The following is a 244459-nucleotide window of genomic DNA, read 5'->3' as shown; positions in this document are numbered from 1 at the left end:
GAGCCCTCCCATATGATCAGCTCCTCTTGGGTCCCCCTATTCTGCTGCCTTCTCACCCGCAGCCTCTCTACGGCTCTGACTTCATCACGCGTCACCCCTCTTTTCCTAGCCCACCTAGGGAAAGGCAATTCATCACCCTCATCACTCCCGGGCCCCCAGCCCCAGGTTACCGTGTTTTTCTCAGGATGACACTTGCAGGGAACAACAGCCCATCCACAGCACAACTCTTCTGGCTTCAGCTCAACTGGACGTTTTGCCAAAATCACCGTGACTTTTATTTTTGGACTGGAGGCAATCGATTCAAAATGTGAATCAGTCGGAGTTGTGAAAGCAACTCCATTATATCTTGGGAAGCACTGACCCTGGATGTCTCCAAGGAAACGGTGTTGAGGTGAGGGTGACAGGGAGGTGGTACGCCCACTCTCTACCACGTGGCTTTCTCCACACCGCACTCACAGGTGACATACGCAGGAGAGGATGAATTGCTGTTGTTGTGAGCATCATTGCTCTGAGAGGAAGGATCCTGGTCATCGAAGGTTCCCAAAGACAGGAGGCGGAAGGGTGAAGCTCAAGGTGAACGTCTCTAGTTTATTTATTCATTTTTTTAGAACCCTTAATGTGCCTAAAACTGTGCTTGGCACAAAGCTCGAAGCCTTCGCTGACCGCCTGCTGCACAAGCAAGGGCAGAGTCATGATGGGACTAATTATAGGCGCTTGTGTGAGGTGGGTCACATTTCCCTCCTCTCTGGTGGCAGCATTCATCTCACTTGCCCTTAGCAAGTCCTGCCATGGGGATCTGCCAGCTGTCTCCGGGGTCACCGCGTGAGTAGCAAAGTGGCAGTGTGATGGCTCAGAAGGAAGCAGCGCCGCTTCTCTGGTTCTTGCCCAGATGCTCAGACCAGGCTGAGGGCGCCCCCAGCTCAGCCTGAGAAACACTGACTGTATTCGTGTCCATTTCTAGACACCGCCTCGGGAGGGATCAGTAACCCCTCCACAGGCGAACGAACGACTAAATGAACGTGCTGTAGCCTTCTTCATCTTCTTTATTCAAGTTCACTACAGACACCCCCCCCCCCACTTAGAACCAGAATGACAGTGACCCACCTCAGTAACACATGTGCCTTTCCATCTGCTTATTCTGGAAGCTTCACAGTCACCTCCTTGAGTCACCATTTACCGAGAGAGAACCGTCAGCTCCCCGAAGTGCCCACCCCAAGTTACCTACCCTGCTCTGCTGATGCCACAAAGGGCCCAGACAAGTCTCCTTTGGGAGAAAATTCTTAGGAAGTGTGCAAAGAATTCCGGGCTGTCCACCCAAACTTGCAAAAGTATACTGTATGGACAATCTGTAGCTATAAAAATATACACATACAAAAGGACAGCTACAAAGTCATGGCGCCCATTTTCTTAGATTTGCATTATAAAAAGTACGGATTTCTCATTAAAGGTAAACTTTCGGGGGGGGGCAGCTTTATAATTATGATTCTATCTCTAGTCTCCCTTAATCCTTATTTTCATAGTCAGAGCACAATGAACCAGCCAATGAGGAGGGGAAGGGGTTAATCCTAGTAATTCATGGACCAAAGTAGAGAAATTTGAGGTTCAAGGTCTTACAGTCATTCTGCTGTCAGTAAGAGTGTCAAGAGTCAGGGGAGGAGAGAAGTATTTTAATACTGCCCTTTGGGTCTCTCTCTCTTTTTTTTTTTTTCCTTTCTTTCTTTTTTTTTTTTCTTACAAACTATGAATCACAACACAGTCATTGAGCTACAGCAGACAGGCTCGGAAATTCGCCGTGATGTGTGATCTCTGGCGGCCACTACACATTCAATGGACAAAGTCCGATGCTTCCTACACAGAGCATTCCGTTGGGTTTGACCCACAGAATGTCAGCAGGAAAGGCCACCCAGGGACTCTTGTCTCGGTCCTAGTTTCCCATCAGGGTGTACTTGCTCCTTGATGACAGGAAACACACCTGGTCCCCGTGCCTCTGTGTGTAGTGTCAGGCAAGGTCTTGGGGCCCCCGGGATTCTCAGGATAGAAGGTTCTGTCCCTTGGGCAGAGCCAACTGCTGTTACTTGGCTCCACAAGTGTTGATGTTTTTCCCATCCACGGCATCTTCCACGAGGGAAATGTGGTAATCAGTGGACAAGGTGAAATGAGAAATGCAGCCCACGAGGCCTTGCATGTACTGCCTGTTAGTGTGCAGAGCAATTTCCTTCATTCCACCTGCCAGGAAGCCAAAGGAAGATGACGTGAGTCAAAGGGAAGGATGTCTCTTCAGTATGCCTGAGTGTCTACTGACCAAGGCGTCCCTCAGCTGACCGGATAGGTGAGGCTGCGGTACCTAGAACTCAGGACATCGCAGCTGTCTAATTTATAATTATCCTTGAAAGAACAAGCTGACTTGGATCAATTTGATACACAATCAGAGCCTATAAGTACCCAACTCATAAGTGATTTCTGACCTAGTTGACCACTTAAAACCAAATAGTACCTGGTAAATTTTGAAATGTTGTATAATGTCAACAAAATGTAGTATGTGTGGTAAGAGGTGATGTTATCTTAAACCAAGAGAAATGCACTGATGTTGAATGCTTTCGATTAAGTTCACTTTTAGGAAATATCATACAGATAGAGTTATCTTTTCATGTTGATGTGTCAGCGTTAGTGGGTTCTAAGTTATTTACAAAAATACCACTCATTCTAACTCTGAGGGGGCCGGAAAGACAGATCCGCCTTCCTCAGGGAGAATTCAAGGAGCTATATTTAGCAGGTTCCTGTTCTATAAACAAGAAAAGCAGGGTTTTCCTGGTGGATCAGTCCACAGCACAAAAGCATCTAAGTGCTTCCTGACCCCTCAGCCATGAGTCAGAAGTTCAGAAAATGGAAGAATGGAATATCTGGAGAGCTTCCTGATTTCCAAGTATTTGACTGATCCAGTGAAGTACACAGCTTTGGGAAGCCCCAGCATGACAAACGGAAGGCTAAGAAGAAAATGCACTGGCATAATTTAGGTTTCGTCAAAGGTCAAGGTCACTTACCCACATACAGCGCTCCATTGATGTTGAGCTGCCTCATCATGCCAGGTGACTTGCCTGTTCTGGCCCCATAGTCATCCACAGTTATCTTTCCTGACTGGCCATCCCTGTAAAAACCGCCGCCATTTTTGGAGCTTCATTCACTAATTCAATCATGCATTCATTTTAATACAAATGTATTATTGAAATCCTTACTAAGCACCAGGCACTATACTAAATGATGGAGCTGCCAAAATGAAACAAACAAAAACAAACAAAAAACCACCGAAATTCCTAAGACAAACAAAAAATCAAATTGCCGGTGATCCCACAGTGTCACCACTCTATGGTAGAAGAATGGCCGGGAGCTGTGGAATTCTACAGGAAGAGAACAGAAGCCCAGGGAAAGCTTCTGAAAAAAAGATTCGGAGATGCGTTTTGAAGGCTGGGTGGGTCAGGTGAAGGAGAAGGCTAATGCAGACAGGAAGTGGCAACGACAAAGAGAGAAAGGACATGGGGGTTGGTACAGACTGAGCATACAGAATTCTAGAGGTGGGAACAGAGTAGTAAAAGATGAAGCCAGAAGCAGATGGTGAAGGGCATAAGGAACTTAGTTAGAATTTATCCTGAAGGTGAGAGGGAACCAGAGAAGAACTTTAACAGGAGGAGTGGTGGTGACATGGTGACGCATGGTGAGTGTGGATGTTATTCTAAGCACAATGGGAAGCCAATGCAGTAGTCTTTGTTGGTAGAAGATTACTCTCAGGGAGGACGAAGACTGGCTTTGAGGTTTCTAAAGGACCCAGAGAGTCACCCAAAAGTGACTCTGAGGACAGTGGAATGGAGGTGTTCATCTGTGGCAAGGGCTTTGCAGTTTTTTAAGGTGGTTTCCAAAAAGCAGCCATACTTCTCCTCCTTCTCCTTCTTTTCTTCCTCTTTTTTTAACGAGTTCTTTATTGGTCTTTTAATGTTCCTTTTTTATAGCAATCACTTCTTGTTTCTTGGGTTAATAGCCTCTCTTATCTCACTGATGATATTAATGTTTTCATCATTGTTTTCATTCATAGTCTCTGTTTCCTCCAAGTTGCTTTGTTATATCTATTTGTTCTGATATCCATCTTTCATACTGGAAACATTTTTCAAATGCCTAGTGATCCCCGACTGCCACACAGATAAGTGTTGAGTGCCAAGAAGCAGACTGGAAGCCCTGTGTTCTGGATGGCTTTTGTTGACTGTGCTGTGATCTGGCTCAGTAATTTCCTTGGGGGAATACCTGGATTTCCTATTCTTCTTACTGTGGGGTATAGACCTGGCTCCCAGCATTCTGGAATCTCCTCAAAGTCCACCTGCCCTGAAATCTTATCTCACTAGAGATATCTAGATCTCCCTGGAAGGTGAGGGCTTCTTCAAGTTTAGCCATCGACATTCTTTCTCTAGAAGATCTCTGCTGAGTGAAGATTTGGGAGTTCAGCCTCTCTGGCCTGCTAGTGTTAGTAAAGGGCACAGGTGGGAGTTGGTACCGAGATGCCCTAATGACCCGGATCAAGGATGCTTGGATGCCAGGCCAAGATGGGGAACAGGAAATGGGACTAAAGGGAATTGGAGAGCACATCCCGTCAGCTCTGTCTCACACTGTGGCAGGTACTCACCGAACAGCCTTGACTCGGTGCCACCGACCGTCATTGAATGAACCGTTCACCATGATGGATGCTACACCACTGCCCAGGTTATAGCTAAAGGCGTCAGAGAAGAACAAGACAGAGAACAGAATAAAACACTGATGTACAGACCGATGGTCGTTCACAAATGATTCTCACTGAGAAAGTTCTTTGGAGCTCAGGATGTAGTTTCTTTAACACAAAACAAAACAATGTTATAAAGACACTAGGTCCCCAGATTAGGCCATGAGTGACCAAAACTGGTTTTTTATTTTTAATTGTGGTACAGTTTACAGTCTTAACCATTTTTAAGTGTACAGTTCAGTAGTGTTAAGTATATTCACATTGCTATGCAACCAATTCCAGAACTTTTTCATCTTGTAAAACTGAAACCCTCTACCCATTAAACAACTTCCCATTTCGCCCTCCCCCAGCCCTTGGCAACCACCATTCTACTTTCTGTTTCTATGAATTTGACTGCCCTAGGTACCTTGTATAAGTAGGGTCATACAGTGTTTGTCTCTTTGTAACTGGCTTTTTTCACTTAGCATAATGTCCTCAAGGTTGATTTATTTTAGGCTCTGTGTACAGTATTAGAGTATAAGGAACAAAAGGGCTTTATCGTTTGTAACGTGGTGTATCAGTACTAGGTTGAATAGTATCCCCCCAAAATTAATGTCCACCCAGAATCTCAAAATGTGACCTTATTTGGAAACAAGGTCTTTGCATATGTAATTAGTTAAGAGGGGTTATACAGGGGTTATATGGGGTTAGGGAGGAAGTCATATGGGGTTAGGGAGGCCCTAAATCCAATATGACCGGTGTCCTTATAAAAAGGGGAAATTTGGACACAGAGACAAAGACATACAGAGAAGAGCGCCACGTGAAGATGGAACTGGAACGATGCATCTATAAGCCAAGGAACACCAAGGATTGCCAGCAACCATCAGAACCTGGGGGAGAGTCATAGAACAGACTGCCTCAGAGCCCCCAGAAGGAAGCCACCCTGCCAACAGCTCCAGGTTGAAATTCTCGCCTCCAGAACTGTGCGAGAATACATTTCTATTGTTTTAAGTCACCCAATTTGTGGTAATTTGTTATGGCAGTCCTCAGAAACTAATACATGTGTTTTTACTTTTCAAAAAACAAAACAGAACAAAACATTGCAGAGCAAGCTGAGCCCCAAAGAATTTACGGGAAGTTGCCTAAAATCTCAAAGCTAACATATAGGACTTGAACTTGGTGTCTTACCTGCCCCCCACCCTGCCACATTTTACTTGGTAACTTTCTATTTCCTATTTCAGTTGCCAGATACTGTGATATGCTAAGGGGATCAGAAGACATGCATATGTTGTTTACCAGAGAGAAATAACCCTCTTAGTCCAGTGTTCATTCAATTATTCTAATTTAATTCAATACAACAAATATTTGGTGAGTGACTATTCTAGGCCGGGCACTGGACCAGCTGCCTAGACCTCCCCTTGATAAAATAATAAAGCCTATGTAATCATGCCTTTGAAGGAAAATGTATTCCACCTGGACAACCCTCTTCTCATCTTGTAAGAGGACATGTCTCTCCTTTAGCTCGTTGGCCAAGAAATAGGAATATTGAGAGGAAACCCGCATTAGTCACTGAGCTCTTGCATGCACTCAGTATAAGAAAAGACCAAGAATAGAAAGCTTTGGCTTTCCCCAGGGAAAGCACTATGGGTCCTTTCTTTAATACTGGAGCCTCAAAGAAGTCACACAGCCCATCGACATTTAACCAAGAATAGAACTCGGGTGACTTGACAAATTCTGAGACAAAGCTGTTGCTCTGACCCAGAAAAATCCACTGTTTTCTAATGAATTTTCCCACATCAAGTGTCTCCTTGTATGAAGCAGCCTGGAGGTGGAATTTTCAGATTTCATTATTTAGTGGCCAAATGCTTGTTGAAGAAATGAATGAGTATAAGGCAGGGCTGAGAGCTGGTTGGCAGAAACCAACCAGCTGAATTACTATGTGGGCTTTTATGAGAGGCAGAACGGGGTGATAGAAAGAGCCTAGACACTTGGATTAGATGAATCTGCCTCAATTCCCAGCCTTGCCAATTACTAGTTCTATGATCTTGGGCAATTTGCTTCGTTTCTCTGAGCCTAAATTTTCTAATCTGTGAAATGGGGTAATAATACCTTCCCTGAAGGATCTTAGGGAAGATTCAGTAAGATAACATATGTAAAGAGCACAGCACATAGTAGGAGCCAAACAAATAATCCCACCGCCCCCAATATATGCAGTACTTAATGCAGCTTGGATATAGCGTCAAACAATACAACCTGGGGGAACTAGCAATAGGAGAAAGTTGCCGCCAAGAGATAAACTTATCAAGCCTCTCCTGGAAGAGTAGTCATGTGTGAGAGTAAACCAACAGGCTGTAAATATGTAACCAGAACGTCCAGAAACACCCAGGTCTCAGAATCAAGGTGACTTGGGTATAGCTGCAGTGGCACTAGACTGGAATGTGATTGTAATCCAGTGAATGGAAACCTTTTCAGTTGTGTTCGGACAAAGGACGGGCCTTCTTCTTCTGTTCTCCAGCCTGGTAACATGCCTGTTCATGCAATGAGCCAGATTGTATTCAAGGGAGCAAACGCTGAACCCAGCAGACAGGAATCCAGCCATGACTGCAGGTGGTGGTGTGGCCCAGTTGGCACATCTCTGGCCTGACTCTCCAACGCCCCTCGACTCTCTCTGATTTCAGACCCTCCGAATAACCTCCTGATCCCCCAGACACCTGATACATCACCCTGGAACTTCTCTTTCTTTTAAATAATAAATGACCAAGAATAGTGGTTGCCTTTGTTGGGAGAGGGCATGCGGGAGCCTTCCTGGGTGTGGGTGGAGAAATGTTTTATACCTTGTTCTGGGTGGTGGTTACACAGGTGTTTACATGTTTAAAAATGTATTGAGCTGTACACCTAGTATTTTGCACTTTATGTAAATTATACCTCAGTTTTTAAAAAATTGAACTATAGTTGAATTACAATGTTGAGTTAGTTTCTGGTGTACAGGGAAGTGTACACCAGTCTATGTATATGCTTTTTCAGATTCTTTTCCATTATAGGTTATTACAAGATACTGAATATAGTTCCCTGTGCTATACAGTAGGACCCTGTTGTTCATTTTATATATAGAACTGTGTATCTGTTAATCCCAAACTCCTAATTTATCCCTCCCAGCCCCCTTCCCCTTCGGTAACCATAAATTTGTTTTCTATGTCTGTGAGTGTGCTTCTGTTTTGTAGAGAAGTTCATTTGCATCACGTTTTTTTAGATTCCACATACAAGTGATATCATATAATATTTGTCTTTCTCTGACTCACTTCACTCAGTTATACCTCAATTTTTTTAAAAAGGTAAAAACATGTGAATGAACGAATCAATGAACAAATAAATGCACGCTTGGTTTCTCTATCAATGTCCTGTGTATCCGGTTCGCGTGAATTGGTTATCCTGATCCAAGTGTACCTACTCAATTTGGTGCTCACGAAAGGCTAGGAGGCTGAGCACCAAGGTGGGCCACCAGGAAATGCCATCAGGTGGGGTCCTTATGGTGGCACTTATACTTAGGCCTCCTTTAAAGTATAGCACAGGGTACTTTGCTAATGTCAGACTGCTTTCCTTTCTCTGCAGCATGAAAATGTTATCAAGGTCACATGGAAAATTAGTGGGAAAGATCGCCCGTAAAGTGATATTCACACACCTGGTTTCATGCCCTAAACATAATCATAAAACAAAATGAAACAAAACAAACAGCAAAAACCACACTCTTCGCTGAGCATTTTGATTCCCTTTCTTTTACTTAACCTTGCACCAAAACCATACATAATTTTTTTTTAGAATTCCACTGTTTTTCCTTATTCTCTGGCTGAAGTGCTTTGAGCACTAAATTAGCAAAAGGACAAGCATTTAGGTGAAGAAAGCTGAGATTATATTGTATTATCTTAGGTTTCCTACTGTTTGCTTTGGACCTGGATCAAACACCAAAACCTCAAAAATGGTTCATCTACCCAATCAACCAGTTCACTCTCTAGGTTCCACTGATGTAAGCTGCTTGAGGGCAGGGCCTTATTCAGAATAATAACAACAATAACAATAATAATAGCTAAATTTTATTTAGTAGATATATTGCGCCAACTTCCTTACATATGTTACCGATCGGAGTTTTTAGAACATAGAAAACACCCGATCAAGGGTAATCATTATCACTAATAACCAGATATGCCAGGCCCTGCACTAAGCCCTTTCTATGAATTAACTCATTCAGTCCTCATGACTAACCGTTTCCTTTTACGGAGGTCGGGTAACTTGCAGGAGATCACGTGGCCGTGGGAATCCGGCACATCTGACTCTGAAGCCCATGCTTGTGACCACTTCAGACCCTGTTTCTCAGGGCGTGGTGGTTCCTGATGGCTTCCAATGAGAATCTGGTGCTCAGCGGGACTTCCTCCACCAGCATCTCTGGGTGTGGGCCCAGGAATCCGGTAACCTCTAACACAAGACCCGCAGCTGACTCTCTGTGTGCTGACAATTTCAAACCAGTGGCCACACTCTGATTCCTCTCTGTGCCCAGCCTCCCGCAGGGCTTCCATACTTCTGTGTTGGGTGAGTAATGTTGGGGGGAGTGGCTGCCCAGAGGCAGGAAATGCAGCAAAGCAGCCGCGCCGGGCCTGGGGCCCAGGGAAGAGTTCAGATGTCTGCCTGCCTCCGGTGGTGTGCCCTTTACGCAGAGCACAGCCAGAACTCCAGGCTTAAGAGGAAAACACGGGGCCTATTTCCAGAAACCTGAGAAAGAGATGGTAAGAAAAGAAATACATCGGGATGGCGTGGAGTTGTAAGAAGGGTGCCCCGGGGTCTGGGGGGGTCTGCCCAGGGCCGGGTGTGAGAGCCAGCGGGGGCTGTGAGGGGCCCCGAGCAGATCGAGCTTCCCTGTCCAGCTGGGTTTTCGCTGGCGGTTTAGGGGGAAGTTGGGCCTCCCACCCACGGCTGAGCTACTGTTTCAGTTCCCTTTTCTGGGCACAATCAAGTACTTGAGGCCTTGGCGAGGTTAACCACAGGAAAACCACAAGAAAATGGCTTTGCGGCAGCCAGCCTGAAACTGGGGTGTGAAGAGCTCAGCATTTGACCTCAGGGCCCGGGGGAGGGGACGGAGGTGGTGAGAACTGCTCTCTCCAGCTTTCAACCACACACTCGGCTCCCCAAAGTCCCCAACAACCATAGGGTCACATCGCTGAGCGCGCACTGCTAGGTAGGGGCAAGCGTGGTGTTGGACAAGTGACATTTCCTTTCGAAATGCCTTTTGTTCGAATTGCAAAGACACAGCATTCTACCCTGGCTGTCAGCAATCCCAGCGCATGACCCACTGAAGCCCCACAATTAAGCCTTCATCTTCTCTGCAGTTCCGCTCTCACTTTCGTCTATTTCAATTCCAATTAATTCCATATCATTTAGTGAACACTTGTGCTAGTCACCAGAGGGGGGATTAAAGAAGGGAAAGCCAGAGAAACTCCTGTCCCCATGGAACAGATGGTGAGTAGGGGTTTCAAACCTTAGCAGGCGTCAGAATCACGTGGAGAAACAGTTAACGGATTGCTGGGTCCCACCTCTGGAGTTTTTCTGGTTCAGTAGGTCAGGGGTGGAGCCTGAAAATTTGTATTTTTAATAAGTTCCCAGGAGATGCTGATGCTGTGGGTCCGGGGACCACAATTTGAGAACCACTGGTCTAAACAAGATATTTCTAACCTCGAGTGAGGCTGTGCTATCACAATCTCTAGAGAAGATTTTTCATATTACACAGCTGGGGTCTGCCCCTTGGGAATCCCGCTGGCACCCAGCTGCCACCCAGCTTCTGGTGGTGAGAAGTCGTCCAGGTAATCCTTTAGCTACTTCATCGGTACCCATTTGACAAATCTGAGAGCAGTCTGAACTCACGTAAAAGATGTTAGAACTTCTGGAACTGGCTTATCCGTTATCACCCAAGAAGCACTTTAAAAAATCCAAATGTTGGGTTGCCCTGTTGAGATATGAATCTGTGCTTTGTTCTTTGCAGTGGGAGATTGGAAAAAGCAGGCATTCTCCTTCCCAAGGCTCCAGAGTGAATAGGGAGCAGAGTCAGAATATAAAGAAAGGTCTCTAGACTAAATCTTCAGATCTTCCTGAGCTGGAGGGCACTGGGCCAAGTACCCGAGTCCATGCTTGCCAGGATCAAAGTCCTCTTTTGACTACTTCCTAATTTGTAAGTGGGGAGTATATGGCAGTAACATACTAGAACAGGAGTCACAAAATCTTCCTCTAAGGGGCCAGATAATAAATATTTCAGGCTTTGTCATACAGTCCCTATTGAAACTACTCAAGTGTATCACTGTCGCATGAAAGCAGTCGTTGACAATACATAAATGAATGAGGGTAGCAGTACTCCGATAAAACTTCATTTACAAAAATGGGTGGTGTGCCAGATTTGGCCGTCAGGCTATAGCTGACCAACTGCTGCTCTAGGGATGGATATTGGAAAGAAAGACCAGGAGCCTCAAATTAACCCGGAGCTGCAGGCAGCTGTTCATTCTAGCAGACGGTGTTCTGGCTCCCTCTGCAACCCTCTGTTTGGCATGATCTGTACTGTCTGAGAAAAATCGCAAAGTGATGTAGAAAGCAGCTGGAGTAGGGGTTACCTGAACACCAGGGCTCCATCCCGAAGGCCCAAGGAAATGAAATCACTGTTGGGTCTCATGGGGCTGTCTCCCCTCCACATCAACAGGCCATCTTTGGCAGTTGTCTTAAACCTCATGAATGCATTTGATCTGGATCCTGACACCCTGGAGGAAATACACAAATAATTATATCAAATCAACCAGTCTCCACCAACATTCATTTCTGAGGAATCCCAGTTTTGTCTGCCAATTATAAGGATAATCTGACATTTCTGACTCTTACTACCAGGAGATTAGAAAAGGCATCACCACCACAAGTCATGCCATGGGTCTAAAGGTCTGACCTCCTCATTCTGCAGTTTGGAGTCTGTCTCTCTCCCCAGGTGTGGTCAAATGCCACAAGAGAGCATTTGATGAGTCACAGATCAGCCAGACTGTGGCCAATGCCACGGTCCCAGCCTGCACCCCCAATACACACCTCAGTCTTCCCTCTTTCCTGTCCTACCACTCACGGGTCCTTGGGAAAGTGTCCCCTATTCCTCAAAAGGAAGTGGTTTCCTTAATTACCAAGAGGTTCAAGTTGGCAGCTGCTCTGGGCTATGATCGTGGCTGTGGATGGTTATCTCTGGAGATGACATCATTGAGGGCAGAGGAGGAATGAATGGACAAGGGGCAGAGTGTCAGTCAAGGAAGGTGCCTTGATGGGATAATGGCCTCGAGGGGTGTTGGGGAAAAAGCAGGGTGGAGAGGAACAGGAAGATGAGAGGAAGGAAGGGGTGGTCAGGAAGGTCAGGTCCCAGCCCTACAGCTTTGGCTGGGAATAGGATCACGTGATTATGTGTCCCTATCAGTTCTGGGATGTTCTTAACAATTCTTGGGAATAGACTAGTTCACAGATCCAGTTTCCCTAGAAAGTGACCAGTGTTTCATCTGCAATAAGGAGAAAAGCAACCATGAGGTCCTTAAATAAAAGGTGAGATAAGAGTAAACATAATTTAATATTGCTCCTAAGATGGCACTACTGGAAAAAGCTCTTTGTCCATTTTCCTGTTATGTGTACCATCCCTCTGTCTCACGAACATGGCCTGAAGCTGCAGAATACATTCCGTAGTGAACAGTGGAGGGGACTTTTGTCTAAGGCTTCCCAGAGCCTGAGCTAGACAGGAAGAGATCAAGTTTGCCCTCCCCAGGCAGGGTCTCAGAGCGGTGAGCGAGGAGCAGGGTCCATGATACTGACTTCTTCACCAGGCCAGGTGCAGAGCAATCCAGCCCCGGGCTGTTCCCTAGAGAGCTGCTTTCCCAATCTTTTGTCCAAGTTTCCTTCTTTCCCTCACTTGCCTTGGATACATTGATTGGTACAAGCCAATCACGATGGTTCCATTTCTCTTGCAGTGACTGGTTTAGGGGTGGGCATGTGACCCACTGTTGTCCAATGAGACAGAGGAAATTTATCAGGAGGATTCTAGAAAAGACTCCTTTCCTTTTTAAAAGAGTCACATGAAAAAAAAAAAGTTTTTTTTACTTGCATGGGATATTGCCATGATTTCTAGCCATTTAATGAGCATTTATGAACAACTGTCTTGTAACCACAAAGGGTATAACCATTGGAAAATATGCTGAGGGTAACAAGGCAGGAAAATGGGTCTTTGATAATACAGTTGATTATCTGAATTAATCAACTCAGGATCCAGTCTAAGTCTGGACAGCTTGTTATGTGAAATAATAAATACCCTTCATGTTTAAGACATTTTGAGCTGAGTTTCCTGTTACTTGCAGCCAAAGGCATCTAACTGAAACAGACCCTGAACTTGACTTTTACCTGCAGCTTCACACACATGCACACGTACATGCACCTACATATATGCACACAGGTGCCGTCGGGCTTTCTGCTTTGGGGCACTGCACCTCCTACTTTCACCAAAGCCCTTTGCTCCCAACCACCCAGGGCCTCTCACTAAGCACCAGGGGGCTAGAAACTTGGGCCCTGTTCACACCCTCCCAGTTTCTGGGGACTGAACACCCTTCCATCTCTGGGGAAAAAGGGCTGAAGAAAGAAGAGGGTTTCTTGGCTGGGAATCCATTTTGCCTAAGGCCCATGCAAGACAACCTTGATCAACACAACATGGGATTAGAGAAACAAAGCCCTGCCTGTCTGGTGTGTGTCCAGAGTCACCAGGGACATCCAATGCCCCAGGAAAATGTCTCTCAACCTCTTTTGTTCCTCAAAAAGCCACCAAATCCCACCCTAAGAACTGGATGCCTTTGGCTTAAAGCATTGCCTTAGTCTGTGAAGATGCGATCAACCTCAAGAGGATGGAAAAATTCTAGAATGATTGTGCTGGCGGTAGGGTGAGGGATGGCACACTCTAAACTACAAAGAGCTAGGGGGAAGGAAAAGAAAGAGAAAAGGGTAAACTGAAAGCGCCAAAGCCAAGCTTCGCTCAATTGAAGACTTTCCCTAGAGCCAGTCTTTCCCATGTCGTGTAAAATAGGCTATTCCAGACCCGGAGCTTGGACCCCAGAGCAGGGCTGGAGCTTCTGCCACCAGCGATTAAAAGCCACAGCTGTGACTCAGGCATCTCCTTGGATCATGCTCTTGTATCCACATGAAGAGAGCTGAGGAGCCCCCCACCGAACTGGAAAGACCCTGAAGAGGACAGTGGACCTCGTTGATGAAGACGCAAAGTAGGACACGGACTTGGGGCTGTTGTCTGGTGGAGGGTGCCCCAGAACCCTTCCTCGGCTGGCTTCTTCAGACCGTGGCCACAGAGCAGCATGATGCTGACTGCCCTGCTGGGGAATCGGACTCATATAACCCTGGCTTCAGGAGCATCAAGTTCTCACTGCTTCTCAAAGCGTGAATATTAGAAATCCCGGGGCTGGGCACGTCCCTCTCTCTGGGAACGTCCTTTGGACCAGAAAGGCTTTGGGTTGTTTGTCATGGGCTTGTTTCAAAGGCTGCATTTTTGAGTTTGTTTTTTGTGTTGTTTTGTTCTAGTTTCTATGTTTATTTTGTATGTTTTTTCCCCCTGGGACTATGGCTAAATTCTCGTGCCTTTTTGGAGAACTATCTTCTGGCACAGAAGATAAGGAAAAGCTCTGGGAAAGATATTGAGAAATTGACCTACCAGGAGATAAGAAAGGTGCCTGTGGAAGCTTCTTACCTCTTGAGGATATCTGGATGGTCATATGTCAGGTAACTGCGGCCAATAAACTGAGGGATCTCAATGGCTTCTGTGATGGCTGAGACAGAACAGAAAATGAAGGTTACACACTACATGGCTCTCTTGACCCCAGCACTCCACCACGTGGCAGGAAAATACAAAGAAAGCCAGCTCCTGGAGGCAGGGCATTTATCAACTTGGCGGCCCCTTCCTCTTGGCTGCACAGGCACTTGGCCTGGTTTGGGACCGCCCGGCCTGATGGCCTGTAATTGGCATCTCCCTGCTGTCCCCTCTCTGGGGCTGGCAGTCACGCCTATCGGTCTCAGCACTGCCGAGAAGGCTCGCAATATGCCAAAACTTGAACTGTGCCCAATTATTCTTGGAAGCCAAAGGGCAGATCTTGGGCCATGCGAGGAGCAGCTGGGGATAACCCTCCTTCTCCAAGGGAGGCAGAGAAAACAATCCCTTCAACAAAACCCACCAGGATTTCTCTAGCTGAAGCCAATCTGGTCCAGAGCCCTTTCAGCCATGACCTCAGACACTGGTGAAGCAGAGGGGATGAGGCTTTGACAATTGTTTGCAAATCACCTCCCCGTGTCGTATTTCACAAGACTTTCACCACAATCACAGGAAGGAGTAGGGAGTGCGGGGGGGGGGGGGGGGGGGGGGGGGGGGGGAAGGGGAGGGTTTGATTGTTCCCATTTTTATAGAATAGGAAAATGAGGCATAAAATCATCAAGGATTTGCCCAAGATCATACAGCTAAGAAAGCAATAGACCATGAGCCAGACCGGCTCTCCCCAGTTCTGGCCCTCAGCCCACTTTTTACTTTTCAATATTTTAGAAGTGTGTTTCCTTCCTCCCAACTTCTCATCTTTGTTTTCTTGAGGAATCTCCTTCTTCCATACAGTCAGTAAAAGAATAGGCTAAGGAGTTGTGTTTGGTGTCACAAATTAGGGATAATTTAGGGGATTTCTTCTAAAGAGATTATAGCAATATCTCTTTTCTCTTTAGAAAGACACAAATGGCAGTTTAAATAAATTAAGGTAGAGTGAATCTCATGTTTAAAGAAATGTACAAAATGAGAGAGAATAAGCCAGCTTATAAAACGAGTTCTAGTTTCACAAAAATTTGTTGTTGGTACAAAGAAGACACTGAACTAAGGACTCTATACCCAGGGGAGAAAACGTATAATTATTGACACTACAAACGACAGGAGAGTTTAAACTCAACTTCTAAACATTAAAAGAAAGAAGGAAGGAGGGAAGGAAGGAAGGAAAGCAAAACCCAAAACCCAATGACACTGGGCCCCCAAATGTAAGTTCCTATGTTAGCAGGTCACCCACAGCATGTTCCCATTCTCTTCATAAAAAAATAAAGGAAGGAAGGAAAGGAGGAAGGAAGAAAGAAAGAAAACAAGAAATGCAGAACAGAAGCAAAAAATGTTAAAGACAGTTTCTGAGGTAACTATCCAAGAAATTGCTTCACTGTCCTCTGAGGCAGCACAGCCCAAGACAAGGGCCTGCTGACCGGAGGGCCTTTTAGAGACTGAAATGAACAGCTCTTGCATCTTCCTCTGCTTAAAGTGAGTAGGAGGAAGAAGGAAGAAAAGGAAGTCGAGAGAAGGAAAAAGATGCAAAATGGCACGAGTAGAAAGATGGTGGGAAGAGGGAAGAAGAAGGGGAAAGTAGACGCCAGAACAGGAGAAAAGAAAACGTGGAGGAGAAGGTGTAAAAATGGATGGCAGCCCCGGGCAGGGGAAGGAGAGGGGGATGGGAAAGGTGAGGCTGGGAGAGAGGACCCAGAGGAGCAGAAACAGAAAGGAGAGGGCCAGAGGGGGGATGAGAAGAGTGCGGAAATGCAGGAGGGCAGGAGAGCTCTTAGCTGGGCTGGCAGGCCCCGGACTACAGGCTGCTGGTGCTGAGACAGGAGGAGAGCTAAACATCACCCCGGCGCCCCTGCTGGGTTTGGCTGAGCCTCAGGCTGGGCCTGTCCCTGCTGTTATTGGTCATGGATGTGGGTCTGTGGCCAATAGTCATCATTCCCCTGGACTCCTTGAAATGGTCAGGACGCGCTCTGCACCTGGACCCTCAAAGGGGTGTGTATGAGCCCCGTCCAGGCGCCTGCTAAGCCCCCCAGCTCAGGAGCTCAGGGCTTCCCGAGGTCCAGCTGGGAGACAAGTGTGTTCCCAGGGCCGGCGATTTTGGAGGGAGGATGCCCACCACCCTGGGAGGTGTGTCCCCCTCATTACCTCTGCAGGTGGTTGGCCTGCACTGTGCCCGCAGCCTGCCCTGGCATGAGCCCAGGGCACTGTCACAGCTTCTGAGAGGACTCACTGTACTTACTATTGAGGCAGTAGTTCCCACACTCTGCCAGGTGCCAGCATGAAACAGAACAGGGAAGGTCAGAATCTCACAGTCATTGTAAAATCCCAATTACTTTGGTTGCAGATTTCTGGGAACCAGCCTTGTTGCCCTCATGGAGCCCTGCAGGAATTCACATTCCTCTTATGGAATGTGAATCTGATTCCCAACGGGAACCACTGGAAATCTTTTCTCCGCATGGTTAGTACCAAGTCACCCAACACACCTCCCCAGTCCCAGCTGGAGAGGCACGAGTGGAGGCACAGGTGGTGGTGGGCCAAGAAGATGTATATAATAAATTGTCTGACACCTCTGAGGCTCCCCTGAGCTTGTGCTGACAATCCCCATTTAATCTAAACCTGGAGAAATAATTCCTTGCTGAAGTTACTTACCTTGTCAATGACCATTTATTTTCTTGGCTCCAGCCTACGTGTGAAAAAGGAATGATAAGCCAGCCAGCTGCCTCTTTTCTCTCCGTAGTGGAAAATATCACCCTAATTCCCACCCCACCCCCTTTGCAATATTCCAGAGCCCTGGTGATGTGGTGATTAACAAAGAGCAGGGGAACGCTCTAGAAATGACACCACTGAATACAAAAATGGTGGAAATATACTCAGTGTCGTCAGCATATGTGGATAAACATTAATTCCGTCCTACAACATTACAGCTAGAAGTGACCATCTAGCCCTTTCTGGCCCTTTGTGGTTTGTTTAAATATTGTAAGCACAACTATATTTGATCCTAACCCTTTATATCTAATTTCTTCTACATCGTCTTTTTTTCTGTGGCAAAGGCACTAGTCGAAAAGTGTTTTTGATGCTTCCTCACATTTAGACCTAAAAGCTCGTGCCATCTGGTGACACAAATAATACCCCAATGAATAGCAGCCTGCAAGCTAGGCAAAGCATTTTCCACTGCAGGGACTTGAAATTCCCAATGGACCATGACGAGTTAAAGGGAGCTTGCTGGCTACTTCATACAGTCCAGCACCAGTGAAGGAAGGGCCTGGGGTGTTGAAACCTAGCTTTCCCAGCAGCCAGGACTCCTCTCAACAACCCCCTGAGAGATGGCCATCTAGCCCCAGGGAACACTTTCCACGATGGGTAGCTCTCTCGCCCATAGGGCAGCACCCTCCCCTGCCGGACAGCTCTACTTGGAGCAGATGTCTTGGTTCCATGAAACTGACTCTGCAGCCATAAAGTAAAGAACAGCAAAAAAATGTTTTTCAACACTACCAGTCTTCAGCTATCTAAACGTGAACATCTAGGTTGAACACACCCCCAAATTTTCCATTGTTTATGATACACCATTAAAAGAAAACAAATTCCCTGTAGTATGCACAATTTCTATGTTTTATTCACTTGTGTTTTTTCATACTGAGTTTTCTTAAATTATAGCCCATACTTAATGATGCTATGTGTTTTATGCACTGGGACCCCTCTCCCCGGCCAAAAAAATCACCCAAATCAGACCCAGCAATACGATGTGAATTTACTAAACACAACATAAAATGTCCAGAATGTGGGAGATCAGTATGGATCAGGCAGGTTCCCATCTTTGAGGACTGCGCACCCCTGACAAATGTGTGACCTAAGCCATTAGCTTTTGGTGTCGGTAGTGAGTGTGGAGCAGCTTCAGCTGCCACAGAGAAACAGCCCCATCTAGTGGCCTGCAGGGTCCTGCATGGTCTGAGTCCAAACTCTAATGCAGGGAAGGGAAAGAAGGACCGGGCTCAGAGTTCTTTCCCAAGTGGCCTGTCTGCTATGGGCTGGGGGAACCCCAGGAGGAAACAGCTGCATCCTGCACCCCTGTCTTGGACACGCAGAACATAGCAAATGCTCTGAGAAGTCCCACAGAAGAGACAGTGGTTTGTTTACCCAGGATTACCCAGATTTATTTGACCCCGGAAGCCCCCTCCCATTTTGTGCCTATGAATGTATGTTGTCTGTCTCTCTGTGTGAGCGCAAAACAGCCATCAGTATTCTTTGGAACTTAATTTTTTACATGTGCTTCGTGGAACTCTGCTTTAACTTGTTAGTAACTTAAATACAAGAGCCCCGAGGGACTGGGACACAGGTGGGTAAATTTGGATGAGAGCAGAGAGAAAGAAGACAGAACTCTCTAAGGATGGGGAGTATCTTTTTGAGGAGGGCGGCTTTTTGACACCCCTCTGGTGAGATGAGAAAAGGGCCTCGGTACTGGGGTACAGCATGGAGTGCTGAGGTTTGAGGTGGAAGAAGGCACCTAAGAGTGACAGCCCCCAAATGGAAGGTGAGGGGACCACCAAGCCCTATGGTTTTTGCTGGTACCTGAAGTCGTGGCTGGGAGTTAGAAGACCCTCTGGTTCCTCCTGCCCCAGTTGGGGAAAGAGAGGCTCACTTTTCTGCAGTTCAGTGGGACCCCGGTGCCCACCTCCATCTGGGCTCAGGCTCTGCTCCTGCCTCTGATTTTGCCAGAGACAAAGGGCAGGACGGGGGTCCCAAAACCCCCTCAATGTTCTGATGGTCTGGGAGCCTGGACCGCTCCAGGATTTGTCTGAGTTTCTGGCCCCAGCCTGTCTGCACCACCAAGAGGTGAGAACAAGTTTCCAATCTCCCGACTAGGGTCCCAGTGGAATTCGCCTCTGAGGAGGGTAGAAAGAACCAGACTCACTGAGGATCCCAGAAGCTAATTTCCTGATGGAGAAGGTACGCCTTGGTATGGACTGAGCAAGGCCTGGCTCGCTGGGGATTTCCACAACATGCTGCCCACTGTAAAAGGACTGGTTTAACTTCTGTGGGGAGTGCTAGGAAAGGTTCGTGCTTTTGAAGCATGATCTGTTAATCAGGGAGGGAAACAACCCTTAAATATATGAGGCTAAGAATCACCTTGCTGGATCAGACAGGATTCTCTTTGACAACCAAGGATGGCTTCTAACCATTCTTTGTCTTTCTCATGAAGAATATACCCCAACTTTTAGACTGTTCTCCTGCATCTCTGTGGAACCAGCTCTCCTCCCTTTATTTCCGATCCTTACTCAGGACTAGATGCGCACCTCAAAAGTCTGTTTGGTAACTGTGCACCTCTGAGAGCCTGCTGGGGCCTGGAAAATTGTCCTTAACAGTCCTAACCTGCACCCAGAGTCCCATTAATCCTCTCAAGCCATATAAGAGGAGAAGAAATTATGTGATACAGGCCATGCCTCCTATATATGAATCTTCTTAGGATTGGCAACAGCTGCCATTTTGCCAGAAACACCATCTTTATTTCAAAGCACAAGGAAATACTGATGTAACACAAGGACAGCTGATGTTCTGTCTGGGTTTTAATCTTGGCTCTAGCCTAGGATGTTGCAGAAAAAGAGCCCTAAAAGCCCCCCAGGTCCCCCCTGCCACTGTCTATTCCCTTGGATCTTGCCAGGAGGCCCAGGCCCTCATCAGCGATCTGACTCTTCATTCTGGGGAGATTTATTTCTCATTGAACCTGAACCTACAGTTACAAAGCTATACACGTGAGCACTTTATATCTGTACGGTTAATGTTCTGTAACAGGAAAGGAGGGTTAACAAGATCACAAATTATCCTTTCCTTCCTCCTTTAATTCCCAAAGCTAAATGTTCACTTAAGCTTGGACTCTATATATTGACCATTAGTGTTAGCATTTAAGGCAGGAACAAGCTTGAATTTGCCTGCAGTAAAATTGAAGACCTAGGAGATTCAAATGCTGATGTGTGAAATCCAGATCCAGTTTTCTGAATGAACGGGCCACTCGAGCTAAACCTCTTCAAGTACATGCGATTAGCTAAACAGTGATTTGCTTGTTAGAATTATAATCGGGCTCATTCACAAATGTTCTTCTTCTTTGGGGGTTCGTCACCAAGGTGAGCTATGTTAATAAATATATTTCATATGATTTGCCATGCAGGTTTCAAAACTCATTTCAGTATACTGCTACTTAGTCTTCCAGCTGGAAAACTGGCACCTTTCATATTTTCCAAGACTGCTGCAAAACAACCTCTCCTAGCACTCCATGTACCGAAATATCTACCTGTTTTCCTCTAAGCCCCACTTCTAATAAAAATCAGGAACCTGGAAACAAATAGGAAAGAGAAAGAGCACGTTCCTTCACTTAGGATGGCTGCCTTCTTTCCTTCAGGCCTGTCTACCTTTTTAAATTAGTTCCCAGACAGGTGAAGTCACCTGGCATTCTAACAAGAAGGCCCACGTGGCCCGACGTGACACAGCTGCACAATGCAGGCCTCCTCCGGACCCACCACGGCCTCCGCCTCCTTGAGCTGGTGTGGAAAGCTCAGTCCAGCAGGGCCTGTGGTCCGGGACCTGCTCTGCTTTCACACAAGGGCAGGTTGAAAGCTGAGCAGCTCACAGCACTTGCTGGTGCATTTTATTTTTCTCACCAAGAATAATAATGTTTAATATTGGTTGAGTACTTACCAGGCATTCTTCTAAGGAATATGCGCTGCCTCATTCTTCTTCTAAGGCATATGCATTGCCTCACTTAATCTATGCTACAATTCTCTGTGTTAGACAATATTGCTCTATTACTCCCATTTTACAAATGAGGAAACTGAGGTACAGAGGAAACATATACAGCATGGAAAATAGCAGTCTACAGAAGGTTATTCATATTTTTGTTTGGAGCAACTAACGTACAATTCATATTTTGCCATACTCGGCAAGATTTCTCAGATTTCTCTTTACAGCATTCACAGATAGGAGTCAAAAATATTTAGTCAAAATATTTATCAGTCTATGAAGCCCAGGCATCCACCTGTCAGGATAGGCTCTGGGAGTGGCTCAGATGTAGGAGTCCTGGAAAACTCCCTTACCCATATTATGAGTTAAACTTTTTTTTTTTAATTTGGCTGCCCGACCAGGAATCGAACCCGGGCCCTGGCAGTGACAGCGCCAAGGCCTAACCACTGGACCAACAGGTAATTCCCTATGAGTTAACATTTTGATTGCTAGACCATGAGGGGATTCTCAGGGAAGGAGCCATGGTAGGTTGGGGGAACGGGGGGGAACTATTTACTTACTGTTTACAGAACTGTTTCAGCATTTTAATTCTTATTAAATAATTATAGTAGTTTATATATAACTCATCATCTAATATGCTATTGACATCATTGATAAAAATAATTGGTATGGCTGTCCCAGGGTTATCAACTGGTCCCCCAAACGGTCTGTCCATTCCCTCTGCTTCCAGAAGCAGCACCTGAGTCCCCTCTCCCCCTCCCCTCCCTGTGGTGTACCTTTCTGGCAGTGCAGCCCCTCAAAGCCCAAGGGGCAGTCACACTCATAGCCCTCCTTCCTGGGTCGGCAGCTGCCCCCGTGGGCGCAGGGGGCTCCCACGCAGGGGTGGGCTGCATTCTCCACGTTCACGCCCCACGTGAAGTCATGCTTCACGTGGATGGTCCGGTCATTCAGGATGATCTTAGGAAAGAAAATGTAAAGAAATTCAGGAATTCAGAAAACCTCTTTTCGGTCTTCTACAGCTTTCCTCAGCTAATGTGAGCTATGCCTAGTGAGGAAGCTTTAAACAAAAGAGAAAAAGTCTGGTTGCTGCTTTTATAGTCTTGTAAGTGACACAGGAACTGAAGTGATTACATCTGGTGTTTGGGAGACTCTGCATCATTTATAAGACTATACACACAGCTTCCTCTGTCTCTGGAAGACCTGGCTACTCAGTGAGGTCGTAAAGAAGTCCCAATAACCACAAAATTAGGGTTCTAATTCTGCATATTAGAATCACCCGAGGTGGAGGGGGGGGAGGGTTAAGAAATATACTCATGCCCAAGCCCCACCCAGATCAAGTGAACCAGAATCTCCGTGGGTGAAATGGAGTCATCGGTAACTTTAAAAAGCTTCCCAGGTGATTCTAAGGTGCAGCCAAGGTTGAGAGATGCTGCTAGTAAAGCGGAGTAAGGAAGAATACAACACAAAATGCTACACAGGCAGGAATCCAAGGGCGGGTGATTGCGTCTGGAGGTGGTGGAATTGTACTGCTGTGTCCTCCTGGCCAGAGTTCTCTGCAGCTTCTTCCAGCTCCACCAACTCGGCCTCCCCAGTTGCCCCCCTCCCTCCTGCTTCCTTCCTCCCCTGACACTCTGGAATCCCCTTCCTCTCCACATCCTCTTCCCTGGAGTGAAACTCAGGTCACATTCTTAGCACTGCTGTGCATATTCACTGGACGAGAGAGCGCTTTGCTCTCACCCCTTTTCCCTGCAATGGGGCTCTAGTGAAACTGATGAACTACAGGGCGAGGTTACTGGTCTCCCCAGCCACAAATAAACGGAGTGTGCACTGGCCCTGAGCTGTTGGTATTTCAATGTCTCACAGGCTTTGCTGAACTCAGAGACAGAGAGAACACGTCCCAGGGGAAGGTCCACCATGCAGGGGGTCCTAAGAGATTAGCAGTGGCACTTCCAGCCACTAATCCATGTTTCCACAGGTTTGCCTAGTTGTTAGAGAGTGTCAGGAGAGCTGGGAGAAAACTTCCCTAGCCCTGAATCTCAGAAGCTGCCAGACAAGAGCCAGAATCTTTCCGCAGTCTCCTCCTTTTCTTGCTGAGAATGCAGGACTTGAACAAGCCAAGAATGGCGCGGCCCACTGCAGGATAAGGCAGAGCCAATGACTGGGTCACTGGGAGGGGAGGAGGGCCTTTCCAGGAAGTAAGGAGGAAAGGATTGTGTGTGCTGTGTGAAGAAGGGGCAAAACCTAACACAGTAGGAAGGAAGGTGAAGCCTCTTAGCAACTCAGCCTGCTTCCTAATTTCAAACCCGTGATTACACATGGCCGATGGGGGCCATGTCCCTGCCCCCATTCCTGGAGGGACAACGGTCCGAACTGAGGTGTCACTGATATCACAGTTCAGCAACAAAGGGAAGCACACCAGAGAGAGGAAATATTGACTGGGCCTCTTTTCTGGGCCCTACACTGGGATACAGAGTACAGAGCCCCAGGGGCCTTTCCCAGAGTCCAGATGTGCAAATCGTGAGAGGACCCTCTCTCACTGTCCCTCCATCACCTTAGCCTCTCCTTACTTTGCTGCAGGTCTGAAAGGGATCAGTGGCCCCCACTCCTCCAGTGGTTGCTAAAGGGAAACAGGATGCTGCTAACATCCAGGAACCGGATGTGCTTTTCTTCAAATTCTTTTCCCCCAGTGTTTAGTGGTCCTGGAAATCTGGGTTGGTGGGTCAACCTGCACATCTGTTGCAGACAGAACATAATCTCATGACTGGAGAGATCATGGGCAGCCCCAAGAGAAGGAATAAGAGACAGATATGAATGGGGTCAGCATCCTGTCTCTTTTACTAGCTGAGTGGATTTTTTCCAGACCTTCTATGGAAGGACTCTAATCTGTGCTCAAGAATATGGTTACATGATTGATGAACAACTGTTAAATCATGGTGGTGGGGATGGGAGTGGAGGCGGTGGAAACAATTGGGTCTTGCCTTGAGCAAAAAGCAAAGTGACCCCAAAGAGAAGCAGGAGTCCCTATGAGACTCCATCCTCTTCCTTCCCTTTTGTAGAAGCGTCTAGAGCGACCTGGTGCCAGGTGCCTCCCTCAACAATCCCAGGATATTTTAGTGGATGTGTTGTACAAATTCATCTTCACTGAGTTGCATTCATGGGATGTCTGCTGGATCTAGCTAGGAGCAGACGTTATAAGAAAGTGGGGTTGGAAAGGTATGCTCTGAGCACTAAAACATATAATCTTAAAAACGTTAAAAATTTCTCAAGCTTTCTTTCTTGGGTGCAGCAGGTTGCACTGATCACGGTCTTCAGTTCCGTTGTCTGCAGTCAAGGTCACACAATACACATGAGGAAGGGAAGCCTGTACCTTCTGGATGCTCCCACTGAACGGCTTGAGGATGCCTGACTTCTTCTTCACGTCATCATAATTGGGGACCCCACCAATGAAAATGTCCGAGTTGCACTTAATCTGGGTGAAGCCTCCCTGCCAACAGATGAAAAACGAAACACGGAGCAACTTCAGAAAAAAATGGTTAAGATTACCAAAGGTACCTTTGGTTCCCTGTCAGGGAGCAAATGGCAGAGACAGTCTCAACACTCATCCTGACAATCTGTCTACACATTGGCTTGACCTTTGCCTTGTTTCGCATTGCTACTTACCACCTGTTTGAAAGTAAATTTCTTGACATTTCTGAGACTCAGTTTCATCATCTATAAAATGCGAGCGAGTATGGAGACTGTTCCATCATCAATACCCCTCTCCCTGCAGGAAGATTACCTCCAACCTGTCAGTCTCAAGTGGGGCTATGTAACTTGCTTTGGTCGATAAAGCATAAGCAGAAGAGAAATGAATCACTTCTGGGCAGAGGCTTTCGGAACCAGGAGTGGGTCACCATGCCCTCTTCCCCCGCGCCCTGTTCCTTCAGCCTGGGTCTCAGATTAAAGCTGCAGCTGACCATTGATGGACATGTAGTGTGAGAGAAATAACTCCTTATTATAAGGTGCTGCTATTTTGGGCTTATGTGTGCCTGACTGCAGTACAGTCTAGCCTGTCCTGGCGGCTGAGATTCCACTGATTTAGCACTTTGCCTAGAGTTGGATGCAGGATCTGCGTTCCAGTATGGCAGCTATTGTTATATTCACTAATGGTAAAGATAGAACCTCTTTAGGCCAAGAGAAAGGGAAGGTATGGCAGGTGGGAGGCATTCCTTGTTATCAAATACAAGGGCAGAGAAATTCTTTTCCAGGTTCTCAAAGAATTCCCCATTGGTACCCAAGATGGCTCTGTATTATTTTTTTACTACTGCATGTGAATCTATACTTACCTCAAAATAAAAAGTGTAATTAAAAAATTAAAAAAAAAAAAAAAAAAAAGAATTCCCCATTGTCAATCCCCAAAGGCTTCCCCTGCTTCTGGTCATTTCAACAGCCTAAACCCAATGGCTGGGCTAGATAACAAGCTGTGTGTGAGAGACGTAATGTCTAAACTCCTTTAAACATGAGTCTTAATTAAGCAAAATGTTAAAATGTCCTAAGATAACATACAAATTTGAGACCTCTGGGGATGAACACACTTTGGGTAACATAAGTTATTGTTTCCTTTGATTTATGATCAAAAGAAATACAAACAGTAGCAGCATTTAATTATTTAACAAATATTATTGGGTACCTACTATGTCCCAGGTACTGAGTGCTGCACAAACAACAGTAAATAAGACAGCCCAGGTCCCTGCCCTCCAGAGGCTTATGCTGGGGTGAACACAGACAAGTGACCGGGCAGGTAAGATTAACCCTTTGAGGACTGTCCAGGTGACCATGGGTGCACCTGGCGGGGAGGGGGCATCGCATACTCTACCCCAGACATAGGGAGTGGGGAGGCGCACTAGGAAGAGTTAGAACTGAGAAAGAAACTGGACAAAGTCAGGGCTTAGAGGGCATGGAGGTATAGGGCAGAGGCAAGGAGGGACCAGATCATGCATGGATAGAAATGTGCACTTCACCCCAAAAGCAATGAGTTTTCAGCAGGAGAGAGAACAATCAGACTGTGTTTTAGGAATATAAGTGGCCAGAGGGAGGAGAATGGATTTGGGGTCTGGTTGGGATGGAGAAGAGGACACAGAGAGGAGGGAGCTCCATCTAGGGGAGCGCTCACAGTGGCGGGGTCCAGCCAGGTAGAAGCAGAGAGGTCTTGGATTAAACAGATTGAACTGCCTTCCGTCAACAACCTTCAGGCAGCTTCGAGGGTTCTTATTTTACTAGCGGGCAGGTGGAGGGGGGTGGTCATCAAAGAAGGGCTTTCGCGAATTCTTGTGGCCCGATGAAATAGAGAGCCAAACAGGAGCTGTCAGCACACACCCCCATGAACCCATCTCCATCTTGTCTTTAAAATAAAATACTAGGAGGAAAGCAGGAAGGCTGCAGGGTCAAAGGGATTTCAGAGAAGCAGCCCGTTTTGAAAACACTTGCAGTTTCTTGGTTGGGTCCAGCGAAAGGGGCGGGGTCTCGTGGGGTGAGAGGCTGCCCATCAAACCTCCCCCGACACCGGCCGGGGGATAAGAGGCGGGGCTGCAGCGGCCACGCCCACGCAGGACCGCAGGAGATAAACAAACAGACCCACCAAGGTGGGCCTGTTCTGCCGTGGGATGCTCTGGGCCTGGATCTGCCGCTTCCGTTTGGCTGGGAGTGGTTGGAAAACCTGAGCAAACGCCCTGGTTGGGTTTTCCTGAAGCCCTGGGAAGCACTGCCTTTCCTCTGAGTCTGCACAGCTTGGCTCACCTGCACTGTTGGTGTTTCTCAGTGCAGCCAGCAATCTGGCCTCGAGTGTAGCCCGGACACTTAGGGGCTGGGTTAGCCCCCAGCAGTATCCTCTAATCCCTGTCCCCACCCGTCTCGAAGCTCCAAGACCTCTGCCCCTGTCAGCCACACCTTTGAACATGGTATGTATGGACAGGACAGCTGGGGTGGCAGAGACCCCTGCGGGGTGACCTGATTAAGGTTTAACTCCTGGAGATCAAGCACTGGGCCTTCCCACTCCCGTCTCAAGGCAGCGTCACAAGAACCGCCCTCAGATGCACACAGAATAGCCACGCCTTCCCCCCCACACGCTTATACTGCTTTCCAGGTGGGCAGCCCTCCGGTCAGCTCCATCCGTTCAAATAGCCAATAGGCAGGACACTGGTTTCACCATGTTGTCTAATTCTCATTCCCTGGCGTGGTAGTAACAGAACCCGAGGTGTGGTTTCTACCTTTGTGTTACCTCTTCACTGTAGGATCCCAATGGTAAATGCTGCCTCCTGAAGAGTTGCTTATTTAGAATCAAAGGCCTTAAGCCCACTATTTACAAACACGCCCGTCCTAAGTTTTTGTTACTGTTTTACAGATGTTGGTAACTAGGGCCTAAAGCGATACACTGCTTTTTTGAATTTATATTATTAAGTCAACACACAGTCAGATCTACGCTTGTGAGCTTCTAATCTTGTCTTGGACTAAAGTCAGCTGTTAGAGTCTTCTGGATTGTACAAGAAGTGACTCCCATTCTCCCTTTAAAATCCATTTTCCTTTATTCGTCTCCCTTCCTTCTTCCCTGCTTTCCTTTTTTCCTTCCATCTTTCCTCCCTCCCTTCCTCTCTCCCTTCCTTCCTTCCACAAATATATATGGGACATTTTCTAAGGTACTCGGCTCTTGAAGCAGAGCCCAGTTTGTGATTCTTCTAATTCCCAAGGAGGTCCTTGGTTCTGATAGGACCATCCACCATTGCTGTCCCCAAAGCTGCCTTCTTGACATGTGTGTCCTTCTTTCTTCTCTCCTCCTCAACCAAATACCTCTTACCACCAAGAGTCCCTTTTCCTTCCTTTTCTTTTTACTATCAATTCATTTTCTTATCAGAACACCCACATTCATCAATCCCCCCTTTAAATCTGTGATGCACAAAATGAAGACTGTTGTAATGAAAATCCTGGCAAATCTAAAGTCCCCTCTGTTTTAGTTGTCTGTAAATTTCGTGTGTGTACAGAATCGCAGTAGGTTATAGTTTAAAGCAAATCTCTCTTATGGCTCCTTAAAAATGTCATTTTCCTTTGAACATGACCTTGGAAATAAAATCATGGATGAAAGTTATAAACTTGAGTGGAAATTCTGAGCTCTTGAGGTTATTATGATAGTACACTATTAACAATAAGTAAAGCTACAAAGTGCTGATCATATGCCAGGTTCTGTGGTGTTTTATAAATACAGTTATTCTAATTCTCACAACTCTATAAACATCATTATCGTTATCACCATTACCCCATTTTTTAGATGCAAAAACACCAACTTGGGAGATCGAGTGACTGGTCTGAGTTCTCACTACTGGTGAGAAATGGAGCTAGATTTTGAACCCCGTGAGTCTGGTTTCAGAGTCTGTGTTCTTGTCAGCTGTGCGACCACCCCATCTCTGGCCCTGCCTTGGAGTTGTGTTCTGAACTACCTTATACACCAACATGAACAAAGGCAGAGGTTGGGAGGCATGGAGGTAGGCAGGCAATTTTCTAAGCGCTACATTTGTATTAGCTCACTCCATCCTTCCAACCACCCTGTGAGGCCCCTCTTATTATCATCCCCATTCACAGTTGAGGAATTGCACAGTTAAGTAACTTGCCCAGTGGGAAGCTTGGTTGTTAGCCCAGGTAAACTGGCACTGTGTTTAATCATTATGCTGCCACTTTCATCTCCAAGACAGGAAGGAAATAGTAGCCCCATTCACATAAGCCATCAGGAGGTGACGTCCTTCTTACCTCTGCCATTCCCTCCACTACCTTCTGCGTATCCACCTGTAAGATACCATTCTTCGCTGTGCGAGACACGTGCAGCTCGTGCCAGTGACCCAGGGTGAGGGGCTCTTCACTCCTGTTGAAGGAAGGAAACTGAGCATGGGTTAGTGTCACTGGCGTTAGAAATAATGGCCACCAATCTGGCTCACATGAAGCGTGCCAATCTTAGGCACCTCACTCTCTTCAGCAAAAAGAAAAACCTTCATTCCTTCTTGGTAAACACTGCAGTGCTAGCTCCATTTATTGGACCCCTTCATGGGAGGAGTAAGTATCTCACTTATCATTTTACTTATTCCTTACAACAAGTCTGAAATGGGGGTAGGATTAGTCTGGTTTTCAAGATGAGGGGGTGACATGAGGCTAAAGTGTGATCAGAGTTGCATACAAGCTTTGAAGAAGAGAAAATTATATAGGCTATGATGCAAAACAGATTCCTTGATGTACTGATGTCTGTAGCATCCTCTGAAATGCATAAAAAATAAGATGGATGGATGGGGAATATAAGGATAAATAGATACATGATAAAGCAAATACAGCAGAATGTTAATTGTAGACTATAGGTGGTGGGTATAAGGATTTTACTGTACAATTCTTTCAACTTTTCTATATGTTTGAAATGTTTCATAATAGAATACTGGGGGGACAGTTTCCATGTTGTCTGATATTGTGAAAAGGATTAAAAGTACTTTAAAAATTCAATTATTAATCCAAGATGGAAACACTTGAAGTTTAAATGATATTGATAAGAGTTTTACATGTTACATTTTACAGCGAGGTGTGTAAAAGGGTATAAGTATTGCATTTGTGTTTCTAAAGATGTCTATATAGTTCCTGGCCTTCACTGAACCTCCCAATTATTTTTCGGTCCTGGATCATCTTTAGAAACCCACCAGGAATACCAATGGGCACAATTATTGAAAGGTCTCCACCCCCTCACTTGATTTTTTGCTCTGGCAAATGGTTTTGCCATTTGTCCATAGCAATTAGAATTTAATCACCTTGGCTCAATCACTATGCAATAAAGATCTTGTTCAGCAGCCCATCTCCATAATAACTAACGGCGCCTGACCCTGTTCTTGTGTAGAGGTCATTCCCGTCGACACGCTGCTTCCCTCAGCAGAGTGATACTGATCGTGGCCATCATGAGCTCACTGCAGTTGTCTCGATTTTTGAATCAAGTTCATCATAAATCAGACCACCTTATCCTTTTCCTAAAGTTAAAATGATTTGGCCAATTCCGCAGCTTCCTGTAGTTGAGTCTTTCACTGAATTGTCTTAATGAAGCAGGAAGTCTTGGAACTGGTTTTCAGAATAAACATCTTCCAACGGGCCGTCTGAAACACTAACCATGATCGGTGTTGTCAGTTACACTGGAGAGGGGATGGCCCAGGGGAGCAGACGGTGGTCTGTTCCTTGGAATCTCTGAGTTCTTGCCTCCTTTTCATCACACCTGATACTAAAGAATTCTTTTTCCAGGCGCCTTTCCTGACAGGCAGGGAAGCAATAACTTATGTGAAAAAAAATGAAAAACACCTCTTGTCAAAAATAGAAACAGAATTATGAAAGAGGGAAATGCTGGACTTCTAAGGTTCCACTGTGACCCCATAGCTGGAGCTGCCACTGTCGAGGTGCAGGGGGCAGGGGGCAATCTGTGCAGGACGAGGGCTGATGAGCCCCGACCCTCCCCAGCCCTTTCTGTTCATTCCTTATCCAGGAAGAGGCCATTTGAAAGTACAAGGTGATATTCAAGGTGTCTTCCTTTCTCGACCTGACAAATAGTTCTAAGTGAATTGCTTAGACTGTTTTGCATAATCATATGTAAATTGAATCAATTAAATACCCACCAAAGTTGTCTTGAGACATAGGATGTTCTTGCATAACCAGAGGTACAAAAGTGTTTGTCCATTCCCCAAGGTGGGAGGGCTCACTGATGTGTAGGAATTCAGCCCTTAAGGACAGAAATGAACTGTCCTTTTAAAGAATTGTTGAAACCTAATGCAGTAAGCACTTCCCATCAGCCATGAAAAATGATCAGCAATTAACGGCAACGCATGGCTATAAGATCTCAGCGACAAACTCTTTCAAGAAATGACGGTCTAGCCATATGAATTGTGATTCAGTACAGCCCGCGATTTCCTTTAAAACAACAACAAAGACTAACTGATTTCCTGCTGCAGGGCACTGTTGAACAAAACACCATAGTGTGTTTCAAAAGTGAAGAAATCGCCAAATGTAGGAACAAGAGGCATGCCTGCATTAGATTAGCAGGCCTCCGGCTTGAAGGTAAAAACTACGATGGGAGGAACACAGTGAGAAGAGGGAGACATAAACAAGTAAGAAACATATCTGCACCTCCCAACTGCAGGCTCCGAGGGGTTCACAAAGATACCGCCACACTGTATGGGAACAATCGATCTGCTAAGTCAATGAATAGTACAAACTAGATAACAGAAGGAAAGTTTTGATAACCCAGAACCAAATCTGCAGACACCAGCAAGCGCTTTAGAAGCACTTAGTTACTCCATGCTATTGAAACCAGTCATCACACAGCCTTCACGAGCACGTTGGTCAGGGAAGGGTCTTTGCAGTTGCTGGTGATTTGCTATCAGCTTCTCTATATGGAGAACAATAAGAGCCATGCCAAATAACTAGTTGCCACCAAAGAAATAAAGCAAGAGGAAAGTTAAAATTTAAAGTGAGGCCACCCCAATCTATTGATGCATAGCAATGAATGATTATGTGACAATTATGTATTTATTCACGTATGAGCATGTGTAATGTAATGTCACAATGTGTTCACTCAATGCTGGTGAAGAAGTAGGTGTCCTTTTGAAATCCTCTTAATCCAATGGAAACAACTTGTTAGGCTTCTATCAATAGGACGTTTGTGGGAAATAGGGCAGATGAATAATAATTTGATGTTTTTAAGTGATTGTGGCTCTGATACACACTACTTCCAATGGACAAAATAAATAACTACATAAATAAAGTGAGGTCACCAAGGAAATTTCTGTTCATTACATTTCTATTGGTACTTTTTAAACTAGTTGTCATATATTTGCCCACTAAGTGATGCTCTGAGCAAGGTGCTGATTGACAATTTATCACGTTTCTGCTGATTGCGTTGCATGATCTTAGGTGGAGAGGACTGGGTAGTTATTCAAGAAGAGGAAACCTTGCCAGCAGGAGAGCATGATCTCTGGGAAGCATGCCATCTGTATGAATCAGGACAGGTTTCAGAAAAGAGAACTGTGTAGGGAAGACAGGAAGAGAGCAAGCTGGTAGATGACAAATTTGTCTTTCTTCAAAGTGACTGTTGTCTGGCTTTTGAGGGGAGGGTGGCCCTGCCGGTCTCAGCCCTTACCTGAGAACACCAGTCCCAGAGCCGCAGTCAAAGCGGAACTCCACGTGGCCCCCTGCCATGTTGATAGACAGGAAGTCTTTGCTGTCCGTGTCATAGCTGTACAGGAGGACGCCGTCATCTGAGTCAGGCCAAAACGTGATCTCAAACTCCATGAAGGAAAGGTAATGCCTGGGCTCGAGTGGCCAGGGTGTTGCAGCGTAGGACCTCAGGGACTCTCTGAACTGAGGAACGGTCAAGGTGAAAGCTGAAAGAACAAGCACGTGGTTAGAAATCCCTCCGTGCCAGAACTAGCATCTTCTTTTCCTCCTGGGTACGGAACTAAACTCTATTTCTCAGCTGCTCTGAAGATAGGTGGCTGGTGTAGCTGAGTTCTGGCCACTGGAATGTGGGTGGGAGGAGTACACAGAATTCCAGGTCTGGCCCCTAAAGCTTCCCTCCATCCTCCACTTGCTCTTGCTTCCTCACCTGCTGGCTGGATGCAGGAATCAGTGGAGGATGCTAAGGCCCCAGCAGAGCCACTAGAAGGCAGGCGTCTGCGTCCCCGAATGACTACGTGGAACAGAGCACACGGCTCCCACGGACCTCCAGTGACGTGAGCAGGGATCAACCTTTAGTACGTTAGGCTACAGAAATATGAAGGTGGTGTATAACAGCTTGGGCTTACTCTGACTCACAACGCCCTCCTCTAGGTGACAAGAAATTTGAGATTACACAGTGTTAAAAAAAACTTTTCCCCGGGATGGTGTCTTAGGGCCAAATCTGAATCACTGGCAGAAAAGTTAAAACATGTTCAACCCTGCTTGGTTTTTCCAAAATCTTTCAAAATTTCCATTATTATGTGTGTGTATTTGTGTGTGCATGTGTGTTTATATGTATGTATACATATATGTGTATATATATAAATATGATCAATATATACAGTATTGAGAGGTAGAATAATTCAGCAGAACAGTACAAAGAAAAAGAGACATCACATTGTTAATGTTTCTGTGTGTACCTTCCCAACATTTTCTCTGGAACCATCAGATATTCTAATGAGCCTGAGCTGTGAATGCTTCAAATTCTGACACAAACCACACAAATATAGGCTTTTCAAAGCTATTTGAGGGCCAAGATGAGCCCACCAAAGCCTGGCCCAGGAACATCTTAAAGAGAACTTGTCTTTGGCTGTTTTGCCACTCTGACACTTGAAGACACACCAACCTGGTTAAAGAAAAGATTCTCCCATCCCTCCCAACAAAGCAACATTAATCCCATAAAAATATATGGGACCTTGCTAAAAGTACATTGATGAAAAATTACATCAACATGAATTAACAATGCAGACAGAAATCGCCATCAGCTTGCTTCTTTCTCACCGTCTTCACAGTGTCGACCTCTAAATCCCAGGGGACAGAGGCAAATGTAGGAGTCGGCTTTGCTTGCTGTGCAGGTGCCACCATTGATGCAGGAGGCTTCATCACAGATTCCACTGCTGCATTCCCCTAAATACAGAATGGGAATGACAAAGCCAATTCATCGCGTGAGCCAGTCCAAGACTGAGCACGCCGACAGCTCACGATTCTGAACAAATACAGTTCACGCCCCACTCCTATTGATTTGCTCCTCTGCACAGCTGCAAACCAGTTTTCAGGATCAGTGGAACTTCCCTTCATTTTAATTTGATTTTGGTTTACTCTTTATGAAGAGCCACAGGGACGCTTTAAAACATGGTGGACACAGTAAATCAAATAATAAATTACTGGGCAATTTTATGACCACTGACAGGGATGACAGAGTTGTTTCTGCCTGTAACTCATCTCGCTGTTGTTCTCACAAGAGTGTGTTACCAAGAGTGTTATCCCTCCAATGTCAGCAGAGTGTTTATGTTAAAAGCGTTCTCATTTGTTTGGCCCCAATTACCTTAAGTGCTGCCCGCCTTCTTGGTTGAACGTTGGGTCAAGCAAGATAAGCACAGAAGGAGGTAAGGAGCCTTGTCGAAGCTTATTAACTGGCCTGCACTGTCAACTCCGCTGTCTGGAGCAGGGAGGGGAGGGGGGGCTCCATGATACCTTAGCAGGGGGTTCCAGAATCTCTACTTCTAAACTCTAGGTTACAGTCTTATGAGGGACAGCAAGGTGACTGGAAGTAAAAAGTGCTGAAAGGTTCAACATCAGATGGGTTAGTTCTCTCTACCAAACACACACCGGAGAGACCCGTAAAGGGTACACTTGGTCATTTCCAAGTGTAGGTCACCAGATGAAGTGAAAGCAAACTGACTTTTCCTGGGCTGCTTTTCTTCCTTTCCTTTGTTTTCCCTTTCTTCTTGTGTATAAGAAATAAATGAGGCAGATGGGCCACAACCTGGCCCAGAACTACAAAGGTGAGTCCAAAGCCCTTTTTCTTGGGATGGAGGCAAAGGGGGTGCATCTGTGGTTGAGCCACGAGGGGTCCAGCTCTGCGTCGCACAGTCTCCAATGTGACGCCCGTGGGAGCTGGTAGCCGCCCCCTCCCCCTCGTCCTCCCCTTCCCCCCTCCCCCTCCCCCTCCCTCCCCCCGTGAGATGAGGAACCCCCGTGGCCTGATTGTGTCATCTCAGCAGATGAGTCTCCCATCCTTTCATCATCAGTCATAGGTTTTTGTTGAACGGATCCAGTCTTTTCTTTTCCTAAAGCCTCCTCGGGAGGAGGGGGAAGGGCTTGGCATACTGCGTACCCAGGAGAGGAGACCCCCTTCAGGAGCTGATAACAGGATTTAATTACAGCCCTTCCAGATGGCTTGCCCCTCCAGCCGGGTGGGCTGGCCTCTATGAATTCCAGCTGGGGGCCACTGGAAGTTCAGGCAGAATTGACGGTGGTCTCTTTTTTTTTTCAGCCACAGCCCTGAGAACATTGCCAGCAACCACAGCCTCCATAGAGAGGCCGACTTGAATTTAGAGAGCCAAACTCTCACAGGGCCCCATGCTCCACCAATTTCTGTGGGCTGGGAGGCTTTCTCAGAGAAGGGCTAGTCCCACAGGAAGAAGTGGAGTCCTTGGCTTATCTTAGATACACATGGGAAAAATTATTTCACAAATTTGCTTTGTAACTATTTTTTATAGGTGGGAGTTGACGGGGAGGGCGGTTGAAAGCCAGCCAGAGATGTTTACTTGATGAAAGCAGTGTTTCAGCAAGATTGTGCTGGCAATGGTATGCAAGATAGATTGTGAGCCATGGGGGCGGGAAAGAGGAGAGAAATCCTACGGGGAGGTAAACTGCGGCTGGAGAGGGTGATGGCAGAGGAAATGGAGAGAAAGTGAACAATCAAAGACGCACAGGGCAAGCAGGAGTAGCCAGCTCATTCTAGAAGTTGAAGGTGGAGGAAGACTCCAGCATAACCTCAAGGCTTCTGCTTGGAAGACCGAAAGGAGAGTGGCAAGAGGAAGGAAACGAGGGAGGCTGGGAACAGGACCTGGCTTCCAGTAAGTAGAGGAGCTGGCTTTCGTCCAACTTAAGCATAAGGTGATGGTGGAGATATCTGCTGCTAAGCCCTTCCTGCACACAGGTGAGGGCTGGAGGGGCAGCAGCAAGGTAGGGGCGACCCTGATACCAAGAACGTATGCGCTCCTTGAGAGAGGACAGGATGGAAGGGCCCCTGGAAATCCCAGGGCACCAAAGGAGGGTGAGGAGCTGGCAGAGAAGACAAAGGGGGAACAGATGAAGGACACAGAGGACCCAGACAAGGTGGGTTCCCAGAAGCTCAGGGGAAGCAAAAGCCAAGAGAGAAGTCAAGTTAATATCGCTGAGGGAGGGAGGGGCAAGATGGCGGAAGAGTAAGACGCGGAGATCACCTTCCTCCCCACAGATACATGAGAAATACATCTACACGTGGAACTGCTCCTACAGAACACCCACTGAACGCTGGCAGAAGACGTCAGACCTCCCAAAAGGCAAGAAAATCCCCACGTACTTGGGTAGGGCAAAAGAAAAAAGAAATAACAGAGACAAAAGAATAGGGACGGGACCTGCACCAGTGGGAGGGAGCTGTGAAGGAGGAAAGGTTTCCACACACTAGGAAGCCCCTTCGTGGGCAGAGACTGCGGGTAGCAGAGGGGGGAAGCTTCAGAGCCACGGAGGAGAGCGCAGCCACAGGGGTGCGGAGGGCAAAGCGGAGAGATTCCCGCACAGAGGAGCGGTGCCGACCAGCACTCACCAGCCCGAGAGGCTTGTCTGCTCAGCCGCCGGGGCGGGCGGGGCCTGGGAGCTGGGGCTCGGGCTTCGGTGCTAGCCGGGAGGGAGTCCGGGAAAAAGACTGCAGCTGCCGAAGAGGCAAGAGAATTTTTCTTGCCTCTTTGTTTCGCGGCGCGCAAGGAGAGGGGATTCAGAGCGCCGCCTAAACGAGCTCCAGAGACGGGCGCGAGCCGCGGCTATCAGCGCGGATCCCACAGCAACAGGGACGCAGAGGGAAAAACGGAGAGATTCCCGCACAGAGGCTCGGCGCCGAGCAGCACTCACCAGCCCGAGAGGCTTGTCTGCTCACCCGCCGGGGCGGGCGGGGGCTGGGAGCTGAGGTGCGGGCTTCGGTCGGATCCCAGGGAGAGGACAGGGGTTGGCTGCGTGAACACAGCCTGAAGGGTCTAGCGCACCACAACTAGCCGGGAGGGTGCACGAGAAAAAGTCTGCAGCTGCCGAAGAGGCAGGGGACTTTTTCTTGCCTCTTTGTTTCGCGGCGTGCAAGGAGAGGGGATTCAGAGCGCCACTTAAACGAACTCCAGAGACGGGCGCGAGCCGCGGCTATCAGCGCGGACCCCAGAGACGGGCATGAGACGCTAAGGCTGCTGCTGCCGCCACCAAACAGCCTGTGGGCAAGCACAGGTCATTCTCCACACCGCCCCTCCCGGGAGCCTGTGCAGCCCGCCACGGCCAGGCTCCCGTAATCCGGGGACAACTTCCCCGGGAGAGCGCACGGCGCGCCTCAGGCTGCTGCAACGTCACGCCGGCTTCTGCCGCCGCAGGCTCGCCCCGCCTCCTCCGTACCGCTCCCTCCCCCCGGCCTGACTGAGCCAGAGCCCCCGAATCAGCTGCTCCTTTAACCCCGTTCTGTCTGGGCGGGGAACAGACGCCCTCAGGCGACCTACATGCAGAGGCGGGTCCAAATCCAAAGCTGAACCCCGGGAGCTGTAGGAACAAAGAAGAGAAAGGGAAATCTCTCCCAGCAGCCTCAGAAACAGCGGATTAAAGCTCCACAAACAACTTGATGTGCCTGCATCTGTTGAATACCTGAATAGACAACGAATCATCCCAAATTTAGGAGATGGACTTTGGGAGCAGGATATATTAACTTTTCCCCTTTTCCTTTTTTTTGTGAGTGTAGATGTGTATGCTTCTGGGTGAGATTTTGTCTGTATAGCTTTGCTCTCACCGTTAGTCCTAGGGTTAGGTCCGTCTGTTTTTTTTTTTTTTTTTTTTTTTTTTAGCTTAAAAATTTTTTTTTTCCCTAATAAATGTTTTCTTAATAATTTTTTCCTTATTTTCTATTTTTAAAAAAATTTTTAATACGTTTTTTCATATTTTTTATTTTAAAAAATTAAAAAATTTTTTTTCTTAATAAATTTTTTCTAAATAATTTTTTTCTTATTTTTAGTATAAAAAATTAATAAATCTATTTTTAAAAATTAAAAAAAATTTTTTTCTTAATAAATTTACTCTTAATAATTTTTTTTCTTATTTTTTATTATAATTGCTTTATTTTATTTTATTTTATCCTCTTTTTTTCTTTCTTTCCATTTTCTCTCCCTTTTATTCTGAGCCGTGTGGATGAAAGGCTCTTGGTGTTCCAGCCAGGCATCAGGGCTGTGCCTCTGATGTGGGAGAGCCAACTTCAGGACACTGGTCCACAAGAGACCTCCCAGCTCCACGTAATACCAAACGGCAAAAATCTTTCAGAGATCTCCATTTCAACATCAAGACCCAGCTTCACTCAACGACCAACAAGCTACAGCGCTGGACACCCTATGCCAAACAACTAGCAAGACAGGAACACAGGCCCATCCATTAGCAGAGAGGCTGCCTAAAATCATAATAAGGCCACAAACACCCCAAAACACACCACCAGACGTGGACGAACCCACCAGAAAGACAACATCCAGCCTCATCCACCAGAACACAGGCACTAGTTCCCTCCACCAGGAAACCTACACAACCCACTGAACCAACCTTAGCCACTGGGGACAGATACCAAAAACAACGGGAACTACGAACCTGCAGCCTGTGAAAAGGAGACCCCAAACACAGTAAGATAAGCAAAATGAGAAGACAGAAAAACACACAGCAGATGAAGGAGCAGGGTCAAAACACACCAGACCTAACAAATGAAGAGGAAATAGGTAGTCTACCTGAAAAAGAATTCAGAATAATGATAGTAAGGATGATCCAAAGTCTTGGAAATAGAATAGACAAAATGCAAGAAACATTTAACAAGGACGTAGAAGAACTAAAGAGGAACCAAGAAACGATGACAAGCACAATAAATGAAATTAAAAATACTCTAGATGGGATCAATAGCAGAATAACTGAGGCAGAAGAACGGATAAGTGACCTGGAAGATAAAATGGTGGAAATAACTACTGCAGACCAGAATAAAGAAAAAAGAATGAAAAGAACTGAGGACAGTCTCAGAGACCTCTGGGACAACATTAAACGCACCAACATTCGAATTATAGGGGTCCCAGAAGAAGAAGAGAAAAAGAAAGGGACTGAGAAAATATTTGAAGAGATTATAGTTGAAAACTTCCCTAATATGGGAAAGGAAATAGTTAATCAAGTCCTGGAAGCACAGAGAGTCCCATACAGGATAAATCCAAGGAGAAACACACCAAGACACATATTAATCAAACTATCAAAAATTAAATATAAAGAAAACATATTAAAAGCAGCAAGGGAAAAACAACAGATAACACACAAGGGCATCCCCATAAGGTTAACAGCTGATCTTTCAGCAGAAACTCTGCAAGCCAGAAGGGAGTGGCAGGATATACTTAAAGTGATGAAGGAGAAAAACCTACAACCAAGATTACTCTACCCAGCAAGGATCTCATTCAGATTTGATGGAGAAATTAAAACCTTTACAGACAAGCAAAAGTTAAGAGAATTCAGCACCACCAAACCAGCTTTACAACAAATGCTAAAGGAACTTCTCTAGGCAAGAAACACAAGAGAAGGAAAACACCTACAATAACAAACCCAAAACATTTAAGAAAATGGGAATAGGAACATACATATCGATAATTACCTTAAATGTAAATGGATTAAATGCTCCCACCAAAAGACACAGACTGGCTGAATGGATACAAAAACAAGACCCATATATATGCTGTCTACAAGAGACCCACTTCAGACCTAGAGACACATACAGACTGAAAGTGAGGGGATGGAAAAAGATATTCCATGCAAATGGAAATCAAAAGAAAGCTGGAGTAGCAATTCTCATATCAGACAAAATAGACTTTAAAATAAAGACAATTACAAGAGACAAAGACGGACACTATATAATGATCAAGGGATCGATCCAAGAGGAAGGTATAACAATTGTAAATATTTATGCACCCAACATAGGAGCACCTCAATACATAAGGCAAATACTAACAGCCATAAAAGGGGAAATCGACAGTAACACAATCATAGTAGGGGACTTTAACACCCCACTTTCACCAATGGACAGATCATCCAAAATGAAAATAAATAAGGAAACACAAGCTTTAAATGATACATTAAACAAGATGGACTTAATTGATATTTATAGGACATTCCACCCAAAAACAACAGAATACACATTTTTCTCAAGTGCTCATGGAACATTCTCCAGGATAGATCATATCTTGGGTCACAAATCAAGCCTTGGTAAATTTAAAAAAATTGAAATCGTATCAAGTATCTTTTCCGACCACAACGCTATGAGACTAGATATCAATTACAGGAAAAGATCTGTAAAAAATACAAACACATGGAGGCTACACAATACACTACTTAATAACGAAGTGATCACTGAAGAAATCAAAGGGGAAATCAAAAAATACCTAGAAACAAATGACAATGGAGACACGACGATCCAAAACCTATGGGATGCAGCAAAAGCAGTTCTAAGAGGGAAGTTTATAGCAATACAAGCCTACATCAAGAAACAGGAAACATCTCGAATAAACAACCTAACCTTGCACCTAAAGCAATTAGAGAAAGAAGAACAAAAAAACCCCAAAGCTAGCAGAAGGAAAGAAATCATAAAGATCAGATCAGAAATAAATGAAAAAGAAATGAAGGAAACAATAGCAAAAATCAATGAAACTAAAAGCTGGTTCTTTGAGAAGATAAACAAAATTGATAAACCATTAGCCAGACTCATCAAGAGAAAAAAGGAGAAGACTCAAATCAATAGAATTAGAAATGAAAAAGGAGAAGTAACCACTGACACTGCAGAAATACAAACGATCATAAGAGATTACTACAAGCAACTCTATGCTAATAAAATGGACAACCTGGAAGAAATGGACAGATTCTTAGAAATGCACAACCTGCCGAGACTGAACCAGGAAGAAATAGAAAATATGAACAGACCAATCACAAGCACTGAAATTGAAACTGTGATTAAAAATCTTCCAACACACAAAAGCCCAGGACCAGATGGCTTCACAGGCGAATTCTATCAAACATTTAGAGAAGAGCTAACACCTATCCTTCTCAAACTCTTCCAAAATATTGCAGAGGGAGGAACACTCCCCAACTCATTCTACGAGGCCACCATCACCCTGATACCAAAACCAGGCAAAGATGTCACAAAGAAAGAAAACTACAGGCCAATATCACTGATGAACATAGATGCAAAAATCCTCAACAAAATACTAGCAAACAGAATCCAACAGCACATTAAAAGGATCATACACCATGATCAAGTGGGGTTTATTCCAGGAATGCAAGGATTCTTCAATATACGCAAATCAATCAACGTGATACATCATATTAACAAATTGAAGGAGAAAAACCATATGATCATCTCAATAGATGCAGAGAAAGCTTTCGACAAAATTCAACACCCATTTATGATAAAAGTCCTGCAGAAAGTAGGCATAGAGGGAACTTTCCTCAACATAATAAAGGCCGTATATGACAAACCCACAGCCAACATTGTCCTCAATGGTGAAAAACTGAAACCATTTCCACTAAGATCAGGAACAAGACAAGGTTGCCCACTCTCACCACTATTATTCAACATAGTTTTGGAAGTGTTAGCCACAGCAATCAGAGAAGAAAAAGAAATAAAAGGAATCCAAATCGGAAAAGAAGAAGTAAAGCTGTCACTGTTTGCAGATGACATGATACTATACATAGAGAATCCAAAAGATGCTACCAGAAAACTACTAGAGCTAATCAATGAATTTGGTAAAGTAGCAGGATACAAAATTAATGCACAGAAATCTCTTGCATTCCTGTATACTAATGATGAAAAATCTGAAAGTGAAATTAAGAAAACACTCCCGTTTACCATTGCAACAAAAAGAATAAAATACCTAGGAATAAACCTACCTAAGGAGACAAAAGACCTGTATGCAGAAAATTATAGGACACTGATGAAAGAAATTAAAGATGATACAAATAGATGGAGAGATATACCATGTTCTTGGATTGGAAGAATAAACATTGTGAAAATGACTCTGCTACCCAAAGCAATCTACAGATTCAATGCAATCCCTATCAAACTACCACTGGCATTTTTCACAGAACTAGAACAAAAAATTTCACAATTTGTATGGAAACACAAAAGACCCCGAATAGCCAAAGCAATCTTGAGAACGAAAAATGGAGCTGGAGGAATCAGGCTCCCTGACTTCAGACTATATTACAAAGCTACAGTAATCAAGACAGTTTGGTACTGGCACAAAAACAGAAATATAGATCAATGGAACAGGATAGAAAGCCCAGAGATAAGCCCACGCACATATGGTCACCTTATCTTTGATAAAGGAGGCAAGCATATACAGTGGAGAAAAGACAGCCTCTTCAATAAGTGGTGCTGGGAAAATTGGACAGGTACATGTAAAAGTATGAAATTAGAACACTCCCTAACACCATACACAAAAGTAAACTCAAAATGGATTAAAGACCTAAGTGTAAGGCCAGACACTATCAAACTCTTAGAGGAAAACATAGGCAGAACACTGTATGACATAAGTCACAGCAAGATCCTTTTTGACCCAGGTCCTAGAGAAATGGAAATAAAAACACAAATAAACAAATGGGACCTAATGAAACTTCAAAGCTTTTGCACAGCAAAGGAAACCATAAACAAGACCAAAAGACAACCCTCAGAATGGGAGAAAATATTTGCAAATGAAGCAACGGACAAAGGATTAATCTCCAAGATTTACAAGCAGCTCATGCAGCTCAATAACAAAAAAACAAACAACCCAATCCAAAAATGGGCAGAAGACCTAAATAGACATTTCTCCAAAGAAGAGATACAGATTGCCAACAGACACATGAAAGAATGCTCAACATCATTAATCATTAGAGAAATGCAAATCAAAACTACAATGAGGTATCATCTCACACCGGTCAGAATGGCCATCATCAAAAAATCTAGAAACAATAAATGCTGGAGAGGGTGTGGAGAAAAGGGAACACTCTTGCACTGTTGGTGGGAATGTAAATTGATACCGCCACTATGGAGAACAGTATGGAGGTTCCTTAAAAAACTAAAAATAGAACTACCATATGACCCAGCAATCCCACTACTGGGCATATACCCTGAGAAAACCATAATTCAGAAAGAGTCATGTACCAAAATATTCATTGCAGCTCTGTTTACAATAGCCAGGAATTGGAAGCAACCTAGGTGTCCATCATCGGATGAATGGATAAAGAAGATGTGGCACATATATACAATGGAATATTACTCAGCCATAAAAAGAAATGAAATGGAGGTGTTTGTAATGAGGTGGATGGAGTTAGAGTCTGTCATACAGAGTGAAGTAAGTCAGAAAGAGAAAAACAAATACAGTATGCTAACACATATATATGGAATCTAAGGGAAAAAAAAAAAGAGGTCATGAAGAACCTAGTGGCAAGATGGGAATAAAGACACAGACCTACTAGAGAATGGACTTGAGGATATGGGGAGGGGGAGGGGTGAGATGTGACAGGGTGAGAGAGTGTCATGGACATATATACACTACCAAATGTAAAATAGATAACTAGTGGGAAGCAGCCGCATAGCACAGGGAGATCAGCTCGGTGCTTTGTGACCACCTAGAGGGGTGGGATAGGGAGGGTGGGAGGGAGGGAGATGCAAGAGGGAAGAGATATGGCAACATATGTATATGTGTAACTGATTCACTTTGTTGTAAAGCAGAAGCTAGCACACCATTGTAAAGCAATTATACTTCAATAAAGATGTTTAAAAAAAAAAAAAAAAAAATATCGCTGAGAGGTCCAGGAGGGGTTTGCAAAGAGAGAACCACTCACAGCTTCAGGAGAGCAGCTTTGCTTTGCAGTGGAAGGCAGAACCCCATCACAGGAAGTTCAGACAGGGGGCCTGGAGGGTTGCTGGACTCAGGTTTTGAAAGAGAGGAGAGAAGTCCGCAGGGTTCCCGAATCAGAAGGGTCCAGGGTCACGCAAACATGGCACTGGTTGAAGCTGGAGAGGACTTGAGTGGGTGTGAATAAGCTAGAGCGAGGCGTCCGTGAACTTTGATGGGGAAAAACTTTTATCTTTATTTTCCATGATCTCTAACTGGACTTGAGTATTTCCCTTACTTATTAATGGAGGTAACGAATCTCCAGTATTAGCAGTCCTTGTGAATTGTGCCCAATGGACCTGAGAATGGGGTGAATCACTTTCCATTTGTTGCGGGTATCTCAAAACATCATTTATTCTCATCACTCCTTTGACAGCATGGTCGTTATTGCACCCACCATTGAAGAATCCTGTTCTTTAATGCTTTATAAAGAAGCACATACATTACTATAATAACAGAACTTTATTATATAGCTTTATTTCAATATAATTTTTTCCTATCATGTATATTTATTATCTGCATTTGAAAACATCCTTCTGAGAAGAGGTCCATAGACTTCACCAGACTGCCAAAGGGGTCCATGGCATACAAAAGCCTAAGAAGCCTTGGGTTATTGAGAAGTGACAACCTCGGCAGCAAGGTCCCAGGAACATAGGGAAGGATGGGTGCAGAGTGTAGATGAAAAGGTTAGTTAGAGAAAGGAGAACTCTCAGCTCTGAGAGTAGGAGGAAGGAGGTGCCAGATCATGTGTACAGGGAGCTGGCAGGACCGCATCATCAATATATAAAATAACTTTTATTGACACTGATACTTTCTATACACCAGCCATTACGTAAGTTTACGCAAGATAATGAAGTGAGGGGCAGGAGAGAGATCAGGCTCCCAAGGAGGGAAGAGAAGGCGGAGTGGAATACACTAAGGAGACCATGGGCAGTGAGCAGCCTCCCTGCCCCTCGTCCCCCAATCCAGCGCAACAGTGAGGCTTGTCTATTTCCCCTCCTAAAGATCTGTCAAGTGTGTCACCACTACCACCCTGGATCAAACCACCATCATCTCTGATCTGAACTACTGCACAGCCTCCCAGCTGGTCTACATGCTCCCCGTGAAGACCCTTTCCAAAAAGCTGTCTATAGTCAGAGGGATCTTTCCAAAACACAGAAAAGATCATGAGACCCACCTCCACTCATAGTCCCACTGGGAAAGGCCATTTCCTCTGCCTGGAATGCACTTCCCTCTCATCTCTGCTTTTTAACTCCTACTCTTGCTTCAGATATCAACTTCACATTACAGCCTCAGAAATGCTTTTCCTGACCCCCAGCCCATAAATCTCCCTGTTATACATTAGGATTGCACTTCCCCTTTGTAACACTCCAAATTGCAATTTTACGTTTATTTGTGTGATGTTTATTTGATTAATTTGGTCTATCCTAGGGAGAGTTACGACAGGAGGGATGAGCTGAGATCCTGTCTTGTTTATTGCTTTACCTTAAGCACCCAGTGCTGTGACCAGCACAGGAGCTTAAATAAGTATTTACCAAGTGGAAGAAAGAGTAAGAGAGTGATAAGCCATAGTGAGACCCGTGGCCCCTGCAGACCTCATGAGTCTCGAATAACTTGGGAAGTTGGCTCTGTGACACTGCAGGGCGGTGATCCAAGATGGGATTGGAAAAAATGAGTGGTGGTGACTTAGGTGGAAATAATAAAAGAAACGTCTGGGCCAGAGAATACAAAATTTTGCTGAGATTGCTGACTATTCTAGAATGTGAGTTCACAGAGAATCCAATAGCTGGAAATAATTTAATGAAGGAGATGAGGTGGGAGGCGTCGAGTAATGAAAGGCCCCTTGGAAATAGGTTTCTTGGGTTTGGGGAGGTGGGACAGAGAAAAAACTGTGGTTGAAGCCAGCAAGGCCAAGTTAGAGATCAGAGGGAGGAGCCATGACTTGCAACTGTCCTCACCCTCTTCTGGAAGCCTGCATCTCCACGGGAAATTCACTGCTGCTTCCAAGAGCCCCGTCTCCCCCATGGTGAGACTGCATTTAAGTTATAGGAACTTGAACTTCAAGAGGACTTACTCAAAGGAAAGCAAATATGGAGGTGAGGAAGGATAGCCAGCCCTGTTCTTGTACCCCAGGGGGGAAAATGGGAAGAAATGGGAAAAAAAGGCCATGTGACCAATGCTTGCCACTAAGGTTGACAGAGAGCAACGGAATAATCCAATCGCTGCCCCCAGGGAGCCCAGAGGCAGCAAGGTGGGTCCTCCGGGGTCATCTGCTCCATGGAGAGGTTCATATTGTACCAGGTGAGAATTTAAAACGCTGTCAGAAATTGGTCCTTACTCAATTTTGCAACTTCTTAACTACCTGTCAGAGATTACAAGACTGCCAGATCTGTCCTTCAAGGCTGTTTCCCTGTTAGTTCAATGAAGAGAGAAGAAACAACTTATACCCTGTGGATTGGTAGAGTCAGAATATTAATAATAATATCAACAACAGGAAACATTTACAACATATTTGCTATGCGCAAGGCTTTATTCTAAGTACTCTATATGCACCATGACTCATCAGGACAAAATAATCTTATGAGGCAGTTACTATTTATAGATGGGGATATTGAGTCTCAAAGAGGTTAACTGACCTGCCAAATCCAGGCAATCTGCCTTCAGAGTCCAGACTCTTCAACACCACAGGAGACTTCTCGTGGGCCTGCTGGTTCTCACCTAACCACAGCGGGAGCCTTTGTAATAGCTTTAGTCGCTACTGTTGATTGTTTGCTTTGACCAAGTGATCAATTGAGGGAAAAAGTAACATAGGGAATAACAGGTGGAGAGTAATGTTTTCCTTTCAAGTAAACTCCATCTTTTGTAGTTTTAACAATGGTGTCACCTTTAGGAGTGAGAAAAGTAGAAGGAAGCAATTTGAAACCAATTTGGGAGCCTCTGATGTGGCAGATGTGGTTAAGAGGGCAGGCACTGGTGCCAGAATTGCTGAGGTCACCATTTACCAGCTTTACCACCTACTAGCTGTGTGACCTTAGGCAAGTTACTTAACTGTTCTGAACCACCAGCTTTCATCTGTAAACACTAAGACTAATCATAGCACCTACTTTGTAGGAATCTCGAGAAGATTAAAGTAGTTCCGGATGGTGGCTACATGTAGTAGGTGCTCAACTAATATTAGCTACAAAACAAAGAAACAAAACAAACAAACTGTACTTGGAGTCATGAAGATCGAATCCTAGCTCTGACTCAGGAATGGAGAGAGGGAGGAGTAGGATCATATGTGGTAAAGCAAATGCAGCCAAATGTGAATGGTAGAAGCTAGATCGTGCGCACGTGGTGTTCACCATGCGTTCTTTCAAAATGGCATCTTGAAGATGGAGAACAAAGAGACCCAAGAAAGGAACTTGCCATTTCTTGCAATAACAATGTCATATGAGGATGTGATGCTCAGAGTTGTGGCACCATCTTGGGATTATGAGTGAAAAACAAGAGGACCACTGAGATACCAACCCAGAGTTCTAACATCATTGAGTCACTGTTAGGGACTGAAATGTGTCCTCCCAAAATTCATAGGTTGAAGCCCTAACTCCCAATGTGACTGTATTTGGAGATAGGGCATTTAAAGAGGTAATGAAAGTTAAATGAGGTCATGTGAGTGGTCCTAATCCAATCTGACTGGTGTCCTTATAAGAAAAGGGAGAGACGCAGGATTCAAGCACAGACAAAAGGCCATGTGAGGGCACAGTGAGAAGGTGGCCATTTGCAAGCCAAGGAGAGAGGCTTCAGGAGAAACCAAACATGACAACACCTTGATCTTGGATTTCCAGCCTCCAGAACTGTGAGAAAATAAATATCTGTTGTTTAAACCACCCAGTCTGTGGTATTTTGTTATGGTGGCCCTAGCTGACTAAAACAGTCATTGAATTAACCAACCTTAGAATTATCTATCTGCTGCCTTCAGTGATGGAATAAATGTCCTTATTTCTTTAAAAACAATCCTAGTCTTTTCAACAAATGGTGCTGGAACAACTGGGCTTCCACACACACACACACAAAAAATGAATCTAGACACAGACCCTTCACAGAAATTAACTCAAAATGGATCACAGACCTAAATGTAAACATGAAACTATAAAACTCATAGAAGATAACATAGGTGAAAACCTAGATGACCTTGGGTAAGGCAATGATTTTTTAGATATAACACCAAAGACAGGATCCATGAAAGAAATAATCGATAAGCTGAACTTCATTAAAATTAAAAACTTCTGCTCTGTGAAACACAATGTCAAGAGGATGAGAAAACAAGCCACAGATAAGAACACATTTTCAAAAGACACATCTGATAAAGGATTGTTATCCAAAATAAATAAAGAACTCTTAAAACTCAATAATAAGAAAACAAACAACTCAATTGAAAATGAGCCAAAGATCTTAACAGATACCTCACCAAAGAAGATATACAGATGGCAAATAAACATGTGAGAAGATGTTCCATATCATATGTCATCAGGGAAATGCAAATTACAACAACAAGATGCCACTATGCACCCATCAGAATGGCCAAAATATGGAACACTGACAACATCAAATGCTAACAAGACTGTGGAGCAAAAGGAACTCTCATACATTCACGGAGGGAATGCAAAATGATACAGTCCACAATTTGGTGGTTTCTTACAAAACTAAACATACTCTTATCACATGATCAAGCAATCACGCTCCTGGGTGTTTACCCGAAAGAGCTGAAAACTTATGTCCACCCAAAAACCTGGATGTTTATAGTAGCTTTATTGATAATTACCAAAGCTTGGAAGCAGCCAAGATGTCCTTCAGTAGGTGAACAGATAAATAGTGGTCCATCCAGACAATGGAATATTATTCAGTGCTAAAAAGAAATGAGCTATCAAGCCGTGAAAAGACATGGAGGGAACTTAGATTCATATTACTAACTGAAAGAAGCCAATCTATTAAGGCTACATAATGTATGATTCCAACTATATGACATTCTGGAAAAGGCAAAACTATAAAGAATATAAAAAGATCAGTGGTTGCCAGGGGTTGGAGATGGGGGGGAGGAGATGAATAAGCAGAGCACAGAGGAATTTTAAGGCAGTGAAAATACTCTGTATGATACCATAACGATGGATATATGTTATTATACATTTGTCCAAACCCATAGAACATAAAACACTATAAGTGAACCATAATGTAAACTAGGGATTTGGGGCAATTATGATGTGTCAACAGGTTCATCAATTGTAACAAATATACCACTCCAATGGGGGATGTTGATAATTGGGGGGTGGGGGGCTACGTGTGTGTGGGACCTGAGGGCATATGGGAAATCTCTGTACCTTCCCCTCAATTTTGCTGTGAACCTTAAACTACTCAAAAAATAATCTTAATTTTAAAAAAGGAAAATAGAAAAAAAGAAAAAAACCACAATCCTAGTTCTGCCCTATTTTGGAGAAGTTCTTTAACTTTTACAAGTCCCAGTGTCTTCATGTGTAAAATAAGTATAATAATAATTTCTACCTCCTCGAGTCAGTACGAGGAGTAAATGAGAGGGCGTCAAGAACGTGTTTGGCACGGTGGTCAAGAATTGGAATGTGGCCATTTCTTTTAGAAGCAAAGAGTATACGAAAGATCTTTCTACTTTATTGTGTTGGTTCTTCCACTGGACTGGGTGAGGAAGGGTGAAAGGGCTGAACTGCTGTTGCCTTGTCAGATGAGACCAGGCTACGTTTCATGAAGAGGGCCAAGATGGCAGCAGGACACAACGGGTTTGGTGCACCCTTGGTCTTATTTACCACGTCTGAGTGTTCAGATTCAAGGTCATCATGTCTTCAGAGCACCAACCTCACCCCTCAGGCCCACCTCCCTCCTAAAGCTCTGCATTAACCATCTGCCTAGGGTTGTAGCCCATGAAGCTTCTCCCCACCCTGGCCCAAAGCAGAAAGGCAGTCCCACAAGAACATCCCACCCACTGGGCAACCACTTACCCACATCAGCCCCGCTGAGTGCCTTCCCCAGCGGCCAGGGCCTCAAGTCCATTCTCTTCCCATTAACAGTGAGTGACTGTACACAGCCTTGAAAGCCTTGGTTTGTCCCTGTTGCTCTCACCAACCAGTAAGCACGGGGAGCCCCACCAAGATAGAGAGGCGTCCGGAAGGTAATTTTACTGTACTGGCCCTTTAAGAAAGATGGAAACAGTAACTCACTACACAAAGTCAAAAGCTAAAACACAACAGGTTTTCATGAGGGACATGGTTAAGATGCAATTTATAGTGCCAGTGTTTTCTTCCATCTGTATTTAAGTCATTGTCCTACTGGAAAATTAAACCCACGGTTACCATAGAAAACTCAAGAGAGCTTCTCAGAGGGCTGTCTTTCGAGAAGGGATGATTTTGGAACCTAGAAGGGAAGGGAAGGTGGGTTAGAGCCAAGAGCAACCCAACAGGCAGTGTACCATGATGTGCATCCAAAAAAAATTTTCTCTTTCCAGTCCTGACACCAATTTACTGTGTATCTTGGATGGGTCATAGGGCTATTCTGTGTCTCAAAAGGTGATAATACTAATTTTGTGTATACGTGGGCTAATGTTTACCCTTTTACTGTCCTAGTCACCTTTATACTATATCCTGAAAGAGGCATTTGTGAGGGAGAGGGAAATTGCCAAGACTGAGTTGCAAAATATTTTGAAATTTGCTCATGGATACAATTTTTTTAAAGTATTATTACAGCTAAGTAGGAACATTTCCAATCTTAGACTAAACCACAATCTGGATTGTAGATTTTGAGGTTACAAAATACAGAGCTGAACATTAGGTGGGACAGAATTAAGGTGCTCTTGGTTATTTGTTATTTTTATTGCAGAAATATCTCATTTGCTTGGATTAAAGGGTATAGTAGGAGGTTGGGAGAAGGTATGCTGCCAGAAGTTATAAAATGTCTAGAATGTAAGTCACTGAAATGTAATCTTTATCCTTTATACTTTTGTTATCAATAAGTAAAACATCTAATCATTGCTTTATCTTTTCTAATGAATAGATAAGAATCATTTGTAAATAGCATATTAAATATGAGCGAGGCAGCGTTAAAGTATTTACAGTGGATTTTAAGGATTAGTTATTTGCCAGCCACTGGCATATAGCTTTCGTTAGACGAATTGTGTGCCCTGTTGGCTTATTTCACCAAGATCCTCAGGATTTACTTCTTCTGGATCCCTTCCTCACACTTCTGGCCCTATTCCCTGATCCAGGACCACAGCAGGAGCCCGACAGCTAAATCCTTTTCTCCTTTTTTGGAACATTAAGTGCATCATAGGGGGGGTAGCTCCTCTGAAGCTCCCTTCACAACATCCCAGGCAATAGTCTTTGAGCCTAGCCTTTACCTTCCTCTAATGAGGGTTGTCTTTGGGCCTCTGGAGGCTGCTTTGCCTGCCTATGCAGAGAACTGGTGGTATCCTGGAGTTTGCATTCCCCTGGCACAGCCCTTAACAAGTTTTAATTGGTGCTTAAGTGTGGAAGTCCAATAATTCCCTTGCTTTGGGTTGGCATCACTTCGTGGTTCTACTTACACTCCAGAGCTCCCTGTGGGATCAGGCTAAAGCCAGATCCTGATGAACTTTGCCTGAGATCTCACTCTTACTGACTTCTGCCCCTCCCCCGTTCGTCTTAATCCCCTCTCTTACAGGTTTCCTATGGGATCCCTTTCTTAGTGCATCATTTGCTTAAGACTCCTCATCTCAGGTCTGTTTTGGGGGAACCCTGACTTAAGACAGAGTCACTATCTCTTGAGACAGTTTTCTCAAACATTCCACATCTGCGGTCCTGCTTATACAACTTGCTTAGCAAGTCCTGGTAGTAGAGAGGCAGATGTTGCCCTGAGTATCCACAAAATTATATGCTTTTTGTAATCAATGCTTACATGCATTAAAATCATATACTCTGAAGGCAATACTCTTCGAGGATTAGAGTCCCTGTTAGAGCACTGCAAACTACACACATAGGCACCAGAATAGAATAGGATTATCACCTCCATTTTCCTAGACGCTATGCCTCTATTAATGCAGCCTATAATTTCTTTAGCTTGTTGTTATCACATGGCCCTATTTATTAACCTTTATTGAATTTCCTTGTTTTAAACCATAAGACATTTACACATGTGTTACTTCTGTTACAGCTTCTCCACCTGTATTCATGTTAGTATTTTGGACCCAAGTTCAAAGTTTCTTTATTCCTATCAAATTTAATTTTAACCATAGTAGGCCTATTGTTCTAGATTTATGTGATTCTGCAGTGCATTTATCCCATCTTTCCCTTCCTTAGAAATATATGCATATCTGCATATATGATCTTCCTGGATTCACATTCACTATATATGGACTTTTGTTCTTTTGGAACCACTGGGATTCAAATGAATGAGATTTATTTTTTCTATTCTTTTTTTTTTTATCAGCAAGTCATGACCCTTAATATAACATGTCTTGTCAGCAAAGAATAGTGAAGAGCCCAGGCAAGGAGAAAGCTATACACATATACACAAAGGCTTTCTTGCTACTTTTTTCCTCAGAGAATACAGATACCTACCTGCCTGATTAGAATTACAGGCTCGGTTCCTTGGCAGGTTGCTAATCCCAACTGTTTATTCTAAACACAGTCCTAAAATTGCTCAGAGCGTGACAAATATGTGAATACCTAGGTGATCTGCTGAGTAGCCCAGCAGTTACGCTGCTTTACCACTTCCTATAATCATGGCCCCAAAAAGGTGGATGAATGGATTACTCCTGAATATTGAACCAAGTGAACCTTTCGGGACGATTTTCTAAAGCCACAAGATTGCAACACCTCTGCCTTAAAAGCAAGCTTTGTGTTTGGCACTAATAATGGCTTCAATTCTTCCAATATGGGCCTTCCTCCACCCCCTGGCATTGATGTCCTTGTAGAAAGAGAACATGTCCCCGGGCACAGAGCTTACTGCACATCCCTGTGCACCCAGGGCCAGGATGCTGGCAAAGTCCTCCTCCTCCTCGGTAGATGTGGGATGGACACGTGCCCTGAAAGCCCACCTAGAGTGGAAAGCTGGCAGGGGCACATCAGAGCCAGGTTGCATGGGTTTGCCATGAAAAGCAGCCCATCTTCCAGGGCTGCCACCTCTCTGCAGTGGGACCCTGCCAGGGTGCTTGTGGTGCGTGCTGGGCAGGGGGGCGGGGAGTGAGGCTCGCACTCACCTGGGACTGGCCTGTCACCGGGGTGCCGTTGTTCAGCTGCAGCAGCCCGTTCAGCCCATCTCTGAAGAGCGTAACCGTGTGCCAGCCCCCTAGTTTGATTTTGGTCTCACTTACGATGATGGCAACCCCAGTTCCACAGTTAAACCTGCGGGGGAAGAAAAGAAAAGGAAAATTCTTAGATCAACCAGTTCATTATGTTTTCAGACTCCATGGACATCACTTCCAGGGGAATGGCTTCTTTGAGAGCCAGTCTGTTCAGAGTTAGGTTTACAAATATCAAGAGCTGTTTAAATCTACACACGGAAGAACTAGACGCCTCCTTCCCTGGGACCATCTCAGCCTGGTTGTCTTTAATCTGCCCATAGAATCTTTCAATGCGGGGTCTCCTTTAACCCAATTTTCTCTGCAGCTTAGAGAATCCTGGGCAACTAAGACCTTCCCTCTCCTTCTCAGCAATGACCAGATGCTGAACATGGACTCAAGGTGCAGAGAATTAGAGCTTGAATCATTCTGCTTCTGGGGATTTCTCTGGGGACTTCCCACAACTCCCAAATGACAGGCTCAGTGATGTTAATAAAATGTAAAAAAAAAAAAGAAACCAAGTCTTCACACTCATTTTGACAAGCTGGCCAGCACTGCCATCTGTGTTCAGCTGGGCCTGAGTGCAGGGATGGTTTCCATGGGAGTCTCCAGCTCAGAGGGGATGTGGGTGGAGAACGAGCATTCTCAGACAGTTGCATTATTCTTGTTTTTTTTCCCAACCTCCATATGGCCTGGGGTGCCCTCTGGTCACTATGCCTGACATGTAGGATTCTGACCTTCTCCAGCCAACCTCCAAGCAGCCACCATGCCACATCTGCATGGGTTCTGAGACTGCCGGTGGGGAAGGAAGCATAGTGGGTGTCGTACTTATCAGGATGTGCACTAATTGCAGCCCACTTCTCATGGCCTCCCTTTGTCTCCTGACCCTCAGTGGAGTGGAGTGGGGTGGAGAGGTTCACCTAGGGGGGGGAATCTCAGAATCACGCAGTAGGAGTTGCGGAGATGGAGAGCTGCTACCAGCAAATAACCAGCAGGGCTAGCGGGAGTCAATCAGATCCTCCAAGGGTTAGATCCGCATAAGGTCAGGGCCACTGCCCCAGATCCTGCTGGCTGACCTCAATCTCCCATCAATGAACGCATTTAGCAAAGGATGCGGGGACGGGGGTGGGGGCATTTTCTACCCCACGTGGGATGCTTGACAGTCTTATCCTTCTTAACCAAAAGTAATTTTTGTGCTAAAATAGTCAAAAGACAATCATGGTTGGTGCTTACTGAATGCTTTGGCTGCGGGTCAGGCACTGCTCTAAGTACTCTTATGTTTTAATGCATTTAATCCTCACAGTAGTCCTGGGAGGAAACATGGGCTCGGAGAGGTTAAGTCATCTGCTGACGGTCAGGCCACAGAAGAATGGTGTCATCAGGCTCTTAACCAGTGAGCCACGGAGAAGCACCCAGCTGATCCCCATTGGTTGTCCTCAAATAGGTGCCGTGTGCACCTCCATGAGGGTGGTTAAAACACTCACACGTCCACAGAACTCTGCATGCAGAAAACCACACATAAACTAAAAGTGGCTTCCAAGGTGCGTTGGGACACAAATGATCAGGGCAGAGGAGGTAAGTCAAATAGTCCACCACAGCCCTGAGGAAAGACGAGGATGGGGTCTGAGCCTCTGGAAACCCTTAGGAGGCTATGGGTTCCTCTCTGGGCTCCGCGCTGTCAGCCGTATCTACCGCAGGGTACAAGGAGGAGGTCCCAGCCTTCTTCCCATCGCATCCACCAGAGCTCCAGGAGAGAAGGGACTCGATCGCTCTGGCTCACTGCCACATTCCCAGGCGCTGCAGCAGTGCCTGGTACACTGTGGCGGCTCAAGAAACATTTGCTGTTGAATGAATAAATGATTACAAGGTTCCAAACTCAAATCTGAGGGGTAACCCTGCAATCCTGATACCCCAGTATTTAGTAAACTCGCCCATGCTCATCTTATACACACTGTTCCCTTATTTACAGGGATCCATTGTGTACAGATTTTGTTCACACTATAAAAAGGAAAACGTAACGTAGGGTAGTATTAAAAATCTGAGGGGTTTTTGGCAGGAGTTACCTGAACTGGAGTGAGCGCTGGATGACAGCCAGGGACATGAAATCCCCCCTCCCGTGCTCAGTCTCCCCGCAGTAGAGCAGTAAGCCATCCTCCGCCTCTGCCTGTTATTATAGGAACGAAAGCCACAGGAACAATGAGCACCTCTTCTTCCATAAAGGGCCACCTGGAAACACTCATGAATACGAAACTTGAGCATCTCCACTGCGTTCCTATTTACGAACATGTGGACTCCAATTACTTCCCAGTTCACTTTCAATAAACAAAGGGCAGCGATATAAACAGTGCGTGAGGAATTTTGCACTGACGTGAGAGGAAGGTGGCCCCATATCTGACCCACTCTTTACTTGGCTTCATGGATCCACCAGCAGAGGCTCTGGGAAACCATGTGCACAAAGACTGCAGTCACTCAGGGGCTGCTCCCATGCTCATCAAATTCTATTCTCACCAAAGAGCATTTTAGTTTTTCTTTTTTTTTTTAATTTCCCATGCAAATTTGCTTCTTTCCTTCCATTAGGAAAACATGACAATACAAACAGCCCATGGACTAGTTTAGTTTTCACCCATGTTGTCTGTCCTAGGCTGGGACAGATCATCTTTTGGACCCTCAACACTTTGACTGTGACCTGAAGGGGACTTGTTTCCATATCTCCAAACCTTTTCCTGTCATCTGAGATACCCAAAAGAATCACTTTAAGCTGAAGGCAATGAATTCTGATCCACAGCTGATTCAGATCAGAGAGCAGCTATTGGGCCCTCACTGTGTGCCAGGGTTGCATATAGTCATTTTTCTATCTGTTCAGTTACAGTCATAATAATGAACGTTGTTTGGGCTTCTTTTAAAAGGAATTTTGGGCTGGAGAATGCACTTATACCTTCTGAAATCCTGGCCTGAGAAGTGTCACTATTATGAGTGTTGACCGAAAAAAACACGCAGCCTAAAAGTTGAGAATTATGTTTTATTTGGTGAACTTGCTGAGGACTTTAGCCCGGGGAACAGTCCCTCAGAGCTATCGGGCTTAAGTCCTCAGCAAATTTGCTGAATAAAACATAATTCTCAACTTTTAGGTTATGCATTTTTTTTCCAGTCAACACGAGCAACATATGTGGGACCCAAATATTCTTCCTGGGAACCTTCAGGCCAACCATTTCCATAGTTCAGTAACATACAGAACACACCCTCCCTTTGCTGCCACCCTTGAGTGTGTAAGTGTGCCCATCGTTCTCGCTAACCTGTGAATGGGTTTACCCCCCTGCTTCCTACCCCCCTCTCCTCCTCCCTTTGATGTAGCACACTGCTGTGTTAAGGTGTCCAGTAAGCACTCATCAAAGGATTAATCCTTCTTACCCTAAATTCAAGAGTAATTTGAAATGCCTGATAAGAGTTCTTCAAAGGTTCAAAGGTTACATAGGAGTGGCCAAAGAACTGAGGATACTGTATAACAATATCTGAAAAGAGAAAAAGACAAAATAAAAGAATGCTGTTTCCTCACTTCAAATGCAAAAAGTCAGTACACACCATTGCCTGGATGTCATTAAGTAAAAACCCCTGATAGTCTGTTAAACCTAGCTTACCATCTTCTTCACTCTACTCTTTACCCCCAGGATCCTCATTCCTGGGGACTTTGAGCTTCTGAAATTCTTAGGGAGAAACTGGATCTTTGGAGATTGTTACTTACCACCCTAAAGAGAAATCAATGGCTTTAAGGCCACTGACACCTGCTTTCTAGCTGTACATCTGTGTAATATAAGTTGGCTCAATTATTATCCTTCTTAACCTTCACACACATGTTTCTGCTGCATTGTCTTAGTAGAGGTGTGATAAAAGTAAACCCACCCCCAAGATGCCATCAGGATGATTTATTAATTGCTCCAAAAGGACTACATGTTTGGCACATATAAGAATAGGGCTGCTATCTAACTAGAAGCAATGGAAGTTGCCTCACATTTGCCCTGTGTAGCTAACTAGCTAATTTAATGACTAAAACATGGGAGAAGGGGCTTATCTTAGAAAAAGGACTTGAAGGAACCACGTGTGGATGCAAAACTGCCCTCTGGCTCCCAGTAGGGCCAACCCACCACCATGTTCCCCACCCCACCCCCCAAGGGCCTACCTTCTGAGCAGCTCTCACCACCTTTGCCCAGGTTGCAGTGGCATCGAGAGCCCCCCCAGGTGTAGTCATTGACACAAAAGCTGTCAGCAGAGCAGAGAGTTTCATCACAAGACACGTCAAAAAGCCTTGGCATCATAGCCACACCATTCTTCCCTTTCCTCTCCACTGGAGTGGGCTGAGGAGCTACCTCAGTCATGGGGAGAGATGCTGGGGTAGGGGGGACAAGCCTAGAAATGGTCATTGGGTTCGATCTGGGCGCCATCTTGGATTCCACCCAAAATTTCTTATTCCCTTCTTTGATAGCAGGAAGAGGTTTAACCTAAAGACAGAGAAGGAAAAGAAGTTCAGGATTAACACAGAGCACAGTAATTAGACTGCCTTATTTATAGCTGATGCCTAATACTTGAAAATATAGTCACTTTTGATATTTACCAAAACCTTGGGATGTACAGAGGGCAAATAGTGCTGACTCCAGTTTATGGATAAAGAACTTGAGGCTCAAGGATTTTAAGTACCTTCTATATTACTCAGAAAATCAGTGCTAAAGCTGATATTATGTGATTTATTATTATTACAATATCACAAAGATGCATTTACCTTGTCAAGGAATTGTTCATTTCCTTATAAAAACTGACTTTATAAAATTTCACTTGGTGGGAATCTAAATATGTTTCTGCCAGATTGTGAAGTCAGCAGGCAGGAGCTGACTACAGAACATCAGCATGGCTGGTACCTAGTTACTATTAATTTACGATCACCTGGTGCCTAAGAGTCAGAGGAAATAAATGTGTCCAAAGCAAATGAGCCAAGTTAAGTAAGTTTCAAGTAAAACGTTAGTGGTCCATTGACTAAATCACCTTGTTCAGCAAGGAAACAAAAACACCCAGGTTTTGAAGCAGTACTTTTCGTTACCTCCTCAAAGGAAATATCCAAATCTAAGTCGTCTTCATATGCGTCATCATCCTCGCTGACTTCTGTGTCGGTTATATAATGGGGTCCATAGCTCCCACTTCCTGATTCCTCGGGGCCTTCACAGAGAAAAGCAGCACACCGCAGTCAACACATGCCTTCGCTCCCTTTTTTATGCTAACGCAGCCACATACAGAGCTGTGCTGAATGGATGGAGATGTATCGGAAACACACAAGGAATTCAACACAAAAGAGGAAGCAGCACTGAGCCAAAAATATGAAAAACATTTCATCTCATAAGTAATCAAGGAAATGCCTGTTAAAACCAAAAGGAGCTGCCATTTTATACTGACAAGACTGGCAAATACAAAAGCTGGGCAATACCAAGGATGGGATCAGTGGAGACTCATACTCTGATGTTAGGTGTGTAAACCGGTACATCCCCTTTGCAAAACACTTAGAAATATTTAATGAAGTAGAATATGTTCATACCTTTTGATGCAGCAATGTCACCCCAACTTACAAAATCTGGAGAAACTTTTCCACATGTGCAAAGAGACATGTGCATAACACATTCATAGCATCAGAATTTGTAATTGTAAAAAAACCCAACTTTGCTATTTTTATAATATCAAGTAATATCCCAAAAATCTATCAACAGATAATGGATAAATGAATTATAGTATATCTATGGAATGGGATACTATGTAACACAGGAAATGAATAAATGGATATTTAATGAATCAACATGGTTTAATCTCACAAGATTTCATGCAAAAAATGCAAGTTGCACAGGAACATATCCAGTTTGATGCCATTTATATAAAAGTCAACAGCAAGAAAAACTATATATTATTTAAGGGTATATATATACAGTTGTCCCTCTTCCCTTGGCATCTGAGGGGTGGTTTTGGTGCAGGACCCCCTCAGATGTCAAAATCTCCGGATGCTCAAGTTCCTTATATAAAATGGCAGAGTACAGTCGGTCCTTGGTATCTGCGGATTCTGTATCCACGGACTCAACCAACCACGGATCAATATGGATGGCCGACTACATTCAAAAACTCTTAAGAAAAGTAAGGCAAGGACCAAAAATACGTGGGAAAGGTTAGAAGAGGGATATGAATGAGGTGTGACTCACAGGGGCCTTTGATAGTACTCTATAATATTCTACTTCTTAAGATAGATGCTGGGTACCCATGAGTGTTCATATTATTTTTATATATTATATAAAAACATAAAAGTAATATCACATATATATAAAAGTATATATATATATATATATATATATATATATATATATATATATACTTTTGACGTATGAGATATTTCATTAAAAGTTCTTTAAAATAAGAAAGAGACAGTATACTAGAGCAAATACTCCCACACCCAGGAAAAAAAGGGGCCCTGGGTGGCATCTTGGAGGTCAACCATTTCCATACATCTTAGCAGGACAACAGGATCTTTCAGAACTGGAAGGTGGGCTGAGAAAAACTCATAGGGGACAATACAGGGTATTGTTCTTTGGGGGATGGTCAGATTAACATTTTTATTCAGTTGTCACCCACAAAGTCTACTGACCCACAGCAGTCCTGACTTAGGCTAGACACAGGAAGCCCTACCCCCAGGATCTGAGAGTCTTTCAAAGTGCTGCTCCATAGCGCCCCCATTTCCTCCTGGTGGCTTTGGGTAGGCACAGGTACCAGCTGCCTTCTCTAATCCAGTCACACCGGGCACCAGGCTTTACGGCTGTAACAACTCTGGCAACAGAAACTGACTTTTGTAGGTCATTGATGCCCATTAGTTATTGAATGATTAGTTAAAAAAATGACATTAAAAACACAAATTGAACTTAAAGACAATTCTGCTTTCAGCAGAAGCTAAGCCAAACACCTTTCTCACAAAAGCAAACTCACCCTCTTCTAAGCAAAGAGCAAGCAGATTGAACACGAAACTAAAGGAAATGTCAGAAAGGGAGTGTGGGATGCCTGCTCAGGGGGCACGCTGCTGACCAGATATCTCCTCCTGCACCAGGAAGAGGGAGACGTGGTCGGCAGGTGATCCAAAGACATCGGGGAAGGTCCTGTTCTCAGGTATCAGGCACATCTTGGTGGAAGTGTTCTCACCACCTCCACACCAATTCCCCAGTTTTATTTAAAATAGCCCACATGTCAGCTGAAAATTCAAGCCTGTTGATGCCAGATTTATACCTGGATGCCAATTCTCTTAAGCCACCTGCATCCAGCCAGCACAGCTGTGTGCCAGATGTCTTCACACAAAAAGCCAGAGGCCCTTGAAAACAGCTTCCCCTCTCTTGTCTCTCTGTATCTTTGTATCTTTCTACTTCTCTCCCTGCCTCTCTCTCTTTCTCTGGGTCTCTTTCTGCTCCCCCTCCTCACTCTCCATTTCTATCTCTGTCTCTCTCATATTTTCAGAATGGATGAATTTCACTAGAAAGAATTCATTTGGTAATAAAAGAATTATGTAGCACATGCATGGAGAGACCTGGATTTTATCTTCAGTAGGTGGGCCTCCGTACCTCCAGGGTGTTCACCCTTGCCCTCTGCACATTCTAGCCATTCTTGTACTATTCTCATCATGTCAAGATTCTCTGCATTTCATCTTATAATACTCTATCTGGAAAAAAAATCTTCAAAGACCCCAACCGCCAACAAGATAGATGTCCAGGCTCCTTGGTCAAGAATCCCAATGATCACAACTCCTCTTTTTCCTCCCTTCTCCTATCACCATTATTTATTGAAACCTACTGCCTCTCTCCTACTGACAGGTACTGTCGTGTGCTTCATATCATACATTTCTAAACTTTACAATAATCCTGAAAGGTAAGTGTGGTAAATTTCATTTGGTAGATAAGAAACTGAAGTCAGGGAAGTTAAGTGGTTTGACCAAGATGAAAGCCTGTGTAACTGGCCAAGCCTAACTCAAAACCAAGTTTGTCTGATTGCTGCTTTCCCAGTGCCTGTAGGAGAAGAGATCACTGTGGAGAGAGGAAGAGCCTGGGATTTAGAAAATTAACATTTATTGCTCATTTTTACTGTGCCAAGAGCTTTTCATAGATTGTTTCTATTAATTCTCACAAAATCCTGTGAAATTGGTATTATTACTCCCATTTTACCATGTGAAGGTATAAACTGAAAAAGATTAAATAACTTGCTCAAAGGCACACAGACAATAAACAGCAGCACTAGATTTATCCTTGGTCTCTTTTTTGATTACATCATGCCACTTGCAATCGGACTCCAAATCATGGTTTTGACTCTTTTTTTCCCCTCTTCCAAAGTCTTAATGGCCAAACTGGTTTACCAGTTGACTTGTGAACACATCTTGTGTTTTCTTACCCCAAGACTTTGGTTAATGCTCTTCTCCACATCACCTTCCTTTTCCCTCTTGTGTGTCCTTATACATAGTCTACCCACCCTTCCAGCTGCATGCATTCTGCGGAGACAGAGCTGAATGTGTATCATCCAAAGACCAAAATCAAGTGATATTTTAAAAAGAGAACAACAGACTCTTCTGGGAAAAAAATGATGACTCCAGAAAAGACGGAGCAGCCAAGGCCTGCAGGACATTCTTCCAACTCCTCCTGGATGGTGCCATCCACCCACGAAAATGTGTCCCTAATCATGAGCTCAGAATAAGCTTCCACAGTTTGTTGAACTCAATGGATATTTAAGATGGTTTTTACATCTTCTGGACTCCTGGCCTCGGAATGTTGCCCTTGTGTTTCTCAACTCAATTGTGAACCCCCTGAGGGCAGGAACCATATTTTAGACTTCTTGATATGCCTCCCCATCCTCCATTTAACTAATACTTCACATACTCACCAAAAGCCAAGGCTTCCACCAGGCACGGGAGATACTACCACAGTGCTGCACTATGGTGGGACTTTGTCCTGTCCTGGCCCAGCTGGTCAGGCTTGTTTAAGTGGTGGAATATTGGGGACAAATCCTTGTATGGTGAGACTTTGCCCCCAAATCCAAAGACATTCTCCCCAAACTGCCACCATTCCTGTCTCTTTCCCCAACTCAGAGCTAGAAGTTTAGAGCTGGAAGAGGACTTAGACACCATCCGGTCCAAAAGTCTCATTTCATAAATGTGGAAACTCAGGCCACAGAAGAGAAGTGACTTAAAACCAAGGTCATGCATCTCATTAGTGGAAAATTCAGGACCAGAACCAGAACATATGACCCTTAGTTCAATACGCAGAATAACATACAAATGTTTTGACACTGAGTATCTAAGATATTTTAGCCAGAAGGATATAGAGGAACCAGGGGTTGGAGTGTGGGTAACTGAGTTCTCATCCTGCCCTTTAACCCACCCTAGGAAGTCTACCTTGAAGGAAACTCTTAGAGGAAAGGACCACAAATGCATTGCTGCAGCTATGAAATGGTACCATGATGAGAATGGAAATGACTCCAGCTTCTCTGCTCATTTTGACAAGTAAATTAAGGCATATATTGTTCAATGAATAAGGTTCTTTGGTCCTTATAATCATTGCTTCTGTTTGACACTGTATATAACATATCTCTTTGAAGCCAGAGGTTACTGCTCAGTTTGGGGAAACAAAGGGTGTGAGATAAGGGTGGGATGAGAATGTGGAATTAGAAGGACTTAGAGTCAAAGACATCTTGACTTTTGTAGAACGGCCTTGGAGATCAGCTAGCACAAGTCCATTTTACAGAGGAGTAAACTGAGGCTCAGAGAGACCATGCAACTAGCCCACAGAGACAGTTCAGTGGCAGAGCTGGTCTAGAATTCTGGACACCCGATGCTGCACTCCAATACTCTTTGCAGCATCGCTTCCTGTTTCTCATAATTATCCAGGCTAATTGTCATTTCCCATTTTTAACAGGAAGGAACTGAGCAGAGAGAGGACCAGACCCAGTATGGTGTGAAGACATCTGGAATGAACTTCCCCACTCTTGTTTCCTGATGACCCCACCACCTCAGATCTCAAATCCATGGCTTCCCTAAAGATTTTACCAATGCTGTTTCTAAGTGAGCACAGAATGTACAGTCCAAGCCACTGATAAGAATTCTCCCAGTAGCCTGGGGTTATTGTAATTAAAGTGCACAACTCATCTCTCTCTACTTGACACTTTGTTAATTAGGAAAAGAGAACATTAAAAAGGAGTCATTTATTTAGAACCAGAATAGTCAAACCATTAACTGAATACAAAACAAGTTCAAGGGGCTTCCCTGGTGGTGCAGTGGTTGAGAATCTGCCTGCCAATGCAGGGGACACAGGTTCGAGCCCTGGTCTGGGAAGATCCCACATGCCGCGGAGCAACTAGGCCCATGAGCCACAACTACTGAGCCTGCGCGTCTGGAGCCTGTGCTCCGCAACAAGAGAGGCCGCGATAATGAGAGGCCCGCGCACCGCGATGAAGAGTGGCCCCCGCTTGCCGCAACTAGAGAAAGCCCTCACACAGAAACGAAGACCCAACACAGCCAAAAATAAATAAATAAATAAATAAATTTTGAAAAACAAGTTCAAGGGTTATTCCACTACCAGGAAAACTAATACAGAAAAGACAAATTTCTATTACTATATTACAGGATGACTTTTATTTTTAAAAAAAAAACCTGTATGCTTGGTTTTATTGAGGCATCACTAGTTTTCTATAAACTGTAAGTTTCTCTGATGTATCGTGGTATAGTTGGAAATACCCCTAGTCATGAAAACCAAAAATTGGGAGAGAGATGGACACAAATGACTGTGTGACCTTGAACGAGTCATTTAATCTCACTGGTTCTCGCGTTTTCTAATAAAACAAGGAACTGGACTGGATTTGATGACCTGCTGGCACTAACATTCTGCGACCCTAAAGTTTACACTTTTAATTCAGACACATTGCAGGCACCTGTTACTCCAAGCGAAGTTTGAAAAAGAAACAACTAGGGAATTTCACTTATGTGGATGAAAAAAGGAGTTAGTTCAGCATGGAAGTTACACATCTTGGGGATTGTAACTTTGTGTTCAATAATATAAGCCTCCCAGAAGATGTGAGTTATCATTTATCAGAATTCATCTTCATTCATAAGGACCAGGTTGTATTTGGGTCTCTTTTCTTAACAGCTCTTAGCAATGATGAGAGAGGAGCACTTATTCTTCACTCCTGAAGCTGCAATCATGAGAAGAGCTTCCTGAAATACTGTTGAATGCTCGTCCAACCTTTTTGCCTCCCTACAGAGGTAGAGACAGAAACTTAGATGCTGAGTAGAAGCATTTGGTCCATATTTCTGAACTGAGTGAAGCTAATCTATCAAAGGACCTGGGGGACGGAGGAGGAATTTGGGGCAAATTTGGTCTCTCCCACCTTCCCACTCTACCTCAACAAGTGGAAAGCAGTGACCTGGGCAGGTGTGATCTCTCTGCAAACCCAAGCTTTCCCTCAAGTGGCTTCCATAGCCTGGATTGGGCAAAAGGGAGTTTGCAAAAGGGAGCTTGTGCCTTAGAGTAAACTATGTTCTCTGATCTAGCCTTTATAATAAACAAGGACGAGGATGGCATTTGATTCTTTATCGTTTGAGTTTGTTGTCTTATTTCTCAGTTGGTTCAGAAAATGGACAAAGAGAAGAAGTGTTATTAGTTGTGCATCCTCAAAACCCCAACATCAGCCTTGGCGACACAGGGACTCAGAGGCTCTGCAAGAACGCTGAATGGTTTCCTTTGCTCCTCCCTTTCCCACAAATAATCTGTCTGGTTCTTTTCTTTCCACCTGAGTGAAACTAACTCATCCCGGGGTACGTTTCTGTGGTGGTAGGGGTGGGATGGTTGGGAGAGAATGGCTCTAAAGAACCAGCTATAGGCAGATACGTTTGCTCTTTTCCATTCATCATGCTTCATGAAACCCTTACTTGACAACAGCCCAAGAATGGCACCCCGGGCACCAAATGACTTCTAGAGCCCTCACCTCAAAAATTCCCTGACTCCTTTACCTTTATGATCTTTATGCCTGCACACACAGAGGAAGCGTCAACTGCATAAACCCTGTGGAGTGTTGTCTTTTGAAGAACACAAACAAGTCAAAAAAGCACAACCCACTGTAGCCTTCTCCCTTGGAGTCTCCCTTTCTAAAGATAATGGGGCTGTGGAAAGCTAAGCAGATGGCCAGAAACCAAGGTGTTAGGCACCTGCTTCTCTACTACCTGCTGATGGAGGAGATACATAGGCAAAGCATAACGCCAGAGGTGGCTGTGGACACAGCAGGACAACCTACGGCCATGTTTTCATCATGGTGTGCTGAAAATTTCAGGTGTGGACTCTTTGTAACTTCAGAGAATAATGAATACTAATTTGTTGACAACATTCTGTGGGGATACTCAGGACTTGAGGTGGAGTGGGCAGTGTACGATTTATATAGGCAAGTAAAATATTTCTAAACAGCTGAAATAGTGGCTGGCAGGGTTATGTATACAGCAGGCCCTCAGTACGTATTACTTAGATAAGAGAGTGAGTGAATGACTGAATGTTCTCTATAAGAGCTAAGTCTTCTTACAAGGTGCTCTGCGCATGACAAATGCAAAAAAAAAATGTTTGTTGAAAGACCCTAGCTTTAATCTGGTCATTGGCAATGCTGTAAGTGTTTAATCAGTCATTTTCACTGGGAGTTTAGCAGTAATTCTCAAGTAACTATTAATAACAGAAAACTACTGTCCATAGTGTCAGGAAGATAACAGGGCTTAAAAAGTGAGAGTTTACTCTCTCTCCACCCTACTCCTCTCTTTCTCTTTCTTCAAGATAATTTGACAGTATATACCAAGTGTTTGAGTTAGTTGATTTTCTGATTCTACTACTAGGAATTTGTCCTAAGAAAATAGTCAGATGTATAAAAACACTCATTATCATTTAAACATTACTTTAAGAAATTTAATGGCATGTTCTATGTTCATGGGATGAATTTATGTTTGGAAATATGGAGGTCATTGGCTCTCTTTCCATGAGTGGTGGGATTGGAAGCAGATTGGAGTGAGTTGAAGAGTTAATAGGAGGTTGGAAAAAAAGTAGTAACAGTGAATGTAGACAACACAATAACTCTAGCCTGAAGGAAAGCAGAGAAATGAGATGGTAGCTGGAAGGGTTGTGGGATCCAGGAAGTCTTTTCTGTGAGTGTGGAATACATGTTTGCATGCTAACGGGAATGATCTAGAAAAGCAGAGAGTGAAGGATGGATCATGTAGGAGAGATTGGGGGGCAGCAAACAAAGAACAGATGTATTTGGTGTGATCTCCAATTGGCTTAGTATTGTACAAGACAGGGCTTGGTTCAGATCTTGCACTTGGGAATCAGGAGGTAGAATAGAGAGACTGAGATGAGAAAGAGAGAGGAGATGCAGCTCACCAGTGGCTCACAATCCAGTGAGGAGGAAGACACATGTACCTACAACCGCAGGGCAAGATGATTGATGCTATTGTGAGAGTGAGCTCCAGTGTCTCTGTGGGTTTTCTGTGCTCCTTAAAGTGGCTTCAGAGTGGAGCACCAACTGTGGTTCAGTTCTCTTGTAGGTATTCTGATTGGCAAATGGTCTAAACCAAAGACACTTACACCCTATCAATCATCCCTCTTCTCTCCTCCGAGAAAAGGTGCTAGGAGAAAATAATTACCATCACGAAATTCTGTGTTTGATTAAATGATAGTTCAGCAGTGAGAGTGAAACAAAAACATGATCGCAAAGCCTGAGAGAGTTTGTCCCTAACAGACCTTCAAGGATTTACTGAGAAGTATACTTCAGAAAGAAGAAGGAAGGAGTAAGATGCAAAGGGTAGTGGGCAGAGAAACTGTATGGATAAATCTAAACAAGCGTTACTGTAAAAATAAATAAATAAAAAGCCTAAACTTGTACCTATTAAACAAAGTGGAACAAAAATGCTGAAAAGTAACATGTAAGACAAGAAGGAATTGATTTGGATCGAAGCTGCTAAGGTCCTTTTATTGTTTGTGAAGAAAGTAATAGATGCTGATTAACTTTAGACCATAAAAGTTTGAAAGTTAACAATTTATGGGTAGTAAATAAAAGAATATATAATTTCAACCCAATAGAGAGGAAAGGGGACTAAGAAAATACAGTCAATTCTATAGAAGACAGGAAAGGAGCAAAGATAAAGACCCCCTCTCCAAGAAAATGGAAAAAGCCAAGTAAATAGTACAAAATAAGATGGTAGAAATAAATAAAATATGTCAACAATTATAATAACTGTTAACGTAATAAACTCGCCATTTAAAAGACAGTGCTTGTCAGATTGGATTTTTAAAAGTTAAGCTATAGGTTGTTTCCCAAAAGTACTTAAAACGTAAGACACAGAGAGATCAAATGTTTAAAAAAAAAAAAAAGTAACAGATGTTTCAAGCAATAGCTAAAAGAAAGCTAGTGGATCTACATTATTATTGGACAACATAGACTTTAAGGGAAAAATGAAGTATTATTAATGATAAAAATTGTTACTAAGTAATGAGTAAAGGAACCATCAGGAATACAAAACGTGTAGGTATCTAATATTACAACCTCATATATATATCAAAAAAATTGAGAGAGGTGCAGGGAGATACAATGGAAAATTTTAACGTATCTCTCTCAGTAATTGTTAGATCAAGCTGATAATATAAAAGATTTGAACAATGATATTAAAAACCTTGATCAAAAGGACATATATAAAACCCTAGACACCAAAATAAGAGGATGCATAGTCTTTTCAAAAGTACATGGGAAAATTGCATGAAAAGAAAATTGTAACTACAGAAAAAGAAAAGAAAATTCCACAGATTCCAAAAATTTAAAACAGACTTCTAAATATAAGAGCCTTGGGAATAAGTCTAACAAAAGCTATGAAGGACTTTTATGAAAAAATGTGAAAAGTCTATTAAAAGCCTTTGAAAAATATCCAAACGAACAGATGAGATATAGCCATGAAGTGGATGATTCTATATCACAGAGATACTAATTCCTCCAAAATTATTTATAAATTTAATATAATTCTAATTTTTAAAATTCAACATAAGTCTGATTTTTAAAATCCCTTCAGGTTTTTCACCGTATTGGAAAACTGATTCTAAAGTTTATATTGAGGAGCAAAGGGTCAAGAACAGGCAATTTTGAAGAACGAAGTGGAGTAGAATTACCTACCAGATATCATGACTTTATAAAGCTGTAGAAACTAAGACAATGTGGTATCCTATTTTATTTTATTTATTTATTTATTTATTTGGCCATGCTGTGTGGCATGCAGGATCTTAGTTCCCTGACCAGGGATGGAACCCATGTACCCTGCAGTGGAAGCATGGAGTCTTAACCACTGGACCACCAGGGAAGTCAGTGTGGTACTGATAAAGAAATAGACTATAGAACTCAGGAACAGATTCATAGATGTATGGAGATCTGATACATCAGAAAGATGCTGTTGCAAATCAACAGGAGAAAAGATGAATAATTCAATAATTGGTGCTGGGGCAAGTGGTTATCTGTTTGGAAAAAAATATTAAATTAGGCTCCTACTTCTCCATACCTAAAACTAAATCCTAGATACATTAAGATTCTAAATATGAAAAGCATAATTTTCAAAATTTTAGAATAAAATGGAAGATTCTGCTTAATGACCTTGGGGAAAGGAAGTAGTTTTTAAAAAAACACACAGAAAGCATAAATTATAAAGAAAATTGAGATATTTAACTACATTAAAAAAATACTTCTATTCAATAATTGATATCATAAGTGACATCATAAGTGAAGTGAAGGATAAGTCACAGACTAGAAGAAGATATTTGTAACACATTACTGGCTAAGGATTAGAATTTAACTCTACATATAATAATGTTTATTAATATTTATTTATATGTAAATATACACTATGTATATAATTAAGTACATGTTTATTCCAATAAAAATAGGCAAAACATATAAAAAGTCATAAGATGACTAATAGTTATAAAATTATGTTTAACGTCACTAAAAATAGAGAAATGCAAATCAAAGCAATAATGACATATTTTATATCCATCAGATTGACCATGTGTAGAAGTCTGACTAATACCAAGTGTCAGCAAGGACATACAGCAAGAAGAGTTTTGAACACACTTCCAGGGGGAGTGAAGATAGCTACGATCACTTTGAGGAACAAATTTCTCAAAGGCAATGGAGCTGAAGATATGCATGCACTACAACCTAGCAATTCCATTTGTAAGCACACACTCAAGGAAACACATATGAGATTGTTCATTGCAACATTGTAATGGCAAAAGATTGGAACAATTTAAATGTCCAACATCAAAATAATTGATGGATAAACTATGGTATATTTATACACCAGTGTCACTATACAGCAGTGACACTGCATGAAGTAGAACTTTACAATTTAATTTGCAAAAACATAATGCAGTGGAAAAACATCAGTCACGAAAGGATACTTGCCATGTCATTGCATTTATAAGAAATGTAAAAACAATCAAAACCATACCACATTGTTTGTAAATAAATATATATATATATATACATGTTACATATAATGATTAAAATGTAGGGAAATCATAAACTCTAAATACAAATACCTCTCAGAAAGAAGGGAGAAGAATGGTGTGGGGAGAGGTTCACAGGGGCTGCCCCAATATCTGTAATATTTTTTTGTTTGGTAACACTGAAGAAAATATGGCAACTGTTAAGATTCGGCAAGAAAGCTTCGCCAGTGCCCCGAGTTGTGGCACTCGGGATCTTCATTGTGGCATGAGAGATCATTAGTTGCAGCATGTGGAATCTTTAGTTGCGGCATGCATGTGGGATCTAGTTCCCTGACCAGGGATCGAACCTGCATTGGGAACACGGAGTCTTAGCCAGTGGACCACCAGGGAAGTCATGGATCCAAAGGATTCCTGATATTTTTCACTCTGCTTGAAACTGTCCATAATAAAAAGAAAGCAATGTAACAAAGCCTGAATTTTATTAGGAGATTGAAAATCCACACCTAAGATAATAAGGAACAAAATTGATACTAGAGAAACTTGAACCAGTGATTTGAAGATGAACCTGAGGAATTACCCCAGAATGCTGAGAAAAATGTCAAAGAGATTAAAAAATATATGAGAGAAAATAATAGATATGGATGTGGATATAGAGCACAAGGTCCAAACTGAGGGATTATGGGTGTTTCTTTGGTATTTACCAGAGTAATGGGAACAGAAATGAGAATCAAAAACATAAAACTATAACTTGTCTGAGCTGGAAAAAAAGCAGGAGAATATATTTTGAAAGGGCTAATATTTCCACTGAAATAAGATCTACATCTAGACATAAACTGGCAAAATTTCGACAGGATAAAGAAAAACTTCAGGAATCAAGATGGTGAATTCTGTGTAGACAAGCAGTTGGGCAAGTAAAGAAATACTTGATGTTGAAATACATAGTACAGGAGGTGATTTATCCAGATTGTTTCTGGTTTAGTAAAGACAAATTAGGAAGGCAAAGGAAGTTCTACTATCCTCAGAGAGAGTGTGTCTGAACTAAAAAGAATTAAGATGCTTTTGATAACCACTAGTTTGTTCTCTATATCTGTAAGTCTATTTCTTTTTTGTTATATTCACTAGTTTGTTTTATTTTTTAGATTCCACATATAAATGATATCATACAGTATTGGTCTTTCTCTAGTAGGGAGAGGAAAGGGGGGAGGAGCAAGACAGAGGTAGGGGGTTAAGAGGTACAAACTATTATGTATAAAATAAATAAGCTACACGGATATATTGTACAACTCAAGGAATATAGCCAATATTTTATAATAACTATAAATGGAACATAACCTTTAAAAATTGTGAATCACTATGTTGTATACCTGAAACTTATATAATATTGTACATCAACTATACTTCAATAAAATAAGACAAAAAATAATTTGGACCAGGAGCTGGGGAGAGGAAGGAATGGAGAATTATTACATTGCTTAATGGACAGAGTTTCTGTCTGGGGTGGAAAAAATTCAGGGGGTAGATGATGGTGACAATTGCAAACATTGTAAATGAACTTAATGCCACTAAACTGTACACTATAGATGGTGAAATGGTCAATTTTACGTTATGTATATTTTACCACCATACAAAAATAATAAACGAAAGAAAAAGAATTAAGATACTTTTGAAATATCCTTTTGAACTCCAGTTTAAAAAAAAAAATCTCTGGTATTCAATAGCAGAATGTATGTTAGGTGTTGGTCTTCAAAATATAGTCAAGGAATTTACTGAATAATTCTAAGGGACATATTATCACTGCCTCTAATTTTCGAAGGGTTTTCTTTCTGTCAAGTTTGATCATTCCCATAGACATGCCATTACTCAACAATGCAATTTTTTAGGAGGATCAGTCAAAATCGAGCCATGCAAAAAAAATTTCCTCATCATTAAACAACTATTAAAACCACCATTACAGTCAGTATTCACTATAATGTTCAATATTCTTTATATAATGATTTCTTTGGTAATTTCTTCCTGTAACTGTATCCAGAAAAAAAATTTTTTTCACTGAAAAACTAGTTTGCATCCTTTGGTCAGACATTGAGAGTTCTATAAGACCTTGATTTCTTTCTTGTATTTGCTAATAGGAAGTTTGGCGTTTAGTGACATCCAGGACTTAACTGTCTCATCTCATACAATTATGTTACCTACCTCTATCTGGTTTCTGATCATCTTATCATATTTCTTTTTAATTAAGGTGTGTGAGTGTGTGTGTGTGAGTGTGTGTCAGTGTGTGTGTGAATGAGTGTGTGTGTGAGACAGTGTGTGTGTGTAAATTTCCTCAAAGTGGTATTGTGCATGGGTGAAATACAAATGACTTAAAAATACATTCACTGTACATCTCATACCTGTGACTCATTTATTTTGCAAATGGATGTTTGTACCTCTTCACCTCTCTTACCTATTTCTTTGCCCCCCACTCCCCCTCCCCTCTGGCAACCACCTGTGTGTTCTCTGTATCTACAACTCTGTTTTGTTATGTTTGTTCATTTGTTTTTGATTTTTAGATTCCGCATGTAAGTGAAGTCAGACAGTATCTGTTTTTCTCTGTCTGACGTATTTCATTTAGCATAATACCTTCTAGGTCAGGTAACATTTTTGTATGGTGACACATCATAACTAGATGTGTCGAATCACTATGGTGTGTGAGGAACTAACATAGTGTTGTAGGTCAATTACACTTCAAACACAAACAAACAAACAAACTCATAGAAAAAGAGATCAGAATTGTGTTATCAGAGGTGGGGACTGAGGCAGGGGGACCTGGATAAAGGCAGTCAAAGCGTACAAACTTCCAGTTAAAAGATAAATAAGTACGAGGGATGTGATGGACAACATGATAAATCTAATGAACACTGCTGGATGTCATATATGAAAGTTAGTAAGAGAGTCCTTCTCATCACAAAGAAAATTTTTTCTATTTTTTTTAATTTATATTTTGTGTCTGTATGAGATGATAGATGTTCACTAAACTTATTGTGATAATCTTTTCACGAGGTATGTGAGGCAAATTATTATGCCTCACACCTTAAACTTACACAGTGTTGTATGTCAATTATATGTCAATAAAACTGGAAGAAAAAAAATACATTCCAGTGTCTTGAGTACACTCACATTCCCAAAGCTTGCATGGCCCCAGAAGACAGCCATATTGTGGACAAGATTGTTGGTGATAACTAAGCTGGGGAGGTCCCATCAGTGTCCCATCATGATGAAAACAACTCCTACTTTGTGAATATTGTCATGGGAGCAGAGCCAGTCTTAAATCAGGGAAGGCAGTCTGGCTTTGATCCTCAATCCGACCCCCAATCCTGCCCAACAATTAATTGAAAACTCCGTAAAGAGCCTGTGACAGAAGCAAGCCAGCCTCTCTCTGGGTCATGAGATTAGTTGTGTCCAAGAAACCTTTTCAACATGAATGAAAACAAGAGTAATCTGTTCTCATTTTCAATAGACATTGTGGCATATTGATTAAACCAAGACACAGAGAGTCGAGGAGGAGCCGGGGTGTCCTGAGAGTTTCCAAGCACTGAAGCCTCACAAACCTTTCTTCATCAGAGAGAAAATCATGAAATGCCAACGCTGAGAATTCACTGAATGGAATTATCCAGTGGAATTGCCATGGGTCGCTTTCTAAGGGAAGAATTTCGGCAGGGTTTTGAAACCTACACCTTGAGAAGATACCACCTAGAATCTGCTGAGCAAGGAAAGAGAAGGAAGTGACAGAGCAGGCGGCCTCCTGGGCACAGTGGGTGTAGCCAGGATCCATCTGCCGGGATGGAGGCCTCATGCTATGAAGTCAAGAGCGGTAAGGGAGAGAGGTTGGCTGGGGCTAGACCATGGAAAATACTGAACGTTGGGCTAAGGAGTGTGGCCTTTATCCTGTAAACAAGGAGAAGCAAGAGAGCAACACGCTAATGGAGGTGGTTTTACATTACCCAACACGGGGTGCAGGGGCGGTTCTACTTTCTCCCTCTGCACCCCTGTATCTTTTGGCCTCCTTCATACCCTTGAAGATCTCCCTCATCACTCAACCCAGAAATCCTTCTGCCTGGATTCTCCTGTTCCTATTCCTCTGTCTCTTTGGAGAAATCCCACTTGATTCTTCCCAGCCATGCCCAGTGTGACCTCACTGTGGAATCTTTGCCAACCCACCTCTCAGTTCCCACACCCGCAAAATCAACCGCTCCCCTTCCCCATGCTGCAGAGCACCTCCGTATAGCGCACGCCACGTGTCTGTTCACTGGACTGGATCCTGAACCCTGGAAAGCAAGGACTGGCTCAACTCTGACAAGGGTGTGGCAAAAATAACTATTTGTGGAATTAGTGGCTGATCCTTTTGGTGGCTTCTATACAGAATCCACCCTCACTCTATGCCTTTCAGTGCTGATATGTCATTTATATGAAACTATTCAATTTCCTGATATATCTGATTCAGTATTATTCAAGCTGCACATTTTAAACCCATTAGTGGCGAGTAAAAATAACTCACTGGGGCCTGACCACAGTTTTCAAAAATGGAACCAAATGGTATGAAAATATAAAGCTCTGAATTTAGCATCGGTGAGTATTGTTCGATGAGGCATCTGCACGTACACACATGTATTTCTAGATATGTTTGTGTGCTCTGGGCTGCAGTACAAATTGTATATTCTTACTGTGTGCTGCAGTCCAAAAAAGTTTGAGAAAAAGTCTTCACTCGAGTTGATTTTTTGAATGTCAGTTAATTTTCCAGCCTGATTGCCATTTTATTTTGAGCAAGGCTTAGATTTTCTAATTTTATTTTTGTCTTGTAATAGGATTTCTCAGCCTCGGCACTACTGACATATGGGGCTGGATCACTTTTTGGTGTGTGTGTCTGTGTGTGTGTGTGTGTGTGGTGACAGTGGGGTTCTGTGCATTGTAGGGCGTTTAGCAGCATCCCTGGCCTTTCCCCGCAAGATGCCAGGAGCACCTTCCCCCCAGCTGAGACAGCCAAACATGTCTCCAGAGGCTGCCAAGAGCCCTGTAGGGGACAAAATCGCCCTCAGTTGAGAACTATACCCTATGGTACCCAAAATAATAGCCCATTGCAACAGAAGATCTGGGAACACTGATCCCTACAGATTCTTAATCTCCATCAGGTTTACAACAAGGTCCCTGTAGACCACTGTCTGACTGTACAGAATGCTAATGGTCTAAGCACAGGATTTCCATTGGGGGGTGTGCAGCAGGACCCAGAACGTGTTCCGGGTCAGAAGGTGTTCTTGGAAGCACCAAGAGAAGAGAAGGAATCCCAGCACTTCTGGCTGAAAGGCATAAAGCCTTGCAACGGAAGAAGCATCTCAGGAAACTCACGTGCAATGTCTGCACCTGGGACCATGGAAACAACAGTCCCCTTGCTCTAAAAAGGAGCTACAGGCATCCAGAAGATGGGTGAGAAATTAAGCATCAGATGGTAAGAAGTGACACTGCTCTTACACGGAAGGGCCCAACCACGCATGCAAGTGGTGTTTCTGCAGAGAGGAGGGTAGGAAATGCCAGGAACCCTGGACAGAGAGTCCTGTGAATCTAACACTCACGGCAACTAACCGTGACCTAGAACTAGTCACATAATCTGGTGATAGTTCAGCTCCTTATGAGAAAATTGTGGAAGTTTGGCTAGGTCCTTAAACAACCTGCTGGTTCCAAAATTCCATGATTTTGGTTTGGCTCTCTACCTTTTCTTTTCATATATATTCTCCTTCGAGCAATATACTGCCTCTCTATTCGTCTCCCTTCCTCTCTGCTGGGGTCCACACACCATAGCCATAGTGATCCTGTTCAAAATGTAGATCACATCAGATCATTCTGCTGCTCGAAACACTTCAAGATCTTTGCATCTAACTTGGAATAAAACCCAAAGTCCTCACCAGAACCTACAAGACTGGACATGATCTGACCCCTGGCCTCTGGCTACCTTTCTGACCTCATTTCCTAACATTTGTCTCACTTACCATATTCCTTACTGTTTGTAGAATATCCCAAGCCTGCTCTCACCCCAGGACCTTTGCACTTGCTGCCCCCCCCACAAGGAGGGACTCTGCTCAAACCTCTTTTTAAGAGAAGGCTTCCTTGGTAGCCTATTCCGAACAGCAGCTCCTGCATCCTCTATGCCCTCTCACCCCCTCTCTTTTCCTCTTAACACTTAACATTAAAGGTATATTATTTATGTAGGATAACGTAATAAGTATTTATTTTATTATCTACTTATTTACTGAGACTGATTCTCCCACATATAAGCTCCATGAAGGCAGAGATTGTCTATCTTACTTACTGCTAAGAACCCAGCACCCAGAAACTGCCTGGCATATCATTGGTATTAAATACACATTTAAAAAAACGAATTGGCAGGACTTCCCTGGTGGCGCAGTAGTTAAGAATCCACCTGCCAACGCAGGGGACATGGGTTCGAGCCCTGGTCCGGGAAGATCCCACGTGCCGCGGAGCAACTAAGCCCGTGCACCACAACTACTGAGCCTGAGCTCTAGAGCCCGCGAGCCACAACTACTGAAGCCCGTGTGCCTAGAGCCCGTGCTCCACAACAAGAGAAGCCACCGCAATGAGAAGCCCACACACCTCAACGAAGAGTAGCGCCCGCTCGCCGCAACTAGAGAAAGCCCGCATGCAGCAACGAAGACCCAAAATTAAAAATAAATAAATAAATACATTTATTAAAAAAAATGAATTGGCAAATGAATGTTTAAACAAGAGAAATAATCACTGTAGACTCAGAAACTAAATTCTTTACTTTCTTGAGCATCACCAAAACATTTTCCAGATTAATGTAAATAATTACCAGTGGTGACGTCTGATGCAAAAACAATCAAAAAAGGCTGACTTAACTTCCAGTCATTTGCAGTTTTTCTTCTCTCTCACTATTCTGTTTTTCATTGTTTAAATTCTTTCTGAATTTCACAGCCTTTTATCTCATTTTATTTTAGAGATAAATTTATTGTATCAGTTCTATTTACCATTAGGGCTCAGCACTGATTAGAAGTAAGATATTATAAAAGCCTCAGATCACTGAAGAGACTTCAGTTTCTGCTTGTGAACTTTTCTTTCCATTACAAAAACTAAAATCTAAAATTAGCTGCCCTCTCCCATTTTGGTGGGACTAGTTAACCATGGAAGAAGTCAGTCATCTGAGGCAACATAATGGAACCTCTCCGTTTTGTCCTCATCTCAACCACCTCAAGGGACTCTAAACTGATTCTAAAGGGCTCTTCCGGCTCTGAAAGTCTGTGAACTACCGCCATCTGCTGGGTGACTTGTGAACTACCACCACCTGGGGATCAGTCTTCATCCTTCCTCCCGAGGAGCAGTTTGGTCATTCCCTAATGTTTGTGATCCTCAGAATCTGTGGGTCTCTGGAATCCCTCCATGACCACATGATCGACTACTGATGGGAGAAACATTTCACTGGGCCAAAATGGACATACATTTACATTTTAAAATATGGTAAATGGTATGGTTGGAGTTAGATGGCAACACTAATGACTTTCCACGCAAGTGGGAAAGAGAAGCTGGAACCACCAAAACCTCCAATATGAGACCTAAGCTTCAAAACTAGATAGTTTCATCCTTACAGCAGGTGATATTTTTTTAAGATTTTGTCTCAAAAGTGTGTATGAACACCATGCTTTAGTATGGATACTATCTATCAAAACATTTAATAATGGTTAGAATAGCAGGAAGAGAGTTGGGCTTCAAATGCCATTCATAGTGCAAATTGGCTGCACACATTGGTCTACCCATGGATAAACATTAGGGAGAGATAACTAAAAGTCCTGACCCACCCTCTTTCATAGAGATATCAAAGGGGTAAATACAAACTTGGACAAGCCAAAAGATAAGTAAGGGAACCATCAAGTGGCCCAGTTTTGTATATAATAGTGAAACAATGTAAAAGCCCATCAATAATAAACTAGTTAAGTAAATGGTAGAGATTTACAATGATATATACTGTGGTCACTAAAATTAATGATGTAGATCTATATTAACCTATATTTAAAGATGTATACAGTATTTTGTTACACAGAAAAAGTATACGTTCTATGATCTCATACTGGAGTTTTAAAAATTCTGGATGATTGTATACCAAAATGTTAATAGTGGTTATGTTTGGATGCTAAGATTAGAGATAATTTTCATCTTGATTTTTTTTTTTTGCATTTTATATGTTGTTCATTTTTTTTTTCTAATAATAAGTATGGATTACTTTTACTATTTAGAGACAACAAAAAAGCTATTTCTGCTTTGGGATTATTGCAGGGGTTTCATTAATCAGTCTCGCTGCTCTTGCCCTTGCCCAGCTACAGTCCTTCTTTCACATACCAGTGAGGAGTGATTTTGTTGAAACCTAAGTAAGGTCTTTTTGCCCCTCTGGTCAAGCCCACCCTGCCCCACAACTCTCCCAGTCTTCCCATCTCTTTCCAAGAAAAAGCAAAGTCCAATGGCCTCCACTGGCCTCCAAGGTCCTAATCAGCCTCCACCGACTGTGACCTCCCTCTCTGACCTCATCTTCTACTCTTCTCCCTCACATCCCCCTAACCCGGCCACACAGGCAGCCCTGCTCTTCCATGAACAGCCCAGGATGCTCCTGTAACGAGGCCTCAGCGTTTACCTGGAGCGCTCTCCCCCCGGGTGGATGGATAGATGATAGATAGATCAATCAATCCAGGTTTATCACCCTGTCCTTTTTACTCAGATGTCACCTTCTCAGGAGGCTTCCTCTGACTGCCCATCCCCTTCCTTGTTTCGTTATTCTCCAGAGCCCTTTCACCAACTGACACACTATTTACATTTTTAATGTTATCTGTTCACCTTCTGTCTGCCCTGACTAGAACGTAAGGTCTGTGAGGTCAGGGATTCCTTTTGTCTGCTTTGTTCACTGCTGAATCCCCAGCATCTGAAACAGTGCCTGGCACATAGTGGGCATGAAATATTTGTTTGAAAGAGTAAACGGAGTTATCATAAAATAACTTGAGAAACTGATTCTTTAGAAAATAGGAATCCCACTAACATTAGGAATCAAGTTGAAAACAAAGTGATCACCAAACTGGGTTCTTGCCCAGGATCTGCCACCAAGTGACCTTGAGAGGGCTGCTGGGACATTCTGGGCCTCAGTTCCCTCATGTGCTGAATGTGGAGGTGGTCCTTTCCAGCTCTATGAGTTTACAAACCCTCAGTAAACGAATATTAGCTGTGAGACCTCACTATCTCCTATGTTCAAGGAAATAAGCTGCCAGCTACAAACTGGCACTTGCCATCTACCTCTACGAGGATTAAATTATGAACTGCTGCAGCCGCTGACCTTCAACACCCCCTGAAAGGAGTTCAGGGTGGAGATCAGGAATGAGGCACTCTGTGCTCTGGGAAAAACTGGCAGAAAAGGCCTTCAGATAGTTAGATATGCTCAGGAGAAAATTTTATGAGCCCAATTCTTGCATCTCCTCGTATCTAGAAAAGCACTGAAATACTTCAAGGTGACCTCTGCTCCTCGTGACTAGCAGTAACCTTCACGAGACTAGCAGCAACCTTCACGAGACCAGCAGCAACCTTCTGCAAAAAGTATGTGCTTGAGTGCATGTACTCCCCCTTCACCAAAATCACATATATCCTGACCTCCCCCGCTTACCTCTTTGGAGCAGTTTCTCAGAACTATCTGAAATGCTGTCTCCCAGGCTATAGTCCTCACTTTGCCCCAAATAAAACTTAACTCACAACTCTCACGTTGTACATTTTTTTTTCAGTCAACAAAGCTAAATAGGTGAAGATGAACAAGGTAAGGTCTGTGCTCTCTAAGAGCGAAAGACCAAAAATAATCAATATTTTTGCAATCCACCTAAAAGGCACCATCCTCTTATTATAGGAGATGATCCTATTCCTTCTTATGGGAGATTTCCTCCCTCTGATCTACCTCTGCCCTGGGCCCTGGGAGGCAGACTTGTCTGGTTTCCCACTGTGTCTGCCCAGCCAGAGGCCCCAGGCCGGGAGTGAAGGAGAGAGGAAAAGAGTATTTGTTCTCCTACTTCTTCGCTAGGTGGTTGTCACGGGACACGTGTGTGAAGGTCACAGCACTTGCCCTCCCTGTCTGCCTCCAGACGCTGGTAATTGCCCCCTCTTGGTTTCCTTACATCTACTCAAACTTTTGCAAATAGTCCCTTCGCTAAACTCACTTCAAATTACCAAACTGCATGAGCCCCTGTTCCCCGCTGGGAGCCTGGTGACACCCGAGATCATGAGAAAAGTCATCTTTTCTCCCTTGGTTGCTTCTTACTTGCACAAATCTGTTTCCTATGTGGTTGCATAATCAGACGAGATCCATCAGACTCAGCCAGCGTGCACTGTGTCCCTCCCACACGTCTGTCACTGGGTCAAGCTGATTTCCTACACCCCTTCTCTGTGCCAAACCACAAATGCAGCCCTCCTTCCTCATCAGAGCACCTAAGTGATTCAGGGATTTAGATGCTAAGAAACGATACCAGTGGAGAATTGTGGACGAGCAAGAAGTGCTCCAAAGAGCAGAAAAAATTAACCATGAAATGATGAGTATAAAAGAAGGAGAACAAAATGAATAATAAGCAAGTAGGAGGAAACAAAAGGAAAAATGGTTAAGAACATTTGTGTATTACTTCATTATACTGACGTTTAAAAATCCACTGAGACGGAGTGAATAAATAGCATATTCACCGTGTGGCTGCAAAACACTAGCTGACTGATCAAAGAGATGCTACAGTTGAAACTAGAGCACCGTGAGTGCCATTTCTTTAGAAAATTATGTATTCTTATCATTTGTTTTAGTCTTTCGTCCATATCTAGCCAGAGGGGGTAAAATATCGGTGTACCGATGATAAGTAAATGTATGGTAACGTAGGATGTATAAAGGGTCTCAGAAGAGCAATTAATAAGTAGCAGGTATTTAAGCAGCAAAGTGAATCATTCCCTTTAGAACCAATAAAGTTGCATAATGGGTGTTCCTCAGCTTTACAGGCATCGTGGCGTTGGCAAGTCAATGGAGCGGTTACCTTGGAGGGCACCTGAGTGTCAAATCACACTTGAAATTATGTTTATGCACAAACTGCACATTTAAAATGCAGATCTGTCTAGGCGAGGAGTGAAACAAATGATATCTTCCTCTTCCTGTTCGCTTTTTCATCTTACATTCTAAAGATTTACAAATCCACGAAGCTCACCAATTTATAGGCCCATCCCAAGCCCCTGGAGTAACACCAAACAAAGCCTCTTCTCTCTCTCTCTCTCCTCTCTCTCTCTCTCTCTCTCTCTGTTAACAGCAGTACAAACCTGTCTGAATATAGTTAGGTTGCAGACTCTCCAGGTCTCTTATTTATTTCAGAACATTCTTGTGAAAATTAAATGGCAGGGATTTCTACCAAGGGGACAATTTCCTGAGTATGCACTAATTGATTCCTTCCAATTTTGACAAAATTACTACCAAAGACAGGATTTCCCAGACTTCTTGGAGAATCTCCTAAAATTTGGGAGATAACCCCCAGCAATGTACTACAGAGGTCAACAAACTACATCTCACAGGCCAAATCTGGAAGGCCACCTGTTTTTGTACTGGTGAAATATACTTCTAGGCCCAAGATGAAGCCACTTCTGCCAGGGTTGCCACATCAGTAAACCAAAACTCTGATAACTTTCATGTCCCTGAAAATGTTCCACTCAACCAAAAATACAGCCTACAGGCACACCTCGCTTTGCTGTGCTTCACTTTATTGCATTTTGCAGATACTGCCTTTTTTACAAATTGAAGGTTTGTGGCAACCCTGTGCCGAGCAAGTCTATTGCCACCATTTTTCCAACAGCATTTTCTCACTTCGTATCTCTGTGTCACATTTTGACATATCTTGCAATATTTTAAAGTTTTTCATTATTATTATACTTGTTATGGTGATCAGTGGTCTTTGATGTTACTATTGTAATGGGCAGGGTCACGAATTGTGCCCATATAAGACGGTGAACTTAATCGATAGCTGTGTGTGTCCTGACTGCTCCATTGACCCCATCTCTCTCCTTTCCCTCAGTCTCCCCATTTCCTGAGACACAACGGTGAAATTAAGCCAATTAAGAAACCTACAATAGTCTCTAAGTGTTTAAGTGAAAGGAAGAGTCACATGTCTCTTGCCTTAAATCAAAAGCTAGAAATGATCAAGCTTAGTGAGGAAGCTGTGTCTAAAGCTGAGATAAGCCAAAAGCCAGGCCTCTTGTGCCAAATGGGTAGCCAAGTTGTGAATCAAAAGAAAAGTTCTTGAAGGAAATTATAAGTGCTACTCCAATGAACACACAAATGATAAAGCAAAACAGTGTTATTGCTGATGTGGAGAAAGTTTTAGAGGTCTGGAGAGAAGATCAAACCAGCCACAACATTCCCTTAGGTCAAAGCCTAATCCAGAACAAGGCTGAGAGGTAAGGAAGCTGCAGAAGAAAAATCTGAAGCTAGCAGAGGTTGGTTCATGAGGTTTACAGAAAGAAGGTGTCTCCATAACATCAAAGTGCAAAGTGAAGCAGCAAGTGTTGATATAGAAGCTGCAGCAAGTTATCCAAAGATCTAGCTCAGATCATTAATGAAAGTGGCTACACTAAACAACAGATATTCAGTGTAGATGAAACAGCCTTATATTGGAAGAAGATGCCATCTAGGACTTTCATAGCTAGAGAAGAGAAGTCAATGCCTGGCTTCAAAGCTTCAAAGGACAGGCTGACTCTCTTTTTAGGGGCTAATGCAGCTGGTGACTTGAAGTTGAAGCCAATGCTCATTTATCGTTCTGAAAATCCTAGGGCCCTTAAGAATTACGCTGAATCAACTCTGCCTGTGCTCTATAAATGGAACAACAAAGCCCAGATGACAGCACATCTGCTGACAACATGGTTTACTAAATATTTTAAGCCCACTATTGAGACTTACTGCTCAGAAGAAAAAAAAAAAGATTCCTTTCAAAATATTACTGCTCACTGACAATGAACCTGGTTACCCAAGAGCTCTGATGGAGATGGACAAGATTAATGTTGTTTCCAAAAGAGTGTGAACTGGAGTGGGGGGTTGGGGTTAAGTGGGGGTCTGTCCAGTCAGGTTTGTAAATGATTTTAAGCAGTTCTTATCTCATTCTAAGGAACACAGGAAGCCACTTACAAGCTCAAAGTCATGGGATGACAAAATATTAGAAAAGACACAATATGAGCACATCTGTGAATACAAACAAACACAAACCCTGAACTGGATAGCTGCTGCCGGTGTATAGAGTGGTGGGCAATTTACATAACACAGTGGCACCTCCCTCCCTATTTATTTCATTCTTAATAATCAATAAATTTCATTGCCTCTTTAAAAAAAAAAAAAAAGATTAATGTTGTTTCATGCCTGTTAACATAGCATTCATTCTGCAGCCCATGGATTAAAAAGTCATTTTGACTTGTCTTATTATTTAAGAAATACATATTGTGAGGCTCTAGCTGCCAAAGATAGTGATTTCTCTGATGGATCTGGGCAAAGTAAATTGAAAACCTTCTAGAAAAGATTCACCATCCTAGATGTCATTAAGAACATTCATGATTCATGGGAAGAGGTCAAAATATCCACATTCACAGGAGTTTGGAAGAAGTTGATTCCAACCCTCATGGATGACTTTGAGGGGTTCAAGACTTCGGTGGAGGAAGTAAATGCAGAAGTGGTAAAATTAGCAAGATAACTAGAATTAGACATAGAGCCTGAAGATGTGACTAAATTACTGCAGTCTCATGATAAAACTTTAACTGATGAGGAGTTGCTTCTTATGGATGAACAAAGAAAGTGATTTCTTGAGATGGAATCTATTCCTGATGAAGATGCTGTGAAAATTGTTGAAATGACAACAAAGAATCAACAGATGAATGGATAAAGAAGATGTGGCACATATATACAATGGAATATTACTCAGCCATAAAAAGAAACAAGATTGAGTTATTTGTAGTGAAGAGGATGGACCTAGAGTGTGTCATGCAGAGTGAAGTAAGTGAGAAAGAGAAAAACAAATACCGTATGCTAACGCATATATGTGGAATCTAAAAAAAAAAAAGGTTCTGAAGAACCTAGGGGCAGGACAGGAATAAAGACGCAGACGTAGAGAATGAACTTGAGGACACAGGGAGGGGGAAGGGTAAGCTGGGACAAAGTGAGAGAGTGGCATGGACATATATACAGTACCAAATGTAAAACAGATAGCTAGTGGGAAGCAGCTTCATAGCACAGGGAGATCAGCTCGGTGCTTTGTGACCACCTAGAGGGGTGGGATAGGGAGGGTGGGAGGGAGACGCAAGAGGGAGTAGATATGGGGATATATGGATACGTATAGCTGATTCACTATGTTATACAGCAGAAACTAACACACCATTGTAAAGCAATTATACTCCAATAAAGATGTTTAAAAAATTTTTAAATATTACATAAACTTAGCTGATAAAGTAGCAGCAGGGTTTGAGAGGATTGACTCCAATTTTGAAAGAAGTTCTGCTGTGGGTAAAATGCCATCATATAGCTTTGTATGCTACAGAGAAATCGACCGTGAAAAGAACAGTCAATCAATGCTGCAAACTTCATTGTGTCTTATGTTAAGACATTGCCACAGCCACCACCAGCCTGATCAGTCAGCAGCCATCAACACTGAGGCAAGACCCTCCATCAGCAAAAAGATTACAACTCACTGCAGGCTCAAATTGATGACCAGCATTTTTTAACAATAAAGTATTTTTTAATCAAGGTACTTAAATTGTTTTTTTTAGAGATAATGCCTTTGCATACTTAATAGATTACAATATTGTGTAAACATAACTTTGATATGCACTGGGAAACCAAAAGATTCTTGTGACTCGAGTTATCGTGATACTTGCTTTATCATGATGGTCTGGAACCCAACCAGCAATGTCTCGAGGTCTGCCTGTATCCAGTCAGCCAATCTCCAAATGCCAAGGCAACTCTGAGCTCTATACTCATGTCCTTCTTCTCTCTTCATTTTCTGCTTTTTTCTTCCTTGTTCCTCATTGTTTATCCTATAAAAGCTTCCTGCCTCCTGTCTCATTTTGCAGTCCTCTGGTCCTTTGAGAATGGACACTGCTTACTTCATGAAATGTTTAAGTTTGTTTGTATTACCTAAATTGTCTTCTTTAATCATTTTTAACAGTGTACAAGTTAAGAAGGGTTTTTATTTTCTTAAATAGCTGAAAAAGGTTAAAAAGGGAATAATCCTTTGTGACACATAGAAATTATATGAAATTCAATTTTTTGTGTCCATTGATAAAGTTTTATTGGAACACAGTCACACACATTATTTATTGTCTATGGCTGCTTTCACGCTACAACAGCAAAGGTGACCCAAAAGTCCCGAAATATTTACTATCTTGCACTTTGCAGAAAAAGCTGCTGACCCTGTCTAAGTAAAAGTCTAGTTTTTGGAAGGTTAAAATCAAACAAACGAAAACTAGAGGTACAGTACTATAACTCTGCGGGGTTTTGTTTTGTTTTTCTCTTTGCCTGAATCCAGGATGCGCTTGAGCGGTGAGAGACGTGAAATTATATTGTTAGCGTAGTTCATTGTGCCAGCAGTTTTAATTCTCTGATGTCTTCTAAATCTGCAGTCTTTTAAAACTAACTAACCAACCAACCAAAACCCATCCTAATGATTCTACTTGACTTAACTCATGTGGTCTCTTCTATTCTTCCACTTCTGTCAGGAAAGTTTTCACTCCTGACCCTTGGTTCCTAAAATCTAACATTCTAATGACTTCAAGTCCCAAGAGCACAGCTCAGGGCACAGAGTCATAAAGAAAAAGCAATAGACCAGCTGGTGGTCACCCAGGTCAGTTATACCATCCTTCAATAACTATGTGAGGAAATGAGTATCAACCTCTCCTTCATCTTGAAAAGTGGACTGACATCATAATCTGTTTCACATGTATTTTCCTCAAAATAATCTTGAGAAGTAGAAAATATCACCTGCCTCAGACATTACTGTGCCCATTTTAAAGATGAGGACACTGAGGCCCAGGGAGATTAAGTGACTTTCTAAGAAGGTCTCACAACAAGGTTATTACCTGTTGTGTCTGTCCAAGAAGACAGTTCTCCAGGTGCAGCCATGGTTGCCAGATTCTGCCCTGTCCAAAGGTACTGTGTTTGGGAGCAGTAAGAAGGTTTCAAGGATTGCCGAGAACTTTCCATAGACGTTGACCAAAGGAGGCAGCAGGTTGTATGGAAGCTGCAGGAGGGTGATGATAAGTCACGGGGATTTTGGAAGAAGCTACTTCCAGTCCCTTCCTGAATGTTCCTCCCACCTCTAGGGATGCCACTGCCTTCTGCCCTCACTTGCTTCCCCTCTGCTCACAGCTGCAGGCAGTTCAGGGCACTGCCACCAAATAGGGGCCCTTCCTAGTGACTGGGGATAAAGGAAATCTATTTTGTGGCTACATATATGAGAAACCAGGAGACCCAGCATGCCAAGCTGGTCTCTGGAGAGGCAGGCAATTAAAAACAAGTGTCCAAATCTCAGAGCAAAACTAGGTCAGACTCACACATGGACACTTGTATGACAAAAGGACATAAACAGATACACACCCAACAACAGCTGAACAGAGCAATGTCTGAGTAAGCAGGACCGTAGAGACAAGAAAAGGGGGATGGGGTAGCGGGGGAGGCAAAGAACATCATGGAATCAGGTTTATTGTAGAAATTTGATTGATTGGGGTCAAGGAGGGTTGTCTCAGCTCAGCAGAAGAGGAAGCTTCTGAAACTGTTGAAGAAAATGGATTGTGGGGAGAAGAGTATGGCAAAGACCAAACCCCAACCAAACACTTCTCACACCTCCCTACACAATCTCTAAGGATCTGAGACCATAATTAGACTCATGAGGACCAGAGGGAAAATGTACTCTAACTTAGCATAGAAGAGTTAAAGTTTATTCTAATGATCAAGAAAGAACACAGGAGTACATTTACCATTGCAACAAAAAGAATAAAATACCTAGGAATAAACCTACCTAGGGAGACAAAAGACCTGTATGCAGAAAACTATAAGACACTGATGAAAGAAAGTAAAGATGATACAAACAGATGGAGAGATATACCATGTTCTTGGATTGGAAGAATCAATATTGTGAAAATGACTATACTACCCAAAGCAATCTACAGATTCAATGCAATCCCTATCAAATTACCAATGGCTGTTTTTTACAGAACTAGAACAAAAAATCTTAAAATCTGTATGGCGGGGGCTTCCCTGGTGGAGCAGTGGTTGAGAATCTGCCTGCCAATGCAGGGGACATGGGTTCAAGCCCTGGTCTGGGAAGATCCCACATGCCGCGGAGCAACTGGGCTCGTGAGCCACAATTACTGAGCCTGCGCGTCTGGAGCCTGTGCTCCGCAACAAGAGAGGCCGCAATAGTGAGAGGCCCGCGCACTGCGATGAAGAGTGGCCCCCACTTGCTGCAACTAGAGAAAGCCCTCACACAGAAACTAAGACCCAACACAGCCAAAAATAAATAAATAAATAAATAAATAATTCCCATTTAAAAAAAAAAAAAAATTTGTATGGCGACACCAAAGACCCCGAAGAGCCAAAGCAGTCTTGAGGGGAAAAAAAACGGAGCTGGAGGAATCAGACTCCCTGACTTCAGACTATACTACAAAGCTACAGTAATCAAGACAATATGGTACTGGCACAAAAACAGAAATATAGATCAATGGAACAGGATAGCAAGCCCAGAGATAAACCCACGCACCTATGGTCAACTAACCTATGACAAAGGAGGCAAGGATATACAATGGAGAAAAGACAGTCTCTTCAATAAGTGGTGCTGGGAAAACCAGACAGCTACATGTAAAAGAATGAAATTAGAACACTCTTAACACCATACACAAAAATAAACTCAAAATGGAATAGAGACCTAAATGTAAGCCTGGACACTATAAAACTCTTAGAGGAAAACATAGAAAGAACACTCTTTGACATAAATCACAGCAAGATCTTTTTTGATCCACCTACTAGAGTAGTGGAAATAAAAACAAAAATAAACAAATGGGACCTAATGAAATGTAAAAACTTTTGCAAAGCAAAGGAAACTACAAACAAGACGAAAAGACAACCCTCAGAATGGGAGAAAATATTTGCAAACGAATCAACGGATAAAGGATTAATCTCCAAAATATATAAACAGCTCATGCAGCTCAATATTATAAAAGCAAACAACCCAATCAAAAAATGGGCAGAAGACCTAAATAGACATTTCTCCAAAGAAGACATACAGATGGTCAAGAAGCACATGAAAAGCTGCTCAACTTCACTAATTATTAGAGAAATGCAAATCAAAACTACAATGAGGTATCAGTTCACACTGGTTAGAATGGGCATCATCAGAAAATCTACAAACAATAAATGCTGGAGAGGGTGTGGAGAAAAGGGAACCCTCTTGCACTGTTGGTGGGAATGTAAATTGATACAGCCCCTATGGAGAACAGTATGGAGGTTCCTTAAAAAACTAAAAATAGAATTACCATATGATTCAGCAATCCCACTACTGGGCATATACCCTGAGAAAACCATAATTCAAAAAGACACATGCACCCCAATGTTCATTGCAGCACTGTTTACAATAGCCAGGTCATGGAAGCAACCTAAATGCCCATTGACAGATGAATGGATAAAGAAGATGTGGTACATATATACAATGGAATATTCCTCAGCCATAAAAAGAAACGAACTTGGGTCATTTGTAGAGACGTGGATGAATCTAGAGACTGTCATACAGAGTGAAGTAAGTCAGAAAGAGAAAAACAAATATCGTATATTAACGCATATATGTGGAACCTAGAAAAATGGTACAGATGAACCGGTCTGCAGGGCAGAAATTGAGACACAGATGTAGAGAACAAACGTATGGACACCAAGGGGGGAAAGCGGCCGGGGGGGGTGGCGGTGGTGTGATGAATTGGGTGATTGGGATTGACATGTATACACTGATGTGTATAAAATTGATGACTAATAAGGACCTGCTGTATAAAAAAATAACTAAAATAAAATTTAAAAATTCAAAAAAAAAATAAGGGTTTCAAAAATTTACTGCTAATAGGAAAATGGAAAATATCAATGTAATAATATCCTTAACCAGCTTCCTAAATCTTCAGATCCATCATCTTTTTAATTATAAAAATGATCATAATTCATAATGGAAAAATAAAAAAAGAAAGAACACAGTGGTAAAATAAGGGCTTGATTCGAAAGAGTTGGGAAATGTCTTTCCCTTCCTCAACCTCCTTATTAGCAAATGGAACTCTATTGATCACGGAAATCTCTCTGAAAGGTCTCTTTTCCATCCTTATTGCCTTGAACTTAAACTCCCTGGGTTTGCTTTCTCCTTCCCTCCTTCCCTCCCTCCCTTCCTTCCTTCCTTTCTTCCTTCCTTCTTCCCTCCCTCTTTCACTCTACTTTGTTCTTACTTGTGTCTCATTGCAAGTCTGGGAGCTCGACTTTGCTTATAAACCTTGCCAATGGGCAAACCCATTTTTGGCCTGGTGGGTCTCTACACCAACTTTCTCCTCACATCTTCTCTTCAAATTTCCCAGACAGTAGCAGTAGAAAGTTATCCAGCCACCAAAGTAGTCACGGGCTCTTGGCTTGTGAAGTCACATTCAGTCATTCATGTACTCAATCAATATTTTATTGAGAGCCTACTTTGTACAGGGTGTTAGGAACACAACCTTGAATGAGTCGATCCAACTCCAGTATGGAGCTTATACTGAAGGGGGGAGACAGATAAGTAAAGAGTTTCAGGCAGTGAAAGGGCCATAGCAAAGCAGGGAACAGGGCTGAGGAGACAGTGTGTGAAGTTTAGGGGAGCCTGTCTGGGGAAGTGACATCTGAGCTATGATATAAAAGAAGAAAGGGAGGGAGGTCATAGGGACATAGAAAGATTGGGGAGAGAGAGTTCCAAGTAGAGGAAACAGCAGGTACAAAAGCCCTGAGGCAGAAAGGAGCAAAATGACTTTTGCTGGGAACAAAAGAACACCTTCTACTAGGGACTTCCCTGAGGATACCAATTTCACTTCAGTGAAAAACTTATTGGTTCTTTCTCTGCTTATATCATGAGGATAGAACATGAGAAATCAAATGCTTTAGGGTTGTAGGACCAAGCTCCATACCCAGGGAAGGTTATATAATCCTAGAGTTGGTTACACACATGAGTGATTTTTCATTTCATTTCATTTGTTTTTGGGAAAAAGAAAGAAAACACATGACTTTCTGACTTCTGCCATTTCTATTATTTACAATTCATATCCCTTATTACTTGTTCCATCCTTCTTGATCAAGCTAAGCTTGGATCCCAGAAAATAAGTGACCACCAGACGGGGAGAATACGTGTCTTACTACAAAGCCACATATGTGCCCCTGTGTTCGTGAGGCTCCACCAGTCCCGTTCTGATTGGCTAATTTATAAGATCAACCAAGGGAAAATAGAATGCCATGGAATAATAGGCAAATTATAATGTTGTTGGCATTTCTTTCTGGAAGAAAAAAAAGTAGAGTAGAATGGGGTAAAGAATGAGGAATCATGATCTTTGTCTTTCTTGTATTTCCTTAGAGGAAGAGCAGATGTGCTGACATGTGTGGAAAATCTCTGCTGAGAGGATGGGAGTCAATACAGGGTAGCATCTGTATTAGTTAAGGTCGGAAATGATCTAGTTCTCAGCAGTGGATCTGGACACTAAAACATCTTAATTTTTCCTTCCCTTTCTACCTGTAAGGTTGTGGAGCTGAGCTAAGATGTGGACGTTGAACACACCTCATAATTCCCCGGTGAAGCCATCAAAACCCTCGCTCTTCCTCACTCAGGCTGAGCACCAGTTAAGGCAAACACTGGGCCCTGGCTTTCAGTAACTACAGACGCAGAGCACCCGAGGTCTGCTAACAGGGTCGGGCACTAATAGGTCCAGGGGAAGTCAATGCTTTGTGAGTAACTAGAGGTGATGTGTTATATTTTTTTATGAAAGGAGGTTCATGCAAGCCTAAAACAGGTGACAGAGGAGCTCAGCGAGTGGCAGTGTCTGGGGTGCGATCCAAGGGCTCCCATCGAGCCCGCTGCACCTTGGTAGTCCACTTGACATCTGTCCTGAGCTTCACGGTTCAGGGAGCATGAACCCACAAAACATCCATGAAGGAAGGACCCGAAGGTGGGGAGGAGTAGGAGCTACGAGAAAGGGGAAGCCCAACAGGTAGAAATACTCATCTCACAAATTCCTTCAGGAGGTGTTCAAAATATTTAACAACTTCTTGGCTTGGGTCTAACCAATCACAAGGGCTGCCAGCTGTAAACTACCAGGGCTATACTGATGCTTGTTGGTAGAATTTCAGACCTGTATGTATGTTTTACTCACCTTTTTGTATGTGCAACACACCTTACAGGTTTTAAAAGAAAAAAAATTCTTAAAATTCTTGTTCTGTGCTGTCAGAACTTCCTTAGTCCATAGATTCTACAAGGACTGTGCCCTGTACTTTATTTAATTGCTGACCTTACCTTTCTCATGCCATTTTGCACTAGAAGAATAAGAACATTCTTTAATTTGAATCTCACTCAGGGAAGTGGTTTAGCAGTCAGCCAAACCCAAGTTCAAATCCTGCCTTTACAATTATTATTCTTGGGAAAATATGTAATCTTTCAAAGACTCAATTTTTAAAAATCTATGTTTTAAAAAAAGGATACTCTTAAAAAGGGATACTATTCCTCTGGCACAGGGTTTTTGTAAGGATTAATATGGGGTTTCCCAGGTAAGTGCTCGAGATGCTGCCGGCCCATAGGAGGCTTTCCCAATGGTAGCTCTGATATTCAGAATTTATTATAATTCCAATAAGGGCTATTTGGTAATTAGGCATTTTTATATACGGAAAAGTGGGTTTTGGAGGTAAAATAATAGTTTAGACAAACAGCAGAATAAGAAGTATGAATTTGCCAGAATACAGGTTTTTCTAAAACATTAGAAATGATCATGACCAAAAAAAATCACAATTGAAATACCAAGGACAGCACATTCTTATATATTCATGAAACAGGCTATCTAATAAATTCTATTTCTGTTATCCTGATTTGAGTAACCATATATATATAAACAGTTAAATTTGACTTATTTAAGAATGTTTCATAATTGAGAGTTTTCACTGAATCAGCCACATCCCCTGCACACAATTACTTTGAAAGGATGAATTTTACTTCACAAAGGAGACCAATTGTAACAAAATGTTACATATCTGTAAAGCACTTTCACATACCTTATCCCACTTAATTCACAGAGCTGGCATCTACCAAAGGGGAAATAATTATCAGAAACTCCAAGACCAGACTAGTGTTTCAGTTTAAAAAGAAAAAGTTCAAGAGATGCCCCTCCACGCCCCCTCCCCTGACTCCAGTCTCCACGTCCATGTCTGAGGTGTTAGAGCTCATCCTTTTTGCACTTTCTTGCCTCTGTGGAGAAGGAGATACTAGGGGATAGAAGGAAAGAAGTGAGCGTGGGGCAGCTCACAAAATGGGAGTGCAGGAGTTCAATGATGGGGAAGGGTGGGTAGGCACACAACACAGAGTGCCTGCTCTGTTTATAATACAAAAAGACAAACTACGTGTTTCAAAACACAGTCAGATCCTGAGGCCTGCCTCAGCTACTGTTGCCCCATTTTTTGGCCATGCATCACAAAGTTTAACCAAAGATTACAGAGTAGATCTCATCCAGCAAGAGCGGAAGGTGGCCCTCCTTTGATTTGAAATAAAATTGTTAACATTTCTTCTAGAAAGAAGGCGCTTCATCCCTTGCCGCATGAATGGGGAGTTTTAGCTTCTAAATTCTAAAGAAGAGCAGTGAAACAATTGTTGGGTGATGGTAGTTACTGTGTATGTAGGTGTGTGCGTGCATGTGTGTGTGTGCGTGTGTGTGTGTGTAGGGTGTGGCCTCACTACATCCCCATATTCCCCAACAATTCAATTTGAAGGATGGAGTCCTAACATTCAAGGTTAGGGTAAGGGCTGGTTTTAGAAGAGCCAAAATTCCTAGGACTTAGGGAACTTGGTGACTCTCCACCCCTGGAAACAGCAGGTGGGCACGGAAGTCAGCTGTAGGGCTGCTGTGGAGCAGAGGGGAGGAGTTTAGAAAGATCAGCTAACCAATGAACGCAGGGCTCTGTGCTGGCCAAGGCAAGCCTCTGACAGCGCTAAGTAGGCTTCTTTTCTGAGAGCTCCTTTCCTGGCTTTAGAGACCCAGGGACGGTAGTGGGGCTCTTCAGACACAAGAACCTGGAGGAATTTACTGGCAAAACTGAAAAGATTACAGTTTTCAAACAAAAGAAGTGCCAACAGTTCAGTTCTGAGATCTCCCCACGACACAGGGTTCTAGGCGTGCGTACATGTGCCTCCCACTTCCAAAAGACAAAGGTTTCTAAGCCAGATTGGCAAGGTGGACGAAGCAATCGAAACGTAGTTCTTGAATCGTGTGGGAGCTTCTTAAACCCCAGACCGCAATCTGAATCTGACTTTTCACAAAATTCCAGGTGGTTTGATGAACTGGCCCAAGCTTCCCCAAGACCCCCAGAGAGGCATTATGACAGAGCCTATGCTACAGACCCCCAGATACACATCGGCATGCTAGCAACTTTGATTCTCCTTGACCATCCTTCAGAGGGGCTGATTTTACTTGAGCATCCTTGATTTGCTGGTGAAGAATAACCCTGAAGGGTCTGGGAGCAGCACTTTTTCTCCTATGATTCTAAGCTGAACCCATTTTTTTCCAAAAGATGGAAAGGGGCAGGGGCTGCACATCATCTTGGTAGGTGATCTGTTTTGTACTCATGAAAGAAAACTGACCTCAAACTCCCTAAGGATAATGCAAAAATAAACCTGCTGACCTCCTGTACAAAGAAGCAGCCTGGCCCTGTGGAGGGCTTCTAACTTCCAAAGACCTGGGAAAACCACAGCAGGAGAGGCTGAGGACAACCCCTTCCAGACTGCCCTTTTGCGGGGCGCTAAGAAACCTCCGTCAAGTGGGTCCTCAGGAGGCAATCCCAGCAACGCAGCTACGTCTGTCTGTCCTTCAGAAGGACCGCAGTACTCACGGGCGGTTCGGATGGTGTCGCTGGGCTGGCTACGGGGGCTGAGACCATTGGGATTCACGGCCCTCACGGCAAACTGGTAGTTGGTGTCCGGATCGAGGCCCTTGATAACCATGAAATCCATCTGGAGCTGCTCTTGGATTAAGGTCCAACTCTTGTCAAAATCTGGCCTTTATTGATTAAAAAACAAAACAGAATGAGAAGCAGTAGTTCAGTTACAGCAGAGGGAAGGAAAGCTTGCTGGCCATGTAAACTAACAGCGTTTGAATTCTGGAAGCAAGACTCATCAAAATGAGTGAACATTTCCCACCTAAAAGTGATCTGGATTTGAAATCCCAGGTCATGATTTTTAAGCCCTTGCCAATAAAAGAAAGTAGATCATTTTTAGGGCCAGTGTTAAGCACTGTTTAAAGATCCCCCGCTTTTCCTTGCATGGCCTTGACTGTGGTAAAAAGATCCCCACATAGGAATTCGGTTTCAAGGACTCTGCCTTCCAGATGTTTCGTAAACAAGCCTTCCCCTGACAGTTCCCATTCCCAGGGGTCAGGAGAGCACAGATTCCATCTATTCACAATCTGTTCACAAAATAAACAAATATAAACGTTCTAGGGTGACTAATTGCGTGAACTGCCATGGGAAAACCCAACAAGATTCTGTAGCACGGCCATTCTTACTCTTCACAAAACTACAAGTGTGCCAACTTGCTGAATGTTCACATGGACTTGGACCTGTGCCTAGTGGTGGGAGACAGTTTAAAAGCAGAGAAGGAGCTAACGGTATCAGTCACTGAGGCCATTCCCATCGCCCGAGACTGGGAGCTGCTCCCCAGTGCTTCTGCCTCAGCTGAGCCACAGTCCAAGAACCTGGGTTCTGGGCACTGTGGCCCAGAGACCAGCTCCTCAGGCCAACGCTTGTACCCTGAGGTCTTCTATGGCAGCCCTGGGCCTCCCAGTTCTCAGGTTTCAGGGGGAGCCACAGCCTCTCAGCTAAATCCCAACAACGGAGGTTTCCACCCTGGGACCCCCTCACTGCACCCTTGCAGATCACAGCCCCGTACCTCCTCCCAGGCCCAGCCCGACCCTCGGCACTGCTCTCTGGGGTAGCTGTCAAAGGCCAGTTTCTGGATTTCTCCACACTGCAAGCAACAGAGCTGGGGAAGTTGCCAGCTGGAGGAGTTCTCTACCCTCCACCTTCCTTCCTCTACCCTCCAGCTTTCTGCCCCAGCCCTTTGCCAGACCTACCCTTGTTTCAGGTGCGACAGGATCTGCCATCCCCTTCAGATTTTTATTCTCCTCCTCTGCAACCTGGGGGCCAAAGTGGCTTCCTCCCCTCAGGGGCCCCTGCCCAGCAGATGCTTCCACCCACGGTGGACTCACAGCTGCCTGTGGTGAACTTGGGCTCCCTGCCACCAGCACCGCCTCCTGCCTGAGCCCCCCCTTTCTCTGTTACCTGTGGGCCCTGCTCTGCGGCCCCCCCAGCCTGGCTGTGCGACCCCCACCTGCTCCTGCTACCTGGTGCTGCTTTCACCTGCCAGGCCCTTCAGCCCTAGCTTGGGGCGAGCAGAGCTGCACCCAGTAGAACTAAAGCCATTCCAGGATTATCGAAAACTGAACAGCAACCTTGGGGGACCTGGGTCATCATGTACTCCTCCAGCTGGAAGGTCTTTCTCTGGCCTCAATTCCCATCTCAAGGTCCCACCTTCCACCTACAGCGGAGTCTTCCGCAGCCAGCGCATCGACCTCTACCAGCAGGCCTCCCCACCGGATGCCCTGCGCTGGACGCCGAAGCCCTGGGAGCGGACGGGGCCACCTTCTCGAGAAGGGCCGTCCCGTAGGGCACAGGAGCCTGGGTCCCCAGGGGACAAGGAGCCTGGATTGCCCCCCACCTCCTGGGGCTTGTATATAGATTATAAATACATAAGGGGGAAAGGGGTGGGTGGGGAAGGGTTGCGGGGCTGGGGCCTCGCTTCCCCTCCTCCCCCCTCCCCTGGTCCCCTGTCCCTGGGGCTGTTTGTTAAAAAAGAATAATAAAAGGATTAAAAAAAAAAAGTCCAGCTTCCATCTGGGGGACAGCATACAGGGGGTAAGAGAACAAACTCTGGAGCTGGGCTGAGCTGTTCAGATCCTGCCTCTATTGCTCACTAGCTGCTATTTCACCTCTTTAAGTCTCTAGTTTCTCATCTGTAAAATGGGGTGATAAAAGTACCTACTTAAGAGGGCCGTCATAAAGGAGAAATGAGCTCTGTATCCCAGCTCAGTGCCTGGCAATGTAACTGAGCAGGACCTTATGGGGCCCTCCCTGAACAGGAACCCCCTCTTCCCAATGTCCTCAGCCTGCCTTTTGCCTGTAGAAAAACTTTAGACAAAGAATAAATTTAATCAGAAAAGTGAGAAAGTGCAGAAAGGAAAAAAAACCCGTCAAACAAGATAAAATAATAATAGTTTAGCCATTAAACAAAGTCAAGGACCTTTAGTTCCTCCTCAAGGGCTAAAGATAATATTCTGAGCCACATCCTTTGAGCTGTTTTGCGGAAACTGAAACACCCACCAGGTGGAAGGAGTTAACTGTCTGCTGCTCACAGGCACATACACCCCAGACCAGTTGGAACCAGAAGGTTGATGATATTGACTCACGATTATCTCACCACCAACCAATCAGAGGAGTGTCCATGAACTGATCACATACCCTACAACCCCCTTCCCTTATGCCTTTAAAAACCTTTCCCTGAAAGCCTTCGGGGAGTTCGGGTCTTTTAAGCACTAGCTACCTGGACTCCTTGCTTGGTGCCCTGCAATAAACGCTGCATTTTCCTTCACCACAACCCGGTGTCAGTAGATCGGCTTTACTGTGCTCGGGCAAGCAGACCCAAGTTTGGTTCGGTAACAGCATCACACTGTAAATGCTCAGCATGGATTAGCCATTAAGTAAGGGATGTACCCACCTCACAGAGCTGGCAGGCAACCCTTGGCCACCTGCTCACTCTATACCCATGAGCTTCAATGCAGTAGCACTAGTGCATGTGGCTAGTCAGTACTTGAAATGTGGCTCGTCTGAATTGGGATGTGCTGTGAGTGTAAAAGGTACAATGGATTTTTTTTTAAGTGTAAAATATCTCATTAATATTTATATTGATTACATGTTGAAATGATGATATTTTGGATTCAGTGAGTTAAAAATACATATTATTGAAATTAATTTCACTTGTTTCTTACTACCCTTTAAATGCCCCTATCAAAAAACTTAAAAATTTCATATAGGCTTGCATTTACTATTGGACAGTGCTGTTCTATATGGACTTCCTAGTTGGAGGGAGAAAGGAGAGCTTTCCAGGTAATAAGAACTACAAAATGAAATTTGGGAATGTTTGTGCATGGCTGGGGGACAGTGCAAATGGTCTAACGGGAGTGGAGAGGTTTTGTTAATAACTAATAGTAGCTATCATTTATCATGTTCTTCAATGCTTATCAAGCATTGTTCTAATAGTTTAACTCATTTACTTCTCACAATTACTCTATACAGTAGATACTAATATTAAACACACACACATCCCTTTCTTTGAAGAGGAAATTAAGGCACAGAATGGGTAAGTAACTTGCCTGAGTTCACACAGCTGATAAATGGTGAGGCCAACTTTGTTTGATGGGGGAAGATTAGATTAAGAAGATCCTTGATGCTGAATGAAAAATTGGGGTGATAGGGATTGGGGGATTCTCCAACTTTTAGTTTGCTCCCCAACCAACCTCTCAGCTCTTCTATTGTTAAACCCCTCTGCTCACAGATATTTAGAGGAAGGCAGGAAGCAAAAAATATTGATGTTTGTCCTTTATGAACAACTTAATAGCAAGGAAGTAGACTCATTTTCCTAAAAGAAGATGCCTGGACGGTACACGGATTTCTCTAATATGTGCCCTCCTAGTTTTTCATTAGCAAGAATTGTTGAAAGCCAGATGGAGTCCTTAAGCCCAGCAAAAGATACTTCCTTGGGCTCACCGTGCTGATGAGGAGTTTATGGGGCCCATATCTCACAAGAATTCATGTGTTTGGAGAAGCAGAGGTCACAAGCATGTCCACTGTAGGATGTAGGGCTCATTTCTCTTTCTCGGTATCCTTTCCCTAAAGATGGATTTCTCACGTAAACTAACTTTGTCATCAAAGGGAAAACCTTGGTGAGTGGAAGGAAACACATTTACAAACTCAAATTAGAACAAAATCACTTCACAGAGGAAAGCCACAGGGATGCCTAACAGTAAAGTCAGGAAAGATATGATCTTTAGATAAAACTCTCCTGTTATCCTTTGCTAAGTTTCCCTTGTGGCATTTATAGAGGAAAGGACCTGTCACTGCTCTCAGAATGTGCCACTGTCTACCCAGGGCTACCTGCAAATATCTGCAACAATTTTCATGTAAAAATTACAGCTTCCCATCCCCCACAAAAAAAGAGATTATTTTCTATTTGCTCATTTAATGCAAGAAAGAAAGCTATATTTTCAGCTAATAAGAGATTGACATCATTAACATTTAATTTCATTATATACAGTGAGAGAGGAAAGCTCATGTAGATTGAATACCAGTCCAAAACCTTTAACATTTTGCCTCTGAGTTTGTCATGGGTTTTGCATTTAAATGTTTTTAGAGTCTCTTGAGGTACAAAAGTGCAAAGGCAAGGTTGAGAGAGAGATAATCAGGCAAAAGTATTGTCTTAGTTCATCCTCAAACAATAACTTTACCTTTTTTCACTAAAGAAAATCATCCTAACTACAAAGTTGCCAGTCAAATCACCATAGCAACACTAACCTCCCAATTTCCCCAACCAGGAAAAGCCTAGAGGGGAAGAAGCAGCCTAAGAAAGTGCAGCCATCCCAGGTACAGATGGACAGCCAACAGTAGGGCAGGCTCTTAAAAACTTCTCCAAATAGCGGGATAGGGTTGGGTTGTGCATCCTGTATCTCAGGAGGTCAGTAGGACATCTTTGGAAGGTGGTTGGGCGGGGGAGTTCAGGTGGGACAGATACAATTCGGTCAGTAGTGACTATTCAAAACCCAGTTAGCTGATTCAAGTAATCAAAACACCCACTGGTTCGTTTTGGTGGGAGGAAGCATTACCACTGGCAATATTAGCATCCAGCCTGGTTATCAGGAATCTTGAGATTGTTTGGTCCAAGTGTCTGAGGGCTCTCAGAAATTACATGCAAGATTCTATGTGTGAACTTCATTTCATTTTCCTAAGAAACGTGTCCTCAGCTTCTTATCAGATTCTCAAAGATAATCATGATCCCAAAACTTTTAGAGTCACTGTCTAGTCCATTCTCTCATTCTACCCACGTGGACACTGAAGGAAAATAATTTATCCAAAGTCATAATACCACAGGGTGGTATATTTTTCTGTTTTATTCCCTTTCTTGTGGCATTTTGACCACCTCAACTATTGCCAAGTTCACCCTTAGTGGACAATCATTTTTCTTGGTACCATCAAACCCAGTAGGTGGCTGCCTTGGGCTATTCAGTTGGCAGGTGATTAATGATTATCAACCATGCATCCATCACAGAAGTTATATTCTGGGAGGCTCTAAGGAACTATAAACACAATTCCATTCTCAGGGAATTTATAATCTAATTGGCAGATAATACATCTAAGGACCATGAGGAAGCCAGTGAAAAGTTGCATATTTCAAGAGCCATATTTGAACAGGTCAATGTGAACTGGCATCCTGGGGAAAGTATATGAGACCAGGAAGAATTTAAGTTAGATTTCAAATATATTTGAGTTGTGATAACTGAAAAGGAATAGAGCATCTCTGGGTGGAGAAGAGATGAGTGCAGCATTAGCTCTATGTATGAATGTGGATAAATTAAGCACCAACTACATGTAAAATATCGTATGGAATATCCAAAGAGAATAAATAATATGGGTTCCTAACATGAATGATCAATTAACCTATATGAAAGATTGGTATAATATATAAAAACATTAGCCATAAATAAGTAGGTAAATGAATATACGGCACCTCTCTGCATATCACACATAGTCAAAGCCTTCCTTGTCAGCCTCTACTTTACCAATTTGTTAGATTAACCAGTGATCCTCATTAGTTCCCACTAATTCAGCTGTTGGCTTATCAAGAGTCCATTGTGTTTATTTCCAAATTTATTTATGACTTTCATGTTTGTTATTGTAATTATGTTATTTAATGCCATATTATATAAACTAGTGAATATGAGTAAAAAATATAAGTGATAGCTATGTTTAATGGTTTTGAAAGACTTGGTAAAGCTGAACCACTAAAACATAATTGCCTTTGAACTAAGTGAAAGCAAGGCAACTGTAAAAGAGTGAAAAGATTATAAAATTCTAGAATGATTTTGTAGTCAGATAACTTTGCAAGTGACTTTAAATTTTTAACTTGAGAAAACTAAAAGTAGAAATTGTAGGTGATACCTTAGAGGTGTGGTTAAAATGTCCATATTATCCAAAGCAATCTACATATTCAATGCAATCCCTATTAAAATTCCAATGGCATTTTTCACAGAAATAGAAAAAATACTAGCAAACCAAATTCAACAGCACATTAAAATGATCTTACATGATCAAGTGGAATTTTTCCCTGGGATGCAACAATAGTTCAACATAGTCAAATTGATAAATCTTATATACCACATTAACAAAATGAAAGAAAAAAAACAGAGGACCATCTCAATAAATGCAGAAAAAGCATTTGACAAAATTCCACATCCCTTCACGATAAAAACTCTCAACAAATTAGGTATAGAAGGAATTTACCTCAACATAATAAAGGCCATATATGACGAGCCCACAGCTAACATCATACTCAACAGTGAAAAGCTGAAAAATTTTCTTCTAAGATCAGGAACAAGGGTAAACAAATGTGCCCACTCTGACCACTTCTAAGAAACCTACTACTAGAAGTCCTAGCCAGGGCAATTACACAAGAAAAGGAAATAAAAGCCATCCAAATTGGAAAGGAGGAAGTTAAATTGTCTCTGTTTGCAGATGACATGGTATCATATATAGAAAACCTTAAACACTCCACCCCAAAACTGTTAGAACTAATGAACAAATTCAATAAAGTTGCAAGATACAAAAAAAAAAAAAATACAAAAATCAGTTCCATTTATATACACTAACAAACTATCTGAAAAAGAAGAACTTAAGGAAATGCAAATAGTTGCTTGGAACGTGACCTCACAAGACATTCATGACAGAATAAAAAGTCAAAATGACCTCCGTGTGCAGAAACACAAGGGCAAAGCCAACTCAAATGATAAATGTAAAATCTTATATTAGGTTTTTTAAAAAGCTGATGGCATAGAAATAAAGCAGAGAAAACCTGGTGTGGCAAAGATCTATGGAGAAGGCAGGGGGCATTGATCACAAACTCAATATGAATTCTCTGGACTACCTGCTGTTGAAAAGGTCTAGTGCCCATATCCTAGGAAAAAGTGGTTTTCTAGGTTGATCACTTGGCAGAAGTGCTCTAGACCCATCTCCACTTGAGGCAGAGATCAAAGGGCTGGTATTGATTGGCTTGGGGTAGAGAGGATATAGTGAACATATTCCAGTGTTGTTAGATAAGAAATAGACTGTCAAATGAAGATGGTGAAGATGCCTTCTGTGTTTTCCATATTGGACTAGGAGGCCCAATGTTTCCTTACAGGGAAGCCAATGGCAGTGCATTATAAAGAAGACCCTTTGATGGCAATTAGGAATGGTTGACAACAAAGTCAACTGCATGAAAGGGCTGAGCTCTGCATCAGCAGCTGTCTTGAAACAGAGGTTGGGTGGCCATCCATCAGAAATGTAACCAGCTACTTCCTGAACACAGTAGGAGGTTGGACTTCATTCAATGTCTCTGACCTCAACTCACAGTAAGAAATACATTTTTGTATAGCAACCCAATATACCTATTCATATATATATACTATATGTATATGACTCACATGTGAGTACAAAGCTGAAAGAAAAGTTTCAAGAAAAAATACGTATCCTTACTCTCCTTACTATGTTATTCACTTTGCTATTTTCTCTTCTTTCTCTTCTTTTCCTTTCTTTTCTTCTTTTTTTAAAAATTCTGATAAGAACCCACTAAATTGATTTCACCACCCACTGAAGTGTTGTGACCCATAATTTGAAAAACACTGGACAAGAAGTTTTTCTTCTAGAATACCTTAGATGGTGCTTCCAACTCTAAAACTCCAAGAATAAAGAAAACAGATTTTTTTCAACCATGAAGACAAATTTATGACTTACAGATAAATGTTCATAAAGTGGAAATGCAGCCTGTTAAACTCCAGGTATGCTCTAGATACATCACTCTCTAGAGCACTGTGTTTCAACATTTGTGAATGATCCACAATAAGACATACATCGAACATTGTGACCCGGTACACACCACAAATATGCACGCACAGCAGAAACACAAGTTTCACGAAATAATTCTTATTTTTATTATGTGTGATGCCTTCTGATATTTTCTTTTCTGTTTCATGTTACTTTTGAAAACCTGTTGGTCAGGACCCCCTCAGCTGATTTCTTTACCTTCTAATGAGCCCACGGGTTGAGAACTCCTTCTCTAGAAAGTTCAAGCTGAGGTGGGGAGTGATATTCAAGCATGTTACAGACATTAACTAGGAAACTGGGCTAGGAATGGTTAAATCCTGCTAAGAAAATACTTCTGAGAGAGGAACTCGTTGGAGCAGAAAACAGCCCTCTAGGGGATCCACAGAACATCCAGAATGGCCTTGACAGTGGAGGCCACTCTATAGGCCTGAGATGGAGCGAACCAAAAGCCTAATTACAGTACAACCAGAGATATGTGTGTCCTCCCTCCCTCAGTATGGGACCTAGCATTCCATGGTTTAATGTTTTCTGGAGGACCTTGGATTATTTGGAGGCTCTTTCCTTCAATATTTTCCTTCATGTTATTCCTTCTAAGCATCATTTCAGACACAGAATTGAAAAGACTCTTCTCTGGACTCTCCTACCGCTTAAATCTGATTCTACCATTACACTGAATATACCACCTTCTAATGGAATTTTACATTTCTGTCTTCCCTACTAGGCTGTGAGCTCATTAACATGCTGATTGTCTTATTCATCTCTGTGTTCCCTGGAATGTCTGCGTGATCTTTCAAAATGCAAATACTATCAATTCCTTTCCTGCTTAACCCTTCCCATAGCTCCCTATTCCTGTCAGGACAAACACGAGATCCTTTATAAAGGCTTTCCTGCTCCAAACCTTGCTTACCTACCCAGCCTTATCTCTCACTACACAGAGCTCCAGGTTTCTAAGCAAGTCCAAGAACATTTTCTTTTTGCCTCCAAGCCACTGCTTGAGTAGCTTCTTCTGGCCTGAGCCTTTTCACGTTGCTTCCTCCCTCCCCTTGCACCTGGTTATTGCTGATATGTCCTCCTTAGCTCCTGTAAGAAGCCTTCCCAGATTCCTTCAAAACTGGGTTAGATGTCAAGGTTGTGTTCCTCTAGGCCCCTGGCCCCCACCCCTGCCCGCAACACTCACAGCTCTGGACTCTGCTCACCTGCCTTCCCCACTGGACTGTCCAAGCAGAGGCAATAGCTGATTCACCCTGAAATCTCTTGCACATGCTTTGCACGTGGAAGATACTCAATACGTACATGTTTGGATGAATGTATGCACATAGTAAGTATCTAGTAAAGGGTGAATTGAGCTGAATTAAAATATCTTCAAACTTAGACGTTAGGAATAACACAATGCCCTAAACCAGGGGGTAGCAAACTTCAGCTGCCTGCCAGTTTTTGTAAATAAAGTTTTATTGAAACACAACCGCAACTGTTTGTTTAGGTATTGTCTAGGCTGCTTTCCTGCTACAATGGCAGAGCTCAATAGTTGAGAAAAAGACCATATAGCTGGCAAAGCACGAAATATTTACTACCTGACCCTGTAGAAAAATTTGCCAACCCCTGGTCTAGGACAACAGTCTTGGACTTCCCTGGTGGCACGGTGGTTAAGAATCCACCTGCCAGTGCTGGGGACACGGGTTCGAGCCCTGGTCCGAGAAGATCCCACATGCTGCAGAGCAACTAAGCCCGTGCGCCACAACTACTGAGCCCGTGTGCCACAACTACTAAAGCCCGCACGCCTAGAGCCAGTGCTCCGCAACAAGAGAAGCCACCGCAATGAGAAGCCTGCGCACTGCAATGAAGAGTAGCTCCTGCTCGCCACAACTAGAGAAAGCCTGCGCGCAGCAACGAAGACCCAACACAGCCAAAAAAAAAAAAAAAAGTGTTTAAGACAAAAGTCTTTAACCTTGTTTGTGCTACTTTGACAGTCTGCGGAAATCTGTGAATCCCTTCTTGGAATAATATTTTTAAATGCATAAAATGCATAGGATCACACAGGAAACCAGTTATACTAGAAACAATTACCAAAACAATAAAAAATTATGATATATTAATATAGATACTTCTTCATTAACACATTAAATAACAATACTTAGCAATGGACTTAATAATTTCATAGTAGTGATAACCATAAATGGTATTTTGAGATACGTGCAACAATTGTAATGGGATAAGAACATATCTGTGATTCTAACGGTGACAAAGTCACAGGAATTGCTAATGCCACTGCAGTTTGTTGATTACATTCATATTTGAAGAAAACATTACATTTCAGTCGGTAAAACTAAGAGCGTAATTTTTGTCCAACCAAAGTTCAGGGACCCCTTGCCTTCTATCCATGAGCCCCTTGGGGATCCACAGACTGCAGGTTAAGCACCCTGCTTTAAGATCCCATAGTTATCCAGGGTAAATACGACAGGAGTGAAAGAAAACCTCATGCTCGGAAAGGCCTCCAAGTCTCTCTCAATTTTACAGACTTGGTTTTATGCAGGATTTGCTCTACACTAAAATGAACTGCAGAGGAAAGTCCAAAACCCCTAAGTAATCACAGTTAAGAAAAAAAAAAAGAAAAGATGTATTATTTGACCTGCAGCTTTCAGCCGTATTTCTTTATTTATGAATTGGTTCCACCCAACCAAATGACAAACAGATGGACAGAATGGGGTAATGATAAACGCAGCTGGCAATTTGTCCCTGACGGGGCAACTGGAGAGCACACTTTCATTTACACTTTACAAATGGCTCCCAGCACTGGTACACAAGAATTTAATTTGTCTGACCAGGCATTACATCAGGAAAGCTCACGGTAGGAGGGATTGAAGCTTTAAGGGATCAATTTGTAGAACTGTAGGTCAAACTTCTGCAAAAACATTCAGAATTGCCCTTCTATTTGAGCCTGAATGGAGGAACTTGATGGCTACCAGAATTTCTGGGACTACATACCACTCTGGAAAGTGGTTCTGAGATTTTCAATTTGGAAACTAAAGGTAAGAAGAAGGAATTTTTCACAAAACACCACTTGTTAATATGAAAGGTCAGCTGACACCCAAACAAGCCCACTCTTGCTTATTTCTAATTCTATTGTTGGCTGTAAGGAAGGCTTATACTTAAAACAGCACAACTTCCTAAAAATTTCTTGAAAAGAAAGGGAGATTTTTGTTGCTGGTTTTTCCCATTCTCCTCAAAATTGATTAATTGTGTAAGAACGATTCTTTAAATATATCAAGCTCTATAATCTTGGGGGGCAGGAAAACCAACACAGGGCTACATCACTGTTAAATATTGCAGCCATTTGCCCAGTTATTGCTATAAGTTCTAGTAAAACGCTATGAAAAAAGTTGGCAATTCACTTGCAGGTATGAAGGGCTCCAAAACACAAGTTATCATTCAATATGAAATAAAATCGCAATGGTAGCTTTCAAGTTAGTCTTATACATTAGGTATTATCTGAAGCTTTACCACATACCACTATCCCTTTTATGATGAGAAAACAAAAGCAATAAGTAACTTTGGGTCAGGGGGAAGGAAAGGGGACGTGCACGCAGATCCAGGTTGGATTTTGTCTGCCTTTTATTTCTGCAGTTAGTAAGGAATGATATTGGTTACTGCTGTGGCCTTGGAAATCAGCAGTAAAGGATTCATTCAATCTCCTCTGACTAGTATGGCAATACACTTGCATTACCATGGGGCTCAGGGTAAGGAAAAGAACTGACACTTAAAAATATTCTTCCATAAGCCACTCTTCTAAGTACTGTACAGACATCTATCTATCTTCACAACCCTCCCGAGGTATCCACTATTATCATCCCTACTTTACAGCCAAGGGAAGTAAGGCTCAGAGAGGTCAAGGATCTTGCGCAAGGTGGCAGCTAGTTGTTGTCACTCTCTGGATTCAATCACATGACTGCCTGTATCCAAATGTTCTCCAGCACCTACTTGACACGTGCTATGTTTACTTCATGTAGGTGCCATATTCCACAGAAGGGAGCAAGTCAAGACGTTGCCCTCATGTCCTGGCAAGGAGGACAGACTTCGAACAAGTAATTAACTACAAGTGTGCTGAGTGTTGCTAGTAAATGTTGCAGGTGTACCTAACCTAGTCTGAGGTGGGGGCAGGGTTCAGGGCAGGCTTCCTGGAGGAAGTGGTACTTAAGCAGGGGAACTGAAGGATGAACAAGAGTTAACTAGGTAAAGAAGTAGAAGATATATCCTGGCAGAGTATAGCAAGCATAAAGACCTTTAGCCGAGAAAAAACATGGCTATAAAGGAAAGCAGGAAAAACCTATCATAAAAGCCTTAATAAGAACAGTTTGCATTAATTGAGCACTTACTGTATAACAGGTGCTATTCTGTGCATTTTGTGTGCATCAACTCGCTTTATCTCACAACAACTCGATGAGGTAAGTAAATTGTTATCCCCATTCTTCTGTCTGAGAGACAGAGAAGTTAAATAATGCAACTAAAATCTTATGGTTTAAAAGTGGTGGAGGCAAGGGTTGGACCAGGAAGCTAGGTCCAGAGCCCTGTGTAGTAAACCGCCTATACTTCCTCACCTTTGTCACGAGGACAGAAAATCAGAGCCACCAGATTTTAGAGGTCAAGCAATCCAACCTTATTTCATATGTAAGGAAGCTTAAAACTGGAATCAAGCCATTTGTCCCCAAGATTAGAGGCCAGCTCAGAGCTGTGTCTTCTGATTCCACATTTGGACAAACTTAAACCTGAGAGATGATACCAAGCATTGGACTGTAAGTCTCGATTCTGAATGAAACATTTCTTTAACGTTCATAGCCTGTGCCCTTGACCATAAGTCATATCACATCACCCCTTAAAACTGTTCAAGGAAAATCCATAATCCGTTCAGCTTCCGCTCTGAATCCCAGACTTGATCTTCATTTCAGTAACAGCCTTTGCAGGTTCGCTTCTTAGGAGGAAACTAATTAAATTCATTTGTTACTTGTAGGCTGATGATGGGATGGAAAGACAGATGACTTTTGACAAAAATATCAATTTGTAAAATAATTTTCAAAATTAATTTGAAATAATAATTTCAATGCACCACCCAGGTGTGCATGACCTTGAGCTTCTCAAGTAAAACCAATATGTAGACATTGCAATCAGCTTAAAAGCAGCTCTGCGTGAAGATGAATTTTGCAAGTCTTATTATGGAAGGCATCTGCAAGGGACCAGGGAATTATTTAGGCAGAAAGGTGTGAAAGGGAAAAGAAAGGAAGCATTGTTCTTTCATATTTATTAGTATTAGTGTCTTGGGCTGAGATTTAGAGATCATTTCTTGACCTAGGTCCCTAAAACACACAGAAATATTTTGAACTTTCACATGCACCCAAAATTAGCCTTGGTGGACTTTTTATTAAAAATAGCCACTGAAAGCTTTAATCTGCCCTTTCCAACAACTGACAATACAGAACTCTGAAGCAGTTTTAACCAATCAGGTTACACCTACAGAAAAACTACAGTAAGTCCCTTACATACGAACCTTCAAGTTGGGAACTTTCAAAGATGCGAACGTGCGTTCGCTTGTCCAATCATGTAAGTTAGTTCATGTGTCTGGCGTACGTTGTCGCATGCGTGCATCCTCTACAAGTGGTTGTGCTTTTGTGTACTTAACTGTACAGTACTGTATAGAGACAGTAGTACAGTATCTTTATTTCAAGCCCAAGATGTCCGGAAGCAAGTGTTAAAGCAGCAGTGATATAGCTGGTACTACTGGACTTTTCAAGGTACTGTACTGTAAGATTAAAAAATGTTTTCTTCATTTCTTGTGTTTGTTTTTTATGTATTCTTTGTGTGAAAAGTATTATAAACCTATTACAGTACAGTACTATATAGCTGATTGTGTTAGTTGGGTACCTAGGATAACTTTGTTGGACTTACGAACAAATTGGACTTACAAACGTGCTCTCAGAATGGAACTCATTCATATGTAGGGGACTTAACTGTATAGGTAAGTTAAATGAAAACTATTTTCACCTTTAACCAACCTGATAGATAGCATATATGGAACATAGCACCCCAATTGAAACATTACTGGTAAGGACTATTTGTCCAGGCCTTTGGGTTTTCATTGCCACCATAGTATATATTTTTCACTTATGAGAAAAGCACTTACCCTGGGGAAATTCTTAGGCGGAAGGAGGAAAGTTTCTCAGATATTTATAGACAAAATATTTCAAAACATAGGTAGCTATATTTATGCTTGGTTCTTATTTTAATGAACACTAAGATTGCTGCCCACAAAGAAATTTTCAGTATCACTTTAGAAATAAAATATTCTTCCTGGGACTTCCCTGGTGGCGCAGTGGTTAAGAATCTGCCTGCCAATGCAGGGGACACGGGTTCGAGCCCTAGTCCGAGAAGATCCCACATGCCGCGGAGCAGCTAAGCCCGTGTGCCACAACTACTGAGCCTGCGCTCTAGAGCCCACAAGCCACAACTACTGAGCCCACGTGCCACAACTACTGAAGCCCACGCGCCTGGAGCCCGTGCTCCAAAACAAGAGAAGCCACCGCAATGAGAAGCCCGTGCACCAAAGAGTAGACCCCGCTCGCCGCAACTAGAGAAAGCCCACGTGCAGCAACGAAGACCCAACAGCAGGCAAAAAATATATACATATATATTCTTCCTACTTCGAATGCATGGTTTTTCTGTTTTAGAAAAGCAGGAAGAAAAAGTTTTAAAAACATTGCAAAATATGTTACAGCCTGCAGGCTTACTTAGAATTTGCCTCTTCAAATCTTTTCTACACTGATTAAAAATTTAAAATCTACAGTAAATAAGGAAGCTGATGAATAGTCCCCAGGCTGACTTTGGGAGACGTTATGAAGATTACTCTCATCCTGCCTGAGCCAGAGACCAAGTCTCCTCTCTGATACAATCACTGAGAGCACCCTTTCAAGACGCTCACCCTGTGGGCATCCTCCATTTTACAGCAGGTAGAAGCTGGATGAAGAACAAAAATTTGCTTGGTCCAAAGCCCATGACCTAAGACAGCATCACAAACACATGGAATGTCCACCCAAAATACGAACAAAACTAGCAAATACGCAGTCAGTACCCCATACGCTGGTCTAGTGTAATTTTTCAGGTTAATCTCTTATTAGCCAGTTACATATTTCCTTAAAAGTTTTTTGAGACTATTTCCCAACAATGCCTTTGACATCATTATCCCCACTGAATAAGGGCAACTGATGAATAAGCACCTACTGGAACCTAATCCTCCAGTGACAGAACTCAGACAAGAACTTCACATTCAGATGGGTGAAATCTGAGGATAACTTCTGGCAATACACTGATTTCTACAATGTCCTAGCCTTGGCCTGTCAAAGGCCTGCCTCTGGGATAGGAAAAGACACTTTTCGCTCACCCAGAGACCTGTCACAGGTGTTTGTGTACACAGTAGGTATCTGGGCAAAAAGAATTCAATGTTAAACATTAAACAGACCTCTCTGGGAAAAATAGATAACTGTAGGTCCCCCAAAGCTTTTCACACGAACTGCAGTTTCTGATTTAGAGCCCAGGAAAGCTCTCTTTAAACACATATCCTCAGGCTCTCAACTGAAACGGGATAGACTCTGAGATGTTTACAAATGAATGTGGGGATTTATTTTGCAGCCAAACATTAAATGCCACAACAAGCTGCGAGAGCTATTTCCTTCTGGAATAACAGCAAACAGCAGCCTAAGATGAGGCTTCCCATTTCCTCAGCCAGCAGAGCTCCGGGCGGGCTGAGTCCAGGATTCCATCTCTGAAGGTGGATCACAGACATGAAGGGGACATGGGGTTTTGTAGAAAGAGCCCTGGGCTGGAAGTCGAGAGAGTTCAGTTCTAATTTTAATTTTGTCCCTAACCAGTCATTTCACCTTGGCAAAGCAACTTAAGCAATTGAGTCCCAATTTCTTTCTTTGTAAAGGGGAAATAGTGGTGGGGGGGGGAAGGAAATAAACAGATATTGAATGTCTACTATGTATAAACACTTTATGCAGACTATGAGCAACAACCCTGCTATGAGGGTCGCATTAACTTGATGTTACAGATGAGGAAATGGAAGTCCTGAGATAAAATAACTTGACCGAGGTTACATATTCTGGAAGAGATAGCAGAAGCAGAATTCCTAGCATAGGGGCTGGAACCAGGAGCTGGCTTTCCTTATTCTACCGTGTTCCATTTGGAACACCGAGATATCCAAGAGTTCTAAATACGAAGACATCTACAATGTCTCCAGGACATTGCAGAGGTATATTTGTTAAGATAAACAGATACAAAAAATATTTAACAGTTTGTTAAAATGGTATCTACTTTTAAAATATTTATACATAAAAATTTGGGGTCTGAGCCCCTCAAATGTTAGAGGTTTGAATGTTAAGATGTATTTTTGTTGGAGAAGAATTAAAATTGTTAAATGTAGGTACATAACACCCATATATACCTTACATGTGTATGGGGTTTTTGCTTTTTTGCTTGTTTGTTTCCTTTTCCTTAGCTTGGTTTTTGACATGTAGATGTCAAAAGAGCTTTGTAGAAAGCTCTTTCTCATATGTGATTTCACTTGATCCTCCTAATGAGGACACACTATAAGGCTGGAAGAAGTTATCACCCATATTTTGCATTGTAAGGACATTGTAGTCAATGCCTCTGGGGCCTGTGTCACCTCCCCTTCTCCCAGTTCCGATTTCAGCTGCGGCTGTCATGTGGAGAGTTTCATGTGAGCCCACCTTGCCTCGCAAGGCCAGCATGGAACCTCAAGCACAGGCAGTGCTCACATCACTCCTCCTTCTTCCCTGGACCTGCCTCCTTAATCCAAGGGCCAGCAGAGCCTAGACGGGTGGGAAGTTGTACCCCTGGGGGAAACTTTCAATCAACAAAAAGAGGACAGAAGCCAGCAGGTAAATGGCTCTTGTCTTTTTGATAGGCAAATTAGAGGGGAATTCTGTGTGCTCCAGAGAGATCTCCATAGAATTAAGCCCCTATAGAGGCCCCCATTGCCTGCAGAAGTGACTTCTGTAACACACAGTCATATGTCCTCCATCCCTCTCCCAACCTTCTCATTCCTGCTTCCAAATAAAATAAACTACCTGCACCCAAGTCCTTGTAAAACCCTCTCCTTTTGGGGACCCTAAACTATGTGAGGCACTGAGACTACGGAGGAGAAGTGACTTGCACAGGGCCCCCTGCTGGCAGTAGAGGAAGCAGCAAGCACTCGCTTCCAGTTCTGGCTCTAAATCCATCTCATTTTCTACTTTCAGTTGTACACACAGGTTAAGAAACTGCAGTTTCCGCCTTTTACCAATATGCCAGACTGAAGCTTAAAAAAGAAATGCATGTTTTACCACAAAATTAATGATTCACTTTGTTATAAAGCAGAAACTAACACACTACTGTAAAGCAATTATACTCCAATAAAGATGTTAAAAAAAAAATAGTAAATGATAACCATCATCTTTGCTGAGGGTTACACTGGTGACCTGCTGGGCTACTATGAAAAACGTTGCCCAGTTTTCAAAATTTTAAAGTATTACATTTTGCTTTGCTGATGTTAGACAAGTAAATTAGAAATGTTAAGTTTCACTCCAAGTTTTACAGATGAGAAAGCTGAAGTTTTAGGACTTTCCACTGTTGCAGTTTAACTACTATTGGAACCAGGCTTAGAATCTTTTCTACTCCAGGCACATTCCGGGCTTTGCCTACCAAATCTGTTCAACCACAGGATTGTAGATTATCCTCACTGAAGGGCATTGGTCTGGAGCTTGGCTGGGGGCATCTTTTATTTATTTATTTTTTAATTTTCCCAGCATCTGTTCCTCCCTTTTCCATTAATTGCACAACTTCCCTTTGAGGAAACAACCGTCTTGAACTCTCAATCTGTGTACTTCAGGTCTGAATGACCCACCAGTCTTTAGTTCCAGAGCTCAGAATATGACGAGTGTCTGCCCAATCAGTGTACTCTTCTCCTTGGCCGCAGTGATTGGCACAGCTAATGAAGAGGGACCAGAGCCTGGCCAGCTAGAATGAATACTGAGACTCTACTGGGTCCACTGAGAGAGAGCCACTCTTTTCCAGTGGGGAGCTGAGCTAGTAGACAGCAAGCCTTCAGTGCCTGGTGGCCATCTTGCCACCATACTGGAAAAGCCTGAAACTAAAGCCAACAAAGGGGGGAGCATAGCACAGAGATGGATGGAGACAGACTGCTGATGTGATACAGAGCTAGTCTTCCCCAAATTTAGAGTTGTCACAGGACTTGACACTCATAGGGGCCAATACATTATGGTCTCATCTTCTTTCAAGATTCTGCCACTTGCAATTCAATAAGTCCTGCCTGAAACGAGCTCTGTACTCAAGCATTAAAGAGACTCAGTGCAGTACTTCTCTGAAGAAACAAATATCTGTTTTCTACTACCAAAAAATAGGCTAGGAAGTCAAGAAACAGAAGCAGAGCTAATCAAATCATGGCAGAATCCTTTGCCCCAGCTTTAGAGAGCCTAGGGAATGAGGTGCTGAACAAGACTCTTTATGAATCCATGAAGCAACTGGCCTCAGACAAACCCAATCACCTTTAATGTAGAGAACAACATTGTTTCATCAACTAGGTGCTTCAATTCAAAATTCAACTGCAACTAGAGTTCAGAGGACGAGCCCTAGATGGGGAATTACTTTTACTCATTGGTTGGGTGGGTGTTTTTTTGGTTTTGTTCTTGCTTAAAATTACATAGAAGCATTGAGAATCCATGTTTTTACATCTGTAAGTTCTTAGAAGAACTTCTACCTCTGATAAGCTTCTACCTCTGATAAGCTGAATACGAGAGGTGGAGAGGTAGACAAGAGAAAAAAGCTGAAACCAAACCAAGAAACTTGTCCCATGGCAATATGGATGCAAAGGCAACAATGCATTGCACTAAAGGTTTTTTTTCCTCTCCCTCGAGAAAAGTCACCATCAAATATATACTTCAGACATAATGTTTCAAAGCCAGGGAGGCAAGTTTTGAGCATGAAATACAGGCAGGCTGGCAGTGGTCCCTCAGGAGTTTTCAGAGCCTAGGACAGTCTGACTGTGGCGGGGAAGTGGGGAAGAGGTCAGGAGGTGGGTACAGACAGGTTAACCAGATGACCCACCATCAAAGAGGGCTGGGGACAGGTGCTGGCCCAAGTCAGAGTATAAATATAGGCCTCCAAGCCTTTGTCGTCTCTTAAATTCACAGGCAATGGAGTCTTCTATCGTGTTTGGAATGACTGAGGTCAGTACATTTGGCTTCTGAATGTGACCCACTAACTTACCTGATGAATTCCACAGAATAGTACTGAATAGGGGAGCTTCCTTCGCTCTCTCCAGGTTTCCAAGATAGGGCCACCTCGGAATCAGAAACCACAGTGACGTGCAGCTGCTGAGGTGCTACTGGAAGCAGGCAGGAATCTAGGCAGGACAGCGAACAACTAGAGTTGGCTGTGGTCTTTGCTGCTGGAGAGGTTTCATGTATAAAAAAAATGTGTGCTTTCTACAGCCTAAACATCTCTGCTCAGAATTGCCTCAAACTCCAAACCAAATAAACACACACACACACACAATCACAACTGGATTCTCAACCGGATTCATGTAAGGTTTGTCAATGAGAGCTGGTCTTCCCTTCTCCTCAAGCACCCGAGGCTGGAAATCCAACTAAATTATGTCCAGACTATCGACCCCAGGACATACAATGATGTGTACCCTTTAGAACCTCTGTTAGCAGAGGTCGGAGTTAGACCTCAATTTCGTGCCTAGTCAGAATTGAAATTTACCTACAAGGAAAATTAAATGCTTAGCGTTACTGTCACTTACTTTCAATTCTTTTGTGTATCTCTTCCTGCCCCCTATCATCAGAACACATACCAATGGTAGGACATTTGGAAAAAGCCTCATGGGTAAAGATGTAGGATGATCCTATCACCCCAAGGTAACTGCTGTTACTATTTTCATATCTAGGCTTCCACATTTATTTCCCAGCCTTTCTTTATTGCTTCGGCCAGAAATATTTTTTCTGCCTTCTCTTCCTGGCAAAAGCCTATGCAGGTTTCAAAAACCGGGCCAAAGATATGGTTCTTTCTGAAACCCTCCCTGAGCCTTGGGGTGGAGAACGTGCTCCTTCTGAGCGCTTCCAGAGCCAGCTGGGCAGACCTCGGATGCACTGGATCTACTTGCCTACCATGTGCCTCTCCCTCCACAAGGAGCTCCTATGAGCAACGATGTCTTCAAGCCACTTTTGTCCCCCAGTGTCCAGCGCAGTACCACCTCAATAAGCCTATGTTGGATTCCCCTGGCCTGTAAGATCTCCTCTCCCACTCCCCTTCCTCGCCTTCTTAACTCCCACTTACTTAATTCCCACTTAGCAGTCATGTCCTCAGGGAATCCTTATCGCACCCCTATATCGGATCTGACAACGGAAGATCTTACAGCACTATGGGAAGCGCTTCTCACTATCCGCGGCCACACATTAATTAGATAATGTCTTGATCCACGCTACTAAGTTCTGAGAGGGCAGGGGCTGTGTGCCTGTTTTTGTTCACCACTGAATTCCCAGAGCCTAGCATAGCACAGTGCCTGGTACATAGTAGGCCCTCACTGATATGCTGAATGAAGGAATGAATGAATAGCACCCATCGCTTTCTTATTATCAATGAATTGAACGCATTTTACCTTGGAGCAAAGTGGTAATGTGCCGAGGAGAGCTAAGCCGCCCTTTGCCAGTCTGGCTGTAAGCTGCCACGCTTACTCGGTATTCAGTGCCTGGTTTCAAATCTCCGATCACTTCCTCCTGTCAATGACCAAACAGGAAATGTGTCAATGATCAGAAGTTCTTTTGAGGCAAACCAGACAATCTCATGAGGGTTGCATCTTGAGGCCCCTGTGAAATTTGCTTGGGAGATTGTTTTGCTTTCTCTAGGATTGGCCAAGTTTTTTAATTTGCAAAGAGGAAAACACCATGACATATTTCCCAAGACTAATGAATTATCCTTTATTGGAATCAATACACTGTCGTAGAACTGGGACTCATTCACCCTATCAGATGTTGCTCATAACATCTGAGTTCTTCAATGAGAGTACTAGGCTGCTGGAATTCAGGTAACAATCTTTTCCAGGGTTAGAATCCCCCAGTTCTTTCTTTCCATTTGCATATCACAGATGCTCAGGGACTAGCCACAACAGCAAATTGAGGTCTTGATTTATATCCACAAAGTAGGGACTCAAACTTTGGTTCTCAAATTTTAAACTGCATCAGAATCACCAGGAGGGCTTCTTAAAACAAATTTCTAGGGGCTTCCCTGGTGGCACAGTGGTTAAGAATCTGCCTGCTAATGCAGGGGACACGGGTTCGAGCCCTGGTCCAGGAAGATCCCACATGCCGCGGAGCAACTAAGCCCGTGAGCCGCAACTACTGAGCCTGTGCTCTAGAGCCCAAGAGCCACAGCTACTGAGCCCGTGTGCCACAGCTACTGAAGCCCGCGTGCCTAGAGCCTGTGCTCCTCAACAAGAGAAGCCACCACAATGAGAAGCAACGAAGAGTAGCCCCCGCTCACCGCAACTAGAGAAAGCCCGCGCGCAGCAACAAAGACCCAACGCAGCCAAAAATAATAAAGATAGATAGATAGATAGATAGATAGATAGATTAAAAAAAAAATTTCTAAGCCTGGCCCACAAAGTTTCTGATTCAGTAAATCTGGGAAGGGGTCTGAAAATTTGCATTCCTAAAAAGTTCCCAAGTGATGCTGCTGGTGGTTCATCAACGCCCACATTGAGAACATTGAGAACTAGGACTGATGATGGATGTGTGTGTGAACTTCACCTGCACAAACAGCCTTGACCAAAAAGTCCCAGCTGAAGATGACTTGCTCCATCTTGAGACTACAGTACCAAATAGTAAGTGGGAGCCTGATGCCACTGGTCCCAGTACACTGTAGTGGAAATGATACTGACTTTGGTATCAGTCAGTCCTGGGCTTGAATTCTGACTCTGCCACTTATTGCTAGCTATGGCCTTGATATTAAATTCCCTGAGCCTTAGTTTCTTCCTCTGTAAAATGGGGATGATGTTTAACTATCTTGCATAGTTGCAATATTTGGGATAATGTATGTAAAGTAGCTGGTACCAAGGATGTCCTCAAGAAACAGGATTGTAATGATTATTGTCTTAGGCATGTGAAACCCTTGTCTTAGGCATGTGGAACCCTTCTTTTTCTCCACTTTCTCCACTTACACTTCTGTGAGGCCAAAATCTTCCCCTTGACAGCTGACCACACAGAACTGATATTACCCTACCAAGTGTTGTGCCACTAAATTAGCACTTATACATATTAAAAATTATTACTACTTCTCCCATGGAATCGCAAGCCACTTGAGAGCAGGTATCCTGTCTTATATTTCTTCACAACATCCTCTGCAAATGATTAAACATTCATTGTTGCTAAGGAGAACTAATCAACTGATTGACAAAAACTTCTAAAAATATTCAAGAAATAGTTATTGAATACTTACTACAGTAGTTCTTAACCCTGAAAGCACGTTAGAATCACTCAAAGATCTAAAAAAATACCAGTGCTAGATTCCACTCCAGGCCACTTAAATCAGAACCTCGGGGGGGGGGGCAGAGCCTGGGTGTCAGTTTGTTTAAAGTTCTCCAGGTGATGCTAATATGGGCAGCCAGGTTTGTGAACCACTGGTCTAGGGCTTGTTTCACCTCTCCTGGCCTCTGAACTCCATCTGTCTCCCCTCCTCTCTTTCTCCTGTATCTCCAACCTCTCCCTTATCTACCTGATGCTTCCATAAGTATTTACTGTGCTCAAGTCACGCTTATCTTAGACAATCAATTATTCCCCACCACGCATGTGCCCCTGTCTCCTCTCCAGAGATGCAACCTTCTTAAAGAAGTTGTCTCTACCTTCTCGCCTCCTATTCACTCCTCAACTTGCTCCCATCTGGCCTCTCCTCACTGCAAACAACTGAGATGTTCCTACCAAAGTCACCACAAAGACTCTGCAGTCAACCCAGTGGGAATGTCTCCATCTTTACCTGACTAGTTGCAGCTTTCAATACTGTTGCCCACCCTTGCTTCTGAAATCTCTTGGTTTCCTTGGAAACTGTGACTGCTCCTCCATGTCTCCTTCTACTTCTCTTGTTGCACCTTCCAAGTATCCTCCAGCCACTCCCCATTCTCTTCTGGCCCCTTAGGTGTTGGTCTTTCCCAGAAGTTTACCCCTCACCATCTCCTCTCACTCTGTAGCCTTGCTTAGGTGAGCTCATCTACCACTCCCTTAACTTCTAGCACCTTTGAATGACATCTCCCACCATCTCCAGCTCTAACCTGCCTCTTGATCTCCAGACATGGGTTTGTGACTGCCTCTTGAACCTCTCTACCCAGCAACTACCATGCAACTCAAGTTCAACAGAACCAAAGCTCAACTAACCATCCCTCCTCTGACTACCAAAAACACAACAAAAAATTGCTTCACCCTTTGTGTTCTCTCTCTCATTACCTAAACCAGAAATTCTCAACACTTTCCTCTCTATGTTCACCACCCCTCCTCCCTAACCACCATTCAATCAGTTACCAATACTCTTTCGTATCACTTGAATCTGTTTATGTCATTTTATCCTCACAGCCATTTAAGTCCAAGTCCTCATAATGATGACAATGGCTCTGACTCTCCCGGCCACCAATACTTCCTGCACATCCAATCTGTACTCCACACTGCTAAGTTATTTTCCTAAACCCAAATCTGATCATGTCACTTCCACTTACAATAGCATCTTTGCGTCCCCCTGTTTATCCTTCCAGCATCATCTCATGCCACCTCCCTTCCTTACATTCTACATTCCAGTCATACTTAAGAACTTGGCAGGGCTCAAATTTATGCCATTCAATTCCTTGCCTCTGGGCCTTTGAACTGGCTGCTCCCTCTACATGAAATGTCCTTCTCCCTGCTCCTGCCTGGCTCACCCCTGCTCATCCTTCATGACTCAGTTCAGCTAAGACATTACCTCATTTCTCTGACCCCCAGCCCCCAGTCTGGTTAGGCATCCCTCCTCTATGCTTCCCTGGCATCCTTGGTGTACCTCAATCGTAGCAACACTCGCCTTATACTGTAATTGTCTATTTACTGGTCACCTTCTCCCCACCTGCTTGAGGGCAGGAAGCAAGTTCTTACTCCTCTGGCATCCCAAAGCTTAGCATTATCTGACATGTAGCAGATGCTCAAACAGTGCTTTTTGATGAATGAATAAATGAACTACTGAGTGAATGAAAAAAATCAAACCAAGATGTAGGATATAAACAGATTACCTCATCAAGAATCAGCTTCTCCTACTGACCGCTCCAACTTGATTAACAGCATCTGTATCTCTGCCCCAGACCCCGGGTTAGTAACCCCAGAGACAAGGCTGACTGCCTCTTACCCACCTCCCCCCAGCCACCTCCACATACCTTTCAGACCTGTTCCCTTCTTCCGCTTCCCTTGAATCCTTACTTGCGCCATTTCTACAGCCTCCAAGAGAGTGTCTGTCTCCAATCTTCCCTTCCTTCTCTCTCCCCCTGACTGCATCCTACATATAACTGCACAAGGGGTCCTTGCTGAACATACGGTCCTGCTTTCGCAGCTCCCCGTCCCCCATCCTCACCCCTGCTCTAATTCTCTGCATCTGTGCAGCCTAGTTCTACCATCTGTCTCCTGATTTCACTTCAAGTTGGGTGGTTAGGAGGCTGGGGGCCCCAGGTGTATACAAGACTCCTGTCTCCCTCCTCTCCCAACTGCCACTCCCAGGCTTTTCCCAGGGAAGCGGAATCACACTTTCAAACCAACCCAATGCTCTCACAGCCTTGCTGTAGAATCCCTTCCTCCTGTGAAGTCATTACACTGTATGAAGTACAGGCGTAGTGAAGTGGTTTCATAGATTATTGTAGATATTAGCTATGCACCAATACCAAATACAGCTACCATTAGTTACCATTTATTGAGTGTTTTCTCTGTTCCAGGAACATATATAGCCTGAGTCTTCCATCAGGCCTATGAGGTAGGTATCACTCTTATTTTCACTTCCAGAGGAGAAAACTGAATCTCTGAAAAGTGAATGATTTGCTCAAGGCTGTATATTTATTAAGCAGCAAAGTGGGGATTTGAATCCTGCTTTGTTTGACTCCAGGGACCAAGTTCTAATTGGATAATACATGAATGAAAAATATTAAATAATATTTAAATCAAAAATTCTTATCATAAACACTGAAGACCAGATAATTATTTTATCTATAAACATGGAAATTTATGTATCCGCAATTTAAAAGTGATCACTGAAAACCAAGGGAAACTACACTTGTAGAAGTTCTTAATGTGGATTAAAAAACAACTAATCTTTTTGTTTGAAGATCAGTGCTACCTTTAGCCCAGGTATATTCTGAGAGGTGGAGGGTCACCCTCCCAGAAGCTAACTATTTCCAGTCTTTTCTGGTGTCTTTTCCTGAGCTGACAGGCTAGTAGATTAGCATAAGAGAGCAAGGGTCAAGGGGACTGAGTAGTTGGGGTCATAAAAAGAGGGGTTGGATTCAATGATTTAACTGTCACTTCTTCCTCCAATATCTCTCCTTCCAAATGGAATCCCTCGGAATAATGTGACTTGTGATAACCCTTGAATTTTTTAGTAAAATGCAGCACAATTCCACAAGTCTTTCTATTTCTGTCCTTAAATGTCTTATGGCCACTACTTCAGCCTTCATCAAACTAGACAAGATGCTAAATATACCCTTTTCAAAGTAGAAAAAGAAACTGTTTTTTTTTACCTTGTGGAAGTTTGAAAATTAGTCAAAATATTTATCTCTCTTGGACCTATTTCTGCACAAGATGGTGAGAAACAAAGCCAGAGAAATTGCTTTCTTGGGGTAGAAGCCAGAGTGAATTCCACAGTCTCCTCTGGTCCCTTCCATACTTTTTTGGGGGGCGGGGAGCAAAGTTGGGTGAATTGCTGCAAAATAACCCTACTTTGTGTCCCTTTCCGAAATACAAAACCCCTTCCAAAGCTTGCCTCCTTTGTCTTTTAACACCACCAGTGGCTGTCATGTGATCAGAAAATTTATATTTGTAGAAGATTAAAGCAAGGCTAGTTAGTTAGTTCACTGAGCCCAGGAAGAAAGCTCCAACAACTTTACAACCAAGTGAGCTATTCCCCAGGACACTTGCCTCCCTCACAGACTACCAGAAACAACAAACTTTTATCTTATGATTGTATAATCATAATATAATCATAACTTATACTCCATTTTGGAATTTATAAAATCCTTGCATACCAGTGCCACATTTAATTCTCACAACAGCTCTGAGATGTCAGTCTTATCCTCCTCATTTTATAGATGATGAAACTGGACCCAGAAAGTTTATATAACTACACTCTGGGCAGGGCAAGAATGGGTCTGGTTTCACTGATAAAATGCACGACTTAATATGCTTCCGATTGCCTGACTCAAGACGGAGTACATCTAATCCTCAGGCTAGCACCTTGTTTTTCAGGTGTCAAACTGCCTTTTCCATGTCTACTGCACCAGATCTATTCCCTCCATTCACAGTCTGTGATAGGAATGACTCTCTGCCCCTAGTATCCATTCTCTCCTTTCTTGTAATAGAACCCCTGTACATTTCAGTTGGACCATGGCCACTCAAAGACTACATTTCCCAGCCTCCCTTGCATCTAGATGTGACCATGTGGCTAAATTCTGTCCAATAGGATGTGAGCAAAAACGCTGAGGGCAATTTCTGAATTATCCCTTCAATAGTAAGTGATATGTTCCCTTTCCCCTTTTCCTCATCTTTTGGCTAGAATGTGGATGAGGTAGTAAGCTATTTTGGATGATGGGGAGGCAGGCCAGAGGGGTTGGCAAAGCAATGAGATGGAAGAATCCTGGCACAAGGAAGCCACCAGAAGAGCCCTAAACTGGTTATATCCAGACCATTACATGATGGAACAAGAATGCACATCTTGTTAGGATCACTGTTATGTGGGGTTTGGGGCCTGCTAAACTTTCATTCTAATTCATGCTAGACCCAATGTTCAAAAACAACCTGGATAGCTATGTAAGAGGAGCCCCTGAAAAGATGGGACTATTCTTAACTGAATCCCTGTTCACTTTGCAATGATGAAACCGTGTTGAATGGCTCTGAACTTAAATCTCTGACCTTGAATCAAACCTCACCTTTACCTGCTTCCATGCTGCACTTTTCTCCTACTGCTGGAAACCCAGGTGGTTTGTTTCCAGAAATGAAGCTGTATGTTGTCTTGTTCACTAGTCTGGACAAGTAGCCCCTACACCGGGAGGGCATCCAGTGAGCACAGCTAAGAGGAGGCATGAAGTGGGACAGCACTGGACTAGGAGCCAGGAGACCCAGACTCTAGAGCCAAAGAGCTGTGTGGTTTTGGGGATGCCACTTAACTTCTCTGGGCCAAAGTTTCAACATGGAAATTCTACAATTCTTCTAAAATAACCTTCACTGGTAGCTAGTAACTTTGGGTTCAACTTCACAGTTGACTCTATAAGTTAAGTCTGTGCCTCGGCTGCCTTAGTAGAAGTTGGGAATATTTAGCATCATTAGATGGAAGGTACAGGGAAATAGAAAAGGGTTATCTTCCAAACAGCCTTCTTCCAAAGGTCCAGAGGAAGGCTGTGCAGGCCAGAGTGGAGGGATTTCCATTCCCTGAGTGGTCACAGAAATAGAGTATTTTCCAGGGTTTTGCAAGAGGGGCAGCATTGGGGCTGGACAAATCTTCCTCGTATGGATCTACCCTGCATATTGCAGGAGAGTCAGTATCCCTGAAGCTTGTTCACTAGAACACCCACACCTATTTCCATATGCCCACAGGGAACAAGGAAACCCCAAGTTGGCAACCATTACTAATTGGCCTCTTCATTTTATAGTCAAGGAGAGGTTCAAGGGGGTTCAGTGACCTTGCCCACAGTTACCCTTGCTCTAGTGACGGAGCTGGGACTAGATGCAAGTCTCATGATTCCTGTCTGCTTTATCCCTTAACCCTGGATAAGACCCAAATAGAATCACTATTCTGGGTCAGCCAGACCAGTGGACTCCAAAGCAGGGCGGTGGTGCATCCCCCTGAGAGAGCAAGACAATCTACTGAGATGTTGGAAGAAAACATAAGAACTTTCTACTTCTATTTTATCTCCTCCTTTAAAATGCTGTGGGATTTTATAATGTACACAGTATACATGTAGAGTAGCAGATGTATAATTTACAAATACATACATATGCATATATTGATATATGTTCAAATATTTTTTAACTGATGGTATGCGTGATCAAAAAGTGTTGAAGACCACCAGTTTAAGCATCCACTTCTATTCCTAACTCTAAAAACATTACCAAATTGTCCTGATTTGTTTTACTATTTATTTTTCCAGGATGAAACCTGCTGGTTGTTCTTCTAAGAAAAGGTTAAGTGTCAAATGCTAATCAAATCAGAAGCCTTTATATAGGCAGACTATCAAAGAGTGCATCAGAATTCCACATAATCCACCAGGTTATTTTGGTCATTTCTTCAGTTGAATCGGACTAACCATTTGTCAGCCCAATCCTCTGTTCAGCATTCTTCCAGAAAGTCAATCAACCAGGTTTAGGTGACCCGGTTTTGTCTCATTGAGAAGGTCTAGGATTGTTAGGGCCAGTGAGGAAAGAAAAAGGAAAAGGGGGTGGAGGAGCTCCCCTCACCGTGGGGCTCGCTAGTTGAAATATTTTCTCTCCTTTTCAATCTTTTTCACCTTGTCTTGGAACAGAACTTAAATTACTTCAACCTTTAAAAACGTTGCTCTTAACCTTACTCTACCATGTGAGATAAAACAGTTTCTTTCTAAATGATTAAAAATTCACCCGGTATGCTCCGCGACTGCTGCTCCCGCTAGAACCAAGCACTCTCTGTAGGCCTTAATCAGCGAGGGAGATGCAGGAAAATCAACATTTTGATGAAGAGAGACCCCCTGAATCCAGGGCTGGGGCAAGGGTTTAACTTTTCGAAAGCATACTTACAAAAATCATCTGATGATCCAATCGTCCCTGGAGAGGAGAAAAAACAAAACAATATGAAAAGGAAAGGAAAGCTTGCAGGAACTAAAATGAACTCATAGAGTAGCTGCCCTTCCACCACGTATAGCCAAGGGCAGCAAACACACACCTTGGCAATGTGATTTCTCTTGAACGCTCACTCAGTTCTTATTCTGTGCCGCATGTGGTGCTGAGGGTTCTACGACCATGACCTTGTTTAATGCCCACAACATTAAAAGCTGCTTTGCTTGGGCAGCTTTTGGTCTTATTGGGAAAACCACATTTACACTGATAAAACAATTAGAGAGCAACATGAGACCAGATGTCATTTACATGCAACTTACTAGACAGATTGAGGTCTGTAGGATGCTACAGGATGATGTGATGGAGTACAGAGGTTCCCAAACTTTCTCTGTTCATGGCACCATTAGTATCGCAGTATTATTTTTACAGCACCTCTAATCCAGAAAAAATCCCTAACGGTTCCATTTATTCAATAGTTATACCCAAAATATTTGGTAGTAGTAGTTTACACAGATGTTGCTGTTTCCCGTGCAGAGTTCAAATATTCCACAAGGCCCCTGTGAGTTTGCTGCAGAGCCCTGAAGCACACAGGCTGGGAACCACAGATACGCTACCCATGATATAGCTCCTATTCCAGTTCCTGTTTTGTCGATGAGGAAACTGAGACCCAGTAAGGTTACCCAGCTGGTGTGTTGTCATACAGGAATCTGAATGCGAGTCATCTAAATCCAGAGCCCCCTCTGCCGTACCAGACCGCTCCCCTCCCCCTTCCTGACTTGCTGCGTTCATGTCTAGTCATCATTTCCTCTCTCCATTCTCTGTATTCTGCACCTCCCCTGCCCCTCTGCCCAAACACACAAGCCCACGAGCATGTACACACACATGTGTGTTCATTCCCTCGGTTCAAACCATTCCTTTCGACTTGAATGCCCCTCTCTCTCCTCTGCCTTTCCAGAAACTGCCCCTGCTTCAATTCTCAGCCCCCAGTTTTACCTCTTGACCACTTGTTCCTACACTAATCTCTCCGTCTTCAAAACCTCAGTCTGTCTAGTAAGTGGCATGTAAACGACATCTGGTCTCACGTTGCTCTCTAATTGTTTTATCAATGTAAATGTGGTTTTCTCAATGAGACCGAAAGCTGCCCAAGAACAGCGGCTGTGTGTTACCTCGTGCTGGGTGGAGAGTAGCAACTGTGCAAGTTTGTTGAAATCGGCAAGGTAATCAAATGCTATAATTTGGTAGCATATTCTAACACCTCAGTGTAGTGAATGGAGAGAATATATTTAACATAAAGGCAATGATCATCAGGAATAGCAACTAACATCTATAAGGCTTCTTACTTTTTACTAAAGGCTTTTACATGCACAATTTTATCTGCCACTCACAACAGTATAATTATTATACCCCTTTCATGGGAGAAAGTTGAGGTTTAGACAGTTTAAGTAGCTTTGGCCAAAGCTACCCAACCTGTAAGTGGAGGAAGGAGGTCTGGAAGCCCAGGGTGCCTGTCTCCCTTCCTGGCCTGTGCTTTCTGTTTGCACCGCAGCGGCCTTCCCAGAAATGCCAGAGTGTCGGGCCCGGGTTCATGTAACGGGGCAGGATCTTGATTTGAGAGGCACTGTGCGAACTCCAGGACCCCTGTCACCAGCACCGTGCCCTCTCTGCACAGGCTGTGCTCCAGTCTGAGCCGTGAGCCACATTCACTACAGGACAGGAGGCTGTGCAGCTGGGAACACCGCTAGGGATGATGTCAGTCCCACGGTGGGGTCCAGGGGCTCGTTGAAAGTTCCAGTGCTGTCAAGGGGAGATGGCACCTCAACCGGTGGTGGTCTAGGTGCGGCCAACCCGACCTCCCCCCCTCAGGATAGACTAAACCACAGAGGCTGGGGCTGAGGGCTCCTGAGGCAAATGAGGGGTACTTAAGCAAAAGTCTGAGAATAAAAGCAGCATGCAAAATACAAACAAGCCGAACACGTGCATCTCTTCTTTTTTGAGTCATGAGAGCATTGGTAAAAATAGCCAGAGCAGGACCCAGAATTCAGTCTGCCCTAGGTTTACAGTCAACTGTTACTTGCTAACATATGGTTTGAAGAACGTTACTTCACCTCTCTGAGTCTCAGCATCCTTGTCAGGAAAATGAGGTCACAGTATAGTTGTAAAGATGAAATGGAAGAACAAATGTAAAGCATGAGGAAGAGCGCCTGGCAGGTAACAGACTCTCAGTAAGTGACAGCTACTCATCACGGATGACAAATAAGTTTCTAGGTGCTGCGCCCAGCAGGCATTTACTAAATAGGAGTTACAATCACCACCTCGTCCTCCACCACCATTATAGCTACGGTATTCTGGGCACTTATGCTAACTCCTTGTAGAGCAATTAGAAAGGCTCTAGCCTGTAGAATAATTTAGTAGAATGGGGAAGGAGCCGGTGAGTGAAAGAAAAGGAAACAGAACATGCCTAAGGCAGAGAAATTCACCCCAAGAGACCTTGACAGGAAACAGAAAAGAAATACATGAAGAGCCAGCAACTGGTTAGTGGAAGGACAGGATGCCGGCTGGGGAAGAAAAATAAACAACTTGCACCGTTTGAATATACATTTCCAATTACATCGTTTTCTTCTGCATTGTGTCTCCAGGGAGTTGAGAAGAAACAAATGTGTCATATTTATTTATAAAGCTTTATTGGGATTTCAAAAAAAAATCAGAATTGAATTTTATGGAGAAAAGAAGGGGAAAAAACAGCTGTAAGAGAGCTGTTTTCTCGCAGGATAAATGGGGTGGGCTGAGTCCAGCATGGAAGCTGCCTTTCTGGAAGCTTTCCTCGTACGGCTGCCTTTCTGGAGATAACACATGCACGTGATGGGTTTATGGACACGAAAGACGTTCTAAATTCCAAAGGACTATACAAACATTAGTTTTCATTGTTGTTGCTATTATTATTATTATTATACATTCAGCAGCACATATACACACCAAATTAGAAATCTTTCTGAATATCAGTGAAATGCCAACCAGGGATGTGCTTTTAGGAGGCTTCCAGGATGGAGCTACTCACTGTGGTCAGGGTATCCAGGCCGAGTGGCACACCGTGGGACCGCTCCTGCAGGGATTTATCTACGCCGACCTCAGAGTAAAAGACCTGGAAAAGATGCAGACATCCGGGTGAGAGCGGGGCCAGCACTTCGCCACCAGACCAAGGGCCCGGGGTTCGAACTGTGCTGGCAACCACAGCGGGTCTTGAGGTGCGCTGCCTCACCTCTCTCACACTAGTTCCTTGTCAGCAAACATCAGACATACCTGGCCAGGGTTGCAAACTCCTAAGCCTGCAGAGACCCAGAGGAAGACACGGAGTAAAGTGGAATGGAGAGGGCTGGACCCGGCTCCTAGTATTTTCCCCGAAACCATGATTCTCTCAGGTAATCTTTCATTTTCCCACTTGTGATTCTACCTGAGTCCAGAAATCCATTTCTCTACTTTAAGATGACAACAGGACAAGGGTCATGATACATGGCTTCTCTCCCTTGGTGAAGGGGAGACAGGAGGGAATGGTGGGTCTAGGGTTTTACGGGGGGTTTACATCCCGGTGGGCAGCTCAGCTCCAGCGGACTTGGTGCCCCATAGGAAGGTGAGCCTGGGGTAGCCAGCTCTCTGGATAGTCCCAGAGATTTTAGCCTTTCAAGTATTTATCTGAAATCTCCTAACTTCTTTTTTTTTTTTTTTTGGAATTTTTGAATTTTATTTTATTTATTTTTGTATACAGCAGTTATTAGTTATCCATTTTATACATATTAGTGTATATATGTCAATCCCAATCCTAACTTCTAAAAGTTGACTCATTTTTAAAAACACTGTTCAAAGAAAACATTTTGGTAAACTGAAAAAGGGTCAGTTTGTAAACTCTCGGAGGTAGGAATGCATTCTCTGTTTCCTTCTCCACTTTGCCTGTCCACCCCGTCACTTTCATTCAGATTTTACATTATTTTGTCCTATTGACAAAATAGGACAGTGACTCCCTATTATTTCCCATGTTTCTGCTTTACTTTCCAAATTTAACTGTGGGCAATTGGAGATCAGGAAGCATGTCTTCTACTGAGTTTATATTTTCCCATCCCTGAACAGGGCAAGGACTCAGTAGAGCCAACTGACTTTCAGGGCACTTACAAATGACCTTATAGGGAAACATCTCCTCTGGTTTCACGGAGGGAGAATGAAGCCCCACACGGGAAGGCTGGTATCAGCAGGCCGTATACAGGAGGAGCAAAGATGGGAAGGAGGAACAGTTACCCCAACACACCCACTACAGACGTCCCCGTGCCCAGGTACTCACAGTATACCCCATGATGGGGCTCCCAGGATGCCTTGGCATCTTCCACTGGATGCTGAAAGCTGTACAGTTCAGTGCCTCCAGCATGATATCAAGAGGCGGCCCCACCTTGCCTGCCCCAAAACAAAAGAGATGGTGTTAAAGCTCCACGCATCCCACCTTGAGTACACTTAACACGAGATACAAGAGTGTGTGCTTACAGATGGAGAGCATACTTAAAGATGATTTCACAGGCCAGAAATGCAGACATCTCTCCAGTAGGCCACACCTGTGGCAGCTGACTTCACCAGACCTCTACTGACCCCTCCCAAACCGGCAATGGGAGGGAAATCAGCCCAGTTATTGCCCACAGTCCCTTCTGTAACTCCTAATACCTCAAGGACCAGCAAAGGGAGATTCAGGGTAGCATAGACCAAGGCACTTAGAATGTATTAAAGCAAGATAGTGAATTTTTTTTGGTTTACTCAGTAACATATATGTTTTATAGATATGTTATATAGATTCTGTTTATATAGCTCGTATATCCTTATTGCTGAATATTTCAAAAATGTGGTTTAGTATAAAATGGGGTTAGGAAATTTCAAATGTTTTACTGTATTCTTACCTTAAATAATTTTATGGTTATAAACAATAAATTTTATGTGTATAAAAACAACATACGCAGGTTTCAAAATTTAGAAAACAAAAACAAAAAATTCCATCATTCAGAAATGAGTCCTGCCAACATTTTTATATAGTATACCTCCTTTTGGTTACATCGAATTTTTTGAAATATATATATATATATATATATATATATACACACACACACATATACACACATATGTATATTTTTATTTATATAATGTATATATAATTTTAATTGTCTATTGTGTTCATTATATATAATATTCATATATATTCATATTATATATATTCAATATATATTCATATATATTCTTATTTGACTTAGTATATATAGTGTATATATATAAATATTAATATATATAAACTGATAGTATGTATTTACTAATCAAAATAATTATTTTTATTTTTAATGGCTGTTAGCTCTTCCATATAATGCATGTGCCATAATTTATAGTGTATCTCATTCCACTATTGTTAGACACAATTTATTTCTGATATTTTGCTATTTTAAATAATGCTCCATGAGGGCAGCAACTAGGTATGTCCTGTTCAGAGCACAGAGACTGATGAATGGAAGAGCTCAATAAACGTTCCTTTAGTGAACGAGTGTTCTTCAGTTTGATTTTCCACTTACTAATATGTCCTGATAATCTTTCTTTTTAGTGACTGTGTATAATTCTCCAGCATATCAGTTGGGCTACTTTGTTTGCAATTCACAGAGATCTAATGTGTCTATTTACTGGGCTACTGCTGGGGCCTTCCACCACCAATATTTTCGATAACAAAATCGAAGGCCTTTCTGGTGGACCAAGTAACAGAGGTTCAGTGTCATCAATTGGCAATAACTGCCATAGACACCTACCACTGCCACCAGTGCTGCCACTCAGGGATTTGATCTTCAACTATTCTCTGGCTCTGCCTTGGTTCAAGATTTAAAGTCCCATCTGATTGGCCAGTCTTATGTCATGTGACAAACATGTCATGTGACCAAAGGATCAGCGAGGAAAGATCAGTTTTTTCTGGTTTCCAAACTGGAAATGGACAGGATGAATGGAGTCCTGGAAATAGTTCTTCCACCAAGCCTATCCACTGTACAGGAGTTTCCCAAAGGAGGACAGGATCATAGGAAAAGAGTAGTGGGCGGTGGGATGGCCAAATACTCTGCTATGCAGAGCATGCACGGACATTAACTGTTACTCCAGTAATTGACATTTAGGTTGTTTCCAAAATTTCACTGTTAAAAATAAGGCTGAGAAGAACATCTGTGTGTGTGCCTTTTCATGCACAAAAGTCCAAGCATTTCTAGGATGGATATCTATTAAAAATTATGAGTATATGCATCTTAATTTTTAATAGCTACTGACTTGTTGCTCTCCAAAAAGGATTTAATAAATGAATCTTGAAGTACATTCAATTTTTTCATTTGGGTAAATTCTCAAAGCAGAATTTTTGTGTCTAAGACAGAATTTCTCAACCTCCACTCTACTGACATTTCGGGCTGTATATTTTTTCATGCAGGCTGTCCTGTGTGTTGAAGGATGATGTTGAGACGCAGCCCTGGACTCTGCCCACTAGATGCTAGTAGCACCCACCAACTGTAGTTGTGGAAACCAAAAACATCTCCAGACATTGCCAAATGCCCCACGGCAGGCAAAACTGATTCCGGCTGAAAACTGTTGATCCAGAGAATGAATGTTTTAAAGATTTTTATAAATGTAACCAAACTTACATCTAGAAAATTAACCAATTTAGAAGCTTATGGAGGTGTATGAGAATGCCCAGTATAAGGAACACATCTTCACCAGATCTATTACTTTAAAATCGTTGCTACTTTGATAAGAAAGAAAGAGGAATATTTTAATATCTTCTTTGGCTATTTTTCTTCCTCCCTTCATGTGTTTTGTACATTTTTCAATTGGGTTATATTTTTTTTCCCACTGATTTAAAAGAGCTCTTAATATGTTAAAAGATCTGAGTCATTTACCTATACTTTTTCCTGTGTAGTTTTACATTTGGGTCCGGCTGTATAATCATTTATTACTGGGCAGTTTTATTGCTGAGTTGAGGTCTATGCTATCAAAATCTCAAAGGAAGCTGGGAATGGGGGAAAAGATAGTGGAAATGATTTACAGAACCCTCACAGACCACAGAATAACCAGTAAGCACAATCTCATCCTAGGTCCTAGGAATAGCACTACTCTCTTCATTTTGGGAAAAATTACAACTTATCAAGTTGGGCTACTTGGGTCAGTGAGTGGGGAACCAGTCCTTGTATCCCTTGTGAATCTGTTCAGTACAGAAAACAGAAAACTCTCTAGGTATTTTAAGCACAAAGGTGGTTACAAAATTGGTGGAAAGACTAGGGGACTGGAATTCAGGAGTCTCCATTAGCTCTATTTTATAAATATGTAAATAAATAGGTGAGAAAGTGAGAGAGGTAATAGGTAGATAGATGATAACTAGCTAATTCGCTATTGCAGTGATTCAAAACCAAGAAACCCCAGCCTTCACACTCGATCCTGCCATTCCTACCATTACAATTGCCTCCAGACACACACGAAAGTGGTGGTGCACCTTGGAATGATTGGTTGTCATGTTTTGATGGCCTTGCTTGGCAGGAGAATCAGCAGCCGGAGAGTGGCCTTCCTCCCATTCCTGCCTCTCTAAGTCCTAAGAGTGCATCTAATTGGTGGGACCTAATTTACATCCAGAATACTGACTGCAAGGCAGTCTGGGAAATGTTTTTATTTCTCCAGCCTTTGCATTACAGTAATGGCACCTAGAAGGAGGGTAAAATGGATGTTGTTGAACAAGCCAATCCACAGTATCCATGACATGCTGGTACCATGAAAAGCCTGAATTCTAATATACTATCCCCTTTATGTTCATATTCTCTAAGAAAGTATTCAAATTAAGCCCTGCTGGAACACAGCTAGGTATGACTTCTATTTTATCGGCATATTCTTTCATTTATTCACTCTTTCACACACCTAACATATATTTATCAAGCTCCTACACGTATCAGGCACTGGCTTAGTTGGTGAGGCTACCTTAACAATGAAGAGACACAGGGGACCACCAACAAGTTAGCAGGACATTACAGTTGGGTGTGAGGAACATAGAGGGAAGGATGGAGCACTTTGGTGGCACATAGCAAGGACACACCTGACTCCACCTGGCAGACTAATAAGAATGTGACAAAGTGGGGATGGAGAAGTGTCCCAAGCAGAGGGAGGAGTATACACTCTTCCTCAAAGAGTCGGGGGAAGCATCACATAACAGAGCGCCACGGTTGAGTAGATGTGGGTGGGGTGGTGAGTGAGAGTCCTGAAAGCTCCAAGGATTCTGCCTTGGGCAGCGCAGGGGAGGGGTGTGTGTCATCCACTCATCTAGGATCACCAAGGCAGCTTTGACTGCTGCTGATGTAGGAGGTGTGGTCATCGGCAGCTGGTGAGTGAGAGGTGGCCAGGTCAGACATTTGGGCCAAACACCAAAACTATCTCAGATGAATCGAATGGTTAAAGATGGGAAATCAAATGGTTAAAGGTGGAAAAGAATTGAATTTTAAAATCAGATACTTTTTTTTTGAAGATAAACCTTTCTAAGCTTAAAAGTGCTAAAGAAAATAAATCAAAAGTGATGGATCCATGTCATAAAACTTGATTATGCTCTTCAAAGATTACAAAAGAAAAAATAAAAGCAACAGATCAAAAGGTAAATAATTCCAGCAAAATGCAGGCCAAGGGATACCTTTATTATAAAACTCATACATACTGAGAAAAAACATATTCAGGTCCTAATAAATAAAATATGAAGAGACAACTCCCATAAGAGAAAATATAGCTGATAAATACACATGGCAAAATATTCAAATTTGCTAGTTATCAAATAAATACAACTTCTTAAAATTGAGATGTCATTTTCACCTATTAAATTAGCCAAAAATGTTTAAGTGATAGTAACTAATGCTGACAAGAGTACATAAATGTGCTAGTCTCAAAAAATTACTTATGGCAGAGTAAATGAGCGCAGGCATTTTGGAAGACAATTTGGCAAAATGCAGTAATATCCAGAGCCACAAGTGTGTTCCTTCCCTTGGACTCTCAGAGGTGGGATTACAGTCTGTCGTGAGGAAAGAATCTTAAAAGAAGAGAAGGCTGCTCGCATGAAGATGTTCTTCAGAGGATCACTCGTGATACAGAAAGACCATAAACAATCTAAATATTTAGAAACAGGGCAAAAGTCGTCAATAATAGTACATTACCAAGATGCACTGTTATACAAACATCAAAAATGAGATTTGACTAAACACGTTACGGTTTCTTAGGATCTAGAACAGGGAAAGGACATAGTGGGAAAATGAGTGAAATCCAAATAGTCAGTAGTTTATTTGATAATATTGTACTATTACTGGTTAGTACTAGCACTAGTTAATTTTTTAGATTCGACAAATGTACCATGGTTATATAATATGTTAACATGAGGAGAAACTGGGTAAAAGATAGACAGGAATTCTATTATTTTTGCAACTCTCTATAAATCTAAATTAATTTCAAAATTAAAAGTTTATTTTAAGAATGAGGCTTGTATCACTCTGTAGCAACAATTAGGATGTAGTGTTAAGTAAAAAGTATACCCAATTGCCATCAATACTGTTATTAGAGTCATACGAAATACTCATTTGTAAAATAACTGGAAGGCAAGAGTAAAAGGCTAATTGTTACATTAAGGTAGTTGAGATTAAGGATGATTTTTTTTCCTGTTTTCTTCTATTTAGTAAGCTTTACAGGATGTTATTATATTGTTTTTCATAATTTGAAAAAATTACCTGGAAAAGTATTTTTATATTCAAAGACCAAATGTTGCATGGGCGCCAGTATGACCAGGCTCCTTCAGAACTAAAGGAAATCTACAAAATAACGCTTCATGAAGCGTTTGTACTAGTTTGTACCAGTCAGTTTAGGGGAGGCTGCGTTGTCTCATGTTTGTTGTCTGTCTCTCAATTTAACAGCAAGGTTAAAAATAGTTTGTAATTAATGAAGCAGATTTACTAGCTCTTAACCAAAGGTAATGTACCTGCATAAAATAATATGCCCGTATCACAAGTCAACTATCACAGTAAAATGAAGGCGTCCAGGAAAGAGGCTATTGCTGCCAAAACAATGCCACACAGATTTGTCAATCAACAGTGACTGAAGCACTAATGGGGGGACCTGATGTGATAAAGGACACAGAACAGGCACTCACTTGCTCCGCCCTACTTTGGTGGCTGGCCATCATCTAGAACAGTGTATCCCCCAATTTTTTGCTCCCTATGCCCTCAATTCTCGGACAGTTCTGATTCTAAATTACATCTCACAATTATGTCCCTTTGGATGTAACTGTGTCCAAGGGGGCATCAACATGGGGCCTCACAGGACATGAAGGCCTAGAGGATGGCCCAGCCAGATCTCATGATGTGTAAGGGAGGAGAGATGGGGTCATGACCATGGCCCTGGCCTCACATCTTCATGAAGATTCTAAACTAGAGCTGGTGGGGAAGCCAGTGCTCTGAGCATGCTGCCTTTATAGTATACTCATTCAGGTGTCCTTGAATACTGATTGGAAGATCTTCTTTTCCCTTTCTCAAACTAACTAACATGTAATGCTATAATTATTATTATTATTTGAATTTTCAAATCTTTTATAAAAAGAAATAAAATAGGACAAAACTTTTGCAAACCATATATTTGATAAGAGTTTAATATCCAAAGTATATAAGGAACTCATACAACTCAATAGCAAAAAAACAAATAAATGATTAAAAAATGGACAAAGAACATGAATAGACATCTTTCTGAAGAAGATGTACAAATAAATAGCCAACAGATACATGAAAAGGTGCTCAACATCACAAATCAGGGGAATGCAAATCAAAACCACAAGGAAATATTACCTCACACCTGAGAGAATGGCTATTATCAAAAAGACAAGAAATAACAAGGATTGGCAAGGATGTGGAGAAAAGGGAACCTTTGTGCACTGTTGGTGGGAATGTTAATTGGTACAGCCACTATGGAGAACAGTCTGGAGGTTACTCAAATAATTAAAAATAGAACTACTATGTGATCCAGCTATCCCACTTCTGGGCAGTTATCTTTATCTGAAGGAAATGAAAACAGGATCTCAAAGAGATATCTGTACTCCCATATTCATTTCAGCACTGTTAACAATAGCCAAGACGTGGAAACAACTAAGTATCCATTGATGGATGAATAAAGAATATGTGGTAGATATAGATATAGATATAGATATATACACACATACATACAATGGAAAATTATTCAACCATAAAAAAGGAAATCCTGCCATTTGTGATGACATGGGTGAAACTTAAGGGCATTATACTAAGTGAAATAAGTCAGACAGAGAAAAGCAAATACCATATTATATCACTTATATGTGAAATACAAAAAAAGCAAAACATAATAAAAACAGAGAGTAGATTGGTGGTTGCCAGGGGTGGGAGAAGGTGAAAAGGTAGGGGGTGGGCAGGGAGAGTGGGTGAAGGTGGTCAAAGCATACAAAGTTTCAGTTATAAATTGAATAAGTAAGTTCTGGAGATCTAAGGTACAGCAAGATGACTATAGTTAATAGTACTTGAAAGTTGCTAAGACAGTAAATTTTAAATGTTCTCACCACACACACAAAAATGCTAACTATGTGAGTGATGGATGTGTCAACTAACCTTACTGTGGTAATCACTTCTCTCTATATATATCAAATCACCACATTGTACACCTTAAACTTACACAATGTTATATGTCAATTATATCTCAATAAAGCTGGAAATAAGTAAATAAATGTATGTATGTATGTTGGGGGACGGGATAAAATTTGGCTGAAACGCCATTCTCCATTCCTCTCTTCCAGAGGTAACAACCATTTGGTGTTACATGTCCTATCCCCATGTGAGTTTGTGTACTCTGATTTTATCTGCACATTTCTTATTTAATATTTTTACTGGAAATAACCTAATTGTCCATTGGTAAAGGAAGGGATAAACTGGTTTATTCATACAATGTATCAGTATCTTTTCTACTTGAACATTTATTCCTTTAAAAAGAAAAAGAGATCTGAGAAAAAAGAGAGAGAGAATGAGAGAGAGAGAGAGAGAAGAAAACTTTTGTGTATTTTAAGGCGCTATTCAAGTATTAGCCAGCTTCTGATCTTCCCCTCACTGCTGGCTTAGCAACCATCATTCTTTGGTTTCTAAATACATTGCCACTTGCCCATGGGCATTTCAGTTTCCAAAATTTCATCACTGCCATCTGCTGGTCCTTTTGTCCTGCTGGTTAATGCTCTTTGCCCCAGCTGACAAGCATTTTAGTGGGGTTTTTTAGGGACCAGTAGTAAATATGTTTGTTCAACCCACCACGTGTCACCATAAATCAACTGATCCTCATAAGAGTATGGGATAGAGGAAGGAGACATTATTCCCACTTTACAGATGAAGAAACTGAGGTCTGGAGTCTACTGATGTAAGATCTTATCAACGGGGCAGGAGATAGAGACAGTGAGTAGTAACAAAGAAGAGATGATCTTCTTCTCTCCACCCCTTAAAGTTTGTGTTCTTGGTGATTCTGCTGAATGTCCTCTTCTCAGCTCCACTACACTCTCTTCCTGGGTGCTCTCATCCCTGCCAGTCATTACCACATATATGCTGGTGGGCTCCCCCCCACCCCCACCCCGTCCATTTCCCCAGCCCAGCCCTCTCTTCCAGAGGGCAGGTCTATGTACCCAACTGCCAAGTGGACCCAGATGTCACACGGGCCTCTCAAATTCAACAGATCAAAACTGAATTCATCATCTTTCTCTTTAACCTGAGCCCCTCCAGTAATCCCTGTTCTGGTAAATGGTATCATCATCCACCAGGACGTCCAGAAACCTGGAAGTCACCCTCGGCATCAAATTGATCACATGGAGTCCGTTCTCTCCTAGTCATGGAGGCCTCAGCATCCTCCTCGACCCAGTGCCTGGGGCAGCGCCGCCAACTGTTCAGAGCTGTGCTCGCAATGGAACTTATTTGCCATTTGTCAAGACTTCCCCCAAGGTTTCTCTGGCCTTTCCAGATTCTAAGGGATATAGTTTCCCTCCCACAGTGCCCTCAGCCTGCGCCCTCCTCGGAAGAATGTGTGTTGTTAGTAAACTAAATGGAACTTTTTTCAGCAAAGCAGTTGAAGGCCATAGGATTGGTGACTCTAAATCGTATGAGTAGGAGGGGCGTGTGAAGGGCCATCTGGTTGGAAGGAGGCATCAGAGGCCTTGTCTTATGGCATATTTGCATCGCGAGCACAGCATTTTTCTCTTTGTGTGTTTGTCTGGGGTGTCCTTGAAGGAAAGGCAGGTCTCCAGCTGGGGGCCGTCTGAAGCTGTATTTGCAGGGCAAGCACAATATTTATACAGACATTGTATGATTATTGGAGTATCCATAGAGCGGGCAAGCTGAAGGCAGGAGCAAACCACCCAGTAGGGCCCCTCTGAGCTGGAGATAGATTCCAGACAGGCGGTGGCAGACCTGGAAAGGCCAGAGAAACCAGCTGGGAAGTCTTGAGGCTTGGTCTGGTATCAGCTTTGGAGATAAAGAGACATCAGAGTGTAGTCCCAACCAGAATGAACCAAGCAAACTATTTCTCTCAATCTCTTCCAGCTAGGGAATGAAAGATTAGGAGTGAAACTAAAGAGACTTTCCTCACATCCCTACAACCTCTGAGTCATCAGGAGAAAGTCCAGTCATTTGACAGGGCAAGTCGAGCCCAAGTTACTCTCTCTAAACACTCTTAAGGAAGCAAAAAAATGTTGATAATCGTTATAACACTGAGGTCTTCTGGGATTTTATCTATTATGATATAAAAACGTATTAGTGTTTCCTCAATATTAAAAAAAAAAACCAAAGTGGTAGGCCACTTACATGTGGACCAAACAAGATTTAAGCAGTTAAATACAAAACTCATATTTAAGCAACTATGGTTAGAATGTTGGATTATATATTATGCAATAAAAAACTAGTTTTGAAGAACTGTAGCATTTAAAACTAGTATAATGCATTTACACAATCTATCCTGAAGCTGTGTTCTTATAAGCTAAAAGCCATACTTCTTAAGAGATAAATAAATAAAAAGTGTGTTTCTTTGCCATGAGGGAGCTGTATTCTTGGGCTTTCTTCTTTGGAGGGCTTTCAAAACCGTGTTTTTGCATTAGAAACTTCTGAATGATTAAGTCAATTTCTTATGGTAATTTTATTTCATAAAATACTTCAACTTCCTGTGTAAAATTCATCTCCGATTCAATTAGTTTTGTAATCCAATTCATAAAAACACTCCAAAATGCAAACAAAAATGTCATCTGTGACAGAAATCCATTGCTCACTTTTTAGTTATTTGATTTTCATGGAATGAACAGAGTTATATTCACTGATGCAATGGAAAATGCCCAGACTAACTAAAAATAATCAGGAAATTCTGAATAGGAAAAAAAACCTTATTTCCATCTTTTTGAAGCTTGCTCCAACTAATATTACTAAAGCAGCACTATGAATATGTAACCAGAATCTGCCACTAGAGCCACTTTCAAGGTGATGCCTTCAAGGCAGTAGTAAAAATGTGGGTTTAAGACACAGAACAGCATTTGTTCTAGTTACCTAGGGATTCAGGAAATCTCAGACACTAAGGAGCAGCATGAAATGTCTTCCAGAGCCCTCCCGGCTTCTTTTAGTGGGCGGTTTATGGTTCACATCACAATCATGCTTCCCTCTGAAATCCACCGTTCCAGCATGTAATTCCACAATCCACCACTCCAGAGTACAAGTCCAGGGAGTAATGCGTCTTTCCAGAATGTAACCCACCCTTGCGCAGTGCCTCGATTTACTCGTTTGCTAACCAATGGGCTGGATTCTATGATTTCTAATGTTCCTCCTACTCTGACATCCATACTTCCCTGAATAGCACATGGGGAAGCATCCACAGAACACTAAAGGTGACAGGGAAGAGAATCACTCAGAGCGGTTCCTGGCACAATTAGACCCAAACAAACGTGGGCCCTGATTTAGAAGACCCAGTTTGGATCTTCCTTTGGCCACACCATGCCCCTTGGCTGGAGTGTGTGTCCCAGGCCAGGAGGACATGCCCAGAAGAGCCTGGGGCCCCTCCACTTGTGGACCACTCCCTGAGCACACAAGACCCTGGGTTCCCTGCCCGGATAGTCCTGAGCCTGCTTCCTGGTCCTCAGTGGCCTCTTCCCTGGGTCTGTCCTTCTGAGGGGGACCTGTGCTGCCGGTGTGTGCACCCTCAGTGATGGGGTGGCCAATGGGTCGCTGTTTGCCAGCACGGGCAGTGGACAGAGCTGGGTTGTTGGCTGCGGTGTCCACGTGTGTGCACAGGCGCACCCTCCGGGGAGGGACAGAGCAAGAGGGGCAGCAGACCGGGCCTCAGGGACCAGGCCTGCCCACACTGCCTCTTTCAAAGTGGAAACTCAGGGAGTCTGAGAAATCGAAATTTGAACCTGGTCTTCCAGGTCATTATGAAAGTATATTTGTCAAGGCAGAAGGAGAGAAAATCTTGCATCTAACTGTTTATTTTGTGAATGAGTTGTAAGTTTTTACAGGTGGTATGTAGGTGTCCATTTGAACTCTTGCTCTGGATGCACTAGCATTAGGGGCAGGCCCGCCTCGAGCATCACGCAGCTTCATAAACTGGGCTCAGCTGGGTTGTGAGGGGATCTTGCAGAGGAGTCCTTCCGGCCCAGCTGCGGACTTCCAGCCAAGGGAAATCTAGCTGAGAGCCTCTAACAGCAGTTCCTGTTAACAGTCAGCAAGCCAAACAAAGCACACATGCCAGAAATGGAGAAGGATGCTGGACACAGTGGTAGCACCAGAGAGCTGGCAACCTACTGGGGTAACAATTAGACGATGGACTTCTAGGCCCCGCTCTCCCCTAACTCCAGGTGTGTTAGAGAGGGTTAAGGCCAAAACCAGCTTTTGAGTGCCTACTGTGCGCGACCACACCTTGTGACACTTTGCTTTCACTGGTGCAGGCTCACTCTGACCACATCATCCAACAATGCAAGGAGGAAGGCTGAGTCTCCACTCGCCAGCCTCCTGTTGCCACACACACGTGCACACGCATGTACATAATAATGATTCATTATTAACAATGATTAAATGCTAAGATCATTTAACACGGGAGAGGGACAAAGAGACTTAGACTGTGAAACTTGACAAAAGCATCTGGACAAGAATATAGAGCAGAAGATTTTAAGCTAGAAGGGAGTTCCAAATTCATCTAATCCAGCGGTTCTCCGACGTTTGGGAGCATCCGAATCACCTGACAGGCTGGAGTAACAGATTGCTGGCCCCGCCTGGAATTTCTGATTAAGGAGGTAAGGGATGGGGCCCAAGAATCTGCATTTCTAACATGCTCCCAGGGGACGCTGATGCTGCTAATTCTTAAACCACAGGGTGAGAACCACTGGTTTGGCCTACCCTCTGATTTTAATGATGGGGAAGTTAAAACTCAGAGCAGCCAAGCGCTGTGTGAGATCTCAGCAGCTAGTGAAAAACTGACACTAAGGCCTTGATTTGTTCAGTCCCTAGCCAGCAGCTTTGGAGCTTCTGGCATGTACCTCCAAATTTCACGAAGCTGTAGAGGCTTTCAGTTGGACGCTGGCCTCCTCTCAGGTTGTACCAGTAACTCTCAACCCTTTTTGTTGCTTCAACGTAATCACATTCCCCTTAGAGGACATCTCAATGGTGGTAGTTTAGGGAGGATGCCCATATGGGGTATTTCAAAATCTCTAAATGTCTGGGTCAAGGACACTGATGCACAGAGTCTGAAGAAGCTCCCCAGGTGGTCCTGATGTACACCTGTCCCTGGCTGAGCCCTACTGTGAGTCCCATTCTTCCAGGTGGTCTCATCCATTCCCACAGTATCTCCAAGCACCTGCCCAGTGTATCTTTCCAAGTAAGCCCTGCATAACTCACTAAGCATCTCAGCCTTGATGGCTCACAGACACCTCAAACTCCAAATGTTCTAGATTAAAAGCATCTTCAGTCTCCAAATCTCCTCTCCCATGTTCCCCACAGTCCAAAAATCTGGGAGCATCTTTAACTCCTCCCTCTCTCTTATGTTCCAGATACAACACCACCCACCATGCTGCCCCCAATAGCCCATAGAATGTAAGCTCCATGAGGGCCAGGCCTTTTGTGGTCATCCTTTATCCTTGACACCTATAGTAGTCTCTAGAACATAATAGGCATTACAGAAATACTTGCTGTCTGATTGACTAAATGACTGACTGAATAAATCCACATCTTCCTTCTAGTGCTACTGCCATGACCTTAGTTCAGCCTCCTATCAAACTGTACTAACATCCCCAAATTAGCCACAAACCTGAATTTGCTCTCCCAGGTACCCAAGTTACCACAAGGACTGCTAGAAAAAAGAAATCATGGTGGCAAGAATGGGTCACCTCTCCATCACTAGATCTCTGGTTGAGACCAGAGGCCATTTGCTCCAGGTCAGAGACCCACTGAGACCTGTGGGTCATTCCCAATCTGAGGTCTAAAGAGATAGACCTCAGATAGAGATACAGATACCCCTAAGCAGCAGGGGTCTGCTGCAGGAAACATGGTCATCTTTCCAAAGAGGGTATGGAAGTGAAACAGGAGGGAAGGGGGCAGGACACAACCTCTAAAAGAATGACATAGCCATAGGACATGACAAAGCTGGTTAGAACCAACTAGGCCCAAGATGGCAGAAGGTTCAACCTTCAGTAGACCTTGAGCCTCATTATATGCTCATCGTAATACATTAGCATCTAAATGACACACCCATAGGCACCATGACAGTTCCGAGGGCCACTACACAAGGTCAAAAAGTGGGTGGTGGCCCAATTCCTGGAAATCTCACCCCTTTCGCAAAATAGTTGGAATAATCCTCCTACTCACTAGCCTATGAAATTACGCAGCCCATAAAAACTAACCACCCTGGGGGACCTTCAAGATGGCAGAGGAGTAAGACGTGGAGATCACCTTCCTCCCAACAAATACATCAGAAATATATCTACACGTGTAACAACTCCTACAGAACACCTACTGAACGCTAGCAGAAGACCTCAGACTTCCCAAAAGGCAAGAAACTCCCCACGTACTTGGCCATGTGGCTGACAGGGTCTTGGTGCTCCAGCCAGGTGTCAGGCCTGAGCTTCTGAGGTGGGAGAGCCGAGTTCAGGACATTGGTCCACCAGAGACCTCCCAGCCCCATGTAATATCAAACGGCAAAAGCTCTCCCAGAGATCTCCATCTCAACGCTAAGACCCAGCTCCACTCAACGACCAGCAGGCTACAGTGCTGGACACCCTATACCAAACAACCAGCAAGACAGGAACACAACCCCACCCATTAGCAGAGAGGCTGCCTAAAATCATAATAAGTTCACAGACACCCCAAAACACACCACCGGACACAGTCCTGCCCACCAGAAAGACAAGATCCAGCCTCATCCACCAGAACACAGGCACCAGTTACCTCCACTAGGAAGCCTACACAGCCCAGCTTTCCAACAAGTGCTAAAGGAACTTCTCAAGGCAGGAAACACAAGAGAAGGAAAAGACCTACAAAAACAAACACAAAACAATTAAGAAAATGGTAATAGGAACATACATATTGATAATTACCTTAAATGTAAGTGGATTAAATGCTCCAACCAGAAGACATAGACTGGCTGAATGGATACAAAAACAGACCCATATATGTGCTGTTTGCAAGAGACCCACTTCAAACCTAAGAACACATACAGACTGAAAGTGAGGGGATGGAAAAAGATATTCCATGCAAATGGAAATCAAAAGAAAGCTGGAGTAGCAATTCTCATATCAGACAAAATAGACTTTAAAACAAAGACTATTACAAGAGACAAAGAAGGACACTAAATAATGATCAAGGGATCGATCCAAGAAGAAGATATAACAATTGTAGACATTTATGCACCCAACATAGGAGCACCTCAATACATAAGGCAAATGCTAACAAGCCATAAAAGGGGAAATCGACAGTAACAAAATCATAGTAGGGGACTTTAACACCCCACTTTCACCAATGGACAGATCATCCAAAATGAAAATAAATAAGGAAACACAAGCTTTAAATGATACATTAAACAAGATGCGCTTAATTGATATTTATAGGACATTCCATCCAAAAACAGCAGAAGACACTTTCTTCTCAAGTGCTCATGGAACATTCTCCAGGATAGATCATATCTTGGGTCACAAATCAAGCCTTGGGAAATTTAAGAAAATTGAAATCACATTAAGTATCTTTTCCGACCATAACGCTATGAGACTAGATATCAATTACAGGAAAAAATCTGTAAAAAATACAAACACATGTAGGTTAAACAATACACTACTAAATAACCAAGAGATCACTGAAGAAATCAAAGAGGAAATCAAAAAATACCGAGAAACAAATGACAATTAAAACACGATGACCCAAAACCTGTGGGATGCAGCAAAAGCAGTTCTAAGAGGGAAGTTTATAGCAATACAATCTTACCTCAAGAAACAAGAAACATCTCAAATAAACAACCTAACCCTACACCTAAAGCAATTAGAGAAAGAAGAACAAAAAAACCCCAAAGTTAGCAGAAGGAAAGAAATCATAAAGATCAGACCAGAAAAAAATGAAAAAGGAGATTGGTTCAAGATGGCGGAGTAGAAGGACCTGCTCTCACTCCCTCTTGTGAGAGCACCGGAATCACAACTAACTGCTGAACAATCATCGAGAGGAAGACACTGGAACTCACCAAAAAAGATACCCCACATCCAAAGACAAAGGAGAAGCCACAGTGAGATGGTAGGAGGGGTGCAATCACGAAAAAATCAAATCTGATAACTGCTGGGTGGGTGACTCACAAACTGGAGAACAATTATACCACAGAAGTCCACTCACTGGAGTGAAGGTTCTGAGCCCCAGGTCAGGCTTCCCAACCTGGAGGTCCGGCAATGGGAGGAGGAATTCCTAGAGAATGAGACTTTGAAGGCTAGCAGGATTTGATTGCAGGACTTCGACAGGACTGGGGGAAATAAAGACTCCACTCTTGGAGGGCACACACAAGGTAGTGTGCACATCGGGACCCAGGGGAAGGAGCAGTGACCCCATAGGAGACTGAACCAGACCTACCTGCTAATGTTGGAGGGTCTCCTTCAGAGGCAGGGGGTGGCTGGGTCTCACTGTGAGGACAAGGACACTGGCAGCAGAAGTTCTGGGAAGTACTCCTTGGTGTGAGCCCTACCACAGTCTGCCATTAGCCACACCAAAGAGCCCAGGAAGGCTCAGTGTTGGGTGGCCTCAGGCCAAACAACCAACAGGGAGGGAACCCAGGCCCAGCCATCAGCAGACAAGCAGATTAAAGTTTTACTGAGCTCTGCCCACCAGAGCAACACCCAGCTCTACCCACCCCCAGTCCCTCCCATCAGGAAACTTGAACAAGCCTCTTAGATAGCCTCATCCACCAGAGGGCAGACAGCAGAAGCAAGAAGAACTACAATCCTGCAGCCTGTGGAACAAAAAGCACATTCACAGATAGGTAGACAAGATGAAAAGGCAGAGGGCTATGTACCAGATGAAGGAACAAGATAAAACCCCAGAAAAACAACTAAATGAAGTGGAGATAGGCAACCTTCCAGAAAAAGAATTCAGAATAATGATGGTGAAGATGATCCAGGACCTTGGAAAAAGAATGGAGGCAAAGATTGAGAAGATGCAAGAAATGATTAACAAAGACCTAGAAGAATTAAAAACAAGCAAACAGAGATGAACAATACAATACCTGAAATGAAAAATACACTAGAAGGAATCAATAGCAGAATAACTGAGGCAGAACAACAGATAAGTGACCTGGAAGACAGAATGGTGGAATTCACTGATGCGGAACAGAATAAAGAAAAAAGAATGAAAAGACATGAAGACAGCCTAAGAGACCTCTGGGACAACATTAAACGCAACAACATTCATATAATAGGGGTCCCAGAAGAAGAAGAGAGAAAGGACCCGAGGAAATATTTGAAGAGATTATAGTTGAAAACTTCCCTAACATGGGAAAGGAAATAGCCACCCAAGTCCAGGAAGCGCAGTGAGTCCCAGGCAGGATAAACACAAGGAGAAACATGCAGAGACACACAGTAATCAAACTGACAAAAATTAAAGACAAAGAAAAATTACTGAAAGCAACAAGGGAAAAATGAAAAACAACATACAAGGGAAATCCCATAAGGTTAACAGCTGATTTCTCAGCAGAAAATCTACAAGTCAGAAGGGAGTGGCATGATATGTTTATAGTGATGAAAGGGAAGAACCTACAACCAAGATTATGCTACCCCGCAAGGATCTCATTCAGATTCGAAGGAGAAATCAAAAGCTTTACAGACAAGCAAAAGCTAAGAGAATTCTGCACCACCAAACCAGCTCCACAACAAATGCTTAAAGGAACTTCTCTAAGTGGGAAACACAAGAGAAGAAAAGGACCTACAAAAACAAACCCAAAACAATTAAGAAAATGGCAATAGGAACATACATATGAATAATTACCTTAAACGTGAATGGATTAAATGCTCCAACCAAGAGACACAGGCTCTCTGAATGGATACAAAAACAAGACACATCTATATGCTGTCTACAAGAGACCCATTTCAGACCTAGGGACATATACACACTGAAAGTGAGGGGATGGAAAAAGATATTCCATGCAAAAGGAAATCAAAAGGAAGCTGAAGTGGCAACACTCATATCAGATAAAATAGACTTTAAAATAAAGAATGTTACAAGAGACAAGGAAGGACAGTACAAAATGATCAAGGGATCAATCCAAGAAGAAGATATAACAATTATAAAAATATATGCACCCAGTATAGGAGGACCTCAATACATAAGGCAACTGCTAACAGCTATAAAAGAGGAAATCGACAGTAACACAATAATAGTGGGGGACTTTAACACCTCACTTACACCAATGGACAGATCATCCAAACAGAAAATTAATAAGGAAACACAAGCTTTAAGTGACACAATAGACCAGATAGATTTAATTGATATTTATAGGACATTCCACCCAAAAACAGCAGATTACACTTTCTTCTCAAGGGCGCATGGAACATTCTCCAGGATAGATCACATCTTGGGTCACAAACCAAGCCTCCATAAATTTAAGAAAATTGAAATCATATCAAGCATCTTTTCTGACCACAACGTGATGAGATTAGAAATCAATTACAGGGAAAAAAACATAAAAAACACAAACACATAGAGGCTAAACAATACGTTACTAAATAACCAAGAGATCACTGAAGAAATCAAAGAGGAAATCAAAAAATACCTAGAGACAAATGACAATGAAAACACGATGACCCAAAACCTATGGGACGCAGCAAAAGCAGTTCTAAGAGGGAAGTTTATAGCAAAACAAGCCTACCACAAGAAACAAGAAAAATCTCAAATAAACTATCTAACCTTACACCTAAAGGAACTAGAGAAAGAAAAACAAACAAAACTCAAAGTTAGCAGAAGGAAAGAAATCATAAAGTTCAGAGCAGAAATAAATAAAATAGAAACAAAGAAAACAATAGCAAAGATCAATAAAACTAAAAGCTGGCTCTTTGAGAAGATAAACAAAATTGATAAACCATTAGCCAGACTCATCAAGAAAAAGAGGGAGAGGACTCAAATCAATAAAATTAGAAATGAAAAAGGAGAAGTTACAACAGACACCGCAGAAATACAAAGCATCCTAAGAGATTACTACAAGCAACTCTATGCCAATAAAATGGACAAATTCTTAGAAAGGTATAACCTTCCAAGACTGAACCAGGAAGAAATAGAAAATATGAACAGACCAATCACAAGTAATGAAATTGAAACTGTGATTAAAATCTTCCAACAAACAAAAGTCCAGGACCAGATGGCTTCACAGGTGAATTCTAGCAAACATTTAGAGAAGAGCTAACACCATCCTTCTCAAACTCTTCCAAAAAATTGCAGAGGCAGGAACACTCCCAAACTCATTCTACGAGGCCACCATCACCCTGATACCAAAACCAGACAAAGATAATACAAAAAAAAAAAAATTATACACCAATATCACTGATGAACATAGATGCAAAAATCCTCAACAAAATACTAGCAAACAGAATCCAACAACACATTAAAAGGATCATACACCATGATCAAGTGGGATTTATCCCAGGGATGCAAGGAATCTTCAATATACCCAAATCAATCAATGTGAAACACCATATTAACAAAGTGAAGAATAAAAACCATATGATCATCTCAATAGATGCAGAAAAAGCTTTTGACAAAATTCAACACCCATTTATGATAAAAACTCATCAGAAAGTTGGCATAGAGGGAACCGACCTCAACATAATAAAGGCCATATACGACAAACCCACAGCAAACATCATGCTCAATGGTGAAAAACTGAAAGCATTTCCTCTAAGATCAGGAACAAGACAAGGATGTCCACTCTCGCCACTATTATTCAGCATAGTTTTGGAAGTCCTAGCCATGGCAATCAGAGAAGAAAAAGAAATAAAAGGAATACAAATTGGAAAAGAAGAGGTAAAACTGTCACTGTTTGCAGATGACATGATACTATACATAGAGAATCCTAAAGATGCCACCAGAAAACTACTAGAGCTAATCAATGAATTTGGTAAAGTTGCAGAATACAAAATTAATGCACAGAAATCTCTTGCATTCCTATACACTAATGATGAAAAATCTGAAAGAGAAATTAAGGAAATGCTCCCATTTACCACTGCAACAAAAAGAATAAAATACCTAGGAATAAACCTACCTAAGGAGACAAAAGACCTGTATGCAGAAAACTATAACACACTGAGGAAAGAAATTAAAGATGATACCAACAGATGGAGAGATATACCATGTTCTTAGATTGGAAGAATCAATATTGTGAAAATTACTATACTACCCAAAGCAATCTACAGATTCAGTGCAATCCCTATCAAACTACCACTGGCATTTTTCACAGAACTAGAACAAAAAATTTCACAATTTGTATGGAAACACAAAAGACCCCGAATAGCCAAAGCAATCTTGAGAAAGAAAAACGGAGCTGGAGGAATCAGGCTCCCTGACTTCAGACTATACTACAAATCTACAGTAATCAAGACAGTATGGTACTGGCACAAAAACAGAAATATAGATCAATGGAACAGGATAGAAAGCCCAGATATAAACCCACGCACATACGGTTACCTTATCTTTGATAAAGGAGGCAAAAATATACAATGGAGAAAAGACAGCCTCTTCAATAAGTGGTGCTGGGAAAACTGGACAGCTACATGTAAAAGTATGAATTTAGAACACTCCCTAAAACCATACACAAAAATAAACTCAAAATGGATTAAAGACCTAAATGTAAGGCCAGACACTATAAAACTCTTGGAAGAAAACATAGGCAGAACACTCTAGGACATAAATCACAGAAAGATCCTTTTTGACCCACCTCCTAGAGAAATGGAAATAAAAACAAAAATAAACAAATGGGACCTAATGAAACTTAAAATCTTTTGCACAGCAAAGGAAACTATAAACAAGATGAAAGACAACCCTCAGAATGGGAGAAAATATTTGCAAACGAAGCAACTGACAAAGATTAATCTCCAAAATTTACATGCAGCTCATGCAGTTCAATATCAAAAAACAAGCAACCCAACCCAAAAATGGGCAGAAGACCTAAATAGACATTTCTCCAAAGAAGATATACGGACTGCCAACAAACACAGGAAAGGATGCTCAACATCACTAATCATTAGAGAAATGCAAATCAAAAGTACAATGAGGTATCACCTCACACTGGTCAGAATGGCCATCATCAAAAAATCTACAAACAATAAATGCTGGAGAGGGTGTGGAGAAAAGGGAACCCTCTTGCACTGTTGGTGGGAATGTAAATTGATTATAGCCACTATGGAGAACTGTATGGAGGTTCCTTTAAAAACTAAAAATAGAACTACCATACCACCCTGCAATCCCACTACTGGGCATATACCCTGAGAAAACCATAATTCAAAAAGAGTCATGTACCACAATGTTCATTGCAGCACTATTTACAATAGCCAAGACATGGAAGCAACCTAAGTGTCCATCCACAGATGAATGGATAAAGAAGATGTGGCACATATATACAATGGACTATTACTCAGCCATAAAAAGAAATGAAATTGAGTTATTTGTAGTGAGGTCGATGGACCTATAGTCTGTCATACAGAGTGAAGTAAGTCAGAAAGAGAAAAACAAATACCGTATGCTAGCACATATATATGGAATCTTAAAAAAAAAAAAAAAAAATTGGTTCTGAAGAAACTAGGGGCAGGAAAGGAATAAAGACACAGACGCAGAGAATGGACTTGAGGACACGGGGAGGGAGAAGGGTAAGCTGGGACGAAGTGAGAGAGTGGCATGGACTTATATATACTACCAAATGTAAAATAGATAGCTAGTGGGAAGCAGCCGCATAGCACAGGAAGATCAGCTCAGTGCTTTGTGACCACCTAGAGGGGTGGGATAGGGAGGGTGGGAGGGACACGCAAGAGGGAGGGGATATGGGGATATATGTATATGTATAGCTGATTCACTTCGTTATAAAGCAGAAACTAACACACCACTGTAAAGCAATTATACTCCAATAAAGATGTTAAAAAAAAAAAAGAATTGCACATCTAGGAGTGTTGGGTTTAGCCAGAAGTAGACTTGTTAAACTCCTCAAAGTATGTTAACAATTATTCTTGGAAACAAAAATCAGAACAATTATTCTTGCTTCTGATTGTATTTTGCAGTTTAAATAGCACAAACGCTAAATATATAACAAGTATTCCTCCACATTTCAGAATTGCTACTTGAACTACCTAAACTGTGATACTGCCTTCACAATGTAGGTAGTGTAAAGCTATGTGGTCTTTCAACCCAGTATCAATTGAAAAAGGAGGTTGGCTTAGCAATGGAATACATTCTGCTTTACATAGGCTTTTTTTTTTTCCTACTAGAAATGTGTAAGGTAGCCTTCACTAGTTGTCTGATAACTATCATCAAAATCTTATCTATTGTTTGGGTGCACTTCGGGAATGTAGAAAGGTATACAGTTATATTACTTACCACGTTCAAATCAGGATCCCCCTCTCAGTTCCAGCCTAAATTTTTAAAAAATCAATTAAATTCTTATTTGTAAAGGATTCTTTTCTAACCTTTTCCATGTGTTGAAATATTGGGACTCTTCTAACATACACCTGAAAGAAGAGAAGGGATGCCCTATTTGGTGATCCTTAATAGACAGCTTGTCCATCTATATATTATTCATTAGCCGTATATATTTTTTAAATTTTCAAGTATATTATGTTAAAAACACCCACTTATTCAAAGATCAAACATGGTCCTCTCTCTGTCTTGATTACTAGCACAAACATGCTTCCGTTTTCAAGTCCAAATAAAAAGTCCATCAAAAAAGCCCAGATCACTACAATGTTCCACGGACGTCCTTTTGTAAAAAACTATCCACACATTCTGGTTAGTGGTTACTGGAATCTACCTGTGGTTCTTAGTCACGGCATGGTGTCATCAGTATGAGCTTTATTGTAAGCAATTAATGACTAATCATACCTAAAGTACCAAAGTTTAAGAATGATTTGCTTTTTTAAAAATAAATCAAGGTAGATATACTTTTTTGAAAGGGAGCAGGATGGTAGAATTATAGATAGACCCGAGACAAACCTGTAAAATCTATAGCCTATCTTATCTTTTTTTAACAGTGGAAATGGTTCTGTATGGGAGAATCATCCTCTACGTGTCATTTCAGGATGGCCATTGTAGAGGGGCATTGGAACTTCCATGTTTATACTGTAGAGTTGCACCACGCATATGTATCTTGTGTATAGGAATTCAACGTACGTACTTGGCAATAGGACTATTAGATTATTGACAAAAAATATGTAACCTCCCCATGCTCCAACATGGAAAGAGTATATTTCCCCGCCCCTTTGACACTGGGCGTGGCCATGTGCTTTGCTTTGGTTTCAGGGTAAGCAGTGTGTATCTATTTCCTTGCTGCTTGTCTTTAAGCTTAGCGGTATGTGACCAATGAGTGTTAGCAGACATGATGCCATAAGAGGTTTGATACGTTCTGTACCATTGGTCTTGCCTCTTTTTTTTTTTTTTTTAATACTCCTTGCTTTTTTCTAAAATATATTTATTTATTTACTTTTGGCTGCATTGGGTCTTTGTTGCTGCATTTTTTACAATGGCCATTGTTGCTGCGTTGGGTTTTTGTTGGGGCTTTCTCTAGTTGCAACGAGTGGGGGCTACTCTTCGTTGCGGTGCGCGGTCTTCTCATTGCGGTGGCTTCTCTTGCTGCGGAGCACGGGCTCTAGGCACGCGGGCTTCAGTAGTCGTGGCTCGCGGGTTCTAGAGCGCAGGCTCAGTAGTTGTGGCGCACGGGCTTAGCTGCTCCACGGCATGTGGGATCTTCCCAGACCAGGGTTCGAACCCGTGTCCCCTGCACTGGCAGGCAGGTTCTTAACCACTGCACCACCAGGGAAGTCCTGGGTTTGCCTCTTGTGCCTCTGTCATTGCCATGACAACCCCTTCAACCAGAATCGACCGACATAAGACCTATGTGGGGCGGACCTGAACGTAAACTGTTACAACGCATCAAGCCCAGAAAAACCTGCACCTTGAAACAGCACTGCCTGGCTGGGTTCAGCCAAGATCAGTCTGACGCCAGCCAACCTGCAGAGACATGAGTGAGAATACATAATAGCTCTTATAAATCATTGAGTTTTGGAGTGGTTTGCTATCCAGTAATAACTGACAGATGGAGTAATAAAGAAAAAGAAAAATAAAGAAACATCAATACAAAGCATTCCTAATGAGTGAGTACATGGAGTGAGTGTGAGATGGGGGTCTGGAATCTACTTTTCCTTAATAGGCATCAATTTCCACATGCATCTCCCAGTGTGGGTATCAACCCCACAGAATGCTTACAGAGAAATACTTTTCCTACAAACGGCTCCCTAAATGGGAGTCACATGTGTAGACATCAAAGCTTATACACTGTATTTTATGAATAATAATAATAATAAAGACTTTCAAGAATAATGATGGCTTCTTGTGCAATTTTGATATGATGCACTAACATTAGGAAATAACCCCATAAAACCTATAACTCCACCACTTATATCTTGAGGAACCACATGTGAAGACACTTTTGGGGACTGACAAGGGGCAACTGCTAAGGAAAAATATGCTTTCGGTGTGAGTAACTCTTTACAGTTAAAGTATTTCAGGAATGGAAGCAGACCTTAAAGGGGAAATTCTTGGCAGCCCAGTCTCCGTTCAGTGCCTGTACAATTATAGCACTGACCATTTAAAATAACACATTTAAATGTATGTAATGTATGTGACTGAATGTAATCCTTACTGTCATTCTGGGGTCAATAAGTATTGTCCTCCTTATTTAATTTACTTTGCAAACAAGGAAACAGAAGTTCAGAGAGGTTGAAGGTCTTGTCTAAAGTCACACAGCTGAGACTGGGACTCAAACCAAGGTCTTCTGCCTTCAAATCCCATGTTCTTCCCACCACACCACCTACGAGGACAACTGCAAACCAGCCTAGATTAGAAAGCAAAGGGTCTTCGTAGTTTGAAACACTAGACAAATTAGAAGGTCAAAAATAAAAAGCCTTATTAGACTAGACATTCTCAGTCAACAGCAGTCCTAACTCCTCTGAGTGGAAATGAAAAACATATGGAGTCAGAGGCTTAAAGGCAGAAATAAAAGCTGCAACCTAAAAACAAACAGAACACAGGAAAGGAGCTTTCCAACAGAGCAGTTTTTCACAAGGGCAAATCTCTGTTGTATGTTCCATAGAGAGAGGAGTAGATGGAGAGCAGGAATTGATTTATTTTTAAAAATTGTTAATGGTTCTCCGTGGAAATATCAACTATCTCACCAAGAATAATAATAATAAATGTTTATATGACTCGCTATGGAATTATGCCCTTTCCTTCCAACACTGGCACAGACTTTGACTCCTCCAGAAAGTTCACCTTGATTAATCACCGCCTGCCCTCCCAGCCCTGGCCAATCTGCTTACACATATATATACAAAATTCTCCTAATATCAACACATACCTTTGCAAAGTGGACTTAAATTGCCTATACATATACATGTGAGCACTGTCCCCTTTGTACATCTGGAATCTTTGTGGTTTTGATACAGGAATAATTATTAACTCACTGACTGTGGGTACTTGGTTAGTGTCAAACAGCAAATGGGGGGACATGAGCGATTTATAAATGGGATGGATTTCAGAATCTGAAAGATAAAAGCAAACTTTTAGGTTGTCTGCTCTTGCAAGAGTCTCACAACTAAGAAGCTGATTTTTTCAGTGTTTTTCTGGTAGACTTTTTATTTAGGCCATGGAGACAGTCAGAGGAAACACGACAAAGCCATTCTTCAAACAAACTCTTAGCCCTATAAGAACAAAGGGGCAGTCAATGAAATTGAAAGGCAACTCGTTCAAAACAGATAAAAGAAAATGCCTTTTTTTTTTTTTTTTTTTTTGGTCCACTATATAATTAAGAATTTTCTGTGCAGGAAATTGTTAAGGCAAGTTATTAGATATAGATTTTTCAAAAAGGATTTGACTAAGAATATAATCTGTTTCCATAATTGGGGGCGGGGGGGGAAGATGAGAAAGGTCACCTATCTTTGTTTAGAATGAATTACCACCTGTGGCCAAAGTGCCTCGTTGGGCTCAGCGTTTCAAAAATGAACAGCGCTATTCCCAAGGAAGGGTTGGGATTGCCATATGAGAAAACCTCACAGGAACAGCAACACCGTGGAGGCCAGGGCCATCTATTCTGCTGTTATTTCTTGTCATGGAGCTCCGGTGGGCAATGGAAAACTGAAAGGTGATCTTCAGCAACAGGAGAGTGTCTCTTTGGAAGCCAGGGAGAGCCCGGTGGAATTCCCTTCTTCAGCCCGCACCACCGAGACTGCAGGTAAAAATACTTTTAAGAGTGGCTTCCTCTTCTCAGTTCTGAACACGCAAAGCTGAAGGTGTTTGTTGCCTCCCAATCACTAGAAACTCTTGGCATATAGTTTATAGTGATATGGTGTGTCCCCTGAAGGTTAATTACACTCTCCTGGTCACGTCACCTGAACTAGGCAAAGCATCTTCATTCCGCTGCCATTTCAAATGGTAATAATGACAAGCACGCATCCCCCAGACATGACGTGTACAAACTGCTGGAGGCCACTCTGTCCTCATCGGTCAGCTCCTTTGCCTGTCCCTCTCAGGAGCGGACACGGCAAGTGGCAACACAGGTGCTGGAAGTCGGGTGAGTAGAGAAGCTGATGGTGGCGCATTAAGCAGAAAAGCAGAAGACCACCTCCTCCCAGAATCCAGGCTTCAGTGTGACGTTTGGCAAATTCAGCCAACCTGGACTGAATGTGAAATGAATGTGCATGTGGACGTGCGCACATGTACAGTCATATTTATCTGCCTTATTCCACCAAGTGTTCGAAGCAACTGAATAAAATAGGATTCATGCCCTCAAGGAGCCTACAGTCTAATCCAGAGAGAGACCTGTCCATGCATCTCTGCCATGCAAGACAGGACAGGGGAAGTGCTAGAAGAGTGAAACTGACCACAGTAGGGTTGAGAGGGGAGAGCAGGATTTCTGATGATCAAATAAGGCTTCACGGAGAAGGTGCCGTTTGAGCTGAGCAGAGAATATGGATAGAACTTAAATAGGAGGCACGGAACAGACAGAATTCCCAGCAGAAGAAATGGTATGAGACTTCCCTGGCGGTGCAGTGGTTAAGAATCTGCCTGCCAATGCAGGGGACACAGGTTCGAGCCCTGGTCCGGGAAGATCCCACATGCCACAGAGCAACTAAGCTTGTGCGCCACAACTACTGACACTGTGCTCTAGAGCCCGCGAGCCACGACTACTGAAGCCCACACGCCTAGAGCCCATGCTCCGCAACAAGAGAAGCCACCGCAATGAGAAGCCCGCGCACTGCAACGAAGAGTAATCGCCATGCGCCGCGACTAGAGAAATCCCGCGTGCAGCAACGAAGACCCAATGCAGTCAAAAATAAAAATAAGTAAAATAAATTTATTAAAAAAAAAAAAAAAAAAAAAAAGAGAGGGCTTCCCTGGTGGCGCAGTGGTTGAGAATCTGCCTGCCAATGCAGGGGACACGGGTTCGAGCCCTGGTCTGGGAGGATCCCACATGCCGCGGAGCAACTAGGCCCGTGAGCCACAACTACTGAGCCTGCGCGTCTGGAGCCGGTGCTCTGCAACAAGAGAGGCTGCGATAGTGAGAGGCCCGCGCATCACGATGAGGAGTGGCCCCCGCTTGCCACAACTAGAGAAAGCCCTCGCACAGAAACGAATACCCAACACAGCCAAAAATAAATAATAAATAAATAATAAATAAATTTAAAAAAAAGAAAGAAATGGTATGAACCCAGGGATAGAAAGAAAAAGGACAGGAGGGCTTGGAGAGTGGTCAGTGATACATTTTTGGCTGGAGCCCGGATCCACCTTCAGTGTTAGTAAATAGTGAGAGGTCCGTGTGGACAGTGTGGGACAAGAGTATTTGGATTTAAATCTTATTCACTGTATTCCTTGGGCAAGTAGCTTCACCTCTCTGTAGCAGAAGCTGCCAATGCCCATATCCCCTCAGGGAATCAACACTGTTCAAGAAAATTGGCAACCTGCTTGCCTCTGCAGAAGGCTGACAGCATGTGCTTGGCTTGCGGGTAGGGTAGGGCAAAGGTGCTGGGGAGTTCACATCTCAAGAGCAGCCCTCAAGCAATGACGTATAGGAGTTCCTTGGCCCGCAGTGTAGAGCCCTGTTCTGCAGTCTCTCAGAGGGTCTGCAGCTGCCCCCTGTGGTAACCCACTCATTGTCCCATTATTGACACGCCTCTCTTGCTGTTATCACAACCCCCCTCCCTCACTGGGCTTTCTGGTGTCCAAGTCCTTGCCACGTGGTCTGATTCTGGAGAAACCCAAACTAGGACATTCTTTAAGGCTCAGTTTCTTCATCTGTCATACGGGGATAATAAAGCCTACTTTGAATATTTGTTGTAAGAGATAGATAAGATAATGGATTAAAGAACATAGCAGGGTACCTGACATAGCAAAGGCTTGAGAACTATTGGTTATTCAATACCTGTTAGAGATCCATGAATTCCATCTGATAGAGTGGGAATGGCTGAAAGGTTTTAGGTAAAGGGGTGCTTTGCAGAAACTCCAATGGCCTTCATTGGAGGACTTGGTCTTTAGTGGAGGATTCTGGCCTTCACTGTAGGATGGAACAGTGCAGCCCCCTAGTGCTCCCCAATATCCATTTCTCCACTTGTTGCAAGCACATGAGTGGACTCCACATGTCTGCCATGTGACTAGTTCTGGCCAATGGCTGTGAGTGGAAGTTAGTGTGTCACTTCTGGGACAGAACATTTAATTGTCAGAGTAAGATCACCCAGCACCCCCTTCTCCTTGGCAAACTGATGAAATTCTAAAGAGTGGAGCTTGGGTCATTGAGTGAAGAGGCAATGGAAGTCAACCCCTAGAATCTATGATAACCAGGTAACATAAACCACAGGTAAATTTTGTTTTAAGCCACTGAGATTTTCTAATTGTTTGTCACTGTAGCATAACCTAGCTCAGCCTGACTAATACAGATGGCAAGGAGACAGAATGACTGAAGGCAGGTTAGTTAGGAGTCTATGGTAAGCCTCAAGTAAGAAGAGTTTGAACTAAGATCTAGAAACTGGAATGTGGAGGGAGGGAAATAAAAGAGCAATTTCCAAAAAATAAAAATAAAAAAAAAATTAAAAATTAAAAAAAGAGCAATTTCCAAGGAAGACGAATCAGCAAGTAGGGGAGAAGAGAAAAGGACTTAAAGATGACTCCTGGGATTCAAGCTGGGAAAACTGGAAGATGGTATCTTAAAAGAAAAAGGCAAGTCTAGAGGAAGAGTGGATCTTGGAGAGGCTGGTTTGGTATAAGACATGAGTTTAAAGACATTCTACTTTATACAGTACCATCAAAAGAAGCCTTCCTATGCCCCCTCTCCACAGAAGGCAGGAATTGGGGGTTAACAACGGGTAAGCAACAAAGGGTTTCCCTAGTATTTCCCTCATAATAATGTGTGGTGATCATGGACCCAATTATAGGACATAATGATGGGATGGCTTGTACTCAGGGCTCTTGGTTTATAACCCAGTACTCTTCCTACCCCTTAAAACCGCCCCAGTATTGAAGAAATAACACACATCTGGTCTACACAACCAGAGGAGGGGTTACTCAACAATGTGGTTAATGTAATATTGTCTAGACAACTGAATTATGTAACTTGTAAGGAAAATAAAGCAAATGCTTGTCATCTTTTTCCTTCTTATAGTTGAGAATGTTTTACCACATGAAAAATTAGCATTTAGGTTGCCCTAAGCTTTATTCTGTAACCAAAAACTACCACTTCTCTCCAAGAATTGATAGGAGCCCTATATTTTCTCAACTTGTGGACCAAAGTCTCAGGAATTGAAAACTCCACTCTCAACCTTAAATATGGACTCCTCAATCAGACTCTTTGATAAAATTTTATGAAATTATTTAGTTTTCCTAGTTAAAGTTCAATTGCAAAATAAGGGCTTTCTATTTGACCAGAAGATGAAAATAAATAATATTAAAGTGGAGGTCCTTTCTTTCCCAGCAATATGTTTTTTTCATTTTCCAATTTTCAAAATGACCGTCTTTCTTTCATACCCTATTTTACTAAATATACTAAAAGTCCTAGAAGATGTCAAGAAAATTGAGTAATACAATAAAACATCCTTACCATATATTTGAGACCTTTTATCTTTAACAGTTTCTTTTTAAATCTCTAGACCATCTAACGTGTGCACTGAATTCCCATTTATGTAAAAATAAATTAATAATGGTATATATTAAGAAATTATACTGAAAAAGAAGTTCATAATGTATCTTTCAGCTTTATAATTAGTTCTGTAATCTGTAATCAGATGATTTAAATCAATATAGTTAAATTACAGACTAAGTAATTTCTATTTGCGACAGGAATCATTATACCTTTGGAATTCTGCAGAGCGTTAATGAGTTTTAGAGAAATGATTATATTTCTTATTTACTTTATTCCCAGCAGTTAGCACAATACCTGGCATGTGGTCCTTGTTAAATAAACAATTGTTGAATAAATAAATGAATATGTAATCATGAGTAAGTGATTGGCAAAAGCACGTTCATTTGTCATCGCTCACAGAAGTGAATGATACTCACTTCTGTGTCTCAACTCAGAGCACTGATTCATTTTCTTCTGATCAGTTGGGTGCCCATTCTGACTGGATCGATCCTTTGCCTTACAGTTCGTTAAACAGAAATGTGCCTGCCTCTAGAGAACATGTGATAAAGGACAAGGACGACTGATCTAAGAATCAGAAGATGTAGGGTCAGGTTCTGCCACTCCTGTGACTCTTTCTGTGTAAAGAGATGTGTAAAGGAGATCATTAAACCTACTACAAACGAGGCTCTGTGCTAGGCACTCCATAGGCATTATAGGCTTTAACTCATGAAACTCCAAAAGGTAAAGGATTTATTCACATTTCACACATGAAACAAAAACTGACCTTCAGAAAAATTAAGGATCTTGACCTAAAGTCACAAGTCTAAGAAGAGGCAGGATTGTAAAATAGCTCTATCTGGCTCCAAAATCTATCACCAGTAGCAATGCTAATGATATAGACAAGAGCTTTGCCAACTCTGAACACCATACACATAAGAACTATCATCATAATCTGTCAGTCTCCTACATTTCTATCGTTGCCTTCATAGATACTTCTTGTCTGACGGCAACGAAAACCACTTAATATATTGGTGGAGTCCTTAATTTGCCTGATCTCTGTGGTAGGCTCTGGCCAGGCCTGCTGTGTTCAACCCCTTCTTGGTCTATTTAGATCAGACCTGACTGTCTGAGCATGTTCATATGTTGGTCATCATTTCATAGGTGCTAAGTTACTGTTCAGGAGTGATGCCTGCTCACGATTTTATAAATTTGGGTCAAGCATAGCAAGATGGTGCTGGTGGCACAGTACCCTGCACTCAGATACTCAGTCCAGTGATCTGGCTTTCTAATGGCAATTTTATATCCATAAAAGCTAAGTATGCTGGAGTTTCAGGGTCTTTGGCTGAGGATTAAAGAGGCTTTGTCAGCTCCTACTCAGGGCTTCTCATGACCTGGCAGGACCTCCTCTTGACTTGGCCACCAAGTCAAATGTGTCTTCCTTGCGGAACTGGAGATTTGGGAAGTTGTGCTTACCTTACACCCCGCCCCTGGGCTGATACCTCATGATACACTTGGCTGAGAACCCATCATTTGTGCTTATTGGAGAGAACTATAAGATGTATAAGATTTGACTGTCAGAGTACTCATTTGGGTCAAGTTTCCAACCCATCCTCTGCAGGCAACTTCAGCCCTGGAGAGGCAGAAAGAAATGACTAAGAAGAAAGCCCAGCCGGGCTTGCTTGAAGCCCAGCTCTGTCACTCAAATTTCTGCCTCAGTTTCTTCGTCTGCAAGATGGTCATGAGATAAGACCTACATCTAAGGGATGTTAAGAGGAATAAAAGTATATTATTTCTAAGCACTTGAAATAATACTTGGCATGTAGTAAAGCTATATGAGTCTATAAGGTTTTCTAATTCTGAAATAGTTTACTAATCACTGTATTTTTTTTTTTTTTACATACATGTGTCATTAGAGAAGACACAGGTTCACGGACGAAGGGTACTCAACTCACTGAAAAGCATTTCATTGATTTGAACTCCACCAAGGCCAAGTTAGTTGACAATTTCATCAGGGTTTGGCAGAAACTTGTGTACAGACTACTGAGAAGAAATTAATTGTGCAAAATATGAGTTTGAACAAGTGGGCAGGAAACTTGTCTTAACAAACCCAAATGTAACAACTTTTTAAAGTACTGTGAGCAAAAGAAAGTCCTATTTACTTCCTGTATTAACCAACATCCTAGATTCCCTCTCAAGTGTCCTTGATACTGATGGCCCCAGGGCCCCTGGAAGGCTTGCACTGGCAGGGCTCCACTCTCTGTATGGCCCTTGGGCATCCACTCCCCCCACAGCTGAGTAGTATGCTTACCAAGGGTCAGTTGCATTGTTCCTGGTTGTTATTTTAATTACATGACCTTCCATTCTGTAAATGGATGAAATACAAATATAACAAGAAAAAATCGTTTCTGTAAAAACCAGGTTGACTGCTTTGGGATAACTCAATAAAGGTGTTTTCTAAGCAACAACTGCAGCTACTCGAAAAGACTGAAAAATCTGGAAGCTTGCTATACTCAGATAATGCCCTATTGTTGCAGTTTATGCTTTAAGGATTACTAAGAACTCCAATCAGTGGGCCCATGCTAAAAAAAAAAAAAAGAAGAAGAAGAAGCATTATCCTTACATCCAAGCATTGTCAAATAAATCTCCCACTACTATCTCTCAACTGAAAATAAAATGTATCTATATTTAAATTGTCCCCTTAACTGACTCTTCCAATTAACTGACCAATCCAAATTGGAGCAGATAGGAGAGTTTCTACCGTAATTACATGAGAATAGTTACTCTTGATAACAACTTCGAGGCATGTGGGAATCTTAGCTCCCTGACCAGGGATCGAACCGGTACCCCTTGAGGTGGAAGCGAGGAGTCTTAACCACTGGACTGCCAGGGAACTCCCTTATTTTTCCTTTAAGACAGAGTTATTGTCATTACTTTAAAATATGAGCAGAATGGGGGTTCTAGGATATGGGTCAAGTCTACAATGCTTTCTATGTGTGTGTATTTTGGACATAGCCATATATGGCCCATTACCTACATCAAATGGAGAGCTTGAGGGATGACCTCACATCTGTCTAAGGCTAACTCCCCTGGATTTGCTGTAGCACCCCCATCTTTGTTGTGTTTGGGAATTGAATCAAGCTATTTGCCAGGACACAATAAACTTTCATAAGGAAAAATAAAGGTTATCAATAATGTTAATAATGAATACAGACACCATAGAGGCAGCAAACAAAAGAAAGCAGCAGGCCTGGTGATGTGCACTATCTGAAGGCTTAGGCTGACTAGGTTTCTGGCAAAATGTGGCCCTCTGCCTGTTTTGTAAATAAAGTTGTATTGAAACAGCCTTATTTACATAATTTACATAAACATATGTAAATTTATTTACATATTGCCCTTGGCTATTTTTGCTTTACAATGGCAGAGCTGAGTAGTTGCAATACAGACCCAATAAATAAAAATGAAATAAATAACATATTCATTATCTGGCCCTTTTCAGAAAATGTTTGCTAACCTCAGCTCTAAAGGATCAATTCTGTACAAGTCAGTCTTGACAAAGTATGACTGTAATTGTGTTTTTAAAAAATGTCCTGGAACTTTGCCATAGTGGATTAATTCCTCAAGGTTATCCCCAACAATGAGAAGCAAGCCAAGTGATTAACTAAGCCACTGACACTGTCTTATGACACAAATTTCCCCTCAATTTCCCCTTCAAGGGTGCCTCCTAGAAGGATTCACTTAAAATCATGCTGTGGAAATAATTTCAGATGGGAATTTTGATCCTATACAAATGTACTCTTTTCTCTGCCCTAATACCACTGTCTGTCTATCTGTGGGTCTCTGTGGCTTAGAAGATGGTGCTTCTCACAGACCCTGTATTTTGGAGCAAACAAGGAGCTGAGCTGAGAAGGTAGCTTGGGCTGCCTTTTCACAGATCATTTGTTTCTCCAGGCATGGCACTGTCACAGGAGCCTGGGCTAAGGGTTCATTACCTCTAAACATAGAAGCAAGACCAAGTTCAAAAAGAAAGAGATAGTCAATGAAAATAGAACATGAGTCTCTACCTACCCCATGGTCATAGGGGTGGTGGGTCTAGTAGACAGAGCACTAGATCAGGGGTCAGAAGGCTTGGGTCCTGGTGCTGATTCTGCTACTAACAAGATGCATGATCCCAGGCAAGTGACTTACCTTCACTAAGACATATAGGTTTAGACAGCTACCCCTAAGGTCCCTTCTTGTGCTAAAATTCTTGGATTCTATGATGCCAGCCTTAGGAGGCTGTGCTGTTACCAGTGCCTGGCACATAGCAAGCACTGAATAAATGTTAGCTGTCACTATTGCTTTGTGAAGGCATAAGGCATGCCTTTAAATGTAAATGTGGGTTCTTCCCCACTGTAACAATCAACAACCTAAACTCAAGTTCTAAATAACACAGCATAACCATAAGCAATGAAGACTCCAATTTCTACTGGCCTTCTCAATTAGCACAAATGAATAAAGCTTTTTTTTGGGTGGGTAGAGGGTGGTTGGTGGTGATGGTAGTTCTTGAATCTAAAACCCAAACAGTCACCCTTCCTGAATATCTCCAATTGGAGAACTGGTTTAATCAAAAGTCTATTTTGTACTGCAATATAAATTTTTTCCCCTGAAAATCTTGATATAGGTTGAGACTAAGAACTCGAATTCCTTGGAGTATCCAAACATCTTTCCCCTTCTTCTCATAATATATAAACTCCTTGTGGGGGCAGGGGAGGGGGCAAGGTTGTCCATCAAAATGGTAAATGACATTCAGTCTTGAGTTTCCAAATATAATTAGTCAATTATGGGCGTAGAAGAACTGTTAGTACCCACCATAATCCCTCAGCCTTCACCACTTCAAAGCTGGCCAGCCCACTTCTAGCTACCAATCTTTGCACCTTTTGGCCTAAGAATTTTCTCAGAAGACATAGAAAACTGCTCTACCCATAAGCCTGGCAGGCCAGAAGTGTCGGGAAATTAACACCCATCCCCGAAGCAGCCCTCCCCTGGTGACAGATGGAATTGATGTAAATACCCCAGGTCTCTCACCCCTGAGGTAGGAAAACTCTGCGCCATGTGTTCTCTACCATCTTCTAGAGTTTCTCCCATAAGTATAAGCTCTAATCATCACAGTGTTAACTCGATTGATGAGAAAACCTTCATTGACTGCCTTTTCAGTGGACTCCCTGTCTCACTTCCCCACTCTCCTTTTTTTTTTTTTTTTTGTTCTGTTTTGTTTTGTTTTACCTTTCATATAACTTATTTTAATTCAAATCTTTATCCTATGGTCTGTTCCTGGGAAATCCAAATGAAGACAATAGGTGTTACCTAATTAATTCTTTAAAGTTTGAATAATAAGCATTGATCTGTAGAGTATCAGGTGCAAGATATTTATAGCCAAGAAATCAGAACAGAGTTGAAAAAAATATCATTATCATAAAAACTAGCAACAAACCTAACAGAAGTGGGAGAAAGTCCAAGCTCGCCGTGGTCTTCCCCTTTAGGTCAAATTCCCTGGAGTTGTAAGAGGTTAATTTGGGTTCAGGGGGCTTTCTCAAGAGATGAAGAATTATCTTCCATTCATTTCATACGTGTTCCAGAAACCTCTGAGTTCCTAGAATTTCTATTAAGAACCCTGGACATCACTGCAATCATTTCTCAACACCACACAGCAATGAATAGGTCAATCTCAATGTGCTCTTAGCCAAGAAGCCAGCAGATTTGGGCCCAGAGGACAAGCTCATTCTCAAAAGATCAAGGTTTCTATTGCTCTTGCAGTTACTTCATGAATTTACAGCAGACATCCTTAAGCTAAATCAGACCTGATCCTCAGAGAGTTCTGAATGCAAGCTAAACACAAATCAAAACCTCATGGTTACACCTAAGGAGGAAAATAGTAGAAACAGAGCATATATCACAAAGCAGTGGTACCAAAGGTAGCAATTAGGGTCCCAGCAGGAAGAAGAATTTACTTAATCTAAAAAGATTGTAATTAAAAGATATCTTACAGAGGTGTGAACAGCTCTGAGAAACAACTAGGGCTGTTGATGCACCCAGAGACCAGCAGCAGTGAAATGCTGCCGGTACCCAGGGCAGAAAGTACAAGAGGAGAAAATACTGTTCCTGGCGCCAGCCAGAGCTGGAAGCCAAGGACAGCCAGGAGATGCAGTTTTAGAGAAATGCAACTGCTGCCAGCAAAGCAGTACCAAAGCAGGGTGGAATCAGGGAAGACGTACACCAGAGTCTCTCCCCTACTCTCCTCTGATCTCCTTCCGATGCCTCTCGTTAGCTGAACCCAAAAAAGCCAAAGGGCAAAGCAGCCTGAGTGATGCAGTAAGGCCAGCCCCAGGCAGCAAGGAGCAGGGCAGAGAAGAGCAGAGAGGAAATGTGGAGGGAAGAGCAGGAAGAAAGTAGAAAACCCATCATTATTTGGGTGCAGAGCAGAGCATGTTGGAACCTCACTCTGTGTGGGAAAAACTTTGTAGTCATTTCATTTGTTTCCTTAATACTTAGTTCATCTTTTCCATCACTTTATTATGAAAATAATCAAACACTACAGAAAAGTGAAAGAGTTTTAGAATGAACATGTGTATAATCACCACATGGATGCTACCATAAACGTTTTACTATACTTCTTTTATCACACATATATCAACAATCTATCCCTGTCTCCATCAGTGAATCTGATTTTTGATGTATTTCAAAGTAAATTTCAGACATTACTTGCCCTTAAATACTTCAGCATCATATCATTTACTTTGTTCATTTTTAATTCTACTACAATGCAGCTTATTTTATATATATATATATATATATATATATATGTATGTATGTGTATGTATATATCAAGAAATTAATCGGTGAATGGGTCAATCAATTGGTTGCTTTCAATTGGGCCACCCAGGAGCATTCATCTTATCAGGTATGACAGTCCTTACAAAACAAAGACCAGAAAAACCTTTGCAAACACTCTAGCTTTTGGCTGCTTTACTTTCCAGGGATTACAGAATTGATCTTCGTAAGTAAGCCAGGGTCAGCACAATAAAACTGAAGAAGACTGCTGAGTACCGTTTTCCTCCCAACCTCACAGTCAGATCTCGTTATGAGAGATGGACTGGCTTTATCCCTTCCCCTGCAACCTGACATTTGCTATCATACCACCAATGCCATTCCCACACACGTCTCACGTTCCTTTGGTTTCAAAGACAAGTGGAAGAAGGAGGGGAACTGAACACTGGACTGTTTTAACTCGTCCTCCCCCGCTATCTTTTGATGTCTGAGTAAACAGCATTATTGCCTTTGCTTCTTAACCTCCCAAAACATGATAAAAAGCAGGTCTAAGGCAGCCCCACATGTTACTTCAAACTCTACCTCTTCTTCGGGTATTGAAAATGACATATTTAACAGTATGGACTTGATCAGACGCTCCTTAAAAACCCACAATTCCAATAGCCTCTGGCAGCATGGAGGTAGGATTTAAATTATATACTGCTACAGACTGACTCCTGGGCCATCTCCTTCTCTAAATCACACTGCAGTGTGGGTTTTCAAATGTCTGCTCAGGTTGAGAAAAAATGTTGGCACAGAGAAATGACACCTTTTCTGTATCATGAGGGAGGAAGGAAGTGAATTTGGGATCTGGGAACACGATCAAATTAATCACACCATGTTAAAAAGTATTTGCCCCAAACGAGGCCATCGTTTTCCACCGCATAGCTGTCTGGGAAAGACCAACTGCATGCAAGACACTCCAGCAGGCGATGGAGGGGACACACAGGTGAAGACATCATAGTGCTTTCCTTCACAGAGTTACAAATCTAAGACAAGGCATGGGTCAGTACATCAAAAACATAATACAAGACAAAATGGAAGAAAAGCGAAAGGGCTTCTGGCTGGGAGGGTACGTGTAGACCTCACAGAACGGCACTGAGCCATGCTTGGAAGGGTCACTGCGTTTCCTTGGGCAGAGACGAGGGAAAGATGTTCCAAGGGGATGGATCAACTGGACAGGTCCACCACTGGGAAGCAAAGAGGAGGACTATGGAAGAGCAAATAATCGAGCTTGGTTGGAATACAGATTATGTATTCAGTGAGAAGACAGGAAAAGGAAGTGGAGGCCATACTGTAATAGACCTTGGATGCTCAGCTTTAGAATTTAGAAGGCAGTAGACAGCCAGAAAGAATATTAAACCCAAGAGTGACAGGATTAGAACTGCATTTTAGAAAGAGTATTCTGGCAGAGAGTATGGTTGACTCAAAATGGGGAGAGAGCAGATATCATAGAAACAGCATCTTTTACACTTGTTATCTTAATACCACAGTAAAGAAGGTAGCTAAGGAAAATTTTCTTTATATTCTAACTGCAAATAACCTCTTTTGGAGTACAGAGCCATATAGCTGATACATGAAAATCTATCACTACTCTAGTAGCTATATATAATCTTGATACAGGATCTTTCTTCTTGGTTTTATACAAAGCCCAAAAAGGATGTGAGCTATTTTTATTAAACTCTATGCTGGTTCCAGATCTTTTATCAATAAAATGAACCTTATGGCTGATCTAGACACCAAAAGTCATCATTTGATGATATAAACGTGAAGAATCTAGAATATGAGATTAAGGAAATGAAATTCCTTTCAATTCCATTTTCATGGGAGCCTATGCTCAATTATACATTTGTGTCAATGTTGTCAATATTTGGGGTTATATCAAATAGGGGAAAACTACCATCTCTACCACTACATAAACTCTATAAATCAAAAAGAACCTAGTTAATATGGACTAACTTTGGAGTGCCCATTATGTACCAAATGTTTAAGTACTTTCCTAGCTGCATTTCTAGTCATCATATTATTTCACTGATTTATCAGATAAAACCCTTGTGGTAGGTATCATGAGCCTTAAATTTCAGGTAGAAATCTAAGGTATAAAGAGATTAAATACTCTGTCTGGGATCAGGCAGCCATAAATTTTAAAACTAGGATTCAAACCCATGTCTCTTTGATTGGATTCTTGTTACAATTCCTCCAAGCAGCAGGGATGTGTGTTATGTGTGTAGGTTGTGGCCAAAGCCCATCAATTACTCTAAAACAGCTATCAAAGGAAGGCTTCTTTTTCCAACCTAATGATTTACTTGTTTAACTACAGCTATTAGGAACTCCTAGAACATCAAAAAGATATTGAAGAAACTACCGGAAAGCCTTGAGACTTGAATGATAAACCTTGAAATACTCACATTGAAGGTGTAGCAAATATCATTTCCACTAAAGAAGATGGCTAAATGGTGGAGGAATGGGAAGCTGGGAGGAACAACAAAGCCAGGCTGAGTGTCCTGGGTGTGTCCCTGAGACCCCAAAAGGATCTCCTATAGGAGACACTGGGAGGATTCTGGAGCTTTCCTCCAGCCACTACAGCTGCTTCTCATTTGCAAACAGCCCCTCAGTCATCACGTATTCTGCAAAACACACACCAACCAGTCAGGAGTATGAATGAAAGCAGTACCAGTTCATTCTACAGAGTGTCCTATGACACGCATGGAGCCTCTGCAAGTAAAACGCGGGCGAGTCTTGTTGGCCAGGTCCCTCCTGGCTGCAGAGCTAGACTCAGGGCCATCACAGTGATCACGCTCTTATCCATCAGCTGCAAGAAAACCTCTGGATTGATGGGAAGCATCAGGGGTTATGGGTTGACAACCTGGGTTCATGTCCTGGCTGTGCCTGTTTCCTCTTTGCTAAGTCATCAGCTCTTGTCTTCCCAGTGGGGCAAGGGTTACAAGGTCAAACGAGATCATTTCTCTAAAAGTGCTTTGAAAAGTGCAGTGGTTCAACAAAACATATCAATTTATTTTTGGGGGATCATCTTCATCCCCATCAAAGCAGGCTGTGGTGTCTAAAAAATTATTTTTATATTTTAAGATGCATCTCTCACTGAAAAAATTATTCTACCATGAACAGTCATTTTTGTTATGGGATACAAATAGAAGGAGCTTCTAGAAAACTGTGGTAAAAACTGGAGTTCTAGTTGACGTTCCTTAGAAATTCACTCTAACCCACTGAGTGGTTATTTTACCTTTTAAAAGGGATTTATTTTACTTTTTGTAAAATGTAGGAAATATGTAGCAACAAACAGCATGTAGTCACGTAAACATATACCTATTTTTGGACCCTACTGCAAACTGATATAAGTCAATTTGGCTGCCTGGTTTTTAGGATCTTTTATTAAATCATGGTAGCCTCCAACAAGTCAAGATAGGTGGTAACTATCTGCTTTTCAGCCACGTTGTACACTACAATGAAAGCAAATTCTAGGCCAAATTCTGCCACATATACGAACAATTCATGGGCAAAAAGGAAGTTGCAAAAATTCTCAAATAACTTACTCTTTTAACATCCCTGTTTGTTCTTTTAGGAACTCCAAAGCACTGCATGAGAGACAATCCACCACATCTGGTCATTGTCTTGCTGTGTACACAGCTGAACTACATTTCCCGACCTCCTTACAGTTAGGTTGAGGCCCTGTGACCGCGTTCTGGCCTGACACATAAACATCTCCCACACAAGCCTTCTTTCTTTTTACTTTCCATGACACCTTGGAGGCCCATTTTAAAGATGGTGAGAACTTCCCTGGTGGCTCAGTGGTTAAGAATCAGCCTGCCAATGCAGGGGACATGGGTTTGATCCCTGGTCTGGGAAGATCTAAGCCCATGCAACTAAGCCTGTGCACCACAACTACTGAGCCTGTGCTCTAGAGCCTGCGAGCCACAACTACTGAGCCTGTGTGCCACAACTACTGAGTCCACATGCTCCAACTACTGAAGCCCGCGTGCCTAGAGACCGTGCTCCATGACAAGAGAAGCCACCACAATGAGAAGCCCGCGCACCGCAATGAAGAGTAGCCCCCGCTCGCTGCAACTAGAGGAAGCCTGCACGCAGCAACAAAGACCCAACGCAGCCAAAAATAAAATAATAAAATAATAAAAAACATTTAAAAATTAAAATAAAAAAATATAGATGGTGGCATTACAAGATGAAGGTATTAAAGATAGAGTGACTCAGGTTTTCAAGTCACCCTTTGGAGAAGGGCAGCCCAGGAGAGCTGCCCAACAAGAAACGTTCACTTTGGACTTGGAGTAAATGAAAAATAAATCTTATGTCAAGCCACTGAGATTTAGAGTTGTTTGTTACAGCTGCAAGCACCTTGCTGAGGCAGATGCATCAGTGTTCTAATGGCAGGATCAGCAAATCATCCAGAGTGATCAGGCAAAGGAATCTACTGTTAAGTGAGAAAGATACAGGATTGAATGGAGCTCTGGCCCAATGCCAAAGCAGCTTGATTGTTGGGCTTGCTGAATTGTTACTCTTTGTCCATGCAAAAATAGAGGGGCATGTACAATCTTTCTAGCCAATCACATATTTCACCAATGAAAACATTATTTCTAGCATAATTTGTTTGTGCTAATTAACAAACCCTCTAGCCTGGATTTTTGATAGCATCACTTGAAATATCTTCCCAGCCACCTTTGAGAGTAGACATCATAGTAAAGTTCTTCAAGTGGTAACTAACCAGCCCTGGAGTGTAGACTCCTGGCCAGCACAGAGGTGAATTCAAAATATTTAACCACTGGTATGACACAGCCACCAAGACATTAAAAAAAGATGTAAACTCTTATGCCAGAGTGGTACCTTCTATCCTGGATTACTTCAAATGTTAATTAAGCACCCTTAGGGTAGAGATTAAAGTAATTCACACCATGACTGTTTATACTGAAGTATTTAAAAAATAAATTACAAGCAAACAAGAGTCTAATTCACAGCCGTCATCCAGTTTATTTACGTCTCTGCTCACTCTAAGAATTACCAGCAAAGGATCATGGGACCTATTCCTAAGTGTAAGATTAGATCAATAAAATTAGCCATCTGTCCACGGAAGGCTTTAAACTCAGGTTGTATTTAAGTATTATGTTTCCAACTGCCCAGATGTTACAGAAAATTGCCTGCTGATACAACTCCTTTTGCACAATGTAAACCATTAACTGGCTAATATAAACTTGTTGCATCAAGAAAAATAAATAGCATTAACACTGCATTAAATCTGATTCGGGATTTTGGGTGCCCTGTCAGCAAACACAAGTGTTAAGATTTAAATTGCTCAGGATTTGCAGAGTCAGACAAAGAAAGAATCTTTAAGTGTCTTTAGGGGGATGGGGAGGAAGAGACTGGAAAAGAGATCAAAGCTTCAGAAAGTGTGTCCTTGGTTGGTCTGGTTGGTTAAGGTAATAATAATTAGTGTGAGTATTATTAGATAGTAACATCCCATCTTTGTGTAACACTTCAGTTCTTTCAAAGCACTAGTCTGCTTTATTTCCTTTGATTCTTAAAATAAGCTGGTGGGGTTATCTGGGGTAAGTGGGGTTTTGTTACAGCTCTGGAAGTGCACGAATCATTAATAAGAAAAGGAAGAGCCATCGGAGCCCAGTCTCTATCTTTCTAGGTCACTGGTAGTGGCTCATAAATTACTCCAAACTGATGATCAATGAGCAGACCCTGACCATTTCTTAGCTCTCTAGCTTCGTGGAGATTTTCCCAGACTCCCAGTCACATGTCAGTCTGGAAAATTCTCTTTCAGGAACAGCTGCTCCTCACCGCCAACACCCTACAAAACCTCCACATGACAATTACCAGACAAAAATTGTCCGTCACCCTTGGGGATACTGTTTCTCAAAAGAATCTACTCAAGCAAGACCGCAAACCTCACAGCCACATTTCCAAACCCCAAATCAAGGCATGTGGTTGACCAAAGAGTCTTTCTGATTTGTCAATTTATCTAAAAAATTGTACAACTCAGTAAAATTAAAATTATGTTATCAATCATACATTAACATGTACAGGAAAGGATAAAAGTACATGAACTCATAAGTGTCTACGTTAATTATTCTGATGCCTGGAAATACACACATTCTTCTCCCACCCACACCCCCTTCCAGATTAAACAATCCCAACTTCATAAACATTGCCTTCAAGCTTCAGGCTTCTAATCCTTTTTTAATGCCTTGGTGTATGTATTACCTCATTTAATCCTTAAATGGTAGGTTCTTTCCTTATCCTATTTTTACAGACAAGGAAACCCAGGTTTACAGAGCTAATATAACTAGCCCTATGTCACCAAGTAACTAATAATAATTTATAAAAAAGTGTCAGAACTTGACCCCAAATTTGTCGAATAGCAGAGTCTGTGCTTTCACCCAAGCCTTCCGGCTCAGCCAGGAGAAACCTGCCTGAAAGGAGGAGCTGCGTGGGAGCAGGGGTGGAATGGGCCTGGGGGAAATGAGGGGGAGGGGCTGGTCATATACAGCCTGGCTTCTTGTTAATGCTACCGAAGGGTGTCCCCCTGTGTGCAGCCATCTCTCAATGACGGGGTTACTGGGAAAGGGGGTGAGTAGAAGGAGGACCTGCCCAGAAGAGATGTCCTTCAGGGGCCTTCAGAGGACCTCAAGTCCCGAATCCAACCTTCGGAAACCCGGCAGAGAGTCTAAACACTGGGGTTGTTTTGGCTGAAATACAGATGCTTGCTGTCGAAGTGGAGACTGTCGGGGTACCGGAGAGTACCTGGGGTGGAGGCAGGGAGGCTATGGGAGGAGCCCAAGTTCTCCTCCGTCACGTCCCTAAGTGTGGACTGTGAACCACATGCACCAAGTGACCTGAGGTTCTTGTTTTAAAAAGCAGATGTCTGGGATGAACTCCAAGAATTCTTATCCACATCGAATTTCAGCAGTGACTCGCCTGGGTCAGAAGTCTAAGAACCGCTCTGTGCCAGCTCTGGAAACTGCGCCCTCTGCTGGCAGCAGTTTGATTTGATTTTCACCTGAGTCTCTGCCCCCAGGCCCAGACCCCCATCCCATGAGATCGGGGTTCTTCAAGGAAGCAAATGTCTTCCAGCTCATTTCAGGAGGCTGAAGCACACTTTGGGGTCCTTCTTCAAAACGATGGTTCACAACCAATGCAATCAAAGATGGGTTTGGGGGGTTTCTCCTACAAACTGCCATTTAGTCTCTGCAGTATCTCCTCACCCTTTCCCTTTTTTATCCCTGAAATAGCAGGTGCACTTCTAATACCTGCAACTTGCTGTGACCAAAACAAGTGGCAAGGAAGGGTCTTGACCAGCTCAAAAGATTCTCTGTTGCAATCAAGATATCACGTCACTCATTTAGTCCGTCGGGAGAAATACAGTCCTGCTTGCCTAGTGGGTCAGGTAGGAGAAGACAGGAGCTCCCCAGGATAACACTGCAGGAGTTGAGACCCCACCTCCACCTCAGACGCCTGAGTCCCTGTTTTCCAGAAATCTAGCTCTGGTTCACTGGACCACTTTTGAGCTACAGTAACCCATGAACAGATGGACAACTACTCCCAAAAGAATTCTAAGGTTATTAAAGCCCTGGGCTCAGGGAAGCAACAAAAAGCAAAAACAAAAACAAAACTAAAAAGAGAAACACCACTCAATTCCTTTCTGGTCAAGTCACTCTCCCCTGAGAAAGAATTCTGAGAAAAAAGTACTGCCTCATGTTACACACATTTACTCCTGACCGTGACCTCTCTGTCCCTTTATCTCATAGAGAATCAAAGGAAAGAGAAAGAGAGGCAGGGGCTTCTTTATAGGGATGAGGTATGATGTGGAAACAAATGGGAAGGTAGGAGGGCTGATGGAAGGAAGGATCAGAGGGAAATATTTCTGCTATGGTGCCAGAACTGCATAGGACACTAGTAGTTAGGTGCTGGGGAGAAATATATATAATCCCCCTTAGGGCGTTTGTCGCTCCAGTTTTCATCAAGAAGCAAGACAATCTGGACCAGCCTTGCGGAGGAGTAGGGTTGGTTGGAAAGGGAGGGGTGACATCCGGAAGAGCTGAGCCCCCCCAGATTACATGCTTTGGGAAAGGGACTTGGGTGAGAGCTTTAAGTGAGGACATAACCAGTCTCTTGTGAATTTCAGGTTATCCCGGGTGGGTGGGGGAAGTAGAAGAGGATGACCCCTGACCTTTGCTTGACCCTTTAGCCATTCAGCCTCACACTAGTAGCAGCAGAAACCACCTAGAGGCGCATGTATTCCCCACCAGCAACCACAAGGCACATTGCCCTTGCGCTAACTCTGCTCTGCTCCTCCAGGCTTCTGGTTTTTTTTCTTTCTGAGTTTCCCTGGATCTTTGTTTTAGTCCACTTTTTCAGATAGAGAAACGCTGAGGGAAAAGTGGAAAGGAAAAGATGACAGACCTCTGCATCTCCCCCCGAAAATGACTGCGGATCTCCAGTCCTCCAGGGGAAAACCTTGAATTCTGAACCCTGACCTGACCTTGTCCCACTGACCCTGGGACCTCAGGCAGCCGGAAAGGCAGAGGAAAGGCAGGGCCCTCGCGCAGCCCTCCAGCCCCTCTCTCTGTGCCAGAGAGTTAAGCTAACACGGCAAGTTACCAATCTGCCTGTGGGAACAAACGTGGCTTGACGCATGCTGGTCCCAGCAGATGTGTCTGGATTTCCTTTTCCCTCCCCTCTGCCTTACATCAGAGGCACAACAGTCCTCTCTGCATGTCCTGCTGAGACTCTGGGTAAGGGAAGAACTGGAGACCACTCAAGGGGGCCTGCGTACTAGTCCCAGCTCAGCTTCTGGTGTTATCTTGGGCAAGTCCCTCGGTCACGCTCAGCCCAGCTGTACAATAGGGTGTTTCACTTCCTGCCAGGTCTGTGATTCGAATTTGGGAGGCCCCCCCCACCCCGCGCCTTCATCCAGGGGGAAGACGCCCTCCCTGAGGAGTTGCACACCTCTCCTAACCGGGCTGCTAAGGACTCCTTTCTGCTCCTGAATATCAGAGCCTGCATTCCCATTCAGGCTCTTACTAGTTGGGTGACCCTGGGTGAGATATTTAATTTCTCTAAGCCACAATTTCCTCTTCAGTTAAACAGGGGTAATAATAGTACCCATCTCGCAGACCTGTTGGGTTGATTAAATAAATCAGTATGTGTCAAGTTCTTAGGACAGTATAGAAAGCAATTAATTAATGTTCCTTATTTAATTTGACTTAACTTGCGAACTGTTCTTTCTTGTTAGTCTCAGCAAATGCAGAGGTTTCTTTATTAACACTCAGTGACAGAGGAGTAGCTATCTTGGGGTGGAGGGAAAGGTTGTCTATGTTGGACCCAAATGAGACTCATAATTGAAGCTGCTGCTTGGTTTTTTCTCACCAGAAGTAGATGGGGATGGGAAATTTTCAGGTGGATTTTGAATCCAAGACTTCTCCAACAAAGCCGAACTTGTCAAAGGGAGATTTAGGAGTGTGGGGAGAAAGACAGGGTCATCCAAATAAAACAGGACTGTTGCAGTACACCTTAGGGGGTAGCCATGCTACCTACAAAGCACTGCACACAAATCAATTTCTATTGAGGAAACAAGGTACAAAGAAACTCCTGTATGGATACTTGCAGGATCTGCTGGTGTCTGGGGAAGATTATAAATCAGCTGGCTGCTGTTCACATCAGAGCCAAGTGGGGCACATTCAGTCTTTAATCTGGACCAATTCTCCGGATCAAAAACTAATCTTTCCAAGGGTTGTAAATGAGCCCAGGAGGATATTTGCCCCCAAAGTGTATGAAGTAGCTGTCATTTTAATCTAAGCAGCCTTCCAACCTGAAAGCCAGTGTCTGGATAAAATTATAAAGTAATGAAAAACTCTCCTAGGCTGAACCTAGTCAAACACTCCTTTTACCTCAAATTTGATATATTTAATGTGCTAAAATATTTAAAATGTAGAGTTTCCACTATCAAAACCCTATCTATGCTTCAAATAAAACCAAAGAGACCAACATGGCATATTCATGGCATGAATAACAGAATGAAACCCCGGATGAACCAGGTAGGAAATATTTGTAGGAGAGGAACTACAGAAAATAAGAAAGGAAATATGGTGAACCATATGAGCAGTTTTTACACAGCAGGCTTTTGTGAAATACTTTTTAAAAAAATTCTGCTTAAACAAATTGAAATCTATCCTTAAAAGAACACTACATACACCGCTCATGCGTAAGAACTACAGGTATAACTATGCACTGTTCAAAAATTGTGACTAGATGGTTTTATGTAAATAAACCCACAGAATGCAGATGATCACGTGTGGGTATCTTAAGGAGGAAAGTTAGAAAGAAGCCCTTCATTGAAATCCTTGAAGACGTGTGTCTGTGTGCATGTAGGAAAGAAACAATTTAATATAATATCACCTGGGACTGCTGCTATTTTCTCCAAAGTGAATGATCAGTGGGATTAGAATAGCTCATAATTTAAGTGTGCTTCAGATTATAATAACAACTATAAATTTCAAGGCAGGTAGCAAGGCGCAGGTGATAATAGATACAGCTTGAAGAGTGAAGGCATCTTCCAGAGCAGAAAGGCAACAAGTCATATTTCCAAGTGGAGAGATCCTGGAGCAGCGAAAATATTTAAGCAGCCATATGGGAACCTGCCAAGATTATTTTCTTTGCCCTCTGATAAATTTCCCCTGTTTGTCTCTTTCTTATGGCAACATTATTTGTGAAGACAAACTGTGCTTTCTGCAAAGTTTTGCAGACTGCATTCAAATAAAGTTATATTGTTTTCCATTGTTCATACGATGTAATTACTACCATAAGACAACCCTGCTTGCAAAGTAAACGAAGAAAAACAGATTTTTCAGAATTCTAAGTATAGTCTCAGCAAAGAGGAATAAAAATCATTATCCGAGAAACAATGTTTAGAACTTTCTTGCTTAGAATGTTCTACTTTGAATAATCTCACCACACAGGCCAAACCAAAGTAGGCAAAAACACAGTAAGACTTTCTACCTGTGTAACTAGAGAAAATGCAAGCTAGTGTGTTTCGAGTTCTCAGCAGTTCACTGTAATAGCCCACAACGCTGTACATCTTTGTTTAAATCGCAGAGCAAAGACAGGAGCTCAAAACACGGTAAAAATTAACCCGTTGGGTGCTCCTTTCTGAGAAAACGGCCCCAGAGTGGAAGAGAATCCTAACAGCAGAGGACACATCCCTACATAGAGCGTGGGAAGGACTGGAGATGGGCAGAGGGTACACAAGGCAAATCTTCAGACACTTAACAGGAAATCGCTGGGCTCTGAACAATATGAATTCAGTAAGCTGTTTAGAGACACAGGAGAAGCTGTTTGACTTTTCTTGCACAGATGCAATCCTTGTAATTGAGACAGCATGATCGCTGCCCCAACTCTCAGCTCTCTGTGGTCAAATACAGAGCCCTCCACCTCTACTGTGTCTGGAAAATAGATCATTGTTTTAACAAACAAATATCCCTGGAACCGCCTGGGCTGGGAGGGGGAGGGCGAGGCTGGCGTCCTTTCTCGGCTCTGGGCAGAGAAGAACCCAGTTCAGTGCCGCTGGTCAGGGGTGAGAGAGGCGGTGCGTTGCCCGCTTTGGGTCCTCGCTAGAGACGGGGACCTGGGCGCTCCGGACGTGATGCTCCCGGGAGCACCGAGAGCATTACCTGGTTTTCTGAGAGCTGCTCTGAGCGGCACAGCGCCGGGTGCGAGGCTGGAAGCCAGGAGCAAGAGCCGGAGCAAGACTCCTCGGGTTAAATCCATTTCACCGCGGGCGCCTGCGAAGTTTCACCAAGTCCTGGGCGCACAGGGAAAGGGCGTCTCCTGAGATACGTCGTGGGACCCGGCCCTCGCGGATCCCCTAACCGAGGTGAGGAGGCGAAGGGCTGAGGGAGCTGGACCAGGAACCACGGAGGAGTCCAAGGAGGCAGGACGGCAGCCGGGAGGTCCGCGTGCGGGAGTGAAGCGGGCTTCGAGCAGCAGGGCTTTTCGGGCGGGGTGGGGGCGGGGAGGGCGGGGATGGGGGCGGCGAGGGAAGCCGACGGGGAGGGACTGGCTGGCCGCGCGAGAGAGGGAGGGAGGCTCGACCGACCCGGGGATGGAATTACAATCGAGTGGAAGTGAGAGGGGCAGGCCCTGAGACAATTTACTCTTCGCCCACCTCTAGGGCAGAGAGCCCGCGCATCACCCCTCTAGCGACCCCCAGCGCAGCCCTTCCCGGCTGGTGACCTAGATTGGGGCGCTAGGAGGGGCCGACTTCAACCGCTAGAGACGCAGGGCAGGATTTAGGTGACTGCGAGTCCAGGACCCTCTGCCTTGGTCCTGATCCTGAAATCTTGCGGCGCCTCCCGCTCCCCTGGTATACTCTCCTCCGGCCGCGCCCCTCTGGGTCGCTTCCACCTTCCTCGGGTACTTTACCCAACACCTCCAAAGGTTGCTCTAGCTGGTCCACTGCACTAGGAGTAAGGGAGACAGCAGAGGGAGGAGGAGAGGGTCTGTGATTTGCAGTGGGGGGCGGGGGGGAGGGTGCGTAGGAGGAAGAGGGGGCGGGGCCGGCCAGGACAGAGGCGCTAAGAAGATAAATGGGATTTAAGGCGCGCAGATGGACAGCTGAAACCTGCCACTCTGTTGGAAACGCTGGGTGGAGATTAGGGCCCGGCACGGGGAAGTGTGATGCCCTCCCGGCAGAGGAAGGCAACTTGAGACCCTCCAGGGGAGGAGATGAAGCTCTGGGTTAAGCCTGGCTTTGCGGGGGGCGGGGGGGGCGGGAGTGGGGAAGGAAGCGAGCTCGAGCCCCCTGGCAGACCGAGAAGACCCGGCTGGGAGGGGGCGCGCGCCGGCCGGGCTGCGGCTGGAGGCCGACGGGGAGTCCTGGCCACTGATTCTGACACCAGGGTTCCCAGATCGGCTAGCTGGCCCGAAAAAGACCCCTTCTCCTTCGGATTTGCTGCCCGAGAACTCAGTAAAATGCGCCTGTTGCCGGGTTTCCAGGTGGCGCTGCTAGAGGGGAGACCCGGGGACTCAAGTCCCGTTGCACACCTGCGTGCTGATCTTCAAGCCAGCGAGACGATAAGGCAGATACAATAAATAAACCAAGAGGGAATAAACCTTGAGGGAAACGCAACCCTCGCCACTTCCTGGGGAAACATCAAAGGCCCTAGGAAGTACCCCGCAGAGGGAGCCGAGGTCGCTGGCCTGCGGGACTTCGTGCCGGCCCGGCCCCACCTGGCAGCGTGGCAGAGGCTCCTGGCGTCCTGGCCCTTCATTGTTAACCTGGGTTTGGGGACCCGGAGGGAACAATGTTGACCAATGTATCTCCCTCCCCCCCCGCACCCCCCAAAGATTTCTACTCCTCTTTTAGGAATGAAGTATCCCCCCTGGCTAGAGGGTTTGTACTGAGCCAGATCTAAGAATAGGTTCCCTTCTGTGTTGGCATTCTCAGGTGTGCAGCTCTCCATAAAGAAATTCAAAGTCATGAGTCTTTGAAAGTCTTAGATGTCACACCAGAGCTTGTCCTTTTACACGGAGCTGGAGGAGAAAAGTCTTACAGACTGTACTCTTCACTTCCAAGTTGATAACAAACCCATGTCCAGGAGACCGGCCATGTGACTGTCCCCAAGGCTACTAGTCTCAAAGGTAGCAGAATCCTAGACCCTTAGGATCAGAGCCCCTAGAGGTCAACTAGGCCCCGCCTCCATTCTACACAGGAATCTGCCTTCCACATCCTTGGCTTGAACTCCACCTGTGACAAAGAGTATCTACGTTACCACCAGCCCAGAAGTTGTTGGATAGCTCTTTTTATGAGAAAGGGATTTCTTATATCAGACCTCAGGTGGCACCCAGAACCAAGTAACTGTTACCATGAAGACACCTCCCATGTTGGTGCTGTGGTCTTTCCCACTTAAAAATGATTCTCCCTGATGTAGAAATTGGAAGTAATACTAACCATTAATATTATGGCTAGAATTTATATAACACCTCCCATGTACCCGACCCTCTTTGAAGGGCTGTATAATCCCACTAACAACCATACCAGGTAGTTATTGTTATTAGTATTAGCCCCATTTGACAGATGAGGAAACTGAAGCATGTAAAATTAGGTAACCTGCCCCGAATCATGCAGCTCCTGAGAGACAGAGCTCTGTCCAGGTAGTCTGGTTCCAGAGTCCAGACTTTTAAGAAGACAGGTGGAGAGCAGACACAGCAGTGGCCCAAGAGTCATGAGATCTGGGTGTTTAATAGTAGGCTCTGCCTATAGTGCATCTTGGCAAAATGAAGGGGCCAGACGAAATCATCGCTAAGTTTCAGGGTTTGCTTTCTCTTTATTATCTAATAAAACAGCACCATCTAATCCAAGCCATTTTTGCTCTGAATGTGCCTTTTCAAAGACCTGTACAAATTGTCCATGGCGAACTTTGCAAACTTGAGTTTCAGCCTTCTTGCTGATATCCTCAGCAAGCACCCGTACCACCTCCTCATCCCTGGCCCCGGGCCTCCCTTCCATCTTCTGCAGATGGCCATAGGCAATTTGGAAGCTGGCTTGGCTTCTTCAGAGGCCCCTTTGTTTCTTCTTTGCAAGGATTACCTTTGATTATATTGTTATATTTTACTTTTGAGGGCTTCCAAACGCTCTGGATTCTCAGGCTATTGAGATAAAACCTTACTTCTTGAGATCTACTTGTTACAAATCTAGGGCACATGTTAGACCCGACTTATTCCCTTCCTTTGCTAGTCAAACCACATCCCCCAAGGTTTTCTCTTCTTCTAGTTTGACAACCAGTTTACGGCACTTGTAAATCTGATTAAAGACAAATGGAACACTTGTCTTTCACTCTCTTCCTGCCTTCTGGGAGGAGAAGAACTAAAGACGGCAAAGAGGTTTTGAATGTTTCATTAAAAAAAAAAACAAAAATGTGTTCAAATTCACTTGAGGTCTAAACTCAGTTAATAAGGTCACCAGCAGAAGAGTGACCTGCCTGCTTTGCTCAATATCATGGAAGAAGAGTATGATCTTTGCTCCATGGAATGGTTTTGGAGGCTGTTGGAAGAAAGTAAAGGCAAACTCACCAATTCTAGAATGTTTAGGAAGTCCGTAAATGAGAATGAGGAAAAGTCAGCTGCAAAGAAGCAGCTTTGGATTTAATTAATTTTTTGAATAGGTTACATGTACATATAAAATTTGAAATGTGCATCAAGCAGAGCATATAGTGAAAAGTAAGTTTCCTTTTACCCCTTCCTGTCTCAGAAGCAACGACTATTATCAGTTTCTTGTGTATCCTTCCAGAGATAGTCTATGAACATACAAGCAAATATATATACACATACGTAACACAAACAGAAGCATCTTGTACACAGTTTTTAACCCGAAGATGCTTCCAAATCAGCAGTAACAGATCTGCCTCCCTTTTACTAACTGCTGAAAAATATTTTATAGTAGGATGTACAACAATCTATTTGTTCTTCCTTCTGTTGTTTCCAGTTTTATTATTATAGACAAGTGAATGATCTTGAATGTGTAACAGTTTGCACATGTTATAATAGACTGTAGGGTACATTTCTAGGCTAGCCATTGCTCAGCCAAAGGGTAAGCGCCTTTTCATTATGATAGTTTGGCCAAATTTCCTCCCGAGGACATTATACAATTTACACTCCCATAGGCAATACACAAGCATGACTATTTCCACAAACTCTCACAAACACAGTATCTTATCAAACTAGAACTATGTATTATACACGTACATATTACATGTTTTAATAGATACAACATATGAAGAAAAGTATACAAATAAGAACTGTGCCAATTGATGAGTTATATCAAAGTGAGCACACATGTATAACTACCATCCAGACCAAGAACTAGAGCGTGACCAGCACCCCCAGTAATCCCTCCTCATGCTTCATCTCTAGAAGTATATATTTTTGAAGAAGAAGAATGAGGAGAGTTCAAACCTCCCATTCACTTTTAATTAGAATACACAAATAAAAATAGATCAGCAAAAAAGTGTAAACACTCCCCATCCTCAATATGAAACAAGCATTAATTAATGTGTGATCCAATTATGTGCAAGGCTCTGTGCTGAGAACAGAATGACTACAGGAAAGAAAAGACAACAATGTCTTTCTTCTGCACTCAAGAAGACCACAGTTTTGTTGAGAGAAGACAGTTGCGCACAAAGCAGAACAAAGGAAGCACCAGGTAAGAGTGCAACGTGCTGTTGGTGTGTCAGGAGAGGAAGACCCTGTATTTCAAATAATAAGTTACGTAATCATATACTATAAAACACAGCACTCAGCATCATGAGTGTTTAAATCATGCTTATATACATAATAGGATTCACCAGGGACAGAACTGGAATTACCAAGGTGTATCACCTGGTAGTCCCAAACTTGTGGACAAAGTGGACAAAGCAAGATGCAGAACAGAGTGCAAGTATTAACTGAGTGTGGGAAGGGGACGGGGGGTCTGGGATGATGTTTTTACTACTTATATTTTTAATCATAGGAATGTCTTTTTGTGGGTTAAAAAGAAAGTATGAATGCATTTTAAAAGAATATAGGGCAGCCTAGGTGGAGTATCTGGTGGGACATGAGGAATGGTAGGGACTGAGAAACCGAGAGAAGAGATTCAGGCCCCAGGCATCTTAGAAGGAGAGAAGAAGTTTGAGACAGGCAGTCCTTTCAAAGAGGAGGGGGCACAAAAGGCAGACCTCACAGATCATGTGATTCTGTCTGGTGCTGCCGGATTTAATGTAAGAAAGAGAGCAGGAGCTACCGTCTTCCTGGAAATGCAGGGAACCCCCGCAGAATGTTGACGATGCTGGGGTCTCCAGTGACCTGTGAACCACACACAACACAACAAAATGCGGGAGCCCCGCGGTGCCCACGGGCAACTGCTCAGCATACATCTATTTCGAGAGCCGGCATGCAACTTCAAAATGCAGGGCTTGTTTGTGAAATGACACAATCTCAAGAAAATCTCGGTGGGCTAGAGGTCAGGAGACCTGCCCTCTGGCTCTAGCCCTGTCACGAACAGTCAATGCGACATTAGTGATTCAATCAACCTCTTTAGACCTTATTTTTCTCCTCTATCAAATGACGGTGTTGGATGAGAGGATGCCTCCGCTGGTCCTGGGGCTCACAGTCTCAGCGTCCGTGGAAGAACCTCTTTACTTTTCCCAGGATAGACAGATGTCACTACTTAAAAACAACAAGAACTCTTGCAAAAAGTTTATTCTCAGAAAAACTTCGAAGTTGGAAAGCAGGGTCTTGCTAAAAGAAAGAAAGAAAGAAGGGGGGGGAGAGAGAGAAAGAAAGAGAGAGAGAGAAAGGAAGGAAGGAAGGAAGGAAGAGAGAGAGAGAGAAAGAGAGAAAGAGAAAGAAAGAAAGAAAGAAAGAAAGAAAGAAAGAAAGAAAGAAAGAAAGAAAGAAAGAAAGAAAGAAAGAAAGAAAGAAAGAAAGAAAGAAAGAAAGAAAGAAAGGAAAGAAAGAAAGAAAGAAAGGAAAGGAAGGAAGGAAGGAAGGAAGAAAGAAAGGAAGAAAGAAAGACGGCAGGACAAAAGCCTCTGAGAAGGCTTAGGATGCAGATTCACAGTTTCCAAGCAGGCCATATCCAGTCCATCCAGACAGAGGAAATGCGGAGGTGTGAGAAACGAGGGGCAGGGGAGACCAGTGTGGGGGGGTGGGTGTAGGAAGCAGAGGAATGCTGGCTCAGTTTCGGGGTTATTTAATGACAGTGCATTAAAAAACCAGAAAATCTGGATTTTCTGATGCCAAGAGAAAACCTGTGGAAAGAAGCAAAAGGCCAATTTTTCCATCTGAGTTTGGTTATATCTGTATTTGGATGTTTCTTAAAGGAGGAAATGAGGAGGAGAGGACTGGGAGATTTGAAGATACAGTCCGATGTCACCAAGTAGGAGGTGTCAAGGAGGTGCAAAATAGCTGAGTAAGAGGAGACTTGGCTTATACCCAGCCCTCAGGGAGGAGAGGTGTGAAAGGAAAAGGTTTAAGCAAGAGAAGAAGTCGTGTAGCCTGTCAGGATAGCAGGGCTGCTGGAAGGAAAGAGGAATGGGATAGCTTCAAAGGAAAATCCAAAAAATAAGAGGGATGGCTTAGATCCATGTTTTTAAGTTAATTGTTGATATAAAGAAAGATCAATGGTGAAGGATGAGGGAGAAATTAGCCTTGGTTTCTTCCCCTGTATAATGGGATGTAACACCTACTTTAAAGGCTGTGCCCATCAGATGGGATAACCCAGTGCACTATACATACCATACCCTTGGCATTCACTAAATGTTGGCTTTATTTCATTCCGTCACTCTCACGTTTATCACAGAGACAAGCTAAGTCCTCTCCAGAGTTAAATTCCAGAAGCACTAGTGGATTACTGCTAGGATGGCAAATAAGACTCGAGACCAAAGATAAAGCTTTGATCCAGATACTTGCAATGTGAACTGGAAATAATGGAAAATCAAGGTGTGTATTTTGCGACAATGAAAGATATCTCCCAAAAGATAATGATATACTAGATAGGGATTCTCCAGGGAAGGAATAATGGCTGAGCCATCAAAAGAAATAAAGATACACACAGGATACAACTACCACTGGTAGCATGCCAATTAGTCCTCTCTGCTCCTGGGAACATTGAGGCCCGCTCATATTTTCCTTCAGCTTTAGTGCCTCTTAATTGATCCAGTATGCATGCTTTCCATGTTCCCTGTTTTCTTCCTTGTTTATTACTTATTATATTCCCTGGATGAGTCGCATTGCCTCCCTGACATCAGTTTCCCGGGCTGAACTGAACGGAGCACAAAATCTTTCCCCGCTCGGACATTCTTGAATCCACGTTTGGGCCATAATGGCCCCAGGCACATCCTCCTCAATTATGTCCAGATCCCAATGGCTTATCCTGGGAAATGCTGCCATGGCTCTGGTGTCTGAGCTAAAGGAATAGACCAAAGTGGTTGCTGAGTCCAGATGATGGAAAAAAACCCCAAGAAGCAGTTGGAGAATGTGGAGATGTTCACTTGCATGAAGAAGGCAGTCCTGAAAGTATTTGTGTGGTGAACAGAGAGGGATGGCTTTAATTGTTCTTTGGTTCTAGGCTCTATTTATAAGCATGGGTTTAGTTGACACAACAATAATAATAACACACAATTCAAGCTGTTCACTTTTACTGAGGTGAAAAGCAGACAGTAGCAATACAATGACTTTGAATATGTAAGAAAGTGTCCCCATGGGTCCCCACCCATGCAGGTATATACCTGGCCCCACCCATGCAGGTATATACCTGGCCCCACCCATGCAGGTATATACCTGGCCCCACCCATGCAGGTATATACCTGGCCCCACCCATGCAGGTATATACCTGGGCCCTCCTCAAACAGTAGAGAGCTATATGTAAGGAAATTAGGACAGAGAAGAAACCCAGAAGTCAAGGAAACGAAGTGGAAGACACAGAGAATGGGAAGAGCATTCTCACACATGTTCCCGTAAGTCCACAGAATTAGCTCACGAGTTTGATAGCACGACTTCAAATTTTAACAATTTAACATAGTAACAACCAGTCAAGTAGATAAACAAAATTACCAGCTCAAATAGGTGGCTCTTTACAGGTGTGCCCTTCTTTAAGAAATCTGCATATATGTAAAATATTCATTTGGGGGATGATTGGGATTTTTTCACAATTTTTAAACAATTTTAGAAAGTAGTCACTACAGGGAAATTTTCCCAAATGTTTTAATTGAAAGTAGAATAGACAAACTAAAGTGTTAGCTTCAGTTTCAATTTATATGTATTCAAATGTAAAAATAAAGCATTAGTTTTTTTTTTTTAAATAAATGTATTTATTTTTATTTTTGGCTGCGTTGGGTCTTTGTTGCTGCGCGGGCTTTCTCTAGTTGCAGCGAGCGGGGGCTACTGTTCATTGCGGTGCGCGGGCTTCTCATTGCGGTGGCTTCTCTTGTTACGGACCACGGGCTCTAGGTGCGCGGGCTTCAGTAGTTGTGGCACGCGAGCTCTGTAGACGTGGCTCGCGGGCTCTAGAGCACAGGCTCAGTAGTTGTGGTGCACAGGCTTAGCTGCTCCACGGCATGTGAGATCTTCCTGGACCAGGGATCGAACCCGTGTCCCCTACATTGGCAGGCGGATTCTTAACCACTGCACCACCAGGGAAGTCCAAAACTAAACCATTATTGAAATGAAAATGTAAGCCAGTGAAGAAAGTAGAAAATATGTACCAAAATTGAGATTTCATTAAAAACATATTAAATACAAATGTTACAGTAATAGAAGACAAGAATTATACTTAGAAAAAATATCTTTCTTAAAATGTTCTCCATCTTCCTCTCTCACATTTTCTTGGGAAGCCAAACTACATGTTCCTTAATGGAGAAGAGAAATGCTCTAAAATTCTCTGTACTTTTCAGGCGCCCAAAACACAATCTTCTCTTCCTACAATACTTGCTTAGTCTACAGAGTAAACATTAATGTTATCTCTAAGATTACTTATTGGGATGTTTAAAGAACTGAGAATCAAATTTTTAAATCCCTCATGCATCTATAAATCTGTCTAATGTGTCACATTCATGATTAAACAACACTTGAATATGTTTATCCAGATTTGAAGCCTAGGTAAGCAGGGATGGGAGGGAGAAGAAGATGTGATGGCATTTCCTCCCCGAACATCCAAATTAATTTGACTATTATTTAGTTTTCAAAACACATATGTATAAAGGAAAGTTTGTAAGCTGTACATTTTCTAAATTTTATTTTAGTATGTGAATGATACTCATTAGAATCTAGAATGTTAGAACTTCCAAACTTATTTATTATTGAGTTCACTTTGTGTTATATTTGTATTAATAGTAAATTAAAATGACTATGGGTAGTAATTTGAATTTCCTTTTAAAATAACACTCTCTCCCTAGTCCTCAAACTTTTGACTTGATCATGTATTTAGTCTGTTTAGAATTACTGTTAACATGATTTATATATTTCCAAGCAACAATTAGTCTAATGCAGCACTATTAAAATAAAACTAGATAGTTTAAAAGCTAGTAAACGTCAACAAAATCATTCTCCCATAAATCTTGAAAAAAAAATGCAGCTTTCAGTTTCTTAAACAGTCATGTCACAAACAAAAGTGCTTATTACTCAAGAGGATTATTGAGTGGAGAAAAACATCCGGCCGCTTTTGAGGCCAGCAAGACTATGACATTAGCAAAATTTCTCTTAGACCCATCAGGCCAAGGACTAGACTGGGCACCCCATGTTCAGCTGATGGAGCCCACTTACCCAACAGCTATAGAGGTTCTTGCTTCCTTACACCTCCCTCGCCCCAGAGAACCACGAATGCAGAAGCAAGAGGAAAGACTGGAAACCTGAAGTGGGCTGGCCAAAGGAGAACTTCCCCTTCTTGGCCTGACCTAGCCCCTTCCTGCCCAAGGCAGCTTATCTGGCCAAGAACTGGTCATGACCAAGAACTAGGCATGAAGTCTGCCCCTCAGCAACCTAACATCCCATCATATACTTTCTTCTCATTCCCTAACTCCTGGTTCCTCCATCCCAGAATACTGCTGTGTGAATTATCAAGCCTACCAGTGTATGATATGAAAATGTTTGCAATAAATTATTTATGCTGATTTAAAAAAAACTATTTCCAGGCAAAATGAGGGGATATGTGCATTTTCACAGAAAATTAAAGCAAGGAATGAAGTAAATGGCCTAAGATGCAAATGGATAGCTCTTGATCACCGGTCCATACTTGGTTACACATTTAGAATATTGTGGGAACTTCATAAAATACCAATGCCAGAGGTTCAGATTTTATTAGTCAGAGGTGAGGCCTCAACATAGGGATTTTTAAAAGATCCCCAAGTGATTTTAATGTGCAATCAAACTTGGGAATCATTGATCTAGAATCATTGATCTGTATCCCAAAGCCTGAAGGTAAAGACATATGAGCACTGAGGGGCAGCCCCGGGGGAAGACGCTGCAGATAGGATTTCTCCACTGGATGGGGGGCTGGTCTGGAGCGGCACTTCTTAAACACTAACATGCACACTTCATATCTTGCGATCATGTTAGAATGAAGATTCTGATTCAGTAGGTCTGAGTGACTCCTGAGATTCTGCATTTCTAACAAGTTCCCAGGTGGTGCCTGTGCCTTGACCCTTGAGTAGCAAGGGTCTAGATGACCTTGAAGATCCCTCCTCATCCTAAGACTCTATGATTCTCTGAATTGAGAGCATCAAGGCTTGAGGAGATATTCTTCCAGAGAGAGCCTTAAGGCTTGAACTCACAGGGTCCTATTTTCCTAGCCCTAACATAATGATGAACAGATTTGCCAATGAGCATAACTCCTTCGACATACAGTTGGAGGAGTCAGGTTGATACAGATTCAGCGGAGAAGCAAATGTGCTAAGGAAACATTTCAGAGCTCAAAGGGGAGTGCAAATCAAAGAACCCAGGAACCTACTCAAATGTTCTTCTGAGAAGACCTGGTATAAACTTGGAAATCCAGGCATAAGAGTAAGGTATTAAAAATTAGGGACAAGAAGTGGGTATATGATATTTAAGCATATCAAATGATTTCAGTTTACATCTTTTATTTTAAAAATTTTGGGGGCTTCCCTGGTGGCGCAGTGGTTGAGAATCTGCCTGCCAATGCAGGGGACACGGGTTCGAGCCCTGGTCTGGGAAGATCCCACATGCCGCGGAGCAACTAAGCCCGTGAGCCACAACTACTGAGCCTGCGCGTCTGGAGCCTGTGCTCCGCAACAAGAGAGGCCGCGATAGTGAGAGGCCCGCGCACCGCGATGAAGAGTGGCCCCCACTTGCCGCAACTAGAGAAAGCCCTCGCACAGAAACGAAGACCCAACACAGCCAAAAATAAATAAATAAATAAACAAGTAAAAAAGTGAAATTCTTAAAAAAAAAAAAAATTGTGAAACCATGTGTGAACAAAAAAACTAATGATAAATGTAGTAAATGTATATAGCATAAAATCCTACTAGCTTTAAGTCATTTAATACATTAGGTTAGGATGATCTATTCTAAAGCGATTTTTAAAACTCTTTAAGGAATTCAATAAAATATGTTTTTTCACTTGACCTTCTTCTTTATCAATATTCTATCTAGAGAGAGTACTACTGGGACTTCCCTGATGGCGCACTGGTTAAGAATCTGCCTGCCAATGCAGGGGACATGGGTTCGAGCCCTGGTCCGGGAAGATCCCACATGCCGCGGAGCCACTAAGCCCGTGAGCCACAACTACTGAGCCTGCGCTCTAGAGCCCGCGAGCCACAACTACTGAGCCCACGTGCCACAACTACTGAAGCCCACATGCCTAGAGTCCCTGCTCCGCAACAAAAGAAGCCACTGCAATGAGAAGCCCGCGCCCTGCAATGAAGAGTAGCCCCGGCTCGCCGCAACTAGAGAAAGCCCACGTGCAGCAATGAACACCCAACGCAGCCAAATAAATAAATAAATAAATAAATAAAATAAAATTTAAAAAAAAAGAGAGCGAGTACTACCTTTTTGGCTGATGGTTTTCCGAAGAGAGTCTTCTCTGTGTTGAGACTATGATCAGGCACCATCAGAGGATGCAGATGAGGATGAAAACTGCAACTGGAATGGATACAAAATCTAGATTCAGAAAGAGTATCCTCACAGAATTTTAGAAGTCAGAAAGTTTACAAAATGTCAAAAGCCCAACTCCACAATGAACGTAATGACTTTCAGAGTTTTCTCAGATTCTTAAGAGTGGTCTAGAGCAGTGGTTTTTTTAAGGTAGTGTCTGGGAACCCTTGGGTGGGGTCTCTGAGACCTTCTCGTGGGGTCTGTAAGGTTAAAACTATTCCTGTAATATTAAGATGCCATTTGCTTTTTTTGATTTGCATTCTCTCCTGAGAACACAATGGGGTTTTTCAGAGGCTGCATGGCACGTCATATGATAATCGATTGCATAAGCAGGTGTGAGCATGCAGCCATCTTCTATTAAACTGGACGTTAAAAAGATTTGCAGAAATGTGCAACAAGGCCATTCTTCTCACTAATCTTTTATTTTGAAAAATATAGTTATTTCTCATTAAAACGCGTTATTTTTATTAACGTGTAATGGGTTTCCTTAAATATTTTAAAAATACTTTTTCAATTTCTCATTTTTAATTTTTATTACAGTAAATATCGACAGATATAGCCCATGTAAACAAAAGCTCTTTGGTGCCCTCAATAATACTTAATAGTGTAAAAGGGCCCTGAGACCAAAAAAACCAACAGACAGAGCTTTGAACCACAAGTCTAGGGCCTTGATTCTCAAAGTGCAGTCCACTGGCTGGGAGCCTGTTAGAAAGTCAGAATCTTGGTGCCGCTTCAGACCTATTGATCAGAATCTGCATTTTCACCAAGTCCCCAGGTGACTCATGGACACAATTATTTGAGAAGCACTGGACTGTAGTTTTTATTTAGTTAGTTGATCCTACTCTCGATACAGCCCAATGATTACAAATGTAGACTCTTTGAAATCCATCTTAACCTCTCCCTAGCTGGGTGAAGTTAGGCAAATTACGTAGCCTCAGTTTCCTTATCTGTAAAGTGGGCGAAACGATAGTACTCAGCTCTTGGAGTTTCTATGGAGATAAATGAATTAGTATATGTAAAAGGTAAATAATGCCTTGCCTGTAATAAGCACTCAGTAAATACTGAGTACTCAGTAAATACTCATTAAGTTCTAGGTGCTATTCCTACTTCAGGGAGGGTACAGATCAGTGGGAAGACAGCAATCCCAGCAACTTCCGTACAATAAAGCTGCCAGATGGATTCCCTGTGTGTTCAAAGAGGCAGAGGAGGCATGTTCCAAGGCAGAAACAGCAAGTGCAAAGGTAGAGAATCCTGGGAGAGTGTGACACGATTAAGGGACTACCATTTTCCTCACCACAAGCCTTTGAGTTTCACAGATGAGGAAACAGAGGCATGGAGGGTTAAGTAACTGTCCCAAGCTCATAGAACTAGGAATGGTCAGGATCCAAAGAAAAGCAGGTGGGCTCCCAAGTCCGTGCACTTTTCCACTATGGGAAGCAGCCTCTGTCTGTGATGCCAAAAAAATTTTATTGTAATTTGTTTTCTAGCTAGTAAGTGACCTATGCTTGCAAAAGTTCCAGGTTCTCTATTTGGTGGGTACTGGGCTCTATATGCCCCCCAAAATCAAACTGATTAATGGTGCTGTTCAAATCCGGGCGGGGTCAGATGGTGAAGGGTTTATTTGCCAGGCAAAGGAATCCAGGTTTCATCCTGTGAGCCCAAGGGAGCACTGCAGGCTTGTCACAGGGGAGTGACATTCTATTTTCAAGATGATAAAGATCAGTCAAATGGATGCTATGGCCAATAATATGCAGCCGAGTGATATCATGAAGAGATGCTAAGAGGGCAAGAAAAAATACCTCAGAGAGCATGACAATGAGCTTGACCCTGATAAAAGTGCCCCAGCATCCAAGAAAGGAGAGCTTCGTCTACACCCACAGGTTGGGCACCTTTCTAAAAGGAGAACCGGGCTGAAGAGGGCTCTTTGCTAAACGCTATTTGGAGATACGGAATTTAAAATGACCCCTAGGTCCTGAGACCTCCGACAAGAATGTGTACATGTTACAATCAACAGAAAAATCAGAGTCCAAAACCACACTGGATCCCAGGAAAAGTAGCCAAAACGGGCCGCCTGAGCACATTCTCGCCTCCTTTCACGAGGAATGAACCTCTACTCCTGGAAGTCAAGCCTCAGCAAATGCCTGTCCCTGCCCCCTTCACACCGTGAACCCCAGCATCCTTTACCCTTCAGAGCAAATTAAAATTGGCTTCTCTCAAGGAACTTCATCAGCGGCTGGCCAGAGTGAGGGGACTTCCCTTCTGCCTCTGAAAGTGTTTGTCCACGTAGGAAGGAGGCAAATGAATACATTGAGTTAATTCAAGTAAGGGGGGAAATTCATATTAAAGGCGGAACTATAGGGACAGAAAAATATCAGCAGTTGCCAAGGGCTAGGGAGGGGGGAGGGGCTGGCTACCAGAGGCACGATGCATTTTGGGGGGGATGATGGAATTGCTCTGTATCTTGACTGTGGTTACCCAATTGTATGCGTTTGTCAGCTTTTCTAGAACTGTATACTATATGCAAATGATACCTCCATAAACGTAATGTTTTAAATTGCGTATTGTGTCCTATCTATTTTTAAATTTGTTCTCTCTGTATTTCCTTAACATTCTTTCACAGTGAATATTACCTGAGTGCTTAGTATTTGTCAGGCACAATGCTAAATGTTTACTACTACATTGAACCATTTCAAGTTGCCAAGTTCATAGGTCAAAAGATGATCAAGTATCAGCTATTTCATGCGATTTAATCTAATACCACAACTCTTTGAGGTAGATACTATTATTATCTTCATTGTGAGGTACAGAATGAGGCTCAAGATGGTTAAGTAATTTTCCCCAAAACACAGTGAAGGAGTGAAGGTAAAAAATTTTTTGCTTAACAGAGAAAAGTAGTGAAACAGAGAGATTCCCAAAAGAAGAAAAAAGACTCACCCACAATACCATCGCCCACAGTGATAACATTTTGGTGTATTATCATCAAATATTTTTCTAAGCATTCAATAAAAATTATTCTGATGCTTTTTTCTAATAACTGAAGAAGAGAGATGCAGACATTGAATAAATATAGTAGAGCTATAAATGAAGATTTTGTCTTTTTTCAGCTGTCAGGCATTTTGATAACTGAAAAACAGTTTAATGCTATTTTGCACACTAACAGTTTTCATTTTTACAATCCATCTTCTCCTCTCCTCACTTTCTACCCCTTAATACTACTCAACTTCACATACTTAAGATGGTTATTGATAATTATCACGAGTTTCCAATGCAACGGTAGCACTTACAAAGAGCCTAAAAATACAGGTGTTCATGTAACTAATTACCACATTAATTTATCTCCAGGGCCCCCTTATCTTCTCCCGCCTGTGAGTCATTGATAACCTGCCGGCTTCAGATGAATTCATTGTGTCAGAAATAGAGAAAGAGCATTGTAGAGTTAATTCCAGCTGCCAGGGAAGCTCAATACGCCCCTAAGAAGCTTTTGAAAAATCAAAAAACTCTTAAAAGGGTCTTTTAAAGTACTTTTTTATGTTTTGCCCAACAGAGTAATAATGCTTCTCTAAAGATAGCAGGAGTTTGAGCCAATCAATACGCTATTAAGACACTGACAGCACTGAGATAGGATTACACGGTGAAGAAATTGTGAAACCTTTGACTTTTTCATTTTCAGCAAGAAGAATTGAGGGAAGTGGCTTCTTAAAATTTATTTTTATCTGAATAGCCTTAGGTCATACAATTTTTTCATCTTAGAGCAGGAAGTTCACCCTCAGTCCACAAATAACCAAGAGATCAAGTTAACTTCCTATCTTTTCTTATAACATGACTTTATCCCCAAGTCTGGCCAGGCTTCCTGGTTTGCTGGGAAAACGCAGCTACTTACCTGGTAAAGACTCCTGCCAATTATTGCCTTTATTCCATTATCGAAGATAGAGGAGCTTAAGCAGATGAACTTACGGAGTAATTTGGCTGCACTTACACATTAACTTGAGCTCTGAAACTCCTTATAGATACCAGTAGTGTAGGAGAGATTTTTAAGGCTGGAAGTATCTGTATAAGTCATTGTATTCCATGCCTAATTTCACAGATAATAAAACAGAGACCCAGAGTGGTTAATTGACTTAAGACCACACAGATGGACAGATAGTATTGGAGTTGAAAATCACGGTAAAGCCCTGATGCTTAGATGAGATAGTATTGGAGTTGAAAATCACGGTAAAGCCCTGATGCTTAGAAGAGATCACTGACTTTCTACTCCGGGGGTACCTTAGCATCACTTCAGGGAGCTTTAAAAAACCCTGATGCTCAAGCTGCACCTCAAACTAATTAAATTAGAATCCCTGGAGTGGGACCCAGGCATCAGTGTTTTGCAAACTTTCCAGGAGATCCCCATGTTTACTCTCCAAGTGCAGAGAACCATCGGGTAGATCCTCTAGATACTGTGTCTGCTTTTTAAAAGTCAGCCTTACCAGAAGCATTTGACGTGTGTGATTTTGAACATACTACAGGTCAAAATTTGCCTTGTCAATCTTAATGACATGTGGAAGTCATTAGTACTATTTTACAAATATTCTCAGCTGCCTTTCAGGTACTTGGTGGGATTATACTTCCTGGGCCCTTGTGATTGAATGGAGCACATGACCACTGCTGGCCAATGAGTTGTGAGCAAACGTTACTCTGGGCTGGAGCATTTAATTGCTGATTCAAGTCCTTCCAAAGCTCTTATTCTCTGTCACAATGATCAGACCTGTTCCGTAAAACGGCCGTTCTGTAATCCTGTGTTCCAGAGTGAAGTCAACACTCATAATGGGTATGTTCCATGGATGAAAAATAGACCTTGGTTGTTTTAAGCCACTGAGATTTTGAGGTTGTGTGTTTCCGCAGGACAACCTAACCCATCCTGAATGATTCACTACATAGTCCTAAAGTTAGTATTATGTGGCAAGTAAATTATCTTTAAAAGAGGAATAAGTCTTCTCCCCCAAAATCAGTATTCAAGATTTCATTGTCCTCCCCCTCCACTCTTCTATTTAGGCTGGATCATAAATATTTAACCTCAAACTCAAACTTTTGAAAGTCTTGTCTTGTTCCCAACATTGGCACTGCTATTTCCACGCATCATCAGAAAGTCAACTAGAAGAATCACAAAGAAGATTCTCAGATGTTCAGAAACGAGAAGCTATCTCTAAGAGACTAGAGTCTTCTCAACACACACACACACACACACACACACAGGGACTTCTCCTAACATTACTGCTTTTTTACCATCTACTGGTAGACTTACACCTGAACTCATTTTTGTCTCTTTACAGTACTGACTTGTTGCTTTAAAGTTGTTTTTAAAAGTCTCCAATGGGGGTTCTCAATGGCTGTTAGAATCCATATGGTTATGACTTGTCATCCAAGTCACCTGCAGACAATCATACTAGGGTCTGGAAAGATGCCCTCTAGCTTCCTTCTTGGGCTCATAGCTTAACATTCTTATTCCTGAATACAATACCTGCCCTTTTTTCTTCTTTCCCAGTTATGGTAACGATGGAGGCCTATTAGAGCCCATGTAGATGAAGGGATGGTCTTGGAGGAAAGGCTCTCCTGTCTTCAACTCAGAACCTGCAGGTAGAAGAAGCAAAATGCACCAGCACCAATTATGGGCTTAAATCCAACCAAGATGATTCCATAGGATGGGAAGGAATAGATTATGGGGAATTGCAGGTCACAGTCATGGGGAAGAGTGGCTGAGAAAAGGCTGAGGAGATGCCACACCAGTTCTCATAACCCCCTGCTAATCAATAATAAATGAATTTCCCATGCAGCCCAACACAGCTGGGAGAACAACCCAGCATTGTACAGCGAGGTGGAGTGAACTTGCCGACCTAATAATGAGCTTCTTCCTTTTCTAACATGTCTGAGTCTATAACTAGCCCTGGAGCCTTGTTATGCTGTGCTACAGTTACAGACTTCTAAGTCAGGGTGGTCCTTCAAAGACTTCTTTGACTCTGTAGGGTCTCATTTTATGTGGTTGCTGAAACAGATCCATTTTCAAGCATTTACCTTCATTCCTTTGATTCCTCTGGGAAATTTCTCCCCACCTCTAGTAACCAATCCCGCAATCCAATGGTGGCTCTACAACTTTAAGAATAAACAATGTGGAGAAAGGAGGCAAAGTCTGTTTGCAAAATAATCAAGAAGTTTCTGAGAATGTTTTTCTTTTTTTTCTGAAGACAGAATATATTTCTATTGGCTGAAGTTAGAATCTGCAGTTTGCTCCAAAAAAAAAAAAAAAGATCAATTGATTGTTGCTATTGGAAAGTTATCATGGTGTAGAGAAGAGACGATAGGATATGGAAAATGAAAAGCTTCAGATTCAAGCCTCACTCTATCACTCATCAGTTCTGCAACTGTGAGAAAAGTAGATATACTTTCGGACCTTAGGTTTTGCATTCTGTAAAATGGGATAATAATAAACTGCTCTATCTTAGCTATTGCATTGAGATCCAATTGGATAACATAATTTTCAAACTCTGGGCTTAATATTGATATGAGAGTACCTGAAAATTTAATCATAATCATTAACAAAAATGAGCTTTGAGAAGCAATAAAAGAAAGTCTTAAGATGACTGCAACTTACTTTTAAAATTTCGAAATTGACGATGTTCTATAAATGTGTGTTAGTTTTAATAAATACTCTGAGTCTACTATTACCCTAGTAGAACTTGCATATTTTGGGGGTGTCATCTAATATTTAATAAGAAGGCCACACTCCAGAAGCAGCTGCTGTAAGCACTTCAGCTATATTTATCTCTGATCTACACCAGAGGTTTTGCTAATTAGCAAAATGGATATTAGCAATGGGTTTTCATTGCTGAAAACAGTCGTGCTTAATACATGTGGATTGGCTAATGCAGGGGTCAGAAAACTTTTTTTTTTTTGAAACGTGTCAGATGGTAAATTGTTTTTGGCTTTGCGGGCAAACCATCTCTGTCACAATCACTCAACTCTGCCGTTATAGCACAAAATCAGCCATAGACAATACTAAATGACTTGGCATGGTTGTGTTCAGTACAACTTTATTTACAAAGTAGGCACAGACCAGATTTGGCCTTTGCACCAAGTTTGCCAGCTACTAGGCTAGAATAATGTAGAAACACTGCCTGTCCTTGAATGCACAGGGTTTAAGAATATAAATCTCTTCACACAATAAAATGGTTCCTAAGGCTGAATTCCAGAATAGTCCCAAGTCCACTGCTGGCTTGGAGGATTCTGGTTGCCTGATAACTACAAGGTTAACTGAACTGCACCTCTAGGATGTTGCGGCATTTGCCCCAAATGTGCCATTCAAACAGGAAGTAATTGGAGCATCCGAAAGGGCAAGAACTAGAAGTCATTCAGTTATGTGCTTTGATGCCTGCTTGTCAATAAATAAATTTTATAAATAATAAATAATTGTGTGGGAGCAGAATTTGTCTGAGCCTTGCTTTTATTACCTGTAGGGTGATGATGGGCTCAGAGATCTGCAGTCCTCACCTACTTCTGATCATTGATATACACCCGCTGTGAATAAAAAGAACCTGAGAACTCTATGCTGCCACATTGGCTTAGGTCAGTTCACAACAGAAGTAGAAACGAGAAAGGAGAAAGAGTATCACCAATTAAGGAAAGAACTGATTCTAGAGAAAGGGATACAGCAAAAAAAACAGCCCTGCTACATGAAGTCATAACCACACAGAAACCTGTCCCTCAGAGTCAAAGATGACATTATCTCTGTGTGTCTTTGTAGCTGGAGAGACCACCCCCAGATTTAATAGCCGTTTCAGCTGGGGGAAGGGTGGGGGGAACAGTTCTTTGACTTGGGGCAGCAATTACTTTTACAAAGCATGTTATTGTTGGCAACTTTGCTGCTTCGAATCGTGGTCTGTGCTTAGAATGATCTCCTCCCTTCCAGTTGCTGGACGCCAGGCAGAATTTCCAACACCCGTTTTATAGGGATTGTAAGGATTAAGTGAAACAAGGTATGTAGGCCTGGCCCTTAGTCAACACTCTATAAATGTGAGGTGTTTATTATCATCCTCCAAGTATAACGTGACTTCTGTCCCACAGGGATCCCGGGCTTTTTTTTTTTTTAACCTCTGCTCTCCCCTTGTGCTTTTATTCTCAAAATTCTATAATTTTAGGCCAAAAGGGGGCATTTGAGATCATTTACCTCAATTTCCTCATTTAATTTCAAAAACTCTAATCAGTGAGAAAGTTTAAGGAATTTCCTCCTTATCTGTGTATTTCCATATGGAGACATAAACTACATTAAGACGTAAAACAGACTTTAGAAATATGTGGCCAACAACACATATGTTACTTTATCCCAAGCAAAACATAGGTCAAAAAATAGTTAAAAATACAAAAAAGTAAAATATGGAATAACTTTGTCAACCATTCAAGTCACTGTAACATAAATATTTCAAATAAAAATAATCTTTTTCTTCCTCTCGGGTTGGGGGAACTCATCGACTTCATGAAATACTTTCTGAAAGTACTCTAAAAAGTTCATTCATTCATTCATCCATTCATTTATGCAATCGACAAATTTTCATAAAATACCTGCATTGTTAGGTTTTCCTTATAAAGAATGATTAGGACTAATAATTATGAGTGTGTAACTCTCAAAACTCTATCTCCAGCCTTAACCAGGCTCTCTGGTTAATTTCCTTCTCTCTCTGGTTCATTTCCTTCCTCAGTGGAGTAGAGATGGCCTGAACTTCCCTCCTTCAGTGAATATTCATCGGGCACCTGTTCAGCACCAGCCACAATTCTGGGCAGAGCAGACACAGCAGACACAGCAGTGAACAAGCCGGACACAGCTCCAGTTCTTATGGAGTTGATGTCCCGATGAACTTTCTGAAGTTAGCATTCCTTTGTGCCTAGACATGTTGAAACGTAAATTCATTCAGATTCCACTAACAGTTGTTAAGTTCACCCCAATGTTCATAGCAGCACTATTTACAATAGCCAAGACACGGAAGCAACCTAAAGGTCCATCAACAGATGAATGGATAAAGAAGATGTGGTGTGTGTGTATATATATATATATATAATGCAATGGAATATTACTCAGCTATGAGAAAGAATGAAATAATGCCATTTGCAGCAACATGGATGGACCTAGAGATGATCATACTAAGTGAAGTAAGCCAGACAAAGACAAATATCATATGATACTGCTTATATGTGGAATCTAAAAAAAAAGATACAAATGAACTTATTTACAAAACAGAGAGACTCACAAACATAGAAAACAAACTTATGGTTACAAGAAGGGAAAGTGCGGGGTTGGGGGAGAGGGATAAATGAGGAGTTTGGAATTCACAGATACACATGACTATATATCAAATAGATAACCAACAAGGACTTACTGCATAGCACAGGGAACTCTGCTCAACATTTTATAATAACCTATAAGGGAAAAGAATCTGAAAAAGGATACATATATACATATATATATATATATATATATATATATATATATATATATATATATAAATAACTGAGTCACTGTGCTGTATACCTGAAACTAATGCAACATTGTAAATCTACTCTACTTCAATAAAAAAATAATAAATAATGAAGTAAATAGAAAAAAAGAAAAAAAAGTTCAAACTGTTAACCAAGCATTTTCACATGCACCCTTTCTGTATCTCCCACAACAACCTTGCTTTGATAATTGGTCCCAGATTCACACAGCTCTCGTAAGTGGTGGAGCCGGAGTTCAAAGCTGGGTCTTGTAACTCCAGGCTCCGTGTTCAGTCTCTGTCTCTGTCTCTCTCTGTCTCTCCCCTTCACTACAACTGCACAATGATCTTTTCCAGGTAGCTGCCCTTCCCTAACCTGTGCATTTCCTGGCATCTTCAGCCAGGTGGTCTTAATTCTATATGTCATTAGCCCATTCCTCTCACCCCTGTCTTAGCTTCCCCACCCCAAGCTCCCAGATGTCTCTGTGTCCTGCAAATTCGTTTCTGGTTGACCATCGTTAGGTCTAGTCTCTTGTACCTACTTAGCCCTTCAGCAAGGCCCAGAGAGGCCAAGCGAATTGCTGGTTCCTTGCATCATGGGAATTCTTGGGGAGAATTCCTCCCAAGTGGAAGAGTCCAACATTGGTCATTATAAAGACATGATTGTATAAACATAGTCCTTTATGTATCTCTCAGAATAAAAATGCTCATGTCTTCTGCTCCTTGGTACTTGGTTAACAGACAGGCACTTTCATATGTGCAAAGTGACATTATTGGGCAAATATATCCGTTGCAATATTATAATAGCAAAAGATTGGAAACCACATAAATGCCCATTAATAGGCACTGGTTAAACAGAACATGGTACATCCCTAAAATGGATGGAATACTATACAGAAAGGGAAAAAGTTCTTTATACATTGATACGGAAAGATCTTCTGATGATATTGTTAGGTTAAAAAAGAAAGGTTCCAAAAAAGCATTTAAGTATAATATCATATTTGTGTCGGAAAATAAATATATACATGTTTATTTAAATATACATAGAATACCTTTGAAAAGATATATAAGAAATGGGTAATAGTGGTAGTTTTCAGAGAAATTGTGTTTCTAGAAGGCAAGGGAAAGAGAAGGACTTGCTTTTTCACTAGATGACCTTTTATGTTGTTTGGATATTGTCTGCATTACATTATCTACTCAAACAATAAATTAAATTATAAAACTAATTTTAAGTGTGTCATATGCTTCCTTGAAGCTTAACTGTTGGGAACCTAGGAATGTAGTTACAGTATTTTGTTTGCCCATATGCCTATGTAAAAGGCTAAAAGTCAAACAATATTGATGCATTAGCTACTGACAAGTACACTGAGGTTAAAAAAGAACTGCATATGTTACAGATGTGATTTTGGTTTGAACTTCTATAATCATCAACTTCATTAAACTTATAAACCCATTGTTCTCCAATAACGTACAAGCAAATACGTAGAACATCGTTAGGAGCCCATTAAAATAGAATTGTGGGAAAATATTCTGTTAAATCAGGAAAAGAAAAGGAAAGAAAAAGCGGTTTTCAGCTAAACTTATAACAAGAAGCGTATGCTTGGCCACAGGTAATCACAATCTCTTCACTCATTTAATTACCAAATTTGATGAACAGATCAGAATTTTTTTGCTTTAAAACCAACTTAAAAAATAAATATAGGGCTTCCCTGGTGGCGCAGTGGTTAAGAATCCCCCTGCCAATGCAGGGGACACGGGTTCGAGCCCTGGTCCGGGAAGATCCCACATGCAGCGGAGCAACTAAGCCCATGCACCACAACTACTGAGCCTGCGCTCTAGAGCCGGTGCTCCGCAACAAGAGAAGCCACAGCAATGAGAAGCCCGCGGGCCCTGCAAAGAAGAGTAACCCCTGCTTGCCCAAAGACCAAATGCAGCCGAAAATAAATAAAATAAATAAATTTATAAAGAAAAAATAATAAATAAATAAATGTATATATTTTTTAGAAGTAATGGCTCAGTGAAAGAAATATTAATTTTGAAAGGAAAAAGACAGAGTGCTATGGAGTGCTCCATGGCTCACTGCTTTAGGTCTCCTGGTTAAAGAGCTGGTCAGCTGGGTGCTTTTACACAACTGTGGTGTACACAGGCAGATGCTACTTCATGCCACTTTTATGAGCAACCACACCAGCTGCTTTATGCCCCTTCCCAAGCTGAACTTGGATACAGCCGAGGGAGAACGCAGGCTGAGAATGTTGGGGAATGAGGTGCTCTCATTCTGCCGAATCCCAAGGAGCCCTCGCTGAGCATCACGAAGGTGAAAGTCCAGCAGCGGGATGCCTGCCAGTGAGACCTGGCAACCTGAGTTTCAGAATGTTAACATCAGCACGAATGTTAACTTCCTCCCTACTTACCTTCTTATGGAAGCAAATCGGTAGTAGACTAACTGTTGAAACAATTGTTTATTTCCCTCTCACATCACAGGTTAATGTGAATTGATGGGAGAATGAGCGAGGGAGTAGAAGAAGGGGAGGGGTCTGCTCCAAGCAGTCATTCAGGACTCCAGGATCCTTCTATCTCATGGTCTCACCACCCGCAAGGCAGGAACTCAAACTTTTTTGTGTCATGGACCCACTTGGCAGTCTGGTGAAGCTTAAGGACCAAACCCAGAATAATATTTTTTAAATATTATTTTTAAATGCATACAGTGAATGACTTCAGATAGCAACATCAAAAATACTGAAATACAGTTATCAAAATATTAAAGAAATGGTGATATATGCACTTGTTATAATAAGAACTACCATAACGTCACAGTGGCGATGATCACACAGCATTTTGGGATCTCATCAACCACTGTAACCTGATATGAAAATATCTGTCATTTCTATTAGTGGCAAAGTTACAGATGCTGTTAATTTTACTGTGGTTTGTTGCTTTCATTCATAATTGAAGAAACTATTAAATGTCAGTTAGCTGGAGAAAATAAAGATGCATATTAATTCCCCTTTCAACTTCTCAGGTCTCCTGAATTCTGTCCACAGACCTCTTTGGGGGTCTGAGGACCCCAGGTACAACCCCGCATCTTCTCCTGGCTCCTCTGCTTCCAGCCAGTGATCAGTAAAAGAGGGAGCCTGGAAGATTGCAAAGGAGGTTTTATGGACCAGGCTTGGGGGTGGCAGTGGAAGCAAACATCACTTTTGCCCATGTAGCGTGGAACTCAGTCTCATGGTTGCACCTGACTGCAGAGGAGGCTGGGACACGCACCCCAGCCGCGTGCCTGGGAGGAAAATGGAAATGGTTTGGTGAGAGATCACGTAGTCTCTGCCACAAGAGACTTCATGATTCAAGCAAGAGAGTGGAAGAAACTCCTAAAGTGGTGCTTACCGTGCACTTCAGGGAGGAAACATACGTCTATAAACAACAAGCCTCTTTTCTAGATACTTTGATTTTAAGGAAAGTGATTTTATATGAATGAACTGTTTTTTAAAAAGAATTTATCCAAATTTGGTAATTTAGATACCAAGCAGCCATTTTTTAAGAATCTGAGCCCTAGGTTGAAGGTCCAGCCTTTTGATCGATGATACTTATTCAAGATTGTCCCTGGTCCCCCTCGTGCTGCCAAGGTCTCCCTCTGATGCTCCTGCCCTGCCCTGCATTTGTCAAGACCTGATGGTTTCAAAGAAATAACACGTGAAGGTCACAACAGAGTGAACCGGCACTGAGCTGTTCTGAAGACTAAATCTGAAAGCCTCCCTTCTCATTCTCACAATGAAAGAACGTGTGTGTTTTGGTCATTGACTCTTTTATAGTCTGAATGTTTAGTAATTCTCTACAGGCTAATTCATGGACAGAGCATGATTCTGATCACAGAAATATCTGTGGATGCAGCCGGGTCAAGACCTTAAGCAGGGGTGTCTGCCCCGGGCTTTAGGATTTCGGCCCCCATTTAGCCAGCATCAGAACCCCGGGGACTTCTTTCCACAGCAAACACACTTGCTCCATTTCAAATAGACCCCATATCCTATCCCTTCTTGGCCCCCAGCAGTTATCCCTGTTCCTACGCATGCCAGAAGGTAGTCTGTGGCACATCAATCCAAGTGTTTTTATTGTTTCCAAAGTTGTTGCCTCTCCCATAACCTGACAAATCAGCAGAGAACAGAATTACCAGGGAGTAAGGCAGTGATGGAGCCCGACACAATGTGAGCTGGGCTTCCTGGAAATCATGAGCCCTCAGCCTCACACCGATATCTGGGACCATTCCAGTGCCTGCTCCCGGCTTCACCTCCAGCCCAGGGCTGAGTTCTCACCTCCTGTGGGATGAAGAAGGTGACAGAATGACCTCTGGGAAAAACACCTCATTCCATTCCCAGACTAAGGAGAAAGGCCAAAGATTTGGAAATGTAGCAGTGGCTGCTGACCCCATTTATTCTCAGAAAGCATTTATTTCTGCGTGCGCATACGCTTCTGAAACGATACCGGCATCTGCCCTGTACTAATGAGCCCGCTGACACGTGCTTTCTGCTGCAGAGTAAAAGAAATCACAGCCTTCATAGCACAAGCATTGACTGATAGGATTATTTATTCCATTGCAGTAGTGTCCAGAAGAATACAAGAACTGGAGGGATTTTATTTTTTTACTGATTCTTGTGGGAGTTTAAATACGTTTAAATACCCATTTTTATGCAGAAGTCAAGGCAGCAAAACCAACTCCAGTAAAATCTAAATAGATTTCACTTAATTATATGCTCATTTATTTTCTAAATCTATATTAATTTATAATTAGATGTATTATATATATATTTAATTTATAATTAGATTTATAATATATATGTAATACATATTATAGATTTCACTTAACAATTATACTATTGCCTGTTACTAAATTCATGGTCTAAAAATCACTCCATTGACACTTTTTCAGGAAATCAGGTGGAAATATTTTCTTAATTCTGCTTCAAGTAAGTGATGTAGGCAGAGGGGTAGCCTGATTTTCCCTGCAGTCATTAGAAAGCATGGCAGACTTATATTTTAAACATGTATGATGTATACACAATGAACACACACAGAGCATGCTGCACCAAATGCAGATCAGACTGTTCTGGACTTGGTGGAGTTTGCGTCAAGGTCAAATACTCATCCCTGTGTTTGGGGCCAGGCGAGGGGGGGTGGGTACACAATGCCTCACTGTGTGTCCAGCTCTCTCACTAGCATGAAGCAGTGCTGCAGAAGCCGCCAGCTCTCAATTATTCAGGGGCTGATTGTTCAGCTTTTGAATTATCCAAAACCTCCATACTGTTTTCTTCTTCCCCTCATTAGGATTGCCCCAAGACGGTGATGTTGTAACCTGCGATTTTACCTCTTTACAAATGTTTTGGTGGGGCAGATATTGGAAACTATTGGGGATGAAGGAGAGAAAGAGAGAACTGTTAGCTATTCATTATGATTCTTTTCATTGAAATTGATTCATCATTTTAGCCAGTAAACAAATGTTTCCCATATGTGCAAAACAATTTACAGTCTTCAAAGCACTTTCTTTCTCTCTCTTCCTCCTCCTTCCTCTTCTTCTTCTTCTTCTTCTCTCTCTCCCCGCCTTCCTTCCTTTTCTTTGTTGCCCCACTTCCTTCAGTGTTCCTTCTCCATTTACAAATTCTGTATGCTCATATACACTCTCTGATTTGATCCTAACAAGAAACCAGGATTTCCTTACGTTACTAATGAGGAAATTGAGCATCAGAGAGGCTAAGGAAATTGCCCAAGGTAACACAGCTAATAAATAGCAGAGATGAGATCCAAATGCAGGCTTGGTGTGACACCTGCTGCCAACTTCTGTCCACCAGAGAGCCACCCCATGCAAAATAGCATAAACCTCAGTGTCACCTGTTGGCTAATGGTGAGTGGTCCAGGCGTGGGTTTATGTTGAGTGATAACTTTCTGCAGTAAGGATAGGTTGACCTTAAGTTATTTTCATTCCACAGCATTCACCATCCGTGGAGAGTCTGGGAAATATTCAGAGATCTAGACCTGAGACGGAAAGGCGAATGCAGATGCTAAGTGTTGTTTCCTCTGACTTGAGTGGAGAAGGGACAGCTGAGGCAGAAATCAACACAGAGAACATGTGTTCTTTGAATTTGACAAAATCCTACTGTTAAAGATCACTGTCCCTGGGGCTTCCCTGGTGGCGCAGTGGTTGAGAATCTGCCTGCCAATGCAGGGGACACGGGTTCGAGCCCTGGTCTGGGAGGATCCCACATGCCGCGGAGCAGCTAGGCCCGTGAGCCACAACTACTGAGCCTGCGCGTCTGGAGCCGGTGCTCTGCAACAGGAGAGGCTGCGATAGTGAGAGGCCCGCGCATCACGATGAGGAGTGGCCCCCTCTCGCCGCAACTGGAGAAAGCCCTCGCACAGAAACGAAGACCCAACACAGCCAAAATTACATAAATAAATAAATAAATAAATAAATTTATTAAAAAAAAAAAAAATCACTGTCCCTCCCTTTACCTTTGTAGGTCTCGAGAGCCACCTTATTCCTGACCTTTCCAAGTCTGCAAACTTTACAGCTACTTATTTTATGAAAGTATGGGCTTTTAAAATATCAACAAGATGAAACAAGAATAATTCAATGGGATAATATCAATTACCTAACACTGTGCTGGGCACATAGTAGATGCCCAATATCATAGCTGCTACTACTGCCATTACCATTACTGTTGTTGTTAGAATTGTTCTGCTTTTCTCCTTATTATGCAAAAGCCAAGCTCTTTTTCTTTCCTTTGTATCTGATATGACACACAAATGCTTTAACTGAAATTTTATATTTTATTATTAAAGATTAGTGTGATGACTGATGGCAATCATCAAACCAACTTTCATAAAAAGTCCATTTTGCTCTAGATCACCTTATAATCCCAGTGCTTGGATACGCCAACTAGAATTGCTGCTAAATATACAAATGGATTGTTAGAGAGGTATTATTACAGAGCCACAAACTATGCCAAACAATATACTTTCTTTCCTTCCTCTCTTCTCCCTCCCTATTCCTTCCTTCCTCCTTCTTTTCTTCCTCCTCCTTCCCTTATTGTCTCCCCCCATCATGATGGTTCACAGTATGTCACAGTTAAATACCTTGAAAGATAAAACAGAAAGCACCTGTGAGCAGTCATCAGATTTGTAAAAAGTGGTTTGGTTGATGTTTTGTTTCTCAGTCCTGTAATTTTTTATGATTGTTGTCCCCGCTGGGATTCGAGGGAGGAAAGCCACTCCCCCCAAATCTTCCCCATGGGAATTTGGGTTGGGAACTGTCTTCCCTTTTCCCAGAACTCTCTTTATAAAGGCAAACAGTCCTGGGAAGGGTGTCACTAAAACCCTTATAGCTTGGTGTAGAGAAGTTTGTCTGATGCTTTTTGTTTTGACCATGCCATGGCATTCAGGATCTTAGTTCCCCGACCAGGGATCAAACCCGTGCCCCCTGCAGTGAAAGCTCGGAGTCTTAACCACTGGACCGCCAGGGAATTCCTGATGCTTTCTTTTTGACCTGAGTTACCAAGGTACTTTGAGAACGCTGAACGGATGAGGAGGAGAAGGAGTTGGGGGAGGGAGGGTTTCTAAAGATAAGCCTTATCTACCTCACCATTTGCTCAGTGCCCATCTTAGCTTTGAGCTCATCTGCAATACAAATGCCTTGAACAATGCCAAATGGAACTTCCGACTCTCCCAGAACAGCTGACTTTTATAAACAGGTTTCCCATAGGATTATCAAATAAACAAACAAGTGGGTTTAGAGCAAGTGACTCAAGCCAAACTCTCTCATCTTCCCGCATCAAATCCACCAGCCTGCAGCCTCTGCGCATGCATAGTCTGTCCGCACTCTGGTCAGTCACAGAGCTTTCCCTGTTCCTATGAAAGACCAACTCTCCTTTGTGCTTGGATCTCTCCTCCCTCACCTTTTCAAGGACTTTGCTTCTGTGGTTATTTCCTTTTTCTTCTGCCTTTTCTTCCCCTCTATTCATCTATTCCCATCGGCTTGCTCTAAGCACGTGTAAACATGCTGACACCTCCTGGTTTTCCTGTCAATGGCATCTCCTTCTCAGCCTCCTTTGCCAGCTCCATCTTGTCTACCAATTCTCCAAACAGGGATTATCCAGGGCTTTGCCTTCACCCACTTGATTTTCCCAGCTACCCTTCTCTCCCTGATGTCAGCCAGCCCCATGGCTTTAAATAGCATCAATGTGCTGATGATGTCTGTATTTACATTTCTAGCCTTGACCTCTCTCCTCAACTCCACACTTGTATCCTTCTTTGGACTTGATACATCTGTGTGGATGACTAATAGGATCTCAAAAGACGACTATTGATTTCTACATCTCCCTAACCCAAAGGTATTCCTCCCTCCTTCTTAACCATCTCAGTAAATGACTCTATTTTCCAACTGGGTAATCAAGATGAAAAGCTAAGAGAACCCTGATTTTCTCACCACCTCCCATGACAAATCCACTGGGACATCCTGTCATCTCTCCTTCCAAAGCACATCCCAAATCCATTTACTTATCTTTATCACTACTGTTGCCACCTTTGTCCACGCCACCATAATTTTTTTCCTAAAATAACCTCCTACAGGCCTCCCAGATTCCATGTTTGTCTACACAACCCATTCTTCATGAACCTGTCAGAATTATCTTTTTAAAACATAAATAATGTCATGCCTTTTCTTGAAATCTGCCAACAGTTTCCCATTGCACTTAGAATAAAATAAAAACTCCTTATTGTGATGACTAGGCCTACCATAGAAAACCCCTAAATGCATATAATTGGAAAACTCGTAAGCTCAGCAGCACAGATATAGATAATAAGAGATTGTCCTAATGCTAGCAGAGCAAAAATTCTCCTTCCCTTAATCCAGCCATTACACCTGGGTGGCACCACTACCTTAATGGCAGAATGATTGCCTCATGTTATAGTTGAGCTTCCTCACAGTATGGAGGCTGGGACAGGTACAAGTACACTGGGAGGTGGGAGTGCCAGGTAGAAGTATATTCTTTTTATGACCTAGACTTGGAGCTCACAAATATCATTTCCACCGTACTCTGTGGATCAGAGCTGCCACAAATTCCTGCCCAGATTCAAGGGGAGGTAACATACAGCCCACCTCTCAGTGAAAGGAGTGTCAGACACATTATAAAAAGAACATATGGGAAGGGATATGTAGTTGGGTGTGGCCATCTTTGGGAAAGACAATCTGCTACTCATGTGGTCATGGTTGTGATTTTATGTTGCATGGCCAAGTTTTCTTCTAGTAAAACTGTTCCTGGAATTAACTGAATAGTTCTGTATTCTATAGCTTTCCACGAAGGCTCATAGGTACTCTGCCTCCCAAACAATTTTGAGAACCATTGATCTTGTCCAACTGATTCATTTTGTAGCTGAAGGACCAAAAGGCTAAAGAGATAATTGTGATTTGCCTAAAGAAAAGCTATTCCTAATCTCTCACTTTGCCTGCTTCTAGAGGACATTCTAGAGCAGGGGGAATTAGAGACTGATTCCAAAGGATGGAAGAATTGGAGTTGAAATAATTGGGAAATTGGGTGCTGATGACATGTGTGATGGACTTTGAGAAAGTTTGGGGCCCCTGGCTTTCCCCTTGATATGAATCCTGAAAGAATTCTGTCTGGCGGTGGGAAATGGAGGGAGGGCAGGACATGCAGAAGGGGACAGCACCTAGAAGGGGAGGAGGCAAGGCAGCGTTTCTCCAAGTGCCACTGGTGGACCAGCTGCATCAGAATCAGAATCACCTAGAGCATTTGTCACATGCAGGTTCCTTGATCCCACATCTGAATCAGAATCTCTGGTAGTAGGGCTCAAGAAGCCACAATCTAACAGGCTTTCAAAGGACTCCTCCTACACTGCTGGTGGGAATGTAAATTGGTGCAGCCACTATGGAGAACAGTGTGGAGGTTCCTTAAAAAACTAAAAATAGAGCTACCATATGATCCTGCAATCCCGCTCCTGGACATATATCCAGAGAAGACAATAATGCGAAAAGACACATGCACCCCAATGTTCACTGCAGCACTATTTACAATAGCCAAGACATGGAAGCAACCTAAATGCCCATTGACAGATGAATGGATAAAGAAGATGTGGCATATATATATATATAGTGGAATATTACTCAGCCATAAGAAAGAATGAAATAATGCCACCTGCAGCAACATGGATAGACCTAGAGATTATCATACCAAGTGAAGTAAGCCAGAGAGAGAAAGACAAATATACGATATTGTTTATATGTGGAATCTTAAAAGAAAAAAAGATACAAATGAGCTTATTTATGAAACAGAAAGAGACTCACAGACATAGAAAGCAAACTTATGGTTACCAAAGGGGAAAGTGAGAGTGGGAAGGGATAAATTAAGAGTTTGGGATTAACATATACACATTACTTTATATAAAATAGATAGCCAACAAGGACCTACTGTTTAGCACAGGGAACTATACTCGATATTATGTAATAACCTATAAGGGAAAAGAATCTGAAAAAGAATATATATATGTATGTATAACAGAATTGTTGTGCTGTACACCTGAAACTTACACAATATTGTAAATCAACTCTACTTCAATTAAAAAATTTAAAAAAACAAAAAACAAACAAATGAATACAGGCTTTCAATGGGTCCTGACACATTCCAATATTTGAGAATTACTGAGACGGATGGTAAAACTAACTGGTCTATAAAATTGAGCCTGGCTCAGAAATATGAAACCAGCAAAAGTGTCACAAATATCTGTGAGTCACCTGGACAAAGCTCATCAAATAAAGTGGAAAGATATTCTAGCAATGAAGAAAAAAATAAAGATTTAAGTTTCCTTAAAATAGAATGTAAGTGACTAACTAAACCTCTAAGAATTCAATTTTTATCCTTGAAACATTATTCAACAATATTTGAAGACTTTTGTTATTTTCAGCAAGTGAATCTTACCAAAAGAAAGGTTACAGTTTGACTTCAAAACACCCCTCCATCTAGTGCTTCATAGAACTCAATAGGAGAGAGAACACATCTCTTTCTCTGACATTTGGCTGATTTGCACATGTGAATCGGGAAGCATACATTTCCACAGAAGCCTAAAGATGAAAAGCCAGAACACTATTCGTATTGGGGGCACTTGATATAATCCCATTCTGCTTTGTCTCACAACCCATCCATGGGCTAATAACATCTCTGCCTCAGCTCTGAAATTCTTCATCATCAATGGCTTATTGTAAAATACTCTCTTTAGCTTCAGGCCATTTTTACCAGCCAGCTCCATATTCCCCTGCCCCCAACCAAAATTCCTTTCTTTTTTCCTGACCACCAAAGAATTAACTTCCTGATGATGTGCAGCCAATTTCAAGGATGTTAAGACTCTCTGGCCATGCCAATGGGATTGCCTCCTTGGGATCTTATAGGGCTGGTAAGACACCCTCACCCATCTAATGGACACCCCAGAATGTCACAAAGACTCCCAGAGAGCTTCACCCGAGGCAGCTAACAATCTCCATGGAAACAGCCATCCATCTGCTTAACTTTTCCAGATGAGATTTCTCCCTGGGCAGTCCTGATGCTGGAGCCTATATTATTAGATCACAATTTGCATTCTTACCCCCAAGTATCTTTTGGAAAAAAAGGTGCTCTTTAATTTGTTTCTGAAATCAAAATTGTTGCTCTTTCTTTGGGTGTCTATGCTTGTCTCTCTACCCCTCCCCCACCCTCTGACCGCCCCCCCCATCTCCCACCGTGCAATTGGTGGACTGTACATTGGCAGGCTATTAAACAACTTCAACACAGCTGCACTTTGTTTGCTCCATATCTATTTTTTTGGCTTTCTGAGAGGAGGTATTGTGCTAGGCAGGACAATTTGATTGGAGAATTGTTTAGACTGTGACAAGTAGAACAGTTATAGAGGATATTTTATGGAGTTAAACTTCAAGGAGGAAAGAAGCCATCATTAATGCACAAAAAAGAAAAAAATGAAAAAGTTGGCATGGATAGGAGACTTAGGTCATACTGAAACAAGAGTCAACTCAGATCTTCATCTTAACTTCACTGAATTGGAATTTTAACTTTGAAATGGAATCCAACTGGTGCACATTTCAGTCTGTGAAGAGGTAGAATTGAGAACATGAAAAATTTGCTTGGAAATGTTCATGAGCATAAATCAAAGCTTTGATATCCGTGCTTCTTACAACCCGATGTCTTCATTTTTTTCATAATTCTTCCTCATTTTTCCCATCATGTGGGTTTAGCCAGCAGGGTGGCATTTCTTTTTCCAATGCCCTTTATGCAACATACAAAGATTGGAAGCTTATATCTGTTAAGGTTTATGTCGAGATGATCCCCAAATTCTGATTCTGCAGTGAAGCACATCCTAGTGGAAGAGAGAGGTTGTATGACCTCAAACCCTGGCTGCAGGTAGAGCAAGGCAATATAGTCTACCGAAACAAATACTTGGCTGGGAACTAAGAGACCAGGGTTCTGAGCTTGACTCTTCCACAGCCTGCACGATCTTCAGCAAAGCTTCTGACTTATGTAGGTATTGATTTTCTCATCTATGAAAAGGTTGAATGAATTCAAGTTTCCTTTTAGCTCCAAATTTGGAAGTTACTACCATTCCAGGCTTAATATTTCTTTTTACATTTCTGATCCATCTTGCAGAGGAAACTAAGCATGGTTTTCTGACCTTATGGTGCTACAGAAAATCACTCGCCAGTGTTATTAGAATGAATCAAAAATATTTTGTTCATTTCATTTTCATTTGCTGTTGAAAAGTCTCCTCATGCTCAAAATGCTTCACATTGAGATAGTAGAGCCACACGCATGGCAACTTCATTTTATATGACATCTTCCCTATAAACCATATCTCTAAGCACTTTACAGAGTGTCTGTCATACGGAATTATAGAAACAGGGGAGAAAGGAGGTTGGGGAAAATGCAAGGAAGAAATGACATGAAATGCAGATCTTTTTCACGTGTATAATGATATAAAGAAATTCTGCCCCACAAGAGAGTAGTGTGAGCTAAAAACCCCACCTTCCCAGGGCTTCAGACATGATGGGGCTTCTTCTCTTTGCTATGGGATGCATTATGAGTTCAAACAACTAAGGCAAAATCTTATTAATTTGAAAGCTCACATTTCCAAATGGATATACTAGATGTTGCAAAGGCTGTCAGCTCAGAAACCTGGGCAGCATTTAGGTCTCTGAATCTCAAACCAGAGCACACCAGAGTAATACTGGTGGGTCAGGGAAACAAATTTCCATAACAAAAAACTTGCCTCAAACCAGAGGCTCACTGGATAGCAAAGCTGTGCTTTTCAGTTCAGTTAATAATTACTAAGGGGTTGGATATACCAAGCACAGATGTTCACATGATACGACAAACTTTTGGAAGCAAGAAGCTCACATGTCCTGATGATCCAGATGCCAGAAATACCTTCTACCCTTCAGTACACATCTGGAAAAAGATGAATACATCCCATGCCATAGCTAATGCTCATTCATTCTTAGCATTCTCAATAATTCATATAAATTAACTATTTTAATTATTAATTTAATAATTATTTTAAAATTATAATTATGTATAATTATATGCATGTATAATTATTGTCATTATTATAAAACAATGTAAAGAATTAATAAAGAATTAATGGTGTATATTATGTGGCCACCTCTTTTTTCAGCACGAGTTAATTTTGTCAAAAAGGAGTAACTATTGCCATCTCTGATTATAAAAGCAATACATACAAAAGGTAAAAAAAAAAAAAAATTTTAGAGAATATTCGAAGGAATGACATCATTTAGCCCGCAAAGCCTTCTCATTCCTCTAAACTCCTGAAATATGTTACCACATGTACTACTCATTTGGATACCTCGAAATATAGTGTCCTGACTCCTGAGACTTTTCCCAGGAGGGTCCCTGCCTCCGTCTTTGCTCAAGAAGGAGGCGGCTGCTGCGCTTTCCAAAGCCTCTTATCCCATTCTAGCCCTAGAGCCTCCTTTGTCTCCTGTATACAACATGAGTACAAGGTCACACTCCATCTTTTCCCACCCACTCAGCTTCTTGAGAGACCCCACTCTCTCCTGCCTTGACCCCAGAAGAGTTGGCCTTGGAAACTTGGCCCATGGCTTGTAAAAGCTTGTCAATATCCATGGCATCTGGGAGGTGAGATGCTCATAAGAGGTTAGGGACAAGGGTCACTACTTTGTACAACTCCCAGGAGCACACTCAGGCTGCATTCTGTCCGAAGAGCACCAATGCAGCCCTTAACAGAAGTGGATGGTCCCTTGGGAGCTGTGCAACATGGGGCCTGGTAGCCAACATTCTCAGAGGAGGATTGTGGGCTGGCACAGAGTCGGTGCTTAGGGCACATTTGCTGCTATTGGGGAGGGGGTCAGGGCAGCAGCTCACACAGTCACGTGGCTCATCCGCTGCTCAGACGCCTGGCCCTCTAATGTGGCTGCCATTTGGCTTTGTCTTTGCTGGTCACACAAAAGGCCACCCACGCCTTAGATGGCCCGTGGCTCATCTTAAAACAGACATTAGTTGCCCATGCTAGAGCAGTGCAAAACCCCTCCAACTTGTATTGATAAAATAACTCCACCCAATGCCCAAATGTGGTGAAAGTTTACCCATATGAGCCACAGGACTCTTGCGCCCATCAGATGTCCTGCACTATAAATTGAAGAATGCAACCTGAAGGTATTCTCACGAAAAATGGGAAGGGAAAAAAATAAATGGCTTATGGGGACAACACATCATGCTTACAATTCAAGTAATATCTGTTGCCCACCCCTCACCTTTTTTGGTGCCAAGTTGAATCTTTTTCAAACTGAATTGACAAAAATAACAAAATGCTCAACCTCTCTCTTTTACATCCTTAATCTTAAAACTCATACCGATCCTGGGTCTGACTGACACTTAAAATTGTGTGTTGTTCCCTCCTCATCCTCCTTTTTTTTCTCTTTCAGTTCTCCCTCAACCCCAAGAACCTTGAACCCTGGCCACTTTGTGTTCTCTATTTGCAGGAAATGTCCATGTATGAACCTTTCCCCGCATTCCTTTTCAAAATATATCTCTCTTGGGCCACATTCATTTACCTTCCAGGGAATAAAACTTGATGCATTGGTTTTTATTGTGATTGCTAATAACTTAACTCTCTACCCTTCCTAAAACAATACACCCTCATGCATTTGCATGCACACATATTCTAATAAGAGCTTTTACTATCTGACCCAAGGAATGAGCAGTGATAGAATGTTTAAGTGGCCACAAGAGCAGATATTTGGGGATAAGATTGCCTAAAAACTAGTATAACTGAAATAACAACAGGGCAATCTGGATTGCTATCCTCTCCATTCAAAGAGAACCTTGTTCCCCTCCTGTTCCTCGTCCATCTCCCCTGTACCCTCTATCACTCCTTTTCCACAGCACAGGGAGAAGTCATCTTCCCATGACAAAAACAATGAAGATCCCACCCCTGAGAAGGAAGGAGTTTTATTTTTTAATTTTTTAAAACCTTTTAATTTTATATTGGAGGATAGCCAATTGACAATGTTGTGGTAGTTTCAGGTGCACAGCAAAGCCACTCAGCCATACCTATACATGTATCCATTCTCCCTCAAACTCCCCTCCCATCCAGGCTGCCACATAACACCGAGCAGAGTTCCCTGTGCTCTACAGCAGGTCCTTGTTGGTTATCCGTTTTAAATATAGCAGTGTGTACACGTCAGTCCCAAACTCCCTAACTATCCCTTCCCTCCACCCTTCCCCCCTGGTAACCATGAGTTCATTCTCTAAGTTTGTGAGTGTGTTTCTGTTTTGTAAATAAGTTCATTTGTATCATTTCTTTTTAGATTCCACATATAAGTGATATCATATGATATTTCTCTTTCTCTGTCTGACTTACTTCACTCAGTATGACAATCTCTAGGCCCATCCATGTTGCTGCAAATGGCATTATTTCATTGTTTTAAATGGCTGAGTAATATTCCTTTGTATATAGGTACCACATCTTCTTTATCCATTCCTCTGTCGATGGACCTTTAGGTTGCTTCCATGTCCTGGCTATTGTAAACACTGCTGCAGTGAACACTGGGGTGTATGTATCCTTTCAGACCACGTTTTTCTCTGGATATATGCCCAGGAGTGTGATTGCAGGACGGAGTTTTATTTTTAAGACTCTAGAATTTGACCTGAAGAGAATCGTAATGGGCTGTGTCATTAGTCAGGGTAGGCTAGCTGGTGCTTCAGTAACAAACAGCTCCAAATCTCAGTGGCTTAAAAAAACAAAACAAAACAGGTGTATTGAATGCTTATGCTCCATGAGGGACAACCAGGGGTTCTGCTCTGCATTATCTGCACTCTGAGACCCAGCTGACATAATATCCACTTATTGAAACATTTTTGGTTGCCATGGTAGAGAGAAAAATGGGGAAAGAGAATGAAGAAATGTGTGCACAGGCTATTAAAGTTTGATCAGAAGTTACATGTGCCACCTCCTCTAACATTTCATTCACCAAAGCAAGTTCATGGCCACACTTACTTCCCAGTTGGTGTGGAAGCACACTTCTACCATGTGCCTGCAAGGACAGAGTCAGAATATTTACGAAAAGCCCAATGATTAACTCAGAATATCAAACAGCATTATTTTATAGTAAAATGCCAAGAACAGAGCCTGGCATTTAGCAAGAGCTATTATTACTATTATCATTATTATTGTTGTTACCTGTGGGAAAACAGATCCAGGAACATGAAATGATTGACCTTAGATCACACAGCTCATTAGGAATAGAACAGAGATGAGAACACATATTTATTAAATCCAAGATTGGAGTTCTTTTCCCTCAATTCATTTGAATGCCTAAAAAGACATGATCAAACACAGTTATTGAACCACCACATTCAACTAGATGACCAGGAGTTTGGCTTTGTTTTCCTGATAGGTTACCGTCAAGAACATGGGTCAGCAAACTTTTTCTGTGGAGTCAGATAGTAAGTATGTTGCGGGCCACATGACCTCTGTCACACCACTCAACGCTGCCATTTTAGTGCAAAAACAGCCACAGACAGTATGTCCAAAGCAGGCATTGCTGCGATCCTAAAACTTCTTTACACAAACAGACAGCGGGCTGGATTTGGCCAGGGAGCAGTACCTTGCCCACACTTGTCCTTCACCAGAGAAAGACTGGTCAAGGCAAAGTCAGAGAAGAACCTAAACAAAGAAACCTTGGGCAGGTTACCTCACCTTTCTGTGCCTCGGATTTCTCTTCAGTACAAAACCTACCCAACGGGGTTATTGTGACGCTTAAACAGGTTGCCAAGCGTAGCGCACTTAGAAGAGTGCCCAGCAAGCAGCAAGCCCTCCTAATCGAGCAGGACCCTGGGGGGTCTTCCCGGGACAGGACTTCCCCCATATCCTCTGCTTTAGCTCCTCTGAAGTACCTAGATAATAGCATTTGATGCACATTTCCTGAGTTGTTTTGCAGATGTGAAACTCCCCCCTCCCCGACAAATGGAAGATGTTAACTACTTGAGGACCATGAGCACATAGTCCCAGGCTTCCTGGAGCCTAAGGACTGATCATGTTAACCCTTGTGACACCACCCTGCTACCTCACCATCAGCCAATCAGAGAATTGTGCACAAGCTGATCACATACCCTGCAAACCCCTCCCTCACCTGGCTTTTAAAAGTGCTTTAAGGAAACCCTTTGGGGAGTTCAGGGCTTTTAGGGCATGAGCCACCGGTCTCCTTGCATGGCCTGGCAATAAACCTTTCTCTGCTCCAAACTCTGACGTTTCAGTTTGTTTGGCCTCACTGTGCATCGGGCACAGGAACTTGTGCTAACAGGCGCCCCTGCAGAGAGGTTTACTGCCCCTGACTGGGATCAGCCACTGCCCTCGGGGCTGGAGGTCCCATCGCGAGCAAAACAAAGTCCCTGCTCGCTTGCAACTCAAATTCTGGTACAGCAAGTCAGAGAAAGAAACAGATATGAAAGATGTCAGGCGGTGATAAAGGCTGAAAAGGAAAATAAAACAGGATTAAGAGTGGGTGGGAGAGGTGTGTTTGTAAAGTTTTATGTAGGGTGGGCCTGAGGAGAGATGTGGAGCAGAAAACTTCCAGAAGGAAGGACGTGAGCCAGGTAGATTCCTGGAGGAAGCCTGTTTCAACGCAGATAAGATCAATGCAAAATCCCTGAAGCAAGAACCTGCGGGCTGTGCTCCCTGACGGAGGTGAGGTGGGCATGGCCATAGCAGTGTGGGAATTCTTGGGCAGAGTTTGAGGAAATGTGAAGAAGACAGGTTATGGGCCCTGGTTTTAATTCTGCAGGAGATGGGGAATATTATACTTATCATTAATTGTGATTATTATTACTTTGTATCACTAGCACTCTTTCTCTCACTTTTTCTTCACTCTTGCTTCCTCCTACCTCCCAACTCCTCCTTCCCATCGTCTCTCTCCCTATCTATCTATGTAAGCCTCTTCACCTGTGCTCCTCTAGATCCTTTTTTACCCTTCTATAACTCTTCTTCTTTTAGGCAATACTTCACTCTTTTGGTGGCATATGAAACCAAGGAGGTCACTGCCCCTGGAATGATCCAGCGAGAAGGTTGGTCCAGGTCAGAGCTTTCCAGGAGGATTTACCTTATTCCTCAGATGCTGGGCATCAGACAGAAAAGGTTTAGGAAGGACCAGATGAGAATTAAAGCAAAGACCATCAAGAATATTTTGTTGTTATTTTTAAAGCAAGATCCCAAAGCGTTTAAAGAAATATGCAAGTGGTATTGGATTGATGTGAATGTGGTAGGGAAGAAACAGATGCATCATCAGGTTTTTTCATCCTTTTCGCAGTGTGAGTTTGTAAGTGGGTGTATGTTTATCCCAGGATTCAGAATATAACCAACTCTTGATTACCAGGGCTAATGCATGTGACATCAATATTCCAAGGAGCTGAAAATTGAAAAATGCTTTTCAGGGACACCTTTGCAAGGTAACCTGTTGTGTTCTGGTTAAACAAATATTATATATGGATCCTTGATATAGATACCATAGAGAGAGGGGAATGGAAGGTGGGAAGGAGAAAGGAGAGAGAGAGAGGACAGAATCTAACTGTCAATAAATCAATCATCAAGGTCACTGTGTAATGTGCAGATTAAACCCCAGCACAAGAGCCCCTGGCCACACATGCTAGCGGGGGCTGAAAACCCGCTGTGCTCAGAACTTTACGGCTGCATCTGCCAGCAGCGAGACACTTTTTAAAGAAAATTTATAGGAAGACCACAAATGGGCTAGTGGCTCTTGTGTGCTTCTCAAAACTGAAATTGGATTCCACAAGTCACCTGGGGAATCTTATTCAAATGCAGATTCTGATCCAGTGGGTCCAGAGCAGATCCTGAAATTCGGCATCTCAAATAAGTCCCCAGGTTTTGCCCATAGCGCTGCTCCGTGAGCCATGCCTGAGTAGTATAGTGGGACTTTTAATGTAATAATAAACTCAAAAGTTAGTTACAATAAATATCTATTTCATTGCATTAAATGGTAACACTTGTAATAATATATCTTGGCCAGAGGTAGACAGGCGTGTCATTTCTGGAAATGACGGGAGTTTCCAAGGTAAATTTATTTGGTTTGGAAAAATGTTAACAAATTTATGGGAAAAAATTCCAAATATAGTCTCAGTGTTGGCCTAGGTATCCAGATGTCCGGAACCCCATGGATGTTGATCAGTTCTTCCAGCTTGGGCCCTCTGGTGTGAGCAAAGTGTGAGGCCTGTTGTGAAAGTGCCAGAATATCTGGCAAAGTTGTGCTGGGAAGTGACTTAAGGTCAAACAGGAGCAGCTTGTTAGAGCTTGTTGGCCTTGGGCTCCATCTTGTGGCCAAAAGCAAGAAAACCTTTTTTAAAAAAAAATCTAGAAGCAATCAAATGTAATGTCGTTCTCACCTATGCACAATGCTGTTGTGTTAGGTAAGCTAATTAAGAACAATGAATCTTAAAAATACTAAACTTCTGAAGTGTGTGGGTTGGAGTTTATAAATTCCCTCTTGGGGGCTTTCTTTTCTAATTGTAAAGTTGAAATCCTTGCTAAGTTCAATAGTTTCAGCTTCAGCAAACATCCTGTGTCTACTCTTGTTTGCTATGTGACCATGGCTAGATTACTTAATATTGCAAGGCCTTGAGTTCTAAATCTGTAAAATGGGGATAATAAACCTACTTCATGACATTGTGGGGAAGATTAAACCCATGGAAGGTGCTTGGCCCCAGTGGCTGGTAAGAGCTCAATAATAAGAGAGCAAAAAGTGGAAGTAATTATTATTATTGGTTAGAGTAGAAAATAATAATAATTTTAAAAACATGAAATTTTATTATTTCCAGTTTACAAACAAGGAAAATGAGGTCGAGAGGTCAAGTGATATATCCAAGGTAGCAAGTCCAATGTCAGATCTAGATTTCAAATGGAGGTCTTTTAACTCTAGATCATGGACTCTTCCATGACAGAGTCACTTTCATTGTATGTATTAGTGTGATAAACTAAAAGGAAACATATATTAGTCGGCTTTCGCTAGGTTATCCTGCAGTAACAAGTAACTCCAAAATCTCAGTGGTGAACAGAACACAAGGGTTTATTCCTTACTCGTGTTACATGACCTTCACGTGTCTGAGCTGTGGTTGCTTCTGTCAGCCATGCGCGAGTACAGCTGTTAAGTCCATTGGTGAAATTGGAGGGGAAATGAGGTATTTTTTTAATTGCTTCTATATTGTCTACAAAGTTATAAAGTAAGGTCATCCCATGACCATGAGGCAAGGAAGAAATATTGGAAATGTGAGGAGAGATAAGGTTGGAAAGTGCATTTATTAGGAGATTATAGAACAACTGCCCAGTAGTGGTAAGAGCCCATTGGAGCTTTTGGTCCTAAGTTTGAGGTGGGCCGGGCAAGCCTGCTGTGTGATTCCCTTCAGGATACCGAGCTGGCTTGGGTTTAGGTGTGAAGCAGGAAGAAAGTTGGGTTAAGGTCTTGCTAGGGGAATCTAGCTTTGGGAGAGAGGGACAAGGGAAGTAAGGAGGTTTTAAGTATTTTTTTTCAAAAGCAAACTCCTCAGTGGGAAGGGAACCCAGAGGTCATGCAGTTTATACTGTCCTCTCTGCCCCCTTGCGCCCATTCTACAGGTGAAAAACAGAGGCTCTAAGTAGACAAGTGACAACCTGAAGGTTACAAAAGGAGGCAGATAGTGTCCTGGAAAGTGATCCTTTGTGAGAAGTAGAGTGCTGACTGGTGTCTCATTGCCAGGGACACTCCTGTGCCCACTTTCCTTCACATCCCACTGCCTCTGCCTCAGGAGGGCTCCTTATGCCACCAGAGTTTAATCAAAGTGAAGGTTTCATCCAATTCCTGGCTATTCAAGGCTTTAAATGCAGCAGCTACTGTCTCAGGAGTGGTAGGTTGAATTCAGTCGCCCCATTTCCTCAGCCCTCCCCATACTCAGACCCTTTATCCCGTGACTTTGCAGTTCCTCCTACTAGAAGCAAAGTATCCTTCTCGACCCCTTAACACTGGGCTTGGCCAAGGGAGGTGCTTTGCCCAGTGGGATGTTATAAGATATGATGCAAACAGAAGCTTGAACTGGGCTTGGCCAGTTGGACTTCCGTCCTTTCTATGAGAAGAACGTTTCCAAGAATCTCATTGATGCAAGGATGAGGAAAGACTCATAGAACAGAAACAGAACCAGCCTACAGCTTGGAGCCCAGCCCAGCCCAGCCCGGATCAGCCACCCTGCAGCTGACTTGCAGCTGAGTGAGCAGAATTCAACAAGTATTTACTGTACTGAGTTTTGCAGTTATTTGTTATACATCATTTTGTGTGGCGATAGGTTACTATATAGGAGTATCCTTTCAAAATTCATGATGCTTGCTGTCTTGTCAGTTACCTTTCTCCTAAAAATACGGCACCGCAAAACATATAGGTAATTGAGGAACTTAGTTAATAGCTTCTGCTTATCAAAGCTTTGCCATGGCATGAAACCATTTCCAACTAAAAATGTACAAACCTTGTGGGAAAAGAAAAATGTTTACATGCATATTCCAACTCTCCGGAAAAAAGAGTTAGAAGAAGGGAGGAAGTCACTTTTAGTCAGATTTCTGGTTTGTCATTGTCATTTGCCATCACGTAGCAGTTTTAAAAGAGAGATGAGGTGGAGAGGAACAGCAAAATGAGAATATGAGGAGAGGGAAGGAATACAGGAAAGAAAAAAAGGGAGGGGGGTGATAAGAGCAGGAGGGAACTGACTGGGAAGACTGGAAAGGAAGTCCAGACAGAAGGGAAAGGGACAGAGATTTCTCACTGGAAAATCCAGGGAGTTGGGGATGGAGAAGAGTGGGGTAGGTCCCCCCACTCCCTGTACTCAGGGCTAACAGCAGGGCACACTTATTTTGACAAACATAATGTACAATATAGCACCACAACTAAATTTCTGAACTCCATTTTGGTGATTTCATGTACTTTCATATTTCATGTTGTGCTACTTTTCAGTTACAATTTCCCCACCTTGGGACATGACATTGGAACTTGGCGGGTTATAACATGGCGACAGGGGCCACCAACTGCCGACACTGTTACTGGGAAGTGGCTGCTGAGATGGAAGGTGATGAGCACAGGAGAGGTAGGACAGGAGAGCAGGGAAAGGGGACAAGAGGAGACCCAAGAGCCCGACTGGTCACCAGAGAGATGGTTACTGATTTTGCTCCAGCAGTCACTTTGCCCTCCTGGCTGTCAGCCCAGCCTCAGCCCCCCACCCAGAACCAACGGTTGGCTGGACTCCTTCTGCAGCCTGAGTCTGGGAGTAGAGCATGGGTTTGCCAGGCTGGAAATCTGGGGAGATGACATGACCAAGTTCTTCTCAACCATGCCTGATGTGTGTTTGCAAGATCTGGGTTTGCGCGGTCACACCTCTGTCCTTTTCCTCACTCCCGTTTCTCTTTTCTTTTATTTTTTTAAAATTTTTGGCTGCACCGTGCGGCATGTGGGATCTTAGTTCCCCAACCAGGGATCGAACCCATGGCCCCTGCAATGGAAGCTCAGAGTCTTAAACACTGGACTGCCAGGGAAGTCCCATCTCCCGTTTTTCTATCAAGAAGTATGCCAACTCTCACGGTAGAGCCGTAGGTATGACTACACCCACAGATACCCTGCAGGGAGCATGGGAAGGTCAGGTTCCCCTTGGAGATAGCCCACCGGGGTCACCAGAACAATGCTCTCTAGAGTTATTTGGTCCAAAGACATTACTTAATTCACTTAACTTCCAGTGTGCTTCCGTGAGTGGAGGAGTAGAGGAGAGATCTATAGGTCAGGGCCGGAAGTTGTACACAAACCTAAACATACCCCGTGGAAGTCACCCACCACATATGTCTGCCGTGAACAAAGAAAGGCTGAGAACCATATTCCCAATACATCTTCTGCCTTAAGGTGTGCTATTCCCAGTGCCAACTACAAACTGGCACTTGCCATCTACCTCTACAAGGATTAAATCAAAAACTGCTGCAGCCGCTGACCTTCAACACCCCCTGAAAGGATTTCAGGGTGGAGATCAGGAATGAGGCACTCTGTGCTCCGGGAAAAACTGGCAGAAAAGGCCTTCAGATAGTTATATATTTTCAGGAGAAAATTTCATGAGCCCAATTCTTGCATCTCCTCGTATCTAGAAAAGCACTAAAATCCTTCATGGTAACGTCTGCTCCTCGTGACTAGCAGCAACCTTCATGAGATTAGCAGCAACCTTCACGAGGGTAGCAGCAACCTTCTGCAAAAACTATGTGCTTGAGTGCATGTACTCCCCCTTCACCAGAATCACATATATACTGACTTTCCCCTCTACCTCTTTGGAGCAGTTTCTCAGAACTATCTGAAATGCTGTCTCTTGGCCTAAAGTCCTCATTTTGCTCCAAATAAAACTTAACTCACGACTCTCACACTGTGCTTTTGTTTTTCGGTTGACACCAGCCTTTTCCAGATATTATGTGCCCCATTCTGAAAGCTTGGGGGAGAAAGAGGGCCCATACTACTCCTCAATGACACAAGCCTTTGAATTTTTCCTTCTGTCTAGACAAATTCCTTTCAGTATTTTTCAGGTAGGCTCTATCTCCCAGCCCTCATAGAAGTAGGTGACGTGTCTGCTAGACTCATCTTGCAGCCCCTCCCTTCAATTCTTCCACTCTTAAGTGAGCCGACAGTTGAACATTGGGTTTGCCCCTTTCTAGCCCTTTAGCTTTGGGAAACATGCTTTAAGTCTCTGGCTCCATTTCCTCATCCTTAAAATGAGGTATTAATACCTATTTCATAGGGTGGTTGCAATGATTAAATAGAAAAATAAGTGCCTAGAACAATACCTAGAATAGTATGTGTTCAGTAAATATCAGCCATCATGATTCGCTGATCTGGGCAACAAAACAAATCTAATAATAGTAATAATGATAACAATAGCAGTAATAACTACCATTGTTGGAGGAACTTACTATCGGCCAGGAAGTAACCTAAGCACTTTGCCCACATGAGGTTGGTGGCCGCGAGTGAGTGGTTCAGGTTCTGGAGCCCAAACTGTCTGATCAGAGAGGGGGACTGAGCATGATCAGAGAAGCAAAATCAACACGATAGATTTCTCAGGAATAAGGACTCAAGAACCAGATGGAAAGGAAAAAGTGACTTATTGTTGGTAGAATTTAGGCAACAACCACAATGTAAGACAAGGGTTGTGGTGTAGAGAATGACATTTATGCCTGGCCATCCCCAGTATCCTTCAAATAGCACCTCATATTGCTTGGCCACAGAACAAGTCTTTTCCAGCCAAACCCAAGATGAGCTTACTGGGGCTATATTTTCAGGTGGTTGGGGGCCAATACGGGGCTCATGATGGAAGGACTCTCCCCTCTCTGCCAGGGTACATAAGTTGCTCTGAGAAAGGAGATCTCCTATAACATCAGCCCCTGAGACAAGAAGTGGCACCAGTGAAAAACCAAATAACAAACAGGTGGGAAAAAGTAATAACTTGAGCCTTGCCTGGATTGGATTCAATTTCTGCCTGCAGCATTTCAGTTTTAACTCGCTAAACCTTGGTCGCAGTCTTGGGAGAACAGGCAGTACAATTCTGAAAAGCAATCAAAACGCGACTGCCAAGCTGTTGGGAGGCTCCGTGGTGCATTTCTAAACCAGTGCTAATCTAATAAATGTTCGCGCAATGAACTGTGAAATTGAGAACACGATTGTCCACATTCTCTAAGCCAGAGGAATAAAATGGTCATTTCCCCCTTTATTTCCTATGAAAAAGGAATCACAGATAATCTGCTCTTTTGTACCTTTGTATAAAACATGGCCGTCTGGATGTCTAATGGCATTTGTTAGCAGGGAGAAAAGATTTAGAGAAATCCGATCCTTGACTTACCAGAACCCAACTTCAGACAAAAGGCAAGAAAGAATACTGGACTTTGGAGTTAGTATTTTGGGTAGGAGCCCAAACTCTGCCTTTTGGTACTGTTTGTGAGTGAGGGTATCAATTCTTATTTCTCATCATCAATGTGAGGTTTAAATGAGATAATGTTTGCAGAAAGCACTGTTTTAAGTGTATGAAAGAATGAGTGTAAGGCAGGAGATAGGGTGTACAAATACTTTCATTTCAGTTTGGGGAATTATGGATAGAATTTTTTTTTTTTTTGCAATTTAACCACAGTTCTTTTTTAACCCCCAAATTTACTCATTGCTATGAGTACAACTATGACAGCAGAGCCAAGGCAATAGAATCTTGATGAGTCATGATACCATAATATCTTAGGTTACCGTTTAGAACAGCAATTCAAATCAACTGATATTTTCTCAGAACATCAACTGAGTTCATGGTACCGAGCTAGTTGCTGTAGGAGATAAAAAAATGACTGCAATTCAGTGATTGCTTTCAGTGTGTTTACAATCTAATGGAAATTGAGTGGGACAGAATAAATGAATTTTATACAAGATGGAAAATCACAAATGTCAAAAGATGTTCAAAAAGCATTAAATCATCGCAGATAGTTCGTATACTACTTCTGGATGGGAGATCAGATAAGACTTCAGGGAGGGGAGGGCATTCGGGATGTGCTTTCTAAAATGGATAGTGTATCGTTCGGGGGTCCAATCCAGAAAGCTGATATCAAGCTAAACATTTCTAACTAAGGATTTCATTCAGGGAATTGTTTACAAAAACATGGAATCAGCCAAGAAAGCAAAATCAGGAAGGCCAGGCAATGCAGAGAAACGTAGCTGAAGGAAGAAGTTTCTATCCCTATGGCTGCAGAAACAAAGAAGAGGTGGTTTCATCCACAGCCAAGAGCTCATCCTCCCCACTGCCGGGGGTGTCTCGCAGCCCACAGGACTGCTGCAGAGGGGCTGCCACCCGGAACAGTCCTGGAACACGGGGCTCCCCCAGCTGGTGCTGGGACATCCCTAATGGGAAGCACCATATGGCAATGCTGGCTTGCCAAGGGGACACTGTGTGGCTAGTGTTGGCACCACTGAGAGGGCACCAAGTTCCACTGTAGGCTCCAGGAAATCATGCTGCAATGCTGCACCTGTCAAAGGACACCAGAGCACAGAGGTGTCTATTACTATCTGCTGGAAAGATACCTCCAGCACCTAGAAACAGCACAAGTCTGTCCTCTCCCCTGCTCACTTTCCAATATCCAGTCAGTGCTCCCTAGTAGGACCCAACCAGACGGCAGCTGGCAAGAGTCTAGGAAATGGAGACTCTTTTGCCTGTTCACGCAGTAGGATGTGCAGCCAAAACTGACCAGGTGGCACACTCAGCTTCCAAGTCCATGTGGCTATTGTTGGTTTCCCTGAGGGAAGTACTCGTCTCCTGCTTATAACAACTTCTACAACAACAGAGGCTGGAGGTTCAGAGAGGGGAGGAGAAATTTTGCGGTTAGGTCTACATCTGCTCCTCAGATCTCTAACCATGTCGTGGGATAAACTGCATAATATGTTCATTGGTTTTGACTGGTTTCTCCATCTTCAGGAGAGCACACCAAACTGGCACTGCAATTGCATACTGCCTAAGCCATCTTACCATTCCATAGAGCACGCTGCTTCTGGGTGATGGGACACTTGGTAAAGAGGGAGTATGAGTCAGCACAGGCTAAGTAATGCAGTAACAAGCGACAAAAGTTTCTTTCTCACTCACTGGGAGCCAGGTGGATGGAACGGCCTCTTTCTACAACATTGTTGGTCTCAAGACAGGAAAGTCCATACTGGTGGCTTAGTTATATTGTTGGAGTGAGCCAGAGGGAGAAGACTGGCAAGTGTCCACTGGATCTCTGGGGTTCCCTGGAGGATTGAGGTCAGCATCTAGATGAATGCTAACTAGAAGCCAAAGCCTCAGGCAACATCAGTTTGTAAAATATGCTGTCAAAACCCTTCCAGGGAAGATGGGTGTTTTTGCCTGTTCCTACCACCCTGAGCCCTGGAGGGATAGCTGTAAGGAGGGCTCACCCCCTGACAACTGCTTCTTTGTTTGCTATCATCCTGTGGAACTTGTGAACACAGGCCCACTGGCTTTCAGAGCTAGGTGATGTGCAGCTCTGTTTCTTGAGTGTATTTTCAGTGCATCCATGGGAGGAGGGAAAGGCCATCTTGGTCTGGTAGCCTCAGCACCCACCTGGAACAGGCCACCCAGCCTCTCAGGCCAAAGGCCTCTTGGTAGGAGGTGTAAAAGCACTGACATAACTTCACCTTGGAGGAGATATCCTCATTTGCCTCAGACCACTGAAGCCCCAAGGGAATTTTGAGGTGGAAAGTTCTTGTACTGGGGAGGATTTACTTTTCATTCTCTTACCTAAACTCTAGAATCCCTGTGTCCAACTAAAATGATCAATTTAGTGACAGGATTTTAGGTGTAATCCCTGATTAAGCCTCAAATAACCTATCGTAATTCTTCAAGATCTGGGTGTCTTCTGCACACCCCCATGCAGACTTAAATAGGATTTATAATTATTAATAATTGTGGAAATAGTAGCTAAGTTTTATTAAGGGATTATAGTTTGCCATGCACATGTATTAACTCATTTAATGATCACAATATCTCTATGAGGTAAATATCCTTATTCTGGAGAATCACCACCCCTGTATCTTTCAAGTAGCACTAATTTATATGAATACCTCCGTCCCTTAACCCAGGAAATCTGTATTACTTTTTTTTTTTTTTTTTTGCCAATTTGGTAGGGCTTTTTGAATCTTCTTTGGGTCCTTCTTACCATGAGATATCTTACTACACAAATTGGGATTTTTCTAACTGTTAAAATATTAATTTTAACTATATACCCAGGGGCTGGTGAAATAACCAGAATATGCTTGGGATCTCACTAAGCTGTATTCAAGGTGGATTTGGACAAAATGTCACTTATCACATGGCTTCCACAAGCTCCCTCTCTAATCTCTAAGAATCTGTTAGCTTAGAGTCAGTGTCAAAATAATGTTTTTCCCAAGTACCCAGTTACCTTGGTAAATGGTCTTCAGAGATTTTTGGAAAACTAGGAGGAAGAGCCATACTGTGTCCTCGAGATGTTATTGCGGGGTCCTTCCTATGGTACCCAACTTCTTCATGTATTTTTCTGTCTACTATTACTTTCTGCCATTGTGGCTTAGCTCAAGTCAGACACATGGTCACAAGATATGGAAATTATTTAATTATATTTGATGACTTTTATTGATAACTTTTAGGCATCAGGACCTAAGAGAGACGTTTTCAATTTAACTTATCAAAATAGTTCAGGTTTTTAGCTGAGTCAGGGATTTTTCTTTACCACCAGGTTTGCAATAGGAGTGTATTGAATACTTGCCCAAGCACACTATCTCATTCACTACTCTGCCAGCAGGAGGGTCTTCCATTGTAAACTGTCTTTGGAAATTCCTTTTTCATCAATAGGAAAGAGAGCTCTAAGACTGTGGCCTGAGTTCTCTTAGACTATAATTCTTTGAGATCTGATGGGTTGAGTCTGAATAAAGTGAGATCTTCCCAGGTCCAAGTCCCTTCTGTGTATGAGGAATATTACCCCATACTAAACAGGTCAACTGTGAATCAGCAGGACATGCTATCACTTTGGTGTTTATAGATCGAAAGTCTCAATTCTGTCACTAAATTGTTCATTTTAGTTGGACACAAAAATGTGAAATCAAGAAAGAAAAAACCATATTTTTCCTGTGACTAGACGCTCTTCAAGTTCGTTTATCCCAGCTGTTCCTTCCCAATAACTTGGACACGTTGGCTTTGCTGAAGGGCAGGCGGTGGTCAGGTACAGGGGCCCCCGATGCCTCTCTGGTGTCCAATTGTCTGCCTGTGTCAAAGTTCACTCCCTTCCTCCATCCTTGGGCCTCTGGTTCCCTGAAGGGAGTCAGGAATTGAGAGGGCAGTGGTGTTTCAGTGTTGCTTCTCCCTGGCCACATGTTTATATTACCCCAAATTGGGCTAATCTACAGCCTCTCACCCTGAAAATTATTTTCAGTTGTGCAAATAGGGCTGTGATAATCCATATACACATGGAACTTCAGAATCAGTAAACTTCTGCCAAAAATTCTTTTTAAATTTTTTTGGCCACGCAGCTTGCGGAATCTTGGTTCCCTCACCAGGGATTGAACCCAGCCCCTGGCAGTGAAAGCACCAAATCCTAACCACTGGACCGCCAGGGAATTCTCTACCAAAAATGCTTGTTTGATCACTCCAAGTCAACTCTTATGCTTATCATGGTAAACACCCTCCCCTTTGTCTCTGTCTCATAAGGGCTTCTCCTCTGCCCCCTCCTACTGCCTCTCCACCCCACTGAAGTCAGGGACCCTGTTTCAAATGTAGAACCTTCCACTCGCACACGCAGCCCATATGTACTGTTCAAAGATGGTGGGTCTCCCCTCCTGCATTATTTCTAAAGGTCTTGGTGAAGAGCCTGGTAACTGGGCCCTCTTCAGAAACACAGAGGATGGGTGCTGATCAAACATGCTAAATCCACTCCTGCGTTCCCATCCCTCCAGGTCTTTTGAGTTCTTCTTCTACATCATTCTAAGGGATTTATCTCATCTTGATGTCATTTAGTAGCTTCAGTCTATTGACCAAGCTAACAACTAGGATCACTTCCAGATGCTTGAACTAATGTCACAGACTAAAATTATGCCCTTCCCTCCTTGGGCAGACAAGCTGAGAATACATTCTTATGTGATTCTTCACATTTTTGCTGATAAAATTAGAAAACTGTCACATTTTTTTAAAGTTGGGGGGGGGACATAAACTTTCATCTAGATTTGTCTTTATAAGTACATCCCAAGGGTGTAGCTACTCCCGGGGGCTGGGAGGACTTCATCACCTCTTGTTGGTTTTCCTAACCTCCTTAACCCTGCCCATACCTCTGTAAATAGTCTCTTCCTTAAGATCTTTTCAGTTAAAACCTTTAAGTGTTTCATCTGATACCATGTCACTCCCTCAAAGTTCAGAATCCTGGGGACGGTTTTGGACTGTCCAAGCCTTGACCATTTGCCTACATCCCAGTATCCACGGACTGGGAAAAAGAACCTGTACTCCCACCTCTGCGTGAAGACAGTCCTGTTTCTCACCAAGACCCACAGTCACGGGGATTTCTCCCAACAAGAAGGACGTTACAATAATCAGTCATTAAAAATAAAAAAAACAATTATCTACTTTATTGTGGGACAGGCAAGTAGCTCTGCTTGCAGAAAGGAGGGTCTGTGGGCGGAGGAAATTAGGCTGCGAGAGGAGGTGAGGCCCTTATTAACTAAGGAGGCCCTGAATGTAGGCAAAGGAACATATATCTCATGAGATGAGAAGTGGAGAGCCATTGACGGTCTTGAAGAGGGAAATGTCACGAGTGATCTATGCTTTAGCAAGATTCACTGGGCAGAAGAGTACAAATAAATCACTGGAAGCAGAGAATTTAACTTGCTCTGTTGTACTATGAGTTTCATGGGGGCAGGGCCCTGTGGAATTGTTTAATGTTTCTCTTCTAGTGGTCAGCTTAGTGCCTGGCAAATAATGGGTATTCAATCCATACTAGTGATGGCGAGCAAAGGATCGAGGGCTAACTGGGAGGCTGTGAAGTTAGCCCTGGTGAGAAACAACAAGGCCTGAATGGAAGGAAAGAGAAATAATATACACTGAGCACCTACCACATGCCAGACATTTAACCTAGATTATCCTACTGAACTCATCATCCATCTTCCATTGCACAAATGAGGCTTGAATACATTAAGTAAAAAGTCCATACTCATACATATAGTAAACAACAGAGCTGGGATTTGAACCCATGTCTGACTCTGAAACTGGTACTCATCCACTACATCGTGCCATCTAGGGCAGTGAGGTTGGGGAGCAGGAAGAAGAGGACAGATGTAAGCCATCTCTGCAAGTGACTAGATCCAGTGTGTGGGGCAGGAGCGTGAAGCAAAGTTGAGGAATTTCAGGTTTTGAGCTGGAATCACAGGGAGATGGTGAAGCTGGTGAAAGAAATCAAGATGTCGAGGGGAGGCACTTCCAGGGACAGGACACTCTGGTCTACCTTGGACATGCTGAGTGGGGTCATGGGGGGCACCTGGATGGAGCTTGCCACTGGGCAGCTGGATGCAAGATGGGACCCCAGGACAGACGCAGCAGTAAGGAAATGGATTTGCACGTGGCCCATGTGGAGACAATGATTTGAAGGTGTAGGCATGGACCAGAAACGTTACCCAAGGACAGGATATGGGTGTTCATCGTCCAGGCATGACCTGCGGCTGGGGCTAAGTACAGATCCTAAATGTGTCCTGAAAGTAGGTCTGTCTTACTAACTCTTCCTATCAGCAGTTTTCTTGCAATTTTTCACATTGATATGAGCAAAGTGTGTTGGCAGGGGATGACAAATACACAGAGGAATTCTGATCAGTGAAGCATTTACTGTTGGTGTGACCAAAGTCCTGTGCATGCATAACTTGCTTGATCTTCTCAAGAAGGGAAACTAAGTAGCCAAATTAAGATCTGCCAATGCTAATGATTCTCCATCTGGGGGCTGAAAACCCAACCTCCAGAAGCCATGACTCCTCAGGTCTCCCACCTGTTACCAGGGGCTTCATCTGGGCAATTCCTGGGCAAGCCTCCAGGACCAGACCAGGGGTTTCTGTGGCTGCAGGCGGGGATCCCTTTCCTCCGTCATCTTTCCCTCCCCCTCCCCCCCATGAAGACTTACCGGATCACCTTGTCTGAGGGGTCCTCTTGGCTGGGGCTTAATAAGAAGCCAGGTTACTCCTGAATTGTAGTAACTAACGAAACACTTTCTCAGGCCAAGCTGTCCGATTACAACCACGTCAGACGTGGTCACCTTCGTCTTTCTACATCAAACCAAAAAATGACTTCAGATTTCTTTTCGAACACAGATTATCCAAAGTGGCTGAACTTTAAAAATAAGAATCTTCTTGCATGCAGCGTTCTATAGTGGAAGAATACCCTGATTAATTAAGGCGAGCATTTTACGCTAACTTAGTTATAAACGACTGAAAATGTGCTTGTGCATCTGTTTAGGATGACATTTCATGGGCATCCATGCTACATCACAATTTCCATGACAATAAACACATAGACTTATTTGATAGTTACATAATTGCGGTTTTCTTCTGCTTATTCTCATAGAGGTGGAGAGCTGCCTGTGTGCATTTTGTTCTCCCTTCTTTTTTTTTTTTTCCTCCCAGAGGAAAAAAACAACTGTAAGACACACCAAGCCAGAGGGAAAGAAATAGTCAATATGACACTGCCTCATGTAAGCTGAGCATTTATTTGCCAGTTTACTCTGAATTCCGTGAAACGCTTTGCCAGCGGGTTAGGGTCAGTGCACTTTGAGTGGCAATGCTCACTAATGACCACCAGAGGGCAGTGACAGCCTCATAATACCTCATGAAGGCATCTGGGAGTGAATCGCTCTTACAATCCATAACTTCAACCACCTCTCTCAACCACTGTATAAATAACTACCATGACGGAAAACGATTTGCATGTGCTTTGCAGTCAGACTGCCTGGGTTATATCCCAGCTTCTGTCACTTACTAGCTGTGTGACCTTGGACAACTTACTTCACCTCTCTGGGCCTGTTTCCACCTCATTTCTAAAATGAGACTATAAATAATCCCGATTTTGTAGGTTTGTTGTGAACATTTAATGAGTTAGTATTTGTTATGTACTCAGAGCCTGGCACATGGTAAGCTATTTATTGTTATTACTAAGAATATTACATTAAACCCTTTCATTTTCTTTCAGGGTCCCCACCGAAGTGTCAAGGAGAAGGGACATGACTCAGGAGGAAGGAGGGAAAACTTTGCTGAATCTCAGGCCATGCCAGGAATCTGTGGATGATGGAGAAGGGGATGTCGGAGATGTCTACAGTCTGGCAGAAGAGCAGGAAAACGGTTCTAAGGGAGGTTGGGAGGGGCAAAGCCTGACCTAAGTTTGCCTGCTTCTTCCCCAAAGGCAGAATGACAGACCTGAACTTGGGCCAAGGGACGGTCAGCAGGCATCAGGCCCAGGAAGGGCTGGAGGCAGGTGAAGAGTTGTGCTTCCCAGCAGCAGTCAAGCCCAGTGCAATTGGCTGCAGCCAGGCCGTCCTGAGGGGCCTGCTGCCTGGGCACCTCTCCGTGCAGTCCGGGTGAAGGACAAAGGCAGGACACCAGCTCTGAAAGAGAGGCCTTGGGGTTATTTTACAACCAGTGTGGCAGAGGCCAAGGAAGCAGGTGGGTGTTCCACCTGCCTTTAGCACAGGCATTCCTGAGATGGGACTGAGTGCAGCCCAGCCCAGGAGAAGGCGTGGGGCAGAGGTGGGGGAGGGAATCCGGGGAGGAAGGTGCGTGCGCTCTTCTGGAGCTGTTTCTGGAGACTCTGGGGCATGATCTGGAGGTAAGTTCTGGGTAAGCTCCTTGAAGGCAGGGACCACATCTTATCCAGCCTTGTAGAACAGCAACTGTGCCTGCCATAGGGCTGTGAATAAAGAGCCCAGATCTCTCTTCTTCTGACACGTAGTAGGATCGCACTTCCCCACCCACCTGAAGTCGATAGGGCCGTGTGACTTTCTTGGGTTAATGAACTAGAAGCAGAAGCTTTAAGAGCCAATGCAGTTCTTTATTTCCCTCTGACCCAGCGGCTGATGGCTGTTCCACCAGCCTGTGTCCTACTCTGACTACAATGAGCAGAGCGCCCCCTAGGCTGACCTGTGGTAGACCTGTAGCAGGAGTAAGAAATCTACCTTTGTTGCTTTAAGCCATAGAATGTTGGGGTTATGGGCTATTTGTTACTGCAGCATAACCCAGCCTACCCTGACTGAGACAACAGCTCTCCTTTTTATTGCCCTCTGCCATATACATATGCCTTTTGCACATTGCACCACGCCATTTGATCCTCTGGAAAGAGCTGTGAAGCAGGTCTCTTACCCCAATTTTCCAAATAGTGAAACTGGGTTTCAGAAAGCTCAAGCATTCAGGGTCCCAGAGCAAAGTGATAGAACTGGGAATCCAACTCAAGCTCCTGGACTCCATCACCCTCCCTAGTATGATGCCTGACACCTACCAAACGTGTACATGGAAATGATAATACTGGCCAACACAACTGCAGTCATCATCATCATAATGCTTTCTGGAGAACGACTCTTTTTCTTGGTGTCCTGAACATATATGTAAGGATAGCTATATATAAAGAGCAAAAATCGATAAGAAATGACAGGTACAGTGTCTTACAGAGAGGACAGACATCAGCCAACATCACCTTGGGAGGGCTATCTTATTGTTATTGATAACCTAACATTGATTACAAGTGTTTTAAAAAAACAGCTTCTGTAATATTACTTCCCTCCCCAAGTCCCTAACCACCATCATTCTGACACCAATTTTGTTCATCCTTTGTACTAAACTCTGCTCCAATAACATGGACCTGTTCAAGTTCCCCACTCACTCAGGACACTTTTTTCTCCTGGGAAACTGGCAAACTGTTCCAGCCAACTCATGAGAAGGCAGGTGAGGTGCTGTCACTCCTATAGGTCACATTTATATTTGAACCTGGCTCTCTGCATGCCATTCCAGCAATGGGATTTCAGAGCAACTCTTCAGGCTGGTAGGCGAGGTATCTCTGCACTGGCCACCTTTTCATTACACCTCGAATCACATCCTGTAATTGGCAGCCGATTCCACTCAGCCTAAGACGGCTTTCTGCATCCATCCATCTTTTGCTGCTGACTTTGAAGGGATCAAAAGAGCCCTGTGTATTTTCCTAATCTCCCTAATCCTCAGAACTATCCCTGTGAAGATACAGGTATCATCACCACCATTTTTCAGATGAAACGAAGGCCCAGAACGTTTTAGTGACAGGCCCAAGGTCACCCCCATGAGCTGGTGGCAGAGATGGGGATAGAACTCAGACCGGCTGATCTCCCGGGCCATCAGTCTCCATTAGACCCTGCTGTCTCGCTGAATTCCCCCTGCAGTTTTAATTGAATATCATGTTCTTCTTCGCTTCCTGCCCTAAACAGAGGAACAGCTGCCACTTTACCCTCCCGAGCCGGCTGGCGGTACTTCAGTGGTGGGTGAAGTTATCCTGGGATATAAAGTGGGTGAAGCATTTCAGGATAAAAGGGCCCATCAAAACGGAAGATATTCACCAAGGTATAAAAGGGATGCCCCGAATTTACTGCTTTCCCTTACTTTCCTGCTTTCCCTGACTTTCAAATGACATCGTGTCGGGCACCAGGCTAAGAGGGAAAACTGCGTGGGAGGGTGAGTATGGGGATTAGAAGGAGGGGATCTTATGGAGGGAAAAAAAGAAAGAAAGAAAGAAAAAAGGCGCAATGTTGTTGGTGAGAAGCCGATGCATGGCATTGTTGCACTGTCTTGGGTTCATCATTTTTTCTTGCGAATGATGCTGTACGGCTTCAGGAGGATTAGTTCCCCCTAAAAGTAGGGGGACTAAGATTTGCTTTGCCCCATTCTCTCTACTGTACAGTGACTACAGCAGTTGGTCTAGAACTTTGGGGTGTATCAGAACCACCTGGGCCACTGGGGGAAGGCGTCGGTTTCCGGCCCTGTCCTAGGAGATTGTGGCTTAGGAGAATTGGTGATTGACTTGGAGGGGACACTTAGGGAAGGCTGGTTGATGGCTGTCATTATGCCCCTGCCCCTCATGTACATTTTGGAAAGGAGGAGGCCTGCCAGGGAGGGGCTTCCTGTCTGCTCCACCCTCAAAGCATTTGCAGAGGCCTGTCTGCAGGTGGAGTGAGCCTCCTAGCCAGGAGGAGAGGGGAATCTCACCCTTGGAAATCTGAGCAGTTTGGTCCAAGCCAGGAGGAAATTGAAAAACTTCCCAACCAAAACATTTACTTCCCGAAGAAATAAAAAAGCAGCTCAGGGTCATAAATCCGTGCCAACATCAGGACCCAGAGGTCAGGCTGGAGGCCCGGGGGTGGGGGGGGGGACGACAAGAATGCCCACCCCGGGGTGAGGAATGCAAGGCGGGAGATTCGGCGGGGCGCAGGGATACCCACGAACGCTGGGATCCCAGGAGCCTCTGGGCACCAGCAAACGCCCCCTGGGAGGCGGGGCTTCGGGGTCCACGCGGGGGCAGCAGGGTCCTGGGGAAGCCGGCACCCCGGCACCCCGGGCGGCCACTGCTTGTCTGTATTGAAGAATGCCGCGCGCCTGGCATTCTTCCTGGAAGCCAGTTTAGGCAAGTTCACCGAAAGGAAGCAAACCCTCCGGGAAGACGGGTCAATGGCTGGCAGCCTGTTATTTTCTAAACCCAGAACCTGAGCTGATCCAAGAGGCCGGCTGACCGGGTGCCCAGCCTCAATCCCCAGGGGCCCATTTGGGGCACATGGGCCCCTGAGAAGGCAGCCCTAATTACCCTCAGGAGCCTCTGGAGTGTTCAGGAAACCATGAGTTATGACTGGACTCAGGACGCCTTTGGCTGTGAACTCCCATTTGCAGGGGCTACTTATTTTAACATGCCCACATTCCCGCTCTGGGGAGCGGTTCCCATGCCCCCTCTCACCTTGGACTCACAGTCACCCCAAATTACGAAAATTTGCAGAAAGGTGTCCTTAGAACCAAGGAAACGCTTTATACTTTTCTCACAGAGGCTGGTGGTGGGAAGGGCATTTCCAAGGTCAAAAGGTACTGCTGGGACTAAAAGTTCTATATTTTAATCACTTTCCACTGCTAGGGAATGAGACAGACCATCGTCTGCTGAAGTGAGGGAGGGGGTGGAGAAGTTTTAAATAATTTGACCTTAAAATAAAGCGTCTTCCCCTCAAGGATGACATTGTAATGTTAGATAGGCCCTTTAACCTTTCTAGGCCTCAGTATTTTTCTCTCTATAATATAGCTGTCATGTCATTCAGTAAGCAAATCATGAATCTTAACTGCCTTGGAAGGGCCCTGAGCTCCACAATTGAAAGGCAGCAAAAGCTGAGCACAATATTAATGTGTGATTGCTTGCAATAAAATTAGGAACTCAATTAGAGAAGTTTGATGGGCAAGCCTCACAAAGATATAAGGCAATATTTGAAGCAGAGACATCATGGTTCAACAAAGAGTTGATTCTCCCCCAGAGCAATCATCACTAAAGGCCATCTCACATCTCTGAAATGGTGTTACAAATAAAACAAATCAGCTCAAGGAGGTGGCAAGGTGTAGAGAAAAGGCCTATGATCTGGACTTGGCCAGCCCCCGTTCTAGCCCCAGCACTAACTAGTTCCTGATCTTGGGTAAGTCATTCCATCATCCTGGACCTTGCTTTCATCATGTTTTTTTGTTTTTTAGTTGTAAAAAAACACACAGCATAAATTTACCCTCTTAATAATGTTTAAGTGCACAGTACAGCATTGTTAACTATATGCCATTCATGGTGTTATACAACAGATTTCTAGAATATTTTCATCTTGTATTACTAAAATTCTATACCCATTGAAAAGCAAAGTCTTATTTTCCCCTCCCCTCAGGCCCTGGCAGACACCATCCTACTTTCCGTTTCTATAAGTTTAATTACTTTACTACCTCATATAAGTGGAATCATGCAGTATTTGTCTTTTTGTGACCAGCTTATTCAACTTAGCGTAATGTCCTCAAGTTTATCCATGTTGTAGCACATGCCAGGATTTCCTTCTTTATTAAAGCTGAATAGTATTCCATTACATGTATATACACATTTTCTTTATCTGTTCATCTGTTGATGAACATTTAGGATGCTTCCAGATCTTGGCTATTGTGAATAATGTTGCAATGAATGTGGGTGTGCAAATATCTCTTCGAGATCCTATTTTCAGTTCTTTTGGATATATACCCAGAAGTGGCATTGCTGGATCATATGGTAGTTCTATTTTTAATTTCTTGTGAAACCCCCATATTGTTTTTCATAATGGCTACACCATTTTATAACCCCGTCAACAGTGCACAAAAACTCCAAGTTCTTCATATCCAACACTCATTATTTTCTGGGGTTTGGTTTGGTTTGGTTTGTATAGTGGCCATCCTAACAGTTTTGAGGTGATATCTCATGTTTTTATTTGCATTTTCTTGACGATTAGTGGTATTGAGCATCTTTTCATATATGTGTTGGCCATTTGTATATCTTCTTTGGAGAAATACCTGTTCAAGTCCTTTGCCCATTTTTAATCAGGTTATTTGCTTTGTTGTTGTTGGGTTATAGGAGTTCTTTGTATATTCTGAAGACTAATTCCTTATTCAATATGTGGTTTGCAAATATTTTCTCCCATTCTGTAGGTTGCCTATTACTCTGATAATTGTACCCTTTGCTGTGCATAAGTTTTAAAGTTTGATGTAGTACCACTTGTCTGTTTTTGCTTCTGTTGCCTGTGCATTTGGTTGTATCTAAGAAATCGTTGCCTACTCCAATGTCATGAAGTCTTCCCCTGTGTTTTCTTCTAGGAGTTTTATAGTTTCAGGTCTTACATTTAGGACTTTAATTTTTGTATATAGTGTAAGATAAGGGTCCACCTTCATTCTTTTGCATGTGGATATTCAGTTTTCTCAACACCATTTATTGAAGAGATTATCCTTTTCCCATTTTGTAGCCTTAGTATCCTTGTCAAAGATCATTTGACCATATACATGAGGGTTTATCTGGGGGCTCTCTATTTAGTTCCACTGGTCTATATGTCTGTATTTATGCCAGCACTATACAATTTTGATTACTATAGCTTTGTAGTATGTTTTGAAATCAGAAAGTGTGCAGCCTCCAGCTTTGTTCTTCTTTCTCAAGATTTTTTGGCTATTTGGGATTTTTTGAGATGCTATGTGTATTTTATGATTTTTTTCCTTTCTACAAAAAATGCCATTGGGATTTTGATGGGGATTTTATCGAATCTGTATATGGGTCTGGGCAGTATGGACGTCTTAACAATATTAAGTCTTCCAATCCATGAACATGGGATTTCTTTCCACTTATTTGTGTCTTCTTTAATTTCTTTTATCACTGTTCTGTAGTTTTCAGTGTACAAGTCTTTTACCTCCTTGGTTAAGTTTATTCCAGGGTATTTTATTCTTTTTGATGTTATTGTTTTCTTAATTTTCTTTTTGGATCATTCACTGTTGGTGCATAAAAATGCAAGTGATTTCTGAGTGCTGGTTTTATATCCTGCAACTTTGCTGGATTAGTTTATTAATTCTAACAATTTCGTTTTTTGTGGAATCTTTAGGGTTTTCTACATATAAGATCATGTAATCTGCAAACAGATAATTTTACTTCTTCTTTTCCAATTTGAATGCCTTCTATTTATTTTTCTTGCCTAATTGCTCTGGCTTGGACTTCCAGTACTATGTTGAATAGAAATGGCAAGAGTGGATATTAGTCCTGTTTCTATCTTAGAGGAGAAGCTGTCAGCTTTTCACTGTTGAGTATGATGTTAGCTATATAGGATTTTAGTATATGACCTTTATTATGTTGATGTAGTTTCCCTCTATTCATAGTCTCTTCAGTGTTTTCATCAAAAAAGGATTTTTAATTATGTCAAATGCTTTTTCTGCATCAGTTGAGGTGAACATGTAAATTTTGTCTATTATTCTATCAACGTAGTGTGTTACATTCATTGATTTTTGTATGTTGAACCATCCTTACATCCGAGGGATAAATGCCACTTGGTTATGGTGTATAATCCTTTTAATGTGCTATTGAACTTGGTTAGCTAATATTTTGTTGAGGATTTTTACATCAGTATTCATCAGGGATATTGGTCTGTAGTTTTCTTTTCTTTTCATCTCTTTGTCTGGCTTTGGTATCAGGGTAATATTGGCCTTGTAAAAGGAGTTTGAAAGTATTCCCTCCTCTTCAATTTTTTGGAAGAGTTTGAGAAGGATTGACATTAATTCTTCTTTAAATGTTTGGTAGAATTATTCTGTGAAGCCATCCGGTCCTGGACTTTTCTTTGTTGAGAGGTTTTTGATTACTAATTCAATCTCCTTACTAGCTAGCTATAGGTATGTTCAGATTTTCTGTTTCTTCCTGATTCAGTCTTCATAGTTTGTGTGTTTCTAAGAATGTATCCTTTCTTCTAGGTTATCCAATTTGTTGGCATATAATTGTTTATAGTAGCCTCTTATATTCCTTTTTACTTCTGTGCCATTAGTTACAATGCCTCCTCTTCCATTTCTGATTTTAGTTATTTGTCATCATGTTTAAAGGGAGATTGTTGAACTAGATGATTTCTAAGGCCTTTCTAGCTCTGCAATTCTTTGGCATCTCAAAGGAATATTTTTAAGTGTATTATAAAATATTTAAGGCATACAAAATGATATAAAGAAGAATACAATGAATACCCACCCAGTTTAAGAAATACAAGTTATATCAAAATAAGAGATAACTTTCTGTGTATCCTTCCCATCCCAGAACAAGTGTGTTCTCCATCCCAGATCAACTCACCATCCTGATTTTGTGCTTTTCATTTTCATGCATTTCTTTACACTTTTATTATATGCATATATATGGATCCCTGAGAAACATGTGGTATTTTGCCTGTTTTTAACTATGTATCAGTAATATCATACTGTATTTATTAGTCTACAAATGGCTTTTGTTCTCTTTTTGTTTGTGACCTTCATCTATGTTGATGCATGTTGCTCTTGTTCATTTTCACCCCTATATAGTACTTGATTATATGAAGGCACCACCATTTATTTATGCACTGTTGATGGACGTTAAGTTGTTTCCATTGTTTTGTTTTAACCAGTAATCTTACTCCAGATGTCCATGTACATATCTCCTTTGCACTCGTGTGAGACTTGTTCTAATAGTGGACTGACTACCTAAGGCAAAGGGAATGTACATCTTCACCGTGACTAAATAATGCCAAATTTTTCTCTAAAGTAACTGAACCAATGTATACTCCCAACAGCAGGGTATAAGATTTCACATTGTTCAACATCCATACCATCATTTAGTGTCATTTTATACCCCATCTAACGGCATAAAATGGTAACCTGTTGTAGTTTTCACTTGCATTTCCCTGATAACCACCATGATAATTCATTTCGTCATATGTTTAGTAGCCATTTATGTTTCCTCCTCTGTGAATTGCTTCTTCATATTTTTTTTGCCTACCCTTGATTTTAACATAGATGAACTATGTTTACTACCTATCCAGGGAAAGTCATAGATTGCATGACCAGATCTCACTATTGTGGATTGCGTTGTGGGAAGTTATAACATAGCTCCCACTTGTACCACAGGAACGTGTGGACGAGCATTACCTTTCCTTAGGTACATTCAGTGTACCCATATTTTCTTCACACCAGTCAGTTCAGGTGGAGAATGTGAGTCTCCTGTTAGAAAATTGAAACCTGGGGTCTTCACAGGACTTGTTGCTGAGCTGATACTGATTCTATCCAGATGGCCACCTGCACCACCTGATCTGGAGAGGCCTAAGCATGCACTGGAGGGAGGCCGTGCACACTCATTCTCCAGTAAAGAGTCAGAGTTATGGCTCATGCTCTAATACTGAGAATTTCCTGGCTTTTATGGAGAAATGTGTACTTCTGGTATTTTTCAAAGTTGCAAAACGCTAACATTTATTTAGAGACGTGTCACAAGTGAAGCCAAAAGAAACATGCCCAAGGTTGAATTTGAGATTTTTCTAACTGCAATTTTGGAGCAGAGTGTTCACCAAAGAAGGGTCGGAAGTGAAGAGGCAAAGAGCCTCTTGTGTTCATTCTTGTTTAACTCTTCTTGTGGAAAATTGATTTTGTCCACAAAGGGTTTAAACAAGTGAGGATACAAGAGGTGGTGGGCACATAGGATCAGTCAACCTCAGCTTCCACACCTGACTAGCGTCTGATTTATGTGAATTCCTGCTGCTCCCACTGCAGATTGTCCCAGCTACAGTCAGGTCAGGTTGGTTTGCAAAGTGTAATGCTAGTGTAGACAGTGTGTCCAAAGTGGGTGCATCGCCATTGGAGAAGACCAATGTAAAATAAAATAAAAATCCGACTATTTATTGTCAGAGCCCAATATAAAAATAGAAATTGTGGCTTTGGAGTTGACACAGTTTACAGGACATCAAGAGGTAGAGAGAAGAGGTTCCCCCCCGCCCCAGGCCCCAGCCACCTTCCAAAATACGTATATACATGTAAACACACACACACACAGACACACACACACACACACATCAGTTCAGAAAATCATATCTACTCCATGTGGCCCTCATTCTGCTGATTTTAGTTTCTCCTATTTCTACTTTTAAGCCAAAATTCAGATGAGTGAAAAACAAAAAAGGCAAGAAAAATTCTAACTCTCAGACCTGAAATTCATGAAAGAATGAACAAACATGTTCACCAGCAGATCGTGAAGCAAACCAACATACCAGCAGTAAGTTAGTCAATTGATGCATAATTTTTGAGTTTAAGGCATTGTGTGTATTCTGGATTGGGAGGCTCCTGTGGCTTCCCCAGGGTCCTCTAGAACAGGTATTTAGGAATGTCCCACACCTGGAAGGCTGTTTCTGTTTTCAATCAGCATCTTAGACACAGCCAATAAAAGAACAGATAGAGCTTATAGAAAAGATAGAGCTAAGTAGAGAATAAATAGAAGACTATGGAAAGACCTGGGCAAAGGGAATCTTCGAAATAAATGAAGCTTGACTAGTCAATCCATTTGCAAATATTTACTGAAGAGCTGGTATACGCTGTCAGTGTCTATGTTCTATTGGCGATATAATAGCATTCTTCCCTCTGTGCCTCAGTCTTCTCAGCTGTAAATTGGGGATAATAATAGTACCTACCTTGAAGGACTGTTGTGAGTGTTAAATGGAATAACATATTGGAGGCATGTAGAACAGTGCCTGACAGGTGGTAATTATGCAATCAGTATTAAGGAAGGAGACAAATCATAAGCACGTAGAAACTGAACAACAATAAAGACATCAATAAAGAGATGTGACAAGGCAGTGTATTATTAATTGCCAAACAAGTGCTTCTCACCCCTGAATGTCAAAAGTGAGGGCATAGAGCTAAGAGAGAGCCAAAAGAGTTTGGTTTCTCTCACTAGCCAAGCACCTGCTTTTTGCACATGTCTGAGAAGCTGCAAACTGGGTCCCTCCAGAGACACCATGGATCATGATGGGCTTTTGGGAAAGGACCCAGACCTGCCTCTTAGCACGGAGGTGGTGCAGTGGAGTGCTGGAGGGTGCAGCCGTGGTGCCAGACCACCCAAGTTCAAAGCCCAGCACTGGCACTTACTAGTTGTAGGCTCCTGGGAAAGTTATTTAACTCTTCCAAGTCTCTGTTTCCTTGAATGTCAATGAGGAATGATAATAGTCTCTATTTCACACGTTGGCATGAGAATTAAATAAGAGAGTTCACATAACTCTTGTGATAGAGTACCTGGCATATACAAGTTAAATTGCTTATCTAAATGGGATGCTAAACCAACCGCTTCTTCAAGACCTCCAAAGAAAGAAATTCCACAGCCTGCCACATTGTTTGACCTGCTCCAGTGTTCAAAACTTCCTCCTGTTAGGAAATCCTCCCTGATCTAAGTTTATATAAGTTGAGAGGGTCATTAGAGATTTTTATAAACCAACTCATTCTACAGATGAGGAAATTGACCTGGAAGGTTTAAACGACCTGCCCAAAGTCATCCAGAGCCCAGGTGGTTCCCAGTTCTCCTGAAACTCAGATCCATGCTTTTCCTACAAAGTCTACATCAATTGTTTCCCTCTACAGGTCCTCTCATCCCACGCTCATTGTAGCAGGGACCCTTTGGTTCACCACATTCTAAATTTGTAGGCAGACCATTCCAAGCCCTCCATGGTCCGGCCCCTATCTACCTGGTGGGACACCCAACACAAAGCATACCCTCTTCCCCATGTGGGCTCTGGACAAATTGCAAAATCAAACAAAAGGTGCAAACACAGCCAGAACATCACCTACATTACTGATCAAGGCTAAAGTGGAGAATATAGCTTAGTAAGAGAGCCAAGAGGCCTGCCAGCTGACCCCCAATTAGGCAGATTCCTGCACGCAGGCCCCAGGCATGTGGACTGGCGCACAGAGAAGCAGATTTCCATGTGGCAGACATTCCGGATCCCAAAAGGAAGAAGAAGGACAGGGCTGATCAGAATACATGCTCTCTATTCTCCAATTTACCAGTCAGAGAAGTCACTGCACCTCCCCAAGAATGGAGAGAAGTCAGGAGAGTGTGTGGGAAAAAGCCCCTTTCTTAGAAACAGAGTGGGAAAGATTTCCTTTTCTAGTTTTACCTCTATCTAACCACTCCTCCCTTGCTCCTTACTCTCTGGCCCTACAAACCATTTGTAAGCCTTTAGCCCTGCTCTCTTGCTGGTTCTGCTCACATTTTCCCTCTGGAACACAGTACCCGGGCCTTTTGAGTCCCCAGATGTCACATACCCACTTATCTTTCAAAACATAGTTCATGCCTCAGCCTCTGTATGAAGCTCTTCCTTCCTCTTCTCATTTCCACCCTCAACCCCCAATGGGGTAGAATTGGCCAAGCCCTTCCTTGTGTTCCCGTTGTGTTCAGTACAGACGCTCCTCTTAGCCCTTTTAGCACTTTATTCCACTTAATTTCCTGAAGGTAGAGGCCACTCATCTATGTTCAAAGCCTTACACAAGACTTTGAACATGGCAGGTCTTCAATAACTTTTTGTTGAATAAATGATGTTGAATACTCTTCCTAGGTATATGATATAGCCAAGTCCTTGTCTTTTTCCCATACTATTGGAATCTCATTCTTTCATTTACCCATTTAGTGTCAGTAGGCGCGTGACACTGTGTTAGGTACTGCAAAGATACGTAGTTTGTAGCCTCCCCTTTCTAGAATCATAGAGTTTACTTGTAAAGATCAGGTGTGTTCACATGAAACAATCATGCATGTTTGTTCACATACAAACATGTATGTGCATGATGGATACAAGTACTTCTTTGCACCCATTGAACACTTTATAATTTACAAAGCTAAATCTGCACAATCTGCCATTTGGTCTAATGACCACCCTGTGAGTCAGAGTGCACTCACTAGCCCTATTTGACAGTTTAGGAAATTGGGCTTGAGAAGCACCAGATGATTTACCCAAACATACACAGCTGGCAGATGACAGAGCTGGAGCTTGAATCCAGACATTTGGCTCTTAATCCAGCGTGGTCTTCACATTAAGCAGCCAAACAAGTGATACAATGGAGGCTGTTTGGTTACACCATGAGGGGAGAGTGGCAAGTACACCCTGCTTGTGTCCCTATAACTTCTGGCTAGGCTCCAAGGCCAGTGTGTGTGTGCTGGCCTCCTGAATCCCAGCACCCCACCCTTTGATCAAAATCTGCCAGTAGATGAAGCCCAGAGTCTTTCTGCTAAACTTTCTGGGAAAAGTTAAAGGAAATTTAGGGGGGCTGAGAAAAGTATTATCTAAGGTGGAATGTTAGCTAACCAGCTGCACTGAACAAACTTGAGTTTGAAAGAAATGCAAATATATATGTATATAATATTAAAGTTTTAATAGAGTCCTGCTGTCCTAGCACTGAAGCTTCAGGTTTCTATGAAAATCTTTATATCAAAAATGTCTCTTGGAGACTGGGTGGGATGGTGGTGAAATGAGCAAATTTGAGTGGGAATTGAGTGACTTCCTGGCCAAAAGAGGGATTATGATAAACAAGCCAGGAAATGGAAATCATTCAGATCTGAGAAAGAGAGTGCTGTTTGTTCCTCTGTCTGAACAAGTGACTGCAATTTCCTATATTTAGATTTTACTTGAATAATATAGGTCTTTCCAAGTCTTCTGCCTAACTGTCCTTGTTATAGTGCATGTAATTTCCCTTAAAACACTTCAGCGTAGACAACATGATGTGTATTGTGAGTGCAAGTTAACTATAATCGACATTCATGAATATTGGAGACACATACTCAGAGATGAACACCACAGAAGAAGGACATAAAACACTTCAGCTCTCCTGATCTAAACCTGTATCTGAGAATTGGTTAATTAGCATAAAGGATGGCAAAATATTTTTTCATTGGTGAAGTAAATGGTGCTCAAAATAAATGATTGCCTAGAAAATTTGTAAAGGCATATCTTCCCTTGCATGATTCTGGTGATCTACCACCTTCACAGGGCTGCTCTTGACCTGGAATGTCATTTATCCTCCGTACCCCACGCTTGGTAGAAGATGTGTGTGCTGATTCTGCTGTCAGAATGTTTGATGCATTTGCCTTGGCTTGCTTGGGGTAAATCTTTCATGCAGTGTGCTTGCCAGATTGCCTAAAAGGACTGAGAGTGGGGTCATCCCGAGCTTATGGATCGGCTTACATGATTGTTTGGGGACCTGAGTGCTGATCAA

General features: G+C 42.7%; 1 protein-coding gene, 1 long non-coding RNA gene and 1 pseudogene across 3 annotated transcripts; 2 read left to right on the top strand and 1 right to left on the bottom strand.

Annotated features, from left to right (window-relative positions):
* Positions 1-1082: 1082 nt before the first annotated feature.
* On the bottom strand, positions 1083-176409 carry EGFLAM (EGF like, fibronectin type III and laminin G domains). The gene is made up of 23 exons (XM_061187729.1): positions 176092-176409; positions 127932-128041; positions 126660-126743; positions 123566-123592; positions 115195-115312; positions 113802-113937; positions 94122-94288; positions 58459-58574; positions 57547-57865; positions 56781-56881; positions 55436-55536; positions 53292-53436; positions 50062-50251; positions 33891-34016; positions 32533-32776; positions 29133-29244; positions 24727-24843; positions 22136-22316; positions 14526-14604; positions 11383-11526; positions 4667-4750; positions 3042-3145; positions 1083-2226 (listed from the first exon to the last, which is right to left on the bottom strand). The coding sequence occupies exons 1-23, from the start codon at positions 176186-176188 to the stop codon at positions 2072-2074; spliced, it is 3057 nt and encodes a 1018-aa protein (XP_061043712.1). The 5' UTR covers positions 176189-176409; the 3' UTR covers positions 1083-2071.
* LOC133089639 (uncharacterized) lies at positions 9388-25659 on the top strand. 2 transcript variants are annotated; one of them, XR_009700727.1, is made up of 5 exons: positions 9388-9513; positions 14427-14557; positions 16975-17088; positions 21761-21817; positions 24646-25659. It is a non-coding gene; the product is annotated as an uncharacterized LOC133089639 (long non-coding RNA). The 2 variants fall into 2 exon arrangements; XR_009700728.1 differs by lacking the exon at positions 14427-14557.
* LOC133089498 (protein PRRC2A-like) lies at positions 94835-96145 on the top strand (annotated as a pseudogene).
* Positions 176410-244459: the final 68050 nt, after the last annotated feature.

The sequence above is a fragment of the Eubalaena glacialis genome, chromosome 4, assembly GCF_028564815.1.
Source record: "Eubalaena glacialis isolate mEubGla1 chromosome 4, mEubGla1.1.hap2.+ XY, whole genome shotgun sequence".
NCBI lineage: Eukaryota > Metazoa > Chordata > Mammalia > Artiodactyla > Balaenidae > Eubalaena > Eubalaena glacialis.
Note: the sequence above shows the minus strand (reverse complement) of the source record. Positions and strands in the feature narration are given on the sequence as shown.

Coding starts and splice junctions, on each gene's coding strand:
- EGFLAM (XM_061187729.1), bottom strand. CDS start 176,188: ATGGATTTAACCCGAGGAGTCTTGCTCCGGCTCTTGCTCCTGGCTTCC. Junction 53,437..55,435: donor CAGCGCTCACTCCAGTTCAG/GTAACTCCTGCC, acceptor CTTCCCCCGCAG/GTTTAACTGTGGAACTGGGG. Junction 2,227..3,041: donor CAATGGAGCGCTGTATGTGG/GTAAGTGACCTT, acceptor GCTTCCTGGCAG/GTGGAATGAAGGAAATTGCT.